This window comes from Megascapheus bottae, chromosome 2 (genome assembly GCF_031878675.1).
Source record: "Megascapheus bottae isolate mThoBot1 chromosome 2, mThoBot2.hap1, whole genome shotgun sequence".
Lineage (NCBI taxonomy): Eukaryota > Metazoa > Chordata > Mammalia > Rodentia > Geomyidae > Megascapheus > Megascapheus bottae.
This window is the reverse complement of record NC_143510.1, coordinates 2,544,647-2,833,004: the sequence shown is the minus strand read 5'-3', so window position 1 is coordinate 2,833,004 and position 288,358 is coordinate 2,544,647. Positions and strand designations below refer to the sequence as shown.

At 43.2% G+C, this 288,358-nt stretch overlaps 4 protein-coding genes and 5 pseudogenes across 12 annotated transcripts; 7 read left to right on the top strand and 2 right to left on the bottom strand.

Moving 5' to 3' along the window:
- The first annotated feature begins 9,526 nt into the window (after positions 1–9,526).
- Positions 9,527–10,500, top strand: LOC150066260 (breast cancer metastasis-suppressor 1-like protein pseudogene; annotated as a pseudogene).
- An 8,762-nt stretch (positions 10,501–19,262) lies between these two features.
- Positions 19,263–22,007, top strand: LOC150066259 (golgin subfamily A member 2 pseudogene; annotated as a pseudogene).
- A 43,005-nt stretch (positions 22,008–65,012) lies between these two features.
- LOC150066258 (THAP domain-containing protein 2 pseudogene) lies at positions 65,013–68,625 on the bottom strand (annotated as a pseudogene).
- Positions 68,626–83,217: 14,592 nt separating this feature from the next.
- Positions 83,218–84,184, top strand: LOC150066257 (breast cancer metastasis-suppressor 1-like protein pseudogene; annotated as a pseudogene).
- A 9,112-nt stretch (positions 84,185–93,296) lies between these two features.
- On the top strand, positions 93,297–96,078 carry LOC150066256 (golgin subfamily A member 2-like). Its single transcript, XM_090328995.1, is given in 1 exon segment — positions 93,297–96,078. A coding segment is annotated over 1 exon segment (2,730 nt). The 5' UTR covers positions 93,297–93,348.
- Positions 96,079–108,544: 12,466 nt separating this feature from the next.
- Positions 108,545–217,403, top strand: Pkp2 (plakophilin 2). 2 transcript variants are annotated; one of them, XM_090319627.1, is made up of 13 exons: positions 108,545–108,854; positions 177,662–177,774; positions 179,295–179,971; positions 186,719–186,854; positions 190,848–191,055; positions 198,235–198,412; positions 209,641–209,758; positions 211,752–211,916; positions 213,354–213,527; positions 214,891–215,044; positions 215,542–215,731; positions 216,893–216,980; positions 217,110–217,403. In XM_090319627.1, the coding sequence occupies exons 3-13, from the start codon at positions 179,301–179,303 to the stop codon at positions 217,176–217,178; spliced, it is 2,151 nt and encodes a 716-aa protein (XP_090175753.1). In that variant the 5' UTR covers positions 108,545–108,854; positions 177,662–177,774; positions 179,295–179,300; the 3' UTR covers positions 217,179–217,403. The 2 variants fall into 2 exon arrangements, with proteins under 2 accessions (XP_090175753.1, XP_090175747.1); XM_090319621.1 differs by lacking the exon at positions 108,545–108,854 and adding an exon at positions 162,243–162,506.
- Positions 140,790–143,567, top strand: LOC150066255 (golgin subfamily A member 2 pseudogene; annotated as a pseudogene).
- A 10,744-nt stretch (positions 217,404–228,147) lies between the features above and the next one.
- Yars2 (tyrosyl-tRNA synthetase 2) lies at positions 228,148–237,501 on the top strand. The gene is made up of 5 exons (XM_090319608.1): positions 228,148–228,896; positions 230,520–230,687; positions 233,655–233,810; positions 234,096–234,266; positions 237,337–237,501. Exons 1-5 carry the CDS (start codon positions 228,148–228,150, stop codon positions 237,494–237,496), a joined length of 1,404 nt encoding a protein of 467 aa, XP_090175734.1. The 3' UTR covers positions 237,497–237,501.
- A 3,681-nt stretch (positions 237,502–241,182) lies between these two features.
- Dnm1l (dynamin 1L) lies at positions 241,183–287,695 on the bottom strand. 8 transcript variants are annotated; one of them, XM_090319568.1, is made up of 21 exons: positions 287,449–287,694; positions 273,099–273,263; positions 270,488–270,527; positions 268,752–268,798; positions 268,033–268,104; positions 266,181–266,267; positions 263,243–263,405; positions 262,018–262,138; positions 259,350–259,481; positions 256,119–256,325; positions 253,587–253,707; positions 250,717–250,872; positions 250,512–250,601; positions 249,750–249,842; positions 246,418–246,474; positions 245,549–245,626; positions 245,207–245,239; positions 243,530–243,706; positions 243,226–243,335; positions 242,093–242,252; positions 241,183–241,461 (listed from the first exon to the last, which is right to left on the bottom strand). In XM_090319568.1, the coding sequence occupies exons 1-21, from the start codon at positions 287,548–287,550 to the stop codon at positions 241,405–241,407; spliced, it is 2,268 nt and encodes a 755-aa protein (XP_090175694.1). In that variant the 5' UTR covers positions 287,551–287,694; the 3' UTR covers positions 241,183–241,404. The 8 variants fall into 8 exon arrangements, with proteins under 8 accessions (XP_090175694.1, XP_090175703.1, XP_090175712.1 ...); XM_090319577.1 differs by lacking the exon at positions 245,207–245,239 and having other exon boundaries at positions 287,449–287,695; XM_090319586.1 differs by lacking the exon at positions 245,549–245,626.
- Between the last annotated feature and the right edge of the window lie 663 nt (positions 287,696–288,358).

Here is a 288,358-nt window from a genome sequence, read left to right as displayed (position 1 = left end):
TAGAAACACTGCCAGAACTTCTTATTTTAAAAGCTGGAATGATAGACAGTTAAATACTAGCATGTAGTAAACTCATATGCTGAATTGAAAGTTATTTGTGTAACCACTTAAACATAATTTTTAAAACTCGATTTAAAAATAAGCATGTAGGGGCCGGGAGCTTGGCCTAGTGGTTAAAGTGCTTGCATAGCATGCATGAACACCCGGGTTCGATTCCTCGGTACCACATACATAGAAAAAAGCCGGAAGTGGTACTGAGGCTCAAGTGGTAGAGCTCTAGCCTTGAGAAAGTCCAAGGACAGTGCTCAGGCCCTGTGCTCAAGCCCAGGACTGGCAAAAAAAAAAAAATAAGCATGTAGGCCTGATGCCCTGGCTCATGCCTAGAACTATTGGTACATAGGAGTCTGAGATCTGAGGATCATACAAGCTTTGGCAGGAAAGTACCCGGACTCTTAAATCCAAGTAACCAGCCAAGAGCCAGAAAGAGTGCTGTGGCTCAAGTGGTAAAGGGCTAGCCATGAGCAAAGAAGCTTAGGAAAAGCACCTTGGTATTGTGTTCAAGCCACAGGACTGGCATACGTATGCACACAGCAAGCAGGTAATAAAGTTTTCTAAATCACTGTCTATTCTCTACAAATCTATACTTAAAAATAGAATTTATTTTCGCTCCCATGATGTGTTTGTTGTAAAAAAAGATATATAACTACAAAAGACTCTGTTTTTACAAAGATTAATTGTGAATATTATAAAATCAAAACGAAATTTACATAGTCATTAAAGTGGCAATACTTTAGGTGCATTCTTATTTTTATCTTAACTGCCAACAAATTGAATGTTGTCGCAATTAATTCTCTGAGCTACTTCAAATATTCAATGACTTAACATTAAACAACCATATGTTCTAAAGTATATAAACATACACAAAAAGTATGTTTACCTATGAGTAACTAGAAACCATGGAATAGCAATATTTTATAGGATCAAAAGTAGACATATCTATTGTAAATATTTAAAATCGACTTGTAGCACACGATTCAGAAAGAACCTTTAGGGCCGGGAGTTTGGCCTAGTGGTTAAAGTGCTTGCCTAGCATGCATGAAGACCCGGGTTCGATTCCTCAGTACCACATACATAGAAAAAAGCCGGAAGTGGTGCTCAGGCTCAAGTGGTAGAGCTCTAGCCTTGAGAAAGTCCAAGGACAGTGCTCAGGCCCTGAGCTCAAGCCCAGGACTGGCAAAAAAAAAAGAACCTTTATATTTATTAAATTCCCTTTTACACAGATTCTGTATGCTGGGAAGTTTTCTAAGGTTCCTGCTTCTCTTTGCTTCTTGCACTGTTGCCTCATTTGAGCAACGCTGCTGTGATTCCCCTGGGGACATCCCCACTCCACTGCAGACAGTTACACATCTGCAGTGCTGCTGCTGTGACAGAGGTGTCTATGCCCCAGCTATTCAAGAGACAATGGAACTGTTAGACTAGCACCCTAACATCTCAAAAGTTTGGGAAGGTTCCCCTGTGTTTTCATGTTCAAGTTACACCTTGAGAAAGGCCCGTACAATGTTATTTAAGATGCTTAATGTTATTAAGACCTGTGTGTTTGTGTGTGTGTGTGTGTGTGTGTGTGTGTGTGTGTGTGTGTGTATGTGTATGTGTGTATGTGTGTGTGCTGGTTCTGGGGCTTGAGCTTAGCATCTGGGCACTTTCCTTAAACTTTATGTGAAGGCTAGCATTCTACCACTTGAGCCATATCTCCATGTCCAGCTTTGAGTGGTTTATGGGAGATAAAGGTTTCATGAACTTTGCTGGCTGGCTGGCTTTGAACCATGATCCTTCGAGCTCAGTCTACAGAGTAGCTAGGATTACAGGTGTGCTCCATGGATTTCCAGCAACATAATTGTGTGTGTGTGTGTGTGTATGTGTGTGTGTGTCTGTGTGTCTGTGTCTGTGTGTGTGTGTGTACATAACCAGTGGTGAGGAACAGGTATTGATCAATACAGTTTGGGGTGATAGTATTAAGTGAAAATGGTCAATAAAATTACAATGGTGGTACATGCACATGCTAGTGTTTGCAAGGTTGAGACACGAGGATCATCAACTTGAGATCAGCCTTGTGTATGTAGGGAATCCCTCACTTAGGAAACAAGTGACCCCCATCCACCTCACATACAGTCATTGCTACAAACACCAATTTTTTATCTCATTCCAAAAAAAAACTTCATCAGACCCAGGTTTCAGAGTTCCCTGGGAAATGGAAATTCCCCTGAAAAGTTGAAAGAGTAGAGGAAGGAAGAGTGCAGACAGCATGAAGAAGTCCTAGGTCTCCAGGACCTACATCCCCTCCTTCCTTAGCAAATGCCACCAACTTATGTTAGCATTGTTCTGTCTCCTCTCAAGTCCCCTGATTCTTCTCATGTCCTCTTTCTCTGTCCAGGATGTATGGGGAGGCCTAGTCATGAAGCAGACACTCCACAGTTGTTAGAGCCCTTGGCAGATCTAGATAGTGGTTCAGTTTTTGAATGGTCATCCTCCAGGCAACTTCCCTTTTAGGAACCAGGAGGAAGTGTTGGAAAGGCCGAGAGGCCATCATGCCACCTAGCATTTGGTAAGGAAAGCAGTCATCTTAGGTATATGTATGTGGCTCTTTGTCTCTTTCATCTGCTAATACCTCATTTCTTTACTCACTCATTCTGTCACTTATTTCACAAATGTATAATAAGTAAATAGTATTCATAAGAACACTGAGTTCCTTGTCCTCTATCCACTTAGGGTTAGGATCTATAAACCCAAAAAGACATTCCATTCAGAATTATTCTTCCTTCTTCCAGAACCTAACCCAAAAGAGTTGTCCTCTAAGGGATACTGATAAGATTTCATTTATATACTTGATTCTAGTATGTGCATGATTACTGTAACCATATGCCAAGCTTTCTCCTTAACACTTTATAAAAGTAACCTACTATGGGCTAAGCACTGCTGTTACCTACTAAATCTGTCTGCAGTGAGCTAAGTATTTCTAGTATCTCTGCACTGAAAATAGGAAAAGCCACAGCAGGCTAGCACCTTTGGCTCACACTTGAGTTCCTCACTACTCAGGAAGGTGAGATTTTGAGGATCATCCTTCAAAATCATAGTGTCTGAGAGACTTCACTTTCAGAATAACCAGCAAAAGATGAGCTGGAAGCATAGTTCAAAGTGGTAGAGCACCCACATGTGAAGCCCTGAGATTAAATTGAAGTATAACAGAAAAGAAAAGAGAAACCTAAGGTAGAGGGGTAAGGTACAGCACAGTTGAGAAGGCAGCATTCCTAGAAGCACTCCTCCTCCAGGGCCTGTTTTATAGTGAGTGTGCAAGCCTACATGTGAGGTATGGGGTAGAGGTGCTGCATTTCTTATGTGTTGTATTACTCACTGAGATTGCCTTTTCAATTTGGATTGACCATATTGTTCTTAGCATCAGGACTCAATTGTCATTAGGCTTATTCTGTTAGTACTGAATTTTATACATATCCATTATTGAAACAAAAATAAGTCTGGCAAAGTGGCTTTCCTCTACAATCCCAGCTACTCAGGAGGTAAGGTAGGGGATAAGGTGCAGCCTAGTTCTAGGCAAATGAGGAGAAGCTTACTCTGTAGAATACCCTTAGTACATGTACCCTAATGTTACTTGTGTTATTGTTCACAAAAACCAAGGCATGGAATGAGTGTAAGTGTCTGTTAATATATTTATATATATATATGGATTAAACTATATACACACACACACACACACAAATCCATATATATGGATATGTACAAGCTATGTATAACCACCAAAAATACACATGTACATTTATATTTGCTTTATGTCATATATAATGATACAAAACATATAACATGTATTATATTAATTACATATATGTATAATATCTATGCACACAAAGAAAGAAATATTTTTTATTGATAAATCCAGAGACATCTTACCATTGACAATAGTGTGGCTGAACCTGGAAGACTTTTTTTAAGTTTTTTTTCTTTTATTTTATCATATTTTATTGTTGGGATAATGTATAGAAGCATTATAGTTACATTTGTCAGGTAGGGGGAGGATTACTTCTCACACACACATTGATACCCCTTCCCCCTTCCTTCCTTCCACCCCTCCCAATCATCTTGTTTGCCCCTTCCCCTCCTTATTTCAAATAAACAAAATACATACACACACACACACACGCACACGCACACACACACACACACATATATAATATACCAGGTAATAAAGTCAGAAACAGTAACCACATGAGATTAACCAAAAGGAGAAAGAAAGATAAAAGAAATAACTTCACATAGTTTATTAAAGACAATACTCACAAAGATAAACCTCTTGTTTCTATATCCTAGAGGTCATTTCATTTAATGTCATCATGTGTGACCATATGTACATAGCTTTTGAGCTATTGTAATCGTCTGCTAAGAGAGTTCTAGATGTGTAATTATTACAAATGAGGGAAACCATGGAGCCTATGTTCCTTTGAGTCTGGCTTACTTCACTTAATATGTTTTTTTTTCAAGTCTTTCCATTTCTTTTTTTTTTTGATTTTTTTCTTTTTTATTGTAATTTGTAAAAGGGTTACATGATATTTGCCAGATAGAAGGTGCATTAATTCACATACATTGATACCCTTTCACATGTCTTGGTACCCGTTTCCCTCCCCCCCCACACCCCCCACCCGTCTTGGTTTTCCCCCCTTCCCTATCAAATTTCAAATATCCAAATACAAATAAATTCAATATATAAGATAACAAAGTGAGATAGTGTAACAATATGAGATAACCAAGGGATAGCAAAGGAGATGAGAGACAACATAGTACATTAAGGACAACAATCATTCATTATATGGCTTTTGTTTCACTATCCTGGAGGTCCTTTCAATTAGCTTCACATTATATGTCCTTATGTATCAAGATTTTGCTCTATTGCAAATCTCTGCTAGTAGAGCCCAAGGTTTCTACTGATTATGACGAATGAGGGAAACCATTGAGCCTAAGTTCCTTTGAGTCTGGCTTACTTCACTTAATATGATTTTTTCTAAATCTTTCCATTTCCTAACAAATGGGGCAATGTCATTCTTACTGACAGCAGCATAGAATTCCATTGTGTACAAATACCACAACTTGATGATCCACTCATCAACTGAGGGACATCTAGGTTGGTTCCATATCTTTGCTATGGTGAATAGTGCTGCAATGAACATTGTTGTGCTAGTGGGTTTAGTATGTCCTTGTTTCTGGATGGTTGGGTAAATGCCAAGTAGTGGAATTGCTGAGTCATAGGGGAATTCTATGTTTAGCCTTTTGAGGCACTGCCACACTGCTTTCCATAGTGGTTGAACGAGTTTGCACTCCCACCAACATTGTAATGTCATCATGTGTGACCATATGTACATAGCTTTTGAGCTATTGTAATCGTCTGCTAAGAGAGTTCTAGATGTGTAATTATTACAAATGAGGGAAACCATGGAGCCTATGTTCCTTTGAGTCTGGCTTACTTCACTTAATATGTTTTTTTTTCAAGTCTTTCCATTTCTTTACAAATGGGGCAATGCCATTCTTTCTGATGGCAGCATAGAATTCCATTGTGTATAAATACCACATCATCTTGATCCATTCATCTACTGAGGAGCATCTGGGTTGGTTCCATATCGTAGCTATGGTAAATAATGCTGTGATAAACATCGTTGTGCTAGTGGCTTTAGAATGCCCTTGTTTCTAGAAATTTGGATAAATTCCTAGTAGTGGGATTGCTGGGCGGTAGGGGAACTCTATGTTTAGTCTTTCTTTTTTTTTTTCAAATTCTTTTTTTTAATATTTTTTATTGTAATTAATAAAAGGGTTACATGATATTTGCCATATAGAAGGTACATTAATTCACATACATTGATACCCTTTCATATGTCTTGGTACTCTTTACCCACCCTCCCACCCCCACCCCCGTCTTGGTTTTCCCCCCTTCCCTATCAAATTTCAATTAACCAAATACAAATAAATTCAATATATCAGCTAACAAAGTGAGGTACTGTAACAATATGAGATACCCAAGGGACAGCAAAGGAGATGAGAGATAACATAGTACATTAAGGACAACAATTATTTGTTTTGCTCTATTGCAGATCTCTGCTAGTAGAGCCCAAGGTTTCTACTGATTATGACAAATGAGGGAAACCATTGAGCCTATCTTCCTTTGAGTCTGGCTTACTTCACTTAATATAATTTTTTCTAAGTCTTTCCATTTCCTAACAAATGGGTCGATGTTTTTTTTTCTGACAGCAGCATAGAATTCCATTGTGTACAAATACCACAACTTGTTGATCCACTCATCAACTGAGGGACATCTAGGTTGGTTCCATATCTTTGCTATGGTAAAACAATCTATTTTCTCAAAACAAATTGCAAGTTTAGAAAGAGATGAAGTAAACATACAAACAGTATCAGGACACAGAATAGTTGTTGGGCCTTAAAAAAGTAATAAGGGCCTAGAGTTTGGGCTAGAGATAGCGTGCTAACTTAGCGTACATGAAAACCCTGGTTGGACTCTTCCATACCACATACACAGAAAAGGCAGGAAATGATGCTCTGGCTCCAGTGGTAGAGTGCTAGTCTTGAGGAAAGGCCAAGGACACTGACCTGGCCCTGAATTCAAACCCAGGACTGGCAAGAAAACAGACCATAAAAAAATATATGAGGATATAATATAATCAGTAGTTTCCAAGAATTTTCTTAGACTTAATATTTTTGAGTGGAAAAAGACCATAAACACCCTATTCAAGTTTTAGTTCCATTTCTTGACGTAAAGGTCATATATATATATATATATATATATATATATATTCATGTATTGCTAGTCCGGGCAGTTTTGAGACTTGAACTCAAGGCCTGGGCACTATCTTTGAGTTCTTTTGCTCAAGGCTAGCGCTCTACCACTTGGACCACAGCACGACTTCCAGACATTTCTGAGTTATTGAAGATGAGAGTCTCATGGACTTTTCTTCTTGGGCTGACTTTCTGAACTGTGATCCTCACTTCTCTCAGTCTCCTGAGTAGCTAGGATTACAGGCATGAGCCACCAGCACCTGGCTAGGGATATATTATATGTAATCATTACCGAGATTTCAAGGAGAGATTAAATATCCATCCACGTTTCTTCATATTGAAGTCTGAATGCCTTTCTAAAACTTTGGTTGTAAAGGTGATATACAGATAGTTTATAGTTCACTCTGTTGAGAGCATAGCTAGTGTGCAGTAGTAAACAAGACGGGACAATTTACACAAAGAATCACCAAGACCATTGAGGCCTTAAGATATGGAAATGAGCCCCCCATATGTGATGGTTCAAAGTGGACACTTGTGGGCTGGGTTTTGCGAATGAACTAGGTACTTGGCAGGTCATGCCTAGAAGATGAACACAGAAAACAAAATAGAGCAACCTGAAACCCATTTGCTAGTCTTCTATACTAGGGAGGGTCACATACTACTCTCTGTCCAACAAAGCAAGCCATATGGATCCTGCTGAGTCGCCAAAAGCCATTACTCAGTCAACCAGACCCAGGGACTCACAGACCCATATGTGACTTGACCTCAGACCCAGGGACCTAACAAGTGACCAGTCTTGAGGCAGAGAGGTAGGATGAGTTGGAAGAGAATTGTATTAGGTGTGTAAGTGCTACATCTAATAGATGGTAATGGGATTGCACTGTTTGTGCAAATAAATAACTTTAGGCACCCCAATTACAATACTTGCTATGCTGAGTGAGTTAGGTGGGTAACGTCTGTCATCTAGTGGATGGTAATGAAATACCAGTGCTTGTGAAATTCAATATCTCAATTTTCCATGAGTATTGTGCTTGCTACAAGCCCCTCCCTTATTTTCGCCCAGATTTTTCCCTTCCTTCCCCCTTTCTCCCTCCAGTTGATTAGTTCATTTCCTGCATAGTGTCTAGTGAGCATTACTGCTGAGTTAGTTTACCCTTTTTTCCCATGATTTCTGTGTTGCTCCATCCTCTCCTCAAATCACATAAACTTACATCCAAGATAAAGGGTACCAGGTGTGCCCTAAGTTCATGTCTATAATCCTAGCTACTCTGGAGGCTAAAATATGAATATTCCAGTTCAAAATCAACCCAGGCATGAAAGTCCATGAAACTCTTATCCCCAAATAAACCAAAAAACCAGAAGTGGTGCTGTGGCTCAAGGGATAGAGTGATATCCTTTATGTGAAGAGCTCAGTGACAGCGTCCAGACCTAGAGTTCAAGCCCTACAACTGACAAAATAAATACATAAAAAAGATCAAGGGAACAGAAATAAAAAACTGTTGACAAATAGGGAAAAATAGGGTGGGGAAACCTGCTAACAGTACAATAAAATTTACAAAACACTTTCTTGTTTCATTTCTTGAAGTTCATATAGCTTTTGAACCCTTGTGATGAAATCTGAATAATTGAGTTACGTTTTTGTGGATCCAGCGGCCTGAAATCAGGGCCTGGCTGCTGACCCTGAACATTTCTGGTCAAGATTAACCCTCTGTCACTTTAACTACAGCTCCAGTTCTCTGTTTTGGTGGTTAATTGGAGATTGGGCCTCATAGAAATCCTGCTTCACCTGGCTTCCAAACAGGATCCTCAGATCTCAGCCTCCTGAGTAGTTGAAATGACAAGCATAAGTCACCAACTCCAGGTGTCACTTTCATTCTTAAGCAGAAGCCTAGTGTATTTTACATAGCGTGTTTGTACATCAGAGTGGCTTTAAATTGGATTCTCTTCCCTATAGATAAGGAACATCTATTCTTAGTTTTTTGACTTGAAGTCAATCATTTGAAAACCAGTACCTGATCCCGCGCACTCCAGTGAACCTGAATTGCTCCAAATCTTTAGATTTTTTTTAATATAAAATGCCTAAGGTTTTATTAGAAAAATGATTGTCATGCAAGAAAACATAAATCTCTCAGAGCCTGTAAGAGCTTTAGGACTTCCTGGGTACCTGTGCAGAACTTTAGGGAAAGAATTCTAGTAGTGTCATCCCACATAAGATTCATCCTCTGCAACTTGGGTTGAACTCTGCTGCATCCCACAAGACCTCCACATGATTTCTTCTCACACTCAGCACGTTCTTCAGCTGATTGTGTTCAAGGTGATGAAAACCTTCACAGAAACATTTCAGTCCCTTCATAGAGCCATGGGTGTGTGGAGGGGGCCACAGCCTAGAGTTCCAGGAGCAATCAGAGGTCAGAGGCAACAAGGGGCAGCAGGAGAAGGTCAGGACGTGTGGGTGGAATGGAGGACACAGGCAGGAGTAGCATGAGAGAAGTGTCCTCTGAAAACAGGCTGCCTTGGGGAGAGGAGGGAGTGTGTCAGGGCAGTGACACCCAATATTGTGGGCTACTCAGGATTAAGTAGTTGCTAGAAGATTGAGGAAGGACTTGAAAGGTGCTGGAAAAAGTAGACATTGTCTGAAACATGAAAACTTCTGTTGGTGTGATCAATGATATTGTGAGAAATGGCCATTCCTGGCAATGGGTAATACAACAAAATCTGTCATAGTGAAGGTGATAACTGGCCAACTGTGCTTGAAAACCATGAAGGCCAGAAGCCAACCAATCATTATCGCTTCCTCTTCCAAGAATGTTGGAGAGGAGCTTACAAACAGAAATGAAACTGCCAGAAGTGTGTGTGTGTGTATGTGTATGTGTATGTGTGTGTCTTGCTCTGTGGAAATCTGAAATATTGCCTGATAAGTTGGCTTCTATAGAAAGCCATGCGGTCTAAATGCTGTACAAGAAGTCAGAGCTGGAAAAGCACCAGAATATTTGGAACCAATGGCATCTTTACAAGAAAATATGCAAATTCATACAAAGGTAGCAGGAATCTACAGAGAGCTCTGCTTGGAATCTGTAAAGAACAAGTATGAATGTGAAATTCAAGCTTCTCGCCAGCATTGTGAGGGTGAAAAGCTTTTGCTGTATGATACAGTTCAAAGTGAGCTGGAGGAGAAAATGAGAAGGCTTGAGGATGACAGGCACAGCATTGACATCACCTCAGAGCTGTGGAATGATGAACCTCAGTCACGAAAAAAGAGGAAGGACCCCTGCAGTCCTGATAAGAAGAAGCCAGTTGTGGTTTCAGGTCCATATATACTTTACATGCTGCAAGGTCTTGATATTCTTGAAGACTGGACGACAATGAGAAAGGCAATGGCTACACTGGGTCCACATAGAGTGAAAACAGAATTGTCTGTGAAGGTGGAAAAGCATCTGCACAGTGCCAGGTCCAAAGAGGGGAGACTCTTATTATGACGGCGAGTGGTGTATATGTGCACAAACAATCTGCACTGATAAGAAAGATGAATGTCCTACAAATGCTGTAATTACAATTAACCATGATGAAGTTTGGTTTAAGAGGCCTGATGGAAGCAAATCTAAGCTTTATGTTTCACAGCTACAGAAAGGAAAATATTCAATTACGCATTCGTAATTGTGATTTAAGTGTTATCTAAATCTACCTTATTAGTGTTACCAAGTGTGATGTGCCATGGGTGTTAAAAATGTATTCAGTAACTTAATATTCTATCCAATTATTAGAGAATATGTAGTTCTAGGTAGTACTCTTAGGTAGACCTCATATTTACATAAGTAAAAACACAGGTATAAAAATTTAATCATGATTGTTACATATATTTGGCTTTTAAGTCCAGTGACCAAGAGGTATATATGTAGGCATTTCTTACTGATTTTTTTCTTTTTAAAGAAATTATATGAATTGTCTCATCTGTATGGAACCATGGGCCGGTTGATCTGTATTTTTTAAAAGCATTGCACATTTTTGTAAATAAGATAGATAAATGTTTCCCATATAAGGAAAAAGGAGCACTTTTGTAGAGTAGCTTTCCTTCTCCTCTTCCTTGATTCTATGGTGGTGTCCTGTTTTTACAAAGTATGCTTAGTGTTAATTAGTAAGGTATGTGTCAAATGTTACAATGTTTCTACCTGTATTCCTGCAACCCCTTAGAGGACAGGTGTTTATGCCTGCATTTATGATGCACTGTGTGTGTGGTGAACAGTGATGGCAGTATTGTGGTCTTGCTGGGCTTGTCTTAGCTTTTGAAACAGATATGTAGTAGTATTTTTCAGAGTTAAGCTAAGTCCTTATTCTAATTTTATTCCTAGGGCCAAAATAGCAGGAATGATTTCTCTGAATCTTTCCCAGAATAACACTTTTGTGTTTGGTGTTCTCATACTTTATGGCCATGTGGTGCAATTTAGACAGTGTTGGCCTTTCTCCCCTCAGTTCCATTCATGATGAACTCCCAAAGCCTAAGGAACAGTGCAAAGGATTGAAGCCCTTCATAGAGCAGGCTGTGTGCATGGTTAGGGTACAACCAAGTCAAGGATTGCTGGTGGTCTTGTGCACTTTAATCTGGTATAGTTAGACTTAAGGAAGAAGGAAGAAATGAACTTAGTAAAGCAGGCTGGCTGCATGATTCTGTTGTTTTTTCTTACTATTTTACCTCTGCAGACCATCCTGTGCAGATTACCACTTGACGGTTGCCAAATTTTCACATGCTGACTTCTGAAATTCACTATCAGCAGTTAGGCTACATTGCTGTGTTTCACATTAACCTTAGCAACTGTACATAATGTCACAATCCAATGGTATTTGACAGTATTTATATATACGTTTGAGAAGCATTTTTTAATGGGATTTGTATTTTTAAATTTAGTGTGTATTAAAAAGATGTGTTTGAGTGAAAAATTATTATATATACACATATATATATATACTATTATCTGTTATCGAAGCCAGGAGTTCAGCCTAGCATGCACAAAGACCTAGGTTCAATACCTAGGTACCACATAAATAGAAAAGGCTGGAAGTCCTCTTCTTTAATATAGTATTAAAATTCATATCCAGAAGGAAAGGAACGATCATAAAGAAGATCCAAATAGGGAAAGAGGAAGTGAAACTTTCCCTGTTTGCAGATGCCATGATTTTGTATTTCAAGAACCCTATAGACTCCACTCCCAAGTTGCTTGAGCTGAATCGAAAGTTTGGCAAAGTACCAGGGTATAAAATTGACCCTCAACGGGAGTTTGGCTAATGGTAGACTGCTTGCCTAGCATGCACCAAGACCCGGGTGTGATTCCTCGGTACCACATACATAGAAAAAAGCCAGAAGTGATGCTGTGGCTCTAGTGGCAGAGCTATAGCCTAGAGAAATCCAAGAATAGTACTCAGGCCTTGATTTCGAGACCCAGGACTGGCAAAAAATCAACTGATTCCATGTATGCCAACAACTAAAAGAGTGAAGCAGAAATCAGGAAGGCAATTTCTCTTGCAAGAACCTCAAAGAAAATAAAGTACTTAGGAATTAAGAAAGTATGGGACCTTTATGATGAGAACTTTAAAAATTGAAAAAGCAAATTAAAGCAGAACTGAGGAATTGGAGAAAAAAGAAGAAATTTGAGGAGTAAGTTTAATCTCAGTAGACACAAGTGAAAAAAGACTATACAATAAGTGTGAAAAAAAGTTAGTTGTACTTGTTAGATAATACCCAGAATTTATTTGTATTTGGATATTTGAAATTTGATAGGGAAGGGGGGAAAACCAAGACGGGTGGGGGGTTTGGGGGGGGAGGGAAATGGGTACCAAGACATGTAAAAGGGTATCAATGTATGTGAATTAATGCACCTTCTATCTGGCAAATATTATGTAACCCTTTTACTAATTACAATAAAAAAATTAAAATAAAAGACTATACTATAAGTGTGAAATAAAGTTAGTTGTACTTGTTAGATAATACCAAGACTTCGTCAGAAACCACACAAACATAACAGGTACAAAGAACAAAGGAAAGTTCATTGCCAGCCAAAGGACCCAGCAAGACCCCTTCTCACACACTCCTGAGAAGAAGCGCTATTGTCTGTGGTAACCTATATACGCTGTGGAGTTTAGGGGGCAGAGAGAAGGTGGAGATCCTGGAGTGGAAGTGAGGACTACGGGCTTCATCATTGGTGGACTAGGATTTAAGGCTGCTGTCCAAATGTTAGGTAAGGGGCTCAGCAGATGCTCAGACCTGAAGGTCACTGTAGGGGATCCTGTAGCCTTATATGGTTTATAGCCTCCCAGAGGAGTGTCATCCCAAAGTTTAGGGGTGTGAGCTAGCTATTTACTGCCATAATCACAGGGCATGGTGTTGCTTGTGCAGGGCACACTAAGCTTATAGGGGAAAAAGCAGGGAGAAGGGGCCTTGAGCTACCACTGATTATTTCCAGCTTTGACCAAATGGACCTGGGAAGGGTTATGCTAAGCTACAAGCTAAGCTGTGGGAGAGGAAGTCCCTGGGTCTACGCTATCAATATTTTTAAGATATTTGTTTTAGGAAAAATAAAGTAGGTTCAAAGAAATATATCTGTAAATGTGAAACTTTAACAATAAATTCATTGTAAAAAGTATCGAGGATGGCAGGAATGAAATTTTACCATTCACAGTTCGTGCTCTATACCACTTGAGTCACAGGGCCATTCACAGTTTTCTGGTGGTTAATCATTGATAGTGTTGTAAGGAAACTTAGTTGTGAGAAGCAGAGAAACAATCACTTCAAAGGCTAAATTATGAGCCTTTTTTTTTCAGCAGACCTAGGGCTTGAACTCAGGGCTGTACACTGTCCTTGGGCTTTCTCAAGGCTAAAGGCCATTTCCTTGAGCTAAAGCACCACTTCTAGCTTTTTCTATGTATGTGGTACCTAGGAGTGGAACCCGGGTCTTTGTGCATGGTAGGCAATCACTCTATCACTAGAGAGCCAGAGGACTACTATGTTTTTTTCATTGTATGTTTTTGGCTCCTTTATTTTATTTTATGTTATTTTATTTCTGGGTCTTCTATTCTGTTCCATTGGTTTTCAGCTCTATTTTTGAGCCAATACCCGGCTGTTTTTGTTATGATGGCTGCATAGTAGAACTTAATTTCTTTCTTTAGACCTCTACAGTTTCCACTGAGTAGATCCTATACATAATTAACAAGGTTAATTCCTAAATATTTTACTCTTTCTGAGAATATTGCTCATGGGCTCTTTTCTTGGCATCTTCCTGGTAGTATCCCTGATCTTATTGATTTGAGTCTCCTTTATTCATTAATCTTGCCAAGAGTCCTGCCATTTTTATTAAATATTTCAAAATTCCAGCTTTTAAAATTTTTTTGTATATAATCTTTTCTTTAATTTCTTGCTGGGCGTGGTGACTCATGTCTATAATCATTAGCTACTCAGGAGGCTGAGATCTGTGGATTGATGTTCAAAGCCAGCCCAGGTACTACAAACCTATGAGACTTTAATCTCCGATTAATCACCAGAAAACCATAAGTGGTGATGACACTCAGTGGTTAGGGTGGAAGCCTTGAGATGAAGATCTCAGGGATAACGCCCATGCCCACAGTTCTAATCCCATGACAGAAAAAAATAATTTTTTCTTGATTTCTGCCCTCATCTTTGTTATCGCTCTCCATCTAGTAGCTTTGATTTTAATTTTTTCTTGTTTTTCTAGCTGTTCTAATTGGATTATGAAATTATTTGCTTGGTCTGCTTCTGTTTTCCTTATATATGTCCTTACAACTATGAACTTTCTCCTCAGCACTGCTTTTACTATATCCCAGAGATTCAATTGGGATATATTTTCATTTTCATTGACGTGTAAGACTATTCTAATGCCTTTAATATGTTTTGTGACCCAGCTGTTATTTAGTAGTGTGTTGTTCAACCTCCATGTTTTGAGTAATTCCTGCAGTATGCTTTTTTGTTAAGAAATGTGGTTGATTCCACTATGATAGGATAGGATGCAAGGGATTATGTTAATCCTCTTGTATTTGCTTAGATTCTCTGTGTGAACTATATGATTTATTGTGGAGAATGACCCATGTGCTACTGAGAATAATGTACTGAGTTGTTATTGGGTGGAAGACTCTGCAGTATCTGTTAAGTCCATTTGGGTTATGGTGTCATTTAGTTCAGAGGCTTCTTTGCTCATCCTCTGTTTAGGTGACCTGTCCATTGGTGAAAGTGGTGTATTGAAGCTTACCATTACTATTGTGTTTGTGTCTGTCTTGTTCTGTAAGTCTGAGAGTGATTGTTTAATGTATTTAGGTCCTCCATTGTTTGCTGCTTATCACTTGATAACTGTGATTTCCTCTTCATGGATTGTTCCTTTTATTGTCATGTAATTACCTTTTTTGTCTTTTTCATTTTATCAGATTCCACTACACTCTGTCTACTCCTGCCTTTTTTTTTGCCTGTCCCTGGCTTGAGTTCAGAGTGTGAACACTGTCCTTGGATCTTCTCAAGGCTAGAGTTCTACCCCTTGAGCCAGAGCAGCACTTCTGGTTTCTATCTTTGACTGTGAGATGGATCCCTTGGAGCCAACAAATGGATGAAATGCTTTTTCTGATCCAATCTGCAGTTCTTTTTTCTTTTGATTGGAGAGGTGAGTCTGTTAATGTTTAGTTATAGAGAGCTGTGTAATGTTTCCTGCCATTTTCTTTCTTTCCTGTGTTTTGCTTCTTTCCTTTTCCTGTTCTTACTAAATTGATCTTGTAGTGACTTCATTCTGATGTGGTTCCCTGATTTTAATAATTTTCTTCAGATTGTATTTCTCTTTCCAGAATTTTTTTGTAGTTCTTGCTTAGTGCCCATGAATTTCTGTAATCTGTGTTGATCATGAAAGGTTTTAGTCTCACCAACAAATGTAAATGCTAGGTTTTGTGAGTAAATGAGTTTGGGTTGGCAGTTGTTCATCTTCAGAGTTTGAATGGTCCCTTTCTCGACTGTCTTCACATTGAGAGTTTGTATGTAAAGGTACCCAGTGATCCTGAATCTTTTTTTCATTTAATATAGCTCATTCTTTAATTTTGAAGCATTTAAAATCAGTTCCTTGCCTCTCTGGTCTAGTGATTTTACTATGATGTATCTAAAAGTGTTTCTTCTAGGATCCTGTGTACTAGGTTTTCTCTATGCTTCTGCTATGAGGGTGAGATTTTCTCTCTTAACACTGGGGAAGTTTTCTGTGATAATCTTTAATGAATGAATGTTACATCCCTCTATTGCGGTACTCCTCCCACACACTGATTCCAGTTATACGTGCATTTGATGTTGGCTTTTGGGTTTGGTTGCAGTCTTGACTGTCCATAGAGCTTGTAATCTTTCTTGGTGATCTACCTATTTAGGTTCAGGAAATGTAAGGACTGGGGCCCAAGCTCTGCCTATTGGTGTCCAACAGGTTGCAGCCTTTCCTTGACCTAGGCTTGTGCCTGCTGGGTGGCCTAACCCTATGCTAATGTGCTTTGTCACTTGACAGCTCCTGGTAGTGGGGGAGCTCTTCCAGCAGCTGGAGAAGGCACACTATTCCCAGCTCCAGTTAAGGGCCAGAAGCCTAGACAGCTTGAGTTTCCACTTGTGATGCACTTGATGGCATATCCCAGTGGGTAGAGGATACTCCTCCAGTTGCCAGAGCTTGTGTGTGATTCATGGCTTCACCTGGACCTGTGGGTCAGGCTGTTTGAATTCCCAACCACAGCCAGTTGGCTTGGGTGTTTCCAGTGTGTGGGGCATGCTCGATCGGCCTGGTTCCATGGAGACTGCTGGAGCTTGCTGGAGTTTCCTGGTATCAGTAGGACCAGTGGCCAAGGTGCTTAGAATTCCTACCATGAGCAAGTTGGCTTGGGAAGTGCCAGTGGGTGGTATGCTCCTCCACTGGGCTGCTGTGGTGCACTGGTGTTTTGCAGTTTCAGCAGGGTTGGTGGCCCAGGTGGTTTGAAATCCCACGTAGAGGAGAGCTGGTTTTGGAGGTGTCAGCAGGTGTGGCATGCTCCACTGGCTGCTGGGGCACACAGATCTTTGCAGGGTCAATCTCTGCAAGGGTGTGGCTTCTAGTCCTTGCTTTCCCTCTTGGTAGCCCATACTGTGGGGAATTGTGGGTCCTGTGGCCTTCCAGGCCAGCAGGTGTGGTGTGCGGTGTGAGGAAGCATTCTGTCTGCTTTGGCCTCCACAAATGTGCTGTTCCTTCTGGGGTGGGAGTGGGAAGGGCCCAGGTCAAGCTCTTTAGCTCACTGCCAGCTCTGTTTCCCATGGGTGTTGGGGAGGTTCTGCAGCCTGGTACTCACTGTTTCTGGGCCTGGTTAATGGCTGTCCAGTGATGCTGTGGCAGATTTCTGTACCTATGATCTGGAGATTCCTGATTGCCAGGCTGACGCCATACTGTGTTGTACTGATTGTGGACTGAGCAGTGTGGAAGTGGGAATTCTCCAGGTCTGGTTTCAGGGTTCCTATGATCCCTGTCTCTGTCTGTGCTGTCCAGGTCTGGCATGGTGAAAATTTCCTGTGTTTGGGTTCTGTGGTCCACTGATGTTTCCAAAGTCCAAGGTGACAGCAGGCTGCTTTCACAGCTTACCAGTGGTGACCCAGAGAGGGGGAGGGGGTATTTGCAATTCACTCTTTGGATGTGCAGATTCTGAGGGTTGTTTTTTTTTTCTCTTGTACTTCATTCCTTTGATTTTTTGCTTGCTAGGATTTTATTGTTGTCTATTTCTAAGGAGAACTGCATGTTGGAACCCCAAGTCTTTTTACTTGGAGAAAGCTAGGGAATTTCCCTACTTTTGCAGCATCATCTTGAATATGCAGCCTGATTTTGAAGACAACATTTTGCTTTTTCTTCTCCTGAAGCCTGAGTTCACATAGAAAACGTTTACACTCTAATGAAAATTTTTCTATATGCAAAAATTACAAGTACTTGCTCTGTGTCCCAAAATCTCAGAGTATCTTTCTAAAATGCATACCACTGTAAAATAGCATTGCAATCAAATTACTTCACAGATTAACATTTTTAGGTAACTTGTTCAATCGAATTACCTCTGACTGATGGAGAGATTTTTTTTTTTTATCGGGCATGGGACTTGAACTCTGGAACTGGGTGTTGTCCCTGAGCTTTTTAGATCAAGGTTACCACCCTACCCCATGAGTCATAGTACCACTTCTGGTTTTCTGGTCGTTAATTGAGGACAAGAGCCTCACGGACTTTAATGTCTGGGCTGGCTTTGAAGCGCAATCCTAAGATATTAGCCTCCTGTGTAGCTAGGATTGCAGATGTTGTGCCCAGATTTTGGGGTCCCTAAAGACCACCAAGGATCCGAATCTGATGTAAGAGCACGAGATTCTTTATTGCAAGCTCGAACGTGGACTCACAGCCAACACCGACACAGCAGGTCTGAGTTGAGAGAGTACCGACTTCCTGTTGTACAATGTTTTTATAGGGTTAGCTCAAAGGGTTGATGTATTATGAATTGATTGGCTAGTGTTAGAGGATACGTGTGCAGTTCATGCTTAGGGGATACATGCCAAGCTGCCGGGCAGCTGGAGGACAGCTGGTCAGGATATCTCAATGGTTATTTTATCCTAGGGCCTCAAATCACTGAGAATAGTCTGTAATTTATTACTTTCTTTGAAACTGCTACCTCTGCTGGTTTAGAGTTAGTTCAGAGTGACCTTCTGGCGGGGCCTGCTTAAAAATAACTTTTTACTGAAGTTCATCTTCAAAATTAATTTAGGCTTTCCAGTGTGAGCCACTGTGTCTGGCCTTGATGAAGAGATTTTTTAAGACATAGATATTTGGCAGTAAATTGTGAAATGCAAGAAGGTATGTACAGTGATGGACAGTTCTGTCTGCATTCTTTATTCTCCATTTGAATTCTGAGATCCCATCCCCTGAACTTTGGTCATGAGAATCTGCAGAACAAGATGGTCTAGGACAGAGGCCTGAAACTGACATCCCAGGATCCTAAGTGACTGGAACTATGTGATGGAGGTCATGGCCATTAACAGACCCCAGTAGAACTGTGCAGGCTACCAGGTAGAGGAGGTCCCTAACTGACCCCATGTGGGAGGGACTGCCTAGGAGAGGTTCAGATGCAACTGTCAGTGGGCCTTTAGCATTCTGCCTGCATCACAAAATTCTGGCCACACCTCCAATTTTTCATGTTGCTCTGACCAATGGGATACAAGAATTGAGGCCCCGCCCACATTCCATGCTGCCCAGTAACACCAGGATTCCCTCTATTAGCTCACACCACTACAGGAGTTGAGGGATGTAGAGGTGGTGAGTGGTGAGTGAGCGAATCGAGGTGACATTGCAGATACCGTTGGAGGTAGACAGAGTTACTGGTGATTGTGAGAAGTGAGTGGAGTTTAGAGCCTGGGAATGTGGCCGCCCCACCTTCACCGTCCCAGTGCTGGGATGTCTGAGCAGACGAGAAGAAAAAAGGTAGCTGCAGGAAGGAAAATACTGCAGGAATACCAGCAGAGAAATCATCCTGATAGACCTGCAGCATCCAAGAACAAGAAGAACACTAGACTGGGAGGTAAACCCAAGACAAACACCTCTGGGGACTGTCCTGTACTCAAGGGGGCAGCCCAAGACCACGCACACCTTGAGCCTCCCCCTCCAATGGGCACTGTCACATCTGCCAGTGGGAAGGGGGTCACAGGTCATAGTCACACCGAGGACCTGGAAAGGCAATGCCAGCACCTGGTGCTTGCCCTGGACTCCAGCACCACACACATCCAGCAGCTGTATAGAGACATCCAAAAACTGAACCAGGAGAAGGAAGACCTGCAAGATCAACAGAGCGGGGAGAACCAGAAGATGGCCTGTGTGCAGGAAGCCCTGAGAGCAGAGCTGGAGCAACAGAAGCTATGCATACAGATGCTGAGCTCAGAGAAATGGGATTTGCAATCTGCCCTGGCCCACATGCAGCAGGTGACCAGTGAAAGAGCACTGGCGCAGGAGAGTCTCACCAGCCGCCTGCAGGCTGCAGAGCAGCGTGTGGCAGAGCTAGAGATGACCTCGTCTGCAGACTGCACCAAGCAGATGGAGGCCGAGCAGAACAACATAGAGCTCCTGAAAGCCCTGAACCGTGTGAAGCTGCAGCTCCAGGGGAAGGCAAGGCTCTGTGAAGACCTGGAGGACGAGAACACAGTGCTACAGGAGAGGCTGGAAGAGCTCCTGACCGAGAAGGCCACCATGAAGATCCAAGTGCACGAGGGCCAGCAGGCACTAGAAGAGCGGGCAGCATTGGAAAGTCAACTCAACCACATGAGAGAGATGGTGAGAGCATTGCAGTTGGAGAGAGACACCTTTGCAAAGGACCTGAGGGTGGAGAGGTGCATGGGGCAGGAGAAGGTCCAGCAGCTGGCAGAACAGGTGAGCCAGCTGAGAGAGGAGAAGGAGCAGGGGCTGGGGCAGGTTGGGGAGCTGGAGAGCAGGCTGGTGGAGCTGAGAAAGCAGCTGTCAGAGCTGCAGCCCCCGCAGCCCCCCGCAGGCCCATGTGAGGCTGAGCAGCAGCTGCAAGCCCAGGCCCTGCAGTGGCAGCAGGAGCTCAAGACCGTGCAGGAGCAGCTTCACATGCAGGTGGAGGAGAACCAGAGCCTCAGTCTCCAGTACCTGGAGCAGCAGCAGCGGCTGTGGATCCTGGAGAAGAAGGCTGAGGAGTAGGATCAGCACGCTGAGGATCGGCGCAAGATCCTGGAGACGATGGAAAAGGAGCACGAGACCATGAGATGCACCCTGGTGCTCAACCCAGAGCTCAAGGAACAGCTGGGCCAGCTGCAGGATGCCTTGCAGAGGCTGAGCGCTGAGAAGGGGGAGCTGGCCAGCCTCCTGCAGTCAGAGCAGCAGGAGAAGACAACCCTGCAGGAGAAGCTGGCCAAGCTGGAGGAGAAGTTGAGAGAAGACCAAGAGATGGTTGGGTTGCAGAGCGAAGTGGCTGAGGAGCTGCAGGATCTGCGTGACAAGAACCTGGCCCAGATGCAGGAGCTCATAGCCACTCGGGAACAGCACAGGGCCTCCAGCCAGCAGCTGAGCTCCGAGAAGGAGGCCCTGCAGCAGCACCTGCTGAGGCAGACCCACCTGCTGGAGCAGCTGCAGCAGGAGCAGGTGCAGAGCAAGATGCTGGCCCAGATGGAGAGGGACAAGTTCCAGGACACTCTGCAGTGCCTGGAAGCCACCAGACATGAGAATGCGCAGCTGCGGGCCCAGCTGAGCTCCCTGGCTTTTCCCAGGGAAGGAGGAGGCCTGCGCAGAGAAGAAGACAAGGGTGAGGAGGCGACTGCCCCCGATGGGACTGTGCCCGAGGACGTGGACAACCCCCAAAGCATGTGTGATTTTTATGAGGAAGCACTGTCCATTGCAGAGTGCAAGAAGGCGAGGCTCTGCAGGCAGCTGCAGGAGCAGCAGGCCCGCTGTGGTTGCCTGAGTCAGCTGGCAGCCCAGTGGCAGAGAAATCTGGAGGGCCAGGCCCTCTTCCCCAAGCGCTGGATCCATGGCTTGTTTGGGAAGAGGAAGGAGGAAGCGCAGGCGCCCAAGAAGCTGAAGATCTGCTTCCACGAAGACCTGGCTGCCCAGGTGGATGGCCAGAGTGCAATGGATGACCTCCAGCGTTGCTGCAGCCAGCTGGCACAGCAAGTGAGCATCCTGGAAGAGACCATCGTTTCCTACAAAGAGCAGATGGGAGTCCTGGAGAAGCTGTGTCAGGAAAAAGATGAGTGTGTCAGCCAGCTGTCCCAGGAGAAGAGGAAGAAGAAGGAGGAGCTGCAGGAGCTGCTGCTGTGCCTTGCAGGGGAGGGCACAGAGTGCCAGGACAAGATGCTGGCAGCCTCCCAGGCCCCTGCTGCCCAGGCCCCCTCACACCTCTCGGGGCCCCTGAAGATGGAAGTCAGGAAGGTCCAGCAAGAGTTGGAAGTCTTGTGTCTTGAAGAAAACTTGGCACCTGTCCATGGAGAGGCTGGGGCCCCTGGGCCCCTGGAGAACCCCACTGCAGAGCCTCCTGTGCAGCTGCTGCCTGCTGTGCAAGCCCTCGGAGACCCCGCAGGCTTGGGCCAAGAGTTCTGCCTCCCTTTCTTCTACAAGGCTGAAGCAAAGGATGTGTTTGACATAATCACCATCTAGATACTGCAAAGATATATTGGGCATGAGAGTTTAATGGACTGGTCAGGAAAGGGGAGTTAACCACAGGTCAGATAGAGCAGAGGCTGCTGGGAGGTGTCCATAACAAGGCAGGTCTTAAGACTTTATGGGTTCCAGGGACCGGGCCCTAGTCAGGGTTATTATAAGAGGTGAATCCTTTACAAAGGAAGCTGGGAGCAATGACCTTGCTTCATATTAATATTGAATGACACTGATATTAATTAATAATTGGAATGGTTTATAATGTAGTAATATCTTGACTTCATACCATGATATTATCTATTTTTCAAAAAACCTATACATGACAGTATTATATACATGATTTTAATCATTTAATGTACTATGTTGGTACATTAACTGTATAGTTAGGCACATTTTCATAATGTACTAAGCTATAAGAGTAATGGAAATAGTCTTGTTTGAATATTATAATGCCATGAGGAAGATATTGAGATGACCAAATAGTAAAAACTTTACGAGCAAGAGAGAGAGAGAAAGAGAGAGAGAGAGAAAGAGAGAGACAAAGTTCTAAATGGTACATATTTAGAAAACTGACAAACTATGAGTTTAAAAATTATAGACGTGCTGTAATTAAAAACACTTTCCAAATTGTTTACAGAATTATAATCCTAAATGGAAAATATAGAATTTTAGAAGTCCTATAGAAGAATATCTCACATGTCAGTGTTTTTAGTAAACCATACAGCAATATGTTCTATATTATTTCTTGAATAAGTAACATTTTCTCTTGCTTTTGTTTTTAATTTTCTGAGTTCACTACATTTACAATTACACATTATACCAGCAACAATGTATTTTCTTGTTTGAATATTAAAATGCCACAATGGGTTTTTTGAGATGAGTAATTAGCAAAAACTATAGAAAAGAAGGAAAGGTTCTTAACATTGAGTATTTGTGAAAGATAAATACTATGAGTAGAAAATGAACTCTTGGGCTGGGAGTTTGGCCTAGTGGTTAAAGTGCTTGTCTAGCATGCATGAAGACCCGTGTTCGATTCCTTGGTACCACATACGTAGAAAAAAAAAAAAGCCAGAAGTGGTGCTGAGGCTCAAGTGGTAGAGCTCTAGCCTTGAGAAAGTCCAAGGACAGTGCTCAGGCCTTGAGCTCAAGCCCAGGACTGGCAAAAAAAAATGAACTCTTATCAAATGGACAAAAGAACTGTAATATGAAAAGAATATGGAATTATGAATTTTTTAAATATTACATATCTCAATATGTTTTAGTGAAACATATTGTAGTGATACTCTTTTTTTTTGCCAGTCCTGGGTTTGAGCTTGAGCTCAGAGATTGAGCACTGTCCTTGGACTTTCTCAAGGCTAGAAGCTTTATCATTGAGCCTCAGCACCTCTTCTGGCTATTTTTTTCTATGTATGTAGTACAAAGGAATCGAACCTGGGCCTTCATTCATGCTAGGCAAGCCCTCTGCCACTAGGCCAAACTCCCAGCCCTGTAATGATTATTTCTTGAATAAAATATCCACTCTAGTTTCTCCTCTTTTCATCTTCCTGATTTAAGGCACATAAAAATTGAAAGTTATTTCTGGAACCCCTTTTGTCACAGAGTCTGTTTTTGGGCAATTCTGCTCTTTCCTGTTTGCCTCCTGACTCCAGAAATTATGGAGATATATATTCATTAATAGGCTCCTGCAAGAGTTTGAATCAAGTTACACTTAACATCAGAATGAAACTGGTCAGGACTGTTTTTTCTAGCTCTTTGCAAGCTCTCAAGTACACAGTCACAGTAGCCTACTGAAGTTCAAATGGACCCCACACCGTCTTTTTTGGTTCAGTGGAGCCCTAAGAATTAAATGCTGAATTCCTATATTTTCCTGAGATGTGACTGAAACAAGAACTTTAGAAGGGTGCTATTCAGTCCTATTTGGGCAGGTACTGGAATCTTGACCTCCCTGGGCCTTTTTGCCTCCACTTTCAGCCTTTTGCTAGCTATTTGGAGACCAGTGTCTGTTGGATTGGTTCACCATGGCTGGTTTTGATCTGACACCCTCAGGTCTCAACTTGCTGAGTAGGCAGACTTACAAGTATGAGCTTCTGGCTCCTGACAGTGGAAACTGAATATTGTCAGAAGCAGCAGATGAAGCCAGGCACAAATAGACCTGAGACCCTTATCTCCAATTAACCTGTAGAATACAGGAAGTGGGGCTTGGTTCAAGGGTAGGACTGTAGCCTTGAGCTGAAGTGCTCAGGGACAGCACCCAGGCAGAGATGAAAGAGTGTGCAAAAGAGAAGATACATAATACACCATCTATGGTTACTTCACAATTTAAAATCATTTTAACCAAATGTCTTTTACTTTTAACCTTAGTAAATCAGGAGGCTAGAACCTGAAGATTGGGTTTCAAAGCAAGTATAGGCAGAAAAGTCCTTGGGATATATATCTCCAAATAACCACCAAAAATATTAAATAGAGCTGTAGCTCAAGTGGTAAAATGATAGGCTTGAGGTTAAAGGAAAAAAAAAACTCTAGAACATTGGCGAGGCCTGAGTTCAAGTTTTAATAAAGGCACAGTGCTCTATCCTTGAAAAAGTCCAAGGACTGTGCTTAGGCCCTGAGTTCAAGGTCGAGGACTGGCAAAATCAATAGTTCAGACATGCCCATACATTCAATGCGCGGCATGTTGGGACATTCCTGCCATTCTACCTTTGTGAGAAATGTAGCAATATGGCAGTCCTGGCCGCCGAGGCATAACTCAAGAAAGTAATTACAGAGAAAAGGGCTGGAGGTATGGTTCAAGACATAGGGTGCCTGCCTAGCAATTTGAAAGTCCTGAGTGAAACTCAAATACTGAAAAAGAAGAGAACAAAAAAGAAAAAGAAAATAAAGACAAACTATAAGCAATCCATAAAAACTACCTGTGGTTTCAAAGATGGAGCTTATTCAATTACATTTGAATATCATTTAGCTGGATATTTTTTAGAGACATAAATGATTATAGATCTTTGTGTAAAAAGAATTTGTTGGCATTTGATTGGTTTGGGGGACCTGGGACCTGGGCTCTGTGCCTTTTTCTGTACCTGAGCATCTTTTGCTCAAGGCTAGTTCTCTACCAGTTGAGCCACAGTGCTACTTCAGTTTTCAAGTGTTTAGGGGGAGATAAGAGTCTTACTTGAACTTTGAACTGTTCATCAGATGTCAGCCTCCTGAGTAGCTAGGATTACAGACATGAGCCACGATCCTGGTTTGGTTGACATATTTTTAAGCTCTTATTAAGAAGCATTTTTTTTTTGCCTGACCTGGGCTCTTGAGCTCAGGACCAGAGCACTGTCCTTGGATTTTCTCAAGGATAGAACTCTACCACTTGAGCCTCAGCACCACTTCCAGCTTTTTTCTAGGTCTATATATGGTACCAAGTAATCAAACTCAGTCTTCATGCATGCTAGGCAAGCACTCTATCACTAGGCCAAACTCCCAGCCCCAAGAAGAAACATTTTCTAACTACAGGCCAGAAATAATTTTATTTAATTCCCAAAAAATTTAATATCATATCTAGTAAGACAAAATCTAGTAATACAACATTTTATAAAATCTGGTAATACAGTACAAAAATGTGCTCTGAGTGCTCAAGAATTTCTTTACAGGAAACTTACTTCTTTACCAAAAAAAAAAAAAAAACCTCTGCATTTACAACAGTCAACTGAGAACATTTCAGTTTTATGGCATTTCTTTTTCAAGTTTATAAGAGGTTTCAAACTTACTGGAAGGTAATGATAGTAGCAAATAATCATACTGATGAGGATCAAATGGGCTGTGGTCAGTTTTTGTCCTAAGCAATATACGAATATGAAGCCACCAAGTTTATACAACAACACTTAGAAGCACACAAAGCAATTTGTTTTGCAGCTGAGACCATGGGGCCCAAGGCTATACAGGTAACTTCTGACTGGACTCTTCATCCATTCTTCATATCCACAGTGAGCAAAGTGAACGTAGCCTTCTAAGCCAGATACATTTTAGAAACATGGCATACTTTTTGCAGATCCCGTTCTTCCCTGGATGGCAGCAAATTTACAAAGAGGACAGAAGTAGCTGATTACTCTTTTTAGCTTCACTGTGATCCTTTTGTCCTTTGCAGTGCATTTGCGAGGACAATAGGCATACTTTCGGCACGGCATTGAACTATAAATTCAAATTAGAAATCTTAAATGTAATCCCTATAATGATCACAAATGTATCTATAGAATGAGTAGAAAAGGAAATGAGAAGGGAATTTGAATGTCCCGTGATTTAAAAAGTGAAACACAAAAGAAGATGGCAATGCAAGAAATGGGACAAAAAGATCAAAGAATTATCAAATCGTTACTAAAGTATGCGCTCTATGTATATATATCTATGTATATCAGTCTAAAATCAGAGATTTTAAGCCTTAGTCTCAAACTCTAGAGGTTTTACATTTCAGGTCCAGTCACTCACCCCTATATGTCAAATAAAGAAACATGGTAAGCTAGGTGCCAGTCCCTCATGCCTGTAATCCTAGCTACTCAAGAGGCTGAGATCTGAGGATCAGGGTTCAAAGCTAGGCCAGGCCTGAAAAGCCTGTGATACTGTTATCTCCAATTAACCACCAGAAAACTGGAAGTGGTGCTATGGCTCTAGTGGCAGAGTGCTAGCCTTGAGCTGAAGAGCTCCGTGACAAGAGCTAGGCCTAGAGTTCAAGTCCCAGGATGGAGAAATGAAAGAGAGAGAGAGAGAGACAGAGAGAGAGAGAGAGAGAGAGAGAGAGAGAGAGAGAGAGAGAGAGAGAGAGAGAGAGAGAGAGAGGTCAGACACTAGTGGTTCAAGCCAATAATCCTAACTACTCAGGAGGCTGAGCTTTGAATATCCAAATTCGAAGTCAGCCCAGGCAAGAAAGGCCATGAGACTTATTTCCAAATAAGCTACTCAGAAAAAGCTGGAATTTGCACTGGGATTCCAGTGTAGAGCACTAGTCTTGAGCAAAAGAAGCTCAGGAACATGACGAATGTAACTGTAACCACTCTATATATTATCCCAACAATAAAATACAATTAAAAAAAAGAAGCTCAGGAACAGTACCCAGGCCCTGAATTCATGCCCCAAGATGACAGTGAAAAAGAAGGAAGGAAGGAAGGAAGGAAGGAAGGAAGGAAGGAAGGAAGGAAGGAAGGAAGGAAGGAAGGAAGGAAGGAAAATGGTAAAAGACAGAGGAATATTCATTACCTGACACAAGGCATGCCATGGGAAGACAGCCCATCTTCAATCATCTTCAAGGTAGAAACATTTATCCTAAGTTCAGTAGGAAGAATTGGGAGCAGAAGTAGGAATGTATGTGTAGACACAATAGTTTCAGGCTTCAGGCATGTGGCAGGAAGTCAGGGGTGGCCAGGGCTGGCAGTAGAGATGGCCCAATGGCCATTGTCTCAGGATTGATCAAGGGCATAGAAAACTCACTGGTACCTGGCAGGTGGTCTGGCTCTTGTTCTTTCCTTCCTGGTTTCTAAGATGTTTAAGTGACTTTAGGAGAGAATGGCTCACAGAGAAAGGCCTACATATGGAATGGAGGAGTCCAGGATAGCCCACCTGCATTCTATTCTTAAGAAATTCAGGGGTCCAAGTGAAGAGTCAGTGTTTCTCAGCACCAGCATCTTCAAAGTATCTGTGACAATGCTCCTGTCTTCTTTTTGATAGGGATGAGTGGGGGTGGAGGGGGCCGTGAACCAAGGGAATCTTAAGATGGTTCATCATACCTGTGCTGAAAGCCTTTTGCTTTCCTATATGATACACTCTGCCAGACATCAGCGGCTCAGGCCTGCACTCCTAGCTACTCAAATGTTCAGAGCCAGAGACCCGAGTTCCTTGAATCAGGGTTGGGAATTGGTCACCTCTGCCTGAAGACTTGGGGGTGCAGTCATTTGGTTGGAGGACACTAGTTCTCTTATCTCAGCCTTTGAAGCTAGAATGAAGAGATCATTTGCAAAGCATACATCTTCACTTAAATTACTGAGCTGGAGACATCCTGTGTCTACACTACCTCTCTCCTTGCCTTTACTGTGCGCAAGCGCCTCTATAAATAAATGTATTGAACTACTGTGTGTGCTGTTCCAGTCTCCCAGACCTTGGCATACTGACAGCCTACCTGGTTCTAGTTTTCGTGTGTGTGTATGTGTGTGTGTGTGTGTGTGTGTGTGTGTTTTCCTTAGTCTCCTACTATCTTCCCTCACTGTAGCTACACTTAGCCTGGAACTGCACAATGGGATACTGGAGCCAAAAAAATGAGAACAGAGAGAGACAGAGGAGAGAGTAAAGCAAACAGGAATCAAGGGATCAAGGCTCAACAGTCCTTGGACCCGGAGCTCCCTAAGTAAGCCTGTTTATTTAGTTCAGTGCAGATACATGCCAAAAAAAAGGGTATCTATTTGTCTTGTGGTTACAACCATTAACATGAGACATAGTTTGTGTACATAATCATAATTGACTCTTATTGTAGGCAGCAGAGGGTGAACATTTATGTCACAGACATTCATCTTAGTTGCCATGTCTCAGGCTTCATAGGGCCCAAACCACTCTACCTCAAACATCATAGGGTCCAATTAGTAGTAACTTGCACATTTGTTTTGCCTTGACTATTTGACATCTAAGTTCCAGGCCTCCTGAGTACTGATGAGGCATCATTCCAACCTCTTAACCCTTTCCTGGTGTCAGAGCTCAGCTGAAGAGTTCCCTACCCCTCAGAAATAGCTTGATCTGGCTGATCCCTGGCACTCAAAGGCTGAGATCTGAGGATCATGGTTCAAAGCCAGTCCAGGCAGGAAAGTCTATGGGACTCTTGTCTCCAATGCCTTCTTAGGGGATCAAAGGGATCCTAAGACATGTCCTAACTCTTTTGCAGTTTTAGGTCAATCACACCTTGTGGGCTTGTCTTTCAGGGCCTGGATGTTTGAAGCCTTTAATGAAAGTCTGTAGCATGATGGATGGAGTGGTTGTTCTTGATTTCTCTTTCTGAGAGGACATCTTTTCACCTCTGAAAGGGCATTTTTCTGGTCTTAATACACTACACATCCTTGCCTGAATGATTCCATCCCTTCATGCAAGAATCTAGACCGCTATAGTACCCCTTCAGTGACAATTCTTTTTAATATTGCACATGTTAACCTGTCTCATCAAGCATACTTAGTGGTCTATTTTTCACAACATGCTGTAAATGAACTATTGTAGAGCTTGTTTTGCAGTTATATGTATTGCAATTACTTAATCCCCAAATAGCTAAAACTGCCAAAACCAAAAGACTCTAAATTCTCAGGTTCTCCTTTCATTTGTTTTTACAGCCTCTTTATGTGAACTGTGCAGATCAGAACCCATTTCTTCCCTTAGCTGAGTTCCATCATTATACATCTGCAGCTACAGGCTTCCATAATTTGAACATCTGTCCCCCACCAATCCAGCTTTCTTTGAAGTATCCACTTCATAAATTTATCTTAATTACCAATGCTATTCACTCCAGAAATAAGAACAATTCAGGAATAGCACCTGCAATTGCAATTGTCAGTCACTCCATTACTTCGTGAGTAGTAGTAATAGCCATGAGCCTGTAAACTTTTTAATCACACTGAACATGCAAAAAAAGCCAGTTATAGGTGCATGTAATCACACACTAGGAAAAATACATATATAACATAATATATGTATACATATATATACATATATATATATATAAATTTCCAGTCCCTTACTAGTTTTGGCTGCCTCTGTCACTGATGAGTTTATTATTTACAGTCTTCACTACTATCTCAATGTGAACTCCATGATGACAAAAATCATACAGAGCAGACATTATTCAAAAATTTAGAAAATCTACATATCATAGGGATTTTATGTAACATTCTCTGCATAAATTAAGATTCTCTAAATCTTTGTTAAAGATGTGGTCTGTCTGTGCACATTAATTTCCACAATACAGGGTTTTGTTTTGTTTTGTTTTCAAGATTTTTTTTTAGTTCCCAATTGAGAATCCACACCTCTCTTCTTCTGTGCATGCTGGAAAAAAAAAAAGATCTGAAAAAAAAGCTTTTGGACTATTCTTCAATGGTCTTCTCTCCAAATCAATATCTATTGTGTGTGTGTGTGTGTGTGTGTTTGTGTGTTTGTGTGTGTGTGAGTGTCAGTTGTGGGGCTTGAACTCTGGACCTGGGCACTGGCCCTCAGCTACTGAGTTACTGAGTAGGAAGAATTACAGGAATGAACCATGGATCTCAACAACCTAACGTGTGTGTGTGTGTGTGTGTGCGTGTGTGTGTGTGTGTTTGTGTAACCATTGTTGACCAACTGTATTGGTCAATACAGTTTTGAGGTAATAGTATTAAGTGAAAATGGTCAATAAAATTATAATGGTGGTACATACACTTCCTAGTGTTTGCAGGGTTGAGGCAGGAGGATCATCAACCTGAGACCAGCCTTTTCTACATAGGGAATCCCTCTTAGGAGACAAGTGACCCCCATCCCAGCCCCCACCACATATTGCAACAAACCCCAATTTTTCATCTCATTAGAAAAAAAAACTTCATTAGACCCATGTTTCAGAGTTTCCTGGGAAATGGAAATTCCCCTGAAAAGTGAAAGAGAAGAGGAAGGAAGAGTGCAGACAGCATGAAGTCGTCCTAGGTCTCCAGGACCTGCATCCCCTCCTCTCTTGGCAAATGCCATCAAGTCATGTTAGCATTGTTCTGTCTCCTCTCAAGTCTCCTGATTCTTCTCATGTCCTCTTTCTCTGTGCAGGTTGTGGGGAAAGCATAGGGTGAAGTAGAGACTCCATAGGTGTTAGAGCCCTTGGCAGATCTAGATAGTGGTTCTGTTTTTGAATGGCCATCTTCTACGAAACTTCCCCTTCTGGAACCAGGAGGAGGTATTGGAAAGGCCGAGAGGCCATTGTGCCACCTAGCATTTGGGAAGGAGAGCAGTTATCTTAGGTATATGTATGTGGCTCTTTCTCTCTTTCATCTACTACACCTCATTTATTTCCTCACTCATTCTGTCATTTATTCCACAAATGTATAATAAGTAAATAATACTCATAAGACACTGAGCTTTTTGTCCTCTATCCACTTAGGGTTAGGATATATAAAGCTGAAAAGACATTCCATTCAGAATTATTCTTCCTTCTTCCAGAACCTAACCCAAAACAGTTGTCTTCTAAGGGATACTGATAAGATTTCATTTATATTCACTTTATTCTAGTATGTGTAAGATTATTGTAACCATATGCCAAGGTTTTCCTTAACACTTTATAAAACTAACCTCTTATGAGCTAAGCTCTGCTGTTACCTACTAAATCTGGCTGCAGTGAGCTATGTACTTCTAGTATCTCTACACTGAAAATAGGAAAAGCCAAACCAGGGTAGCAGCTTTGGCTCACACTTGTGTTCCTCACTACTCAGGAGGCTCAGATTTTGAGGATCATCATTCAAAATCATGGTTTCTGAGAGATTTCACCTTCAGAATAACCAGCAAAAGATGAGCTGGAAGCATAGTTCAAAGTGGTAGAGCACCCACATGTGAGGCCCTGAGATTAAACTGAAGTATGACAGAAAAGAAAAGAGAAACCTAAGGTAGAGGGGTAAGGTACAGCACAGTTGAGAAGGCAGCATTCCTAGAAGCACTCCTCCTCCAGGGCCTGTTTTATACTGAGTGTGCAAGCCTACATGTGAGGTATGGGGTAGAGGTGCTGCATTTCTTATGTGTTGTATTACTCACTGAGATTGCCTTTTCAATTTGGATTGACCATATTGTTCTTACCATCAGGAGTCAGTTGTCATTAGGCTTATTCTGTTAGTACTGAATTTTATACATATCCATTAATAAAAGAAAAATACGATTGGTGAAGTGGCTTTCCTCTATAATCCTAGCTACTCAGGAGGTAAGGTAGGGGATAAGGTGCAGCCTAGTTCTAGGCAAATTCAGGAGACCCTTACTCTGTGGAATTCCTTTAGTACGTGTACCCTAATGTTACTTGTGTTATTGTTCACAATAACCAAGGCATGGAATGAGTGTATCTGTTTATATATTTATATGTATATATGGATTAAACTATAATATACACACAGACAAATCCATATATGTAGCTTGTATAACCACCAAAAATACACATGTACATTTATATTTCCTTTATATCATAGAAATGGTACAATACATAAAAATGTATTATGTTAGTTAAATATATGTATAATATGTATGCACACAAAGAAAGAAATATTTTTATTGATAAACCTAAAGACATCTTGCCATTAACAATACTGTGGCTGAACCTACAAGAGTATTTTTTAAACTTTTTTTCATATATTTTTATTGTAATTAATAGAAGGGTTGCATTATATTCACCAGATAGAAGGTGCATTACTTCACAAACATTGATACCCTTTCTCATGTTTAGGTCCCCATTTCCTTCCCCCCGCACAACCCCACTCCTTATCTTTTTTTTTCCCTTCCCTAACAAATTTCAAATAACAAAATGAGCATATATAAAATATATCAAATAGCAAGATAAAATACTATAACAGTATGAGATAACCAAGGGACAGCTAAAGAGATGAGAGATAACATAGTACATAAAGGACAACAATCACTCAGTACATGGCTTTTGTTTCTATATCCTGGAGGTCCTTTCATTTAGCGTCATCCTATATGGTCTTCTATGTCTTGGTTTTGCTCTACTATAAATCTCTGCTAGGAGAGCCCAAGGTTTCTACTGATTATGACAAATGAGGGAAACCATTGAGCCTACGTTCCTTTGAGTCTGGCTTACTTCACTTTTCCTAAGTCTTTCCATTTCCTTACAAATGGGGCGATGTCATTCTTTCTGACAGCAGCATTGTACTGTTCATTTGTATTATTTACCTAGAATTTAATATGAGGATCTTTCTTTAACAAGTTCTCTAGGTGCAGATTTGAATATTCACTTGTTGTCCATTCACATATTTGCTCATTTATTTCTAATTCAGGCACTGTGCTCATTCCTGAGGATGTGAAACAGGACAAGGCTATTACATTCCCTTTTGTGGAGATTATGTGCCATTTTCTCTCCCCCTTCTTGCCAATGGAGAGAATCAGCTGAGCAAATTTTGAGATTATTTCTGTTGATGTTGATGAGAATTTGTTAATTAGATATGAATGGAGGAACGTTTTTGAGTATGTGTGGATGAACTCAGGGTCTACGTACTGTCTCTGTTAATTTTTCTGCTCAAGTCTTGAGCTCTATCACCTAAGCCACAGATCCACTGCTGGATATTTGCTGATGATATTTGAATTTAAAAGTCTCATGGACTTTCGTTCCTCACCTGGCTTCAAACTGCGATCCTCAGATCTCAGTCAATTGAGGAGCTAGGATTCCAGGTATTAGTCATCCATGCCCAGTGCAGCAAGAACGTTGGCCAGTGTATGCAGTGCTGGGAGTTGACTTACAGCGAGGCCCTTGCATGTGCTGTGCTAGTTCCCTAACCACTGCATGCCATGGCCTGCCCAGGAGCAGTCTTAAAATTAAGGAAGAGCAAAACCTTTGTAGTCGCCTATTTTTTATGAGTTTCGACACAGAGCAAGCACAGAGAGGCAGCCCAGCCCACATGGACGTCTTCTGAAGTTCTGCTGCCTTTCTAGCTCTGGCATGGGGGCTTTCCTCTTGGACACAAAGACAAGTTGAACAATAGAGTATTTATTTTTCTTACTTTTCTGAATTCTTTTCTCTTTGTTGTACTCTACTGGAGTCTAAACTATAGGATTTGTGCTTTCTAGGCAAGCACTGTACTTGTTGAACCAGGTCTCCAGTCCTTTAGTTTATATTTTCTTTTTGAGGTAGTCTCACTAACTTTGCCTCAGCTGACGTCAAACCATTGTCGCCCTGTGTGAATTTCTGATATGGGCATGCATCGTCCTGCTAGGCTGTTGAATTACTGTCAGAAGGCACTCCCTCTATTGCGTCTGCATCTTTATATGTAAAACTTCTGTGCTGGAAAGGACAATATAAGAGAAGAGAAATGACTACACTTCCATGGCACTAAGCATGGTGTTTTAGCTTCTTCAATAGCTGACTTCTAGCATTTAAAAGGTTGAACTACCTCAGTTTTGTTATCTTTTGGGGAGTTTATGCACAAGCTGAGTCAGGAGAGTCAAGTAAGTGAAAATATTCCGATATGTGCAGAGTATCAGGAGAGATTGCTAACTGAGGTATGCAGGAGAGAGCTTGGAATGATGTGATGTTGGTCTGACTTGGCTTTAGAGAGGACAGGACTCGGTTCTCAGTGGAGCAGGGGAGACCAAAGGCAGCTTTTCCACAGACATGTTGTGCCCCACTATCCCTGCTCCTTCACTGCCATTGGCACCACTGACAAAACGTCTGCCTGATGTACCATTTATGTCAGAAATCGTGGAGATGATTACAGTTTAAAAGACAAAACATTGAGTTATTTTTTTCCTTAGCTGCATTTTAACATGGTTGGCACCTTCTCATAAGGAAAACAAGTTGTGTTTTTATTTAGTAATATTTGGCAAAACAATAATCATGCTGCTTCTGAGAAGTGATCCCCTCTTTCTTTTTTTCTTTCAGCTCTCCCTGGATTTTGATCTCTGGGCATTGCGCTGTTGCTGGGCTACTTTGCCCATGGCTGGCATTGTACATTTGAGTCAGCTTTTTTACTGATTATTTTGAGATAGAGGCTCTCAGACTTTTCTGCCTGGCCTGGTTTCAGGACAGGTCTCATCCACATGCAGAGCTAGAGTTATAGGTTTGAGTCAATAGGAACTGGTTCACTTTTTCACATTCAGCCTATACCCTGTCGTGGTGGTTTGTACTTTGTTTCAACTTTGTGTCTTTCCCATGGCTGAACTCTTACTGCTTTGTACTAGTCAGGACACTGCAGGGTGGGTCTATGACACAGGACAGAAGATCACACGGCACAAGTAAGGAGACTGATGATTTAGTGGCATCTCAGGCCATGTGGAGACCTGAACAATCTTCCTGCTCACTTAAAAGAGCCTGTGGCCAAAGGTGAGGCTAAAGTGAGTAGAACACTTGCTCACAAATGAGAATTCCTAAGTACAAACCAGGATATTACCCTCCAAAAAGTACTTTGAATTAAAACCTATGAGTTGTTCCTGCATTTTGATGAAGGTCTCTACATAGCAGGCTTTTCATGAGCAACACACACTATCTATTGACCTGAGTGTCTAGTCTCTATTTTATTCTGCCCTTAGTTTCTGGATGTTTGTTTAGAGTCCATGTGCTTAGTCCAGCTGTGGGAACATTTTATTTCTTACATTTTTAAGTTTTAATATTAATTTTATTGTGAAGGTGATGTACAGAGCGGTTACAATGACATAAGTCAAGTAATAAGGATATTTTCTTTAGAACAGTGTCACCCTTCCCTCATTCTCTTACAAACACTGGTAAGTGAGCAGGAGAATAGAGCTGTGTGAGGTGTATGAGGGTAATTCACCCCCCAGGAGTCCATGTACTTGTGCAAAGGTGTAGGGAGATATTGCATGTAATTATTACGAGAGTCATATAGAGAATGCATAGTCACCTATTTTTCTTCATATTAAAATCTGAATTTCTTTTTTTTTTGTTCATTGAGCTTTTTTTTGCCAGTTCTATGGCTTAACTCAGGTCGTGAGCATTGTCCTTGTGCTTTCTCAATGCTATTGCTGTATCGCCTGAGCCACAGCACCACTTCTGGCTTTTTCTATGAATGTGGTACCAGGGAATTGAACCCAGGGCTTCATGCTAGGCAAGTAATCTACCACTAGGCCATGCTCCTGGCCCTTCCCTTGGCTTTTTTTCCTCAAGGCTAGACCTTTATTATTTGAGCCACTGTTCCACTTTCTGCTTTTTGGTTTAGTTAATTGGAGATAAGAAGGCCCCAGAGGTTTCTGCTTTGGGATAGCTTTGAACCATGATTTCCTGCTCTCAGTTTCCTGGGTATCTAGGATTACAGGTAGGAGCCCCCATATCAGGCTCACTGGAGTTTATTTAATGATGGAGTCACCCTCTATCTTCCTGCCTTTACTTCCTTCCTACTTCAGCTGTGATTATAGAAATAAATCACCATATGGTATTTCAATCTGTGTATCATTTTATTATTATTATTTAATTTTATATTTCGTCCCTGTTCAGGTGCAGCTGGTATCTATTTGTGATTGGCTTTCCTGAAGACCTGAACCACAGTCTAATGACATGGACCAAGTGCTGCTGGAGGCTGAGGACTGCTGGAAGAATGGCACGAAGCAGGTAAGAACTTGCCCATGGAGGGTTCTAGTGGGCACCTGAGGATCCTTCACAAAGGTGACAGGTCAGGAGCCACAGCTTGGCACCTCAAAGGGAATTTCACACTCCCATAACTGGTACATGAATTGCGTGTGAGAGGCATCTTCACAGAGAGCATCTGAGGTGTCCTTGCTCTTCCATCGATGTTCCAGGATCCTATGTAGTCCCTGTCCATAAAGACAAGGCACAGGGGAGCTTTAACCTCCGTGAATGAAACTGAAATCTCATATTCTAAAACTAATTCCACAATGTAGGCTTTAAAAAATCTTGCTTGGATATTAGTTTTGAGTGTAAGTTTTGTGCTGAAAATGGCATGTGATTAGTTAACATAGATTAAATTAGCTGTTTGGATTACCATGAATACATTTTTAAAAATTCCTTCCTGCCATGTTACCGTTATTTTTAATTGTAATGTATAGAGAGGTTACAGTGATATTTGCCAGATAGTAGGTGCATTACTTCTCACACATTGGTACCCCCTCTCATGTTTTTGTCCCATTTCTCTCCCCTCAATCATCCCCTTCCAATCATCTTTTTTTCCCCCTTCCCTTTCCTCCTTCAAATAAACAAATGTGTATTCAAGATACATGGTAATAAAGTCAGATACTGTAACAATATGAGATTTACCAGAGGGCAGCAAAGGAGAAGAGAAATAATACCTCACACAATATAAAGCTCTTGTTTCCATATCTTAGAGATCCTTTCATTTAGCCTCATCCTATATGACCTTATGTATCTAGGTTTTGCGAGGTTATAATCCTCTGATAGGAGAGTCCAAGGTTTGCACTAATTATTACAAATGAGGGAAACCATTGTGCCTGTGTTCCTTTGGGTCTGACTTACTTCACTTCATATGATTTTTTTCCAAGTATTTCTATTTTCTTACAAAGAGGCGATGTCATTTTTTTTCTGATAGAAGCATAGAATTCCATTGTGTATTAGTACCACATCTTCTTGATCCAGTCAAATACTTACGGGCATCTGGGTTGGTTCCATATCTTGGCTATGGTAAGTAGTGCTGCAATGAACACCTTAGTGTTAGTGACTTTGGTATATCCTTGTTTCTGGATGATTGGGTAGATGCCAAGGAGTGGAATTGCTGGGTCATAGGGGAGCTCTATGTTTAGTCTTTTGAGGAACTGTCATACTGCTTTCCCTAGTGGTTGAGTGAGATTACACTCCCCCAACAGTGTAGTAGTGATTCCTCCTGGGCACATCCCCACCAACATCTGTTATTAGATTTCTTGATTATGGCCCTTTTAACTGGAGTGAGGTGGAATCTCAGAGTTGTTTTGCTTTGCATTTCTTTTATGGCCAGACATGTTGAGCATTTCTTCAGGTGTCTGTAGGCCATTGTTATTTTCTCTTCAGAGAAGTCTCTCTTTAAGTCATTGGCCCATCTTTTAATGGGATGGTTGTTTCCCTGAAGATTAGTTTTGGAGGGATTCAATTTTTTTAGCTGTAGATATATTTTAGATATGAGGCCTTTGTCTGTTGTATTATTAGTGAAGATCTTCTCGCAGTCTGTAGGCTTTCTATTTAACTTGCTAGCTATGTCCTCTGGCATACCGAAGCTCTGCAGTTTTATGCGGACCCATTTCTGGGTCTTTATTAAGAACTTTTTGACCTGTGCCAAGGAGTCTTGTGTATCTTCTATTCCTTCTTGTAAAAATTTCAGAGTATGGGCTTTTATCTCAAGGTCTTTGATCCATTTGGAATTAATCCCGGTGCAGGGTGACATAGAAGGATTCAACTTTAGTTTTCTCAGGTGCTTAATCAGTGGTGATGACTACTTGTTGAAGAGTCTGTCTTTCTTCCATTCTATTTTTTGGCTCCCTTATCAAAGATTAGGTTAAATAATGGTAAGTTTTCGAACATAATCACAGGAACAGGAACAACCATTCCAGAAATTTTACCTGTGTTTAACCGTGGAGATAATGGAATAGAGATGTTCTCTGTTAGTACTGCTTGTTTAATATGGAGGTAACACTCACTCCCACCTTCAGATCTGCCTTCACTTTTTGTAGATCTGAAGTTTGCACCACCATGTGCACACTTACATATTTACATATGTATGGCTTAAAGTTTATAAACATAGGGATGTTATAAAAATTATGAGTTCAATATTGAATAAATTCATTCTGAATCATGCATAGTAAAAGGAGAAAGATGAAATACATTCAAGACAAAGTCATGCCTCATAGATAAAACAGGAACACCAGGAATAGAGGCAGCACAGAGCTGCTTCTCATGTTGTGGGCAAGGTGGTCACTGAACAATCAGAGTGTGGGGGGTGTTGGAAGGTCTGCTCACGTGGACTATTTAGTGAAAGGCAGTCTTGGAGGTAGCTGTTCCCTCAGAGAACCCTGATTTTAAGATCAACTAACTCTGCTGAATGAATTCAACCTCATTTCCTGGAGAAAATACTCCCAGGAGGAGAAATGACTCTGTGTTGGGAAGGAATTTGAATTTTTTTCATATGGTATTATACAGCACGAGTAAATATGAATGTCTTGGATCTGCTTTTCATCTGAGGTTCACTAGCTGGGAAAGTTTTCTAGGAAACTTAGGAAGCCTTAGAAAGTTTGCCTAATGACACAAAAAATGTGGGTCTTCTCATAGAATTTAGGAATAGTGGTGCTCAAATCCAGCTGCACAGGAATTGAGTGTGGGTTAGCAATCTTGGTGAGCTTGTGCAGTTTCTTTCTGTATTATAATTCTCTTATCTCCCTTTCCTCATACAACTTGAAGGCTGAAATATAGTAAGACGTGAAGAAAACTCACATTTCAGCTTTAGGTTCACCATTACTCTCAATAATTTGCTGGCTTTGCTTTGTGGATAAAAATCTATTTAAGCAACTCTTGAGAAGTTCAGTTAGGAGAGAAAGTTATCAGAGTTTTTCTACTTAAAGTATGTTTGGGAACCTTTCACTATTCTTCAAAACCAGCACCAAGGATCACTCTGAGTTCACTTAGAAAACCCCTAGTTTATTGCAGCTGTTTTTTCCTCACCAGAGGAGACCCTTCCCTCCCTGTGGTCCTTCATGGAAGTCGCCCTGCCAGTGTGTGGCCCCATGCTGGAGAAAGAGAAATGGGGAAAGACTATGTCTCTTTCGTCAGTGTTCACTAATTGTTTTTATCTTTGCCACAAATAACCAGTCCAGGAAAAAAAAGTATTCAACTGGCCAGGTGACGGTGGTTCACTGTAATCATAACTACTCAGGAGGCTAAGATCTGAGAATCATGGTTCAAAGCCATCCCAGGCAGGAAAGGCCATGAAATTCTTTTCTCTAATTAAGCACCAGAAAACTGGAAGTGGCCCTGTGGCTCAAGTGGTAGAGCACTAGTCTTGAGCTGACCACACCCAGTGTTAAAACCCTACAACAACAAGAAAAAAAAAATCAACGGTATTGGGAAGTTGTCATACAAAGGGCCCTTGGCTGAGAATTTAGAATGATGATATTCTACATTATTTATTTCAGTCTGGGTGAAACCAGGAAATGGTTTGTTTTTCAGGTTTCTTATTTGTGAAATAGCTTCAGTTATAGTTTGGGTAGAGTGTTGTGAGAGTGAGATGTTATGAATTTACATATCTGGAACAGCACTTAGCACACAGAAATTAGTAGTAGTAGTTCATCATGTGAAGCAGTGAGCAAGTTCTAGTCGCCTACCATGTCCTAGACTGCAGGATGCCACAGGCTCTGTTTGGCAGATTTCTAATATCTATCCTGGCAAAGTACCACTTAGGAAAAGTGTCATGGGGGTGCAATTTGTGCTAGTCACTTTTTCAGTATGAGACAAAGACCAAAAGGAGGGAAAATGAGTTTTGAGGTAAAAAAAGGAAGGGAGAGTTAATTTTGGCTGCAGGTTTCAGAAATTTCAGTCCATGGCTATGTAACTCCATATCTTCCAGAATTCTAGTGAGGCAAAGGACTCTGTTGGAAGGCACAGCTACTGGCACTGCCCAGTGCATTGTGGCTGAGAAAGGGGTTAAGGTAGTTGTTGAAATAAGAGGTAGCGGTAGGGATCAGAGAGAGAAAAGAGAAGAGGAGAGAGAAAAGGAGAGAGAGGAAGGGAGATTGGAGGAAGATACCCTCTTGAAAACATGCCTCAGTGACCTATTTCTCCATCTAGGTTCATTTATCTGTCATCTTGTCAAGGATTAATCAGCTAGTGATGCACAATTTAATAGCACCAACTGCTGAATGGCTAACATTCAGTGATAGTTTCATTATAAACATAAAATAACTTGACATCACTTTTCAAAACAATGTAAAATTTGATTTTGCGGCAAACAGGAATACTACTCATGGAGTGAGAAGTTTATAAATATGAAGACTGCAGCTAGAGCTGCAGTAGAGCTGAATGCAGGGATTTTAGAACACATATCTCTCTGGTCCATTGTTTGATGTTTGTCGACTCTTAGTTGTGATCATTGAAAAAAGTGTTAGGCTAAACATATTCACATTTTTAAAGTGCTGTGATGATTTAAAATTTTTAATACTTTTTTGCTCAATAATTTTTTAGCACATTTCACATTGTAGACAAGATGAATTGCAAATGCTTTAAGGAAACGTTTTCTTACTGGCAGTGATTGATAGCTAATGGAAAATTTATCACAGATTGGGAAAGTCTTCATGACTCGCCTGAAGAGATGTGGTGCTGAAGTATTTCTAATGGATTTTATCAGCATGCTTTCATATTTCCAAAGATACAGGTTGCATTTGAAATCAAAAGGCTTTTTCTTTTTCCCACTTTCAAATCATATGACTTGGCATAACTCATTGCACCTAAGAGTCATTTACCAAAGCCTTTTAAGAGATAATAATCAACTCACACTTCTCATTGATAACAGTTATGGGACTCTAAAATGGTGCTTTTTAATTGTAAAGTGAAATGTAGTTGTATTTTTGTCTTCCTTAGCTTGCAAATATATAAAGTGCTAATTAGTTATAATTTTTCTGTGATTATGATTAATTTGTTATACTTTAAAAACCCCGTCCTTGTAATCTCAGCTACTCAGGAGGCAGAAATTGGGATGATTGAGTGTTAAAACCAATTTAGGCAATGAGGTAACAAGTTTCAATCTCAAGAGAAAGCTGAGTAAGACAGAATTGGTTTATAATCTGAAATATTTGGAAGGTATAGGTAGTCCAAAACATGAGTAGCTGCCTGAAAAATAACTACATTTAAATAGATGATTAAATCTAAAATAAATAAAAATGAAACACGGAAATTTAAAAAATGTACCTGCCTATCAACTTTCAACCTTGAATTCAAATTTCAGCACTACTAAAAATAAAACAAGTAAATAAAATTTATCTTTGGTAACATTTTTTCTTATATGCTGACATTACTTCAGATTGTCAAATGCTGGTCTTCTGAAGGATGGGGAAATAAGTGCAGTTGTCACATTCCAGTCCAACAAGTGTGGTTGAGTCCTAGAAATCCAGTTCCAGCACATGGTGAATGGTATAAGTACCCATGAGTAAAATGAATCTGGACCAGTGTCACTCCTTCCTTTGTTTTCCTTAATTCCCCACCTCATTCATACCCTCACGTTATATAGTTCAGTTTTTACATAATGTACATTGAATGTAATGACTGCTTTAGTCACCTTTTCTTCCTCTCTATGTGTCCCCTCACTTTTCTCTCCCTCCAAACATGTTTCTGTTTCCTCATGTTTGTTTTGTGTTCAGAATACTTTTATACTGTACTCGTAAGTAAAGAAAATTTAGTCCATTTGTTGTGTATTTGCATAAAATCCTGTATATGTTACCATACATATTTCTACTTTAGATCTAGATTACACATATGAGAGAAAACACATTGTTCCTCCCTGAGTCTGACTTACATCACTTACTAGAATATTTTCAAGACCTGTCTATTTCCTTACAAGTGACATATTCTAAATCCCCAGTGCCACAGCATGGGGAAGTGGATGTGCTGTGACATGACTGGACTGTAAAGGCTCTGCCTTCACCAACTCCCCATGCAACCAGCACTGGACTGGGTAAATCAGCCCTTTCTTGTCCTTGTGCTTTCGTCTTCCTCTCTGGTTCTGACCCTCCCTTCTTCGAAGGGATGAAGCAGCAGGAAGAACTCACAACAGTGGTTCCTCAGCGTCAGGATTCTCAGCCTCAAGAGCCACAGGATGTAGATGTGTCCCATGTGTGGTGTGAGCAACTTCAAGTGTACTAAGATGCTTGATAAAAACAGTAATGTGAATAATCTATGAAGCCTGACCTTTAGTGATGGTGGTTCAGATATACCACATGTATTTATGCAAATTTAGAATGACAACTATATGTATGAATATATCCCTGGGTTAAATTCCTGAGATAGAAATGAAAGTTTAAAGTTCTCTCTGAGCAGAAGATAATGCTTTCAGGCCCTGAGAACAAGTCCCTAGTTCAAACTCTAGTACTGCAAAAAAAGAAACACAACAAAAAACATGCAAGCAAAGCACAATAAGCAAACCCTTCCACCTAGGTATATACCAAAAAATCCTAGCCAAATGTGATGCAGAAATAGAAGGATGATGGTTTAATGCCAGCCTGAACAAAGAATTCACAGCACACAGCTAACTGAATAACCTGAGCAGAGAGAGCAAGGAGTGTCACACAATGAGAGAACACCTCCCTGGCCAGAATGAAGCCCAGAGTGGAAACCCCAGTACCATCAAGACAAAATGTGGTCTTCCTTAGACATTGTCCTTGGATAGGTGGGTAGGTGTCACAGATAGATCTCTGCATAGGACAGAAGATATGGGGAGGCAGCTTCAAGTCTGCTGACATCTGAATTGTGACGAAGAACTGAATATCAAGATGAACCTTACATAGTAGGACTAAAGGCATGTGGAAAGACAGGAAGATGGTAATGGAACAACCATCAGCAACCCAGAGCTAACTTCAGAGGGCCAGGTCCAGGAAGGATGGAGCTGCCCTTGTGGTTGTCTTGGCAAGCTTACATTGACTTTAGCAAGTGTTTCTCCCTCTGACCACTAAGGTGAAGAAAGAGTTCTAAGGTAAAAGGGTAAAACATGGGGAAAGCAGTCAGGTGCAGTGGGTCACGCCTGTAATCCTAGCTATTCAGGAGGCTGAGATCTGAGGATCAAGGTTCAATGCCAGCCCAGGCGAAAAAGAACTGAGACTCTTTTCTGCAATTAACCTCTAGAGAAAGGGAAGTAGGGCTTGACTCAAGGGTAGGCTGTAGCTTTGAGCTGAAGACCTCAAGGACAGTGACCAGGCTAAGTTGAAGTCCCATGACCCCCACGCAAAATGTGGAGAACACAGCCACAGGTCTACAACATAATGGTGTTTCCTCCCCTAATTCCCTGCTTTCTCACTCTGCTTCATATCAATCCTGTGAAAATTGTTTTTTTGAAAAGCTTCTGCATTATTCAGGTGGCTTTCCTGTTGACAGTTACATATCAGATGCATACATCCTTTTCTTGAGCACTCTAAGCTTCCCTACTAGAAGCTCTTTGAATCTGAGTTACATACTCTTAATTAAGCCACTTGGTTTTAAGGTTGTTAACCTAAGATTGGCCATTGGGAGCAGAGGGACCTGAATTCAGCCAATGGGAGCAGATGGGTGAGACTTTCTGATTTAGGGATGAAAAGGGAGCAGCCTGCCTGCTCTTTGCTTGTTTGACAGATCTTTAATAGCACACCCATCTGCAGAAGTAAGCTTTGCCTTAATGAGTTTCTTTGGACTAGATGTCTTTATTTCTATGCAGTACTGCATCATGCCAAGCTACTCCTGACAACACTCAAAGTCTACATCATCTTACAATGTCCTAGATGCCCAATCAACTTAGAAAATGCCAAAGGGAGTTTTGCAAAGGACTTCAAGACTCAACACTGTTTCACATGTGCATGCATGTACTCAAGATACAGCCATGAGCCACAAGAGCGATTAGTCTTTTTCCTAGCATGCACAAGCCCTGAGTTCATACAGAGAAAAAAGTCAGAAGTAGTGTAATGGCACACATGGTACAGTGGAAACCTTGAGAAAGTGTGAAGATAATGCCCAGGCCCATACTTCAAACCCCAAGACAGGCAAAAACATAAGTTTACAGCAAAGAGACACCAATAGCTGTAAATAATACAACACCCAATCATTTGCTTATTTCCTCACACAATCATTTGACATTCTACTTTCTCTATTTTCTCCCACTTTATCTTGATATCTTACAGATATTCTGTATTGACATTTTTTACTTCATTTTGTACATATACTTCAATGCTGGAGACACAAACTGAAGCTGGGTGCCAGTTGCTTAAAACTGTAATCCTGGCCGATCAAGAGGCTGAGATATGAGATACCATACCTCAGACAAACTGGGCATCCAAGTTCAACATACTTCTATGCAACTGACCATGAAAAAGCTGGAAGTGGACCTGTGGCTCAGGTGGCAGAGTGCCATTCTCCAGCAAAGGACCTATGTATCAGCTTGAGGTTCTTAGTTCAAGACCAAGTACCACCACAAACACCTGCAGGCACAAGATTTGAAAGTCTTCCTCTGAATCAACCAAGGCATTGGCACCAACTTAAGCTTACCTTGTAGGAGTGTGAAAAAGGGTCTGCTCTCCTAATGGGTGGCCTTGGTGAAGAACAGTTATACAGCACTCTGAGGTCCTGTGCTTTCAGCTGCAGAGCTTGGATCATTGCACTGAGTGGCTGCCAAAGAGAGAAACAGAGACCTGAGGGACAGACTGGCTAATAAAGCCTCAGACAGGTAATGAGTCTCACATTTTTGCTATGCATACAGTAGCAGGGGTTGAACCCCATTCTTCCTCCGATATCCTCATACAGCATTCCTGGCCCTGACAATGCAATCCCCTCTAGTCCAGCTCTCCTATTCATAGGCCAGTGCCCATTGCCTGTGGAGCTGGCCTCCCTCAAAGCTCTGTCAGTTCTGTCAGCTCCTAGAGCGTCTGCCAGGATGCTTGCTCACACCTGGTACTCTACATCTTGAACCTTTCTTTCAGTCTTACTTTTTGCAAGTTTATTAGAAAAAGAATCTTGTAGGCTTTTCTCAGGTGGGTTCTTTTTCTGCCAATCCTAGGCTTCAACTCAGTGCTTGAGCACTGTCCTTGGGCTTTCTCAAGCTAGATTTCTGCCACTTGAGCCACAGCACCTCTTTTGGCTTTTTTCCCTGTATGTGGTATTGAGGAATAGTAACCAGGTCTTTGTACATGCTAGGCAATCACTATACCACTAGGCCAAACTCGTGGGCCGCTCAGGTAGTTTTGAGCCATTATTCTCCAGAGTTGCTAGGTTTAGAGGACTGAGCCACAGACACCCCAAGGTTATATGGTTGTCAAAGAAGAGAAACATCCTCCCAGTGGTAACCTGGATCTGCCTTCCTGAATTGAAACATGGACTCCACATAACATCAGCCAGAAGATAAAGTCCAGAACATTGGCCTTTCAGGAATCCGAGCAAAAAAAGACCATGAAACAGGAAATCTTGAGACAGGGAGAAGGCAAGCCCACGTGATGTCAAGCAGGCAAGCAATCGAGTGGTGGCTGTGCCAAGCTCGATGAGACTCAACATGTCACTCTGTGAGGTCACCCTCCTCAGTCTTGGGAGTCAAGCTCACTTCTCCCTCCTCAGGCACAGCTCAGTCTTCTCTCTGTAGTGTAGTTCCTGCTTGCTGTGGACTGCAGACAGAGGCCCTGGGGTCCAGACTCCTGGCACTACGTCCTGGCCAAGTCACCTCTGTTCTGGTGTTTCTGTCTGATCCATGCCCACCAGGCCTGATTCTGCAAAGCCTTAGGGTATCATCTGCTAGTGTGTCCATGTCCACCTCTGGCTCCTTAGAGACTGCCAGGAGGATGACCTGCACATGCTCAGAGCACATACTAGCGTTTCTGTACTGCGCATGCTCATGACATACAGTTCAGCACTGACCTTTGCACATTTAGTGATTTCCACCTAACATGAAGTACCTTCTTCTGCACATATCCTGCCTTCAACCTACCTCGTGTCTCCACCTGACCTGGGCAATGAGACACCTATACAGTGTCCTTGCTCTTTCAGATGATCATGGAGTTTTAACACAATGGATAACAGTAAGCTGGGCTGGCCAATCATGGCCACAGAAGTCGATTTTCAAAATTTTTTAACTGAGTCTTTCTTTTATTGAGCCTGGGGAATCATCCTTATGATTTACCAAACCTGTCACTAATATAAAATACAAAGAACTCAAGTTTATATAGGAAAAAAGTTGAATTTTTGGAACATTATTGATGATTTTTTTCTTTCTGTTCCTGTTGCTTAGCATCAGCCGTTCTCTCCTTCCTGCCTTTCCCTCCCTCCTCTCCCTGGTCCTGAGTTGCTCAGTCCACCTGCCACTTATTCTGTGCCCTCCTCCATCTTCCTACAGATGTGAACTTGTTTGTGCCATGTATCAGGTCGTGAATACAGAGCCCTCCACAAACCATGGCACAAGTTAAGAAGAGGCCCTCTGTACCTTGGGGTTACCTTCACTCTGTATATTACTTTATGTACATATGAAGGGATTCTTGGGGATTACAATCTGGTTCCTTTCTCCCAAGACTGTCCTCATGTGGTCACACTGCTCTTCCACTTGAGCCACAGCACCACTTCCATTTTTTTCTGTATATGTCCTATCAAGGAATCAAACCCAGAGCTTCCTGCATGCTAGGCAAGCACTCTGCCACTAGGCTATACTCCAGCCCTGGATTATGTTTTCTGAGCCAATTTGTGGTTCTTTTTCTTTTGACTGGAGAATTGAGTCTATTGATGTTTAGGGTTATTATAGAGAGCTAAGTTGTATTTCCTAGCATTGTAGTTTTTACAACAGTAAAACCCAAAGCCTTTGTTTTCCTACTTCTTGCTACATTTATCTTCTACTAAGTTTGGTCTGATGTGGTTCCCTTGATTATTTTGTTCAGATTTTATTCCTCCTTTTAGTATTTTTAGTACTGCTGTTTTCCTTTTAATGTCTTCTTTCGTGTTTGTTTGTCTTGAAAGGTTTTAGTTTGGCCATTGATGCCTAGAGCAGTTTGGGTCAGCAGTTGTGATCTTCAGAGCTTGGATCCTACCTTTCCAGGCTCGCTTCACATTGAGGATTTGTGTGGAGAGGGCTGCAGTGATTCTGATTTTTCCTCCATTTTTAATATAGCTCCTTCTTTGATTTTGCTGTGTTTAAAATCAGCCCCATGCTACGTTTGTCTAATATTTTTTACTATGTGTCTGGAAGTGTTTCTTCTGGGATCATGTCTACCAGGTGCTCTACATGCTTCTGTTATGTGGGTGAGATTTTCTCTCTTGAGTTTGGGGAAGTTTTCTTTGATAGTTATTGAATCATTGTTGCATTCCTCTGTTGGGCACTCCTCTCCCTCATCAATTCCAGTTGTATGTAGATTTGCTTTCCTTGGTTTGTCTGCCATTGAACTTCCCTTTGGTAAATTCTGATTGTGTGTGTGTGTGTGTGTGTGTGTGTGTGTGTGTGTGTATGATTCCATTTCTATGACTTTCTGCTCCAGCTCCACTGTTTTATCCTCTACTCCAGAAATTCTATTTTTCATCTCACTTATTCTGTTTCCTATAGCTTCTATTGTGGTTTGCATTGTGGAAATTGAGCCATTTATGATTCCTATATCAGTTTTGGAAGCATTAATTTTTTAATCTTCCTGGCGGGCTATCCCGCCCTGCAGGGATGGGGCTGCAGGGCACAGGTTGTGAGCAGAATAGGCTGGTGGTGGGGACTTTCAAGTTTGGAGTCCACCTATTCTCGCCTGTGCTCTCTGTCTGGGATCCGGTGATTTTGGAGTTTCCTGCTTTGGCTTCTGTTCTCTCCTAGTGTTCTATCATCCTGGGGGGGTAGGGGAGGCGTCTTTACAAATCTCTGCCTTTGTGGCAATTCTGATGTTTTGTTTTGTTTTGGCTGTTCTTGTTGGTTTGTAATTTTTTTCAGCCCTGGTACTTGAACTCTGGTCCTGGGTGCAGCAGCCCTTAGCTCTTCAGCTCAAAGCAATTGCCCTACCCTTGAGCCACAGCCTCACTTCCAGTTTTCTGGAGGTTAATTGGAGATAAGAGTCTCAGGTCCTTTTGTGCCCGGCCTGGCTTTGAATTTGGATCCTCAAATCTCAGCCTCCTGAGTAGCTAAGATTGTAGGTGTGAGCTAACACTCCCCAATGTCATGGTTTTTCCAATTATTTCCTTTTTGTTTTTTGCTTTTTTAATGGTCCCAGGGCTTGAAATCGGGCCTGGGCACTCAACTTTACCTTTCTCAAGGCTAGCACTCTACCACTTGAGCCACAGAACCTCTTACAGCTTTTTTTGTGTATGTGGTTTCAGGTAATTGTATGTTCATTGCTGTCAGTATCTTGGGGGAACTATTTGTTGGGACCCCAAGGCTCTGAGATCTAGGCATTGCAGTTCAAAGGCAGCTCGGCACAAATGTCCGTGAGATTCTTATCTCCAATTAACCACAAGAAAATGGCAAGTGCTGCTGTGGCTCAAAGTAGTATAGTGCTACCTTGAGCTGAAGAGCTCAGGGCCAGTGCCCAAACCCGGAATTCAACCCCCATGACCAACCTAAAAAAAAAAAGTAAGCCAGCTGGGAAGAGTGACTCATGCCTGTAATCATAGCTATTCCGATGGCTGAAATTGAGGATCAAGGTTCAAAGGTAATCTGGGCCCTAAAATGTCCGTGAGATTCTTATCTCCAATTACGCACCAGAAAAGCAGAAGTGGTGCTGTGGCTCAAGATGTAGCAGGATAGCCTTGAGCTGAAGAGCTCAGGGATAGCACCCAGGCCCACAACAGACCCCCCACAAAAAAAATCAGAAAATGAAAAAGCCACTCATGGATGACCTCGGTAAGCTGGATGCCAAAGGACAGGAACCCCACAAGGGAAACAAGTCCCAAGATATTCCAGAACTCTGTGGTCTATCTGCTCTGACACAGCTTGTGGATGCCAGACACACCATCCAAGTCCCTCAGGAGACCCCAGAATAGGCTTCTTGTTCTTTTGTTTTGATTTTGGCCAGTCCTGTTGCTGGCTCTCAGGCCAGGGCAAGTCCCTGGGCTTCTTTTGCTCAAGGTTAGTATTCTTACCACTAGAGGCACAGTGCCACTTCTGGACTTTTCTGATCATATGGTACTGAGGAATTGAATCCAGGGCATGCTAGCTAAGCACTTTAACACTAAGACGCACTTCCAGCACCAGAATAAGTTTTGTCTCTGCTTTCTGTTTTTCTGTCATTTTGTATTTACTAGGGATCTATTCAGTTGGAACAGTTGGGAAAGGAGAACTAATATGTTCAAGAAACCCCAATCAGGGCTCAGTGATTAGTGAGGACAGGATTTTTAGGGTACGAAAGAGGTCTGGTGTTTACCAGATCTCCAAGCAGGATTTTTTTGTGTGTGTTTTTGTTTGTTTGGTCTGTTTTAGCAACATGGAACCTTGTTTTCTGTGTCTGTGTCTGGTGAAAATCAGAGTTCTAGAAATAGGCTAAATCCACAAGTCGTAGGCTGTGGCCCCTTCCTGTGGCAAAACACTTGGAGATGGGGCCACCACTTCCTTGGTTGGGACATTTAAACCATCTTGGCAGTATAAAAATTGTAAGGAGCTCCTGGATAACATTGGTAATAGACAGTTTACCATCTGGGCTAAGAGATGGCTTCCCTTGTCACTCAAAGGTGTTCAAAGGTCAATTGGTATGTTCATGACCTTGCCACTAAGCAAAAAATTGGGCTGGGCATGGGAAGGTGATCTGTTACGTGGTTGACAAATTTTGTCCTAAATGTTGGCTATCCATAAGAGTAATATTGGCAAATGTATCTCTTGCCTCTAAAATTCCAGAAACTGTGTGGTTGATACTCATTTTTGCACACTTGAATATCCTTGTGCACAAGTATGTATGTGTATGAATAAGCATGTTCAGATAAATATTTAATGGTATTTTAATGCATAAAGCAATTTGCATTGTAATCAAGAGCTGGGTATACTCACAAGGGGCAACCAGGAATACATTGGGAGACTTCATGGAAATTGTCACAGCCTGCCGCACTGATGCGTCACTTTGGAGGCAGAGTGCAAATGATCACAGTCTTAAATAGCTGTAAGCAGAGATTTATTTCTCTCTCCTTTCTTCTTTCTCTCTGCTTCTCTTCTCTGTCCTTCTCTCTCTCTCTTCCCCCCCACCCCTGGAAATCCTCCACCATTTATTTCATACAGCAGCCAGTCACAATAATGGTCATCTGTGCATGCAGTAAGCATACATGGAAAAATCAAGCAGTCATGCTCTATCCATGAGCACAGAAGAAACAAATCAACCAATGCAAAGAAACTTCCTGGTCAGCAAGTACTGACTCATTGGTGAGCTGCCAGGTGCCATCTTATAATCTTAGTTCCTCAGGAAGCTGAAAACAATGTCTCCAAAATCTCCCCCTTTTTTATTTTAGAAAAGAAAAGAAAGAAAGTGAAAGAAAAAGGCCTAGGATATGTGGGGCTACCATCAGATGGATTGTGCTTGTCTTAGGTGTCTCCAAGCTTGTTACTCTTCTTGCCTGTCATGGGATCACCAAGTACTCTTTACTTGACTCCTGTATTAGGTTGATAGGCTAACAGCTGGGACTTACCCGTCTCTGACTGCCAGTCATCCATTTAAGCAAGCCAGACCTGAGGGGAGGCACCTGTTTCCATTGCAGCAAACACCTGTCATATTAGCATTCGCTGTCTGCGTTGACTTTTTATTATTTTACCCAAGCAATATAAAATATTACAATTATAACACATAAAAACAAACCCAAGCCTATCTAATCCTGCCCACCTTTGACCAAATCTCAAAACAGTGTCAAATAAAGCAAAGCATTCGCTGTAGGAATTGCAGTGGCAAGGGCAATACTCGCAACAGTAACAGCAGCCACAGATGTGGCAACGGCCACTGCTGTGGCCAAAGTCTCTTATACTTCTTTTACTGATAAGTGTGAAAGCCTTTTCCTCTGCCTATACAGGCACTGGTACTGAGGGACTCTGACTACAACAGACAGAAAAAATAGGGAAGCATTTCAACATTAACTAAGAGAACAACATTCATGAGAACTTGAAAGACTAACATTATTATTAGAACAATTAAAGACTAAAAACAAAAATGGGGAAATAAGGTCCATGCAAGTGTATTGCTCACAAAGCAACTATCATTCGTTCATTTGTTCAGAAGTGTGAAAAATACATTCTCCCTGCCACATCTGTCCAGAGGCTGCATGTACAGAGGAAGAAAGCACTTTCTCTCAAAGATAGGGCAGATAAAGAAGCATTAAAGTGAAATAACATTAAAATGCATTCTATGACAAAGTGCCTTGAGACAATATGTTCATGGAGAATGGTGGATTAAAATTGAGAAGAATGGAATCTTGGAAATACAAGTTCTTATACTGACGAATATCCCAGCAACACCAGTTTTGCAGGTAGCATGTTAATAATAGGATGTTGAATTCCTTATAAGCAATTGAAGTGGAATCAGCAGTCAGAAAATATTACTTTGCTGACTCTCACAGGTCAGTAAGGTAAGTATAAACATCCACAAGAGTCCTGTGTTCCTCAGGCCTTTGCTGCTTTGTATGTTCCCTGCTTATTTTTATTTTTTTATTTTTGTGTGGGTCGCTCACAGAGCTTGAACTCAGCCTGGGTGTGTCCCTGACCTATACAACTCAAGGCCACTGCCCTACCATGGGGCCTAGGCATTGTCCCTGAGCTCTTCAGCTCAAGGCTACCACTCTACCTCTTGAGCCAAGCCCCGCTTCCTGTTTTCTAGAGGTTATTTGGAGATAAGAGTCTCAGGTCCTTTTGTGCCCAGGCTGGCTTTGAACCTTGATCCTCAGATCTCAGCCTCCTGAATAGCTAGGATTCCAGGCATGAAACACCATGCCCGGCTTTGTTCCTTGATTATTAACTCACATCTACAAAAACCGTGTGCCGAGGTGATGAAAACAAGGCTTTACTAATAGGGTATTGATGTTTGAAAATTGTTATTCTCACAATGAAAATGTTATAGCTTGACATAGAAGAAATCATTCAAAATATCTCACCTAAAATTTAGAAGAAAAACAACAAGTTGTGCTGGCAGAACTGGTTAAGCACCTGCAGAAAACTAAAGCTGGATCCTTCTTTGTCACCTTGCACTAGAATTAACTCCAAATGAATCAAAGACCTGGAGGTAAAAGCTGACACACTGAAAACTTTACACGAAGGAATAGGAGATACACTAGGCCTCCTTGGCAGAGGTCGAAACTTTCTTAATAAGGACCAAGAATCACAACAAATCAGAGAAAGGCTGGATAAGTGGGACTGCATTAAACTGCAGAGCTTTTGTATGGCAAAGGACATAGCTAGTAAACTAATCAGGAAGCCTACAGAGTGGGAGAAGATCTTCACCAACCAAACAACGGACAAAGGCCTCATATCTAAAATATATCAACAACTCAAAAAATTGAATCACTCCAAAACTAACCTCCAAAGTAGCAACCATCCCATTAAAAAATGGGCCAAAGACTTAAAGAGAGTCTTCTCTGAAGAAGAAACAAAAATGGCCTATAGACACATGAAGAAATGCTCAACATCTCTGGTCATAAAAGAAATGCAAATCAAAACAACTCTAAGATTCCACCTCACTCCAGTTAGAATAGCCAGGATCAGGAAAACGAATGACAACAGATGCTGGAGGGGATGTGGCCAGGAGGGATCACTACTACACTGTTGGTGGGAGTGCAAACTCGTTAAACCACTATGAAAAGCAGTGTGGCAGTGCCTCAAAAGGCTAAACATAGAACTTCCCTATGACCCAGCAATTCCACTACTTGGCCTTTACCCAACCATCCAGAAACAAGGACATACTAAACCCACTAGCACAACAATGTTCATTGCAGCACAATTCACCATAGCAAAGATATGGAACCAACCTAGATGTCCCTCAGTTGATGAGTGGATCAACAAGTTGTGGTATTTGTACACAATGGAATTCTATGCTGCTGTCAGAAAGAATGACATCGCCCCATTTGTTAGGAAATGGAAAGACTTAGAAAAAATCATATTAAGTGAAGTAAGCCAGACTCAAAGGAACTTAGGCTCAATGGTTTCCCTCATTCGTCATAATCAGTAGAAACCTTGGGCTCTACTACCAGAGATTTGCAATAGAGCAAAATCTTGATACATAAGGCCATATAATGTGAAGCTAATTGAAAGGACCTCCAGGATATTGAAACAAAAGCCATATAATGAATGATTGTTGTCCTTAATGTACTATGTTGTCTCTCATCTCCTTTGCTGTCCCTTGGTTATCTCATATTGGTATAGTATCTCACTTTGTTATCTGATACATTGAATTTATTTGTATTTGGATATTTGAAATTTGATAGGGAAGGGGGGAAAACCAAGACGGGTGGGGGGGGTGTGTGGGGGAAATGGGTATCAAGACATGTGAAAGGGTATCAATGTATGTGAATTAATGCACCTTCTATCTGGCAAATATCATGTAACCCTTTTACTAATTACCTGATTTTGATCCTCAAACACTGGAAAACCCCACCCATCTCTCATTTCTAACACTTCTACTCTTTTAGCTAACTTGTGGATAGATCCGGTGAGGCTGGCTGTTGGCTCTCCCCCATTGAGGTGCAGCCAGCTGAACTATGGGTGTTGGCTTCCTATCTTGCAATTCCTCACCAAGCACAGGCCTTCTAAATCACTACCACTTAGTTCTTCCTCCTCCTGCTCGCTCGATTCTCTCTCATATATTTCTCCAAGCGTCTCTGTGCTTTTTTCCATCTGTTCTTTAACTATTTGTTTATAGGAAAGCAAGCACTCTCGTGTAAGTTTCCACATAGGAAATGTTCCTCGTGGGAGGTCTCCCTGTTTTAATGCTTTTTCCAAATCTAATTTATGTAAATCCCATTGTGGTAAATTAAGAAGCCCTTCATTTAAAAAACAGGGACTTTCTTTCACTATCTTATCCACATAAGCCTCAACCACGGCTTCTTTTACTGCAGTACCATTAGCTTTAAGTAAATCTTTTACTCTAACCATCCGGTTCTTGGAAGCTTCTGAACCCATTATTCCCTTGCCCTTACTGCTCTGGTCAGAGACTTCTGCGAGGTTCCTCAGTACTTACCCACCATGCCGAAGTGAAATGAAAAAACGTTCCCTGTATGGGTCACCACTTGTCACTACCTGCCACAACAACGCGTCATTTCAGAGGTGAACTGGGAATGATCAGAGACTCAAACAGCTGCAAGCAGAGGTTTATTTCTCTCATTCTTCTTTCTCTCTGCTTCTCTTCTCTGTCTTTCTCTCTCTCTCTTCCCCCCTCCACCAGAACTCCTCCACCACTTATGTCATACAGCAGCCAATCCAATCACAGTAAAGGTCATCTGTACACACAGCAAGCATACATGGACGAATCTAGCAGTCACAATCTATCCACGATCATGGAAGAAACAAATCAACCAATGCAAAGAAAGATCCTGGCAGCAGGTACTGACTCATTGGCTAGCTGCCAGGTGCCATCTTATAATCTTACTTCCTCAAGAGGCTGAAAGCAATGTCTCCAACAGTTGCTGGCAGCTCAGCAGAAAGTGTGCAATTTGTCTGGGAGATGTTGCTTCCAACTTGGAGATTCCCAGCCATCTACTTTGTCATGCTGACCACCCCCACCATGGTGAAAGTCAATGGAACCCCTGACTGACTCCATCACATGCAGCTGGTCCTGATGGAAGACTGCTTTGGATCTACTAGAACTTAGATTTTTGGTGTGTGACATTCTTTCTGTGCCTCCCAGATCTGTAAACTTTTTCCAGCTGGACCTGGAAAAGCATGTTCAAAGTCTCTTGACTGTATGTGTATCAGTCATATGAAACTAGCTTTAACTGCTGGAGAATTCTTAAATTACAGGTGGGAAAAGCCAAAGCAAAAATTAAAGGGGAGTTCTGGACAGCCTTGGGATAAACCTGTTGTTTTATAGGACAGACTCCTCTGTAAATTTTGGTGAAAATAACTTGGTCAGGCTCTTGATACTAAGGGCCCAGTGAAGCTCTCTCACTAGGTAATCAGTGATTTGATTTCATGTACATAATACCAGTGGGGAATGAATTAGGGTACTTGAGCTAAGAAATGCCATCTTGCCATCTTAATAAACGTTAAGACAAGATGGGACTTTCTGAGAGTTTTAGAAGGAATAGAAGACATTCTTTGGTTGCAGAAATGTCATGATTTTAGGCTGTAGAAAACCTGTTCCCTGTAGATAATTGCAATTCTGATTATTTCCCTAGAGTCTACTCTGCCTGTTCATCATGCTTTTATTAGAAATAAATAGCCACCTCTACATTGCTGTGTTTTATGTATAATACTTCTTTGAAGGCTGTTAAGGCTTGCTTCCACCTCATGTATGTGATTTTTGTTTTGAAAAACTTGGTTCAAGCTCTGCTTGTGGCTGCTGGTCTTTGAGGCATAAGTCCACCATGCAGTCGCTGGTTTTCTAAGAATGACACCCAATTTGATCTCTCTGTTTTCCTGCATATCATAAGCAGCAGCTGCTTCAAGTCACTGGGCATCCTTCTTTCCTTCTTTCTTTCTCCCCTTTTGCTTCTTTTTCTTGTTTGTCCTGAGGTACAGTGCACTGTTCATTAACTTTTTCTCTCATGGCTAGTGCTGTACCAATTGAGTCACGGGTCCCCTAATGGACTTTTTGGTACATAATTGGAGACATGAATGTCACTCTCCTGCATGGGCTAGCTTCAACTCAAAATCTTCAGATCTCAGTCTTCTGAGAAGCTAGAGTTGCAGGGGTGACCTACCCACACCCAGGAACCAAGTGACCAATTTCTTTAGCAAGAAATAATGAAAGTACTTTCTTGGGTCATGATATGGAAAGGATTGTGTGGGGAAAGGAACAGTTTTAAGAAGGTTTCCTATCCTCAATGTTATTTGTCCCCAAGGAAGTAAAATTGGAGAAACGTTCTTACATATGCTTGCATGTTCATACTTACACACACACACACAAACGCATACATACACACACATATACACACTCACACATACATACATACAAACATACATACATACATACATACACGCACAAATCCGCATTAATACTGGAGAATAGAGATGGTAAATACTTAGCTATGCATGTATGTATGAAAATAGAGCTATGAAATGGAGCTATGTCTTGAATAGTAGAATGTTAGCCTCAAGCAAAATAACTCAGTGGCATTGCCCAGATCACAAGTTAAAGGCCCAGTACTAGCATAAAAAAAATCTGTTATAGGGCCGGGAGTTTGGCCTAGTGGTAGAGTGCTTGCCTACCATGCACAAAGACCCGGGTTCGATTCCTCGGTACCATATACATAGCAAAAAGCCAGAAGTGGTGCTGAGGCTCAAGTGGTAGAGCTCTAGCCTTGAGAAAGTCCAAGGACAGTGCTCAGGCCCTGAGCCCAAGCCCATGACTGGCAAAGAAAAAGCCTGTTATACATGTACACACATACATATATGGTATATGTATAACTATATTTAAATATATATTTAAATTTTCATTTATATGAGTGATATATATTGATGTCTCTCTATATCTATCTATATATATCTGTATATGTGGGTGTACATTGGCAGCAGAGAAATTTGATGTAAAGTCCTGACAGTTTCTACATATACTCTGTATTGCTGAGTCATCTGCCCTTTTTGCAATGATTATATTTGAGATAGGGTCTTCTTTCTGATAATGACTGCACATAGACTTAGGTTCTCCTAGTTCAGATTTCCTCCTTTGATTATGGGTGGCTTCAACTGGACTGGGCCAAATCTTTTTTTTTCTTTGTACCCATCACGGGGCAAGAACTCAAGGCCTGGGCAATGCACAGGAGCTATTTTGTTCCAGGTTAGTGCTCTACCACGCCTACTTCCAGCTTCTGGTGACTAATTGTGAATACCAGTCACAAAGCCGATCTTGCTCAGGCAGATTTTGAATAGCCATCATCGGATCTCTGCCTCCTGAGTAGCTCAGATTACAGGATGGCCTATCAACACCAAGTGCAGCTCCAATATTTGTGAGATTATAGTGGGGGATATAACACCTTCTTTCAGTTCACTGCACGCAGTTACACAAGTCTGAGTGAAAAGTGGACCAGAAATGGTTATATTATACAAGCTGAGAAATTTTTCAAATAGTGACATAGGATAGAAGGACAATTCTACTCATTGCAAGTTAATCCTCTCATTGAGCTGCTTCCCCACTCCTACCCCAAGATGCACCGCAGAGAGAGGATGGTGGTGTTAGCATGGCCATATAATGGTGTTTTTAAAACCAAACCAGGCCCAAACCCCAGGAATTCCTAGGTAGTTCTAGCCCCTTCTTATGACAAATACAGAGACATAGTGAAGGGTAGAGTAAGTAAATTGATTACATGGCAGACATCTCCAGAGTAGGATGAACTACTGGCCACATCCTTCAACCATGTCCTTAGGCCTAGGGTGTGTCTAGGGATGTGAGAATGCTCTACATAGAAACATCTAGGGCGGCCTGAGACAGGCATGTTCCTTGAGCCAGGAGCTACTCAGTAGGTGATGGAGGCACTGAGTGGTGTCCTGTGCATCTGTACATGTCCTTCCTGAGATTTGATTGTGCTGTGGCCTCTAAATCAGCCAAGGTTGGGTCAGGTGAGGCCAGAGCCCCTGGCATGTGACTCCATTGTGATGTCAACCATCCCTCTTGGCTCAGGCTGGGAGACTTCAGGCTGACCACGCCCCTTCATTTGCATATGACCAATGGCCTGGGGCATCCAGGCCACGCCCACAAACAAGTCTGGTTGCCTAGTGTTCTTTGGATTCCATTCTTTGGGCTCTCAGTTGGTCAGCAGTTGATCAAGTGGACACAGCTCCGGCGCTTGTGGGAGGAACAATCACTGAGTCTTGGGTCGAGTCCCCGAGGGCGGCCCCACACCTTCTCCTTCCCAGCCCTTGCTGTCTAAACACCAATCCCTGACCAGTGTCCAGAGCCCAGACAGCTGCAGGAATCCTGAGAGGCGCTGCCCGGTGTGCCTGCCCCAGCAGTGACCCCATGAAGACCTCCCGAACCTGCGGGAGCCCCAAGACCACCCTGGAGCAGTGCAAGGCCCCGGAGGAGCCTCCCAAAGGCCGCCAAGACCCTGAGCAGACTGTGCCAGGGCCCCCTGAGCAGGACAAGATGGGTACCGCCCTAGCACGCGTGCTGCAGGCCGGCGCCTCCGTCCACGCACAGCTGCAGGATCTCTCCAGCCAGGTGGGCAGGGCGAGGATCCGAGCCGGTCAGCTGGGGGACGCCCTGCGCCATCTCCACAGAGGGAGCGAGGCCTTGCAGATGAGAGTCCAAAAGATGCAGGAGAGTCTGTCTGGTCAGGGCCAGAGCAAAGAGGAGGAGGAGGAGGAGGAGGAGAAGGTCAAAAAGCAGGAACAGGAGGAGGAGAAGGGGAAGGAAGAGGAGAAGGAAAAGAAGGAGGAAGAGAAAGAAGAGAAGGAGGAGGAGAAGGAAGATCAGAAGGAGAATGATGATCAGGAGGATCAGGAGGAGGAGAAGCTGCAGGCATCTCAGGCATCCATGGGTCCCCAGCGCCCACAGTGCCAGGCCAAGGAGCTGGCAGCTACCCAGACCACTGTTGCCCCGCCTAGCCCCGATGGCGCATGCCCAGTGATCATCCCCATCCCGGAGCAGCACCGCAGTAAGCAGTGGGAGCCTCGCCTCGCTGGCCGCCCACAGCCCCTTCCTGGGCCTCGCTGGGCCTGGAGCCTCGGGAGCCTCACTGGCCACATCCTGCAGCTGCCCCAGCTCCTGAAGGCCGTGGCCCACACAGTCATGGATGACATGTTTGCCCTCCCCAGCCTGGCCAACGATGAGCTGGTGGAGGTCATGGTGCTTCCCTGAGGTCTGAGGGCCACCAGGAGAGGGGCAGGGCGCGTCCCCATACCACCACTGTCACCCCAATTCATGACTCCCCAAATACCTGTCGCCCCGGTCCAACAAGGCCAGACAGCGTGGCACAAGCAGTGCCTTGGGGTTCTGCCTGGCACAGGCACATGGGCGAGTCCACTACACCCAGCCTTCTCAGGTCTCTTCACGGAAGAGCGAACTGCAGTTCACAATGCCCAGACCCTGGGCAACTGGACCAACTCTAGTGCCATCAGCAGAGCCTAGGGCCCGAGGGAAGAATCACATCCAGGGTGGACTCCTCAAAAACAACCTCCCTCAGAGGCCAACTGGGGACAATGGAATACCTTTACATTACTCTCTCATCATGTGTGGTTACTTTATATTTTCCTAACAGTTTTGTGCTTTCTAAATTATTCACGGACTTTATACCTTGGTATTGACATTATCTCCAAAACATAATATATCATTGTATTTGTGATACTGGTTGTGTAAGGTGAGTGACAGTGTATTCACAGTCCACCTTTGTCAGAGGACACTGAACTATGCCCCAGCCTTCGTGGGACTGACTCAATGTTATGTTCAGAACTCACAGAGGGAGACTGATATGAGCAGTGTAATCAAACCTGAACCAAGAATGAAGATTCCAGTGAAGTGCCGAGGGGAAGGACTGGTGGTGGAAAGGTCTGTGACAAAAGATGTTTCTTCACCATGCAACTTGGGCAGTGTGCAAGACTTTGGTATTCCTTAAATTACTATATTAGATGATCCCTGTAATACTATAAGTTTTTACTATTGTATTGTATATAACCATTATTTTATTATATATTTATATATTGAGAAGTCTGCATTCCTCACAAGGCAGTGCACTGTATATGGTAGTACTGAATGCTAACATTTTTATATTATAAATGGTGTAACAGGTAAATTCCCATTAGAGACCAGAATACAAGTATAATAAAAATGAAATTGTCATGTATGATGAACATTTTGAAAAAAAGCAGGTATGAAGATTTGCAGTCATTGAAAACTGTACATCCAAAATTAGTTAATGTAATAGGAGAATGAAAATGCCTTATACAGATATAGGTAGAATAAAACCCATGTATAATTTTATATCAAAACATGTAGAAGTGGTATGTGTTGCATTTTTTGTAGAATAAAATATAATAAATACAATATAATATATATTATATTTATAATATATAATAAAATATAATATTCCAATTCCTTTTTCTAATTACAAAATCTGAAATTCTATAACCTGTGGTGGTGACGTGCACTGTGTGTGTGTCCAGGACCGGTCCATCCTGCCAGCTCAGGACACAATGCTGACAGGAAAGGAAGGAGAGGGCCAGCCTCCCCCACGAGGTCATTCTCACCACCAGGCCTCACTCTGCAGCCTCTTCCTGTGGAACCATGGCTGGAGCGGCCTCTCAGAGCCTTGAGGCTGCAGATGGGAAAGGAATCTCAGGACCCCAGTCCCTTGGCTCCCTGGGTGAGCAGAGCAGCAGGGCTCTCAACCCAAAGCACTCTCTGCATCATCTCTGCAGAGGTGTGCTGCTTCTTGCTGACTCCTTCGTGGCCTTCACCACTCTGTTCCTCCTCCAGGCCATAGGACTTGCTTGCTTATTTATATATTTATTTATTTATTTATTTATTGTTACAGTTGCTGGGGCTTGACCTCACACTGTCTTTGGGATTTTGCATCCAAGGTCAGTGTTGCATCTCCATTCCCTTTTCGCTGGTTACTTAAAGTTCTTGAGAATTTGTTTACCTAGGCTGGCTTCAAATCACATTGCTCAGCCTACTGTGCATCTAAGATAAAAGCAGGAGCCTCTGGTGTTCACTTACCCCATGTTCGTAAAAATGACAATAATCAGGGCTACTAATGTGGCTTAGTGGTGGACTGCTTGGGTAGCATGAAACCATGGCTTCAATTCCTCTGTACCAAATAAATACAATTTCTTGAAAAGTCTTCAATTTAAAGCCCATTGCACAAGCACAAGGATAATGAAAATCTCATCATAAGAATGATAATAATGATTCAGCAATTGTATCTCCAGGGGCAACAACCCCCTTATCAGTCCTTTCCTGCAAAATTTCCAAGTATTTCTTCCTCTGATCTCTAAGGTGAAGAAAGAACTCTAAGGTAAAGGGATAAAATGTTGAGAACACAGATGGGTGTGGTGGCTCATACTTGCAATCCTAGCTACTCAGGAGGCTGAGATCTGAGGATCAAGGTTCAATGCTAGCCCAGGCAAAAAAGGACCTGAGACTTTTATCTCCAATTAACCTCTAGAGAAAGGGAAGTAGGGCTTGACTCAAGTGTAGGCTGTAACCTTGAGCTGAAGAGCTCAGGGACAGTGCCTAGGCCAAATTCAATCCCCATGACCCCCACCCAAAAAGTGGGGAACACATGCACAGGCCCACAACATCATGGTGCTTCCTCCCCTAATTCCCTGCTTTCTCATTCTGCTTCATATTAATCTTGTGAAAATCGTTTTTCTGAAAAGCTTCTGCTTTAATCAGGTGGCTTTCCTGTTGACAGTTACATAGGATGCATACATCCTTTTCTTGAGCACTTTAAGGCTCCCTATTAGAAACTCTTTGAATCTGAGTTACACACTGTTAATTAAGCCACATGGGTTTGCAGGTCATGAACCTAAGATCAGCCACTGGGAGCAGAGGGACCTGAATTCAGCCAATGGGAGAGGATTGCTGGGACTTGTTGAGTTACGGATGAAAAGGGAGCAGCCTGCCTGCTCTTTGCTTCTTTAACAGATCTTTCACTAAGGGCACAGCCTTCTGCAGAAGTAAGCTTTGCTTTAATGAGTTCCTTTCAAGTTGATATCTTAATTCCTATGCAACACTGCAACACTGCAACACTGCAACACTGCATGATGCTGAGCTAATCCTGACAACATTCAAAGTCTGCATCATATAATGTCCTACATTCCCTTTCAACCTAGAAAATGCCAAAAGGAGATCTGCACAGGACATCAAGACTCAACACTGGTTCACATATGCATGCATATACACAAGATAACATCCATGCGCCACGAGTGTGATTAGTGTTAGAGTTTTTCCTAGCATGCACAAAGCCCTGGTTTCCATTACTCGGTACCACATACAGAGAAAAAAAGCCAGAAGTAGTGCAAGGGCACACATGGTACAGTGCAAGCCTTGAGAAAGCTCAAGGATAATGCCCAGGCCCAGGCTTCAAGCCCCAAGATAGACAAAAGCCAAAAAAGGTTACAGCCATGAGACACCAATATCTGTAAATAATTAATACAATATCCAATCATTTGCTTATTTCCTCACACAATCATTTGACATTTTTCTTTATTTTCTCCCATTTTAGCTTTTTCTAAAAATTTATGTAAAACATTTCTTGTGGAAGTGTTAAACTGTTATCATTACCCCTTGGCACCACAAGATGTCGCTGTCTATCAAGTTCTGGCTAAGGAAGAGCCAATGACGTTTCCAAAGCAGTATAAATCTCTTAAATGCATAGCAGCGTCCTATGCAGCAGAATAGAATTAAAAGATTCCAGACAAAACAATAGCTCATCTTCATATCGAGACAAGATTTGCTAGGAAGAGCAAAAGAAAACTGGGCAGTGACGACCAGAGCAGGGGCTGGAATTTGGTGGACAATAATCTACTGCATAATGGTGAAGTCAATGGCAGTTTTCCACAGTGTAATAATGCACCAAAATACCAGATAGGAGAAAGAATTCGAGTCATCTTGGACATGGAAGATAAGACTTTAGCATTTGAACGTGGATCTGAGTTCCTGGGGGTGGCCTTCAGAGGACTTCCAAAGGCCTACTTATATCCAGCCGTTTCTGCTGTATACGGCAACACAGAAGTGACTTTGGTTTACCTTGGAAAAGCTTTGGATGGATGACAGTGGCTTTTTCGGGTTGACAGAGTAGAGGAGACCTACTTGTGGAAAGTAGAACCATGAAGTGACAGTAATGTGTGCATGTCCAAGAAACATCCTGAAAACACATGAAGTTGTAAACTGGAGAAGCAACTCTACATCAGAGATGATCTTAGTGTTTCCTCTTTCCACTGGGCCAGAATAATCCTCAAGGTTGCGTTGGTTGAGTGCGCAATTCACTTATGAATGTTATACTTATTTTTCTAAGGTTAATATTTCCAATCATATATTTAGTGTTTTCATATTTATAGAAATTGATCATGTAACAACTAACAATGTTTCCATTAGCTTTAGATCTGAATTATGTGTTTTGTCTTTCCTTTTGTAGATATGATAAATTGTTTATGAAGGCACATCCATTGTGAGTTTATGTAACTTTAATTAGGCCATTCGTTGAGTGACATTGGATTGTAGGGTTGATCTGCTATAACACTTGAAGGTTAGTGGGGTTGTGAAAATAATGTAAATAATTCTGAAATCATCACTCTACCATTTATTTGGTAATTGTATTGTGTTTTTATGTTGGGCTTGGGGATTGAACTCAGGCCAAAAGCAGCGTCCTTTTGTACAAAAAGATCCTTATTGTACACTTGGTGATATAAGGCAGATCCTTTAGTTGTTCAAGTGGCCACCGTAAGAATAGCCTGATACCTCTAGTCTGTAAACTAATTAGCATTTTGCATAGGCTGGCCACAGATACACATGTATCTACATATATACATGTAGATACATGTTAACATGCATTTTTAAACAACTACATTTTATTTCCCTTTTGAATAATGGTTACTCTGTCTGACCTAGAAAAAGAAAGATAAAACGTAAACTCATTTGTAAAATAAATTAAATTGTAACATGGATAAGTGATTTTCTGTGATTAATTTTTACTGTGGGTTTATGAAAAGGGAATTAGAGGTCTACTATGCTGATTCACTACTTTTGAGGTGCTAATAACATGTAGTTAGAAGAAGAGCCCATGTTGCACAGTATATCTAATACGTTATAGCTAATGTTTGCTCATTAATGCACCATCTTTAAAGTTGGATATTTTTATTATGAGAAAAAGAATAATACATACTTACTTTTATTAAGATAAAAACTAGATCCCAAACTCTGCAGTTTCACAACATGTTTCTTAGAAGGTAATTATGATGTTTTTGCTATTTTGAGGTACTTGAGGACTTATTTACTTTGGATAACTTAAAAGTCTTCACATTCAAAAATATTATTTTCAAAACAAGGCTATGGTAAGTTTACTTTTACTCATTTAAAAATGCAGACATTTTAAAGTAAAAAAAGGTGTCTTATACCTCATCTTGTTTTGTTCCATAAATTTTCAAGCCAGAGTCAATTATGACTTAATTAACTCCAAGTCCAGCAGTTTTAAGGTCACAATTAGTATGATTAAAAACTAAGTAGCATCTTAATTTGATGTAATATCCAACTTTTATATAGGAATTTTTTCTAATTTAAACACAATACAGGTCATAGGCTGTTTCATTTAAACCCCAAAACAAGCACCTGGCCAACATAATTTCCTAGCAAAATTTCTAGTCATTTTTTCATGTAAGGCACTTCCATTTATTTTCAAATAAAAGTTTCATTAAAAGTTTCTTTCTTTGTTTTTGTAATCAGGTCTTCTTAAGTGATACAGAACTTCCTAAGTATTCAGTTTGGTGTAACTGCCATAAATGTTAACCCCTGAAAAGAATGCTGGATTGGTATTAAGTTCTGTGCCAGACACTTAAATGCAGGTATTCTGGTTTGTTTCAGATGTAGAGAAGTGCTAGAGTTTGGTGTGGTTAATCTTGTTTAAAGAATCTTGAAATCCTCCAAGGGAATACTGCTTGAGGCAGTCGGTAACCGGGTTCCAATGTGCCCTTAGGTCACAGGTTATTTGCTTCTAAATTCTTCACAAAACACGTGGCTTTGACCCATCTTTGAGCTGCTCTGCGTTCTTTTTGGAGGCCAGGTTTCATTTTCCTTCTTAAACTTGCTATTTCCTTTTCCAGCTTAATTGTCCTCTTTTTTGCCTCCCTAGGGTTCCTAAAGGCATAACTGTGTTCGAGTTGTACTTGTTGACTAATATTTGACTTGAAATTAGCTGGTCCGGCTGTGGTACACCTGTCGTTTTTCCTCAAAAGATTCCTTGACTTGAGTTTCACACACTCTATGTGAGTTAAAAGAAATCAAAAACGTTTGGCACAGCTCCATTTTAAGTCGTCGAGTTTGTCCTGTTAGGTCAAAACGTGAGGCTTCACAATGTTCTGAACAAAGAAAAGTGCGCTTTCCTGGCACACAAGGTTTTCGCTGACTCAGCCGAACCCATTCCTTTCTTCTTTTGGGACCCAAGGGAAACCTGTGGAAGCTGACGCTGAGGTGCTTGCTGTAGGCGGTGGCGAGCCTGCCGGGGCGCAACGGGTCAGCCTTTCCCTCTTGCCCTCATTCAATCCCGAGAGGCTGGACGACCCCGGGTGGCATTTGCAGGCCCCACCGAGGGTGGCAGAGACAACAGAGCGGAAAGGAGTGTGTTTGGGGAGGGGGGCGGAAGGGAGGGTGGTCCCCCCTCCCCCTGCCGTTTTCCCCACTGCTCTTTATTAATATGGCAGCCTGAGGCCAGCAGAGCCGATGGGCCCGGAGCTACAGACGCCTGGGTGTGCCTTCACCAACATGGCGCACACAACCCCACAAGGTGGATTCCTTTATATCTTCTAATTTACTGCCAATAGAGGGCGACCTGAGAGGCAGCGCTGTCCACCTGGTCACACTGGAAACTGAAAGGTGGACCACAGGAACTGGGTGAAATCAGTCATCCAAAACTGGAGACCTTAGAAGCACCGCTAGACCGTCTTGTTTTAAAAGCAGGAAAGATAGTTAAATACAAGCATGTGGTAAACTCATATGTTGAACTGAAACTTATTTGTATAACTAATTTTTAAAGCTCTCATGCCTAGAACCCTTGGTACTTGGGAGTCTGAGATCTGAGGATCACACTAGCTTTGGCAGGAAAGTCCTCAAGACCCATACCTCCAAGTTGATGTTGATGAGAACTTGTTAATTAGATATGAATGGAGTATGTGTGGATGAACTCAGGGCCTATGTATTGTCTCTGTTAATTTTTCTGCTCAAGTCTAGAGCTCTATCACCAGAGCCATACATCCACTGCTGCATATTAGGTGGTGATATTTGAATTTAAGAGTCTCATGAACTTTCTTTCCTCACCTCATCTTTATATTTACAATTTCTCTGCTAGAAAGGAAAATATAAGGGAAGACAAATGACTACACTTCCATGGCGCTAAAATAGCTGACTTCTAACATATTTGAAAAGTTGAACTACCTCAGTTCTGTTATCTTTTGGGGAGTTTATGCAGAAGCTGAGTCAGGCACAGTCAAGTAAGTGAAAATAATCAGATATGTGCAGAGTATCAGGAGAGATTGCTAACTGAGGCATCATGCAGGAGAGAGCTTGGAATGATGCGATGTTGGTCTGACTTGGCTTTAGAGAAGACAGGACTCGGTTCTCAGTGGAGCAGGGGAGACCAAAGGCAGCTTTTCCATAGACATGCTGTGCCCCACCATCAGTGCCCCTTCACTGACACCCAAACCACTGACAAAACATCTGTCTTATGTGCCATTTATGTCAGAAATTTCAAAGATGTTTACAGTTTAAAAGACAGAACATTGAGTTATTTGTTTCCTTAGTGGCATTTTCATATGGTTGATACCTTCTCATAAGGAAAACAAACCGTTTTTATTTAGTAACATTTGGCAAAACAATAAGCATGCTACTACTGAGAAGGGACGCCCTCTTTGCATTTTTGTTATTTTTTTGCTGCTGTTCCTGGAGTCTGACCTCTGGGCACTGCACTGCTTCTGGGCTACTTTGCCAATGGCTCGCACCCTACACTTGAGTCAGCTTTTTTGCTGATTATTTTGAGATAGAATCTCTCAGACTTTTCTACCTAGCCTGGTTTCAGGACCTCTATCATCTAGGTCTCCTCTGCATGCAGAGCTAGAATTATAGGTTTCAGTTGGCAGGAACTGGTTTACAGAGTGCCAGAACAAGACTCTGGCAGCCTCCCAGGCCCCTGCTGCCCAGGCCCCCTCACACTTCTCCGGTCTGCTGAAGATGGAAGTCAGGGAGGTCCAGCAAGTGTTGGAAAGCATGTGTCTTGATAAAAACTTGGAGCCTGCCCCGGGGAGGTTGTACATGCCTCACTGAAGGCTATTCGAATGCACTGTTAGGATTCTGATTCAATCATATTGCTATATCATATAGCCAGGAGCCTATGCATGTTTATGGTGGAGACTCAATATATGCACCTTTAATAGCTCTGCTGAGGGCTTTGATAGTCCCTGAAATAAGGCAAAAAGAAACTGTTGGAAGTTGTTACATCTGGCAGTCCACTGTATATATATCTTTTAAGTGATGCTGCAGGTAATCTATCTGGTTCCCATGGGTTATATTCAATCAGTTCTCACTCTAGCAATTACTTTGGTCATGAGAAGAGTACAACTGGCATCTCTCTTGCAAGTCAAGTTCATTGTGAATGTGATAGATACTGACAACAGCAGCCCAGACGAAGGCTGTTGCACTCTAACAGGAGAAGAGTTGTGTGTCTGCAGAGATTGTTGACAAGGTCTCCTTTGCTCTTTGAATGTTCCTTCCAAGGAGTCTTATTTGGATTTTGGAAAATGCTAAACCTTTTAGACCTTCTGTAGGTCAGACTTCACATGAAGTAGTGTTTTCTTGTTTTGTTGTGTTTTTTGGATGGATTCCATGACATTTTTAATTAAAACTGGGTTTTTATGTCCCATTTCACATGTCATGTATTCAACAAAAATCACATACATATGTATATACCACATACATAGAAAAAGGCAGAAGTGGTGCTGAGGCTCAAGTGGTAGAGCACTAGCCTTGAAGAAAGCCCAAAGTCAGTGCTCAGGCCCTGAGTTCAGGCTTCAGGACTAGAGAAGAAAAAAAATTCATTTGATCACTTCGGCAGCACATTTACGAGAAATTAAGTCAATTTGCCTTGTGAAATAAGTTGTCAGGATATATGCAGGTGGCAATATACCCAAATACATTGTTAAATATATTCCTTGTACCTAAATCACAGTCAATACTGAAGATAAAATTAGATAATATTTTTATTTCAAAATGCAAAAGCTCTTGCCCTTTGGAAATTACATTCTGTAATTGGAGAGTTTACTCTGTTTGATTCTCTATGCTCAATATAGTGGTCAAGTCTGTTTTAGATGTGCATTTATTTCTTTCTACTGTGGTTTGAACCTTTGTGTCCCTCCAAAGTGCACAGTGTGTATAAGTGACTTGTTAATGTCATCTACCTGATGTAGGTGCCAGTGCTGAATGAGGTTCCTGTTCTGCTGGAGGGCTCTGCCACACTGTTTGTCCCCATGTGCCGCTGCCCAGTGTGAGTCGCTTGTGGAGTTAGTCTGGGAGCTTCACTTGAAGGCCTCTCCACAGCCCACACTGTCACAGGGCTTCTCCCAGGGTGGGAGGTACTATGGGTTGGCCTGTGTTGTACTGCCTAAGGCTTTCTCAAGTTCTTTACATAAAAGGGTTTTACCGCAGTGCAAGTCCTACCATGAGGAAGAAAAGCCAAGCAGTAGGTAAAGGCCTTCAGCACTGAGCACACTCATGGCTTCTAGAGGTGTGCACGGATGGCCTTGTATTTGAAAGGCTTTCCTCTATTCAGTGCATGGGTATGGCTGAGGACTGAGCTCTGATTCAAGCTTTGCCACACCTCCAGCTTTAGACTCATGAGAACCTGCTCATGTCCAACAAGATACTTTGTGTTCAAACCTTTTTGCACACAATGGAAGTGTCTTTTACTGGATGCCGAATTTCTGCTCAGAAAGCATCCTGGAAAGATGAGATTGGAGTCACTAGTTGACTCTGGAATAGATGATGGAGTAGAAGAAGAACATAGAAAACCAAAATTTTTCCCATTCCTGCTGCTTGACAGGACACTTTGACTTCGTTTTTGCTTATGGCTACCACTATACCCCTTGAGCCAGAGAACCACCTCTTTTCGTGGTACTAAGGAATCAACCCAGGGTTTCTTGCATGCCTAGGCCAGCGCTCTTCCACTAGGCCTCATTCCTGGCCTGGAATTTTAAGGTATGCTGGGGACAGTATCAGAGAAACAGAGGAGAAGGGTGAGAGAGTTGTAGGGTTCTGAGAAGGGGATGGGAGCTCTTGGAAAAGCTTGATTAGAAAGTGATGGTAGTAAGAGGACTTTTCCAGGTTTGCAGCAGTGTGGTTGGTGATGGTGACCATGGAGGGACCCTCCTGTTTTGATTGTACATTCTTGGGAGAGAAGGTTTAAAGGAGGACACCTTCACCTGGATGCACCTTAAAGTCACTTGGAGTGGTAAGTAGAAGAGTTATGTAAAGGGTAGAGAGATGAGTGTATGAGGTTAGAGGTGAGGAGTCCAATGGCTGGGCAGAGATAGGGAGTAATCCCAGGTAGCCATATGTTAGCTCAAGAGGACCCCACTAAGTTATCCATTTTTAATGGAACCCTCTTAGGTGGACAGAAATCCTTGTTCCTGCCAGGGGACTAACGAAGTGTGGTTAATGTGGAAGGCATGTTTTCTATTAGCATAGATATTAACCTTTTTCCCTTGTGCCAGTGTGAGTTCCTGGGTAAGAGTAGTAAATTCTGCCTATTGAGTTGTGGTGTGAGGTGGAAGAGGTTTAGCCTCAATTGTTGTTGTGTCATCTACAATATGTACCCTGATTGGAAGACACCCTTAGAGGGAGCTTCCTTCCCTGAAGTGGTGTACCTTGCAGATAGGTTGGGAATGGTGGTGAGGGAAGGTAGAAGGAGATTGATGGCCTCCAAGCAGTTGTGAGTAGGGGAAGGTAGTGGACCTGTAGTAGGGAGTTAGGATTTAGGGGGAGTAAGCTGAAATAAAGTATTGGAAATGTCTCTGTAAAGACGAGATGGAATGACTATAGTGTGGAGGGTGAGAAGGGTAGAATTGGCTCTGTGTGACAGGTTGTCCTGGAGGCTGTGGAGAGTGAATGTAGATCTGCTGGCCAAAAGTCTGTTTGGAGCTGTCAGTGTCCTAAAAGCAGGCTTGCAGTACCTGAGAGCATGATTGCAATGATTACACTGATAATTCACCCTAGGTCAGAAATGAGGTCTGCACCGATGGATTTTGGGGGGGGGGGGTTGTTCTTCAGTCCCTCTCTGCTGTGTCCCCATCCTCAGGGGGAACAATGGTGTGAAGATCTTAAAGAGGTCTTCCCAGGTGTGGTCATAGACTGAGTATTTAGTCTCTTAAATCAGGCAAAGTTTGGAAAGACACAAGACAGTCAGATAGGACAAAATGAATGTGGACAGAAACCATGTCTTCAGCACCAGACACTAACCAAAGGGAAGGAGGTGAGGCAGTGCCACCACAGATGAGTGAAAGTCAGTGAAGAAAAGGGTGTAAGGTCAGAGAGGTGGGGAAGGGAATGAGAGAGAGTAAAAGAAGCAGCTGGGGGTTGACAGAAAAGTAGAGGAAGAGAAGACTGGAGGAGGAGGAAAGTGGTCTGTACAGTGGAACAGCAGGTCATTTTGGGTAATTATTAGAGATAATAGTTTTAGAAGCTTTCCTCCCTGGCCTTGATCGGGACTGTGGTCTTCAAATCTCAGCCTCCAGAGTAGCTAAGAATACAAGCTTGAGCCAGTGTGAGGGCTAGAAGGAGTTTTTGATACTGGGCTCTATGGATGGGCTTCAGGACTCACCAGTAGCCTTAAGTAACACAAGGGATTTGTTATGTGTTTGCATTTCTTGCTGAAGTAGATGGTTAAAGAGCTTCAGTGTTTGTCATCTGGGCCATTATTGACATGAGGGAGGCTATACTACTATGTGAGCATCTGTCCAGGTTTTAAAGGACATGTGGTATCTTCAGAAACCTGCACATTAAAACCAGTGTGGGGCCAGGAGTTTCACCTAGTGGTAGAGCACTTGCCTAGCATGCACAAAGACTTGGGTTCAATTCCTTGGTACCACATATATAGAAAAAACCCATAAGTGATGCTGAGGCTCAAGTGGTAGAGCCCTAGCCTTGAGACAGTCCAAGGGTGGTGCTCAGGCCCTGAGTTCAAGTCCAGGACTGGCAGAAGAGAAAAACAAAAAAACAAAACAGTGTACCTTCTTAGTCCTTTAACCCTCAACATAAGTTCCATAATTTAGATGATGGCTAGAGTCCTTTGATTGAAAATCTCTGGGCATTACATAAGAATCTTTCCTTCCTAAAGCTTTGGTTGCTTCATTTCGGGAAGTATCTTTTATTATTATTGGATGATCTAATTACAGAGAGGGCTGGAAGTATCAATTAGATAGATTAACACGCCCTGCGGGAACATCTGGGAAACAGATGCAAATACTAGAAGTGTGATATCTGCATGACATGTATGAATGAGTTCAGGAATTCAAGCCATTTCTAGAGGATCATCAATTTCACTGTGGCTATAGTAATATATGGCTTGGTATGGAAAGAGGAATATTTTGAGAACTATTTTTGGTCATATGTCTCACACTATTAATCCTAGATACTCATGAAGCCAAAAGCTAAGGATCACAATTCAAAGCCAGTCTGGGCAGAAAAGTCTGTGAGACTCTTATCTCCAATTCACCATCAGAAAACCAGGAGTGGCTCTGTGGCTCAAGTGGTAGAGGCCTCGCCTTGTGCTGAATTGCTTAGGCCCAGAGTTAAGACTCACAATTGAACAAACAGAAAAAAAAAGATAAAGCTATCCTGATAAGAAAACAATCTATTTTCTCAAAACAAATTGCAAGTTTAGAAAGAGATGAAGTAAACATACAAACACTATCAAGAGACAGGATAGTTGTTGGGCCTTAAAAAAGATGATAAGGGCCGAGAGTTTGGACTAATGATACAGTGCTGACTTAGCGTGCATGAAGACCCTGGTTGGATCCTCCATACCACATACACAGAAAAGGCAGGAAATGATGCTCTGGCTCCAGTGGTAGAGTGCTAGTCTTGAGGAAAGGCCAAGGACACTGATCTGGCCCTGAATTCAAACCCAGGACTAGCAAGAAAACAGACCATAAAAAATATATGAGGATATAATATAATCAGTAGTTTCCAAGAATTTTCTTAGACTTAATAATATTTTTGAGTGGAAAAAGACCATAAACACCCTGTTCAAGTTTTAGTTCCATTTCTTGATGTAAAGGTTTTACACATATTTATTTATGTATTTATTTATCCATGTACTGCTAGTCCTGGCTTGGACTCAGAGCCTAGGTGCTGTTGTTGGATTTCCCACTTGACCCACAACACCACTTCTGGCATTTTCTATGTATGTGCTACTGAGAAATCAAACCTGGCTCTTGAAGCATGCTAATCAAGCACTCTTCCACTAGGTCAAACTGCTGGCCCCTTATAAAGGTGTGTTTCTTGCCAGTCCTGACTTGAACTCAAGCCTGAACTGTCCTTTGGCTTTCTCAAAACTAGAGCTCTACCACTTGAACTTCTTCTGGCTTTTTCTATATATTTGGTAACCAATGAATTGAACCCTGCCAGGTCTTCCTGCATGCTAGGCAAGCACTTTACCAGTAGACCAAACTCCCAGCCCCAGTAAAGGTTTTATTATAGTAAGAGCACAGATAAATTTCTTTCTTAAGAATATGAAGTTTTCTTTTATGCATTTCTGTTTGTTCTTTGTGCTGGCCTTATGGCATGAACTTGAACCCAGAGAATGGGCTCACTCCCTGAGCTTCTTTGCTCCAGTCCAGCACTCCACCACCTGAGCCACAATTCCACTCCTGGGTTTTGGTGGTTAATTGGTGATAGGAGTTCCTCACACTATTCTTCAACAATTGGCTTTAAATTGTGATCCTCAGATCTCACACTCCCGAGTATCTAGAATCACACCTGTTAGCCACAGATGCCCAGCCATTCATACATTTCTTAAGTATTACTTGTAAGAGTCTAGGACGTACCTAAAAAATAGAGTACTTACTGCCACAGTGCAAGTTCTTGAATTGATCTCCAGTGCATGAAAATATGCATATGATATTAGAAGAACAGTTTTGAAGAGAAATTGACATTTCCAACTTAACAGGCATTCCCTGTCACATTTCTTCTTTGATTGTGTGAGGAGTACTCCCTGCCAAATTATCTATGTATTACCTAAAACCAGAGTAATACTTTATCAGACACAGCCCATCCACAGCCTTTAGCTCTAGGTACTCTTTTATAGGCCCTGAGATAAAGAAAAACAAGAGTGTTAGGAAAATGTGAAGAAATAAGATGACTATCTTTTTGTACTCAAGGTGTAAAAGAATGGAGATAGATGGTACGTATTACAGAACTCAGGAAACAGAAATCACTTTTTTAGGAAAAAGCAGTACCAGTATTTCCATGCTTTCCCCCTCCACACATGTGAGCTACAAACCTGGGAGAAATCAGCAAACCCCACCCCTCACTTCCAGCCTCACAAGAATCCTAAGTAGATGGACAGGTGGGCAAAGGGCGGGAACCTCATCACATTGTCATGCCCTACTACTCCAGGGGTTGATCCAGCTGGAGGTCGTAACCCAGTAAGGATAACTTCATAATAAATACTTTTAATTATAATATTTGCACACATTATTTTGTACTTTATCCTTAATTATTGTATTCACATAGGGATGATAGTAGCTTTATGGAGTTTTGTTGTTCTTTTGGTTTTGGTTTTGGTTTTGCCAGTCTTGGGGCTTGAACTCAGGGTCTGGGCACTGTACTTGGATATTTGGTCAGGGATAGTGCTCTGCCACATGAGCCACCGCTCCACTTGCAGCTTTTTGTGCATATGTGGTGCTGAAGAATGGAACCCAGGGCTCCGTGCATTCTAGGGGAGCACTCTACCACTAGGCTACGCTCCTGGCCCCTTTATGAAGTTTTTATGGAGATTAAATTGGCAAATATATGAAAGCTCATTGTACACAACCCTCTCAGGACCTGCCTTCTGTGGGTTGTTCTGGTTCTTGGCTGGTCCTAGGGGTTGAACTCAGCCTGGGTTGGCCACTGTCCCTGAACTTTTCTTGCTTGAGACTAGTGCAGTCCAACTCCACTGCCAGCTTTTGTCAATTTACTGGAGAGACTTGTGGATATTCCTGCCTCGGCTGCTCTCAAACTAGAAACCTTAGTTCCAAAACTCTTGAGTAGCCACTAATGTACATGAGCCACTAATCTATGTATTTCCTTCATTCTGCCCCTGAGGAATTTAGTTTGCCTCTCACTGTCTTGCTCATTTACGGTCTTTCACCTCTGGCCCTTTTGCTTCTCTAAATGACATTTGCTTTCAGAGTTCAGGTTTCCTTGCGTTCTTTTTAATGTGTAGCCTGTAGAGAGTGACATGGGAAGATGTCACTTTATCACACCTGGAATGGGAGGAGGGAACCCAGGTTCCTCTGTAAAGTCAGTCATTCAAAGTGGAAAAGGCTTTAGGCCCCTCCCCCACAGCACTTATCAGAAAGGGTAGAAGGGCAGACATACAAGCAGGTAGGAAACTGGCATGCTCAACCGAAAACTTTTTTTTTCACATTTTTTTCTTGTAATTAGTAAAAGGGTTACATGATATTTGCCAGATAGAAGTTGCATTAATTCACATACATTGATACCGTTTCACATGACTTGGTACCCATTACCCTCCCCCCCACACCCCCCCACCTGTCTTGGTTTTCCCCCCTTCCCTATCAAATTTCAAATAACCAAATACAAATAAATTCAATATATCAGATAACAAAGTGAGATACTATAACAATATGAGATAACCAAGGGACGGCAAAGGAGATGAGAGACAACATAGTACATTAAGGACAACAATCATTCGTTATCAACTGAAAACTTTTTGTGCCACTACTTAACAATAAAATATATTTTTAAACAAATAATATTTTCCAAATCACTAGCTCCTTACTACATACTTATGCTTAAATAAAGATTTTCAACCTCTCATTACCTATTTCTTTGAAAAGAGTATGTGAGAGCAAATGAGTCTCTTAAATTTCTGTTACATAATATAAAATCAAGATTAAATCCACCTAATCATTAAAATGCATATGCTCTTTGAAATATCTCATGTACATCCTAATTTTTGCTTTATCATGCAACAGTTTAAAATGGTCAATGCTTGGATATCTGACCTGTTTGAAACATTCTAACAATGTCTTAACTTTAAACAACTATGCATTCTAAAGCAAATACAAGTTATGCAAATAAGGGCTCCTGCTGGGGCCAGAAGCAAAGTCTAGTGGGAGAGAGTTCACCCAGCATGCACAAAACCCTGGGTTCCATTCCTGGATTCCACATACTCAGAAAGAGCCAGAAGTGGTGCTGTGGCTCAAGTGGTAGAGCACTAGCCTTGAGAAAGCTAGACAGCAGTTCCCAAGCCCTCAGTTCAAGCCCAAGGACTGGCAAAAAAAAATCCTGCTTGCCTATGAATGAGTAGAAACTATAAATGGTGACTATTAACTTGACAAATGTAAACAAATAAATGAAAACTTGCATTAAAACACCCAATTGAAAAGGAACTCCTGTTTACACCTAGAGAGAGTCCTTATGCCAGGGAAGTGTCCTATTTCTCTTTGCTGCTTGCACTGTTGCGTCATTGGAGCAGCGCTGTAGTGACATCCCCACTCCACTGCAGTCACACCTCTGCAGTGCTGCTGGAGGTAACAGAGCTGTCTCTGCCTCACCTGCCCTAAAAACAAGCACACTTCCTGGGCAAAGCCCTAGGCTCAAGTCTGCTCTTCTGCTCAATTTGCACCTGGAGAAAAGACATATAAAATATTATATAAAATTCATAGAGATCACTTTTGTTTCTGGTCATGGGTTTTGAACTCAGTGCCTTCCCAACCACTTCATCCATATTTCCCAGTCTGCTGTTTTGCTGTTTAATTCGAGATAGTCTCTCAGACTTTGCTGCCTGGTCTGGTTTTGAAGCTTGATCTTCTCTGTCTCAGCTCCATGGATAGCTAGAATCCCAAGTTGGAGTCTCCAGTAACTCGTTTAGTTTTTAATAGTCGGCATGTATGCTGTCACTGGTGTTTCATATTTGTTTTATCTGCATGTCTGTTTTACAGCTGAACTCCTGCTGTTGCTTGGTAGTAAGGAAAGTGCAAGGTAGTGGGCCTACAAGGAAGTGGAACAGCTCATGTGGAGACGGATGATTTGGTGGCAACTCAGCCAAATAGAGACCTGAACAATCTTCCTTTGCTAGCTCCTGCTCACTTGAAACTACCTGTGGCTCAAAGTAGGGGTGAAGTGGCCATAGAGCACCTGCTCACAAGCAACAGTTCCTAAGTCCACACATGATTTTACCCCCCAAATGACCTCTGAACTGAAATTTATCCATTGTTCCTGCTGTTTTGTGATCATTGCCACTGCCAGGTAGCAGACTTTTCATAACTAGGAACCACCAGGTTGTTGGCAAAGCCACTCAGTATCCATCCACCTGAGAATACTGGTCTCTATTCTGTTCTTCCTTTAGTTCCTGAATGCAGTTGTGGAATTTATATGCTTAGGCAAACTGTGGAACATTTATATCATATCTTTTTTTGGTGGGGTGGTGGCCTGTTGTGAGATTTGAACTCAAGGCCTGGGCACTGTCTCTTAGTTCTTTTTCTCAAGGCTAGCGCTCTACGGCTTGGAACTCAGCACCACTTCCAGACATTTCTAAGTAGTTTATTGAAGATAAGAGTCTCATGGACTTTTCTTCTTGGACTGACTTTCTGAACTGTGATCCTCACTTCTCTCAGACTCCTGAGTTGCTAGGATTACAGGCATGAGCCACCAGCACCTAGCTAGGGATATATTACATGTAATCATTACCAAGATTTCAAGGAGAGATTAAATATCTATCCATCCACGTTGCTTCATATTGAAGTCCGAATGTATTTTTTAAATTTTTGCTGTAAATATGATATACAGAGAGTTTACAGTTCACTCTGTTGAGACCATAGCTAGCATGCAGTAGTAAAAAAGCCGGGACTATTTACACGAAGAGTCACCAAGACCACTGAGGCCTTAAGATATGGAAAGAGAGTCTTCTCTGAAGAAACAAAAATAGCCTATCTACACATGAAGAAATGCTCAACATCTCTGGTCATAAAAGAAATGCAAATCAAAGCAACTCTAAGATTCCACCTCACTCCAGTTAGAATGGCCAGGATCAAGAAAACTAATAACAACAGATGCTGGAGGGGATGTGGCCAGGAGGGATCACTACTACACTGTTGGTGGCAGAGCAAACTCGTTCAACCACTATGGAAAGCAGTATGGCAGTTCCTCAAAAGATTAAACATAGAGCTCCCCTAAAACCCAGCAATTCCACTACTTGGCATTTACCCAATCGTGCAGAAACAAGGGCATACTAAACCCGCTAGCACCATGATGTGCATTGCAGCACTATTTACCATAGCAAAGATATGGAACCAACCTAGATGTCCCTCAGTTGATGAGTGGATCGACAAGATGTGGTATTTATACACAATGCAATTTTATGCTGCCATCAGAAAGAACGACATCGCCCAATTTGTTAGGAAATGGAAAAACTTAGAAAAAAATCACATTAAGTGCAGTAAGTCAGTCTCAAAGGAATGTAAGCCCAATAATCTCCCTCATTTGTCATAATCAGTAGAATCCTCAGGCTCTCCTAGCAGAGATTTACAAAAGAAAAAAATCTAGAGACATTAGGCCCAATAGTACAACCCTAAATGTAAGGAACTCCAGGGTAAGGAAACAAAAGCCATATAATGAGTGACTGTTGTCCTTAATGTACTATGTTATCTCTCATCTCTTTTGCCATCCCTTGGTTATCTCATCTTGTTACAATTTTCCACCTTATTATCTGATATATATGTTTAATTAGTTATTTGAAATAGGGTAGGGAAGGTGGGAAATCGGGTGGGAGGGAAATAGGGACCATGACATGAGAAACGGTATCAATTTTTGTGAAGTTATGCACCTTCTATCTGGTGAATATAATGTAACCCTTCTATTAATCATAATAAAAAAAGAAAAAAAAAGGAATATGCAGAAATTTGTAGGAATTCGTTCTTCGCAGGTAAAGTCTTCTGGTTGTTACCTGTTATTTCTTCTTATGTTATCTTTTTCTTTTACCAAAATATCATAGTTATGTGTCATCTATTATAAAACAGGGCATACATTAAATATATTATATAAACTATATATATGAAAAAAAGATACAGAAATGAGCTCCCCATATGTGACGCGTCAAGGTGGACACTTGTGGGCTGGGTTCTGCGAATGAACAAAGGACTTGGCAGGGCATGCCTAGAAGATGAACACAGAAAAAGTAGAGCAAACTGAAACCATTTACCATTCTTGTGTGGCAGGCAGGGTCACATACTACTCTCTGTCCAACAAAGCAAGCTACCATGAATCCTGCTGAGCCGCCCCAGGCCATTCCTCAGTCTACCAGACCCAGGGACTCACAGACCCATGTGTGACTTGACCTCAGACCCAGGGACCTAACAAGTGACCTGTCTTGAGGCAGAGAGATAGGATGAGTTGAAAGAGAATTGTATAGGTGTGTAAGTGCTACATCTAATAGATGGTACTGGGATTGCAGTGTTTGTGCAAATAAATACCTTTAGGCACCCCAATTATAATACTTGCTATGGTGAGTAAGTTAGGTGAGTAACGTCGGACACTACCAGTGCTTGTGAAATTAAATATCTCAACAATCCATGATTAATGTGCTTGTTACAAACCCCTCCTTATTTTCACCCAGATTTTATCCCTTCCTTCCCCCTTTCTCCCCCCAGTTGATTAGTTCATTTCCAGCATAGTGTCTAGTGAGCATTACTGCTGAATTAGTTTACCCTTTTCCTCATGGTTTCTGTGTTGCTCCTTCCTCTCCTCAAATCACATAAACTTACATCCAAGATAAAGGGCACAAGGTGGGCCCTATACTTCAAGTCTATAATCCTAGCTACTCAGGAGGCTAAAATATGAATGTTCCGGTTCAAAATCAACCCAGGCATGAAAGTCCGTGAAACTCTTATCCCCAAATAACCAACAAAAAACTAGAAGTGGTGCTGTGGCTCAAGGGATAGAGCGATATCCTTGATGAGAAGAGCTCAGTGACAGCATCCAGACCTAGAGTTCAATACCTACAATTGACAAAATAAATACATGAAAAAGATCAAGGGTACAGAAATCAAAAACTGTGACAAATAGGGAAAAATAGGGGGAAAAACCTGCTAACAGTACAATAAAATTTACAAAACACTCTCCTGTTTCATTTCTTGAAGTTCATATAGGGTTTTCAACACTTGTGATGAAATCTGAATAATTTAGTTACATTTTTGTGGATCCTGCAGCGTGAAATCGGCCTGGAGGCTGTCCCTGAATATTTCTAGTCAAGATTAACACTCTGTCACTTGAACCACAGCTCCAGTTCCCTCTTTTGGTGGTTAATTGGAGATTGAGCCTCATAGAAATCCTGCCTCACCTGGCTTCCAAACAGGATCCTCAGATCTCAGCCTCCTGAGTAGTTAAAATGACATTCATAAGTCACCAATTCCAGCTGTCAGATTCATTCTTAAGCAGAAGCATAGTGTATTTTACATAGCATGTTTGTACATCAGAGTGTCTTTAAATTGGATTCTCTTCTCTATAGATAAGGAACATCTATTCTTAGTTTTTTTACTTGAAGTCAATCATTTGAAAACCATTTCCTGATCCCGCTCACTCCAGTGAGCCTGAATTGCTCCAAATCCTTAGATTTTTTAATATAAAATACCCAAGATTTTATTAGAAACATAATTTTCATGCAAGAAAACATAAATCTCTCAGAGCCTGTAAGAAATTTAGGACCTGGGTACCTGTGCAGAGCTTTAGGGAAAGAATTCTAGTAGTGTCATCCCACATAAGATTCAACCTCTGCAACTTGGGTTGAACTCTGCTGCATCCCACAAGAGCTCCACATGAGTTCTCACACTCAGCTCGTTCTTCAGCTGATTGTGTTCAAGGTGATGAAAACATTCACAGAAACATTTCATTCCCTTCGTAGAGCCATGGGTGTGTGGAGGGGGCCACGGCCTGGAGTTCCAGGAGCAATCAGAGGTTAGGGGCAGCAGGAGAAGGGCAGGACATGTGGGTGGAATGGAGGACACACGCAGGAGTAGCATGAGAGAAGTGTCCTCTGAAAACAGGCTACCTTGGGGAAGGGAGGGAGTGTGTCAGGGCAGCTACACCCAATATTCTGGGCTACTCAGGATTAAGTAGCTGCTAGAAGATTGAGGAAGGACTTGAAAGGTGATGGAAAAAGTGGACAGATTGTCTGAAACATTCAAACTTTTCTGTCGGTGTGATCAATGATATTGTGAGAAATGGTCATTCCTGGCAAGGGGTAGTAGAACAAAATCTGTCATAGTGAAGGTGATAACTTGCCAACTGTGCTTGAAAACCATGAAGGCCAGAAGCCAACCAATCATTATGGTTTCCTCTTCCAAGAATGTTGGAGAGAAGCTTACAAACAGAAATGAAATTGCCAGAAGTGTGTGTGCGTGTATGTGTATGTGTGTGTGTGTGTGTGTGTGTGTGTCTGTCTGTCTGTCTGTCTTTCTGTCTGTCTGTCTGTCTGTCTTCCTCTGTGGAAATCTGCAATATTGCCTTATAAGTTGGCTTCTATAGAAAGCCATGTGGTCTAAATGCTGTATCATCCCCAAACAATGCAGAAATGAGCACCAATTGATGGATTTAGGAGGTGGGAGTTTGGTGAGGTGATCAGGTAATGAAACCTCAATAATGGGATTTGCACCCTGGTAGAAGAGCTCCAGGGAGCTGCCTCCCCCCTCCCCCATGGAGAGCACACTGAGGACATGCCATCTGAGAGACAGGGCTTTGTGCATGCTAGCCAATAGTCTACCTCTAGGCCACACTACTGGCCCATGAGCTGCCCATTTTCCTATTATCCTGCCATGAGTCCAGAGGATTGGACCAGGCCATGCTAATAGTAGTCATTCTTGAATTTTTTTTCCTAGACAGGTAGGGAGGACCCTGAACACTAAGATACTATTCCAACTGCCTCTGCATTCAAGGTGCATTCATGAGTAAACCATACAGACATAATGATAATTAGAAGAATTAAAATATCTAACACATCTGTTAGTGTATGTTCACTGATTTGAAATAGTTCAGATAAAAGTTGTGGGGTGTTTTTTTAATAAACGATGACAAACCAGGAATGTGAATTTGGCTTAGTGGTAGAGTGCTTGCCGAGCTTGCAGGAAGCCCTGAGTTTGATTCCTCAATACTACATAAACAGAAAAAGCCAGAGGTGGTACAGTGGATCAAGTGGTAGTTGGGCTAGTGGTAGAGCTCCAGCCTTGAGCACACAGAGGCTCAGGAACAGAGCCCAGCCCCAGTTCAGGCCCCACACATGGAAAAAAAACAAGGGGGTGAGGAACTTATGATTAGGTCACACTAGTGTTACATCAGGGAAAGGAAAGAGGTGCATTCTCAAAGTATGAGGTGTTCCTTTGCTTCCAGTACTTGCTTTCCTTAACCTGTGTGGCAGAAAGTGGCATGAGTGTTTATGCTGTTTCTCTTCATTTTATACTGCATTGTGCTTTGTATGTTAGCGTATAAAAAACATAGGCTACCATCACTGTCATAATTAACTGCATCGGTCTACTTCTTTCTGTTCATCATGGGCTATTTGTTGTGTGATTCTAACTGGTGTTGATATGTATGTTGCTATGAACAAAGCTCCTAGATTTATTCTGCTGTGGAAAAAGTACCTGGATACATTGCAATAGATTGTTTACAATCTCAGATTCTGGATGAAAGGAGACCTTCCAACTTTCTTCCTGGTGTCATTTGGAAATATACCAAAAGTCCTGATGATTCAAAATGTTCTTCCCATGGCTTGTTAAGATCAAGGCCATTTTTGTGATGGTGCACAACTCTGATCCTAGCCATGTGGGAGGCTGTAGGAGGACAGGAGGAGAGAGGAGGCTAGACCAAGGGGAGAAAATGATAGCCCCAACCCTACAAATAGCAAGCTAATGAGGACTGAGAGTGTGACCTAAGAAGTAGAATGTCTGTCTAGCAAGTGGTGAAGCCCAGAATTCAAATCCCAGGACTGCAATACACACACACACACACACACACACACACACACACACACACAAACATACATGTGATTAATGCCACCTTCACATCACAAGAGATCGTAAGTTCCTTCTTTAGGTACAAATAGACAAGAATCCCAAGTAACTAATAAAGCCAAGTATAACCACAGAACAAAATACACCTTTAATGGTTCATCTCTTTCCACCTTGAAACCTCAGGGATTTGTATGCACATGCAGCACCCAGGGTCCTTTCACATGTCTCCACCCCAATCATAATTATAGTTGAGGGAGGAGCTGATCAATGCTTTATACAGCTGTGTTCACTTTCATACTCTGGACAGATTCTTCTCATAGGGAGCTCACTTTGAGCAGTGGATAAAGCTCAGTACTAGATGATTTGTGAGGCACGTGTTCTGTCCCCAGAAACATAATTTTTGCTTTTACGTTTGGCTGTTTGCATTTTTTAAATTTTTATTGTAAAGGTGTTGTACAGAGGAGTTACAGCTACATAGATCAGGGAATGAATATATTTCTTTCTTAAACAGTGTCACTGCTTCTTGGTTTTCTCCCAGTATTTTCCCTCATGATCCCCATCTTCAACCAGTTGTTCATTTTCAACAAAGCTTGCTTTGTGCTAGATTTGAACAGAAAAAGGTTCAAGGACAGCACCCAGGCCCTAAGTCAAGCCCAAGGATGGAAAAAAAATTATTACATACAGGCCTGGGCCGGGGCTGGGGCCGGGGAGGAGTTCGAGGGGTTCCATGCTAGCATGGCCACTTCGGGTGAGTTGAGGCTTTTGGCGTGCCCTTCATTAAAGCAGCAGGGGCCAGGCTGGGCTCTGGAAGTGGGAAACAGTTGCCCGGCTGGAAAATGCCGGTCCATTCCCGAGGGGATGAGAAGGAGCCGAATCATCATGATGAGATGGAGGTGGACAATGTCGAGAATGAGGGGAGCAGTTGGGAAGATGAGGACACAGAGAGCTCGCCAGTCTCTGAGGATGGAGACAGCTCAGAAATGCACGGTGACGACTGTGAAAGAAGAATGGAATGCTTAGATAAAATATCCAATCTTGAAAAGCAGTTTACCGATCTGAAAGATCAACTTTATAAAGAATGATTAAGTCAAGTGGATGCAAAACTACAAGAAGTCGTAGCTGGAAAAGCACCAGAATATTTGGAAACAATGGCAACTTTACAAGAAAATATGCAAATTCATACAAAGGTAGCAGGAATCTACAGAGAGCTCTGCTTGGAATCTGTAAAGAACAAGTATGAATGTGAAATTCAAGCTTCTCGCCAGCATTGTGAGGGTGAAAAGCTTTTGCTGTATGATACAGTTCAAAGTGAGCTGGAGGAGAAAATCAGAAGGCTTGAGGAGGACAGGCACAGCATTGACATCATCTCAGAGCTGTGGAATGATGAACCTCAGTCACGAAAAAAGAGGAAGGACCCCTGCAGTCCTGATAAGAAGAAGCCTGTTGTTGTTTCAGGTCCATATATACTTTACATGCTGCAAGGTCTTGATATTGGTGAAGACCGGACGACAATGAGAAAGGCAATAGCTACACTGGGTCCACATAGAGTGAAAACAGAATTGCCTGTGAAGCTGGAAAAACATCTGCCCAGTGCCAGGTCCAAAGAGGGGAGACTCTTATTATGACGGCAAGTGGTATATACGTGGACAAACAATCTGCATTGATAAGAAAGATGAATGTCCTACAAATGCTGTAATTACACTGAACCATGATGAAGTTTGGTTTAAGAGGCCTGATGGAAGCAAATCTAAGCTTTACATTTCACAGTTACAGAAAGGAAAATATTCAATTAAACATTCATAATTGTGATTTAAGTGTTATCTAAATATACCTTATTAGTGTTACCAAGTGTGATGTGCCTTGGGAGTTAAAAATGTATTCAGTAACTTAATATTCTATCCAATTATAAGAGAATATGTAGTTCTAGGTAGTACTCTTAGGTAGACCTCATATTTATGTAAGTTTAGGAAACTGATAACAACTTAATCATGATTGTTACATTTATTTGGCTTTTAAGTCCAGTGACCAGGAGGTATATATGTAGGCATTTCTTACTGATTTTTTTCTTTTTAAAGAAATTATATGAATTGTCTCATCTGTATGGAACCATGACTAGGTTGATCTGCATTTTTAAAAAGCATTGCATATCTTTGTAAATAAGATGGATAAATGTTTCCTATACATGATTTGTACTAGTACATTGGTTTTAATCAGAATGAAATTTAAGGATATGTATGTGAAGTTGTATAGATGTCATCAGCTTATTTAAAACTGATGGCCTGAACCTTAAAATCTTGTTTGACTCAAATGAAACGAGTAGGTTGGAAAGGTAAAAGGAGCACTTCTGTAGAGTAGCTTTCCTTCTCCTCTTCCTTGATTCTATGGTGGTGTCCTGTTTTTATAAAGTATGCTTAGTGTTAATTAGTAAGGTATGTGTCAAATGTTACAATGTTTCTATCTGTATTCCTGCAACCCCTTAGAGGGCAGGTGTTTGTGCCTGTATTTATGATGCACTGTGTGTGTGGTGAACAGTGATGGCAGTATTGTGGTCTTGCTGGGGTTGTCTCAGCTTTTGGAACAGATGTGTAGTATTTTTCAGAGTCAAGCTAAGTCCTTATTCTAATTGTATTCCTAGGGCCAAAATAGCAGGAATGATTTCTCTGAATCTTTCCCAGAATAACACTTTTGTCTTTGGTGTTTTCATACATTATGTCCATGTGGTGCAATTTAGACAGTGTTGGCCTTTCTCCCCTTAGCTCCATTCATGATGAAGTCCCAAAGCCTAAGGAACAGTGCAAAGGATTGAAGCCCTTCATACAGCAGGCTGTGTGCATGTTTAGGGTACAACCAAATCAAGGATTCCTAGTGATCTTGTGCACTTTTATCTGGTATAGTTAGACTTAAGTAACAAGGAAGAAATGAACTTACTAAAGCAGGCTGGCTGCATGATTCCATTGTTTTTTCTTACTATTTTACCTCTGCAGACCATCCTGTGCAGATTACCACATGACAGTTGCCAAATTTTCACTTGCTGACTTCTGAAATTCACTATGAGCGGTTAGACTCCATTTTTCTGTTTCCCATTAACCTTAGCAACTGCACATAATGTCATAATCCAATGGTATTTGACAGTATTTATATATACGTTTGAGAAGCATTTTTAATGGGATTTGTATTTTTAAATTTAGTATGAAATAAAAAGATGTGTTTAAGTGAAAAATTATATATATATATATATATACTGTTATCTGTTATAGAAGCCAGGTGAAAAATTATTATATATACATATATATATACTGTTATCTGTTATAGAAGCCAGGAGTTCAGTCTAGCATGCACAAAGACCTAGGTTCAATACCTAGGTACCGCATAAATAGAAAAGACTGGAAGTCCTCCTGTTTAATATAGTATTAAAATTCGTATCCAGAGCAATAAGGAAAGGAACGATCATAAAGAGGACCCAAATAGGGAAAGAGGAAGTTAAACTTTCCCTGTTTGCAGATGACATGATTTTGTATTTCAAAAACCCTATAGACTCCACTCCCAAGTTGCTTGAGCTGAATGAAAAGTTTGGCAAAATAGCAGGGTATAAAATTAACCCTCAACAGGAGTTTGCCTAGTGGTAGACTGCTTGCCTAGCATGCACAAAGACCCGGGTGTGATTCCTCGGTACAACATACGTAGAAAAAAGCCAGAAGTGATGCTGTGGCTCTAGTGGTAGAGCTATAGCCTGCAGAAATCCAAGAATAGTGCTTAGGCCCTGAGTTCGAGACTCAGGAGGGCAAAAAAATCAACTGCTTTCATGTATGCCAACAACTAGAAGAGTGAAGCAGAAATCAAGAAGGCAATTTCTCTTGCAAGAACCTCAAAGAAAATAAAGTACTTAGGAATTAATTAAGAAAGTATTGGACCTTTATGATAAGAACTTTAAAAATTGAAAAAGGAAATTAAAGCAGAACTGAGGAATTGGAGAAAAAAGAGGAAATTGAGGGGTAAGTTTAATCTCAGTAGACACAAGTGAAAAAAAGACTATACTATAAGTGTGAAATAAAGTTAGTTGTACTTGTTAGATAATACCCAGACTTTGTCAGAAACCACACAGACATAACAGGTACAAAAAACAAAGGAAAGTTCATTGCCAGCCAAAGGACCCAGCAAGACCCCTTCTCACACACTCCTGAGAAGAAGCACTATTGTCTGTGGTAACCTATATACCCTGTGGGGTTTGGGGGCAGAGAGAAGGTGGAGATCCTGGAGTGGAAGTGAGGACTAGGGGCTTCATCATTGGTGGACTAGGATTTAAGGCTGCTGTCCAAATGTTAGGTAAGGGGCTCAGCAGATGCTCAGACCTGAAGGTCACTGTAGGGGATCCTGTAGCCTTACATGGTTTACACCCTCCCAGAGGAGTGTCATCCCAAAGTTTAGGAGTGTGAGCTAGCTATTTACTGCCATAATCACAGGGCATGGTGTTGCTTGTGCAGGGCACACTAAGCTTATAGGGGAAAAAGCAGGGAGAAGAGGTCTTGAGCCACCACTGATTATTTCCAGCTTTGACCAAATGGACCTGGGAAGGGTTATGCTAAGCTACAAGCTAAGCTGTGGGAGAGGAGGTCCCTGGGTCTACACTATCAATATTTTTAAGACATTTGTTTTAGGGGAAAAAAAGTAGGTGCAAAGAAATATATCTGTAAATGTGAAATTTAACAATAAATTCATTGTACAATCGAGGGTGGTAGGAAAGAAATTTTACCATTCACAGCTCTTGCTCTATTCCACTTGAGTCACGGGGCCATTCACAGTTTTCTGGTGGTTAATCATTGATAGTGTTGTAAGGAAACTTAGTTCTGAGAAGCAGAGAAACCATCACTTCAAAGGCCAAATTATGAGTCTTTTTTTTTTCAGCAGTCCCAGGGCTTAAACTCAGGGCCTGAACACTGTCCTTGGGCTTCCTCAAGGCTAAAGGCCTTTTGCTTGAGCTAAAGCACCACTTCTAGCTTTTTCTATGTATGTGGTACCTAGGAGTGGAACCCGGGTCTTTGTGCATGGTAGGCAATCATTCTATCACTAGAGAGCCAGAGGACTACTATGTTTTTTTCATTGTATGTTTTTGGCTCCTTTATTTTATTTTATTTTATTTCTGGGTCCTCTATTCTGTTCCATTGGTCTTCAGCTCTATTTTTGAGCCAATACCCGGCTGTTTTTGTTATGATGGCTGCATAGTAGAACTTAATTTCTTTCTTTAGACCTCTACAGTTTTCACTGAGTAGATCCTATACATAATTAACGAGGTTAATTCCTAGATATTTTACTCTTTCTGAGAATATTGTTCATGGGATTCTTTTCTTGGCATCTTCCTGGTAGTATCCCTGATCTTATTGATTTGAGTCTCCTTTATTCATTAAGCTTGCAAGAGTCCTGCCTCTTTTATTAATTATTTCAAAATACCAGCTTTTAAAATTGTTTTTGTATATAATCTTTTCTTTAATTTCTTGCTGGGCATGGTGACTCACGTCTGTAATCATTAGCTACTCAGGAGGCTGAGATCTGTGGATTGAGGTTCAAAGCCAGCCCAGCTACTACAAACCTATGAGACTTTGATCTTCAATTAATCACCAGAAAACCAGAAGTAGTGATGTGGCTCAATGGTTAGGGTGGAAGCCTTGAGCTGACGATCTCAGGGATAACGCCCAGGCCCACAGTTTTAATCCCACGACAGAAAAAAATAATTTTTCCTTGATTTCTGCCCTCATCTTTGTTATCGCTCTCCATCTAGTAGCTTTGATTTTAATTTTTTCTTGTTTTTCTAGCTGTTCTAATTGGATTATGAAATTATTTGCTTGGTCTACTTCTGTTTTCCTTATATGTGTCCTTACAACTATGAACTTTCCCCTCAGCACTGCTTTTACTATATCCCAGAGATTCAATTGGGATATATTTTCATTTTCATTGACGTGTAAGAATGTTCTAAGGCCTTTAATATGTTTTGTGATCCAGCTGTTATTTAGCAGTGTGCTGTTCAAACTCCATGTATTTTGAGTAATTCCTGCAGTATGCTTTTTTGTTAAGAACTGTGGTTGATTCCACTATGATATGATAGGATGCAAGGGATTATGTCAATTCTCTTGTATTTGCTTAGATTCTCTGTGTGAACTATATGATTTATTTTGGAGAATGACCCATGTGCTACTGAGAATAATGTACTGAGTTGTTATTGGGTGGAAGACTCTGCAGTATCTGTTAAGTCCATTTGGGTTATGGTGTCATTTAGTTCAGAGGCTTCTTTGCTTATCCTCTGTTTAGGTGACCTGTCCATTGGTGAAAGTGGGGTATTGAAGCTTACCATTACTATTGTGTTTGTGTCTGTCTTGTTCTGTAAGTCTGAGAGTGATTGTTTAATGTAGTTAGGTCCTCCATTGTTTGCTGCTTATTACTTGATGACTGTGATTTCCTCTTCATGTTTCCTTATTGTTCCTTTTATTGTCATGTAATTACCTTTTTCGTCTTTTTCATTTTAGTGAGTTCATTTTATCAGATTCCACTACACTATGTCTACTGCTGCCTTTTTTTTTTTTGCCTGTCGCTGACTTGAGTTCAGAGTGTGAACACTGTCCTTGGATCTTCTCAAGGCTAGAGTTCTACCCCTTGAGCCAGAGCAGCACTTCTGGCTTCTATCTTTGACTGTGAGATGGATCTCTTACAGCCAACAAATGGATGAAATGCTTTTTCTGATGCAATCTGCAGTTCTTTTTTCTTTTGATTGGAGAGGTGAGTCTGTTAATGTTTAGTTATAGAGAGCTGTGTAATGTTTCCTACCATTTTCTTTCTTTCCTGTGTTTTGCTTCTTTCCTTTTCCTGTTCTTACTAAATTGATCTTCTATTGACTTCTATCTGATGTGGTTCCCTGATTTTAATTATTTTCTTCAGATTGTATTTCTCTTTCCAGTATTTTTTTTGTAGTTCTGGCTTAGTGCCCATGAATTTCTGTAATCTGTGTTGATCATGAAAGGTTTTAGTCTCACCATCAAATGTAAATGCTAGGTTTTGTGAGTAAATGAGTTTGGGTTGGCAGTTGTTCATCTTCTTAGCTTGAATGGTTCCTTTCTCGACTCTCCTCACATTGAGAGTTTGTATGGAAAGGTACCCAGTGATTCTGAATCTTTTTTTCATTTAATATAGCTCCTTCTTTAATTTTGAAGCATTTAAAATCAGTTCTTTGCTACTCTGGTCTAATGATTTTATTATGATGTATCTAAAAGTGTTTCTTCTAGGATCCTGTGTACTAGGTTTTCTCTATGCTTCTGCTATGAGGGTGAGATTTTTTCTCTTAACACTGGGGAAGTTTTCTGTAATAATCTTTAATGAATGAATGTTGCATCCCTCTATTATGGTACTCCTCCCACTCACTGATTCCTGTCATACGTGCATTTGATTCTAGGCTTTGTCTGCCAATTCTTGGACCTCCCTTTGGTAATTTCTGTGTGGTGTTTTTTTTTTTTTTTTTACTATATGACTTTCTACTCCACCTTCTCTGATTTATCTTTTACTCCTGATATTCTGTTTTCCATCTCACTTATTCTGTTTCTTATTCTTTCAATTGTGGCTTGCACTGAGGAAATTGACCTGTTTACGGTTCTTATATGGTCCTCAGAGTGTTACTTTGATCTTTTAACAATGCATCTACTGTGTATTTTTCTCTACATCTTTTTAAGTCTTGGATTTCCGTTGTAATCTTTTTTTGTGCTCTTTCCTTTTATTTCTTTGGTCATTCCTGTTCTCATATCTCTAATGGTTCTTTTGTCTTCCATTTCCTCTTCACTCCCACTGGACTTCTCTTTTGAATTGATGTTGGCTTTTGGGTTTGGTTGCAGTCTTGACTGTCCATAGATCTTGTAATCTTTCCTGGTGATCTACCTATTTAGGTTCAGAAAATGTGAGGACTGGGGCCCAAGCTCTGCCTATTGGTGTCCAACAGGTTGCAGCCTTTCCTTGACCTAGGCTTGTGCCTGCTGGGTGGCCTAACCCCATGGCTAATGTGCTTTCTCACTTGGCAGCTCCTGGTAGTGGGGGAGCTCTTCCAGCCGCTGGAGAAGGCACACTATTCCCAGCTCCAGTTAAGGCCCAGAAGCCTAGGCAGCTTGAGTTCCCACTTGTGATGCACTTGATGGCATATCCCAGTGAGTAGAGGATACTCCTCCAGTTGCCAGAGCTTGTGTGTGATTCATGGCTTCACCTGGACCTGTGGATCAGGCTGTTTGAATTCCCAACCACAGCCAGTTGGCTTGGGAGTTTCCAGTGTGTGGGGCATGCTCCATCGGCCTGGTTCCATGGAGACTGCTGGAGCTTGCTGGAGTTTCCTGGTATCAGTAGGACTAGTGGCCAAGGTGCTTAGAATTCCCACCATGAGCAAGTTGGCTTGGGAAGTGCCAGCAGGTGGTATGCTCCTCCACTGGGCTGCTGTGGTGCACTGGTGTTTCACAGTTTCAGTAGGGTTGGTGGCCCAGGTGGTTTGAAATCCCATGTAGAGGAGAGCTGGTTTTGGAGGTGTCAGCAGGTGTGGCATACTCCACTGGCTGCTGGGGCACACAGACCTTTATGGGGTGGAACTCTGCAAGGGCATGGGTTCTAGTCCATGCTTTCTCTCCTGGTAGCCCATACTGTGGGGAATTCTGGGTCCTGTGGCCTTCCAGGCCAGCAGGTCAGGTATGGGGTGTGAGGTAGCATTCTGTCTGCTTTGGCCTCCACAAATGTGCTGTTCCTTCTGGGGTGGGAGTGGGAAGGGCCCAGGTCAAGCTCTTTACCTCACTGCCAGCTCTTTTTCCTGTGGGTGTTGGGGGAGGTTCTGCAGCCTGGTACTCACTGTTTCTGGGCCTGGTTAATGGCTGTCCAGTGATTCTGTGGAAGATTTTTGTACCTATGTTCTGGAGTTTCCTGATTGCCAGGCTGACGCCATACTGTGTTGTGCTGATTGTGGACTGAGCAGTGTGGAAGTGGGAATTCTCCAGGTCTGGTTTCAGGGTTCCTATGGTCCCTGTCTCTGTCTGTGCTGTCCAGGTCTGGCATGGTGAGAATTTCCTCTGTTTGGGTTCTGTGGTCCACTGATGTTTCCAAAGTCCAAGGTGACATCAGGCTGCTTTCACAGCTTAGCAGTGGTGACCCAGGGCAGGTGGAGGGGTTATTTGCAATTCACTCTTTGGATGTGCAGATTCTGAGGGTTGGTTCTTTTTTTTCTCTTGTACTTCATTCCTTTGATTTTTTGCTTGCTAGGATTTTATTGTTGTCTATTTCTTAGGAGAACTGCATGTTGGAACCCCAACTCTTTTTGCTTGGAGAACGCAGGGGATTTCCCTACTTTTCCAGCACCATCTTGAATATGCCGCCTGATTTTGAAGACAACATTTTGTTTTTTCTTCTCCTGAAGACTGAGTTCACATAGAATACGTTTACACCCTAATGAAAATTTTTCTACATGCAAAAATTACAAGCACTTGCTCTGTGTCCCAATCCAAACTTTACATACAAGGAATCTCAAAGAATCTTTCTAAAATGCATACAAGTGTAAAATAGCATTGCAATCAAATTACTTCACAGATTAACATTTTTAGGTAACTTGTTCAATCGAATTACCTCTGACTGATGGAGAGATTTTTTTTTTTATCGGGCATGGGACTTGAACTCTGGAACTGGGTGTTGTCCCTGAGCTTTTTAGATCAAGGTTACCACCCTACCCCTTGAGTCATACTACCACTTCTGCTTTTCTGGTCATTAATTGGGGACAAGAGCCTCACGGATTTTAATGTCTGCCCTGGCTTTGAACCGCAATACTCAGATATTAGCCTCCTGAATAGCTAGGATTACAGGTGATGTGCTCAGATTTTGGGGTCCCTAAAGACCACCAAGGATCTGAATCCGATGTAAGAGCACGAGATTCTTTATTGCAAGCTCGAACGTGGACTCACAGCCAACACCGACACAGCAGGTCTGAGTTTAGAGAGTACCGACTTCCTGTTGTACAATGTTTTTATAGGGTTAGCTCAAAGGGTTGATGTATTATGAATTGATTGGCTAGTGTTAGAGGATACGTGTGCAGATCATGATTAGGGGATACATGGCAAGCTCTCAGGCAGCTGGAGGACAGCTGGCAGGATATCTCAATGGTTATTTTATCCTAGGGCCTCAAATCACTGAGAGTAGTCTGTAATTTATTACTTTCTTTGAAACTGCTACCTCTGCTGGTTTAGAATCAGTTCACAGTGACCTTGTGGCGGGGCCTGCTTAATAATAACTTTTTACTGAATTTCATCTTCAAAATTAATTTAGGCTTTCCAGTGTGAGCCACTATGACTGGCCTTGATGAAGAGATTTTTTAAGACATAGATATTTGGCAGTAAATTGTGAAATGCAAGAAGGTATGTACAGTGATGGACAGTTATGTCTGCATTCTTTATTCTCCATTTGAATTCCGAGATCCCATCCCCTGAACTTTGGTCATGAAAATCTGCAGAACAAGATGGTCTAGGACAGAGGCCTGAAACTGACATCCCAGGATCCTAAGTGACTGGAACTATGTGATGGAGGTCATGGCCATTAACAGACCCCAGTAGAGCTGTGCAGGCTGCCAGGTAGGAGTGGTCCCTAACTGACCCCATGTGGGAGGGACTGCCTAGGAGAGGTTCAGATGCAACTGTCAGTGGGCCTTTAGCATTCTGCCTGCATCACAAAATTCTGGCCACACCTCCAATTTTTCATGTTGCTCTGACCAATGGGATACAAGAATTGAGGTCCCACCCACATTCCATGCTGCCCAGTAACAGCAGGATTCCCTCTATTAGCTCACACCACTACAGGAGTTGAGGGATGTAGAGGTGGTGAGTGGTGAGTGAGCAAATCGAGGTGACATTGCAGATATCGTTGGAGGTAGACAGAGTTATTGGTGATTGTGAGAAGTGAGTGGAGTTTAGAGCCTGGGAATGTGGCCGCCCCACCTTCGCCGTCCCAGTGCTGGGATGTCTGAGCAGACGAGAAGAAAAAAGGTAGCTGCAGGAAGGAAAATACTGCAGGAATACCAGCAGAGAAATCATCCTGATAGACCTGCAGCATCCAAGAACAAGAAGAACACTAGAGAGGGAGGTAAACCCAAGACAAATACCTCTGGGTGTCCTGTACTCAAGGGGGCAGCCCAAGACCACACATGCCCTGAGCCTCCCCCTCCAATGAGCACTGTCACAGCTGCCAGAGGGAAAGGGGTCACAGGTCATAGTCACACCGAGGACCTGAAAAGGCAATGCCAGCACCTGGTGCTTGCCCTGGACTCCAGCACCACACACATCCAGCAGCTGTATAGAGACATCCAACAACTGAACCAAGAGAAGGAAGACCTGCAAGATCAACAGAGGGAGGAGAACCAGAAGATGGCCTGTGTGCAGGAAGCCCTGAGAGCAGAGCTGGAGCAGCACAAGCTGTGCATACACATGCTGAGCTCAGAGAAATGGGATTTGCAGTCTGCCCTGGCCCACATGCAGCAGGTGACCAGTGAAAGAGCACTGGTGCAGGAGAGGCTCACCAGCCGCCTGCAGGCTGCAGAGCAGCGCGTGGCAGAGCTAGAGATGACCTCGTCTGCAGACTGCACCAAGCAGATGGAGGCCGAGCAGAACAACATAGAGCTCCTGAAAGCCCTGAACCGTGTGAAGCTGCAGCTCCAGGCGAAGGCAAGACTCTGTGAAGACCTGGAGGACGAGAACACAGTGCTACAGGAGAGGCTGGAAGAACTCCTGACGGAGAAGGCCGCCATGAAGATCCAAGTGCACGAGGGCCAGCAGGCACTAGAGGAGCAGGCAGCATTGGAAAGTCAACTCAACCACATGAGAGAGATGGTGAGAGCATTGCAGTTGGAGAGAGACACCTTTGCAGAGGACCTGAGGGTAGAGAGGTGCACGGGGCAAGAGAAGGTCCAGCAGCTGGCAGAACAGGTGAGCCAGCTGAGAGAGGAGAAGGAGCAGGGGCTGGGGCAGGTTGGGGAGCTGGAGAGCAGGCTGGTGGAGCTGAGAAAGCAGCTGTCAGAGCTGCAGCCCCCGCCGCCCCCCGCAGGCCCAAGTGAGGCTGAGCAGCAGCTGCAAGCCCAGGCCCTGCAGTGGCAGCAGGAGCTCAAGACCGTGCAGGAGCAGCTTCACATGCAGGTGGAGGAGAACCAGAGCCTCAGTCTCCAGTACCTAGAGCAGCAGCAGCGGCTGTGGATCCTGGAGAAGAAAGCTGAGGAGTAGGATCAGCACGCTGAGGATCGGCGCAAGATCCTGGAGACGATGGAAAAGGAGCACGAGACCATGAGATGCACCCTGGTGCTCAACCGAGAGCTCAAGGAACAGCTGGGCCAGCTGCAGGATGCCTTGCAGAGGCTGAGCGCTGAGAAGGGGGAGCTGGCCAGCCTCCTGCACTCAGAGCAGCAGGAGAAGACAACCCTGCAGGAGAAGCTGGCCAAGCTGGAGGAGAAATTGGGAGAAGACAAACAGATGGTTGGGTTGCAGAGCCAAGTGGCTGAGGAGCTGCAGGATCTGCGTGACAAGAACCTGGCCCAGATGCAGGAGCTCATAGCCACGAGGGAACAGCACAGAGCCTCCAGCCAGCAGCTGAGCTCCGAGAAGGAGGCCCTGCAGCAGCACCTGCGGAGGCAGACCCACCTGCTGGAGCAGCTGCAGCAGGAGCAGGTGCAGAGCAAGATGCTGGCCCAGATGGAGAGGGACAAGTTCCAGGACACTCTGCAGTGCCTGGAAGCCACCAGACATGAGAATGCACAGCTTCGGGCCCAGCTGAGCTCCCTGGCTTTTCCCAGGGAAGGAGGAGGCCTGCGCAGAGAAGAAGACGAGGGTGAGGAGGCGACTGCCCCCGATGGGACTGTCCCCGAGGACGTGGACAACCCCCAAAGCATGTGTGATTTTTACGAGGAAGCACTGTCCATTGCAGAGTGCAAGAAGGCGAGGCTCAGCCGGCAGCTCCAGGAGCAGCAGGCCCGCTGTGGTTGCCTGAGTCAGCTGGCAGCACAGTGGCAGAGAAATCTGGAGGGCCAGGCCCTCTTCCCCAAGCGCTGGATCCATGGCTTGTTTGGGAAGAGGAAGGAGGAAGCGCAGGCACCCAAGAAGCTGAAGATCTGCTTCCACGAAGACCTGGCTGCCCAGGTGGATGGCCAGTGTGCAATGGATGACCTCCAGCGTCGCTGCAGCCAGCTGGCACAGCACGTGAGCGCCCTGGAAGAGACCATCGTTTCCTACAAAGAGCAGATGGGAGTCCTGGAGAAGCTGTGTCAGGAAAAAGACAAGTGTGTCAGCCAGCTGTCCCAGGAGAAGAGGAAGAAGAAGAAGGAGCTGCAGGAGCTGCTGCTGTGCCTTGCAGGGGAGGGCACAGAGTGCCAGGACAAGATGCTGGCAGCCTCCCCGGCCCCTGCTGCCCAGGCCCCCTCACACCTCTCGGGGCCCCTGAAGATGAAAGTCAGGAAGGTCCAGCAAGAGTTGGAAGGCCTGTGTCTTGAAGAAAACTTGGCACCTGTCCGTGAAGAGGCTGGGGCCCCTGGGCCCCTGGAGAATCCCACTGCAGAGCCTCTGTGCAGCTGCTGCCTGCTGTGCAAGCCCACGGAGACCCCGAAGGCTTGGGCCAAGAGTCCTGCCTCCCTTTCTTCTACAAGGCTGAAGCAAATGATGTGTTTGACATAATCACCATCTAGATACTGCAAAGATACAATGGGCATGAGAGTTTAATTTAATGGACTGGTCAGGAAAGGGGGGTTAACCACAGGTCAGATAGAACAGAGGCTGCTGGGAGGTGTCCATATCAAGGCAGGTCTTAAGACTTTATGGGTTCCAGGGAACAGGCCCAGGTCAGGGTTATTATAAGAGGTGAATCCTTTACAAAGGAAGCTGGGAGCAATGACCTTGTTTCATATTAATATTGGATGACACTGATATTAATTAATTATTGGAATGGTTTATAATGTAGTAATATCTTGACTTCATACCCTGATATTATCTATTTTTCAAAAAACCTATACATGACAGTATTATATACATGATTTTAATCATTTAATGTAATAAGTTGGTACACTTATTGTATAGTTAGGCACATTTTCATAATGTACTAAGCTATAAGAGCAATGGAAATAGTCTTGTTTGAATATTATAATGCCATGAGGAATATATTGAGATGACCAAATAGTAAAAACTGTACGAGAGAGAGAGAGAGAGAGAGAGAGAGAGAGAGAGAGAGACAGAGACAGAGACAGAGAGACAGAGAGACAGAGACAGAGAGAGAGACAGAGACACAATGTTCTTAATGGTACATATTTAGAAAACTGACAAACTGTGAGTTTAAAAATTGTAGATGTGCTATCATTGAAAACACTTTCCAAATTGTTTACAGAATTGTAATCCTAAATGAAAAACATAGAATTTTAGAAGTGCTATAGAAGAATATCTCACATGTCAGTGTTTTTAGTAAACCATACAGCAATATGTTCTATATTATTTCTTGAATAAATAACATTTTCTCTTGCTTTTCTTTTTAATTTTCTGAGTTCACTACATTTACAATTACACATTATACCAGCAAGAATGTATTTTCTTGTTTGAATATTAAAATGCCACAATGGGTTTTTTGAGATGAGTAGCAAAAATTTTAGAAAAGGAAAAACGGTTCTTAACATTGAATATTTGTGAAAGATAAATACTATGAGTAGAAAATGAACTCTTATCAAATGGAGTAAAGAACTGTAATATGAAAAGAATATGGAATTATAAATGTTTAAAATGTTACATATCAACCTTTTTCAGTGAAACATACTGTAGTGATTCTCTTTTTTTTTTTGCCAGTCCTGTGCTTGAGCTTGAGCTCAGAGCTTGAGCACTGTCCTTGGACTTTCTCAAGGCTAGAAGCTTTACCATTGAGCCTCAGCACCACTTCTGGTTTTTTTTTTCTATGTATGTGGTACTGAGGAATTGAACTTGGGCCTTTGTGCATGCTAGGCAAGCCCTCTGCCACTAGGCCAAACTCCCAGCCCTGTAATGATTATTTATTGAATAAAATATCTTCTCTAGTTTCTCCTGTTTTCATCTTCCTGATTTAAGGCACATAAAAATTGAAAGTTATTTCTGGAACCCCTTTGTCACTTACAGAGTCTGTTTTTGGACAATTCTCCTCTTTCCTGTGGCCTCTGACTCCAGAAATTATGTATGTATGTGTATATATATTCATTAACAGGCTCCTGAAAGTGTTTGAATCAAGTTACACTTAACATCAGAATGAAACTGATCAGGACTGTTTTTTCTAGCTCTTTGCAAGCTCTCAAATACAGTCAAAGTAGCCTGCTGAAGTTAAAATGGCCCCTCTCACCCTCTTTTTTGGTTCAGTGGAGCCCTAAGAATTAATTGCTGAATTCCTGTATTTTCCTGAGATGTGACTGAGACAAGAACTTTAGAAGAGCGCTGTTCAGTCCTATTTGAGCAGGTACTGGAATCTTGACCTCCCTGGGCCTTTTTGCCTCCAGTTTGAGCTTTTTGCTATTTATTTGGAGAGAAGTGTCTGTTGGATTCGTTCACCATGGTTGATTTTGATCTGACACCCTCAGGTCTCAAATTGCTGAGTAGGCAGACTTACAAGTATGAGCTTCTGGCTCCTGACAGTGGAAACTAAATATTGTTAGAAGCAGCAGATGATGCCGGACTCAACTTGTAGGACAAGGTTCAAAGCCAGCCTGGGCACAAAAGGACCTGAGGCCCCTATCTCCAATTAACCTCTAGAAAATGGGAAGTGGGGCTTGGTTCAAGGGTATGACTCTAGCCTTGAGCTGAAGTGCTCAGGGACATCACCCAGGCGGAGATGCAAGAGGGAGCAAAAGAGAAGATACATAATACATCATCTATGGTTACTTCACAATTTAAAATCATTTTAACCAAATGTCTTTTACTGTTAACCTTAGTAAATCAGGAGGCTAGAACCTGAAGATTGGGTGTCAAAGCAAGCATAGGCAGAAAAGCCCTCGGGCTATATATCTCCAACTAGCCACCAAAAAATATTAACTAGAGCTGTAGCTCAAGTGGTAAAATGATAGGCTTGAGTTTAAAGGGAAAAAAAAACTAGAACATTGGCGAGGCCTGAGTTCAAGTCCCATGAGAAGCACACATCCATAAAAAAATCATTTAAAAATATTTTCACATGGGCAGGGAGTATAACCTAGTGTTAGCGTGCTTGCCTAGCATGCATGAAGCGCTGGCTTTGATTCCTCAGTACCACATACACAAAAAAAGCTGGAAGTCACACTGTGACTCAAGTGACATACACTAGCCTTGAGCAAAACTTGTCCAAAGACTGTGCACAGGCCCGGAATTCAAGACCCAGAACTGGCAAAATAAGTAAAGATATAAAGATAGATAGATAGATAGATAGATATTGTTTACATATATGCAATACATATATGCCACTAAAGCTGGGCCACGGTGGCTCATACCTGAAATCCTAGCTACTCAGGAGGCTGAAGTCTGAGGATTTCTGTTCAAAGTCAGCCCAGGCAGGAAAGTCTATGAGACTCTTATTTCCAATTAACTACCAGAAAAACAGAAGAGTTGCTATAGCTCAAATTGGTAGAGTACTGGCCTTGAGCTGAAGAGCTCAGGGTCAGTGTCCTGGCCCAGAGGTAAGGCCCTACAACTGATCAAAAAAAAATGTTTCTACTGAGCGAATAAAATGCAGAAGCTCAACTAACTCAAGCATTGTTCAGGTGGTTTTAGGATTTTCAGCACAGATGGAGTTTGTCTAGTGTTGCATTCTTTTTTGGTGGTTCTTTCAGTATGATTTGAACATTTCATCTTAAGTGGCTAAAGAAAGAGCTTAGGTCTAAATAAGACTGCCACCAGTAGAAAGTTTTAAGACCCAAGTTAGTGTAAGCACCAGCTTGGAATACCACAGGGACACACAGTCACATCGAAGGAAGAAAAGATTGTCAGCCACAGCTAACAGGATAGCTTTCTTGAGATAGAGACTAGCAACACTCTCTCTGGCATGGAGGACAGTTATATATACCATGGAGACTGAAGGCAAGAGAAGGGGACTGGAGCAGGAAATCTTTCTAGTCGCAGCTGGACACTGAAGGAGCAGAGAGCCAGGGCAGGACATTCTATTGTCGAAGTGTAGCCAGGAAAAACATTCTATATCTTGAACGTAGCTGGGACAATACATATTTCGCACCTAGACATTAGACAGTGTGTGACCAGGATGGGCACCCAAATTAAGGCAGCAACATGTTGCTGATGCAGTTGGGGCTGGGGGTACATGCAGTTTAGGTGGGAATGGGCAACTGGGGCTGGTAGTGGCTGGTGGATGATCCAAGATGAAGGCTGTCAACACAGAATGGGGGTGAATATGCCAAGAGTTTGGAAAGAATATTCTCTCAGAAAACTTGATAACACTTGTGTCCATGCAGAAATAGCCATTCCTTTCAATAGTCCTTTCAGTAAGTAGAAAAACAAAGTGCCATGTTTAATATAGCATTCGAATGCAACATTTCTTTCATGAGATGTAAGAGAAGTAAAAAGCTTTAGATCAACTGTACACCAAAAGGGTAAAAGTACAATGCCCTTCAGCTGCTACAGGATGAGATGCAGATCGAATCATTATTTTCCACGGTGGGGTTCTGACAATGCACTGTGATCATGATTAGAGAGGAGAGTGTCTTCCCTGTGAGGAGGTGGTGAAATTGACCTTCCTTGTTTTGCCTTTGAGGAAATAAAACCTCAGGGATTCCCTGTAAACCAGGATCTTACCATGGAGTCTTGGCAAAGTGAGCTAAGAACCCACAACTGTAATTCTGTTGTTTCTATATTTTGCTGCTTTTCTAGAAATTACTAACAGGTTTTTCTAAAAATGCATTTTTGGGGGTTCTGGGGATAGAACTTGGGACCTGGGCGCTGTATTCAAGCTCCTTTGCTTAAGGCTAGTGCTCTACCGGTTGGAGCCCCAGGGCCACTTCCAATTTTTGAGTGGTTGGTTGAAGATAAGAGTCTCCTGGGGATCTTTGAACCTCGATCTCAGCCTCTTGAGCAGCTAAAATTACAGGTATCTGCCACCTCACCCTTTTTAAGACAGCATTTTAATGCCCTGAGTATTTCCATCCTTCTTACATGGCTTTCATTTGGCCGTCCCGGGGTTTAAACCTCAGCACCTGGAACTCACTTGACAGCTCAGCTGGCACACCAAGGAGGAAGAGGAGAGAATAGGGCTGGGCAGGCTGGCAGGTGAGTAGACTGAACTTGTAGAATGATGATGTGTATTTTAAGAACACTGGTTTTAGTCACCAAAACCTTAGGAAAACCCTTAAACCACCCATTTTCTTTACAGATGAAATAAAGCAGGGTGGAGAAAGGAACTGGTAAGTCCAGCTAGATCCACTCATGGAAAGTTTTTACTTTTTTTTTTGTTGGGTCAATCCTAGGGCTTTCATTCAGGGCCTGAGCACTGTCCCTTAAATGACACCATAGCCCAGCTGAGCTTAACAGATAGAAACAGAGTTTTCCACCCAACACCAAAACCTTATGCATTTTTCTCAGCAGCACATGGAACACACTCAAAACTAGTTCATATGATAATTCATAGAGAAAACTTAAGCAGATACAAGAGGACTGATATAATTCCAGGCACTCAATCTGATCACAGTGGAATCAGATCAATTCTGAACAACATAGTAAAAGGTGTAAAACATTCAAACATTTGGAAGCTGAACAACACACTTCTCAATAACTCCTGGGTTACAGAACAAATCAAAGACGATATTCAAAACTTTCTTGAATGTATTGACAAGATACCTCACAAAGGAACTTATGGGACACGGCAAAGGCAGTTCTTAAGGGGCCAATTTATTGCACTAGGAACCCATATTAAAAAGAAGGGCATGTAAATAACCTAAAGAAGAAATTGAAGCACCTAGAGGACTAAGAAAAAGTTAATTCTCAAACAACTAAAAGGACAAAAATAACAAAAAAATCAGAAATATCAGAGAATGAAATAAGATCTACTACATAAAAATGAATAAATCAAAAAGTTGGTTCTTTCAAAGAGTCAACAAAATTAACAGACCCCTGACAATATTAATCAACAAAAAGGAGAAAGGAAACTCAAACAACATTACAGACCCTACAGGAACAATCATGACAGAGATCCAAGAAATTCAGTCCATAAGTAATACCAGGGCGTATATTCAAAGAATCAGGAAATCTAGCAGAAATGGATGGTTTCTTAAATAAATATAAGCTAGACACATTGAACCAGGAATAGGTAAGCAAATTGAGCACACCAATTTCATACAATGACATACCAGAAGCAATCAGGGAAATGCTAACCAAAAAGAGTCCAGGTCAAGATGGTTTCACTGCGGAATTCTACAAGATGTTTAAAGATGAAGTAATACCTCTACTCCTGAAAATCTGAGAAATAGAAGCAGAAGGAGCAACACCCAACTCATTTTATGAAGCTAATATTGCACTCATCCCCAAACCAGGGACAGACCCAACAAAAAAAAGAACTACAGACCTATCTCTCTAATGAACACAGACCCAAAACTCCTCAATAAAATACTAGTCAACAGAATCCAGAAACAAATTTTAAAAATTATACACTACGATCAAGTAGGCTTCATCCTACGGATGCAAGGCTGGTTTAACATTCACAAATCAATTAATGTAATATCATATCAATAGAGCTAAGGATAAGAATCATATGATAATTTCACTGGATGCAGAGAAGGCATTTGACAAAATACCACATTCATTCATGTTGAAAGCACTAGAAAAAATAGGAATGAGAGGTACATTTTTAAAAACAACTAAAGCCATATATGAAAAACCTACAACCAGTTTATACTAAATGAAGAAAGACTGGAACAATTTACCTTAAAATCAGGAACTAGACAGGGATGCCCACTCTCTCCACTTCTCTTCAGTATAATGCTGGAACCCTTATCCAGAGCAACAAGGCAAGAGAAGGACATCAAAGGGATCCACTTAGGGAAAGAAGAAATTAAACTTTCCCTATTCACAGATGACATGATCCTCTACTGAGTGACCCAATAAGCTCCACTCCCAAACTCTTAGAATTAATAAACCACTTTAGCAAAGTGGCAGAACACAAAATAAACCTTCAAAAGTCAGTAGCCTTCTTGTACGGCAACAATACACAAACAGAAGAAGAACTCAAGTAAATGATCCCATTTGTAATAGCCCCCAAAAGAATAAGATACTTAGGAATTAACCAAAGATGTAAAGAAATTATTTAATGAAAACTATAAAAGCCTAACGAAAGAAATTAAAGAGGACACTAGGAAATGGAAAGATATCCCATGCTCATGGATAGAGAGAACCAATATACTGAAAATCGTCATACTACCAAAATTGATATACAAATTCAATGCAATCCCCATCAAAATCCCAAAGACATTCTTTATGGAAATAGAAGATACAATCCAAAGGTTCCTATGGAACAAGAAAAGACCTAAAATAGCCAAAACAATTCTAGGCAAAAAGAGCAATGCAGGTAGTATTACAATACCAGACTTCAAACTCTACTATAGAGCCATAATAACAAAAACAGCATGGTATTGGCACAAAAATAGACCAGAAGATCAATGGAACAGAATAGAAGATCCAGAAATAGAACCCCATCCCTACAGTCAACTTGTATTTGACAAAGAAGCTAAAGATATACAGTGAAACAAACACACCCTATTCAATTATTGGTGCTGGCAAAACTGGGCAGCCACATGCAGAAAACTAAAAATTGACCCTAGCCTTTCATCATTCATGAGCATTAACTCAAAATAGATCAAACATCTCAGTCTCAGACTAGAAACTTCAAAACTGCTACATGATACAATTGGAGAGACACTGGAACTCAGGCACAGGCAAATCCCAGGGTCACAACAGATTAGAGAGAGACTTGGTAAATGGGATGACCTAACAATAAATGTTTCTGCATAGATAAAAGCATACCTACTAAAGTAGAAAGACAGCCAATCAACTGAGAAAAGAAATTTACCAATAATACATCAAACAAATGCTTAATATCCAGTATCTATAGGGAACTCAAAAAACTAATCCCCCCCAAACCCATCAAACCAATCACTAAATAGCCAAAGGAACTAAAGAGAGACTTATCAAAAGAAGTGGTTAAAATGGCAGAAAAGCATATAGAAAATGCTCATCATTCATGGTCATAAAGTAAATGCAAATAAAAACAACCCTAAGATACCACCTTACCCCAACAAGAATGGCCAAGATTTTGAACTCAATGAAAGATGTTGGCAGGATTGTGGAGAAAAAGGAACCCTACTGCATTGCTGGTGGGTCTGTAAGCAAGTTCAACCACTCTAGAAAACAGTGTGGAGGTTTCTTAAAGAGCAGAAAATAAACCTTTGCTACTATCCCGCCATACCACATCTTGGGCATCTATCCTGAACATCATAATCCAGGATATGATAAGGACACCTGCTCGGCTATGTTCATCTATGCAGTATTCACAATAGCCAGGCAATGGAAACATTCCAAATGGCCTACTGCAGATGAATATATACAAAGAAATGTGGTATATATATATATATATATATATATATATATATATATATATATATATGTGTGTGTGTGTGTGTGTGTGTGTGTGTGTGTATGTATGTATATATATATATATATATATATATATACACATGCACACACACACACACAATGTAATTCTACATAGCCCACAGGCAAGATAAAATAATGGCATTCGCAGGGAAGTGGATGAATCTAGATCGAATCATGTTGAGTGAGACAAGTCAAGGCCAAAGGAACAAAAGGCGCATGGTATCCTTAATATGTGGCTATTAGATCCAAATAATACAAGAGCAAGGACTCACTATTTGCATACTCAACGCTATGGACATTGTATTGGAAATATAAACACAACTACATAGAAAAAATTTATGACTCTATAGATATAATGTTTGCTTACATAGATTAATATGTATCTATGACATACAAACTCTCAGCCTAATTTCAATTATATTCTAAAATCTAAGTGTCAGTGATTGTATACAGGGATTCCCTTATTTAATACTTGTTTGTTAAATATGTCATTTGAAATATGATGTAAAATCATTGTTAATAAATTCTTTAATAATAAAAAAAGCTCAGAGAAAAAAATAAAACAACAACAATAACAAAACCAAAAAGCTCAGGGACAGCATCCAGGCCCTAAGTTCAAGACCAAACATCTACACACAGACACACAGAGACACAGACACAGACACACACACAGACACAGACAGACAGACAGACACACACACACACACACACACACACACACACTAAACCTGGAGCCTCACAACTATTCCACAAATCCTCCACCACTAATTCTCCAACATCCCACACACAGAAAATCTTTACTAATCTAGTAGTCTGTGTTTGGTTGTACACAGGAGGAATGTTAGAACTAGTTACTGTGATCAATGTGAAATAAAACAAAGTTAAAACTGAGAGATATATAAAATCATGCCTATTGGTAGTGTGGGCCCAGTGGCCCTTCCATCTTAGCTTAGGACTGCTCTCTCCCTAGACATCACCACCAACCCTCCCTCACCTGAGACAGTGCGTTCATATTGAGCTACGACCATAGAAGTCATCCTCATGGGTCATACAATTCACCTGGGATGGCATTCCTTGGGTCAGCTGTCACCCTATCAAAATCTACCAAAATCTCCTAAACCCCACAGGTTATGAAAGGTCACCCAACAAATCAGCTTGCACCTTCTTCTCTCTTGAGGAGGGGTATTGTCTGGCCTCTTTGCTGGCAACAGACCGTTTCTTGTTCTTTCACCTGGATGTCCACATGGTTTATCTGGCAAAGTTCTCATATTTATAACACCTGCCACATCCTGATAATAATTAGAATGTACAGCCCAGTGGCATGTCTTCCATTCTAGCAGTTTAAGAGACACAGATCAGAAGTATTGAGTTTCAAAGATAACTGGGACAAAATTAGTTCACAGGCTGGGTGCTGGTGGCTCATGCCTGTAATCCTAGCTACTCAGGAGGCTGAGGTCTGAGGATCCTAATTCAAAGCCAGCCCGGGAACAAAAGTCCGTGAGAATCTTATCTCCAATTACCCACCAGAAAAGCAGAAGTGGTGCTGTGGTAGAGTGCTGGCCTTGAGCTGAAGAACTCAGGGACAGTACCCAGGCCCACGGTTTAAGCCCCACAACTGACAAAATAATAATAATAATAATTCACAAAAGCCCATAAAATCTAGTAAAACAGTACAAAAATAGGCTCTGAATGCTCCAGAATTTCTTTACAGAAATTTTAATTCTTTACAGAACACTCTTCATTTACAGCTGAAACAGTTCACCTTCTCTGCCATTTACTTTTCAAGTTACAAGTGTTTTCAGACTTACTTGAACACAATGATAGTAGCAAATACTCCTACAGGGGGATAGTTTTGTCCTATACATGTACTAAGCCACTAACTTTGCACATCAACCCTTTGGAGCACATATAGCAATTCTCCTTTTGCTGGTGAGGCCATGTGACCCAAGGCTGCAAGGTGACCAATGGCTGGTTGAAATCAGGCTGGGTTCTTCACCCACTCCTCACACCAATACCGAGCAAAGTGAACATAGCCTTCTAACCAATAACCCAGATACATGTTAGTATGTGGCATGATTTTTTTTTTGCCAGTCCTGGGGCTTGAACTCAGGGCCTGAGCACTGCTGGCTTTCTCAAGGCTGGAGGTCTACCACTTGAACCACTTGAGCCACAGGGCCACTTTCAGCTTTTTCTAGGTATGTGGTACTGAGGAATCCAACTCAGGTCTTTGTGCATGCTAGGCAAGCACTCTACCACTAGGCCAAACTCTGGTTCCCGGCATGCTTTTTCCACATCCCTTATACAGTTTACATTTTGAAAATGCCATAACAAATCACATGAAATGATTAATATGTATACAAAAAGGCAATGCAAAAAAGTTTTCCATAAAAAGACAATATGGTAATGAAATCGGGATAATACCATATTATGAATCATTCCATCAAATAATTACTATCCGTGCTATCAAACAGTGATATGAAGCAAGGGCATTGCTCTCACCATTCTTTGTCAAGGATTGACTCCTTGGAAATGAGCAGGCACAGCCTACAAAACAGCCCTGAGTGCAACTTCTGCCAATCCTTGGCATGAGACTGCCTGCAACACAACAATTAAAATCACCAAAAAACAAACAAACAAGACAACCACAAATGCTGGGAAGGATGAGATTGTGTCTACAGTTAACAAATGATTAAATTCAGAGGTTCAGTATTTTGTTGTTGTTGTTGCTTGTTTGTTTTATATGGGTCCTGAGGTTCCAATTCAGGCCTGAGAATTGTCCTGAAATTTTTGTACAAGAGTACTGCTCTATCACTTGAACCACAATCTCAGCCTCCTGAGTAGCTGGGATTAAGACATAAGGCCCTAGTGAATATCTCAATTCATATTTACACACACACACACACACACACACACACACACACACACGCTGTATGAAGATATAGGTTGAGCCAGTTTAGTGATATGTTACAGCTACTCAGGAATCTGAAGCAGGAGGCACCTGAATTTGAAGTCAGACTGGGAAGACTTTGTCTTAAAAACTACAACAATAATAAGATGCAGTATCAAATGAGGTGTGAGGCAAACTACAAAGGAGCATACAGTTGGCATGGTTTTGAGGTAGAAATTCAATTTAGAATATGAAATGCAATCCCTAGAGTGACTAACAAATGAACTATCTATAGAATGTGTATTAAAGAAAATGAGAAGGCAAGGAAGGTGAAAGGAGGGCACAGAATCAGCAGAAAGTGGGTGAAAAAGTAAAGCAACAAGGCTCATCTGTTGCACTTGACATTAATGAAGGTGAGCTAAGCAACTCAAGGGCAGTGGGAGAAAGGAGGAAATGCAGAAAAAGAGGGAACCAGTAATACAGGAAATAAGTGTACATATCTCCACATCATTAATGTTTGAAGTATTTAACTTTTTTCCTATGAGGAAAAAAGGAAATGAGAAGGGAATTTGAATATTTTATGATTTTAACATATTAAACACAAAAGAAGATAGTAATTCAAGAAATAAGGAGGTGGGCAAAAAGATCAAAGACATCAAAAAGTTAGCAAATATAAGTAATTAAGTGATATTGAAGTATGCTCTGTAATCAATTGGCAAAGACTGGTAATGGTTCCTTATGACTTTAGAACCATAAACACAAACATTAACAGTGGAAGAATGGAGGAGGGATTCCATGCTAACAGCAACCAAAAGAAAGCTGTTTCAATACCAGTTTATAGAGCACATTTCCACATGTATGTCATGTGTGTGTCACAGCCTGGGCTCTGTCCCTGAGCGTTTGTGCTCAAGGCTAACGCTCTACCACTTGAGCCCCAACTCCACTTTGGCTTCTTGGTGTGTAATTGCAGATAAAGTGCCATGGAATCTCCTGCCTCTGTTGCTATTAAACCACAATCCTCCCATCTCGGCCCCCTGGTAGCTAGGATTTGAGGCGTGAGCCACTGTGCACTGCTCAGGCTTATATTTTCTAATGTGACCCGTGAATTCATATCATCCATATAGGGTGTGAGACTTCCGGGCCCTGATGCTCTGGAAACGCGTGCAGGAGTTTGGACCCCTCGGCCACCGTAGCCCTGGTTACCTCAGCGCCTGCCGGCCTTGTCGCCATAGTGGACTCCGACGCCTCTGGAGATGGAGCTGCCGCCATGGTCACAGTCACCGCCAACCGGCGACTCTGCTCTCACTAGTGAGGACACAGACAGGGAGAGCCATGGGTGGGAACCTGAGCAGAAATGATGGAGGCCATCATTTCCCACCCAGGAAGCCTTGGGCTGAGGCCCTGCTAGTCCACCAAGCTGGTGGGGGTGGGGAGGGAGTGAGAGAGGAGAGACAGGTGCAGCACTTCCGGTCCTGCGCAGTGGCACCAGTCCCGCCCTGTGGAGCCAGATAGAAGTAGAGGAGCGGTGGTTTCTGTTTAGTGTGGAAGCTTCATAGGTGACCGTGAAGCGTTGACCTGACAGGACGAGACTGCTTGTGTCTGCTGAGCAGCCTGCTGGCACGTCATTTTCCCGGGCTGCTCATCTGAGAGCAGAGCGGAGTCCATTCCTCAGGTGGCGCAGGTGCCGGGGAGAGGCCTCTCTCCCCTGTCCACAGCTCCCGTCCAGGCCCCAGTCCGGGAACAACATGGCCTCAGGAACCTGAAACCCTAATGAGTCCAGAGACCTGCACGACCCAGCCTGGCCTCCTCACACCGGGCCCCTGGTCCAGTCTGGTGCTCTCCATCCTCCCAGTTCCAAGTCACAGCCACATTTCAGAAGGTCACCAGTCTGCCATGGCCAGATATGGTAGAGACAGACGCTGAAAGGACCTACAGAGATCTGGAGGTGAGTGATCCCCGCCTCAGTGGCCATCCCTGTCACATATCCAGTGGGCAAAGCATCATGCTACAAACTTGTATGTACTTTAATTTATCAAGACAGTAGGAAAAAAGATGCAAATGAACTGAGTTGGGCAGTAATTCTAACTAGTCATGGAGTTGGTCATCTAAAGGCTGGCTTTGTGCAATGACAATCAGTTATTAATGCATTTTTTCACTGTACATACAATGATAAAAGGAAAGATTTGTTTTTATCCCTCGGAAATTATATTTTGATGAAGGATTCAAATGATATCTATATAGATAAGCAAATCATTATAGGTTGCAATAATTGCAAAAAGGGAGAAGAAATAGTGTACTCTAAAAGAAGGAACAAATGTCTTAAAAGTAGTGTAGACAATTCAGTCTTATGAGGTGTAGAACTTAAGAAGAGAAGAACTCCAGGGATGTGTTTCCTCATAAAAGGAATGAGACAAATTTGTCAAGATTTCATAGGGCTGAATGAAGTAAGAAATACAAAAGAGATTATATGTTGTGAGTCCTGGGTCCTGAACTCAGGGCTTGGCTTTTCTGTTCAAGACTAGTGGTCTACCAGCTCTACCACTTGAGCTACAGCTCCTCTGGTTGATTGAAGATGGGACTCTGATGGACTTTCCTGCTAGGCCTGGCTTTGAACCTTGATTCCAGAGCTCAGCCTCCTGAGTAGCTAGGATTACAGGCAGGAGCCACAGATTGCCATCAAGTCATGTAATTTGAAAGTAAATGGTCACAAAATAATTCTGGTTAGAGTTCCTTAGTACACATTTGTGGACAAATAATGTGTGTGGTGGGGTTTGAAAGGTGACTATTCCTTTGCTAGCTAATAGAATGCTGCGTAAGAGTGAAGTTAAATTTCAGGTCCACACAATGATGGGTCATTACTATGCAGAAGCAAGGGGAGTTAGGAAATGTAGAGAGACAAAATAGATACAAAATGGCAGATGAGCTCTATTTCTAATAGAACAGGAAGGCTTCTATTTCTTTCATTGAGGAAGGGGGAGAAATCATTCCACCCAGTTTTGACAAGAAATACATAACTGCTTCTTTTAATATATGAGGGACAGAAATATATTTCTCACAGCCCAAGGCACCATCATATGTCATCTGATGTCAGTCTTCTTGCTGTATCCTCAAGTGTCAGAAGGCAGAAAGGGCATCCAAACTTTGGATTTATTTGTCTATGTTGTTGTAGTTTTGGTGACTATTGACTATTTTTTAAAATTTTTCCCAGACCATCCACAAAATCATAGATCAGGTTAGACTTCAATTCTATCCATTTCTTCATTGAAGGAATAGAAACAATTTTCCCTAATAATTGTTTAGGCAGAGTAGGAAATGGGAGAGAGTATTTGGGATGAATAGTGATTTTTTAACAACAAATGTGCACTTTGCTGTGTACTGGTGTCTCAGGCCTGTAATCCTAGCTACTCAGGAGGCTGAGCTCTGAGGATCACAGTTCCAAGCCCCCCACCCCCCTCCCAGGCACTAAAGTCTGTGAGACTCTTTATCTCCAATTAGCCACCAGAAAACCAGAAGTGGTGCTGTGGCTCAAGTAGTAGAGTGCTAGCCTTTAGCTGAAGAACTCAGTGACAGTGGCCAGGACCAGAGTTCAAGCCTGACTCCAAACAGAAAAAACAAAAAAAGTAAACTTTATGATGTCTTAAAATTGTTACATGTTTAATGATGTTCCTTGTAAAAAAAATGTAATTTACCAGTGGTTCTATGGAAAATGAAAATTATAGCTGTTTGTGTCTATGCTTAAGTGGATTTTGTAAAAATAAATTAATACTGAAAGTAAAGGAAGTTTCTTCTGCACCTGTAAGGATGGCAGGAAGATGAACATGAAGCTGCTTTCAAACAGTTGAGTGTCACTAACCTTGTTTTTAAATATTCTCTAGATAGCAGTTTGTGTGTGAGTGTGAGGGTGTGTGTGTATGTGCACAAATGCATATGTATGTATGCCCACCTGCTCCACTGGGGCTCCAATACAGGGGCTAACGTAGTAATTTTACTTCTTTTTTCACTCAAGGCTGCCACTCTGCCATTTGAACCACATATCTACTTCCATAGACTGGAGTTTAAATGGATGGGATTCAGAGCTCATTAGAATGCCTTTAGTAACCAACGGGATTTTGTTTACATTTTTTGATATTTTTTATTTTAATTAATAAAAGGGTTACATGATATTTGGCAGATAGGAGGTGCATTAATTCACATACATTGATACCTTTTCATATGTCTTTGTCCCCATTTCTCACCCCTCCTCCCCCTATCTTCTTTATTTACATTTGTACCCCTTGTTTCATCAGATTATTAAAGGCCTCCTCCGTTGCTTCTTGAATTTGTAGTTATGGGTTTATTAAGATAGTTGGCTCATGGGATTCCCTCATTCTCTCTTTTTCTGGGAAAGAGCTAGGCTGGGTCCCTATGGTCTTGGCGCCATCTTCCAACCTAGGTGAATAGTTTGTTGAGGGGAAAGCAGGCAAACAGAAAAAATAGCACAAGGAAGATACCAGCATAACATATATGAATCTGAGGTTCAGAAGTTCAAGCAGTTCTAGAAGATTAGAGATTTAACTGGGATTGTGGAAGTACATGGTTGTGTGGATAAAGATGGCTATTGTTAGAAATTGAGAGTTGTTAGCCCAGTGGCTCACACGTGTAAATCCTACCTACCCAGGAAGCTGAAAACAAGAAGACCATTTTTCAAGGCCAGCCTAGGAAGAAAAAAACAAAGAGAATGTTATCTCAGAATTAACCATAAACCAGTTGGAGGCATGATTGCAGTAAAATAGCACCACTCTAGCAAGGGGGAGGCCTTGGTTCAAACCCTAATACAGGGGAAATGGAGGATGAGAGTGCTAGGTAATAGAATTTGAAAACCTAAATCTGGGACATAGAGATGGCAGCTCAGTTGGAAGTGCCCAATGTGTAGTTCTGAACAATGAAACTAAAGAGTAATGAAGCTGGCATCTGTAGTACTCAAGAAAACATTAAATAAAACCAGTTGAAGAACAGACATGGTGGCATGTCTCTCTAGTTCTATGTACTGGAGAAGGAGGAGCATCCATTCAGCACAGGAGCTTCAGGCCAGCCTGAGAAACATAGCAAGCTGTGGATGGGGGGATTGGAGAGAAAAACTGGGAAAGAGTAAGAGAAGGGGTGATATTGTCCACAAAGAAGCATACTCTTACAGTTAAGAGTATGAAACTGTAAAACCTTTGTACATAACCTTTATAGTAACAATTAAAACTTAAATTAGAAAAGGAAATATAACAAGCCCCATTTACAAAACAGCAACAACAACACCTGAATGCGCGAGGGAAGAAACAGGCACAGCTATCCAGCATGCCTATGAGGAATACCACTGTCTGTTAGGAGAAAGACCTGGGTAATAATCATGGATTATTATTCAATAGAAAGTTACCATTATTAGTCAACAACCTATTTCCTCAAAATAAGTTACAACTTTTGTGAAAAGATGAGAGAAATATACCAACAAGCAGAAAAGACAGCATAGTTGTTGGCCCTTGAAAGAGTTCTTACATGAGCAAATAATATATTGAGCACATAAAGTAAACAAAGAACTTCAACAGTATTTTTGTTCTTAATAATAGTTTTCAAAAAATGCCCTATACAGTTTTAATTGAAATATTCATGTAGAAGTTTTTATAGTGAGAAATACGTTTTTCATGTGCGTAGCCTTTAATATGCTGTGTGTGTGTGTGTGTGTGTGTGTGTGTGTGTGTGTGGTTGTGATTGTGACTGTGTCTGTGTCTGTGTCTGTGACTTCCTGAAGCTTGAACTCAGAGCCTGGACACTGTCTTTGTCCTTCTCTCCTCAAAGCTAGTGCTCTACCACTTGAGCCAGAGGTCCACTTTCGACTTTTTGGTGGGTAGTGAGTGATTAGAGTTTCAAGCACCTTCCTGTCCCAGCTGGCCTTAAAAGCTGACCCTCAATTCCCAGCCTCCTAGGTAGCCAGGTTTATATGAGTCAGCTACCAATGCCCAGTCTCTTTTGCACTTTTAAGTACTACTTTAAAATGCTGGGGATGAAACAGTAGGAGAGAGTGTGCTTTCCATGTGCCAGGTCTTCAGTTTGCTCCGCAATACTAGAAAAAGTGCATAACACATTAGAAGTTTTCAAAAAGAAATTAAGGAAATTTAGAACTTAACAGGAATTCTCTGTCATATTTTGTTCCTTGCCTAAGAACTTTCCTTAAAGTCATTCACAGTGTTTCTCTATATTGTCTGGAATCAGAGTAATCTTTTACCAAACATAGCCTATCACTAATGTTTAGTTAAAGATAGACTATTACATGCCAAGGAAAAGATTAAGAGGAATAAATGTAGTAGGAAATATAAACAAGGCTATCAACTCAAAGGGATAGACAGTTGTTACAGGTGAATGATGTACAGAACCTGGGATATAGAAATCAATTTTTTTTCACCATTCTTGGTGCTTGAACTCAGGGCTTGGCAGTATCCTTGGGCTTTCTCAAGGCTAGGACTCTACCACTTGAGTCACAGTACCACTTCTGGCTTTTTCTGTATATGTGATACTGAGGAATCGATCCCAGGGTTTCCTGAATGCTAGGCAAGCACTTTACCACCAAGCCACACCCCCAGCCTAGAAATCACTTAGGAAAAATAGTAATAGTATTTTTGGATGACCCCAGCCCCAACCCATTTGATTTAATGAATTATAGAATGAGCTACAAACCTGGGAGGCCTCAGTAAAGTCCACCCCTCATTCCAGCTTCCACAAGGAGCATAATAGGTGGCTAGATGTGCAATTGAATGGTGACACTGTCACACTCATCATGCTTGATCCCGAGGGGTGGACTGACACTTAATGAAGAACAAAGGACAACATCATTCCAACATCTCTTCAAAGTTCCCAACTTTATTTATAAGCTGAGATTCAAAGGGCATTGACTTTGGAATTAACCCCTTCATGTATAGTTTCTGATTACATTATTATTTGGCACATTATTTTGTCCTTTCATTTTTAATTTCTCTATAATAATAGAGGTTATGCTGTCTTGATGGAGTTCTAATGAAGATAAAGTTAGCAAATGCATGAAAAGCTTCAAATATTGACCCTGGGACTTCTCTGTGTTTCCTGTAGTTTGCCCTTTCCTTCTGTTTTACTTTTCCTCTCATTGTCTAGATCATTTGCTGTCAATTCCTCCTGGCTCCTTTGTTTGTTTCAATGACTCTTCTGGGTAACAATTAGGATTCTTTTATTCCTTCTAATTTACTGCCACTAGAGGGCGACGTAAGCCGCAGCGTTACTCCCCTGATCACACTGGAAAGTGGAAGATGGGACAATATTCCCTAGGTCAATGAGTTACTCAAAACTGAAGAGACTTTAGAAACACTGCCAGAACTTCTTATTTTAAAAGCTGGAATGATAGACAGTTAAATACTAGCATGTAGTAAACTCATATGCTGAATTGAAAGTTATTTGTGTAACCACTTAAACATAATTTTTAAAAGTCTATTTAAAAATAAATCATGTAGGCCTGGCACCCTGGCTCATGCCTAGAACCATTGGTACATAGGAGTCTGAGATCTGAGGATCATACTAGCTTTGGCAGGAAAGTCCCCGGGCTCTTAAGTCCAAGTAACCAGGCAAGAGCCAGAAAGAGTGCTGTGGCTCAAGTGGTAAAGGGCTAGCCATGAGCAAAGAAGCTTAGGAATAGCACCTTGGTATTGTGTGCAAGCCGCAGGACTGGCATACGTATGCACACAGCAAGCAGGTAATAATGTTTTCTAAATCACTGTCTATTCTCTACAAATCTATACTTAAAAATAGATTTTATTTTCCCTCCCATGATGTGTTTGTTTTGAAAAAAAAGATATATAACTACAAAAGGCTCTGTTTTTACAAAGATTAATTGTGAATATTATAAAATCAAAACGAAATTTACATAGTCATTGAAGTGGCAATACTTTAGGTGCATTCTTATTTTTACGTTAACTGCCAACAAATTGAATGTTGTTGCACTTAGTTCTCTGAGCTACTTTAAACATTCAATGACTTAACATTAAACAATCATATGTTCTAAAGTATATAAACATACACAAAAAGTATGTTTACCTATGAATAACTAGAAACCATGGAATAGCAATATTTTGTAGGATCAAAAGTAGACATATCTATTGTAAACATTTCATATAGACTTGTAGCACGCGATTCAGAAAGAACCTTTATATTTATTAAATTCCCTTTTACACAGATTCTGTATGCTGGGGAAGTTTCTAAGGTTCCTGCTTCTCTTTGCTTCTTGCACTGTTGCCTCATTTGAGCAACGCTGCTGTGATTTCCCTGGGGACATCCCCACTCCACTGCAGACAGTTACACCTCTGCAGTGCTGCTGCTGTGACAGAGCTGTCTGTGCCCCAGCTACCCAAGAGACAACGGAAGTGGTAGACCAGCACCCTAACATCTCACCAGCTTGGGAAGGTTCCCCTGTGTTCTCATGTTCAAGTTACACCTTGAGAAAGGCCCATACAATGTTATTTAAGATGCTTAATGTTATTAAGACCTGTGTGTGTGTGTGTGTGTGTGTGTGTGTGTGTGTGTGTGTGTGTGTATGTGTATTCTGGTCTTGGGGCTTGAGCTTAGCATCTGGGCACTTTCCCTAACATTCTACCACTTTAGCCACATCTCCATGGGGGCTTGGCCTAGTGTCAGAGTGTTTGCCTAGTATGCATGAAGACCCAGGTTTGAATCCTCATACCCCATGCATACAAAAAGTTGGAAATGGGGCTGTGGTTCAGTGGTAAGAGCTCTATCCTTGAGAAAGCCCAAGGACAGGGCTCAGGCCCTGAGCTCAAGCCCAGGACTGGGGAAAAAAAAAAAAGCTGGTGGTCAATTCTGTTTTAGATGTGCGTTTATTTCTTTCTGTAGGGGCCAGTGCTGAATGAGGTTCCTGTTCTGCTGGAGGGCTCTGCCACACTGTTTGTCCCCATGTGCCACTCCCCAGCGTGAGTCACTTGTGGGGTGAGTCTGGGAGCTTCACTTGAAGGCCTCTCCACACTCCACACTGTCACAGGGCTTCTCCCGGGGTGGGAGGTACTATGGGTTGGCCTGTGTTGTACTGCCTAAGGCTTTCTCAAGTTCTTTACATAAAAGGGTTTTACCGCAGTGCAAGTCCTACCACGAGGAAGAAAAGCCAAGCAGTAGGTAAAGGCCTTCAGCACTGAGCACACTCATGGCTTCTAGAGGTGTGCACGGATGGCCTTGTGTTTGAAAGGTTTTCCTCTATTCAGTGCATGGGTATGGCTGAGGACTGAGCTCTGATTCAAGCTTTGCCACACCTCCAGCTTTAGACCATGAGAACCTGCTCATGTCCAACAAAATACTTTGTGTTTAAACCTTTCTCACATGCATGGCAGTGTCTTTCTCTGGATGCCGACCATGGTGCACAGAAAACACCCTGGAAGGCGTGTTTCTGTAACACCCAAGCACATTCCATCCTGTCTCCACATCGCCATCTTCCCCTGGGTTTCCAAACCAGTCTCCTTGGAGAGCCTCTGCAGGGCTCCCCTCAAGTGTCTGCAATTCCAAGAGCCTTTCTTCATTGCCACACTGCAGGCTTGAGTTTCTCTAGAGCGCACAGTGAGGCTTTCCTCAGCATGGTTCCAGGCAGGCCTGTCAGAGGCAGTTTGTTTCCTGTTGTGGAGCTGTGTTGTGCTATGGTTGGAACTCTATGAGACTTCTGAGCCCTGATGCTTCCGGAAACGCGTGCAGGACTTTGGAGCCCTGAACCTCCATAGCCCGATTACCTGAGTTACCTCAGGAAGTGCTGGCTTCAGCCACCATTTGGACTCTGGCATCTCTTGAGATCAGGCTGCCACCACAGCTCTCAGTGGTGAGGGGAGAACACAGATGAGGAGAGCCCGTGGGCCGTAGCATGAGCAGCAGGGAAGAGGACCATCATGTCACATGCAGGACTGCTGAAAATCTACTCCGCAGCTGACCAGATGGGTTCCGTTGATTCCCCGGCAAGTCAACCCCGCTGGGTATGGGTCAGCATTTCCAGACCTGCCCAGTGGCAGAGTCCCTGCCCATGGATCCAGACCAAAACAGGCAAGTCGTCATTTATGTCTAGATTGAATGACTTCTTGTAAGAAATGAGAGGTGACCACCTTTAAGAGCTCAAGGCTTTACTGGGCACTAGAGTTGCTGGCTATTTCCAGGAGGAATGGAGACAGTAGCCGTCTACGTATTGACCTCGGAGGGAGAAAACCATGGAAACAAGGTCAAAGGTGACAGTGGAGTTCTATGAGGGGAGATATTGGGTGCCCTTCCCCCCCCCAGTGGTCGGGTGGCAGTGTAGTCTTGTCGGGGTGGGGCTACAGGCCCTGCTGAACTTCCCACAGCTCTAGTTGCCACATCCACAAGTGTGGGTGAAAGTTAAACAAAATTCAGCAGGTTACATGGGCTGTGGGCATTGGGGGAAGAGCCCCGTTCAGAGAAATGGTGTAGGAGGACTGATGCAACTTTCACGGGGATTCATGTGTCTACCAGGGAATTGGTACTGCATCTGGGAAAAAGAAACTTAACAGGGGATGCTGGCGAGGGACTTGCCAGGGTTGGCCAGCTGGCTGGAAGATCTTAGAGTCTTTTCTTTTTAATGTACAGGCTTAAAAGAGGAAGAGGATAGGAGAGACAATTTCTAGGTGCTCACATCTGATCATAGTGTCAGATCTAAATGTCCCAGGACATGCAGGTGTCCTGAGGTCTGCCCTTTTTCAGCATCTGGTAGCCTGTCATGTAGAGAACTTTGACCCTTTGGTTGGTCAAACTTCCATATGTTCGTGTAAGAAATTGCAGGAACACTTGAACAGATCAAATCGAAAAAGAAGAGGCAAGAGGAGAAGAAAGAGAAACCCATGCATGGTGGGGTCCATGGGAGAGGAGATTCCCCCATGGAGCTAGACAGGTACTGTGATTGTCATTGATCACATTTGGGGGCCAGTCTAGTAGTGTGTTGGCCTGCTCCCTCACCAGGCCAAACTTGCTATGATAAATGTAGCATTGTTCCTCTAGGGTCAGGCCTCAAGGCACACAGTGTGAACTACTCAGATAGTTTGGTGATCAAAGGATTGATGGATTGAAATGGTTCAGTTATAGGGGTGTGGCAGCAAAATTCTTACAAGAATAGAGAAAGGGATAGGAGGTGAGGATAAGCAGAGGTCTGCTGGGATAAATAAAGGAGTAGTACTGGTAGTGAGTCCAAGGTGGTAGTAGATTAAGTTGGAAATGACCTTGTGAATCAAAACAGGTGGAATAGAGTGAGGGAGCCTACACTTCATTGGAAAGGGGACAATACTGGAGATATATGTTAGATTGGACAACAAAAGGGAACCTTTAACCTCAGAATAGGCTAGGTGAATGTGCTGGTAAGAAAGGTGTTGAGGGGAATAGGGAGAGAAGAGTAAGCAAAGAGTGGGACAAACAAATCCAGCATCCAACTGCATATTAGGAATTTTGTGATTTTTAAGAGACTGTGAGGTTGCAGGATTTTTCTAGGACTATAGAATAGAGGGGTTATTTCTCGCTGCTCTCTTGAGAGTGAGGTAAAAAAGGAAGAGGAGAGAACAAGACCAAATTAGAGGGTGGCAATTTTCACGGCTGGTTGGCTATTGTGAATCCACGGTGGTTGCTGGCATAGGCCTGTGGAAGAACAGGGGATGAGATTGGAGTCACTAGGTGACTCTGGAATAAATGGTAGAGTAAAAGAGGAACATGGGGAAAAAATGTTCCTTGTCTTGGTACTTGACAGAGCACTGTCCTTTACTTCATTTTCGCTCATGGCTAGTGCTCTACCATTTGAGCCACAACACCTCTTTTTGTGTATATATGGTACTGAGGAATCAAACCTAGGGCTTTGTACATGCTAGGCCACCACTCTACCTCTAGGCCACACTCCTGGCCCTGGGTGTGAAATTTTAAGCTGTTGGGGACTATCAGAAAAACAGAGAAGGGGGAGAGAGTTGCAGGGTTCTGAGAAGGGGGTGGGAGCTCATGGAAAAGCTTGATTAGAAAGCGATGGTACCAGGAGAATTTTTCCAGGTTTACAACAGTGGGGTTGCTGATGGTGACCATGGAGGGACCTTCCTGTTTTGGTTGTAGGTTCTTGGGAGAGTGGGGTTGTTTTTTTATTAAAGAATTTATTAACATTGATTTTTACATAATATTTCAAATGACGTGTTTAACAAACAAGTATTCAAGAAGGGAATCTCTGTATACAATCACTGGCACTTAGATTTTAGGACATAATCAAAATTAGGCTGACAGTTTGTATGTCATAGATACATATTAATCTATGTAATAAAACATTATGTCTATAGAGTCATAAATTTTATGTGTATGTAGTTGTGTTTAAATTTCCAGTACCATGTCCATAGCACTGAACATAGCAAATATTGAGTCCTCGCTCTTGTACTGTTTAGATCTAATAGCCACATATTAAGGATTCCATGCACCTTTTGTTCCTTTGGTCTTGACTTGTCTCACTCAAAATGATTCACTCTAGATTCATCCACTTCCCCACAAATGCCATTATTTTATCTTGTCTATTGCCTATGTAGAATTCCAGTGTGTGTGTGTGTGTGTGTGTGTGTGTGTGTGTGTGTGTGTCACATATTCTGTATCCATTCATCTGCAGAAGGGCATCTGGGTTCTTCCCATTGCTTGGCTATTGTGAATAGTGCAGAGATGAACATAGCTGAGCAGGTGTCCTTATCATATCCTGAGTTAAGATGTTCGGGATAGATGTCCAGGAGGGGTATGGCGGGATCATAGGGAAGGTCTATTTTCAGTTCTTTAAGAAACCTCCAAACTGCTTTCCAGAGTGGCTGAACTTGTTTATATTCCCTGAATCTGACTGAACCAAAACTGAGTGGGGCACCCTCCTGCTGGGAGCCTCTGGCAAGCCAGCACCTGGGCGGTTCCCCCCACTGAGCCACAGAAAGACTCACAGCCAAAAGCAGCCCAGGACTTCCCTGAAAAACAGCAGGGAACCAAAGGGCAGACCAGCAGGGCTCTGAGAGCCAGAAAGGCATGGGCTGTAAGCCCATGTCCTCTGCTAGGCCCCGACACTGGGAACAGGGCAACAAACTAACTGCTGGACTAACTGAGACCTAAGTGCATAGCTCCACCCTACTGCAGAAGCTCCCAAACCACAGGCCCACAGCTAGGCCCCAGCCCTGGGAACAGGACCAGCAAATCAGCAGTTGGACTAGCTGAGACCTAGCTGTGCAGCTGCACACAGCCTTTGGGAAAGGGCTGGCACACCTGTAAAAGCTGGGAGCTCAGACCCAGTCAGCAATGGAACTAATTTGACTGAGAACCACATGTATACACAAGATTCCCAGAACCACCAGTCCCAAACCAAGTAAAGACCTTTGCCTATTGACCACAGAGTGAACCTACAACAGTCTCAATTCCAATGAGGTGGAAATCACAGCAACAAATCACAAAATATATAAATAATCCAAGTCCCACACAAATCCCAAAAGGAAATAAGAGTGAAGGGATGAGAGGGATGCCACCATCCAAAGAAATGATACATGAAGAGACTCAAAACATGACTCTGTTCAAGGTGATGATTGCGGACATAACTGAAGAGATTAAAGCAGAACTCCAAAAACAATTCCAGGAACATAAGCAGGAAGTCACCAAGGAGCTCCTCGATTTCAAAAGAGAAATGGAGACAAAAATAGACAAAACTAATACTTCCCTAGATGAAAAGATGAATAACCTCAGAGCAGACATGATCAGCTCAAGTCCACAATGCAAACTAAAATGGAAGCATTAAGCGTCAGATTGACTGAGATGGAGGATAGGACATTAGGAACGGAAGATAAAACAAGAGCTGGAACAGAGTTATCAGTCTGGAGAAATCAGTCAGAATTCACCAAAGAGAATTCCAAGAACTAGCAGACACATCCAAGAAATCTAGTCTTCCTATAATAGGAATCAAAGAAGGGGAGGAGTTTCTAAGTAAGGGAATGCAACACTTATTCAACAAGATTATAGCAGAGAACTTCCCCAATCTCAACAGGGAAAGTCTCACTCACATTACTGAAGCCTTCAGGAACCCCAGAAAGGCTGGCCCCAGAAGGAACTCCTCCAGACACATCATAGTAAAAACCATTAGACCTGAATACTAGGCAGAGCAAGCTTTAAGGAGGACACCTTTACCTGGATGCACCCTAAAGTCAGTTGAAGTGGTAGTAGAGGTTGGGGTAAAAAAGAGTTTGCTTGTCCCTGGAGGAGTTGTGTACAGTAGAGAGATGGGTGTATGAGGTTAGAGGTGAGAAGTCCAATGGCTGAGCAGAGGTAGGGAGTAAACTGAGGTAGCCATTCCTTAGCTCTAAGTGGCTAAGACCAGAAAGTTGATGGGTTCTGTCCTAATGTGAGCAAGTGCAAGAGGGAAGAGTTAAGTCCAGGATAGATGGAAGTCAGAGGAGAGCTTAGTGAGATGAGTTTTAATGACGTGGTTGTGCTTTTGAACCTTGCTGCAAGACTGGGGGCAGCAGGGGATGGGAAAGTTCCACTCAATGTGGACAGCCTCAGCTGGGAGTGGGTAACCCTAGACACAAAGCCAGGTCCTTTATCACAGTGGACAGAAGTGGTAACAGGGAATCGGAGAATGATTTCTGAGGATGAAATAGAGGCAACAGGGGAAGCCCCTGCTGTCACGGCGGGAAAGGGCTCCACCCATCCTAGAAGGTATCTGCCATTATGAGGAGGCACTTGGTCCTTGTTTGTGGAGGAGTATATGTGAAGTCAATTTTCCAGTCGTGTCCTGGCACATGGCCTCAGGCTTAACGGGTAGGGGAGGCAAGACCTGGACCCACACCTTGACTGGAGCATTTTGACAAAGGGAACAGGCATGGACAATGGATTGTAGTAGCTGACACAAGTGGGGATGAGTGCAAAGTGTGTGAGGTAAGTTAAGGAGGGGTGGAAAGGCCATGTGGGAAGAGCTATCAATGTCAGTAAGAAATGTTAGAGCCAGGGAATCAGGCTGGATGTATACCCCATTAAAAATGAGCCAGCACCCTGACATAGCTGCTCCCTGGGCAGTGAGATCATGCTATTTCTGAAGGGAGTGTGTAGAAAGAAGAGGTGGAAAAGCAAAGAAGCTGGGGGGCTGGAAGTGAGGTGAATATGGGCATGGATTCAGCTGCCACTTTGGCCATCTGAGCTGCAACATTATTCTTCTTAATGCGATCTGTGGAGGCCTGGTGTCCTTTACCAAGGAGGACTGCAACCTGAAAGGGTCATTGAGCTGCCTGCAGGAGCAATTTAATGAGGTATCCATTTATTTTTGCCAGTTCTGGGGCTTGAACTCAGGTCCTGAGCACTACTCTTGGGCTTTCCTCAAGGCTAGCACTCTACCAGTTTAGCTACAACATCACTCCTGGCTTCTTCTGTGTATGTGGGACTGAGGAATCAAACTCAGGCCTTCATGCTAGGCAAACACTGTAGCACTATGGCCTCAGGGTATTCATATTTTTTGTTAGTCCTGGGGCTTGAACTCAGGATTTATCAGTGTCCTTGGGCTGTCCCAAGGCTAGAGCTTTACCACTTGAGCCTCAGCACCACTTCTGGCTTTTTGTTCCTTATGTGTGTGCTACCGAGGAATCGATCAGACTCTTCATACATGCTAGGTAAGCACTCTACCACTAGGCCAAACTCCTGGCCCCCCCAAGGTGTCCATTGTTAATGGCACCCTCTTAGGTGGTCATTAATCCTTGTTCCTGCCACCTGACTGCACAATCATGGAGAATGTGGAAGGCATGCTTTGTATCAGTGTAGATGTTAACGTTTTTCTCCTGTGTGAATGCTTGGTAAGAGCAATATGTCCTGCCTGTTGAGTCATGGTACAAGAAGGCAGAGATTTTTGCCTCAATTGTTGTTGTGACATCTACAATAGCATAACCTGATTGGAAGACACCCTTAGAGCAGGCTCCCATCCCCAGAAGTGGGATGAGAAAGAGATCCACAGCCTCCAAGCAATTGTGAGTAGGGGAAGGTCACTGACCTGTAGTATAGAGTTAGGATTTAAGGGGAGTAAGTGGAGAAAGAGTATTGGGAATTTTCATTAAAGATGAGATCAAATGGCTGTAGTGTAGGATGAGAGGGGTAGAATCAACTCTACGTGACAGAATATTCTGGAGGCTGTGAGGAGTGAATGTCGGTCTGCTGGCCAAAAGTGAGTTTGGAGCTGTCAATGACTTGAAAGGATGCTTGCAGTACCCCAGAACGTGACTGCAGTGATTTCACTGATAATTGACCCTTGGTCAGAGTGGGGCTCTGCACCAATGGATTTTGTTGTTGTTTGGGGCTTATACTTCATCACCTCTCTGCTGTGCCCCCATCCTCAGAGGTAAGAGTTGGATGAAGACCTTAAAGCTATTTAATCTCCTTAAATCCTGCTCAGTTTGTAAAGACCCAAGACAGTTTCTACCTAGGACAGATCAGAGAGGACAAAAGGAATGTAAACAGGAACCATACCTTCAGCGCTGACCAGCAACAACAGGGAAGGAGGTGAGCCAGTGCCAGCACAGAGGAATGATAAGCACTGAGAGGTGAGGTGGAAAGAGATGGGGAAGGGGCTGAGAGAGAGTAGAAGAAGAAGAAGGTAGGGGTTGGTAGGGTGATAGAGAATGAGGAGACGTAGAGGAAGAGGAAAGTGGTCGGTGAGGTGGAACAGCATGTCATTTTTGGCGGTTATTAGTGATTAAATAGTTTTAGAAACTTTCCTGCCTGGCTGGATTGGAACTGTGGTCTTCAAATCTCAGGCCCCTGAGTACCTAGGATTATAGGCATCATTCATTAGCAGCAGCAGCAAGAGCAGCAGCACTTTTTTATGCAGGTTCTATGGATGGGCTTCAGGGCTTATCAGGTGCTTAAGTAATACACAGGAGTTGTTATATGATTGCATTTCTGCTTTGATTAGATGGTTAAAGAGCTTGAGTGTTGGTCGTCTGGGGCATTATTGACACGAGGGAGGCTATACTACTATGTGAGCATCTGTCCAGGTTTTAAAGGACATGTGGTATCTTCATAAACCTGTACATGAAAAACCAGTGTACCTTCTTAGTTTTTTAACCCTCAACAAAAATTCCATAATCCAGATGCTGGCTAGCGTTGTTTTTTAAAAAAAATCTCTGGGCATTACATAATCCTGAAGATTAAGAATCTTTGCTTCCTAAAGCTTTGGTTGCTTCATTTCAGGAAGTATCTTTTATTACCATGGGATGATCAACTTACAGAGACTGGACAGAGAGGGCTGGTAGTATCAGTTAGATAGATTCCCATGTCTTGTGGGAACACCTGGGGAAGAGAAGCAAATACTACAAGTGTGATATCTGAGTGACATGTATGAATGAGTTCAGAAGTTCAAGCCAGTTCTACAGGACAATCAATTTCACTGTGGCTATAGATAAGTATGGCTTGATATGGGAAGATGAATATTTTGAGAACTATTCCTGGCCCAGTGTCTCACACCAGTAATCCTAGGTACTCATGAAGCCAAGATCTGAGGACCACAATTCAAAGCCAGCCTGGGCAGAAAAGCCTCTGACACTGTTATCTCCAATTAACCATCAGAAAACCAGAATTGACACTGTGGCTCAAGTGGTAGAGGGCTAGCCTTGAGCTGCATTGCTCAGGGACAGCGCCCAGGCCCAGAGTTATGTCCCACAATCGACCAAAAATATATATCTATGTATATATATATATATACATATCTATAACTATTATCATGAGTAAAACAATCTATTTTCTCAAAGCAAATTACAAGTTTAGAAAGAGATGAAGTAAAAATACAAACAGTACCAAGGGACAGGATGGTTGTTAGGCCTTAAAAGAGATTATAAGAGCAGGGAGTTTGGGCTAGCGGTGGAGTGCTGACCTAGCATGCATGAAGCCCTGGGTTCAATTTCCCAAAACCACATACACAGTAACAGCTGGAAGTAGTGATGTGGCTCAAGTGGGAGAGTAAAATATTCAAAGACAGTGCTTAGGCCCTGAGTTCCAGCCCCAACACTGGCAAAAAGAAAAAAACATTATATGTTATATTTATATGTTATGCATGATATTAAGCATATTTATATATTATATACAATATGTACAATTTTCTCATGTTCCAGTTCATACCTCTTTGATTAAAATAATTGTATTATGAAATTTGGATTTAAATAATACTCTTACAGACAGAAAAAACTTAGACATTTTCTTTTCTCTCTATTCCATTTCATTGGTTTTATATTTAAGCTAAGACTTGATAAACCGATTCCACAAAGCAGAACCCTAAAATATATATTGGCCTCCGCAGGAGCCAAGGGCTCACATTGAAGAATCCTAGCTGCCCTGGAGGCTGAGATTCAGAGGATTGTAATCAAAACCAATACAGGAAGTAAAGCCTGTGAGACAGTCTCCAAAATAAGCATCAAAAACCAACTGGAAGTGTGGCTCCAATGGTAGAGCACTAGAAGAATGAGCAAACTTGAAGAGTAAGTTTAATCTCACTAGAAGCAAGTGAAAAAAAGACCTGCTATATTATAAGTGTTTAATAAAGTTAATTATACTTGTTAGATAATATGCAGAGTTTTCCAGGAACCACACAGACACATAGGTACAGAGAACAAAAGAAAGTTAATTGCCACTAAAGGGTCCCAGCAAGACCCCTATGTCTAGGGTAACCTATATACCCTGTGGAGTTTAGGGGGCAGAGAGAAGGTGGAGATCCTGGAGTGGAAGTGAGGACTAGGGGCTTCATCATTGGTGGACTAGGATTTAAGGCTGCTGTCCAAATGTTAGGTAAGGGGCTCAGCAGATGCTCAACCTGAAGGTCACTGTAGGGGATCCTGTAGCCTTATATGGTTTATAGCCTCCCAGAGGAGTGTCAGCCCAAAGTCTAGGGGTGTGAGCTAGCTATTTACTGCCATAATCACAGAGCATGGTGTTGCTTGTGCAGGGCACACTAACCTTATAGGGAAAAAAGCAGGGAGAAGGGGCCTTGAGCCACCACTGATTATTTCCAGCTTTGACCAAATGGACCTGGGAAGGGTTATGCTAAGCTACAAGCTAAGCTGTGGGAGAGGCGGTCCCTGGGTCTACACTATCAATACTTAAGGAATTTCTTTGTTTTAGGAAAAATAAAGTAGGTACAAGGAAATATATCTGTAAATGTGAAACTTTAACAATAAATTCATTGTAAAAAGTATCGAGGATGGCAGGAAAGAAATTTTACCATTCACAGTTTGTGCTCTATACCACTTGAGTCACAGGGCCATTCACAGTTTTCTGGTGGTTAATCATTGATAGTGTTGTAAGGAAACTCAGTTGTGAGAAGCAGAGAAACCATCACTTCAAAGGCCAAACTATGAGTCTTTCTTCAGCAGTCCTAGGGCTTGAACTCAGGGCCTGAGCACTGTCCTTAGGCTTTCTCAAGGCTAAAGGCCTTTTACTTGAGCCAAAGCACCACTTCTAGCTTTTTCTATGTATGTGGAATGTAGGAGTGGAACCCGGGTCTTTGTGCATGGTAGGCAATCACTCTATCACTAGAAAGCCGGAGGACTACTATGTTTTTTTTTCATTGTATGTTTTTGGCTCCTTTATTTTATTTCATTTTATTTTATTTTATTTCTGGGTCCTCTATTGTTGGGGGCTGAGTAACGCCGTGTCTAATAACTTTCTGCTGAGGCTTGAAGTAGGGATAAAACACGTGGACCTCTTTGTCCTGTGCATCTTGTATACTGATAGGCTCCCTCACCCAATAGAAGGAGGAGGGATTTAGGGAAGAAAGAGAGAGGGAGATCTTCCTGCCTTGATGAAGCTGCATGGCGTCTCTGTTTGTGCTCTGGGGTAAAAAGGCTGGGTGTGGGAGGACAGTGGGCCCCTTCCTCTCGCGGCTTGGCCTGGTTGGGGTGTGTTTTTCCCCATCCCCCTACTAGTAGAGAGGGACTGGGGACGAAGGACCCCGACATACTGGCGCCCAACAAGGGGCACGAAAGGGATACAAAAGAGGCATGAAAGGGCATGAGAGTGCTTAAAAAGAAAAATCAAAAACTTTTCCCAAACCTAAGGAAAAGACTGAAAAACCAGAGAAACCTGAAAAAACCCATAAAAAGGCAACCCAAAAAGAAGCTACAGCTAAAAATAAATAAATAAATAAATAAATAATTTTAACAGATTATTCCCAGATCACCTCCGAATCGCGGGTCACTTCGGGCATGGTAGGGAGTAACCTCGCGGGAGTCTCTGGCCAGAGCAGTGTAAGGGCGAGGATATTTTAGAATAGAACCGAGATGGGTTCAGACTGGAATGACCGCAAATGTGTGTATGAAAGGTAACCGTGAATGTGTGTATGAAAGGGAACGAATGTGTGTAAAGAGGTTTTAGAATAGAACCGAATGGGTTCAGACTGGAACGACCGCGAATGTGTGTGTGAAAGGAGTTTTGATAAAAAATAAAATAAAAACAAAAGCTGGAATAATGGGTTCAGATGTTTCTAAGAACTGAATGGTTAGAGTTATAAAAGATATACTTAAAGCTAATGGTACCGCAGTAAAAGAAACCACGGTTGAGACTTATGTGGATATGATAGCAAAAGTCCTTGGTTTTTAAAGGAAGGACTTCTTAATGTGCCGCAATGGGATTTACATAAATTAGATTTGGAGAAAGCACTGAAACAGGGAGACCTCCCCCGAGGAACATTTCCTATGTGGCAACTTATTCGGGAATGCTTACTTTCGTCCAAAGAACCAGTTAAAAAACAGGTGAAAAGAAGTGCAGAGATGCTTGAAGGAATATTCGAGAGAGAATCGAGTAAGCAGGAGGAGGAAGAATTAAGTGGTAGTGATTTAGAAAGCCTGTGCTCAGGTGCGTAATTACAAAATAAGGAGCCGCTGCCCATAGTTCAGCCATCTGCGCCTCCGTGGGAGGAGCCAACAGCCAGCCTCACCCAATCCATCTCCTTAGAAACGGCACGTAGAAATGCTGCGGCCGGTTTCCCACAAAGAAATATTGAGATGCTTACAGGTGAGGGTCAGTATGCCGCGTTAGAGGCCCAGCTTCAGTATGAACAAGGAACACATGCACAGATTGCTACTGCAGCTATAGAGCATGGAAGACCTTACAAGGTTCTGGTGATTTACAAGGTAATATCTCAAAGGTTCTTCAGGGACCTAACGAGCCGTATGCAGATTTCGTAGATAGACTCATTCAAACAGCCACTCGTGTCTTTGGCGATGCTGACACTGTGATGCCATTAATACTTCAGCTGGCATTTGAAAATGCAAACAATGGTGTCTAGCTGCCATGAGACCATGGAAAGGGAAAAAGGATTTATCCATTTACATAAAAGTCTGCAGAGACATTAATGATGCAGTGGTTACAGGAGAAGGGGTAAACATTGGGCAAATAAGTGTAGACCTGTCACTGATATTGATGAGAACCTGGTAAATAGGCCCCAGTCAAAAAACTGAAGGCGGGGCCCTTTGCCTCGGGGCCCGCAAATGTACAGGGCTATGGAGATGCCAGTGCGCCATACTCCGGGTATAATCCAGACCATTCCTCGTCACAATCCTTTCTTTCCATTGACTCCCTCTTCCGAGGAACCTCAGGCAGTGCAGTATTGGACCTCTGCTCCACCTCCCGACTCGTATTAACACCTGAGATGGGAGTTCAATTAATTCCTTCAGGGGTGTCAGGACCTCTCCCTCCAGATTCAGTAGGCTTACTTCTTAGATGTGGTTCACCTATTCTTTCTGGCCTTCATATCTTTCCAGGGGTTATAGATCGTGATTATACAGGTGAAATTAAAATTATGGTGAGTTCTCCCTGTGGTATCTCGGTCATCAGTCCAGGAGATAGAATAGCACAATTAATCTTATTTCCAGGTATGCATATGCCTCAAAACAGAGAATCCAAGGGATTTGGGTCAACTGGGAAAGAACAAATGGTTTGTTCGGCGCAGGATTGTTCAAAAAGGCCTCTGCTCAAATTACTTGTGCAAGGAATGACCATTGAGGGTCTCCTTGATACTGGGGCAGACATATCCATTATCAGTGCTCAACATTGGCCTAAGCAATGGCCTCTTCAGAAGGCTGATTGCACATTGAGAGGGTTAGGATTTTCACAAAGTCCTGATCGGAGTGCTCAAGTTTTATACTGGCAGGATGAGGAGGGACATAAAGGCACTTTCCAGCCTTATGTGTTGGCATCATTGCCTATCACGTTATGGGGCAGAGATATATTACAGCAAATGGGAGTACATGTGACCACAGAACCTGTCAAGGAAGACAAAGAATCCTGGATGGTAAAACCTGAATCAGGATATTACCCAGGTAAGAGGGCTTGGAAAATGATGCATAAAAAGGGTTACCTGGAAGGGAAAGGTCTAGGAAAACATCTTCAAGGAAATCCTCAGCCTTTGTTTATAACCCCCAAAAAAGACCGCTGTGGAGTTGGTTATCCTTTTTATTAAGGGCCACTGTGAAATCACCGTTATCTGACAATCCTATTTGGGTCCCTCAGTGGCCCTTGTCAAAGAAAAAACTCCAAGCGGCCCAAAAGTTAGTACAAGAACAATTGCAAGCTGGCCACATTGAGCCCTCTACTTCTCCTTGGAATTCCCCTATTTTTAATATATTTTTATTGTAATTAATAAAAGGGTTACATGATATTTGCCAGATAGAAGGTGCATTAATTCACATACATTGATACCCTTTCACATGTCTTGGTACCCTTTACCCTCCCCCCCAAACCACCCCCCGTCTTGGTTTTCCCCCCTTCCCTATCAAATTTCAAATAACCAAATACAAATGAATTCAATATATCAGATAACAAAGTGAGGTACTGTAACAATATGAGATACCCAAGGGACAGCAAAGGAGATGAGAGATAACATAGTATATTAAGGACAACAATCATTCGTTATATGGCTTTTGTTTCAGTATCCTGGAGGTCCTTTCAATTAGCTTCATATTATATGGCCTTATGTATCAAGGTTTTGCTCTATTGCAGATCTCTGCTAGTAGAGCCCAAGGTTTCTACTGATTATGACAAATGAGGGAAACTGTTGAGCCTAAGTTCCTTTGAGTCTGGCTTATTTCACTTAATATGATTTTTTCTAAGTCTTTCCATTTCCTAACAAATGGTTCAATGTTGTTTTTTCTGACAGCAGCATAGAATTCCATTGTGTACAAATACCACAACTTGTTGATCCACTCATCAACTGAGGGACATCTGGGTTGGTTCCATATCTTTGCTATGGTGAATAATGCTGCAATGAACATTGTTGTGCTAGTGGATTTAGTATGCCCTTGTTTCTGGATGGTTGGGTAAATGCCAATTGGTGGAATTGTTGGGTTATAGGGGAGTTCTATGTTTAGCCTTTTGAGGCACTGCCATACTGCTTTCCATAGTGGTTGAATGAGTTTGCACTCCCACCAACAGTGTAGTAGTGATCCCTCCTGGCCACATCCCCTCCAGCATCTGTTATTATTCGTTTACCTGATCCTGGCCATTCTAACTGGAGTTTTCAGTGTGTCAGCTTTTGCCTCCAGGTCTTTGATCCATTTGGAGTTAATTCTAGTGCATGGTGACAAAGAAGGATCCAACTTTACTTGTCTGCAGGTGCTTAACCAGTTCTGCCAGCAAAACTTGTTGAAGAGGCTGTCTTTCTTCCATTCTATTTTTTTGGCTCCCTTGTCAAAGATTAGGTGGCATAGGTCTGTGGTGTAATATCTGGGTCCTCAGTTCTATTCCATTGGTCTTCAGGCCTGTTCTTGTGCCAGTACCAAGCTGTTTTGATAATTATAGCCCTGTAGTAGAGTCTAAAGTTTGGAATTGAAATTCCTCCAGCACTGTTCTTTCTGCTAAGAAGTGTTTTTGCTATATGGGGTCTTTTATTATTCCATATGAAATTTTGAATTGCCTCTTCTATTTCTTTAAAGAATGCCATTGGGATATTGATGGGTATTGCGTTGAATTTGTAGATAGCCCTTGGCAAGATTGTCATTTTCACAATGTTGATTCTTCCAATCCAGGAGCATGGGAGGTTTTTTCCATTTCCTTAGTTCTGCTTTAATTTCCTTTTTTAGGGTTTTAAAGTTTTCATCAAAAGGTCCTTTACATTCTTAGTTAAGCTAATTCCTAGGTACTTTATTTTCTTTGAGGCTATTGTGAAAGGAGTTGCTTTCCTGGTTATTGTTTCGTTCCTCTCACTGTTGGCGTAAAGGAAGGCAGTTGATTTTTGAGGGTTAATTTTATAGCCTGCTACCCTCCCAAAATTTTGAATCAGCTCAAGGAGCTTGGGAGTAGAGTCTATAGGATTCTTTAAATGCAGAATCATGTCATCTGCAAAGAGGGATAGTTTTATTTCCTCTTTCCCTACTTGGATCCCCTTTATGCTTGCTTCTTGCCTTATTGTACTGGCTAGGAATTCTAATACTATGTTAAAGAGGAGTAAATTCCCCTATTTTCGTAATAGAAAAGAAATCTGGAAAATGGAGACTTCTTCATGATTTGAGGGTTATTAATAATTCTATGCAACTTATGGGTTCCACGCAACCTGGCCTCCCTAATCCTGTAGCTATTCCAAAGGGATATCAAATTATTACTATTGATATTAAGGATTGCTTTTTTCTATTCCATTACATCCTAAGGATGTTCCAAGGTTTGCTTTTTCAGTACCCACTATAAATAATGAAAGTCCTTGTCAAAGATTTCAATGGAAAGTCCTCCCTCAGGGTATGGCTAACAGCCCTACAATCTGCCAGGTGTATATGGATGCAGCTATTAAGCCCCTTAGAGAAAGTTATCCTGATGTAATACTAATACATTATATGGATATTTTATTAGCATATCCTAATTTAAATTTACTTTTACAACTTTTTGGCTTAATGTCATATGTTAAAGAGTCATGGACTCCATATAGCTGAGGAAAAGGTACAATCAGGTTCTTCCATTTTGTATTTGGGATATCAAATTATGGATACATGTATTAAGCCGCAGAAAATTCAGATTGCTAAAGATAAATTGATTACCTTAAATGATTTTCAACATCTCTTAAGGGATATTAGCTTTGGTACTCTACAGTATGTGCATGTGTCCATTGATACCTATTCTGGATTCATATTTGCTTCCTCTCATACTGGAGAAAAGGTTAAGGATGTCATATCTCACATGCTGCATGCATGTGCACCCATGGGGATGCCTAAAAGTATAAAAACAGATAATGGTCCAGCATATACATCTGCTTCCTTTGCTCGGTTTTGTACAACTTTAAATATTGTTCATAAAACAGCTATTCCTTATAATCCTCAAGGACAAGGGATAGTAGAGCGTGCACATCAGACATTAAAATTATTACTTTTAAAACAGAAAGGGGGAGATTGAAAGACTCCTAAGGATAGACTTGCTACAGCTCTTTTTACTTTAAACTTTCTAACTCGATGCTGAAGGACGTTCTGCAGGAGATAGACATTTTAATCCTTCTAGAAGTCATAAACCTTTAGTATTGTGGAAAGATATTCTCTCTGGAAACTGGAAAGGACCAGACCCTGTTCCCATGTGGGGTTGAGGAAGTGTTTGTGTTTTCCCACAGGATGCTGACAGTCCCATTTGGGTGTCGGAGAGACTGATACATCAGACAGTGGCGACTGCTCGGAAGCATGTCGGTCAAGATGAAGACTTTTTTTTATTGTAATTAATAAAAGAGTTACATGATATTTGCCAGATAGAAGGTGCATTAATTCACATACAGTGGTACCCTTTCACATGTCTTGGTACCCATTACCCTCCCCCCCACCCCCCCACTCCCCGTCTTGGTTTTCCCCCCTTCCCTATCAAATTTCAAATAATCAAATACAAATGAATTCAATATATCAGATTACAAAGTGAGATACTGTAACAATATGAGATACCCAAGGGACAGCAAAAGAGATGAGAGGTAACATAGTACATCAAGGACAACAATCATTCGTTATATGGCTTTTGTTAAGATGAAGACTCTTCTATGAGTGCGGTTCCCCAAGTGAATCCGCGCGGCAATGATGATCCTATCATTGTCGCTGAGGATCACGCTAGTGGGACCTGAAGAGTCTTGGCCACTTCCTCTAACCAATACTTCAGTATTTCTAATTCTTCTATTGCTTTGCTATGATAGAATTTGCTTGTGTGATAGTCTTTGTTTTTCTATTGGTTTCAGTCTCTATTAATAATGTTCTAGTTAATGTTGGAATGCTTCCCTGTTTTCTCTGGCTATTGTAGTCAGAGCCCCTCAGTATATACCAGTGCCTGTACAGGCGGAGGAGAATGCTTTCCCACTCATCAGTAAAAAAGACTTTGGTATTTTCCTGACCGTGGTGGTGGCCATTGCCACATCTGCAGATGCCGTTACTGCTGCGAGGATTGCCCTTGCCACTGCAGTTTCTACAGAGAATGATTTGAATACTGCGTTGTAGATCTCAGAAACCATTGATTAGCATGTGAAAATTGGAATTGTTATGCTTGATCAATGAATTATTTATTGTAAGAACACTTGAATATTCTAGAGCAGATGATAAGCACCTTTTGTATAGCTGCTTGTTCCAGATTTTGCTTGATGGAACTGCCATATAACATTTTCAGTTGATGATACATAAGGCCATATAGTATGAAGCTAATTGAAAGGACCTCCAGGATATTGAAACAAAAGCCATATAATGAATGATTGTTGTCCTTAATGTAGTATGTTGTCTCTCATCTCCTTTGCTGTCCCTTGGGTATCTCATATTGTTACAGTATCTCACTTTGTTATCTGATATATTGAATTTATTTGTATTTGGTTATTTGAAATTTGATAGGGAAGGGGGGAAAACCAAGATGGGGGGAGGGTGGTGGCGGGGAGGGTAATGGGTACCAAGACATGTGAAAGGGTATCACTGTATGTGAATTAATGCACCTTCTATCTGGCAAATATCATGTAACCCTTTTATTAATTACAATAAAAAATATAATAAAAAACATTTTCAGTTGAGCAATTAATCTGTCTAATGTTTAGTTTGACAACTTGATAATTTCTCTATGTACACAAGTAATTGTTGCTAATCAGATATATGCTGAACTTTAAATGATTGCTTATCTTTACTAGAGACTGTTTTAGGACTTGATCAAAGATGGGCAGGATTGATTAGTTTGGATTTGTTTTTATGCGCTATAATTGTAATATGTCTAATATTGCTTGCCTAAAATAATACAAAGTCAACGCAGAAAGTGAATGCTAATGTGACAGGCGTTTGCTCCCATGGAAATAGGTGCATCCCCTCAAGTCTGGTTCGCTTAAATAGATGGCTGGTAGTCAAAGACAGGAAAGTCCCAGCTATTAGCCTATCGACCTAAGACAGGAGCCAAGTAAAAAGGACTTGGTGATCCCATGAGGGGTAAGAAGACTAATGATCTTGGAGACACCTAAGGCAGGCACAGCCGATCTAATATGGTGGTAGCCCCACATATCCTAAGTTTTGTCTTTTTTAAGATAAAAACGGGGGAGATGTTGGGGGCCGAGTAACGTCGTGTCTAATAATTTTCTGCTGAGGCTTGTAGGGATAAAACACGTGGACCTCTTTGTCCTGTCCATCTTGTATACTGATAGGCTTCCTCACCCAATATAAGGAGGAAGGATTTAGGGAATAAAGAAAGAGAAAGATCTTCCTGCCTTGATGAAGCTGCGTGGCTTCTCTGTTCCTGCTCTGGGGTAAGAAGGCTGGGTGCGGGAGGAGAGTGGGCCCCTTCCTCTCGCGGCTTGGCTTGGTTGGGGTGTGTTTTTCCCCATCCCCCTACTAGTAGAGGGGGACAGAGGACGAAGGACCCCGACACTCTATTCTGTTCCATTGGTCTTTAGCTCTATTTTTGAGCCAATACCCGGCTGTTTTTGTTATGTTGGCTGCATAGTAGAACTTAATTTCTTTCTTTAGACCTCTACAGTTTTCACTGAGTAGATCCTATACATAATTGACAAGGTTAATTCCTAGATATTTTACTCTCTCTGAGACTATTGCAAATGGGCTACTTTTCTTGACTTCCCTTTGGCATCTTCCTGGTAGTATCTCTGATCTTATTGATTTGAGTCTCCTTTTTTCATTAATCTTGCAAGAGTTCTGCCACGTTTATTATTTCAAAATACCAGCTTTTAAAATTTTTTTGTATATAATCTTTTCTTTAATTTCTTGCTGGGCATGGTGACTCACGTCTGTAATCATTAGCTACTCAGGAGGCTGAGATCTGTGGATTGAGGTTCAAAGCCAGCCCAGGTACTACAAATCTATGAGACTTTGATCTCCAATTAATCACCAGAAAACCGGAAGTGGTGATGAGGCTCAATGGTTAGGGTGGAAGCCTTGAGCTGAAGATCTCAGGGATAACGCCCAGGCCCACAGTTTTAATCCCATGACAGAAAAAAATAATTTTTTCTTAATTTCTGCCCTAACCTTTTTTTATCGCTCTCCATCTAGTAGCTTTGATTTTAATTTTTTCTTGTTTTTCTAGCTGTTCTAATTGGATTATGAAATTATTTGCTTGGTCTGCTTCTGTTTTCCTTATATGTGTCCTTACAACTATGAACTTTCCCCTCAGCACTGCTTTTACTATATCCCAGAGATTCAATTAGGATATATTTTCATTGACATGTAAGAATGTTCTAATACCTTCTTTAATTTGTTTTGTGACCCAGCCGTTATTTAGCAGTGTGTTGTTCAACCTCCATGTATTTTGAGTAATTCCTGCAGTATGCTTTTTTGTTAAGAACTGTGGTTGATTCCACTATGATAGGATAGGATGCAAGGGATTATGTCAATCCTCTTGTATTTGCTTAGATTCTCTGTGTGAACTATATGATTTATTTTGGAGAATGACCCATGTGCTACTGAGAATAATGTACTGAGTTGTTTGTTATTGGGTGGAAGACTCTGCAGTATCTGTTAAGTCCATTTGGGTTATGGTGTCATTTAGTTCAGAGGCTTCTTTGCTTATCCTCTGTTTAGGTGACCTGTCCATTGGTGAAAGTGGGGTATTGAAGCTTACCATTACTATTGTGTTTGTGTCTGTCTTGTTCTGTAAGTCTGAGAGTGTTTGGTTAATGTATTTAGGTCCTCCATTGTTTGCTGCATATTACTTGATGACTGTGATTTCCTCTTCATGGATTGTTCCTTTTATTGTCATGTAATTACATTTTTCGCCTTTTTCATTTTAGTGAGTTTATTTTATCAGATTCCACTACACTGTCTACTCCTGCCTTTTTTTTTGCCTGTCCCTAGCTTGAGTTCAGAGTGTGAACACTGTGCTTGGATCTTCTCAAGGCTAGAGTTCTACCCCTTGAGCCAGAGCACCAGTTCTGGCTTCTATCTTTGTGGGATGGATCTCTTGGAGACAACAAATAGATGAAATGCTTTTTCTGATCCAATCTGCCGTTCTTTTTCTTTTGATTGGAGAGGGGAGTCTGTTAATGTTTAGAGTTGTAGAGAACTGTGTAATGTTTCTTTCTTTCCTGTGTTTTGCTTCTTTCCTTTTCCTGTTCTTACTAAATTGATCTTCTAGTGACTTCTATCTGATGTGGTTCCATCTGATGTGGTTCCCTGATTTTAATAATTTTCTTCAGATTGTATTTCTCTTTCCAGTACTTTTTTGTAGTTCTGGCTTAGTGCCCATGTATTTCTTTAATCTTTGTTGATCATGAAAGATTTAGTCTCACCATCAAATTGGGTTGGCAGTTGTTCATCTTCAGAGCTGGGATGGTACCTTTCTCAACTCTCCTCGCAGTAAGAGTTTGTATGGAAAAGTACCCAGTGATTCTGAATCTTTTTTTCATTTAATATAGCTCCTTCTTTAATTCTGAAGCATTTAAAATCAGTTCCTTGCTACTCTGGTCTAATGATTTTACTATGATGTATCTAAAAGTGTTTCTTCTAGGATCCTGTGTACTAGGTTTTCTATATGCTTCTGCTATGAGGGTGAGATTTTCTCTCTTAACACTGGGGAAATTTTCTGTAATAATCTTTATTGAATGAATGTTGCATCCCTCTATTATGGTACTTCTCCACTCAATGATTCCAGTTATACGTGCATTTGATTCTAGGCTTTGCCTGCCAATTCTTGGACCTCCCTTTGATCATTTCTGAGTGGTGTTTTTTGTTTTGTTTTGTTTTGTTATTTTTACTATCTCTATGACTTTCTGCTCCACCTCCTCTGATTTATCTTTTACTCCTGATATTCTCTTTCCCATCTCACTTATTCTGTTTCATATTATTTCCATTGTGACTTGCACTGAGGAAATTGACATGTTTATGGTTCTTATATGGTCCGCAGTGTGTTAATTTCATCTTTTAACAATGCATCTACTGTGTATTTTTCTCTACACCTCTTTAAGTCTTGGATTTCCATTGTAATCTTTTTTTGTGCTCTTGAAATTGCTTTTGTATCTCTCCTTTTATTTCTTTGGTCAATGCTGTCCTCATATCTCTAATGGCTCTTTTATTTTCTTTCTTTCTTTCTTTTTTTGTTTTTTGCGAGTCCTGTAGCTTGATCTCAGGGCCTGAGTGTTGTCCTTGGGCTTTCTCAAAGCTAGCACTCTACCACTTCAGCCACAACACCACTTCTGGCTTTTTCTATGTATTTGGAGTGCTGAGGAATCGAACCCTAGTCTTCGTGCATGCTAGGCAAGCACTCTTACCACTAGGCCAAACTCCTAGCCCCTCTAATGGTTCTTTTGTCTTCCATTTCCTCTTCACTCCCGCTGGACTTCTCTTCCTGATTGATGTTGGCTTTTGGGTTTGCTTGCTATCTTGACTGCCCATGGATCTTGTAATCTCTCTTGGTGATCTACCTATTTAGGTTCAAGAAATATAAGGACTGGGGCCCAAGCTCTGCCTATTGGTATCCAACAGGTTGCAGCCTTTGCTTGACCTAGGCTTGTGCCTGCTGGGTGGCCTAACCCTATGGCTAATGTGCTTTGTCCCTTGGCAGCTCCTGGTAGTGGGGGAGCTCTTCCAGCAGCTGGAGAAAGCACACTATTCCCAGCTCCAGTTAAGGGCCAGAAGCCTAGGCAGCTTGAGTTCCCACTTGTGATGCACTTGATGGCATATCCCAGTGGGTAGAGGATACTCCTCCAGTTGCCAGAGCTTCTGTGTGATTCATGGCTTCACCTGGACCTGTGGGTCAGGCTGTTTGAATTCCCAACCACAGCCAGTTGGCTTGGGTGTTTCCAGTGTGTGGGGCATGCTCCATCGGCCTGGTTCCATGGAGACTGCTGGAGCTTGCTGGAGTTTCCTGGTATCAGTAGGACCAGTGGCCAAGGTGCTTAGAATTCCCACCATGAGCAAGTTGGCTTGGGAAGTGCCAGTGGGTGGTATGCTCCTCTACCGGGCTGCTGTGGTGCACTGGTGTTTTTCAGTTTCAGTAGGGTTGGTGGCCCAGGTGGTTTGAAATCCCATGTAGAGGAGAGCTGGTTTTGGAGGTGTCAGCAGGTATGGCACACTCCACTGGCTGCTGGGGCACACAGAGCTTTGCAGGGTGGATCTTTGCAAGGGCATGGGTTCTAGTCCTTGCTTTCCCTCCTGGTAGTCCATACTGTGGGGAATTCTGGGTCCTGTGGCCTTCCAGGCCACCAGGTGTTGTGTGGGGTGTGAGGAAGCATTCTGTCTGCTTTGGCCTCCACAAATGTGCTGTTCCTTCTGGGGTGGGAGTGGGAAGGGCCCAGGTCAAGCTCTTTAGCTCACTGCCAGCTCTGTTTCCCGTGGGCGTTGGGGGAGGTTCTGCAGACTGGTACTCACTGATTCTGGGCCTGGTTAATGGCTTCCAGTGATGCTGTGGCAGATTTCTGTACCTATGATCTGGAGATTCCTGATTGCCAGACTGGTGCCATACTGTGTTGTGCTGATTGTGGACTGAGCAGTGTGGAAGTGGGAATTCTCCAGGTCTGGTTTCAGGGTTACTTTGGTCCCTGTCTCTGTCTGTGCTGTCCAGGTCTGGCATGGTGAGAATTTCCTCTGTTTGGGTTCTGTGTTCCACTGATGTTTCTAAAGTCCAAGGTGACAGCAGGCTGCTTTCATAGCTTAGCAATGGTGAGCTAGGGCAGAGGGAAGGGGTATTTGCAATTCACTCTTTGGATGTGCAGATTCTGAGGGTTGTTTTTTTTTTTCTCTTGTACTTCATTCCTTTGATTTTTGTGCTTGATAGAATTTTACTGTCTGTTTCTTAGAAGAACTGCATGTTGGAACCCCAACTCTTTTTGCTTGGAGAAAGTTAGGGAATTTCCCTCCTTTTCCAGCACCATCTTGAATATGCACCTGATTTTGAAGACAACATTTTGCTTTTTCTTCTCCTGAAGTCTGAGTTCACATAGAAAACGTTTACACTGTAATGAACATTTTTCTATATGCAAAAATTACAAGCACTTGCTGTGTGTCCCAAAATCCAAACTTTACATATAAGGAATCTGAGTATCTTTCTAAAATTGCAATCAAGTTACTTCACAGACTAACATTTTTAGGAAACTTGTTCAATCGAATTACCTCTGACTGATGGAGAGATTTTTTTTTTAAATCGGGCAAGGGACTTGAACTCTGGAACTGGGTGTTGTCCCTGAGCTTTTCAGATCAAGGTTACCACCCTACCCCTTGAGTCATAGCACCACTTCCAGTTTTCTGGTCATTAACTGGGGACAGGAGTCTCACGGACTTTAATGTCTGGGTTGGTTTTGAACCGCAGTCCTCAGATATCAACCTCCTCAGTAGCTAGGATTACAGGTGTTGTGCCCAGATTTTGGGGTCCCTAAAGACCACCAAGGAGCCAAATCCGATGTAAGAGCATGAGAATCTTTATTGCAAGCTCGAGCCTAAACTCACAGCCAACACCGACACAGCAGGTCTGAGTTGAGAGAGTACCGACCTCCTGTTGTACAATGTTTTTATAGGGTTAGCTCAAAGGGTTGATGTATTATGAATTGATTGGCTAGTGTTAGAGAATACGTGTGCAGTTCACGCTTAGGGGATACATGCCAACCTGCAGGGCAGCTGGAGGACAGCTGGTCAGGATATCTCAATGGTTATTTTATCCTAGGGCCTCAAATCACTGAGAGTAGTCTGTAATTTATTACTTTCTTTGAAACTACTATCTCTGCTGGTTCAGAGTCAGTTCAGAGTGACCTTCTGGTGGGGCCTGCTTAAAAATAACTTTTTACTGAAGTTCATCGAACTTCAAAATTAATTTAGGCTTTCCAGTGTGAGCCACTGTGTCTGGCCTTGATGAAGAGATTTTTTAAGACATAGATATTTGACACTAAATTGTGAAACGCAAGAAGGTATGTACAGTGATGGACAGTTCTGTCTGCATTCTTTATTCTCCATTTGAATTCTGAGATCCCATCCCCTGAGCTTTGGTCATGAGAATCTGCAAAACAAGATGGTCTAGGGCAGAGACCTGAGACTGACATCCCAGGATTGTAAGTGACTGGAACTATGTGATGGAGGTCATGGCCATTAACAGACCCCAGTAGAGCTGTGCAGGCTGCCAGGTAGAGGTGGTCCCTAACTGACCCCATGTGGGAGGGACTGCCTAGGAGAGGTTCAGATGCAACTGTCAGTGGGCCTTTAGCATTCTGCCTGCATCACAAAATTCTGGCCACACCTCCAATTTTTCATGTTGCTCTGACCAATGGGATACAAGAATTGAGGTCCCACCCACATTCCATGCTGCCCAGTAACAGCAGGATTCCCTCTATTAGCTCACACCACTACAGGAGTTGAGGGATGTAGAGGTGGTGAGTGGTGAGTGAGCGAATCGAGGTGACATTGCAGATAGCATTGGAGGTAGATAGAGTTACTGGTGATTGTGAGAAGTGAGTGGAGTTTAGAGCCTGGGAATGTGGCCGCCCCACCTTCGCCGTCCCAGTGCTGGGATGTCTGAGCAGACGAGAAGAAAAAAGGTAGCTGCAGGAAGGAAAATACTGCAGGAATACCAGCAGAGAAATCATCCTGATAGACCTGCAGCATCCAAGAACAAGAAGAACACTAGAGAGGGAGGTAAACCCAAGACAAACACCTCTGGAGACTGTCCTGTACTCAAGGGGGCAGCCCAAGACCACGCACACCTTGAGCCTCCCCCTCCAATGGGCACTGTCACATCTGCCAGCGGGAAGGGGGTCACAGGTCATAGTCACACCGAGGACCTGGAAAGGCAATGCCAGCACCTGGTGCTTGCCCTGGACTCCAGCACCACACACATCCAGCAGCTGTATAGAGACATCCAACAACTGAACCAGGAGAAGGAATCCCTGCAAGATCAACAGAGGGAGGAGAACCAGAAGATGGCCTGTGTGCAGGAAGCCCTGAGAGCAGAGCTGGAGCAGCACAAGCTGTGCATACACATGCTGAGCTCAGAGAAATGGGATTTGCAGTCTGCCCTGGCCCACATGCAGCAGGTGACCAGTGAAAGAGCATTGGCGCAGGAGAGTCTCACCAGCCGCCTGCAGGCTGCAGAGCAGCGCGTGGCAGAGCTAGAGATGACCTCGTCTGCAGACTGCACCAAGCAGATGGAGGCCGAGCAGAACAACATAGAACTCCTGAAAGCCCTGAACCATGTGAAGCTGCAGCTCCAGGCAAAGGCCAGATTCTGTGAAGACCTGGAGGACGAGAACACAGTGCTGCAGGAGAGGCTGGAAGAGCTCCTGACCGAGAAGGCCGCCATGAAGATCCAAGTGCACGAGGGCCAGCAGGCACTAGAGGAGCGGGCAGCATTGGAAAGTCAACTCAACCACATGAGAGACATGGTGAGAGCATTGCAGCTGGAGAGAGACACCTTTGCAGAGGACCTGAGGGTGGAGAGGTGCACGGGGCAGGAGAAGGTCCAGCAGCTGGCAGAACAGGTGAGCCAGCTGAGAGAGGAGAAGGAGCAGGGGCTGGGGCAGGTTGGGGAGCTGGAGAGCAGGCTGGTGGAGCTGAGAAAGCAGCTGTCAGAGCTGCAGCCCCCGCCGTCCCCCGCAGGCCCATGTGAGGCTGAGCAGCAACTGCAGGCCCAGGCCCTGCAGTGGCAGCAGGAGCTCAAGAACGTGGAGGAGCAGCTTCACATGCAGGTGGAGGAGAACCAGAGCCTCAGTCTCCAGTACCTGGAGCAGCAGCAGCGGCTGTGGATCCTGGAGAAGAAGGCTGAGGAGTGGGATCAGCACGCTGAGGATCGGCGCAAGATCCTGGAGACGATGGAAAAGGAGCACGAGACCATGAGATGCACCCTGGTGCTCAACCGAGAGCTCAAGGAACAGCTGGGCCAGCTGCAGGATGCCTTGCAGAGGCTGAGCGCTGAGAAGGGGGAGCTGGCCAGCCTCCTGCACTCAGAGCAGCAGGAGAAGACAACCCTGCAGGAGAAGCTGGCCAAGCTGGAGGAGAAGTTGAGGGAAGACAGAGAGATGGTTGCGTTGCAGAGCCAAGTGGCTGAGGAGCTGCAGCATCTGCGTGACAAGAACCTGGCCCAGATGCAGGAGGTCATAGCCACTCGGGAACAGCACAGGGCCTCCAGCCAGCAGCTGAGCTCTGAGAAGGAGGCCCTGCAGCAGCACCTGCTGAGGCAGACCCACCTGCTGGAGCAGCTGCAGCAGGAGCAGGTGCAGAGCAAGATGCTGGCCCAGATGGAGAGGGACAAGTTCCAGGACACTCTGCAGTGCCTGGAAGCCACCAGACATGAGAATGCGCATCTTCGGGCCCAGCTGAGCTCCCTGGCTTTTCCCAGGGAAGGAGGAGGCCTGCGCAGAGAAGAAGACAAGGGTGAGGAGGCGACTGCCCCCGATGGGACTGTGCCCGAGCACGTGGACAACCCCCAAAGCATGTGTGATTTTTACGAGGAAGCACTGTCCATTGCAGAGTGCAAGAAGGCGAGGCTCTGCAGGCAGCTGCAGAAGCAGCAGGCCCGCTGTGGTTGCCTGAGTCAGCTGGCAGCCCAGTGGCAGAGAAACCTGGAGGGCCAGGCCCTCTTCCCCAAGCGCTGGATCCATGGCTTGTTTGGGAAGAGGAAGGAGGAAGCGCAGGCGCCCAAGAAGCTGAAGATCTGCTTCCACGAAGACCTGGCTGCCCAGGTGGATGGCCAGAGTGCAATGGATGACCTCCAGTGTTGCTGCAGCCAGCTGGCACAGCAGGTGAGCGCCCTGGAAGAGACCATCGTTTCCTACAAAGAGCAGATGGGAGTCCTGGAGAAGCTGAGTCAGGAGAAAGATGAGTGTGTGAGCCAGCTGTCCCAGGAGAAGAGGAAGAAGAGGAAGGAGCTGCAGGAGCTGCTGCTGTGCCTTGCAGGGGAGGGCACAGAGTGCCAGGACAAGATGCTGGCAGCCTCCCAGGCCCCTGATGCCCAGACCCCCTCACAGCCCTTGGGGTCCCTGAGGATGGAAGTCAGGGAGGTGCAGCAAGAGTTAGAAGGCGTGTGTTTTGAAGAAAACTTGGAGCCTGTCCCTGAAGAGGCTGGGGTGCCTGGACCCCGGGAAAACCCCACTACAGAGCCTCCTGTGCAGCTGCTGCCTGCTGTGCAAGCCCATGGAGACCCCGCAGGCTTGAGCCAAGAGTCCTGCCTCCCTTTCTTCTATAAGGCTGAAGCAAAGGATGTGTTTGACATAATCACCATCTAAAGACTGGAGTACTAGAAAAGATATTTTGGGCTTGAGATTTTAATTATAATGGAGTGGTGGGAAAAGGCATGGTAACTGCAGGTCAAACAGAGCAGAGGCTGGTGGGAGTTGTCCATATCAAGGCAGGTCTTAAAATTTGATGGGTTACAGGGAAGGGGTCTAGGTCAGGATTATTACAAGGGTTCAATCCTTTACAAAGATAGCTGGGAGCAATGACCTCACTTTATATCAATATTGGATAGCACTGATAGTAATTATTTAATGGAATAGTTTATAATATGGTAATATTGATTTCACACCATGATATTATCTTTTTTACTTAAAACTTTTACATTGCAGTATTGTATACATGATATTAATCATTTCATGTTATGTGTTGTCACACCCATTGCATAGTCAACCACATTTTCAAAATATACTATGCTGTCTTCCACAATAAGAAATTTTCTTGTTTGAAAAATAAAATCCCACAATGTGGATATTGAGATGAGAAAATAGTAAAAACTGTAGAAAATAAGAAAAGGTTTGTAATGCTAATTATTTGAAAAAAACAAAGAAAAATTGTGAATTTAACAACGAGATATGCTGGAATTGTAAAATCCCGAATTGCAAAGTACCAAATTGTAATCCTAAAGGAATACAGAATTATAGACGATCCATAGAATATCACATATCTCAATTCTTTCAGCAAAACATACTGTAATATGTTCATTATTATTTCTTGAATAAATACTAACACTTATTTCTCTTGTTGTTTTAAAATTTTCTGATTTAAGGTAGAAGAAAATTGAATGTTAAAGTATAGAATCTCTTATGGGTTGCAAAGTTTGTTTTTGGATCATGTAGTCGTGTTTCCTGCTTCATTACACTAAAAGTTATCTGAATAAATAAGTTCCTGTAAGAGTTTTATTCAAATTACACTTACAATGGAATAAAACTTATCAGAATTATTTGTTGTAGTTCTTTGCAAGTTTCCAGTTAGTCACAACATTCTGCTGAAGCTGTTTTAAAACCACCCCATCCTGCTTTTTTTGGTTTGTATTTGTAGGGAAACCTTGCTGAATTTTGTCTGGTTGAGATAAAACTTAGGAAAACTAAACATTTTTTATTTTTGTCAGTGGTGGGGCTTGAACTCTGGGCTTTGGTGCTGTCCTTGTGCTCTTCAGCTCAACATAAGCCACAGTGCCACTTTTGGTTTTCTGGAGATAAGAGTCTCATGGACTTCCGTGCCCAGGCTGGCTTTGATCCAAGATCCTCAGATCTCAGCCTCCTGAGTAGCTAGGATTACAGGTATGAGCCACTGGCACCTGGCTTAATCGATTTTTTTCTTCTTTTTTTCCATTCCTTGGCTTGAGCTCAGGGCCTGAGCACTGTCTGTGGGCTTTCTCAAGGCTGGAGCTCTACCACTTAAGCCACAGCCCCACTTTTGCCTTTTTCTATGTATGTAGTACCAAGGAATCAAACACGGGTATTTGTGCATGCTAGGCAAGCAGTGTACCACTAGGCCAAACTCTCAGCCCCAATCATTTAATTTTTGTGTGGAAATACTTGAGCCTTGACCTCCTTAGGCTTTTTCGGTAAGGACTGGTACTCTGCCACTTGATCCTTGCCTCTACTTCCAACTTTTTGCTGGTTTATTGGAGGTAAGAGTCTCTTGAAGATGCCATGCCATGTGTCTCCATGTTTGTGTCCTGTGTCCTGTCTCCTGGCTACTCTCTAGTCACCATAGTGTCCCAATTCAGCTCTCCATCGAAGCTGAACTGGCTTTTTGGTATTATGTTTGTTGTTTCTGTCATCTCTGGGCTGTTTCCTAAGTATACTGAGTGTGTTTTCTGGTTTTCTGGCTGCTCGCTTTTGAGACACAAGTCTGCTATGTAGTCTCTGGCCTTTTAATAAAGACTCCAACCACAAAGACTCAAACCTGGAGAAAAAAAATAAAAAGAGGAGAAGCAATAGGGACCCAGACTAGCTCTCTCCCACACACAAAAAAAAAGGCTCTTGAATTTTCTACCAGGGCTGAGTTTGAACTGAGATCCTGAAATTTCAACCTCCTGAATTTTCAGGGTTATTAGCATGAGTCACTGGCTCCTGGCAATGGAAAACCAGTATTCTTATAAGTAGCACACAAAAGAATGAAGAAATACTTCTAAGTTAAAAATAATTTTAGCAAGATGCCTTTGTCTCACATCTGTAACTCTAGCTTCTCAGGAGGCTGAAATCTGAGGGCTAGGGTAGAAAATCAGCCAATTCTGGAAAGTCAGTGAGACTTTATTTGCAGTCAGTCACCAAAAAGCCAGAAGTAGAGCTGTGGCTCAAGTGGTAGAAGCTAGGCTTCAGAAAAAAAGTTCTGGGACATTACCCAGTCCATGAGTTCAAGCCCCATGAGATGTGTACGCGCGCGCGCGCACACACACACACACACACACCCATATACTCTAAAACAATCTTTTAAAAGATATTCATGTGTATATATACAACAGATATATATTTTTTAAGTCTTCACTTTTAGGTGACCCTAAGCTAAGAAAATGCAAAATATCAATCCTAGTGGTCAGACCTACACTGATCAATTGTTTTCAGGAATTTCACGAGCAAACTGAGCTTTGCCCAAAGCTGTAGTTTTGTTATGTATATGAGGTGAGTGGAGCCAATCCATTTTTCCTATCCAGGCAGGATCAGCTAGCTGGGCATGGCTGTCACCTGAAGGGAAAAAATCCCTCCTGCACAGATCATCTTGGTTGATTCTAGCTGCTTACATTCCAGATCCTGAGTCTAGGAATTCCCTGTTAGATCCATCCACAGGTTCCTATATGGCAAAGAATGAGACATGGTGAAAGATAAGAAAGATGATGCATTTCATGACTTTTCCTGGACCCCAAGGTGATGGTAAAGTGACTGAAGCAGGGAAGGCTCAGATCCAAAATCACACATACAAAGGCATGGCACTGGTGGTCTGCTTTGACTTTACTCACTGCCCAGCAGAAGCATCTAGGAGCTTGCACTTACATATGCTTTCCACACCTTGTCAGATTCACCCCCTGCCTCAGGCCGGCCAGGTTCTTCCTCTCACATGGGTGAGGGAGGGATTTCCTCAGCTCACCAGTTTCCACCTAAATCACAGGTCTCTGAGGTCCTGTCATGAGAAATATTTCAGGTGTGTCACAGCAGAGTATCACCAAGCCAGAGTTGTATCAGGGATTTCTTTTAGTAAAGCAGGGTTGACATAGTGAGAAAAAAAGCATTTCCTACTCCCACTGCAGGAAATGAGAGATAAGCAGTCATTAATGCAGCTATTTTCTGTTCTTTCTGAGGGGATGGGAAGCACACATTGTCAGGTCCTCTACAAACGCTAACCAGTAGACAGCAGTGCTGGGTGGCCTGGGTGGCTGCTGCCCCTTCTTCTGTACTAGAGAGCCTGGGCCTGCCTGATCCACAGGGCCAGCAGGTGAGCTTTAGGGCTCCTTCTACCAGGTGTGCTCCCCACCTGTCAGTATGGAGGAGTGGCAGGGTTTTCCATGCCAAAGGAGAGAGCATCTGAAAGGAGCCAAGGTAGTAGGGAAGCTAGACTGATTTTCAGTTCTTTCTTCTTTCCAACTTTGGATATTTTTAGGATCATATTTTTTCATCCCCTCCTCTATCTACATTGGTTATTTAATGACCATCTAAATGGAAAACATCTTCTATACATTTATGACTTTTTAGTTACCTTATGTGGGACTAAAGCAAGTTTTTGTAATTGAAGAAGGGAGAAATCACTACCCAATTCTGAGAAGAAAAAGAAAAAGCTTCACACAACTTTTTTTTTGGGGGGGGGGGTGGGAGCCTGAGCACTGTCCCTGAGCTCTTCAGCTCAAGGCTAGCACTCTACCACTTTGAGCCACAGTGCCACTTTTATTTGTGATAGAGTCTCACAAACTTTCATGCCCAGGCTGGCTTTGAACTGTGATCTTCAGATCTCAGCCTCCTGAGTGGGTGTGTGTGGTGGCATGAGCCACCAGCTCTCAGCTTCTTTTTGTCTTCATGTAATCATTTATCTGACATCTGTTTTCTTACTGCATTCTCAACTAGCAGATAGGCAGAATACATTAATTAATTATTTTGTGGAACAGTCCTGGAAACTGAACCTAAGCCTTGTGCGGTGTCCTTGAGCTTTTGTTGCGCACAAGGCAAGAATTTCAACATTTGAGCCACAGCTCTACTTAGGGTCTTTCTGTACTTTATTGGAGGTAAGTTTCACAGTTTCCTGCCCAGGCTGGATTTGAAGTAATTTCCTTCCATCAGCCGCCTGAGCAGCTAGGATTTCAGGCATGGGCCCCAGGCACTCAGATGACACAATTTTGATGTATTTTCTAGGTTGGTGTATTCTGGCGAAGATTAAGAACCTCCTTAAAACCCTACCAAGTAACCTTGAACTGAAGAGCTCAGGGACAGTGCCCAGGGCGAGTTCAAGCCCCATCACACACACACACACACACACACACACACACACACACAAACCTGCCAAGACCATCCACAGAATCATAGGTTAACTTCAGCTCTGTCTGATGTTTTTTTAAGGAATAGAAAGAAAAGTTTTCCTTAATAATAAATTCTTTAAGCAGAATATGAACTACAAGAGGATAATTATGATTACTAGTGATTTTGTTACATAAAAATCTGCATTTTATGTCATTTAAAAATTATTCTAGACTTCATAATATTCCTTGTAAAACATATCTGCTCAGTGGTTGTTTCAAAATCAAAACATTGCGTATATGCTTAACTAGACTTTGTAAAAAAAAAACACTGAACGTAAGGGAAGCTTCTTTAATAGCTTCAAGTGTGGCATGAACAATAATGTGAAGCTGTTTTGAAACAACTGAGTTCTGCTAAATGTAGTTTTAAAGACTATGTTTATGCAAAGGGTGTGTGTGTGTGTGTGTGTGTGTATGCATGTCTGTGCATGTGTTTATGAGCGTATTTTTGTGTGCTGGTACTGGTGTTTGATATCAAAGCTTTGTGGACCTCCTTGGCTATTTTGTTCAATGCTGACACTCTACCACTTCAGTCACATTTCTACTTGCATAGGCAATAGGGTTGTATTGCTTAGCTTTTGTTTGGTGCCAGTCCTGGGATCAAATTTGGCATGGGTGGTGTCACCAGTCTATATGGGGCACTGAGAGCTGAGGAACAATGATTGTGATGCACAGACTATAACTATAGAGAAACTTGCTATGTCCATACATATATATTGGTAGTCCTGAAGTTTTAACTCATACCTCTTGTTTGATAGGCAGGTGTACTACCAGGGATACCTGTGGCCCTTGTTGCTCTAGTTATTTTTCAGACGGGGTCTCATGCTTTTGCACAGGTTGGCCTGGACCATAAGCCTTCTACCTATCTCACAAGTGCATGCCACCACATTCACCTGTTTTCTTCTTATATAGTTATTGTTTATTGCTCAAAAGCTGAAGGAAAGCACTCATTAATCCCACTCCACCATTCACATGGCATGGGATATGCAGAGGCATTCTAGATTGATGCCTTATCCCTGAGTCATTCGAAAATGTTAGGAACATTCAGCTCAAAAATAGATGACAGCTCACCAAAATTCTCTCCTGTCTATTATTTCTGATCATCACATTGTCTACAGCAGCAAATCCATAACACGCCAGATAGCTGCCTGCGGTGTTTAGTTCACATGCATTTTTCTCCTGACAGTTTTCTAAATGTATCTACCCACTTCTTGACTTAAAATTAGTAGTCATCAAGATCTAAACTGAGGGGCCCTTCTTTAGCCTACTTGGAGGACGAAAAAGGCCACAGTTTGAAAATAACATGTATTTCCTTTCCTTTCTGATTTTATGTGTGTGTGCTGGCCCTGGGGTGGGGGCTCTACCTCTTGAATCATATCTCCACTACTTCTCGGCTTTTTGCTGAGTAATTGTAAATAAGACTTTCTCAGGTTTGTCTACTTAGGTTGGCTTTGAACCTAGGATTGAACCTGAGTAGGCAGGATTAAAGGCCTGAGTCACCAGTATCCAGTCTTCTTTTCAGATTTTAGAAGCACTGAACACATGAGTAAAGATAAATAAAATGACACTGGAGAAACTCAAGGAGGAAAAACAAAGAGCCCTTCCAGAGCAGAGTTGAGCCTGCTCTCCTGCTAGCACTGGTGGCTTGTGACGGGTGGCCAGTGTCCATACTGCACACAGACTGGCTTTAACCAACTCTGTTGTCCTCATCTTCCAAACAGGATAGAGAGAAAGCTCCTTACATGTTCCTTCTCCTGTATTTTTCAGTGTTCCCCAAGGCACATGTTTCAAAATGCTACCTATAGTGCAATGAAATAACTTGTCTACATGCCAATGAATTACTCAACTTCCTTTCCTTTCATTTACTTAGGTGTGTCTTAGCAGTGCATTTCTTGAAGCCATATATATGAGGGTGTGTACTTACTCATAGTATAAGTGCAAGGTCACCTTCATAGAAATCTTTGATGATGAATTATAAGGTAAAATCCCGAGATCCACCTTTTAATTTCCCACTTAATAGAATTTACACTTATTGAGTTACATTAGGATTCATTTAGCCAGGCACTGGTGGCTCATGCCTATCATTCTAGCTACTCCTGAGGCTGAGTTCTGAGGATCATGGTTCAAGCCCAGCCAAGGCAGAAAAATCTGTAGCACTTTTATCTCCAATTAACCAGCTAAAAGCAGGAAGTGGAACTGTGACTCAAGTGGTAGAGGTAGCAGCCTTGAGCAAAAAAACTAAGGCCCTGAATTCAAGCCCCAGTATTGACAGAAAAAAAGTAAGATGTATATATAATTATTTCCATATCTAGAATAAACAAATGACAATGGACTGAAATTTAGGTTCCCCCAAATTCACATACTGCAATTCTAAGCCCTAAGTACATGGTGTTCGGCAGTGGGGTCTTTGGGTGATCGCTTCTTAAGGGAAGTGGACAGGACTCATCTACTGATCAGGAGCCCAGAGAGTGGCTTCCCTGTCTTCCCTGTCAGGTCCAACAAAATGGAAGCTAGGAGACAGCACATTCTCACTGGGCGCTGCAGACTGGCACGTGACACCAGACCTGCCTATTCTCAGCCTGAAGGACCCTGGTGGTGGTGGTGGTGGTATGTGTGTGTGTGTGTGCGGTGTATGTGTGTGGCATGGGTGCCACACACCAATGCTAGGGCTTGATGCAAGGACCTGGGCTCTCTCCTTTGGCTTTTTCTCTTCAAAGCTGGTGCTTTACCTCTTGAGCCACTCCTCTACAAAAGCTTTTTGCTGGTTAATAATAAAAGTTTCCTGGACTTTCCTGTCAGGCTGGCTTTGAAGTGTGATTCTTAGATCTCAGTCTCCTGAACAGCTAAGATTACTTGAGTGAGTCACTAGTACCCAGCTTAAATGTCTGTATTTATAAACTTGCCAATCAATAGTAATTGGGGCTGGGTGCTGATGGCTCATGCCTATAATCCTAGCTACTCAGGAAGCTGAGGTCTGAGGATCACAATTTGAAGCCAGCCTGGGCAGGAAAGTCTGTGAGACTCTTCATTTAACAACCAGAAAACCAGGGCTAAAGCTGTGGCTCAAAGTGGTAGAGCACTAGCCTTGACCAAAAAAGGACAGGGACGGCACCCAGAACCTAGCTACATAGGAGGTTAAGATCTTTGAAATGAGCAAAACTCCAGAAGTGTAAGTGTTGCTCACGTGGTAGAGCACCAGCCTGGTGAGAAAATTCTAAGCAAAAGCAAAGGCTCTGAGTTTAAGCCTCAGTATCCCCACAGAAGGGAAAGAAAATTATTCCCATCTGGGAGCTAATGCCCTAGAATAGCCACATGGTGTCACTGTAGCTCAATGTGAGCTTTGAAGAAGAGAAGAGGTGATGCTCGCCTAGCAGATCACCAGAAAAGAAAAATGAGACAAAGAAACTTATAATGTACCTGAACATTTTTAAGATGACAGTATTTCTGGGTATTTTCTATTTTTCCTTTTTTTCTTTTCTTTTTTTTAGTACTAGTACAGGGGCTTGAACTCATGACCTCATACTTTTGCTCTAGGCCTTGTTGCTCTAGGCTGGCAAGACACCACTTGCGATTCACATCTATTTCTGACTCTTTGCTAGTTAATTAGAGAGAAGAATATCACTAGGATGCTGGGTGTGGTGGCCCACGCCTATAATCCTAGCTACTCAGGAGGTTGAGATCTGAGGATCACGGTTCAAAGCCAGCCTGGGCACTAAAGCTTGTGAGACTCTTATCTCCAGTTAACCACCAGAAAATGGGAAGTGGGGCTTGGCTGAAGGGGTAGGGTGGTAGCCTTGAGTTGAAGAGCTCAGGGACAGCACTCAAGCCTAGTTCAAGCCCCACGACCCCCCCAAAAAAGAAATATCACCTTACTAGCCAGGTGTGGTGGCTGTTACTTGTACTCCTAACTACTCAGGGAAAAATAGATCAGTAAAATGTCAGTTCAAGGCCATCTAGGCAAAAAGTTCACAAAATTCTATCTCAACCAGTAAAAATCTCATATAAGCCAGGTGCTGTGATCCTAGCTACTCAGGAAGCTGAGATCTGAGAATCACAGTTCAAAGCCAGCCCAGGAACCAAAGTCCATGAGAAAATCAGAAGTGGTGCTTTGGCTCAAGGGATAGAGTGCTAGCCTTGAGCTAAAGAGCTCAAGCACAACGCCCAGGCCCAGAATTCAAGCACCACAACTGACAAAACAAAAAGCAACAAAAAAAAATCTGATAAAAGCCAAGCACTTGTGGCTCATGCATAGCTGTAATCCTACCTGCTGAGATCTGAGGGTCACAGTTCAAAGCCACCGTGGCAGAAAACTCTCAACTTTAGTTAACCACCTCAAAACCAGAAGTATAGCTGTGGCTCAAAGTGGTAGAGCAATAGCCTTGAGTAGAAAAGCTCAGGAACAATGCCCAGACCCTGAGTTCAAGCCTCACAACCAACAAATAAGTCAATTTGGATGTAGTGGCCTTGCCTGTCATTTCCAGCTGCAATAGAAGGCATAAATTAAAGATGGTGGCACAACTTAGCTGGATTATAAATGAAAGACCCTACTTGAAAGTAACTAAAGGAAAGAAGACTCGGGGTGTGGACCAAATGGACTTGCTTTGAAATCTCAAAGCTCTATGTACAAAAGCCAGAAAGAAAGAGGAAAGAGAGGCAGAGGCAGAAAAGAGAATGTGAGGGCCAGGTACAGATGTCTCAGGCCTATAATCCTAGTAACTCAGGAGATAGATCAGAGGATCTCAGTTCAAAGTCATCCTGGGCAGGAAATACCATGAGATTCTTGCCTACAATTAACCACTAAAAATCTGGAAGTGGAGGTGTAGCTAACCTTGAGCAGAAAAGCTCAGAGAAAGGGCCCAGGCCCTGAGTTGAAGCTCCAGATCTAGCGTGTATACACACACACACACATACACACACACACACACACACACACACACACACACACGTACACATGCACACACAATGCAAAGCAATTTCTCATGGCAAACATGAAACCTTCTTGGCCAGCCATTCTTGGCTCACACCTGTCATCTTAGCTATTTAAGAGGCTGAGATCTGAGGATCTTGTTGCAAAGTCAGCTTGGGAAGAAAAGTCTGTGAGACTCTTACTCCAATTAACCAGCCAAAAGCTGGAAGTGGAACTGTGGCTCAAGTGGTAAAGCTCCAGCACTGAGGAGAAAAAGTTAAGTAAAAGTACAGGGCCCTGATTTCAAACTCCAGTACCACGTGAGCATGTGCCCGAGCACGTGCACGCACAGACACAGACACAGACAGCAAACTTCTTGCTGCATCTTCCTTCTTGTAGACACAGGAATGAGAGGGCAAACTCCAGAACTGTGAGCTAACTCACGTTCTTCCATATATTCGTGAATTTAGGACATTTCTCCCAAGTTTTCTGGGCAGAACAATCTCATAGAAACAACCCACTTGCTGGCTTTCACCTTTGGAAGGTGCTGACACATTTCTAGCTGAGAAATCTTGGGTTCTTTCAACAACACAGTACATTTTAGCTCTTCTGCTGGCAGTATTCACAATATCAAAGAAATATGTAACTGCAAATAGACTCACTCAACTGATTGTTGATGAAAGAAATGATTGATTTGAGCATACTGCCTAATTCTGCCTTATTCCTGACACAATATCTGGGCAGAAAAATCAAAGTAAAAACGTGCATTGCTATGTCTGATAATAGCCAAAATAATGATTATACTAGCATCTGATACTCAAAACACTGCCAACTGAAAGAAGATAGACACTATTCATTTTGTTTACATAAGGAAAAAAACAAAAATTCTGAATCCCTGCCTACTACTGGGGCTTGCATCTGGTGAGCATTCAGCTATGATGTTTGATATGAAATTCACGTAATATCAACCATGCGGGGGGGGGGGACAGGTACTGGGGCTTGAACTCTGGGCCTCATGCTCTTGCTTAGCTTTACTGAAGCAACACCTCTACTTCCAACTTTCTGGTGGTTAACTGGAGATAAGAGTCTCAGAAATGTTTCTGCCCAGGACTGGCTTTGAACAATAATCTTCAGAGCTGAGCCTCTTGAGTCATTCAGACCACAGGCTTGTGCCATCACCACTCCTCTAGATTTGCGATTTCAAGTTTCATTCATACTGTAGTGAATCCTGTTTTCAAAGTTTATTCATGCCCTAGTTCTGTGGCTGCTAAACATTTTAATGTATACAATACACTTTGTGTGCCCATTTATTGGTTGATTCACATTTGAGTGATTGTGAATAGTGTTAGGATGAACAAATGTATTCATGTATTTGTTTTAGTATCAGTTTCCAGTTCCTTTTGGCATATACCTGCTCTGGTCAGAATGTTTTGGCCCCTCCCCCCAAATTCCATATGTGGTAGCCGACTCCCCAGGGCACAAGTCTAAGAAGTGGTTGGTTTAAGGAGGAGTGCTTTTCAGATAATTACTGAAATTTGTAGGCATTTCTCTTGGCTAGTTCATGAAAACTCAACAGGTGACAGAATCTAAGTCAGTGCTAGTGCTGGGGACATGGCTTAAGTGATAGAACTCCTGCCTAGCCTAGAAAACATGAGACCTTGAGTTTAAACCCCAGTTCTACCTGGGTGCCCGTAGCTCACACATGTATTTCTAGTTACTCAGGAGACTGAAATCTAAGATTCCCAATTTAAAGTGTCCATGACATTCTCTGATCCAATTAGCTAGCAGAACGCTCACATGGAATTGTGTGGCTCAAGGAGAAGAGCACCAGCCTTGAGCGAAAAAATCAAGGAAGAGCATGAAACCAAGTTCAAATCCCATTATAGGCACACAAACACACGCACACACGTGTGCGCACACACACACACACACACTACTCGCAATTTAGTCAAAACATCTATGAGGGGCTGGGAGTGTGGCTTAGCATGCATGAAGCCCTGGGTTCGATTCCTCAGTACCACAGCAACAGAAAAAGCCCAAAGTGGCTCTGTGGCTCAAGTGTTAGAACACTAGCCTTGAGCACAGAGACACTCAGGAACCAAGCCCTGAATTCAGGCCCCAGGACTGACAAAACAAAACAGAAACTCGGAGGTCAATAAAACATCTTCATAGAAGTTGTTGCCACAGTCACAAGTTGCAAAGACCTTCATCCTTGGCATATACCAGCAACCCCTAGGGTTTCTATTGAACTTCTGTTCTGTGGCGAATACTTCTTCAAAAACAAAACTTCCTGTGATCTGAGATAGAACACTTGGAGCTTCAAAAGAGCAGAATGTTCAAATGGATTCTAAATATGAACGTTAACCAGCAGTGATGTTAAAGAAGCCTGGGCTATCCGGATGCGCAAGTGAGCTCAGAGATGCAGAAACCTGTCCTGGTAACCATGGAGACCCTATGGCCTCTTTGCAAGGGGAACTGACCACTAACAAAGAAGCCCTGACTGAAATAGTGGTGATTATATGAGATTTGCCTGAACCTGGGTTTCAGGTTCCAGGACCAAAAGAAAACAAACTCTCCTGCACTTAACACATCATTACAACATTATCTAAAAAATAATGTTACCAAACAAGTATCTCAGATCTTACCTTCCAATAAAAACTATCTTTAAAAAATGTAAAAGGGACCAGGTGTGGTGGCTCTCGCCTGTAATCCTGGCTGCTCAGGAGGCTGAGCTCTGAGGATCATGGTTCAAAGCCAGCCTAGGCAGAAAAATCTTATCTCCAGTTAACCACCAAAAGTGGGAAGTGAAGCTCTGGGCACTAAAGTCTGTGAGACTCGTATCTCCAATTAACCACCAGAAAACCAGAAGTGGCACTGTGGTTCAAGTGGTAGAGTGCTAGCCTTGAGCTGAAGGGGAAAAAAAAAAGTAAAGGGGCCATGTAATGGTGGCTCATGGCTCCCACCTGTAATCCTAGCTACCGAGTACTGAGGAGGCTAAGACCAACCTGTCCGGAAAAGTCTAGGAAACTCAGTTAACCAACAAAAAGCAGGAAGCTGAGATGAGGCTCAGGTGGTAGAGTGTCAGCCCTGAGTGGAAAAAGCCAAGCCAGAAAAGAGACCGGAAGTTTAAGCAAGCAGTACTGGCACATGCACGTGTATGCACAGGCACGCACACGCGCGCACACACACACAAATGATAATTTTTCCAATTTCTGAGAAAGATGCTAATCTAAATAATAATAATAATAAGCTCATTTATTGGGCACAAATGGTGTTAAATGCAGCCAAGGTGGCACCTGCTCAGCGATCACCTCTTTCCCTTTTTCATGAGGGAGGCAGAGGTAATCAGTGATGGCTCATTATCATGAGCCATGAAAGAAAAAAATAGAAGGGATGGAGAGATGGGGCTGCTAAAATCCAGCCCTCTGTTTTAACTTTATTTTTCCTATATAAAATATAAACTAAGTCAAGCACTGATGGCTCACGCCTATAATCCTAGCCACTCACGAGGCTGAGATCTGAGGATCACGGTTAAAAGCCAGCCTGGGCAGGAAAGTCCATGAGACTCATCTCCAATTCACCACCAGAAAACCAAATGCAGCGCTGTGGCTCAAGTGGTAGAGCAGTAGCCTTTTCAAAAGAGCTCAGGAGGGTTGGGAGTTTGGCCTAGTGGAAGATTGCTTGCCTAGTATGCACAAAGACTGGGATTTGATTCCTTGGTACCACATACATAGAAAAAAGCCAGAAGTGGTGCTGTGGCTCAAATGATAGAGTTCTAGCCTTGAGAAAACCCAAGGACAGTGCTCAGGCCCTGAGCCCAAGCCCAGGACTGGCAACAACAACAACAAAAAGAGCTCAGCAATAGTTCTCAGGCCCCGAGCTCAAGCCTCATAACCAACAATAAACAATTATATACATATATATGTATATATAAACTGTTTTGTACAATAAGTAATGCTTTTTGAAATTAAAGTATTAATGCGTGTAGAATAAAAGCAACTAAAATGCAAATAGGTTATGAATTAATGTATACTTATATAAAACAATGTCTATCAACTCCCAAATATATCAAATATTTGAAGTGCAATATATATCATACTTATGTATATATATATCTTGTTATAATTACTTATTATATTTTATGTTTAGGAATATTTTGCATATGCGAATGTAACTATTACATATTTAATTTTTTTGTCCATCATGGGGCTTGAACTCTGGGTCTGGATGCTGTCCCTGAGCTCTTCAGCTTAAGGCTAGTACTCTACTACTTAAGACCTAGTGCTAGTTCCGGTTTTCTGGTGGTTAATTGGCAGTAAGAGTCTCATGGACTTTAGTGCCTGGGTTGGCTTTGAACCATGATCCTCAGATCTCAGCCTCCTGTGTAGCTAGAATTACAGGCATGAGCCACCACACTCAACTTTTTCTTTTTAAATTATGGGATTTGAAGTCTGGGCCTAGTAGTCTCACTTAGCTTTTTTTTCTCTCTCTCTAAGTTGGCACTCTACCACTTGAGCCACACCTTAACTTCCAGCTTTTTGCTAGTTAGTTGGTGATAAGACTCTTGGATTTGTCTTTGAGGACTGACCGCAAACCCAGATCTTGATCCTAGCCTACGGTAGCTAGGATTATAGGTATGAGCTAAGAGTGAGGATTATAGGAAATATTCAAAGCCTACCTGTCTGTGAACCAATTGCTCACCATTGCCAAGTGCTCACCTGATTTCCACCTCCTACACCAAATCTGAGGTCCTCTAAAAAAGAACAGGGTGCAGACTTACACACTAACAATACACTCCAAATTGTACACAAGATAAACATGTGAATTAAACACTCATAGCCCTCGGTGTGGTTTAAAGTACACACAGAGTGTGGTTTTCAGCACCTGCATGTTCACGGTCTCCTTTTGGAGACTTGATTGAGCTTCAATTTACAGAGCTGATGATAAAACTGCTACTGATTGCCTTGGCAACATATCCATTTGCTAAAAGTGGAAATAAACTCTGAGGGTTATTTTAGATTTTCTCTCTGCCAGGCCCCTTAGTCTGATTTAGAAAATATTTGGAAACCGATTGATATTAATTCTCTAGAAGTAGTAGGAAACAGCTAATACATGTTGCCATGTTTTTAATAAGAATCCAAGGCTAGGATTTTGCTTTTAATACAAATCAAAGATTTGTATGTTCATTAATATTTTCCACTGAAGTATTATTTGAACCTTAAGGCTAAAGCTATATTTACTCTTCTTGTAACTTTCTCATTGGTTGCGTACTGGTATTACTCTTCTTGTAACTTTCTCATTGCTTGCATACTGGTATTCCCTATAAAGGAATAAAGATCACTGTAAGGAAAGTCTAACTGTAGATTTACAAACAATAAAGCTTAGTGTTTCAAGGCAACAGATCAAAACTCAAAATCAGATCAAAACTCAATCCTGTCTAACTCACACTTGTAATCATAGCTACTCAGGAAGCTGAGATTTAAGTTTCAAGATTCAAAGCCAGCCTGGAAAGTCAAATTCAAGAGACTCTCATCTCCATTAACCATCAAAAAGCTGGATGTGGAGGTATTGTTCAAATGGTACAGCACCAGCTCTGAGCAAAAAAAAGCTAAGCAAGGGGCCGGGAGTTTGGCCTAGTGGTTGAGTGCTTACCTAGCATGCACGAAGACCCGGGTTCGATTCCTTGGCCCCACATATATAAAAAATAATAATAATAAAAAAAAAGCCAGAAGTGGTGCTGAGGCTGGAGTGGTAGAGCTCTAGCCTTGTGAAAGTCCAAGGACAGTGCTCAGGCCCTGAGCTCAAGCCCTGGACTGGCACAAAAACTAACTAACTAACTAAATAAATAAAAATAAAAGTTATCTTAGGCCAGGCATCGGTGGGGTCATGCCTGTAACTCCTAGCTACTCAGGAGGCTGAGATCTGCAAATGTTGTTTCAAAGCCAGCCCATCCATGAGACTCTTATTGCCAATTAGCCACCAGAAAACCAGAAGTGGCTCAAGTGGTAGAATACCAGCCTTGAGCTGAAGAGCTAAGGGACAGTGCCCAGGCCCAGGCCTAGAATTCAAGTCCCATGACCAACCCCCCTCCCCCCCAAAAAAAAAGTTATCTTAGAGCAAGGCTACGGTATCTCATGTCTATAATCCTACTTAGAAGACTGAAATTTGAGGGCCACAGTTTGAAGTCAGCCCAGGCAGGGAACTCAATGAAATGCTTAGCTCTAGTTAAATGCCAAAAAGCTGGAAATGGACCTGTGGATCAACTTGTGATTACCATCCTTAGTACAAAAGCCAACCTAAAGCACAAAGTCTTTAGTACAAGCCCCAGTCCAGGCACACTTACAAAAAGCTTAAATGTTATCTTGGTTAGTTGTTTTTGTTTTTGTGGTTTTTTTCCCTTAAGAGACTATAACTGATCCTATCTGATATATGTTATATGACTTGTTAGGGTAACAGTTATGAAATAAGAATGTGACGTAGATAGCATAAAGATCAGCACATAGAGAAAAGTGAAGCAGAGAAGGAGGTAGTCGATCATCTGAGGGTTGGTCATCTCTATGTTCAGAGAGATGTGTCACTGCTTATCAATGTGACAGGCTGACATGGGACCAGAGACCTGAAGGCACTGAGTGCAGAGGAAATGTAGGAATGTTGAACATTTCCATGGGTTACTCATCAATGAACCTATAAACATTTTCCCCACAGAACTTGTGTGTGTGTGCATGCGCACATGTGTGCACACACATGGTACTGGGACTTGAACTCAGGGTATGAATGCTGACCATGAACTGTTTGCTCAAGGCTAGCACTCTATCACTTGAGCCATAGCTCCACATCTGGCCTTTTTTCTGGTTAATTGGAGATAAGAGTCTCACAGACTTTTCTGCCTGGGCTGGCTTCAAACTGAGATCCGTCGATCTTTTTCCTAAGTGGCCAGCTAGGTGCATCCCAGAGCTTTTATCCATAGATGATAATTATTCCTCCTTCCCCTCCCCCTCCCCCTTCTTCCCGCTTTCCTTTTCCTCTTCCTCTTCCTCCTCTTCCTCTTCCTCCTCTTCCTCTTCTCTTCCTCTTCTTCTTCCCAATCCTGGAGCTTTAACTCAGGGCCCGAGTCCTGTCTTTAGACTTTCTCAAGGTTAGATTAGAGCTCTGCTACTTGAGCCACAGCACCATTTCTAGCTTTTTCTATGTATATGGTACTGAGGAATTGAATCCGAGTCTTCGTGGATGCTAGGCAAGCACTCCACGGCTAGACCAAACTCCCAGCCTAGATATTTCTTTTGCACCCATTTAACAGGAAAAATATCTAAGTGCAAAAGCAGAGATTTCTTGAAAGCATGCTGTTTGCAAAAGGCAAGCTCACATAAAGCTTTCTTTACTCACAAGCTATGTTCTGAGTCCCTTTCCTTCCTCCCATACAGTCATCCAAGTGCATGTTAACAAGATTTCCCTGTGCTTAGTGTCAAGAGCCTACCTAATAGATTACATGTCATACTATGCAACATCACACTTTAGAAAAGCAAATGAGACCAAAAAAAGCAAAGTTAGGCTCATTAAAATAATCCAGGCAATGGATGTTCAAGTTTGTAATCCTAGCTACTCAGGAGACTGAGACCTGAGAATCGTAGTTCAAAGCCAGCCTAGGCAGGAAAATCTTATCTCCAGTTAACCACCAAAAGTGGGAAGTGAATTTCTGGCCCAGGTGGTAGAGCATTAATTAGACTTGAGCAAAAAAAAAATGATCAGAGATAGTGCCTGGGCCCTCATTCTAAACCCCAAGACCAGTAACAAAGAAAGTTTCCTTTCCATTCCCAGTGCAGGGTGGAGATGGAGGCAGAGCTGACCTTTTAAATCACTTCACCAGGCACAGAAAAACAGGGTGATGACTTAGACGTCCCCAGCCCCAGGGACAGGAACTGAAATCATCTTTCAAACCTGCAGACCTGGGGCTGCCAGAAGAGACCTTGTGGAAAGAAGGGACTGGGAACAGAGTTCGTTGTTCGGAGTCTATCATCACGTGACCCCCAGGTTCATCGTTCTGTTTTCGATTAAGTCTCAGCATCGCTGTCGGATGTTCACACCCGGCTGCATAATTGGGCTCTGCGCAAGGTATACTTTCCGTAAAGACGGGTACTGGGGTGAGAGAGATTGCTTTCAAGACCGGTTTTCCACACAACCTTTGGCCACGAGGCTTGTTGAGAAACGGCGGTGAAATGATCATTTCTCGCTCGCCCGGACTTTTTGGACCCGGTTTGCTCTGTCCTCCCTCACTGTGTACTCACCAGCCTACTGCACGGAAGGTGCAGCCTCCGCGGCTGATTTTTATTGTTGATGGGGGCCCTGGGGCTTGAACTCGGGATCGAGGTGCTGGCTGGGCCCGAGCTTTTCCGCTCAAGGCTGGTGCTGTACCACTTTGAGCCCCAGGACCACCTCTGGTTTTCTGGTGGTGAAGTGCAGACAAGAGGCTCACAAACCTTCCTGGCCAGGCCGGCTTTACCGTGACCCTCCGATCTCAGCCCCCTGCCAGCCACCAGCTCCCAGCACAATGTAATTATGTTACGGGAGGGGAGCCCTTAGACCAAGCAGTCCATGGAAGACGATCCTGATGTGATGGTCACGGACCCCTGCTGACCTGCGCGTGTAATGAAGGGGGACGGAAGGCCGGGGCGCCGGCCCTCGCGCGGCGGCAGGGCTGCTCGGGAGTCTGGCCGTGCCAGCCGCCCCGCCGGTTTCCCTGCGTGGGTGGTGTTCCCACGAGGGAGCCGAGCCAGCGCGCCGGGCACAGCCTGTGTCTCCGCGAGCGGGGACTCGCGCTTCTGGGACGGCATCTGTGCGGGGAGCGCGCCGTCCCGAAGCTGCACCGGGGCGGCCGACTAGCCGCCAAGTCCCGCTTCCCCGCACGTCCCGCCGGGCTCTCCTAGCCGGCCGGCCGGTCCGCGGCGGGGTCCCCTACGAGCCCGCCCGCGGTCACAGGCGCTCCTCCCGGTGCACCTGTGCGCCAGGCCGCCGGGAGCCCCGTCCTTCCCGGGGCCGAGGCTCAGGAGGGGCCTGAGGACCCCGAGAGCGCGCCCGCGCGCCTTGGGCCGGAGCCGCGCCCCGCCCCCGGGGCAGGCCGGGCGCAGAGCCCCGAGGCCTAGCTCCGCCCCCGCGGAGGGGGCGTGGTCCGGGCTGCCTGGGGGCGGGGCGGGGCGTGTCCGGGCGGGGCTCGCTCGGGGGCCCCCAGCTCCCCGGCGGCTCTGCTGGTCGGTTCCCGGACTAGGCTCCTCGCTCCGTCGTTCGCCGTCGCTGCCAACGCCATGGCGGCCCCCGGCTCCCTGGCCGAATGCGGCTACATCCGGACCGTCCTGGGCCAGCAGATCCTGGGCCAGCTGGACAGCTCCAGCCTAGCGCTGCCCTCCGACGCCAAACTGAAGCTGGTGGGCAGCAGCGGCCGCAGCGGACAGGCGGCCCGGAGCCTGCGGATCCAGGAGCAGGTGCAGCAGACCCTGGCGCGGAAGGGCCGCGGCTCCGTGGTCAGAGGTGAGTGGAGCCCACCCCCTCCGGACCCCCGCGTCGCCGGCTCCCTCCCTGCCCCCTGGTGCCCCGGGCCGCCGCTCTCCGGGGCGCAGAACCCCAGGGTTCTGCCCACCTGTTGCGGGGCGCCACCTCTAGATTGGGGCCCCGCACCCTCGGGGAAACGGCGCTTCCCGTGATACCTGCTTGCGGAGTCTCCCGGTCCATCGTACTGGTGCATACTAAGTGTGCCTTATCCATGTTAGAGTTCGGTGGAGGTTGTTTTTTCACCTTGGTTGGCTGATCGCCCCTCTTTCTCCCTCCCCTCGCCTCAGCCCCACCGTGGGCAAAGGAGTTCCTCTGGAGACCCAGACTCTGCCCACACACCCTCTGAAATGCTAAGCAGAATGTTGTGCAGGGGGGAAAGCGCCCTTAGCTTTAACTACGTTTTTCTTTTCTTTTTAAGAATCCATGACCTCCATGAATATTTTTTATTAAAAAAAAAAACAAACAAAAAACAACCTCCCTTTCCTACCATCGTAAATTAGGACAGCACTGCTCCTCCCAGGTAGTCCGGGGCGCTTCACTCGGGTCCTAGAGCAGTCTGATCGAGGAAGTGACCCCATTGGTCAGAAGGCTCCGGCCCTGGCCGCTGCCCCACCCCGGGGAGGAGGAGGGAAGGGACTTTGGCCTGGCTGGCAGAGCCCCGTGCTTTAGTGCAGCCTGCTTGTCCCCACCCACCCACTGCCACCCATGTACCTCTGGGTGCAGAGATTATATCCAAAATATTAAACCCACAGTCTTATCTGCAGGTAGGTGGAGTGTGGAGGGGAGGATGGCAAAGCAGTTGTGAAAATTAGAGAATGTCATGTAGCCTTTTTTCCTTTGCCCAAGTGATCAGAAAGACATCATGACTTGGTTTTCCTTTAGTGACATTTTTGTGTCGATGTGTGCCAGTACTTGGTCTTGAAGTTGGACCCTGAGCACTGTCCTTTTAGCTCTTTTGCTAAAAGCTGACAGCACTTTGAGCCACAGGTCCATTTCCAGCGTTTAGCTGGTTAATTGGACATAAGAGTTTCATGGACTTCCCTGTACAGGCTGTCTTCAAATTGCAATCTTCAGATCCTAGTTTCTACAGTAGCTAAGATTGCAGGTGTGAGCCACCAGCACTTGTGGAGTGGGTTTTATTTTAAATCGGTAAAGTACTGTAGGTTTCTTACAGAAAAAAAAGGAAGATTAAGAAATTGAAAAGTTTAAATTGGGGTATCAGTTGGTTTCCACAATATGAACTGTGGACATAGCTTGACCAGTGACCAACTATAGTTGTTTTGCTTGTGTGTGTGTGTGTGTGTGTGTGTGTGTGTGTGTGTGTGTGTGTGTGTGTTTTAAAGCAAACAAGCAGCCAGGCGCTGTGGCTCGGGCCTATAATCCTAGCTAGTCAGGAGGCTGAGATCTGAGGACCAAGCACAAAAGGACTCTTAACTCCAATTAACCTCTAGAAAATGGGAAGTGGGGCTTGACTGAAGGATAGGGTGGTAGCCTTCTGTTGAAGAGCTCAGGGACAGTGGCCAGGCCAAGTTCAAGCCCCATGACACACACACACACACACACACACACACACACACACACACACACGCACCAAAAAAACCCAGGCCAGACCATAGATGTAAACTTAAGCCATAGAACCTGGTGGACAGCAGGAGAGACAGCACTTTCAATCTCTATAAAAGAAATCCTAAAAGATCAGGCCAGTGTTAATACTTGCATGCTTGAAAAGTTAAAAAAAAAAATGCCTGAGGATTGTAAGCCAATGTTAGCTGAGTGAGGACAGTGTGCCCAGAATCATGCTGTGTAGTTTGCATTCTCAAAAAGATAATTGTGAGCTAGGTATTTTAATTCCTATTTCACTGTAAGCAGCTAAGTAACCCTCACATTTCCACCTAGAGTAAGTAAATGGCAGAGCTGATTGTTTAAATTCCCAAATCTGTATTTTAAAAACAGGTAAGTAGTTTACAAAGGTGTTTCAGTTCAACATATTAGTTTTGGGGTACTATGCATTTGACCCGTGTCACCCCTTTCATCATTTTCCCTCAGCTCCTCCAACCCACCCTCCTCTCAAGTCACCTGGTTCCATTTTCTCACACCTGTGTTGAATCTTACCACTTATTCACCCATCCATCCTCTCTCCAGTTGTCTTCCCCCTCCACTTGACCATCCCTGTAACAAAACATATTTCATTTTTCTGCTAGTCATTTTGTTAAACTTTTAGTTGTTCGGAGGAATCCTCCATTGAGTGTACCATCCTTTAGTCAATTCTCTGTGTGTGTGTTGTGTGCCTAACTTGACTTTTTAAACTGCTTATGAGTTATATCATTAACTTTTGATTATTAATATGAAGTCGTATTTATTAGATGTGAAGCCTGTTTTTGGTTTCCCAGTTTTCTTTAAGTACAATTTGAAAGGATGAGGAGTTATAGAACAAAAAACAACAGCCTGGTACTGGCTTCACACCAGCACTCCTAGCTACTCAGAAGGATCTGAGTATCACGGTTCAAAGCCAGTCCAGGCAGGAAAGTCAAGGAGACTCGTATGTCCAGTAAACCACTAGAAATCCAGCTGTGGCTCAAAGTGGTAGAGCAATAGCCTCGAGTGAAAAAGATGAGGAACAGCGCCCAGGCTAAGTCACCAGGACTGAGGCCCACCTGTCAGCAGCAGAGCCTTCCACCCGGAAGCCTGGAGACCCACATGTCCAGGGTAAACCTACAACTAACCTGGGGCACAACAGATGAAAATAATTATTCAAATTAAATAATGCTGCTTCTCCTGACCCAGGAAGAGCAGGCTGCTAAGCAGAAAAGAGAGTAGGGAGAAAAGTGAATGGAAGGAAAGGAACCTGTGAGCCTCTGCTATGTCACTGGAATGTCCTGTGTTTGCATTTCTGTATATTCTTTTAGATGGTTAAATGAGATAGGTAAGTGAAGGATGAGTCTGCCAATGTTTTCAGGCTGTCCCAGCTGGTGGTCCATCCTCTCTTCTGCCTAGTGCACAAGCTGAATTTAACAGCTGCTTTGTGCAGCTGCATAATCAAGTGCTGAGGACAGCTAGACCGCTGGGTACTGATGGCTCCCACCTGTTACCCCAGCTACTCAGAAGGCTGAGAGCTGATGATCACAGTTTGAAGTCAACCCAACTACCCAAGTCCAAGAGACGCTTACCTCCAATTAGCCAGCGAAAGACAGAAGTAGAAGTTGGGTCAAGTGGTAGAGTGCCAACCTGAGTGAAAAAGCTAAGAGACAGAACCAAGGTTCTAGTCCCAGTCCCAGCCCCCCCCCCAACACAAAGGACAGACTGCTTGCCTTATAGGAAGAAGTGTGAAGCCTCCCTAAAGATAAACATGTAAATAATCCTAAACAAGCCAAAGAACAGCTAAGACATGGAATCTAAAATGTACATTTTTTGCAGCTGAAAGGAATATGGACAACTTTGGGGAGTGATTGTGTATGTGCGCATGTGTGTGTGTGTGTGCCAGTCCTGGAGCTTGAACTCATGTCTTGGGTACTGTCTCTGAGCTTTTTTGCTCAAGACTAGAACTCTACTACTTGAACCACAGCCCCACTTTCAGCTTTCTGGTGTTAGATTGACGATCACAGTCTCCCAGACTTTCATACCTAAGCTGGCTTCGAACTGCAATTCTCAGATTTCAGCATCTGAAATAACTAAGGTTACAGGCATGAGCTACTTGCAACCAAGTAATTGATATTTCTAATTCTCAAAAACTTAATAGGATTGATCTTATGTTGGTGAGCAGAGGCAGAATCTTCATGAAAGATCCCCCAAATAATCCATAGTTCAGAGAGTTGATGGGGCATCATCTTAGGACTTCTACTGAAATGCTTGGCAATTCTTCCAACTAAGGAATAAAGCCTCTGAAATACTTTGATTTCAATAACAGCTTCTCTGTAAGCTGCAATTCCCTCTGCAGCCTACACAGAAATAAAAATCAAGCATAAGGCATAAGACATCAAGAGCACATGCTTTTGAAAGCTGGGCTTCTGAGACTCCAGAATGTAACATTTCACATGCCATGCAGCGATTATCAGGGTTACTCATATGTGTCTTTTAAGTGCTTTGAAAGGGTCTGGAGTTTCATAATGATTGTGAGGACCTTTTGTTTTGTTTTTTTTGGTTTGTTTTTATTGCCAATGCATATTATTTCTCCTGTCTCTGAAGTTGAAAGAGACAAAGCAATTGTTGAAAGTCAGAGGATCTGGAAAGATTATGGTATCAACAGAAGACCTTCTGAGAAGGAATGACCCAGTGTTTAACTGCTGTTAGCTACAGAGCCCTAGAGAATCTCCAGTTGCTGACATAACAGAAAGGGTGAATTAACGGTGGCTAATTTAAAAAAAAATAGAAGTGAAATGAATGTGGCTGAGGTATAGATTAAAAGCTTGCAAGAGTCTTTAACCTTCTTTCAGTTGCCTTCATAAATATGTGGGTCGTTTTATAAATCATCTAATGACTTGACACTAATTTAAATTATACTGAGCATTTTAAGATTGGCTGTCACTTTGGTCATGGAAGGTTTGGAGTTGTGCTAGGTATCTGTGGTTCACACCTATCATCCTAGCTATTCAAAAAGCTAAGATCTAGAGGATGCCGATTCAAAGCCAGCTAGCGCAGGAAAATCCATGAGACTTTATCTCCAACCAACAGAACTATTGCTCAAGTGGTGGCAAAAAAGCTAAATGACAATGCTAAGTGCTCAGTTCAATTCCCTATACTGGAACAAAGAAAGAGAAAGAACCAGGCGTGGTGGCTCACACCTGTAATCCTAACTACTCAGGAGGCTGAGATTTGAGGATCACAGTTCAAAGCCACCCTGGGCACTAAAGAACATGAGACTCTTTAATCACTAGAAAACAGAAAGCGGGGCTGTGGCTAAAGGGACAGAGTGGTAGCCTTGAGCTGAAGAGCTCAGGGACAACGCCCAGGTCCAGAGTTCAAGTCCCACGACCCACAAAGAGACAGGGGTGGGGGGGGCAGGGAAGGAAGGATTGGTTGAAAATCATAGCAAAGAGAGAAATAAAAATTTCCCATATCTTACATATTACACGTTAAAAGTATCACGTTACTTCTTGCAGAGTCCTCCCCAAAGTGCCTAAATGGGAAGCAAGTTTGTTTGTTTTAAAATTAGGGTATATAATGCTTAGAACACAATGAACTCCCCTAATGCAATTTAAAACTAGTCTGGAAATCCACTATTAAAAAAGAGTGAAGGCATATTTTGCCCTTATCCTTATCCTATTCATGATGAATCTTCTTTGAATGTTTGTAATCAGACAATTCCAAAACTCTGAATTCTGTTACAAAAAAAAAATTCATTCAGCTTACAAAAAAAAAGGTAGTTTTAAGGTGCTCTGAGAAAACAAGAAGTTATACATTGTTCAAATTCTGGATAAATTCCCTACCAAAAAAGGAATTCCAGGAATTTACAAAGTAGGAGGGATTGGGAAAGGGAAAGAAAAGTTCAGTTCGAAGGTGGGTGGCCTGGCCCTGGAGCTGTTTGGAATGTGAGGATCAGTGGTGCCTGAATTTAATGGAATTCTTTTTTTCATGCTGTTTGGTGCTGGGGCTTGAACTCAAGAGTGTAGGTGCTGCCCCTGAGCTTTTGTGTGCAAGTCTAGTGCTCTGCCAGGAGAGGCACAGCCCTGCTTCCACCTTTTTGGTGGAATTGGCATTGTGGTGGAGTGCTAGCCTAGAGTGGAAAAAGTTCAAGGACAGCACCCTGAATTCAAGCCCCACAACCACCACCAACAAATTTTCTTCCCAGGCTGGCTTTGAACTATGATCCTCAGATCTCAAACTTCCTATGTAGCTGGAATTACATGCACAAGCCTCTGGTTTGTAGCTTTGTTTTCTTAGTTTTTAGAAATTCTTCTGTTTATATTTAGTTAAATGAAACTAAGAAATCATGAAGACCTATGGTAACAGAATGTGATTATACAACTATGTCGTTTTGTGCGCCGTGATTAAGATGTGGGAAATCACTGTAAAGAGAAGAGCTTTGGCTTAGGCTGTTTAAGAGGCTGTGGTGTCCCAGTCCTCTGGGTGAGAGGCTCTGCAGTGGGGGACAGGGCTATTTAGTGAATGAGATATTCTAGGTATTTGTGTAGTTAGCTCAAAGTAAAATTGCACAATTTTTTAAATCAGGTATTAAAATGAGGCTATATATAGTTGTGTAAAATTTATTTTGGGACAGTTTGATTTTATACTGAAATTGAATTTCTGGTCTGATTGATGAAAAATTGTTTTGACAATATTACTCACCAGAAACCGGAAAACATTCAGTCTACTAAAGTGAACTTCCTGCTTTTTCCTGACTTAAGACATAAAGAATAATAAACAGACTAGAAGAGCCTCTTATGATAGAAATATATTTTTTAATTGATTACCCAGCCGGGCACAGTGGCTCACGCCTGTAATCCTAGCTGTTCAGGAGGCTGAGATGTTCAAAACCAGCCCAGGCACAAAAGGACCTGAGACTCTTATCTCCAGTTAATCTCCAGAAAATGGGAAGTGGGGCTTGGCTCAAGGGTAGGGTAGTAGCCTTGAGCTGAAGAACTCAGGGACAGCACCCAGGCTGAGTTAAACCCTGTGACCCACAAAAAAAAAGTTGATAACCCATCTATTACATAGTACCATCTTACATAATGGATATTGGACACACTTTGCTGTGTGTGTGTGTGGAACTTGAACTCAAGGCCTTGTACTCTACTTCGATTTTCTGCCTCTCAAGCATTGTACCACTTGAATGACATCTCCCGTCATATAGAAAAAGAATGGCTCCAAAGCTGGTGATTCACACCTAGGATCCTAGCTCTTCTGGAGACTGAGATCTGACACATTTCCATCCCATCCTAGGCAAAAAGTTGTTGGCACTCATCTCTGGTTAAGCAGCTTGAAGCTAGAAGTGGAGCTGTGACTCTAATGGGGGAGCAGAAAAAGCTATATGAGGCAGGGACCGTGGCCTACTGGTAGAGTGCTTGCCTAGCATGCAGGAAGCCCTGAGTTCGATTCCTCAGTACCAAATACAGGGAAAAAGCTGTGAGTGGTGCTGTGGCTCAAGTGGTAGAGTGCTAGCCTTGAAAAAGCCCACAGACAGTGCGCAAGCCCTGAGGTCAAGTCCCAGGGCTGGCAAAAAACAAAGCTAAGTGAAACAGAAGACCCTGAGTTCAGGCCTTAATACCTCCCTTATTAAAATAAGTAAATATATAAGATGTTTAAACATAAAATCAACCTTTCCAAAATGGACATGGGTAGTGTGGGTAATTAACTCAAGGAAACAACTGTCCATGTGCCCCCCCCGCGCCCCCCCTCCCTCATTCACACATTCACGTGTGCCTCCCATTGGCTCCACTGTGCTGATCTTTGGAAACCCCTGTCAGCTTGGAGGGTGACATGAAATCCTAATTTGTGTAACTAGGGTATTCTGAATGTCCAGACAATATGACTAACTCACTTGTCAAGGGCTCTACAGGACTCAGCTAGAAGTGCTCCTGTAAGAGGTGAAAATCAACTTAGGAGATAAGATAACCTCTTCCTACTGGAATCTCCCCGCCCCCTGCCCCCCACCATCCACATATAGCTACTAGAATGGACATTGCAGAACCTCACTGCATCCTTCCCCAGTTGACATTCCTCAGGGTTCTTACTGTTATCTATAGGAGGCAAATCCCTGTTCCCCATGGCAAGGCACTAGGCCTGCAACTCTTCAGACTTCACCTCCACCACCCCAGCCTCCCTCCTCACCACACACACACACACACACACACACACACACACACACACACACACACACGAGTTTATCCTTCTCTTTGTCTGGTTAACTCTTACATGTCCTGCAAAACTCAGCCCAGTTGTGGGGTCCTGGTAAGAGGCCTTCCTCATCCTCTTTCCTCTTATATTGTAAGGAAAGGGGTGTGTAGCAGTGCAGCAGTGTGCAGGCTTGAACTCAACTTGGATGCTGTCCCTGTACCTTTTTGCTCAAGGCCAGCATTTTGCCACTTGAACCACGCCTTTATGCCCAGCTTTTTGCTGTGTGTGTGCTTAATTGGAGATAAGAGTTTCCTGGACTTTTCTGCGTGGGCTGACTTTGAACCATGATCCTCAAATCTCAGCCCCCTGAGCAGGTAGGATTGCAGATATGACTGGTATTTGAATTTGGGGCATCTCAGTGTCACTTAGCTTTTTCTGCTCAAGTCTGGAGCCTTAACACTTGAGCCAGACCTATACTTTTGGCTTTTTGCTGGTTAATTGGAGATAAGAGTCTCTTACATTTGTTTAGAATCCTCAGATCTCAGTCAGTGTCTTGAGTAGCTAGAATAGCAAGCATAAGCCACCTTGTTCACAAGGTGTTTGAGCCTGGCTGAATCAGGAAAATTGCAAAGGTTGTGAAAATACATTTGGCAGGTTATGTGGAGTGAATGAAGGAACTGCAATTAGATCATTAAGGAAAGTTAGCCCACTTCACCATTGCTAACTAATCTCTTAACTACACACACACACACACACACACACACACACACACACATACACACAGCACGTACGCACGCACGCACGCCAGTCCAGCAGTGGTTGTTCATGCCTGTAATCCCCGAGACTCTTATCTTCTATAGACTCACAGAAATGCCAGATGTGTTGCTGTGGCTCAAGTGGTATAGCACTCACTGTGAACAAAAGTAGGGACAGTGCCCAGGCCCTGAGTTCAAGCCCCAGGATTGGCACCAAAACCAAAAGCAAGACAAACAAAAAACCTCAAACAAACAAAATGCCCTATTGGGTTATTTAGGCCAGAACTGGGGCTTGAACTCAGGTTGTTAAACCTCCCTTAGATTTTTTTTTGATCCGGGGTGATGATCTACCCTTTTAGCTCCATCTCCACTTCCAGCTTATTTGTACAGGAGTATTCAGACCAGGAAAGGCAGAAGGTTGTTCTTCCCTGTGAACGCCATACCTCTGCAACCTTCTGAGTCGTTAGTAATAATCTGACCATCTAAACCAATGCCCTATCATACTCCTCACCCCTCACAGCCTCCCCTCTTCCATCATCCTCCCCACCCCTACAGTCCTCCCCTCAGCCATTATCCTCCCTACTCCTCACAGTCCTCCCCCTCTCTCCCCATTATCCTCCCCACTGCTGCCCCATCATCCTCAAAACCCTCACAGTCCTCCCCCTCCCTCATCATCATCCCCACCCTTCCCTGTCCTCCCCTCCCCCATCATCCCTCTCAACCCCGACTTCCCTCCCACCTCTCCCCACACACTTCCTCATTTCTTCTCATCCACATCCCCACAATTGCTGGTCATGGAGAAGAAAGTGGCCCTTCCAGTGGACTTCCTCAAAGGTCTGTGGTATCATTACATGAGAAGGTTTAGGTGTTTCCTGAGTCATTATTAATTAAAATAGTCCCTAAGTTGGGTGTGGTGGCTCACACCTGTAATCGTAGCTACTCAGGAGGCTAAGATCTGAAGATCTCAGTTCAAAACCAGTGACTCCATGAGACACTTTATCTCTACTTAACCACTAGAAAACTGGAAGTGGTGCTGTGGTTCAAGAGGTAGGGCAGCAGCCTTGAGCTGAAGAGCTCAGGGACTGCTCCCAGGCCCAGAGTTCAAGCCCCACAACTGAACAAAACACACACACACAGCACACACACACACACACACACACACACAGCACACTTTAAACGGACATGGAAGTTTCTCTTTTTAGAAGAGAAAATATGGAAATTTTTTTGTGTGTGTGTCAAATTCTATCCCCAAACTATCTCATTTCCAAGTGCTAGAATTATAGGTATTCTCTGCCATGCCCAGCTCCATACTGCTTTTGTAGGGGAGAAAAGATTGCTTTCCATATTCAGCTAGCAGAACACTTATTCTGCTAACAGAACACAAATTTATCGAGGAAAAAGGGTACAACATTAATATAAATGTTAGGTGACATGGGAGCCTTCAGAAATGAAGGCCATAAGAAACAGAACAATGCCTGTTTATATGGAATCCTGCATAAATACAGTTGGACATAGTAGGCATGATCTAATGCTGGTAGACTAGGGGAAACTGAGGAGGGTCTGGTTGTTCAGATTCTTTCCTGTAAATATTCTATTCTTCTAGTCTAGGGGAGAGTTTCTCAGATCCTTCTGGAATAATTTTATCAGGAGCTTAGCTTGGTTTGTGTGTGTCTGTATACCTGTCTGTTGGTACTGGAACTTGAACTCAGAACTTCCACTTTTCTTGCTCAACTTTTTCTCTCTAGGCTGGTGTTCTCCCACTTGGCTTTTTGTTAGTTGAGGATAAGAGTCTGTCAGATTTGTCTGCCCAGGTTGGCTTTGAACCTCAGTCCTCAGCTCTCACCTCCTGAGTAGGAAAACAGAATGAGCAATCAGCACCCGACCAGATCATTCTTTTAGGATTGGCTGGTTTCACCATTCATCCATCTCTACTACACCCGCTTAAATGTGTGCTTTTAGTGAAAGACATGGCTGAGTTGTATGTTCAGCAGTCATTAAATATTTTATATTCTGGTTGAATGGAAAATGAGTTGCTTTAGAGATTAGTTTCTACCTTTAAAGATACTTAGTTGCCTTTAAAACAAAATTAAACCAAGTTTAAGATCGCTTTAAATCTTAGAACATAGTTGTGATTCTAGCGTACTGATCCCAGACACATACCTGCTTAAGCTATTAACCTGAATTATTAAACTTTTTTTTGGCCAGTCCTGGGCTAGAGCTCTACCGCTTGAGCCTCAGCACCACTTCTGGCTTTTTTTCTATGTATGTGGTACTGAGGAATTGAACCTGGGTCTGCGTGCATGCTAGGCAAGCACTCTACCACTAGGCCAAACTCCCGGCCCCCTGAATTATTTTTTGTTTGAGATTTATCCTTTAACAAAGAAAACTGTGGGTCAGCAAGCTGCAGAGTATCAAAAATAGCATCTTTTCTTTTTTTCTGTATTCTGCAGGAAAGCCCCAGTTTAAAAAATCCAATCATGAAGCCAGGTCCTGGTGTCTTATGCCTGTAATCCTTGCTGCTCAGGGTGAGAGCTGAGGATCCTGGTTCAAAGCCAGCCCTGGCAAGTTATAGTGACTCTTATTTCTAACCAGCAAAAAGACAAAAGTGGGGGAAGGGAGGAGAAAGCAGAAAACAAAAGAAAAGGTGATATATTAAAAAGAAATATACTCATTCCCTGACTTATGTTACTGTAACCCCTCTCTCTGTATTTACTTTTTCAACAACAATAAAACATATATATGTAAAATAAAAAATAAGAGACAGAAGTGACAGCTGTGACTCAAGTAGTAGAGCACCAGTAGAAAAGCCAAAAAAAGGGCAACGTCCTGAGTCTAAGTTTCAGTAGCTGTGTGTGCATTCATGTGCACACACACACACACAAATCTGTTCATGGGCATTGGTATATAGTTGAATTATAGCACTTGCTAAAGGCACTTAATCCTCAACTCTGAAAAAAATTAAAAATGGTATTTTTTTCTCTGATGCCAACAATATTGTGGTTCTTTTAGAAACCATTAAACTTGTCTCAGTTCATTCATCTGAAAACAGAACTTAGCTTCCTTTTAAGCTTCCTTCTGATAACAGTAAAGAACGTTTTCAGAGTGTGTTGAATGGCTCAGGTGAGGCACAAAGGAAAGACAGAATTACTGGTTTGCATTCTGGTATGAAAATGATGATAATAACAACACAGGGCTTTAGTAAATGACAGCTTGGGAGCAGCAGAGAGGATCCAGACTTCAACCCTTTGCAGTTAGAGGCAAGGACAAGAAAATTTGGTTTTAGATATATCAGGAATTAATCACTTTTACCTGTCCCCATAACAGCCTCTGAGTTTGAGCTTCTCTCTCTTTTGGAGTTGGGCTGAGTTGAAGCTGTGTTCCTCATCCCTTCTCTGGACCTTAGAGATTGGAGCCTTCCACTCCCACCATTGGTGTGGTAACCTCTTCCCTGGCCAACAGTAGCCTGGGGGGTCCTGCCTCCCTGGAAGCCTGTGGTGTGGACTTGGGGATGGAGAAGGGAAAACTGGGTGCAGAGTTGAGGACAGGGGGATTTAGTCAGTCCAGTGGGAGCTCTAGCCTTTGAGAACTGCACCCTTAAAACTCCTGGTTTGCAGATTCTTTTCTGTCCCTGAGGTCCAGATGAAAGGCTTCCAAGTCAGAGGTTAAAAGTTATGGGGCTGCCTGACCTTTCCCTGTCTTGTCTTGCTTCCCGGGTTATGGTGTGATGGTGAGTGGCTGTCAGCTGCCTCCCCTAGGATCCCTGGAGGCCTGAGAGCTGTTTATCAGCCCTGTGTGCCCCTAGGAAACAGAGGACACAGGGCCAGACCTAATTAGGTAATTAGGGGTAGAGGTGGATGTCTTAGCTCTCTGGCAACCAGAAACTGCATTCCTCTCCTTCTCCAAATAACTTGAGAAAGTCTGTCTAGTCTCTTTGGTGCTTACAACAGATTAAAAGTCTAGTGGACTTTTCTGACTAGGCTGGATTTGAACCACAATCCTCAAATATCAGCCCAGCCTGCATTTTTTTTTTAAAGAATTGTTGGAAAAGTATGCTGGTATATGCTTCCTGTGTGGTTTTAGTCTTAGGGTTGGTTTTTTTGTTGTTGTTGTTTGTTTTGTTTTTTGGTACTGGAGTTTGAAGTAAGGGGCTGGATGCTGCGCTGTTCCTGAGGCTTTCTTGCTCAAGGCTTGCAGTCTACCACTTACGCCTCAGCTCCATTTTTGGCTTTTTGATGACAAGGAGAGACTTTCCTGCGGAGGATGGCTGTGAACCAGGATTCTCAGATCTCAGCATCCTGAGTAGCTAGGATGACAGGCGCGAGCCACAGAGGCCCAGCTTTCAGATTTATTTTTTTTGCCAGACATATATAATATATAAATAAACCTATATTATATATATGTACTATGTAGCTAAGCTTACAGGGATAAGCCTCCAGCATTGTTGCTTCTTTTCACTGACCTCATTGTTTACCCTGGCTATCTTATCCAGTAGTGTTGAGTCACCATTACATTCATTGCTTACACCTACTTATTTCGAAAAGTTCATGAATTCCTGAGAACAGAATGTTTTTTTGCTAGTCCCAGGGTTTGAACTCAGGGCCTGAGCACTGTTCTTGATCTTCCTCAAGGCTAGAGCTCTATCACTTGAACCACAGCACCATTTCTGGCTTTTTCTATGTATATTGTTCAGAGGAATCAAACCTAGGGTTTGTGCATGCTAAGCAAGCATTCTACCACTAGGCCACACTCCTGGACAAGAATAGAATTCTTTTTGGTTTTCTTTTTGCCAGTTCGGGGGCTTGAACTCAGGGCCTGAGCGCTGTCCTTGGGCTTTCTTAAGGTTAGAGCTCTACCACTTGAGTCACAGCACCACTTCCAGCTTTTTCTTTTTTGCCAGTTCCAGGACTTGAACATAGGGCCTGGCACTGTCCTTGGACACTTTTTGCTCAAAGCTAGTGCTCTGCCATTTGAGCCACAGCACCACTTCCAGATTTTTCTGTGTATGTGGTACTGAGGAATTGAACCCAGGGCTTCGTGCATGCTAAGCAAGCATTCTACCACCAGGCCAAACTCCCAGCCCAACTTAATGCTTTCTGTATGTGTGTGTTACTGAGGAATCGAACCTGGGTCCTTGTGCATGCTAGGCAAGAAGCACTCTACCAATAGACTAACCTCCCAGGCCCTAAGAACAGAACTCTTTTTTCTTAATGAAAGAAAAGTGAGCTGGGCACTGGCGGCTCAAGTCTGTAATCCTAGCTACTCAGGAGGCTGAGATCTGAGGATCGAAGTTTGAATCCAGCCCAGGCAGAAAAGTCCCTGAGAGACTCTTATCTCCAATTGATCACTTAAAAACCAGAAGTGGCACCATGGCTCAAATGGTAGAGCATTTTCCTTGAGCACAGAGAGGCTCGGGGACAGCACCTGAGTTCAAGCCCCACAACTGACAAAAAGAAAAAGGAAAGTGTAGAATAAGCCAGACACCGGTGGCTTGTGTCTATAATCCTACAGCTACTCTGGAGGCTGAGGTCTGAGGATTGTGATTTGAAGCCAGCCATAGCAGAAAAGACTGTGAGACTCTCATCTCCAATTAACTCCCAGAAAACTGGAATTAGCACTGTGGCTCAAAGTGGTAGAGCACTAGCCTTGAGCAATAAAGCTCAGGGATGGCGCCCAGACTCTGAACAAGCCCCACAACCAACACCAACACCAAAAAGTGTAGAACAGACAGGCCATCTAACCAGTGAGCAAGTCTCAGACTTCTGTATTGTTCATGGTTAGTTTGGGGTTTCTAGAAATCTCTCTCTTTTTTTTTTCCACCAGGGTCTCAATATGTAGCCTAGGCTAGTCTAGAACAATAGACACCCCTCCTCAGACTCCCAAGTCTTGACTTTTTCCTCCTCCTCCTCCTCCTCCTCCTCCTCCTCCTCCTCCTCCTCCTTCTCCTCTTTCGTCAGGCTTGAACTCTGGGCTTGTGGGCTGTTCCTGAGCTCTTCGGCTCAAAGCTACCGCCCTGTCCTTTGAGCCACAGCACCACTTCTGGTTTTCCAGTGGTTAATTGAAGATAAGAGTCTCACAGTCTGTAGTACCCAGGCTGGATTTGAACTGCAATCCTTAGATCTCAGCCTCCTGAGTAGCTAGGATTACAGGTGTGAGCCACTGGGCTCAGCTCCCTTCTTATTTTTTAATTCAGTGTTTACTTTGAAATACTGACTGATAATTTTTGGTTTGTTTATGCCTGTCCTGCAATTTGAACTCAGGACCTAGTACTCACTGTCCCTTAGGTTTTTCCTTCAGTGCTGGTGCTCTACCATTTGAGCCACCTCTCCACTTTCTAATTTTTGCTGTTTAATTGGAGATAAGCGTTTCTCTAGTTTGTCTACCCTGGGCTGAAATTGAACTGCAGTTGAGATCTCAGCCTTCTAAGTAGCTAGGAGTACAGATTAGCACACAACCAAATGTTTTTGATGATTCTTGGTCATCGGAACTAGTTATTATCAACAATATGTATTTGCATTCGTCATTGCTTACATTTAAGAGCTTCACATGGAGTCTGTAACCTTGGTTGGTTCATTCATATTCTAAATGATTTTAATGTTTGCTTAACTTCAGGCAATCTCCACCGAACCAGCAGTGTTCCAGAATATGTCTACAACTTGCACTTGGTGGAAAATGATTTTGCTGGAGGGCGTACCCCTGTACCTAAAAGTAATGACGTGCTGAAGGTGAGGTACCAGACAACAAGCCCTGCACCTCAGACAGCCAGGAAAACATTTTAGACTTCCTTTGATTGATTGTTTTCTTTTTTAATGATTGGTTTTGTGGGGACACTGTAGAAAACTGGGAGCCAGGCACTGGCAATTCATACCTACAAGCCTAGCAACTCTGGAGGTTGAGACCTGAGGATTGAGGTTCAAAAGCTATCCAAGTAACCAGCAAGAGTCAAAAGTAGAGGCATGGCTTCAGAGGTAAAGCAGGAAGTCAAGTGAGAGCATAAGGCCCTGAAGTTTAAACCCCAGTGCTGACAAAAAGGAAAATGGGAGACTTTAAACAGTATGAAATCCTAGAGTATAAATAAACAGGACTGAAGCCAACTGAAACTTGTTTTAAACAAGAGACTAGCTAAGTGAGGTGGTTCACGCCTTTAATTCCAACAGGAGGCAAGGAACAGGAAAATTTTATTTCTACACCAGGAATGCAGGGAATTTGAGAGACACCGTCACAACCAAAGTAAACCTGGACATGGTATCATGCCTGTCAGTAGTAACTATAAAGGCGCAAAACAGGAGGGTCCCAGGCCAGGCCAGCCTGGGCATACATGAGGAGACACAACTGGAAAAGTGAGGAAAGCATCTGAGTGCCAATGGCTTACACCTATAATCCTAGCTTACATAGAGGGCTGAGATCTGAGGATCTCAGGTTCAAAGCCAGCCCAGGCAGACGAATCCAGCGCATCTTATCTCCAGCTAACTAGCAAAAAGCCAGAAGTGGAGATATGGCTGGAGTAGTAGAACTTGAGTAAAAAAGCCAAACAAGAGTGTGAGGCTTTACATTGAAGTCCCAGGATAGCAATAACAATTACAACCATCACAAAAGCAGCGGGGCCCAGTGTCCCACACCCATTAACCACCTACTCAGAGAAATCTGAGTACTGAGATTCAAAGCTACCTGGGAAGAAAAGTCCATGAGACTCTTATTTCCAATTAAGAATCAAAAAAGCCCAGCTGGGTGTGGTGACTCATGCCTGTAATCCTAGCTATTCAGGAGGCTGACATCTGAGGATTGTGGTTCAAAGCCAGCCTGGGCACTAAAGTCTGGGCTCTTATCTCCAATTAACCACAAGGAAGTGGTGCTGAGGCTTAAAGGGGTAGGGTAGTAGCCTTGAGCTGAAGAGCTCAGGGACAGCACCCAGGCCTAGAGTCCAAGCCCCACAACTGACAAAAAAGAATCAAGCCAAAGCAGAGTTGTGATTTTAGTGGTAGAAAGCTAGCCTTGAATAGAAAAGCTCAGAGACAACACTCAGGCCTAAGTTTAAACAACCCAGCACACAAATACATGCACATGTGCGTGCACACACAATAATATAGTAATGATAGCGAAAATCATTAGGGTTATTGCTTAGGTGGTAGTACTCCTTATTGGCAAGTGCAAAAGGCCCCGAGTTCAAACCCATGAGGTTGACAAATGACCTTTACACAGACAGAACCAGACTGTGCATCATGTACATTATCTTCCTGTCTTTCAGGCTGGAATGATGGCCACTTATGGAGGTGGTGGCTGGGGGCGAGGCACAGCCCAGTACAGCTCGCAGAGGTCAGTGGAGGATAGGTCCCTGAGGCAGCCCCTGCGGAGGCTGGAGGTGTCCCCCGACAGCAGCCCCGAGCGCCAGCCTTACGCACACAGTGAGTTCCAGTTCAGCCGAGGCCGGGCACCAGTGCTTCGTCACCAGGACAGCAGGCGTTCTACACTGCTGACGCCCCGCTATGCACGCTCGGATATCGTGGGGTTCGGCCAATCAGGGAGCACCAACCGACAGCGCCACTACCACTATGAAACATATCACAGGCAGCCCTACTACGGCTCAGTCAGCGATACTGTCTTCGATGGCGTTCCTGTACACAGGCCTGGCACCAGCCACAGCATGGGCAACCTCTTGGAGAAGGAAAACTACCTGAGCACAGTGCCCATGACTGGGCAGGTCAGGCCACTGGGGTCCCTGCAGCCTGGCACGCAAGCCAGGGCCACCAGGTCTTCCTGGCATCAGAGCTCCTTCCATAGCAGCCGCACGCTGAGGGAAGCTGGGCCCAGTATGGCTGGGGACCCGGGGGCCAGGCGGGTGCCCTTGACCGTGGGCCAGGTGGCGGCCGCGGGCAGTGGGAGCATGCATGTGGAGAGGAGCACTTTCACTGACTCCCAGCTTGGGTGAGTGTGCCCCCGCCCCGCCCTGCCCCTCACTCTCCACCCTGAATCTGCCACTCCCCTGGTTTGGTGAATGCCAGCACATTCTGTCCTTGCAGTAGTGACAGCCAAGCTGGCACCACTGGGACTTCAAGGGACAGTGCTTCCAAGATAAGAGGTTAACAAAAGTGACCGGGGGCAGCTGCTTCACTGACAGATCAGTCCGTTTACCTCAGAGACTAGAGCCAGGCTACCTGCACACATGGCAGCCTGGTGGGAAGCTGTGACATTTAGCCATCTGTTGTGGATTAGATGTGAGCCTGAGGGATCTCTCCCTCCCATTCAGGAAAGCTCAGTACACTGAGAAATAGACAAGGCAGATGCATATGTTTTTGTGTATGTGCCAGTCTTGAGACTGAACTCAGGGCCTGGGCACTCCCTATGAGCTTCTTTAGAACAAGCTCTACTCTTTGAACCACAGCTCTACTACTGGCTTGCTTCTTTCTTTCTTTCTTTCTTTCTTTCTTTCTTTCTTTCTTTCTTTCTCTCTCTCTCTCTCTCTCTCTCTCTCTCTCTCTCTCTCTCTCTCTCTCTCTCTCTTTCTTTGTTTTTTCTTCCCTCCTTCTTCCTCTTTTTTTGGGGGGGGAGGGGTCATGGGGCTTGAATTCAGCCTGGGTGCTGTCCCTGAGTTCTTCAGTTCAAGGCTACCACTCTACCCTTGACCCAAGCCCCACTTCCCATTTTTTTAGTGGTTATATTGGAGATAAGAGTCTCAGGATCTTTTGAGCCCAGGCTGGCTTTGAACCTTGATCCTCAGATCTCAGCCTCCTGAGTAGCTAGGATTACAGGTGTGAGCCACTGCACCCGGCCTTGCTTTTATTTTTTTAGTCTCATAGAATTTTACATGGGCTTGGCTGGGAAAGTTGGCTTAGTGGTAGAGTGCTTGCCTAGCATGTATGAAGCCCTTGGTTTGATTCCTCAGTATCACATACACAGTAAAAGTTGGAAGTGGTGCTGTGGCTCAAGTGATGAGTGCTAGCCTTGAGCAAAAGAAGTTCAAGGACAGTGCCCAAAGTCCCAGAACTAGCCAAAAAAAAAAAACAGAAAAGAAAAAGAAAAAAGAATTTTGCTTGGTCTGGCTTTGAATGGGACTTTCAGATCTTAGCCTCTTGAGTAGCCAGAATTATAGGCCTGAGCCATTATGAGCCATTATAGCATATACATTGTTTAAGTTACTTCTAGAAATAAGTCAAAATGCTTACTTATGGTTCTCATGATGCTTGTACTCAGGGCCTGGGTACTGTCTCTGAGTCTTTTCACTCTACTTTGAGACACAGCTCCACTTCTGGCTTGAGATAAGAGTTTCATGGACTGACTTCAAATCTCAGTCATTTCAGCCTTTTGAGTAGCTAGGATTATAGGCATGAGCTACTGGTGTCGGGAAAGGTAAATTTTATTATAATGCTTTATCATATTTGAAAGAATAGAAGGAATGCCTGATATCAAGAAAATGAAAAGGTAAGGGTATGAAAGCCTGGCTCAGCAAAAGAGCACCTGATTCACAAACATCATGCCCTCATCTCAAAACCAGTACAACAAAATAAAACTGTAAGGAATCTCATCTGGCAATTCCTCAAATTCTGGAGCCTAGAAACTACTGATATGAACTCCTCTCCAATTTCTTAGAGGGAAAATCTTTCTCCCTAAACAAAAAAAGAGAAAAGATGTGGGACAGGAAGGCTGTGACAGAGGAGAAAAAGAAACAGCTCCAGGGGCCAGAAGCATGGCCTAGTGGTAGAGTGCTTGCTTAGCATGCACGAAGCCCCGGTACCACATACACAGAAAAAGCCAGAAGTGGTTCTATGGCTCAAGTGGTAGAGCACTATAGCATTGAGAAAGCTCAAGGATAGTGCTCAGGCCCTGAGTTCAAGTCCCAGGACTGGCAAAAAAAAAAAAAAAAAGGAAGGCGAAACAGCTCCAGCTGGGGGCAGAAGCCCAGAAAAGATCTTCTACAGGTGAGTGAGGGCATCCAAAAGAGCCGTGAAGGATGGATGGAGATAAACTGGGTAGAATTCAAGCTCGCTTGAAAAATAAAGATGATGGCAGTTTTTACAGAAAGATTAGAAGTCTAGTGTGGCTGTTCTCCCTGTCATCCTAGCTACTCAAGAAGCTAAGATCTGAGGTTTGAAGCCACTCCAGGGAGAAAAGTCAGAGAGAATCTTATCTCCAGATGACCAGCACAAAGTTGGAAGTGGTGGTATGTCTTAAGCCTTGAGTGAAAAAGCTAAGAAAGAGTGTGAAACCCTGTGAAACCCTGAGTTCAAGCTCCAGTACTGGCCCAAGGATATTCTGGATATTCTGAGATTGTGAATGATGTTTCATTAGAATATCCAGAGTGCTGTCTGGAAAAGACTTCATGTTGCTATTGAGGTTGGGACTTTTCAGTTCTGATTTTGCTGAAAACTCATCCAAATACATGTATATAAATTATTTTCTCCTTCCCTCCCCCCAACTAGTCCTGGGGCTTGAATTCAGGCTCTAGGCACTGTCCCTGCGATTACTGTGCTCCAGGATAGCCCTCTACCACTTGAGACACAGCACCAATTCTGGCTTTTTCTGTTTATATGACATGGAGGAATCGAACCCAGGGTGCTTCATGCATGGTAGGCAAGCATTCCACCACTAAGCCACATTCCCAGCCATATTTTCATCTCTTTTAAAAAGTATATGAGCTTGGCACCTATAGTTCACACCTGTAAATTACTGGATACTCAAGAGGCTTGAGAGCTCATGATCACAGTTTGAAGCCAGCCCCAACAGGAAAATCCATGGGATTCTTTATCTCCAGAAAACCAGAAATGGTGCTGTGGCTCAAAGTGATAGAGTGCTAGCCTTGAGCAAAAAAAACTCAGGGACAGAGCCCAAGCCCTGAGTTCAAGCCCCACAACTGGCTAAAAAAAGAAATTTTATATATATATATATATATATATATATATTCAATTTATATAGTAGTGCCAATGCCTCACACCTCTGATCCTAACTACTCTGGAGCCTGAGATCTGGAGGATCACAGGTCAAAGCCACCCTGGCCAAAAAACTCTTGAGACTTCCACCTATAATTTACCAGTAAAAAAGTAGGAGTTGTAAGAGGCCTGGAGTTTGGCCTACTGGTAGAGTGCTTACCTAGCATGCAAGAAGACCAGGGTTCTAGCCTCAATACAACATACATAGAAAAAGCTAGAAGTAGTGCTGTGGCTTACATGGTAGAGTTTTAGCCTTGAGGAAAACCCAAGAACTGTGCCTAGGCCCTGAGCTCAAGCCCAGGACTGGCAAAAATAAAAAAGCAGGAGTTGTAGCTCAAATGGTAGAATCAGGAAAGCAAGTAGGAGGCTCTGAGTTCAACCCTCAATACCAGAAAAAAAAAGACTCACATTCTAGTTTTAGTATGATAGCCTCCTTTGTTTTCAAGCAAGGACTTACTTCAGTGTAATAGGGTTAGAGAGAAATAGAAAAAGAGAAAGGTTTTCTGTCCCCATGCATGAAATGGATGTTAAATGACTTACAATGGTAGTTCTTACCTATAGCTATTACCCTTTTGAGCTAGAGAAATAAACTTACCAGTCTGATAACTTCTAATCCTTTGACAATGGTTTGGAATGGGTAAGATGGTGAAACCTACCCAAAACAAATAATATTTAGGACTTTTGCCAGATATACCTCTCTCTCTCTCTCTCTCCCTCTCCCTCTCCCTCTCCCCCCCCCCTCTCTCTCTCTCTCTCTCTCTCAGTGTGTGTGTGTGTGTGTGTGTGTGTGTGTGCGCGCGTGTGTGTGTTCATTGCTCAAAGTTAGTGCTCTACCACTTGAGCCCACTTCTGGTTTTTTTGTTTTGTTTCTGTCAGTCACTGGGCTTGAAATCGGGGCCTGAGTGCTGTCTCTGTGCGCAAGGCTAGTATTCTACCACTTGGAGCCACTGTGCCACTTTCAGTTTTCTGATGGTAATTTGGAGATAAGAATCTCACAGACTTTTCAGCTGGGGTTGGCTTTGAACCAAGATCTTCAGACCTCAGCCTCCTGAATAGCTAGGAAGAAGGTAGCCCAGGCAGAAAATCCTGAGACTCTTATCTCTACTAAACTACCAAGAGAGCTAGAAGTGGAGCTGTAACTCACGTGGTAGAGTGCAAGCCTTCAACACAATGAAGCTCAGAGACAGAACCCTGACTTCAAGTCCCAGCACCCGCAAAGGAAGGAGGAAAGAAAGGAAGGGAGGGAGGGAGAGAGAGAGGAAGGAAAGGAAGGAAAGAGGAAAAGAGAAAGGTAAAAGAGGGGAGCTTACCTGCTTCTTCAGTTTTCTTCCTGGATTTTACTTCTGAATCTGCCACATTTTGGCAAGTGCAATGGCTCACACTTGTACTCCAAGTTCAAAACCAACCCAGTCAGGAAAGTCCATGAGACTCTGATCTCCAATTAGCCACTAAAAAGGCAGAAGTAAAGCTGTGACTCAAGTGGTAGAGTGCTATCCTTGAGCAAAGTAGTTTAGGGACAGTGTCTAGATCCTGAATTTAAGCCTCAGGAACAACACACACACCCAGGAGTCTTCCTCTTTTGATATTTTGTAAAAATAATAATTCAACTTCCCCATTTCTTCTCTCTGTTCTGCCTCCTTTCTTTGCCAAATGATTTTGGTCCCTTTTAATCTTAAAGGGGTAATGGTGTATCTTCTGTAGCTGCTTCATGGGAACCTATTATTGACCCTACTTGGCAAAAGGAACCAAATAAGTCTTCTCCATATCTGAGTTAGAAGGTGACATAGGAAATTAGTTTGCAGGATATTTGGTTAGCAGGCTGTGCCATGATAGTCTTTTCATCTTTTTTTTTTTTTTTTGCCAGTCCTGGGCTTGGGCTCAGGGCTTGAGCACTGTCCTTGGGTTTTTCCTCAAGGCTAGAGCTCTATCACTTGAGCCTCAGCACCACTTCTGGCTTTTTGCTATGTATGTGGGGTACCGAGGAATTGAACCCGGGTCTTCACGCATGCTAGGCAAGTACTCTACCACTAGGCCAAACTCCCGGCCCCCGTTCTTTGTGGTTTTATTTACCCTGCTTACCCTGCTTTGTAAGATTCAAATCCTGGCTCAGGTTCTCCAGTGTCTGCCACCAATTACTAAATAAGGGCTTTCCTTGAGAGCCACTCATGAAAAGCATTTCAGGTTATCGAACAGAAAAGAAGGTCTTACAAGGTAAACATTTTAACAAAGATTTTTTTTTTAGTATAACAAGATTAAAATAGAAAAAATACTGAAATATTTCCTGTTTTATATGAAAGAAATGGAAAGTTAAAGATTCTTAGCTTACTGGTGTGTGTGTGTGTGTGTGTGTGTGTGTGTGTGTGTGTGTGTGTGTGTGTGTGTGTGTGTGTGTGCGTGTTCTGGGTTCTGTCCCTTAGTTTTTTTGTTTAAGGCTAATACTCTCATTTGAGCCACAGCTTTTTGGTAATTAATCAGAGAGAGAAAGAGAGAGAGAGAGAGAGAGAGAGAGAGAGAGAGAGAGAGAGAGAGAGAGAGGAAGAGAGAGAGAGAGAGAGAACAAACTAAGAGACCTACACCTGCACTTAATTTTAATATCTTTCCAAATATGTCTGTCACACAATAAAATAAGTCTTTATTATGGTTTTTACTATTTATGTACATGTATTTTGTTTTATTTTTATTAATATATATTTAGTCAGTTCTTGGGCTTGAACTCTGGACCTGGGTGCTGTTTCTCAGCTCTTCAGTTCAAGACTAGCACTCTACCACTTGAGCTACAGTGCCACTTGGTTTTCTGGTAGTTAATTGGAGATAAGAATCTCACTAACTTTTGTGCCCCAGCTGGCTTTGAACTGCAATCCTCATATCTAACCCTCCTGAGTAGCTAGGATTACAGGTGTAAGCTACTGGTCCGTGCCCAGCTCTATACACGTATTTTAAACTGTATATTTCAAACTTGCTTTCAGGAGATGTAACAGATTCCAAATGAGAAAAATCTCAACTCTTTCAAAGATTTTTAAAAGGATGTTATTTTTTATTCTTGACTCTTTCGGTTCCAGTCCTGGGGCTTGAACTCAGAGCCCCAGCACTGTTCCTGAGCTGTTTGGGTCAAGTGTATCCTCTGTCATCTGAGCCACAACTTCACTTCTGGCATTTTTTTTTCTCTTTTGTTGTTAATAAGAACAACACAGATTTTCTTGTCCAAACTGGCTTCAAACCATGATCCTTAGATCTGAACCTCTTTGAGTAAGTAGAATTACAAATGTGAGCTATCAGTGCTAGTTAAAAGATTTTTAAATTTGTGTTTATTAGTTGTATAAAAGGGGGAATCATGTGTGTGTGTATCATCAGCTCAATCTGATGGTATATTTATACATTTTTATTGGCACTTGAACTCATCTTTGTGTTCTTGCTTGGGTTTTTTGCTCAAGGCTGGCCCTCTCTCACTTGAGCCATACTTCCACATTTGGCTTTTTGCTGGTTAATTAAAGTCTTCTGGACTTTCAGGCCTGACTTGGAAACATGATCCTCAGATCTCAGCCTCCTGAGTAGCGAGGATTATAGACCTGAGCCACCGATGCCCCACTAAGTCCTCATAACTTCTGATCGTTGTTTTCTTTGGCTCTTGAAAACCCAAGGTGCAGATGTTCTAGATGCTTCTCAGAATAGCTGAGTCACTTCTGTAGGATCAGGTGGGCAGGCCAGAGGGCCAAATTTGGAAGCCGCTGATGCTTGACTACTTGTGTAGGAATGCAGACATGGAGCTGACGCTGGAGCGAGCAGTGAGCATGCTCGATGCCGACCACACGCCCCTGGCCAGGATTTCTGCAGCAGCGACCTTCATACAGCATGAATGCTTTCAGAAATCGGAAGCTCGGAAGAGGGTACGTATCTCCCTTCCTCATCCACCCCACCCCATGCTGTCTGTCCCTCAGCTATGGGGAAATAGCTTCCCCCAACCAGCCATATACTTACACCTTCATTGCAATAGGTTTCACTTGAAAGTAACTAGACTGGGCACTGAATGACTTATCCCTGTCACCCCAGCTGCATGGGGTGCTAAGACCCCAGAGGATCACAATTCCATGCCAGCCTGGGCAGAAAAATCCATGAGACTCTTATCTCCAAAATAACTAGCAAAAAGCAGAGCTAGAGGCATGGGTCAGGTGGTGTAAGTGGAGCAAAAAGCCCTAAGTTCAAATCCCAAAACTAAAGAAGAATAATATAGCCCAGTGTGGTGGCCATTCGTATAATCCTAGCTACTCAGGAGGCTGAGATTTGAGGATCATGGTTCAAATCCAGACCAGGCACTGAAGAACCTGAGACTCTTAACTCCAATTAATCTCTAGAAATGGGAAGTGGGGCTGTGGCTCAATGGATAGGGTGGTAGCCTTGAGCTAAAGAGCTCAGGGACAGTGCCCAGGCCCAGAGTTGAAACCCCATGACTGCCACACATATATATGTATATAATATGTATAAAATAAACTTCAAAGTAAGCAAAAGGAAGTAAAGACATGACACAAAGTATTTCCTGCAGTTCAGAAACTTAGAAAATAAGTCACCACACAAGCCTGGGCCTGTCCTCTCCTCCCTGAAAGTCTGTGTGCTTCCCAATTTTTCCTGAGCTACCCATTAATTTCCTCTATTTTAGAGGCATGGGGTGCTATAATGGGGCTGAACTGAGCTTTTGGGTGCTGTGCCTGAGCTTTTTTTTTTTTTTTCTAAGGCTAGCACACTACCATTTGAGCCACAGCTCCACTTCTGGCATTTTGGTGGTTAATTGAAGAAAAGAGTCTCGTGGACTTTCCAGCTCAGGCTGGCTTTGAACACAGATCTTAGCCTCCTTAATGGTCAGGATTACCGACCTGAGCCACTGATGCTTGGCTTCTGTTTTAAATTTTTCATTTAAATATAAACAATATTCTGTAATTTCTTGTATTAAACTATTTCATTACTATGCTGCAGTCATTGCTTGATGACTAGCTTTGTGCATTTTTTTTTGGCAGTCCTGGGGCTGAACTCAGGGCCTAAGCACTGTCCTTGGGATTTCCTCAAGGCTAGAGCTCTACTATTTGAGCTACAGTACCACTTTCGGCTTTTCTATGTATGTGGTACTGAGGAATCGAACCCGAGTCTTCATACATGCTAGAAAGCACTCTTAACCACTAGGTCAAACTTCCAGCTCCTAGCTTTGTACATCTTTAGTGCTGCTACAGTGTTCTTATAAGACAGAACCCTGGAAATAGCATCCATAAATCATTGTATGTTTGTATATTTATTTGAAAAGTGATGTATTTTGGGCAAGGAAGAAATCACAGCTCAAAAAGGTATTCAAACCAGGGGACACCGGCTCTCTCATAATATGAGCTACTCATATCTGAAAATCATGGTTCAGAGGTAGGCCAAACAGACAAAGTTGAAACTCTTACCTTCATTTTAACCAGCAAAAAGCCGGAAGTGGAGCTGAGGCTTCAGCTGGTAGAGCTCCAGCCTTGAGCAAATAAAGCCAAGCAAATATGAGAGGTTCTGAGTTCAAACCCCATTACAAGCCCAGAAAAGAAATATGACTTAATAATTAAAATTGTATTCACACAAGAAATAGATTTGCTTCACTTAAAAAAATATATAGCCAGGCATTGATGGCTCACACCTGTATTTGTAGCTACTCAGGTGGAACTGAAGGCTGTGGTCAAAGCCAGCCTAGGCAGGAAAGTCAGTGAGATTCTTATCTCCATTTAGCCACCAGAAAAACAGAAGCTTTGTTGTAGCTCAAAGAGGTAGAACACAGATCTTGAGTGAAAAAAGCTCAGGGACAACACACAGGCCCTGAGTTCAAGCCCTAGGACCAAATAAATAAATAAATAAATAAATAAATAATCAAATCTAAGAATTATGTAATTATAGGAAGTGGCACTGTGGCTCAAGGAGTAGGGCGGTAGCCTTGAGCTGAAGAGCTCAGGGACAATACCCAGGTCCAGAGTTCAAACCCATGACTGACAAAAAAAAAAGTCATTATAGTCTATGAATCTATGAACACTAATGAAATCTGGCAAGTACTAGCAGGATACTACTTTTTAAAATTTATGAGTGAAAGACAATTATAATTTGGACATAAATCAAAATTTAGGTCATCATACTTTTAAAACCAACAGTAGCTTGTCAGTCATTCTTTTATTTGCTCTTAGGACTCAAAGACCGTCCATCCCTGTATCATTTTTAAAATTCTATCTTTATTGGTCCTGCAATCACATAGTCCTTTGTTTAATGTGGGGGGACATGGGGGCGGGGAGAGTGAGCATGTACCACTCCTGAGGCTTGAACTCAGGGCCTGGCAGCTGTTTCTGAAATATTTTGCTCAAGTTAGTGCTGAATCACTTTAACCACTTCTGGCTTTTTTTGGTGGTTAATCGAAAATAAGAATCTCAAGGACTTTCCTGCCTGGACTGGCTTTGAGCTTCAGTTCTCAGATCTCAGCCTTCTGAGTAGCTAGGATTACATGCATGAGCCACCAGTGCCCAGCTAATGGTAACACTAGGATGTGCCATGTGACTAGTCCCATGTGACTGCTAAACTCACACAATCCCCATGAATTGTGTGACTAAGAAAATGTCTAGCTAAGCACCAGTGTCTAGCTATGCCCCAGGACTGGAACACACACACACACACACACTCTGTCTTAACATGTGGGGCTTCAGCAGTTATCAGCTTTCCTCTCCTTTGTGTGGTTCCTCATTTTTTGATTATGATAATTAATGTAGTGATTATTTGTGTATCTGAACCTGTCTCCACTTCAAATTAGTTCCTGAAGAAAATTAAGACAGTGCTTTTCAAAGTATTGGCACTTAGCTTCCTGAAAGGTTGGAACAATGTACAGGAGTGATTCATTCTCAGGAGAAAACGAGGGGACAGGGTTGACATCTCATGAAGAAGGTAACATTTGTGCAGGGTAAGGAGAGCTTTGCCCAAAGAGAGAATAAGGAAACAAGCAGACCAGGACGGCTGTGACCTCAAGGCTCCTATGCCACACAGCCTGTGCTCTTGTTTACCACCTGCAGTCTCCATCGCCCACTTTTTTTTTTTTTTTTTTGGCCAGTCCTGGAGCTTGAACTCAGGGCCTGGTCACTGTCCTTAGTCCCTTTTTGCTCAAGGCTAGCACTCTGCCACTTGAGCCATAGTGCCACTTCTGGCTTTTTCTGTATATGTGGCACCGAGGAATCGAACCCATGGCTTCTTTCATGGTAGGTAAGCACTCTACCACTAGGCTATGCTCCTGGCCCCTCTCCATTGCTCACTTATCAAAGAGTTAGCAGAGGAAAGTGTCACCAAAAGTGAAAGTTATAAACCAGGTGCCTGGGGCTCATGCCAGTAATCCTAGCCACTCCAGAAGCTGGCGTCTCAGGCTGGATCATGGTTGGAAGCTTTCCCAGGCTAGAAAAATCCTTGGGACTCTTTTTTTCTAATTCATCACCAAAAAAGCTGGAGATGGAACAGTTGTTCAAATGAGCACCAGCCTTGAGTAAAAAGGCTAAGGGGCATCTCCCATTCCCTTCCCTGCACAGGCAGTACAAAAATACATAAATAAATAATAAAATGCAAATTGGCAGGGGAAAGTATCAACCTAAAGAGAAAGTTAAAGCCAGATGCCTGTAGCTCACACCTGTAATCCCAGCTACTCAGGAAGCTGAGATCTGAGTACCTCAATTCAAAGCCAGCCTGGTCAGGAAAATCCACGAGACTAATCTCCAACTGACCACTCAAACAGCCAAAAGTGGAGCTCAGGTGGTAGTGTGAAAAGCCCAAGCAAGGGTTCAAGACTCAGTACTAGTATACACACACACTAGCAAGTAAGTCTTGGAAATGTGCGTGCATTTGTACAGGTCTACCAGCTCCGTGGCATACCCAAGCTGCTGCAGCTGCTCAAGGGTCAGAATGAGGATGTTCAGCGAGCTGTGTGTGGGGCCTTGAGGAACCTGGTGTTTGAAGACAATGACAACAAGGTGGAGGTGGCTGAACTCAACGGAGTTCCCCGGCTGCTGCAGGTGCTGAAGCAAACCGGGGACTTGGAGACCAAGAAGCAAATAACAGGTAGCACGCTCTGCACACACAAGCCCAGCCCGTGGGTGAGGTCATGTGTTTTCCTTGGGTTTCCTGGAACAGATGATTGATAGGCTCTTTGTTGTCCAAGAGATAACTTCAAGGAACGTTTCTGTCGGTGATCTTGCAGGCCAGAATCCACCATGTCTGAACTCTTTTTTTTTTTTTTTTTTTCCTGAAGAGAAAAATATTCTGAAGTTTTTGTTTAATGTGGTGGTGGGTTTTGTGTGTGTGTGTGTGTGTGTGTGTGTGTGTGTGTGTGTGTGTGTGTGTGTGTGTGTGTGTGGTCTGGGGACTTCAACTCAGGGCCTGATTGCTGTCCTTGAATTTTTTTGAACCTTTTGAGTTCCACACCTCTACTTCTATCTAGTGTTTTGGTGGTTAATTAGAGATAGCATTTTCTCCTGCTCAAGCTGACTTTGAATGATGATTCTCAGATCTCAGCCTCCCAAATAGCTTGGATTAAAGGTGTGGGCCACTAGTGCTCAGCTTCTTGCTTACTGTCTTTGTTTTCCTTTATTCATTTTTGCTCAGTCCTGGGGCTTGAACTTAGCACCTGAGCACTGCCCTTGGGCTTTCTCAAGGCTAGAGCTCTAGCACTTGAGCTACAGCACCACTTCTGGCTTTTTCTATGTATGTGGTACCTAGGAATCAAGCCTGGGTCTTTGTGCATGCTAGGCAAGCACTCCACCACTAGCCCACACTCCCTTCCCCTGCATACTATTTTTTAATAAGAATTGTTATGTATCTTTAACTCAATGTCTTTAAGACAACATCTCAACAAGGTTTTTCACCTGAAAATTCTATGAGATTCACTTAAGAGCCAGCTTTGTAGCTCAAGAATGAGCAGGGGTCAGTGGCTCCGTGGATAAGACATTCCAGTGCAAAACAACATGCACCGAACCCAGCGGGGCGATGGCAGCAGTGTCTGTAACCTTAGCAGTGCCTGAAGGATCATGATTCAGAGCCAGCCCATGCAGAAATGTCCAGGAGACTTTTATCTCCAGTTAACCAGCACAGGGTTGGAAATGGAGATGTGTCTTAGGGGGTGGAACACCAGCTTTTGGCAGACAAAAGGGTAAGTAAGAGAACACAAAAAATGAACCCATTTGTTTGTATGTATGAGTAAATTTCACATGGATTGTACCCACAGGGAAAGAATGTAAACTCTGATCAGTGCCATCTCAAGGAGAAAACTTCCTTTCCTGATGAAAACTTAGAAGATCAAAAACACCCTTCCACCCCACACTCCCCAGATCGTTTTCCCTATCAAGGGAGTGTGGTTGGTTCTGTTATTTTAATTGACATGAGATCAGTGCATCTTCAACTTATTAAATAGTGAGCATGTGCTGGCATGCTCGGGGCATGCCTTGGGGTACAACAGACACATCAGGGTAAGAACAGAGCAGGGGAAGGGACACTGAGTACTCACACCTGTAATCCTAGTTACTCAGGAAGCTGAGATCCAAGGATCAAAGTTCAAAGCCATACTGGGCAGGAAAGTCTGTGAGACTCTTGGCTCTCATTAACCACCAAAAAAGCCAGACAGGGCGCTATGGCTCAAGTGGTAGAATGCCAGCCTTGATCAGAAAAACCTCAGGGCATCACTTAGGCTCTGAGTTCAAGCCCCAGGACTGGCACACATACACACAGACACACACACAACATTCTTGTGAGCAGAGCTTTATGCATAAAGCACAAGGGGTAATTCAGGGGTGGTAGTCTATGTGTGAATTTTGAGAAAATACATATTAACCTCCATCTGTTTTGGGGAACCGTCTGGTTGGACTGTTACTTTAATAAAATACCAAACATACTTTTCCATAAAATATTTATTGTGCACTTTTTTTTTTGCCAGTCCTGGGGCTTGAACTCAGCCTGAGCACTATCCTTGGACTTTCTTAAGGCTAGAGCTCTACCACTTGAGCCACAACACCATTTCCAGCTTTTTCTATATGTATGGTATTCCAAGATAACTTGGAATAGATGATCTTTGCAATAATCTGATATCCTAAAATTTGTGGCAAGGAGTTTATACATTCTAAAGCGATCAAAGAACAAGTTCCACTGAGACTAGTTTAAAAAAAAAAAAGACTAAAAAGATCCAACTCCCTCTCTCTTTTTATTTTTCTTTTTTCTATTTATTTTTCTTTCTTCCTTTTGGGTCCTGGGTCTTAAACTCCATGCCTGGGCAGCTGTTTTGCTCAAAGTTAGTCTGTCAGCTGTTTTGCTCAAGGTTAATGCTCTGCCATTTTTTTTTTTTTTTTTGGCCAGTCCTGGGCTTGAGCTCAGAGCCTGAGCACTGTTCTTGGGTTTTTCTCAAGGCTAGCACTCTGCCACTTGAGCCACAGCACCACTTTCCAGCCTTTTTCTATGTATGTGGTACTGAGGAATCCAACTTGGGTCTTCGTGCATTCTGGGCAGGCACTCTACTACTTGGCCAAGCTCCCAGCCCCAATGCTCTGCCATTTAAGCTATGTCTCCACTGTGGCTTTTCTGATGATTAATTGGAGATAAGCATCTCAGGAACTTATCTGCCCATCCTGGTTTTGAACTACAATCCTCAGATCTCAGCCTCCTGAGTAGTTAGGATTACAGGCGTGAGGCACTTCACCCAGCTTTGTCATGTTTTTAAATGCCACTGCTATGACGTGGCCGTCGCCTTGCTCTCTCCTTTAGCTCAAGGGAATGCTCTACATCTTTAGCCACACCTTCACACCACCAGCTGTTTGCTGATTGATTAGGGGGAAAAATATCTCAAAAACCTGTCTTTCAAGTCTGCTTATAACCTTTATCTTCAGATTTTAGCCTTACGAGGAGGTAGCCTAAGATTACAGGAGTGGGCCATAGAGCTGAATGAAAATTTATGTCCCTCACTCCAATCCAGTTGCTTTTCCCTCGGCTGGAATGAAAGCCTGGGAGCAGAGAAAGCACAGGCTGCTGTAATATTACGAGTATAATAACTGAAACTGAAGTACCGTAAATAAATGGACCAGAAATGAAAAGTGAGACAAATGAAAACCTAAACCTTAACTATAATATGAACAAATCTAGAATGGGATCCAGAATGAAACTTCTCTATTTAGAGGTTTCTTGGTGCTAAAAATTAAGGCAGGGAAGATGTGTTTAATCTTTGGGGGCAGGGACACATGGTGTACCAGAAGCTGGAGTTGAATTTGCAGCCTTTCTACATCAACCTCCAGTGCAGCCACATTTCCCTACCCACTTTACGCCCTGGGCTCAGGAGAGCTAGAGACATGCTCCTCCACTTAACCAAGACCCTGACGCTAGTAGCTGGTACAGGCACACATCACCATGTCTGACTAGAATATTATCAGTATACCTCTGACCGTCTAAAATAGTGTTTATTGAAATGAACTTCAGGAAATGGGATTTTTTGTCATTGTCATTTTCTTTGTGCCTTATTTGTTTATCTGTCTTTTGTGGGGGACACGGAAATGGAGGGACCAAGAGTGATCAAATGCAGCCATGGGACTCACTAGACATGTTGAAGATGAACTATTCAACTTGAGGGTGGAACAGGAGAGAAAAACTGGGAGAGTGAGGGAAGGGTGACATTGTCCAAAAAGAAATGTACTCTTTACCTGACTTATGTAACTGTAACCTTTTTGGACATAATTTTTATGATGAACTTTTTTTTTCCAGTCCTGGGCATGAGCTCAGGGCCTGAGCACTGTCCCTGGATTTTCACAAGGTTAGAGCTCTACTGCTTGAGCAACAGCACCACTTCTGGCTTTTGTCTATGTATGTAGTACCAAGGAATCGAACCCGGGTCTTCATGCATGCTAGGCAAGCACTCTGCCACTAGGCCAAACTCCTGGCCCCCTGATGAACATTTAAAAAATAAAAACATTCAGTATATACTGTTTGGAAAATAAGCCATGTAACTTATGGGCAGAGACAAGATGGAGAATCAGTGCAGAGAACAAAGTAAGAAGTGAGATTGTCCAAAAAAGAAATGTAGTCATTATTTGACTTATGAAATGGTAACCTCTTAATAATAATGAAATTATGTTTTTAAAATAATTTTAAAAATTAAAATATTCCTTGTGGGCAGGAACAGGAGGAAGAAACTGGGAGACAGTGAAGGAATGGGAAACATTGTCCAAAAAGGAAATGTACTCATCTGACTTATGAAACGGTCACCGCTCTGTATAACTCCTTAATAATAACAATAAAATTATATTAAAAACGTTTTCAAAGATGGGCACTGGTGGCTTACACTTGTAATCCTAGCTATTCAGCAGGCTGAAATCTGAGGATCTAAGCTAGCCCGGGCAGGAAAGTCTGTGAGTCTCTTATCTCTAATAAACTACTACTAAAAAAAAGGAAAAAAGCTGAAATGCAGCAGCTGCGGCTAAAGTGGTAGAGTTCTAGCACTAAGCAAAAGAAGCTTCGGGGCAGTGCCCAGGCCCTGAGTTCAAGTGCCAAGACCAACACCAAAATAATAATAATATAATAATAATTAGCTAGGTGGATCACACCTGTATCCTAGCTACTCAGGAGGCTGAGATCTGAAGATCGCAGTTCAAAGCCAGGCCAGGCACAGAAGTCTTAGCTCCAATGAACCACTGGAAAATCAGCTGTGGCGCTGTGGCTCAAGTGGTAGAGCACTAGCCTTGAACTGGAGAGCTCAGGAACAGAGCCCCAGCCCAAAGTTCAAACCCACAACTGACCAAAAATAAATAAACACATAATTTCTACCAGGGGCTGGGAGTTTGCCCTGATGGTAGAATGCTTGCCTAGCATGCATGAAGACTCAGGTTCAACTCAGTACCACAAACATAGAAAAAAGCCAGAAGTGGTGCTGTGGCTCAAGTGGTAGAGCTCTAGCCTTGAGAAAGGCCAAGCCAGTCCTCAGGCCCTGAGTTCAGTCCCCAGTACTAGAAAAAAAAAAAAAATTCCACCAGGCACCAATGTCTGAAGCCTATAATCCTGAGTATTATAGTAGCTACTGTGTTAGCTAGAATTATTTTAGCTACTCAGGAGGCTACGATCTGAGGATCAAGGTAGACCCAAATCCAAAAGACTCTGATCTCCAGTTAACCAACAAAAATCTGGAAGTGAAGGTGTGTCTCAGGTGACATAGTTCCAGTCTTAAGCAATAATGCCCATGAGAATGCAAGGCCCTGAGCTCAAGCATACACACAAAAGAAAATGTACAGATTCCTGTAACACATTGTAAGGTGGATTTGGGATGCAGCCAAAGACTGTAATTCTGATTTGTTACTGTTTCATTTGAAAAATTATAGTCTAGCTATAATTTCAGGATAGATGCATGCTGGTTGACATTTTGGTAAGGGGATGAACTGATTTTTGCCCCATCCTCCTCTTCATCTATCTCCTCTCATCCCACCCTAGGCATAAAGCCGGATCTAGAGCACTGTAGGTCTTGCTGTTTTGTATGTGGGGGGGAGGTGGAGGGTGGTCATGGGGCTTGAACTCTGGGCCTGGGTGCTGTCCCTGAGCTCTTACTGTAGGTCTTGCTGTTTCGTTGTGGGGGGGGGGGAGTGAGGGGGCTTGAACTGTGGGCCTGGGCGCTGTCCCTGAGCTCTTCAGCTCAAGGGTACCACCCTACCCCCTGAGCCACAGCCCCACTTCCCATTTTTTTAGAGGTTAATTGGAGGTAAGAGTCTTGCGTTTTTTTAGTACCCAGGCTGGCTTTGAACCAAATCCTCAGATCTCAGCCTCCTGAGTAGCTAGGATTACAGGCATGAGACACTAGGCCTGCTGGTTTGGTTTGGTTTGGTTTTGTTTTGTTCAAAGTTAACCAAAGTTTTCTTTCTTAGAGAAATCCATTTGTTGATTTTGGCTTGCCTTCCATCTTTACAGAAAATGTAACTAATTTGTTGTCTAAATTTACCTTTCGTGCCTGGTGGCTCACACCTGTAATCTGAGCTATCCCAGAGGCTGAGATTGTAGTTTGATACCAGCAGAAGCAGAAGTTTGTGAGGCTGTGATCTCCACTAACCAGGAAAAAGCTGGAAGTGAAGGTATGGTTCAAGTGGTAGGGCACCTGCTCCCTTAAAACTAAGGGAGTGTGAGACTCTGAGTTCAAGTTCCAGAACTGGCACCAAAACAAAAAGTGCTATTAAAGGAAATTTCTACTCCTTCAGTTTAAATTAATCCTGGCTGGTTTCTATTGTAAAGTGCACTTTTCCTTTGAATGCCTATTTGGCCCTTTTTATAAAAGAGGAAATATCCTGTCTTCATGTTTCACATTTTTAAGCTTTGGCAGGCACAGACTATTAATTTGTTTACTTATTTAGGAACTTGGGAAGCTTTCTCTCCCAGCCCCCTCTCTTTTCTTTGCCTTTCTTTTGTAGCTTAGTAACACAAACTCAACTTCAGACCTGCCTCTGATTACATTCAACTGCCTCTGAGGTTTACTGCTGTCTCTCTTCCAAGCCCTCTGAAGATGAAGCAGGAAGAATGAAATCATTGCATTGCAAAACCTGTGGCTCAGGGACCCTGCTCAGGACTAAACCTAGACACAAGTTTGATCAGGAAAGGGCTTTTACAAGCCAGAACTCCACTCCTAGCCAGAGAGCTGGCCCAGTGTTCCTATGTTAATGGAACTATATGTGGGCTCAGTGAAAATTTGGTCAATGTTTCCAAGGTGGGCATTGGTTGCTCATTCATGGATCGGAAGATTGTGGTACATAGAGAGCTTGGGAAGGAAAGTCTGTGGGACTCAAATGTCCAATGAACTGGCAAAAAAAAAAAAGCCAAAAGTAGAGCTGTGCAGCCTTGCAAAAAAAGAAAGAAAAGAAAAGAAAGCAAGCAAGCAAGCGAGCAAGCAAGCTCAAGCCAAGTGCGGTGGCTTACTCCTGTAATCCTAGCTACTGGGGAGGCTGAGATCTGAGGATCATGGTTCAAAGCCAGCCTGGGCACTAAAAAGTCCAAGAGATTTTATTTATTCATTTGTTTATCTGTGGGGCTTGGACTCTGGGCCTGTGCATTCTCCCTGAGCTCTTCAGCTCAAGGCAATCCACCTATATTCAGCAAGCAACATATTCTTTCTCCTCAGCCCTGCCCCCACCCACTTTGGGCTCCAGCATCCGCCCTGGAGCAAATGGCTTTCAGTGGACTTCAAAACTCCTTGGGGCCCCACTCTGCTCTGTTCTCATGCTAGCTCCACTTTTCTAGGTTTGCTGTGGAATCTGTCCTCAAATGACAAACTCAAGAATCTCATGATCACAGAAGCCTTGATCACTCTGACAGAGACTATCATCATCCCCTTCTCGGGGTGGCCGGAAGGAGATTACCCCAAATCAAATGGCCTGCTGGATTTTGATATATTCTACAATGTCACCGGATGCCTCAGGTAAAGCCCACCCATCTCCACGTCCCTAGGCAGGTCATGAGGCCTTTCAGTCATGCCTCTATTGACATGTTCATCACAAGATGCCTTTTAACTCCAGTGAATTTCCTAGTACAAGTACAGTACACATCAATTATTAGTCTGTATAAATCATTCTGCATGTGTGTGTATGCGTGTGCATGCATGTGCACACATGCAGACATATGCGCTAGAACTAGAGCTTGAAGTAAAGGCACTCTGTTTTTCTATTCAAGCCTGATACTCTACTGCTGGTGTCATACCTTCACTTCTAGCTTTTTGCTGGGTAATTGAACTTAAGATTTTTACAAACTTGGGGTGGGAGTGTGGCCTAGTGGTAGAGTGCTTGCCTAGCTTGCACAAAGCCCTGGGTTCGATTCCTTAGTACCACATACACAGAAAAAGCCAGAAGTGGTGCTGTGGTTCAAGTGGTAGAGCTCTAGCCTTGAGAAAGCTCAAGGACAGTGCCCAGGCCCTGAGTTCAAGCCACAGGACTGGCAAAAAAAAATGAAGATTTTCATGGACTTATCTACCCAGGATCCTTAGATCTCAGTCTCCTGAGTAGTTAGGATTACAGGTGTGAGCCACTGGAACCCTGCTAACAATGCTTCCTTTTTATAAAATCTTGGGTTTTATTTTCTTTTTGTCAAATTAGCTAGAAGTTATCCATTTTATTTATTTATTTTTAAAGAACCAGACTTTTGTTTCATGGATTCTTTGTATTTTTTCATCTGTATTATTAATATTGTCCAAATCTTTATTTCTGTCTGCTAATTCTGGGTTGGACTTGTTCTTATTTTTCTAGAAGTTTGAGATGTATAATTAGGTTGTTGGTTTTTGGAAAACTGTTTTAGTGTTTTGGTTTTGGTTTTTTTGGTTGGTCTTGGGGCTTGAACTGAGGGCCTGGGCACTGTCCCTGAACTGCTTCTGCATAAGGCTAGCACTCTACCGCATGAACCACTGTCCTTGGGTTTTCTCAAGGCTAGCGCTCTACCACTTGAGCCATAGCACCACTTGTAGCTGTTTCTGTCTATGTGGTACCAAGAAATCTAATCCAGGGCTTCATGCATGCTAGGCAAGCACTCTACCACTGGGCCACACTCTTGGCTCCTCCAGGAACTTGTGTGTGTGTGTGTGTGTGTGTGTGTGTGTGTGTGTGTGTGTGTGTGTGTGTGTGTGTGCGAGGGGTGGGAGTGGGGGTGGGGGTAGGGGTGGTCATGAGGTTGAACTTGGCGCTATCCCTGAACTCTTCAGCTCAAGGCTACCACTCTACCCTTGAGGCAAACCCCACTTCTCATTTTTTAGAGGTTAACTGGAGGTAAGAGTCTCAGGTAAGAAAGGGTATCAATGCTTGTGAAGTAATGCACCTTCTATCTGGTGAATATAATGTAACCCTTCTATTAATTACAATTAAAATATATGGAAAAAAACAACTAAAAAAAAAAGAGTCTCAGGTCCTTTTGTGCCTGAGTTGGCTTTGAACCTTGATCCTCAGATCTTAGCCTCCTGAACAGCTAGGATTACAGGCGTGAGTCACCACACCTAGCTCTCCCTCCAGGAACTTTTTTATTTCTCCTTATGTTTTCAATAATGGCTGCTTAAAGTAAGATGTCTGAAGTGTGGCAACCCCTTCCTGCTTTGGGGAACCACTTGCTTGGGGTATTGTTTTCTGTCTTTTTACCCAAAGCCTATATTTGACTTTGTCAGTAAGATTCGTTTCCTGTAGGCAACAAATGATTTTGCTTTTCAATCAAATTTACAACTATATGTTTTGATTCTGTTTTTGTTTTTTTGCCAGTCCTGGGGGCTTGAACTCAGGGTCTGAGCACGATGCTTGGACTTTCTCAAGGCTAGAGCTCTACCACTTAAGTCATAACACCATTTCCTGCTTTTTCTATGTATATGGTTCCAAGGAATCGAACTCTGGTCTTCATGCTAGGCAAGCACTCTTACCACTAGGCCAAACTCCAGGCCCATTCTATGTGTTTTGATTGGAAGGTTGAGACTACTCAGTATTACTATTAAAAGGTATCTCTTATTACCTGTCTTTTGTTATTTGTATTATGCTTGTTTCTTTTCTATTTTTTTTGTTAATCTGCTCATCCAATACTATGAATTTCTGATCTCCTTCTCCTCCTCCTCCCCCCTTCCCTCTTCTCCTCCTCCTCCTCTTCATCTTCCTCTTCCTCCTCTTCCTCCTCCTTCTTCTCCTCCTCCTTCTTCTTCTTTTTTGTTGTTGTTTGTTGTTGGTGGTCATGGGGCTTGAACTCTCACTGTCCCTGAGCTCTTCAGCTCAAAGCTTCCACTCTATCTCTTGAGCCACAGCACCACTTCTATTTTTGATTTTCTTCCTTTAAGTGTCTTATAACATAGCCATAAATTTCTTCAGCATTTGTTTATCATGGAAGGTTTTTTTTTCTCACTCAGTTGTGAAGTATAGGTTCATTGGGTACACTAATCTAAATTGACAATTCCTATTTTCAGAGATTAGATTATGTCTTTCCATGCCTTCCTGGAATATAGAATTTGTGTTGAGAAATGTGAAACTACGTAGAAATGAAGGTGTGTTTCAAATGGTAGAGTGCTAACCTTGAGTAGACAAGGCTAAGCAAGAATATGAGGCCTTAAATTTAAGTGCCAGTACTTGAATACACACACAGACACACACAGACACACACACACACACACACACACACACACACACACACGCGCGCATGCGCGCGCTTCTGTTATACTAATGAGCTTACCATTGTATGTCTTTTCTTGTGTCTTCTCCTTTGCAGCTTTCAATATTCTTTCTTTCTTCTGTATATTTTGTGCTTTAACTATAACATATCTAAAGGTAAGTATTTCTCCTCTGACCTTGCCTATATTCTATACACCTCTTCTGCATGGAGTCTCAGGTCTTTTTGTGCCTGGGCTGGCTTTGAAACTTGATCCTCAGATCTCAGCCTTCTGAGTAGCTAGGATTACAGGATGAGCCTCTAAGGCTTATTCTTAGCCTTTTCAAACTCAGCTTTGTACACTTGATTATGGCCAGCATTCTACCAATTGAGCTATATCTTCACTTCTAGTTTTTTGCTAGATGATTAGAATAAGAATCTCTTGGAGTTTGGGAAATGAGACCTGGCTTTGTGCCACCATCCTTACCTCTCAGCCTCCCGAGCAGGATTATAAATGTGAACCATCAGCCCCCAGCTCATATGAACTTTAGGATTTTTTTTTCCTATAAAGAATGCTATTTGGATTTTCATAGAGAGTGCCTTCAATTTGCCTTTGTTAACAAGCTCATGTAGGCAATGTTAATTCCACCTATCCATGAATGTGGGAAGTCTTGTCATCACTGTCATCATCTTGTGTCTTTAATTTCTTTTTTCCACGTTTTATAGATTTATAGAAGACTTTAGAATCTTTGATTACAAAAAATGTCTAAATTTGTTTTTCCTTGAGGCTGTTATGAGTGCAATTCTTTTCCTGGTTTCTTTCTCAGCCTGTTTGCTGTTAAGTCTGAAATTTCTGCCAAAGATGTATTACTTCTTCTCTAGTCTATATCACTCTGTCATCCTCTTTATTGTCTTCTGCCCTGATCTTTTTCTTCTCCTAAAGGACAGAAGTTGGAAGAAACTCAAAGGTAAGGAATTAACATTCCCTCAGGCAGGTACTTCAGTGGGCAAGTCAGCTCCATCTGACTCTATTTGGACTCCATCTGGGGAAAAAAAAAAACGAAAACAAAAACAAAAGATGGCCCCAAGAACAGAAAGATTCAGAGTTTTGGAAAGCACTTCAGGCCAAACACAAATGTGTCTAGGCAACCTGTATTAACAGCCTCACTCTTTAGTCGAAGAAATTAAGTCTCAGAGACTGTACTACCATTAAAGAACAGTTATCACAAAGTTGAGATTGGGAGAGAGGCCAGTGGGTTTGTATCACAGTTAAGCCTTTATTCTTGCTTTTATCCAACCCTTCCTTATCCATTGTATGCTTACTAAATGCCTACTATAGGCAAAGTGCTGCTTAGATTTCTGCAGTTTCAAAAGCAGTTGAGGTCTACCTCTCCTTGGAGGGATTCCGGGTTCATAGAAGAGACCTTACCTTGGAGAGGCAATGACTGTGCATGTGACGAGACATGGAAGAAACTGGAACAGATTATGTGGAAGCTGGGGGGCTGGCTTGAGGAACCAGAAGACTGTAGAAAGTCACCTGGAAGGAGCTTAAATTGAAAGTGGAATTTTATCAACTGGGTTTTATGACACCAAAAGTCTTTTTCCAAAATTTCAAGATGATCATCATAGGTTAAAAAAAAAAAAAGATAAAAAAGCTGGGCAGTGGTGCCTGTAATCCAAGCTACTCAGGAGGCTGAGCTCTGAGGATCATGGTTCAAAGCCAGCCTAGGCTCAAAAAGTCCATCAGACTCTTATCTCCAATTAATCACCAAAAAAACAGAAGTGATGCTGTGGCTCAAGAGGCAGAGTGCTAGCCTTGAGCTAAAGAACTCATGGACAGCTCCCAGGCCCAGAGTTCAAGTTCCACGACTAACCAAAGGAAAAAACAAAACCAAACCAATGGGATTGTATTCTGGGTGCTGAAGATCAAGCCCAGGGCCTCGTGTACTTAATATGTAAAAAATTGATTATTAAGAAGTGAATTCAGTTCATATAAGACTGCTGAGATCCATCCCTGGCCTGCACTGGCCAATCTGTACCCAGGATGTCTGGGATCCTAACAACTCAGAAGGCTGTGGACTGAGACTCACAGTCACAGTTTGAAGTCAGTCTGAACAGACAAATCCAAGAAAATCTTACACCCATCGAAGCATCAAAGAGCCAGAGTGGGAAGTGGCACTGTGACTCCAGGAGCAGGGTGGTAGCCTTCAGCTGAAGAGCTCAGGTACAGCACCCAGACTGAGTTCAAGCCCCACGACCCACCAAAAGCAACAACAACAGCGATAACAACAAGAAACCCTTTAGCCCTTGAGTTCAAGCCCCTAATACTGGCAGAAAACAAAACAAAACAACAAAAAAAATTTAAGAGTAGCAACTGTTAATACTATTGCGCTGGGAGTTTGGCCTAGTGCTAAAGTGCTTGCCTAGCATGCACGAAGACCCAGGTTCGATTCCTCGGTACCACATACATAGAAATATAAAAAAGCTGGAAGTGGTGCTGTGGCTCAAGTGGTAGAGCACTAGCCTTGAGGAAAGCCCAAAGCCAGTGCTCAGGCCCTGAGTTCAAGCCCTAGGACTGACCAAAAAAAAGCCAGAAGTGGAGGTATGGCTCAAGTGGTAGAATGCCAGCCTTGAGTGAAAAAGTTGAAGAACAAGAGGCCCTGGGTCTAAGCCCCAGTACCACACCTCTGGCACTGTGTACTCTGTTTTTTTTGTTTTTTGATTTGAGGTTGGGTCTTGCTTTTCCTTGATCAGCATGGACTACAGTTTTCACTACTGCCCACTGTAGCTTAGATGACAGACCTGCACCACCATGCTCAGCTTTTTCTGTGGAGATCATGTCTTACATATTTATTTTCTTCCTCCAAGCTGGCCTAGAACCTCAGTCCTTCTGTTCTCAATCCCTCACATTAGCTTGAGTAACAGGCGTGCTCCACCATGTCAGGTATTGCCTGAGAATTGAGTCTTAATTGAGTCTTGCAAACTTTTTCCCCGGGTTGACTTCAAACCAAAATCCTTCCTGTCTTGGCCTCCCCAACTCCACCTACTGAATAGCTAGGATTACAGCCAGATTGTATATTTTGTTCTACCTCCCAATATTGTTTCAGTTTGCAGACTGAATCCTTGACTTGGCTGATGTTTGTTGATATTGATTGCAGAATAACAGACTAGCCCTTCTTTCAGACTAGAGATTTTATTCCTCTGTTAATTCAAGTGAGGCTCCCTACCTCTGTTGCAGACAACCCAAACTACCGGTACTGCTCTCTCTGGGTTAGTCACAAACAAGGCCAGACTGTTTGATATGTATCAGTTAAGAATTGAGCTAGAAAGCCTTGGCCTAAATCTCCAACTGACCGAGGAAGGAGGAAGCTTCCTTATTTACCATTGTCTTATGTGGTAGCTCCTCTGGTCTCCAGGGAATCCATCACTTCCTCCCAAGCACTGAATGCACGGGTATGACTTGGTGCCTTCCTTACAACATGTGGTTTTAGGAAGCTGCTAATGGTTGGAGAACACCAGGTTTGCAGCCATGACTTTCTAAACCCATTATTAAGGCTGAGAATGTGGCTTAATGATAGAATGCTTGCCTAGCATACACAAAACCCTGGGTTTGATTCCTTAGTACCACATAAACAGAAAAAGCCAGGAGTGGTACTGTGCCACAAATGGCAAAAGAGCTCAGAGAGAGTGCCAGGCCTTGAGTTCAAGCCCCAGAACTGGCAGGGGGAAAAAGCATTAAAAAATTAAGTCATTATTGAGTATACTAGACCTTAAGACTGATCTTATAGCCACCAGGTTCTGATGTATATGATATATGAGAAACTACACCATTAACAGGTTATGATAGCTCTGTTTTAAAAATAAATTCTCCTTCTTCAAATTCCTTCTTTGTTTGGTAAAAACATCTCAAAGGGATACATTCCAAGACCCAGGAGTGTGACCTAGTGGTAGAGTGCTTGCCTAGCATGCACAAAGCCCTGGGTTCGATTCCTCTGTACCATATACACAGAAAAGGCTGGAAGTAGTGCTGTGGCTCAAGTGGTATAGAGCACTAGCTTTGAGCAAAAGTGCTCAAGGACATTGTCCTGAGTTCACGCCCCAGGACTTACAGAAAACAAAACAAAACAAAAAGGATACGCTCCAAGCTGGGTGCCAGTTGTTCATACCTGTAATCCTAGCTACTGAGCAGACTGAGGATCCCAGTTCAAAACTAGCCAGGCAGATGCTTATCTCCAATTACCAGCAAAAAGCCTGATGTTCTTAAGGAAGAACACAAGGCCCTGAGTTCAACCCCAGTCTGGCCTAAGATTAATTATCAATAATCAGTTGGTTAAATTATTATGTAATTTTATCAGAATTCTTAACTGTATACATAGTTACTGTAATTACTTAATTATAAATTATACAGGTGTATTGTGGTATGCATTGTTTCTCCAGGCCATTTAACCACACATTGGCCTCTGAGTTGTAAGGACCTTGGTATGCAGGCAGGAAAACCAGGTGAGAAGATACCTTCACACCCACAGTGCCCACACACACCTGTGCATGGAGAGGCCAGTGAAAAGCCTCTTAGAAACAGCAAATTCTAATTTTCAGTATGAGGCTATCATAATGATAATTGTGAACAAAATTCCACAGTACCTTAGCTTCAGATTTTTTTTTTTGCAGACTACAGATAATGAACTTGGAAATTGCCCAATGTATCTAGTCAGCATCAAATCATAGATATTTTTATCCAGTGACATTTCCCAGTTTTGAGTTTGGTATGTGAGGATAAGCTTTTGTTACAGTGTCATTCATTTTAACAGAGGCTTAGCCTTCTTCCTGAGTTCTAGAAAGGCCTGAGGTCTTCTCTTCTCCCCATGCCCACCTTCCTTTTTCCCTTTTTCCCTGTAACACTTAGGAATGTGTAAGAATATGTCACAGATTTGCTCCCAAATATGGAAATCTTGTGACGTCAGGATGCCATCCCCATCCCTACTACCTGCATGATGCCAGCTAGCAAACACTACAGTGAGCCTGCTAACAAATCCTTCTTTCTTCTATTCTTCCTTCCTTCCTCCCTACCTTTTGTTGTTGTTGTTGGTGGTGGTGGTGGTGGTGGTGGTAGTGGGGGGAGGGGGATTGAACTCAGGGCCTGGGCGCTGTCCCTGCACTCTTTTGTTCAACTCTAGGGCTCTACCACTGAGCCATAGCACCATTTCCAGTTTTCTGGTGGTTAATTAGAGATAAAAAAATCTCATGGACTTTCTTACCAGGGCAAGCTGAACCCTGACTATCAGATCTCAGCCTCCTGAGCCACTGGTGCCTGGCTAGGATAGCAGACTTTCCATGCTATGACACACTGGATGTCAATTGAGTCAGACTTGCCATTTGGACCCAGTGGAGGTGGAGAATGCCAGAGTTCTTGCCTTTGAGAAAAAGTTCATCTCCTTCTTCCTTTCTTCCTGTCCAAATGCCCTAGTCTTGAACCTACAACCCCAGAACGAAGACCTGGGGTTTTTTTGTTGGGGATTTTTGTTGTTGTTTGGTTGTTTGGTTGGCTTTTGAATTTTGGTTGTTTGCTTTTCTGTTTGTTTGCTTACTTTAACTGGTCCTGGGACTTGAACTCAGGCCTGGAGATAAGTGTCTCAAACTTCCTGCCTGGGCCGCTTTCAAACTGTGATCCTCAGATCTTAGTCTTCTGAGTTGCTAGGATTATAGGTGTGAGCCACCAGCACCTGGCTAAGATGATTCTTCTGTTATGCTTTCATTTATAGTTTAAAGATCGTTTCAATGCAAACTTCTATTGAGTTATCTACAGGAAATAATTAGAAATGGGTATGGCTCAGTTTTCAGGATCAGTTCTGACGGTGTGACCATGTTAAATTCTCAAAAAACTTTTTAAAAAAAGACAGCTATACTACTTTATACAAGTTGCTGGTTCTCTTTAGTGGTATAAATAAGATATTCCCTTCTCTCTAGTGGCTTCCATTCATGGATGAAGCACTATAAAATCAACAGTCCTTATCAGTGATATTTCTGGGTAGCTGAGTAAGGTGGGAAGTATGTTTGGTATGCAGGGGTAAGTGCTGGGGCAGTGGGATTTCACACACTTTCTGTCAGCAAAGGCATCAGCTACCAGGAACCCTGATAAATCTGATTGCTAGCACATAGGGTCTGGATAATAGCAAAGTACAGGACATCAGTTAGTATGCATGAGCCAGCAGGACTGCCAAGCTGAACAACCATTCTGACCCCACATAAGCACCTTGCAGTAAACCAGCTCACTTAGTCATTAGCAGGTCTGAAGTGAGCTTAGCAGGCAGTGAAAGAATCCTTTTGCTTTGTGAAAGCAGTTTAAGTTGGGTGCTAGTGGCTCACGCTGTAATCCTAGCTACGCAGGAGGCTGAGATCTGAGGATCTCAGTTCAAAAACCAGGCCAGGCAGGAAAGTCTATGAGACTCATCTCCAGTAGACTGCTCAGAAAAAGCCAGAAGTGGCTCTGTGGTTCAAATGATGAAGCCCTAGCCTTGAGCACAAAGTGACTCAGGAACAGTGCCCAGGCCCTGAGTTTAAGCCCTAAGACTGGCAAAAAAGAAAAAAGAAAAAAAAGAATTTTCATTGTATCCATTCAATAACCATTTAACTATATATACATATTTTTAATCTTTTTGTTTCTTAGTTTGGTACTTGGGATACAAATGAGGAAATTATACTTACTAGGCGAGCATTTGCCACTGAACTCCTAGCCCTCAAAACTATTTAATTGTCAGTATATTTTTAGTGTTCAGTGTGTTAGTCCTCTTGTACTCAGGCGAATCATAGACCTGCCATGTCTGTGGGTGAGCAGTCAGCTTGTGCTGGCTCAGAGCTCCACCTGCTCGTGGGATGGGTAAGAAAAGCAGCTCCATCCCCCATGCTCTTTTTTCTTGGTAGAAAACACCATTTCTTTCTTTTTTTTAATGGAAAAAATGTATTTTATTTTATTTTTTCTGTTTGAAATCTAGAAGCAATAAGCTTTTCCATCTAGACTACAATTTCTTTCTTTGAAAACACAATTTGGGGCAGAAGTAATTTTTGAAATTGCTTAATGTAATTATAGTATTTTTAAAACACACGCACACACACCTCACTCTGGCATCAATGTCTTGTGCCTGTAATTCTAGCTACTCAGGAGGCTGAGATCTGAAAAATCATTATTTGAAGCCAGTCAGGCAGGAAAGTCCATGACACTCTTATTACTAATTAACTACCAAGAAGCTGGAAGTGGAGTGGTGACTTACATGGTAGGGCATGAGCCTCTAGCATAAAAGCTAAGGGAAGCATGAGACCCTGAGTTCAAGCCTCAGTACTGATGAAAGGGATGGGTGAGGGAAGGAAGGAAGAGTTTGAGGAAGGGAGGGAGGGTGGGAAGGGTAAAGGGAAATGGAAAGGGAGGCAGGAAACGCTTAAAAGCAGCCAGCCTAATACATTTTCTTTTCCTTTTGGTTTCATTTGGGGCTTAAACACAGGGCCTAGGCACTGTCCCTGAGCTCTTTGCTCAAGGCTAGTGCTCTACCACATGGACCCACAATACCACTTCCAGTTTTCTGGTAGTTAATTGGAGATAAGAGTTTGGTGGACTTTTCCTGCTGAGGCTGGCTCTGAACAGTGATCCTCAGATCTCAGCCTCCTGAGTAGCTAGGATTACAGGCATGTGCCACCAGCACCTGGCTGCTACTCTTTAAATATGTAGTGTCCATACTAGAACTAGAATTCAGAGCCCTGTGGTTTTGTTTAGTTGTTTTTGTTTTTTTTTTTAACTTTTAAGTTCTCTACACTTGAGCCACACATCCACTTCTGGCTTTTTTTTTTTTTTCCGGTTAATTGGAAGTAAGTCTCCAGATTAGGCTGCCCTCACTGGATTCCAATTGCCACCCTCAGATCTCAGCCTCCTGAGTAGCCAGGTTTACATGCATGCTCTACCCATGGTTAGAGCATCTGGTTTGATATTTATCACTAACAGTTTGTACAGAAACCTTCAAGATCTCAAAATAATATCCTTATCTTTACAATTGAAAAAACTGTTACCATAGCAAATTAAAAATCTTGAGAATAAGACACAGAGCAAACTAGAATTCTGATATATGGTATATTGCCATGTCTTAGTTGTCATTGATAACTTAACTACAAAACATCCGCCTTGTGCCTAGGACCATAGCCTAGTGGTAGAGTGCCCAAGCCCTGAGTTCAGGCCCAAGGACTGGCAAAAGAAAGAAATTATATATATATATATATATATATATATATATATATATATATGCATGCATGTTGCGTGGCCAAGAATTTGGCCAAATGGTAGAATGTTTGCCTAGCATGCATGAAGAACCTGGATTTGATTCCTCAGTACCACATATATAGAAAAAAAGCCAGAAGTGGTGCTGTGGCTCAAGTGGTAGAGTGTTGGCCTTGAGGAAAGCCTAAGGACAGTGCTCAGGCCCTGAGTTCAAGCCCCAAGACTGGCAGAGGGGGGGGCATGCTGGTCACACCACTAAGACATGGTTTTTGTGTGTTCATTTTTCTTGATAGAAACATGAGCTCAGCGGGGGCTGACGGGAGGAAGGTGATGAGGAGATGCGATGGGCTCATTGACTCCCTGGTGCACTACATTCGAGGGACCATCGCTGATTACCAGCCAGATGACAAGGTGACCGAAGCTCTCCACCTCAGCCACTGAGTTGCTCTTGTGACTTCTACTATGTTGAGTATTCTCTCTTCTGTGCTGTCCTGGGGCCTGATCTCAGGGCCCGGGCACTGGCCCTGAGCTTTTGTGCTCTCGGTTAGCACTTCACCACTTGAACCACTGCTCTACTTCCTGCTTTTTGGTGGTTAATTAGACATAAGAGTCCCTTGGACTTTCTTGCCTAGGATAGTATGGTCCTCACATCTCAGCCTTCTGAGTAACTGGGATTACAGACGTGAGCCACCAGTGCCCAGCTCATAATTCTAGAGTTTATTAATATACATAATTATTGCCTAGAAGAAGGTAGAAATCTAAATGATCTTTGCTGCCTGCTGTCCCTCATGTCCCATGGTCTCTGGATAGCAAGCCTTGTGCACTCTACCTCTGAGAAGCCATTTGGTCCGTCCCCTCTTCCTCAGCTCTAGTGTGGTTGCTTCTGTTAGGGCATCTTTCTCAGAGGTTATTACAGCAGCCCCTGCTCAGTCCCTAGAAGTCATGTCACCTTGTGTACTCCAGTGTAGTATGGTTGCTACATTAAGTGGCTGCAATTTGGACTCAGGTTTGGAGTCATAGCTCCAGTGGTAGAGTACCAGCCAGTGAGCAAAAGAATCAGATACCACGTTTGAGGCCTAGCTTGGAAAATAAAATAGCAAGGCACCAGCTATTAGAGGATCATGGTTCAAAGACAGCCCTGAGGGAAAGCCTGTAAAAGTCTTACTTCCAATAAACCACAAAAATCCAAAAATGGAGCTGTGCCTCAAGTGGTAGAACAGTGCTAGTTAAGAGCACAAAAGCTCAGGGATAGCACTCAGGCACAGAGTTAAAGCCCCAGGACCAGCAAATAAATAAATTAATAAATTTTTAATGTAAAAATAAAATGTGGCCTGGCACCAGTGGCTCACACCTGTAATCCTAGCTACTCAGGAGGCTGAGGTCTGAAAGCCAACAGGGCACAGAAGTCCGAGACTCTTATCTCAGTGAACCACCAGAAAACCAAAAGTGGCACTGTGGCTCAAGGTGTCAGAGCTTTAGCTTTGAGCTGAAGAGCTCAGGGACAACACCCAGGCCAGGAGTTCAAGTTCCATGACTGAAAAAAAAAAGGAAGAAAGAAAGAGGGTGGGAGGATACTCAGCTACTGCAGAAACAGCTACTGCAGAAACAGGTTGAGGGGAGATGAAGGACAATGGTGGTGAGGGCATGCATGAAAGGAGGGAGAAGGGGAGAACAAGTGCAGTCGTTATATTCAGTGTACATTATATAAAAATTGAACTTCAGTACTTGAGGGTAGGGATGGGAGCTGATGGTGGAAGGGGTTGATCAAGATTCATAACACAGCCGGGCATGGTGGTTATCTACAATTAACCACGAAAAAAGCCAGAAATGGAGCTGTGGCTCAAGTGGTAGAGTGGCAACCTTCAGCGAAACAAACTCAGGGCAACACCCAGACTCTAGCTGCTGATGGAAAGAAAGGAAGAAAGAAAGGGGAGGAGGGGAGGGGGAGAGAATGGGGGAAGTAGGAGGAGGGAGGAAAGAAGGAAGAAAAGAGGAGTGGAGGAGAGGGAAATTCAGCTTCTAGCCAGGTGCTGGTGACTCATGCTCATGATCCCCAAGCTACTCAGGAGGCTGAGATCTGAGGGTGACGGGACGTCTCGAAGCCCAGCAGCCTGGGCAGAAAAGTCCATGTGACTCTCATCTCCAGTTAACCCACAAAAGGCAGACGTGGAGGTGTAGCCAAGTGAGAGTAAGAGGTAGTAAATTTAAGCCCTAATTCTGGCATAAACATAAAAACACATCAAAAGAAATTTAGCCTCTAGTGGTTAACATTAATGCCTACGACCACTCATGATCCAACGTCACTCCCAGGTTCTGTTTGCCCTGGGCATCTTCTAGGCCAGGCTCATCCAGTTGGAAGAGGTGCCTGTTTGTGTGTGCTTAGTGTCCCGTCCTGTCTTCTCAGGCCACGGAGAACTGCGTGTGCATTCTTCACAACCTCTCCTACCAGCTGGAGGCAGAGCTCCCGGAGAGATATTCCCACAGTAACTACATTCAAAACCGGAACGTCCAGACTGACAACAACAAAAGTATTGGGTGTTTTGGCAATCGAAGCAGGAAGGTGAAAGAGGTATATTAGAAAGTCCTTTGTGAGGAATTGGAGAGAGAATGCACGTCTGTGTGCCTCGAATACTTAGTGTTCATCAGATGCTATTTTCAATTCCTGGTGCCCTTTCATCAACCCTGTGAGATGATGTTTGGTTTACTGTGAGGAAATATACAGAAAGTGGCTCACACCTGTAATTCTAGCTACTCAGGAGGCTAAGATCTGAAGGATCATAGTTCAAATCCAGCCTGGACAGAAAAAAAAAGTCTATGAGAGGTTTATATTATCTCCTAAAGGCCTTATGTCTAGTTGACCTGCAAAAAGCAAGTCATGGCGGGTGGCCCAGTTGGTAGAGCACCAGACTAATGGGAAAAAGCCAAGTGAGAGCACAAGGCCCTGAGTTCAAGCCCCAGTACCAAGATACAAAAGGAAGAAAGGAAAGGAGGGGAGAGAAAAGCAATGGGGTAGGGGAAAATATGTTCCCAGATTAGTGCAGGAGGAATTGGGCCTCAGTCCCAGGCAGGGTGGCTCCAGGTCTGCTGCCCAGTCCTCTGTGGGTTAGGAAGTGGGCTTGCTCTGCACAATGCAGTGTCGGCAACCACCCTTACCACATTTGACAATGCAAGGCAGCCACAAGGCGTGGCTTTGGGCCTTCTAAAAAGCAACTGCAGACACTGGGAGCAAACGGCACAGGAAAGAATATGCATTTCTGCCCATAGAACATAAGAACTGAAAGAATGTGAATGCCCATTTTTCTTAGTAGCATGGTATCTGTGAACTTGGAGGACAGTGGATCCCTTTAGGGTCGGTGCTGTCCAGGGCACCTCCCAGGCATTTGAGGGAGAGGCCTGCACTTCCTGTCTTTAGAGCAGAGGTGACTCATCTCACTTGCACCTTAAAAACAGCCTGAAAGCCATGACAGAAAGGCCTGCTGATGCTCAGTTCTCTGCATTTCTTCCTCAGTATGAGATGTAACTTGTGTGAAGAGCCTGGAAGGTGTGGAGGGGGGGGGAGAGGGAGTCGGCTTAGGCAGAAAGAATTAATGTGGGCTAAAAGTTTAGGAATTGGAAACTTACCTTTTTTTTTATTACCTTTATTTGGAAACTTATCTTTTTATTTATTATTTTTTGCCAGTCCTGGGCTTAGGCTCAGGGCATGAGCACTGTCCTTGGGTTTTTTTCCTCAAGGCTAGAGCTCTACTTCTGGCTTTTTCCTTTGTATGTGGTACCGAGGAATCGAACCCAGGTCTTTGTGCATGCTAGGCAAGCACTCTACCACTAGGCCACACTCCCAGTTCATCCTTTTTTATTTTTATTACCTTTTTATTTACAAATCTTTAAACCCTCGATTTCATGGACTTCTGACTATATAAACGAACGTTTCTAGACTATAGTTGATGTGGATGCAGGGTTGTAGCTACCACTGGAGTTCATTAATTCTGAAGTTGCCGTGTGTGATTAGCAATCCCAGGACTTGCCAATGCCTGAGGAGAAGAGCAACCCAAAGGGAGTGGAGTGGCTGTGGCACTCGATCGTCATTCGGATGTATCTGTCCCTCATCGCCAAGAGTGTCCGAAACTACACGCAGGAAGCATCGCTAGGAGCGCTCCAGAACCTCACCGCGGGGAGTGGCCCCGTGAGTATCAGGAACCTTCTGCTTGTTAGAATAACGTCATTGTAGCAGACACTCATAGTGCACACCTGTGATCCTAGCTAGCTACTCAGGAGGATGGGAGCTGAGGGGAGCAGTTCAAATCCAGCCCCGGAAAGAAAGCTGTGAGATTCTCATCCTCAATCAGCAAAAAGCCAGAAGTAGAGGTTTGGCTCAAGGGGTAGACTACTGCCCCGAGTGAAAAAACTAAAAGACAGTGCCAAGAACTTGAGTTCAAGCCCCACACACAATTCAACACAACACAAAAGCCAAGGGAATGGGTTTGAATGGATAACAGCTGGATTTCATGGATTCAGATGGTGAAGGAGAAATTTACTAATGAGAACTGAGAATGTTCTTAGTGAAAAAAGTAAGACTCGATGGTGGGTAGGCAGGGACAACAGATGGCTATAAAGCTGGAACGGAGTTCTGTGCTTCCTCCCCTGAGCCCCCAAACTCAGCCAGAGCATGGAGAGCTGAGTCTGTCATGTGATACGCTCAGGAATTCTGTAGTTATTTGAACTGATGTTAAAACTCTTTGCAGTGATCCTGATCAGAAAAAACTGCAAAGTTCACCGTCATGAGCCAGTGTCTCGCAACTGTAACTCTAATGAATTAGAAGCCTGTTTTGAGGGTCACAGTTCAGTCAGTCCTGATAAGAAAACCCATGAGATTAGCCCTTAAAAGGCCAGAAGTAGACTGGTGGGGTATAAAAAGTGTAATCTTCAACTAGCCCTACAGAGAAAAGAACTCTCACAGAAAACAAGTAGTGTTCACATTTTGGGTGTCGGGGGGGGGGTGGGGAGGGTCATGGGGCTTGAACTCGGCCTGTATGCTGTCCCTGTGCTCTTCAGCTCAAGGCTACCACCCTACCCTTGAGCCAAGCCCCACTTCCCATTTTCTAGAGGTTAATTGGAGATAAGAGTCTCAGGTCCTTTTGTGCCCAGGCTGGCTTTGAAACTTGATCCTCAGATCTCAGCCTCCTGAGTAGCTAGGATTACAGGCATGAGCCACCGTGCCTAGCTACTTTTTTTTTTTTTTGCCAGTCCTGGGCTTGAACCCAGGGCCTGAGCACTGTCGTTGGGCTTTCTCAAGTCTAGTGCTCTACCACTTGAGCCACAGCTTTCTTTCTGGTTCTATGATAGTTAGTTGGATATAGGAATCTCACAGATTTTTCCTGCCCAGGCTGTTTTCAAACCTTTATCCCCAGATCTGTCTCCTGACTAGTTAGGATTACATAAGCTGTTGGTAGATTTTCAAGCATCTTCCTGAACCTCTGGTAACCTGCAGGAAACTTAGCATCCTGCAGCGATCAGAGGGACTCACACTTACACGGTGTCTCATGTAGATGCCAATCTCGGTAGCTCAGACAGTTGTCCAGAAGGAAAACGGCCTTCAGCACACCAGAAAGATGCTGCACACTGGGGATCCCAGTGTGAAGAAGACTGCAGTGTCACTGCTGAGGAATCTATCTCGGAATCTTTCTCTGCAGAATGACATTGGTAAGTCACTAAAAGTGTCCGCATGTTGTAGCACACGTCTGTAATCTGAGGTACTTTGGAGGCTGAGATCTGAGGATCCTGGTTGCCTTGGAACCAGCCTTGGAAGGAAAGTCAATGAGCTCTTATCTCCAGTTAACCAACAAAAAGTGGAAATACACTCATACACACACAACTTTATATTTTTCCTTGTGTTTATTAAACAACTGTGTATCGTGTGTGTGTGTGTATGTGTGTGTGTGTGTGTGTGTGTGTGTGTGTTGGGCTGGAACTCAGGGCCTGGGCGCTGTCCCTGAGTGTTATTCACTAAAGGCTGGTGCTCTACCACTTGGAGCCACACAGCTCAGTTTATTTCTGGTAGTAAATTGGAGCTAAGAGTCTCACAGACATTTGTGCTTCGAACCACGTCCTCTAATCTCAGCCTCTGTGTATCTTTTATGAAGTCCTTTTTATCCATTATATAATGGGATCTAATGGAGAAATTTTCCTTTATTTTATAGCCAAAGAAACCCTTCCTGACCTGGTTTCCATCATTCCTGACACAGTTCCGAGTACTGACCTTCTCATAGAAATGACAGCCTCTGCTTGTTACACACTGAACAATATAGTCCAAAACAGTTACCAGAATGCTCGGGACCTCCTGAACACTGGGGGTCTGCAGAAAATTATGGCCATTAGCTCAGGCGATGTGTAAGTTCTTTAATATTTTCCTATCCCTATCTCCTATTTTCTTCACCACTCCTGTGTGGATCCAACAACTGTTGAGTGTCCCTTCATTTAGTATCACAGCAATATGCACACAGGTTTGGTCCCATCCGTCAAGGGAAGGAGCTGTATCAGCCAAGCCATATTGTTAACCATACTGTATGCGCATGTACATGTGCATGTGTGTGTATGTGTGTCTGTGTATCCATGTGTTTATGTATGTGTGTGCATGTCCTCAAGGCCTCGATCCTTGCCTGGCTTTGTTCACTCACGGCTGATGCTTTACAGAGCCCCAGCTCCACTTCCAACTTTCTGGTGATCGAATAGAAATAAGAATCTCCTGGACTTTCCTGCCTGGACTGGCTTCAAACAAGGATCCTTAGCCCTCAGCCTCCTGAGTAGCCTTTGTTCTCAGGCTCTTGCTCTTCTAAATGGCCAAGTAATGCCTATAATACGTTTCCTGAGCTGTGGACAGGGAAGTTCATTCACAGCAGTATAATCTTGTGCCCCACCCTCTGGCCTACGGGATCAGGTTCTGTAGGGAACTGTGAGTGACACCCTAATGTATCGCTCTCAATTCCTCTCTCACTTCCTCCTCTCATTCCCTGCGTGGTGAGAGTAGGAGAGTCCAGTGTGAGTCAGCCCTCATTCCTGTTTTCCATTTATGGCCAATCCTTACAACTAGATAATTTAGTATTGTCTTTTTTCTACAACTCCGATTGTTCTGACATGTCACCAGTTCCTTTGGTAAATAACCAGCAACTCATTCAATTGAGTTTCAAAGCTGGACAAATGTGTGCCTGACTGTGCAGTGTGGGGGGCCTGTGGTGAATGGGGTGGACTCATCTCTGCCACCCTCTCCTCAGAAGGCCTCAGGGCTATGCAAGCCCCCTCGGGGATCAGACCCACACCCTCAATCCAGGCTGAGACCCAGAGGATTGCGGTTCAAAGTCAACTGGAGCAGAAAAGTCCACTAGACTCCACACTCCAAAATTAGTGGAAAAAAAAAAACAAAAACCAGACTGGAGGTGTGGCTGAGCACATTAGCTGAACAAGCACCAGGCCCATACCAACCAAAAAACAGATTGATAGAAAGTGGCGCCCCCTTCCCCCGCCACTGATCCTGGGGTGTCCCTTTCCTTTCAGCCATGCCCCCAACAAGGCCACCAAAGCTGCTTCTGTGCTGCTGTATGGCTTATGGGCACACACAGACCTCCATAACGCCTACAAGAAGGTAAGCATGGGTGCCAGAAGGCCATGAAGGGCCCTGCCCTGTCACCCTGGGCTCACATATGGAGCTACCGACCCTGCCCTCCTCCACCAGGTGTTCTCACCTTTCACCTGTCTGTTTGCTTTTTCCAAGGCTCAGTTTAAGAAGACAGACTTTGTCAACAGCCGAACTGCCAAAGCCTACCACTCCCTTAAAGACTGAGGAAAACGGAAACACTTAGGAATGTTCTCTCACTGTGCTCAACTATGAAGAAAGCCCCAAAGGATAACACCTATTTTTCTACTGCCCAGCCTGAAGAAACCTCAAAAACAAAAACCATGTCTTTGTTTCTATCCTTTTCTATTGCCATGGCTTCCAGAATCCAGAAAACAGAATAACAACCTAGCAACAGGATTTTTTTTTTGTCAGTCGTGGGGCTTGAGCTGTAGGCCTATGCACTGTCCTTAAGCTCTTCAGCTCAGGGCTAGTGCTCTACCACTTGAGCCACAGCGCCACTTCCTGTTTTCTGGTGGTTAATTGGAGATAAGAGTCTCACAAACTTTTCATGTTTGGGTTGGCTTTGAACTTCAATCCTCAGATCTCAGCCTCTTGAATAGCTAGTATTTCAGGCTGAGTCACCAGCATCCAGCTAAGTTTGTCTTTTGATGGCAATCTCTCTGCACACTCCCTCACCTTTGAGCCAGGAATGTATTGTCCTGTGTTATCAAAACAACAGGAATATTTGCATAATTGTTCAGAAGAAAGTAACATTTTCTAAGCCTGTTTTTAATCTCTAGGGTAGGTGTCCCCCCTCCTATTCTGATTTTGAGCTGAAGAAATTTAGATCAAAGAACACGCATGATGATAAGATTGGATTTCTTTCTTTTTCTGTGTGTGTGTGTGTGTGTGTGTGTGCATGCACATGCATATACCAATACTGCGCTTGAACTCAGGTCCTGGGTGCTGTCCCTTAGCTTTTTGCTCAGGGCTGGTGCTTTACCACTTCCAGCTTTTGGTGGTTAATTGGAAATAACGTGAGCTACTCTCATTAGCTCAAAGTCATTGATCTAAGTTTAGGAAACTTAAGGGAAGGAAGTCACATTGTGGAAGAGTGTCAGACATCTGGCCCCATAAAAGTAAGTGCGAGGTACATTGCCATCATCAAGAGAAGCAAGCATGCTTTAAATGCTATTCAAGCTGGGCTAGGATTAAAACCTTACAACCAGCACTCCCAGCTCGGATTCTGTTGTATTTTGCTTCTTTAAAGTTTCTTAGTGTTGGACATAGCAATTGGTGGAACACCAGCCTTGAGTGAGAAAGCCAAGGGAGAGTGCACGACCCTGAGTTCAAAGCTCAGCACTGACCCTCCAAAGAGAGTTTTACATTTTGTCATGAGAAGGAAAAAAAACCTCCTCTTGGCAGTTAAAAAAAAAAGAAGAAATAGAAAATAAATTCCTATTTCTAGTTAAGTACATGTGTAATTAAGTCTTTATTATATTTGAAACTTAAAAAATGTTTTCTACTTTAAAAAAATCTCAGTATTGGGATGGGAGCATGGCTTAGTGGTAGGCGACTTGCCTAGCATGCATGAAGCCCATTCCTCAGTGCTGCATAAATAAAAAAAAAAAAACCTGAAGTGGTGCTATGGCCCAAGTAGTAGAGAAGTAGCCCTGAGCAAAAAAAGTTCTGGGACAGTGCTCAAGCCCTGAGACATTAGCAAAAAAAAAAAAAAATATCTCAGTCCAGACAACTTAGGTTACTAATAATCCAGGTCAAAATGAAAGTAGTCAGATGACAGTTTTGTTTTTGCTAGTCCTAGGGCTTGAACTCAAGGCCTGGGCACAGTCCTTGGGCTTTCTCAAGGCTAGCACTCTACCACTTGAGCCACAACACTGCTTCTGGCCTTTTCTGTTTATGTGGCACTGAAGAATCAAAATCTACCACTAGGCTACACTCCCAGCCCTTGTTTTTTTTGTTTTGTTTTGTTTTGAACACAGGAGAATTTCTCCCTTAACCATGTAGAATCTGTTCCTCCAGATAGTGGTTTATTTCTAGTATTTCTGTGGTTTTGTTTCTTTGTTCTTAATGCCGGAGTTTTTGTTGTTTTGTTTGATTTTTTTTTTTTTTTGGTGCCAATCCTAGGGCTTGAACTCAGGGTCTAGGCACTGTGCCTGAGCTATTTTGTACAAGGGTAGTGCTCTACCACTTGAGTCACAGCTCAATCCACTTCCAGCTTTTTGCTGGTTAATTGGACAAAGAAAAGAATCTCGTGGATTTTCCTGCTCAGGCTGGCTTCAACCCACAATCCTGAGATCTTAGCCTCCTGAATAGCCAGGTCTCCTGGCTACCCTTCTCATTTATCTGTGTTAAGAACTCCAAAAGGTGGCTCCACACACAAATTCTAGATTGCAAATTCCTGTAATAACTACGCAGGAGGCTGAGAGCTGAAGAGTCTAGTTTGAAGCCAGCCAAAGGAAGACAAATTCAAGAGACTCTTATCTCCAATTTGTCCAGCAAAAAGTCAGAAATGAAGCTGTTTTCTCAAAGTGCTAGCCTTGAACAACAATCTGAGCAAGAGCATGAGGCCTTGACTTCCTGGCCCACTAGAGGCAGGCACACACACACACACACACACACACACACACACACACACACACACACATCAAAGTGGTGTCTGGAATGTGGGAAGATGCTGCCTTGGGTCTCTGTTCCTGGAAGCATTTGTTTACACCTGGTAGAAATGAAGACCAGGTTGGGTTATCTGATCCAAGGAAGAAGGGCTTAACTTGTCAAGTGAGAGAGTAAGCAGGAGTGAACAAATCACTTCAAAACCTATTGAGCCAACTTTTAAAAAGCAGTTCCTTAAAAGAATGGGGTATGTTTATAATTATATATAAATAAATAATGAGTTTTCCCTTAAACATATACATGCCTAGGAATGCAGGAGGTTTTTTTTTTTGCTTGTCTAGGGGCTTGAACTCAGGTCCTGGGCACTGTCCTTGGACACTTTTGCTCAAGGCTAGTGCTCTGCTACTTAAGCCACAGTGCCAGAATGCCACTCCTGGTTTTGAGTATGTGGTACAGAGGAATCAAACCCAGGGCTTCATGCATGCTAGGTGAGTACTCTACCATTAGGCTATGCTCCCAGCCCATGCAGAGGATTTTGGAATGAAGCAGCCCCAGATTACAGAAGTGCAGGGTCATGGAGCTGGGAAGGCACCTGGTCAAGCCATCTTGCAGTATATTCTTGTGTCAAAAAAGCTTGAGTTCATATTAATGTGATGACAGAGCCATACAAGTCCTTTGTTCAGATGATACCAGCCTGATGGAGAATAGGTCTGTAGTGAGAAACGGTAACTGTTGCCTTTCAAGTATTTGTTGTGGGAGAAACAAAACAGAAATTTTCCATTTTCAGTTTTTTAAAACTCACACTGTCAGTTATGAAATTGCAAGACTTTGAAGTTCGGAGTTAAGGCCTTTAAGAAAACCTGTCTCTTTTTATACCATGTAGAGAAGAGAGATCAAAATGGTATTCAGGGCCGGGAGTTTGGCCTAGTGGTTAAAGTGCTTGCCTAGCATGCGCGAAGACCCGGGTTCGATTCCTTGGTACCACATACATATAAAAACGCTGGAAGTGGTGCATTGGCATGACAGCTGTTTAAACCATGAGCAGAAGGGAAGAGCACTCTGAAGCCCAAACTCTAGGAAACTGTTAAACAAAGCACTGGGCACCAGTGGGTCATGTCTGTAATCGTAACTGAGATCTGAGCTAGGAGTGAGGCCTACTAGTAGAGTACTTGACTAGCACGCATGAAGCCTTAGGTTTAATTCCTCAGGACCACATAAACAGAAAAGGCCAGAGGTGGCGCTGTGGCCTAAGTGGTACAGTGTTAGTCTTAAGCAAAAAAACCTCAGGGACAATGCCCAGGCCCTGAGTTCAAGCCCCGGGACTGGCACAAACACACACACACACACACACACACACACACACAATTATGAGCCCTAGTCTCCCTGATCATCCATTCTTATACACACATAAACACATCACACACACCCATCCTTCACAGAGCCAGGTAGAGGTAAGAAAGAAAATAAATTCTAGACAAGATATTCTGAATGTCTGTTTAGCAGCATCCCCTTGTAAATATCTGTAATGATGTTAGATTTAGATTTTTTTCTTTCATGTGAGAACTGGTCCAGAGATTTTTTTTCCACAAGGCTGGTGTTCTACCATTTGAGCCACACCTCCATGTTCTGCTTTTAGTGGTTAATTGGCTCAGGACTTTCTTCCCTGGGTTGGCTTTGAACCAGGATCCTCAGATCTCAGCCTCCTGAGTAGTTAGGATCACAGGCAAGAGAACCACAGAGATGAAAAATTAATAGACATGTCTTCTGCACGCCGGGAGTGAGGTGCTCAAGGTGAATCTGCCTCCACAAGCAGTCATGAACCCACAGAAGCAGGTTGGGGGCCCGTAAATCTCACATCCACGAGCAGTTCAATCTCTCAGAAGCCAGACATTACCTACAAGCTGTTAATACTACCTTTGGCAAACAAGAGAAGTCTAGACTCTGCTTTTTTGCTAAAACTATACAAGGATTTTTTTTTCTATGACTAATCCTTTGGGTGGTTTTACTTCTTGGACTATGTAGATAAAAGCTGAGGTTTGCCCTTTTTGTGTATGCACTGGGACTAGAACTCAGGATCTCCTGCTCTTGCTTGGCTTTTTCCACTCCAGGTTACCATCTTGAGCCACTCCACTCCAAGTTACCATCTTGAGCCACAGCTCCACTTTCAGATTTTTGCTAGTTAATTGGAGATCAGAGTCTCATGGACTATCCTACCCCAGCTGGCTTTGAACTGCACTTCTCAGATCTCAGCGTGAGCCACTGGCACCCAGCTGAGTTTCTTTTTTCTTTTGCTTTTTTTTATCAGCCATGGGGCTTGAACTTAAGAGTTTGGGCGTTGTCTCTGCTCTTTTGCTGAAGGCTAGTGCTCTACCACTTTTAATCACAGCACCATTTTCGGTTTTCTGGTGCTTCATTGGAAATAAGAGTCTCTTGTTCTTTCCTTTAAATTGTGATCCTCAGATCTCAGCCTCTTGAATAGCTAGGATTACTGGTGTGAGCTGCCAGCACCCGGCTGGATTTCTGTTTTTAATTACACCTTTCAACATAAATACATTGCAGTGAATTTTTGGTCCTGGAGCTGAGGCCAGTGAAAAGCGACTATGAGAAAGTTGTCAGCAATGTCCGAGTCATGTCACTATGGTGGACCATGTCCTTTACATTACCTGAGCACGGTCAGTTCATGCGTGTCATTCCAGCTACTCAGGAGGCCGAGCTCTGAGGATCACAGTTTGAAGCTACCCAGGCAGGAAATTCCCTGAGACTCATCATCTCCAGTTAACCACCAAAGAGCTGGATGTAGAGCTGTGGGCTCCAGCCTTGAACAAAAAATCTCAGAGACAGAGCCCCAGCTCTCAGTTTAAGCCTCAGTTACTACACAAACACACACACAATCACTAGGATGAGAAGCAAGGGCTTTTTAAGACGTCTTCATTGTTAGCAACAGTCAAGCCAGAATTAAGGATGTATAAAAACCCCATCCTCAGGGGACCTTATAAAGCTGGGAAAATTCCAATATTTAGAAAATGGACAAAATATTTTTCTTAGCAACCTTTATTCTTTTTGCTCTTTGATCTAATTGGGGATTTCTGTAGCCTTAATTTAAGAAGTAAAAATGATCTATTTTAGTGGTATTGCTTTAACAGCTCTATATAAGAATTAAGTGTAATTATGGAAAGTAGCAAGTCCCCATTTTTTTGGTGACTCAGTACCTAAAGTGACCTACTTCCTCATTTCATTTAATGTCCCCTTTATCATTTATGATAGTTCAGTTGCATTTTAGTAAGAAAATTGAGCATTGCATGGTGGCTTATGCCTGGAATATGAACTACTCAGGAGGCTGAGATCTGAGAATTGTGGTTCAAAGGCAGCCCAGGCAGAGAAATCCAGGAGACTCTTAGGTCCATTTAACCAGCAAAAACCTGGAAATAGAGCTGTGGCTTAAAGGGTAGAACATCAGCCTTCAAAACTAAGCCAGAGCCCCAAGTTCAAGCCACAGTAGTGGCAAAGAAGAAAAAAAAGTAAAAATTCACTCGTGCATCCAGTAGATGTGTTCAAGAAACACATAAACCGACCAATGATTTTGTGTGTGTATGTGGGGGGGGGGGAGAGGAGAGAGGAGAGGAGAGGAGAGATGTGAGTGCTGGGGCTTGAAAACGGCGGGGTACTATCCTTGATCTTAATTTTTGCTCAAGGCTTGGGCTCTGCCACTGCAACCACAGTTCCACTTCCAGCTGCTTCCATTGTCCCCTCCTCTTGCTCCTTCCCCTTTCCTCCTCCTCCCCCTCCTCCTCCTCACTTACCACTAGGCCAAACTCTTGGCCCAGTTTTGTTTAATTTTAACACAAGACACTTTTTGTCATTATTTCCGTGATAACTTGTTTTTAGTCTTTAAAGGCCTATAAGGTTGGTAAACTAAAGAAAGCAGATTCTTAATCCCAGGGTAATTGAAACAAGTGAAATCAAGGATCTAAGAGTTATCTATGATTTGATTATATTGCAGGGTCCAGCCAGGGTGCGAGTTTCAACCTTACCCAAGTCTAAGGTGACCTCTGCCTTTCCCACACATTATCTTTCTACAAGTAATAGAGTTTGTGAAATACATGCTTTTTATTGTTGCCTAGTCTCCTAACCCAATCTCTTGCAACATTTTATTATCTTACTTAGATGGTATATTTATACCTTACTCAGACTACACATCCTCATGCCTGCCAAAATGACTTAATTCTTCTCTTTCTGCCTCATTACAGTTAATTGGATTCTATAAACACACATGCATTTTAAATTAATATTTTTTGTATGTACTGGTACTGGGACTTGAACTCATGGCTTCCTGCTCCTACTTGGTTTATTCTACTCAAGGCTGATGCTCTACCACTTGAGCCACACCTCCCCTTCTGGCTTTTTTCTGGTTAATTGGAGATAGGTGTCTCCCGAATTTGTCTGTCCAGTCTTGCTTTGAATCTTGATCAATCCTCACATTTCAGCCTCGTGTATCAGTAGGATTACAGGCATGAACACCCATGCCCCACTGAATTGGCTAATTTCTGAAGAGAATTCAAAAAATGAAATCCAACAGTTAATTCAGGAACATTGAAAAAAAATGTAGAGAAGCCGGGTCTGGTGGCTCACGCCTGTAATCCTAGCTACTCAGGAGGCTGGATCTGAGGCTCTCAGTTAAAAGCCAGCCCAAGCACTAAACCGTGAGACTCATCTCCAAATAACCACTAGAAAACAGGAAGTGGCACTGTGGCTCAAGGGGTAGGGCAGTAGCCTTGAGCTGAAGAGACGGGCCCAGACTTCAAGACCCACGACTGACCAAAAAAAAAAAAGAAAAAGAAAGAAAATAGAATCATTTGCTTTAGTCGGATGCAGCAGAAGGGAAGTACTCAGAACTGTACCACTAATGAAAGGCTTAAAAAAATGTGTTTAATTAAAACAAAAAGCAGCCAGAAGGCAATCGTCATCATGGCAGTCAGATGGGACTGTGTCCCAGAAGAACAGTAACAAATAGTTTTGAATCTTTCAGGCACATGGCAAGAAAATTCCTCTCATTGAATACTCAATGTGAACAAATAAGTATACCTCTTTTCCTTTGGCCTTTTGCACACCAAGTCTGATTTCCTTGTGTCAGGTCTCTGGGTCTGTGCATTAACATTTACTTGTCCCCTAAATGTAAGACTCATCTGAATGAGCTGTTTCTAATCTGCCTCCTCTTAGGCTGATAAGTAATTACTGTGGATGTGGGTGTGTGAGCTATAAGCTGAGCTCTCTACTGAAAGCCTGCATCTCAGCCAGCAGGACCTTTGTTCAAAGCCATTTTTGACAGGAGGATGGAACTGCCCTGCGCTGGCCCCAGTGCCTGGCCTCCAGTGTGTGTGGGGGAGATTGACTAAGCCCGCCCCAACTGGGGGCTGAAGAATACTTCTGTCTACCCTGACTGTTCCCTTGGTCTCTTTCAGCGGCACAGCAGGCTCAGCTCATGTAGATAGAGCTCCTCAAAGGCGATTGCAGGTTGGAGCCATAGTGAGTGTACATACTTGGTCAGTCTTTAGACATTCACGTCAAATCAGTCCTGCCAATAGCCTCGAGAAGGAGGCACGACTGGCTGCATGTTTTTAGATGAAATAAAAGCTGGGAACTCAAAAATGTCTTAAAACCATTTTCTCACAGTCAGCCAGAAAGAAATGGACCTGAGCCCAGTGTGGTGGCACAGGCCTGTCATCCCAGCACTCAGGAATCAGAGAGAGGCAGGAGGATCATGTTTACAAGGCTACCTAGTGAGACCACTGAAGAAAGAAGAGGAAAAGGAAGAAGGGAAGGAGGAATGAAGGAAAGAAGGGAGAGAGCAGGAGGGAGAGAGCTGAGATGTTGCCTTGTGTCTTAAAGTGCCGTCATGATCTCGTTTCTCAAGCTTACATTAGTCTCTAATCTGAACCCTAGTAAGTCCAATAATGCAGCTAGTACAGGATAAAGGTCACGGGGCTCAGAAGGGCTCAGCTTGCACAGAAAGGAGGCACAGGGTCCCCAGGACACACGAGGCAAATTCAAATATCTAGTCATTTCCAGGAAACCCGGCAAGACCTGAGGCAGCAGATCCAAAGACCAAGCATCTAGACCAAGTTCATGGAGAGGAAGTCAGCAGCCATGGGGAAAGATGTAGAACTGAAGTTAGAGTTGTTTGAATTGGGATCAGCACCACAGATTGCTTTACAAGTAGAGGGTGGACCTAGGGTGTGGTTCAAGTGGTAGAGTGCCTGGTCTAGCAAGCAGAAGGCCCTCTGGACTGCTAAAAAGAGGACATATTGGGCTGGGAAGGTAGGTGAGAGGGAGACCTCTTGCCTAGCATGTGTGAGGCCCTGAGCACTGCTAAAAATAAATGGTACCTTTGACTCACACCTATAATCCTAGTTACTCAGAAGACTGAACATGAGGATTGAGCTTCAAAGCCAGGTTGGGCAAGATGTCTACAACACTCATCTCCAATTAAACACCAATAAAATCTTGGAAGAGAGCTGTGGATCTTGTGGTAAAGCATTGGCCTTGAGCTAAAAAGCTCATGGAGCACACCCAGGCCGAGTTCAGGTCCCAGAACTGGCACATCCAGATACACAAAAGTACTGCTAAATGAATAAGCAAACAAGCACACTTCTGAAGTGTGTGTGTGTGTGTGTGTGTGTGTGTGTGTGTGTGTGTGTGTATGAGAGAGAGAGAGGGGAGGGGGAGGGAGGAAGGGAGAGAGTGTGTGTGCGCGCTAGGGCTTGAATTCAGGGGCTCATACTCTGGCCCAACTTTTTTGCTAACAGCTGGCACGCTACCAACTGAACCATACCTCCAGTCTGCCATTTTGTTGGTTAATTGGAGGCGAAGTCACTAGGACTTTACTGGCCATGATGGCTTCAGCCTGAGCAGGTGGGATTACAGGCGTGAGCCACAGGCACTTGGTGGTACATACTTTTGTAAGAAGTAGGATTTCCTGCAGTAACTGAGTAATTAAACCACAGTATGAAGTCATAGTTCCTGGTAGAAAGTTGCTAAGATACCTTTAAAAACACAGGTATGTGTCACATTGACGCAAAGCCGTGAATGAAATGTTCCCCTGTGAAAACATTCAGATCCTGAGTTTTTAAGTCGTGTGAAAAATCAAACCACTGATCTACTTCTGGCTTTGTTAATTGGCGATGAGTATCACATACTTTCCTGCCCAGACTGGCTTTGAACCCCAATCCTAATATAGCCTCCTAAATGTCTAGGATTATAGGTGTGACCCTCCACATCTGGCTAGTTTTGTTTTTTAATGACTTAAGAAATGAAAGCTACTGGGCGGGGAATGTGGCTCAGTGGGTAGAGTGCTTGTCTAGCATGCATGAAGCTCTGGGTTCAATTCCTCAGGACCACATAAATGGAAAAAGCTAAAAGTGGTGCTGTGGCTCAAGTGGTAGAGTGCTAGCCCTGAGCAAAAAAAAATTCAGGGACAGTGCCCAGACCCTAAGGTCACACCTCAGGACTGGAAAGAAAAATAAATGAAAGGTCCTATATGAGGCATGGTCTCAGGCTTGTGCCAGGACCGCCTAGTTGCTGGAGTGTTTTCACTGTTTTGTTTTTGTTTTGGTGGGTCGTGGGCTTGAACTCTGGGCCTGGGCGCTGTCCCTGAGCTCTTCAGCTCAAGGCCACTGCCCTACCTTTGAGCCAGAGCGCCACTTCCGGTTTTCTAATGGTTAACTGGAATTGAGTCTCAGGGACTTGAGTGTCCGGGCTGGCTTTGAACCTCGAGGTTAGGATGACAGGCGTGAGCCACCGCGCCCGGCTGGATGCGCCCTTTTCTGTGGTTGGCCCTCCTCCAGCGCCTGCCCCATTACTTCAGGCCTCAGGTGTTCCTGAAAGGAAATCCCAACTCTGCAGAGATCAACCACGGGAGGGGCCCCGTCTGTCTCCGCCCCACCCGGCTTCCCTAACACAACAGCTCAGGAGCAGCACAGGCCAATAATCCTGCACCAAAATCTCCAGGACGGGGTTCGGGAATCAGACACGAGGGTCTTGGATACTGAAAATGGCCGCAGCAACCAGCCGGGCTCCAAGAGAATTCTGCGGTGAAGAGCAGCCAACGGGAGCCCCGTCCCGCTCACCTGGGAGCCGTGTCCCAGGTGCAGTCCACCCCCCACACACAGGTCAACGGGGAGCTCAGGGGTTCCATTCACGGTGGTCTACTAAAGCTGGGACGAGGCTGCCACCTCCTGGAGCAAAATAAGAGGTCGAGGGCCGCGGGCCCCGCATCGCCACGCCCGCTCCCGGCGTCCCACGACGTTCGCGCACAAGCACGCACAGGGAAAACGGTGGTTTGCAGAGGGAGTCCATCTTTCCGTGCTGCACCCGGGAAGGTAGAAACCTCGACGGGGCTCGCGCCGGAAGTGACGTCAAGGGCCCAGGGGAACTTCGGAACCGGGGAGGCGGGGCCACCCCTGAGCGGTCAACTGCTGCCGACTGCGCAAGCGCCGGCTGACGCGGGGCGCGGAGGGGCGGGGCCGGGCCTCCGACCGCCCAGCATTCCCGTCGTACTACTGCCAAGATGGCGGCGCCCGTGTGGCGGCGCTTCTGCCGGCGCCGGTGGCCCGCCGTCCCGGGCCGGCGTGAGGCGCACTCTGGCGCCCAGGGCTTGCTGGCGGCGCTCCACAGCCGCGGTCTCTTCCAGGAGTTCTTCCCCGAGCGGGGCACGCGAGTGGAGCTCACCGAGCTCTTCCCAGTGGGCGGCCCTCGGCAGACTGTGTACTGCGGCTTCGACCCCACAGCGGACTCTCTGCACGCGGGGCACCTGCTGCCGCTGCTGGGCCTCTTCCACTTCCAGCGCGCGGGCCACGACGCCATCGCCCTGGTGGGCGGCGCCACGGCGCGCCTCGGGGACCCGAGCGGCCGCCGGCACGAGCGCGAGGCCCTGGCCGCCGAGCGCGTGCGCGCCAATGCGCAGGCGCTGAGCCAAGGCCTGCGAGCCCTGGCCGAGCGCCACGAGCGGCTCTTCGCCGACGGCCGCGCCTGGGGCCGCTTCACAGTGCTGGACAACGCGTCCTGGCACGAGCCGCGGCGCCTGGTAGACTTCCTGGCCGCGGAGGGCGGCCACTTCCGCATGGGCACGCTACTGAGCCGGCAGAGCGTGCAGAGCCGCCTCCGCAGCCCCGAGGGCATGAGCCTGGCCGAGTTCTGCTACCAGGTGCTGCAGGCCTACGACTTCTACCACCTGTTCCGCAGCCACGGCTGCCGCGTGCAGCTGGGCGGGGCCGACCAGCTGGGCAACCTGGTGTCGGGGTACGAGTTCGTCCGCAGGTGAGCGCCGCGGGGCCGGACGCCGCCCGCGCGCGTAGCCTGCGCAGCGCGCACGCGATGGCACCGGGGCCTTGCCCGTTGGGTTGGCTTTGCGGCCCCAGGCTGGCGCTCTGCCACCTCAACCACAGCTCCACTTGGAGGACTGTTTGCAGGTGGTGGTGAAGAGGCTCAGAGGTTTGTTTGGCCGGGCAGTTGTCGAAGCTCTGTCCTCACCCTTCCCTCTGAGCTTCGTTGGTAGACAGGATGACAGGTGTGGGCCACCAGCACGCGGCTTGTCTACTTCTATGTTTAAAAAGTTATTTTTGTGTCAGAGCCTGGGTGCTCTCCATGAGCTCTTTCTTTGCCCAAGGCTAGCCCTCTGCCACATCTCCAGGGTTTTTTGGTGGCTGATTGGAGATAAGAATCTCATGCACTTTCTTGCCCAGACTGGCTTTGAACTGCCGTCTTCAGATTTCAGTCTCCAAAGTTGCTGGGACTACAGGCCTGAGCCACCGGTGACCGATTTGTGGTTTATTATGGTGCCTTCCCTAAAAGCCCAGAGTGGTTTTAGCCTCGCTCAGGGGCTGTAGAGTTGATGACATCAGGAAAGGACACTGGTCGCTGAGACTTAAGGGGCGCATTGTAGGACTTTGCGGGAAATAGGTAGGCCATTGACCATTGGTCAGGGTTTGGAGTGTATATTCTTTTCCTAAATCTCCTGTTTTTAAGTTGAGAGTTTGCTTTTGTTGCTTATATCTGAAGGTGACTGGGCTTAAATAGCCTGTTTTAGGTCTTCATGTTCCATGAGGGTAGCTTTAGTTCTCAATTGGCATCTCATTTTTTTTTTTGGAAACTGTAGATGTTTGATTAGTAATGTAGATTTTAAATAACATTTTCTCTGCCATGAAGCAAATTTTATTTATTTTTTTGGCCAGTATTGAAACTTGGACTCAGGTGGCTGATCTTTGCTCTGTTTGCCGTTGAGTTATGCCTCCAGTTCTGTCATTTTGCTGGTTAGTTGGAGATGGAGTCCAGGGTCTCTCCTTCCCTGACTGGTTTCAAACTGGGATCTTACATGTCTCAGCCTAGGATTACAGGTATGAACCACAGTGCCCAGACTCTTCAGTGTTTGTTTCTGTTGTTTCCACTCCCAGTTTTCTCTCTTCTTCCCACCTGGATATTAGAAATCACTTTCCCTTTGCCTAGAACTACTTGTGTAATTAAAGTTAAGGATGACAAAATGGAAGCAGAATGTGGATATGTAACATTTATAAGGGGTACAGAAAGCATTGAGGAGGTCACATGACACTTTTTTTCTTCCTGCCGGTTTTTAGGCTTGAATTCAGGGCCTAGGGTGTTGTCCCTAAGCTTCTTTCACTCGAGGCTAGCATTCTACCACTCTAGTCACAGCTGTTTCTGGCTGTTTTGGTAATGTATTTGAGATAAGACTTTTCTGCCTGGGGTGGCTTTGAACTGCATTCCTCGGATGTAGCTTCCTGAGCATCTAGGCTGACAGGTGTGAGCCACCATCACCAAGCTGCAAGGCCCTTTGTTGCAGGAGGTAATGGAGTGAATTGTGCAGGTAGATGGTGGAACCGGTCAGTACTCGTGCTTGAAGTGTATTGTGACGTTCTCTCTGCCCAGGGTGACTGGAGAAGATGTGTTCGGAATCACAGTTCCTCTGATTACCAGTACATCGGGTGCGAAGCTGGGAAAGTCGGCTGGCAACGCTGTGTGGCTGAACAGAGACAGAACCTCTCCTTTTGAGTTGTATCAGTTCTTTGTCAGGCAGCATGATGATTGTGTAGAAAGGTGAGTTTTTAACTGTTGGCTGTGAAAAAGTAATACGTGCTTGTTAATTGTTTTTGTTAGTGCAGTACAGGGGCTTGAACTCAGGGCTTTGTACTCACTCCATCGGTGCTCTATCATGTGTCATGCCACCCCACCTCATACTGTTTAGCAAGTGAATCACTGTACCCTTTCTAATTTTTTTTTTTGTTTTTGGCCAGTCCTGGGCCTTGAACTCAGGGCCTGAGCACTGTCCTTGGGCTTTCTCAAGGCTAGAGCTCTACCACTTGAGCCACAGCACCACTTCCGGCTTTTCTGTGTATGTGATATCTAGGAGTCGAACTCAGGGCTTTGTGCATCCTAGGCAAGCACTCTACCACTAGGCTATGCTCCTGCCCCCCCCCTTCCTTTTTTTTTTTTGTTTTTTTTGTTTGTTTGTTTTGCTTGGCTTTTCCACTCAAGACTGAAACTTATCACTTAAGCCATACCTCCACTTCTGGCTTTCTACTGGTTAAAGACAGGAATCTCAAGGATTTTTCTCCCTAGGTTGGCCTTGAATCTACATCTTTAGATGTCAGCCTTCTGAGTAGGTAGGATTGTGGATACTAATGAATTTCTTAATCATGGAGAGAGTTACATAGGTGCTTACTTTATAGTGATAATGTTAATATGTATACTTGTTTCTTTTTCTTGTGGGCTGGGGCACTGTCCCTGAGCTCTTCAGTTCAAGGTTAGTGTTCTACCACTTAAGTCACAGGACCACTTCTGGTTTTTGGTGGTTAACTGGAGGTAAGAGTTTCACAGACTTTCATGCCCAGGCTGTCTTGTTTTTGTGTGTTTGGTTTTTTTTTTTTTTGGCGGGGGGTGAGGGAGTGTCGTTTGCGCCAGTCCTGGGCTTGAGCTCAGGGCCTGAGCACTGCCCTTGGACTTTCTCAAGGCTAGAGCTCTACCACTTGAGCCTCACCACCACTTCCGGCTTTTTTCTATGTATGTGGTACCGACAAATTGAACCCAGGTCAAACTCCCAGCCCTTTTTTTTTTTTTTTCCTCAAGCTGTCTTTAAACCGCGATCCTCAGTTCTCAGCCTCCTGAGTAGCTAGGATTACTGGCCTTCAGCCACCAGCAGCCATCCTACTTGTTTCTTTTTTCAGGGAGATTTCATTGTGACACTTCCACACATGTATGCAATGTATTCCAATCATTCCAGCCACCTCCATACTCTTTCTTACCTCCTTTAATGTACTTGTTCCTACCTATTAGATTTTACCAGAGAAATTGAAGAAAAGGTATGGAATACTGTTTCTGTTTTTAAATGATGCTTTTTATTTATAAATACATCCCAAACTATGCAATCATTCTTGAGAAGGATAGAACAAATTTAGATTCGTGGTTATCTGTAGGGGCCAGGAAGGGAATGGCGTAGGACCAGGTCTTCATGTGTGTTTATACTATTTCTTGGCTTTTAGAAAGAAAAGCTCAAAGTCAAACAAACAAACAAAAAAATAGCCATACTTACTGGTGGCTCAGTACCTTGTGGTCTTAGCTACCCAGGACTCTTGAGCTGGATCTTAGAGGATCAAGGCTCAAAGTCACGGGAGGGAAGTCTGAGACTCTTAGCTCCATTAAACGAGCAAAAATCCAGAGGTACAGGTGTGGCTCAAGAGCCAGAGCACTTGCCATGAGTGGAAAAGCTAAGGTAGAATGTGAGGTCCTGAGTTCAAGCCCCAGAACTGACAGTAAAAGAAAAAGGAATATCTTCAACCTGAATGCATATTATACTTACTGGCAGTACATTATGCATGTTTATTTTTCAGATTTAAAAATAGATTTTAGGGGCTGGGAGTTTGGCCTAGTGGTAGAGTGCTTGCCTAGCATGCACGAAAACCTGGGTTTAGCTCTAGCCTTGAGAAAGCCTAAGGACAGTGCCCAGGCCCTGAGTTCAAGCCCCAGGACTGGCACAAGGAAAAAAAAAAAAAGCCAGAAGTGGTGCTGTGTCTCAAATGGTAGAGCTCTAGCCTTGAGAAAGCCTTAAGGGCAGTATCCAGGCCCTGAGTTCAAGCCCCAGGACTGACAAAAGAAAAAAAAAAGCCAGAAGTGGTGTTGTGACTCAAGTGGTGAAGCACTAGCCTTGAGGAAAGCCCAAGGAGAATACTCAGGCATAAAATTCAATCCCATGACTGGCTGGGGGGCGGGGGGCATGAATTTTAGTGAGGCACCAGTGTCTTGTGCCTGAAATCCTATTTACTTGGGAAGCTGAGATCTGAGAATTATGGTTTGAAGCCAGCCTAGGCAGGAAAATCCATGAAACTCTTTACTAATTTTTTTTGCCCATATTGGGGCTTACACTCAGGGCCTGAGCACTGTCTTTGGGCTTTCTCAAGGCTAGAGCTCTATCACTTGAGCCATAGCACCCTTTTTTTTTTCTATCTATATGTGGTGCCGAGGAATCGAACCTGGGTCTTCATGCATGCTAGGCAAGTGCTCTACCACTAGGCCAAACTCCCTGCCCCAAACTTTTATTTTTTTTAATTTTATTTATTTATTTGTTGGTCATGTGGCTTGAACTTTAGGCCTGTGCGCTGTCCCTGAGCTCTTTAGCTCAAGGCTACTGCCCTACCCGTGGAGCCACAGCCCCACTTCCCATTTTCTAGTGGTTAATTGGAGATAAGAGTGTCATGCTTGGGTTGGCTTTGAACTGTGATCTTCAGATCTCAACCTCCTGAGTAGCTAGGATTATAGGCGTGAGCCACCATGAAACTATTTCCAGTTCAACCACCAAAAAGCCAGAAATAGAGCTGTGGATCAAATGGTAGGGCAGTAGCCTCAAGCTTTGAGCGGAAAAGCCAAGCAAGAGAGCCAAGACCTAAGTTCAAGCCCCAGGATCTGCACAAAAAAGAAAGCGGGGGGGCGGGGGGAGGGAATTAAGGATGCTGGAGATAAGCATATGTGATAACTGTAACACAACTGTGTAACACTTTTCTTCTCCTGAAGGTACCTGAAGCTCTTCACTTTTCTACCCCTTCCAGAGATCCATCACATTATGCAGCTGCACGCCACAGAACCAGAAAAGCGAGGTGCCCAGAAACGACTTGCTGCAGAAGTGACAAAGCTGGTTCATGGACAGGAAGGGCTGAATTCTGCCAAGAGGTGACCTTCAGAGTCGTATAATGCTCACAGACTTGAGAATATTGGGAGCTGTGCTGTTTTATGGTTATCTTGCCATTAATCATTGACCAAGATTCCCAGCATTCCAACTTTAGTGCTTTATGCGTTTATGGGGGAGGTAGGAAGACGGTCTTATAATTACATGAGCTGGGTCTGGCTCTTTGAGAACCTTTCTGTATGGAACATAGTCGTATTTCTACAATTGGTCAGTGGCTAGGAGCATATGCCATTACACTTACCTGCTGTGGCCTTTGACATGTTTTCCAGGTGCACACATGCCCTTTATCACAGCAGCATCGATGCACTGGAGGTCATGTCGGATGAAGAGTTAAAGGAGTTGTTTAAGGAAGCTTCCTTTTCTGAGTTAGTTCTTGACCCTGGAACAAGTGTCCTGGACACGTGTCGCAAGGCAAATGCTATTCCAGATGGTCCCCGGGGGTAAGATGATTTAACTCCTTGGTTTACACTGGGTGTTAAAATTAGTACCCATGCTCCCAGAAAGAGTGTGCTTTCTGAAGAAGGCTTTAGTGGCATCTCATTACTTGTAGAAGTTAAGTTAGTCAGTGAGCAAAATGGAAACTGAGTACTTATTGTTGAAAAATCCCTTAAATGTTCTACAATACTGAGGCTTGAACTCAGGGCCTGGTGCTTTTGTCCCTTAGCCTTTTCATTCAAGGCTGGTGCTCTACCATTGGAGCCACTGCTCCACTCGTAGGATTTTCATGGTTAATTGGAGGCAAGAGTCTTTGCACATGTTTCCTCAAATCTCAGCCACCTAAGTAGCTATGATTATAGGTGTGAGCCAGTAGGACCCTCGTTCAGTACTTTATAGTGTATCTTTTTGTTTTGGTGCTAGTCCTGCAACTTGAACTCAAGGCCTGGGTGCTGTTCCTGAGCTTTTTGCTCATAACTAATGCTATACCATTTGAACCACACCACCACGTTCAGCTTCTCGATTGTTTGTTGGAGATAAGAGTCTCCTGGACTTTCTTGCCCTATATGGCTTTGAACCATAATCCTCAGAGCTCAGCTTCCTGAGTAGCTAAGGTTATAGACATGAGCCGCACCTGGTTCCCAGTATATTATATTTTATTAACATTGATTTTTTTTACATCATATTTCGAATACCACCTAATATATTTTAAAATGTGATTTAATGCTGGGCCTGGTGACTCATGCCTATAATCTAGCTACTCAGGAGGCTGAGACCTGAGGATCTTGGTTCAAAGGCAGCCTGGGCACTAAAATGTCCGTGAGGCTCTTATCTCCAATTAGTTACCAGAAAATCCAAAGTGGTGCTGTGGCTCAAGAGGTAGGGTAGTAGCCTTGAGTTGAAGAGCCCAGGGACAGTGCCCAGGCCCAGAGTTCAAGCCCCACAACTGACAAAAAAAAGTGATTTGAATTTCTGAAAATGAGATGAGTCTGATGTAACTTCATAAAGCTTATAAAATATGCAGTATTTCTCTAGAGAACTACATCTTTTTCAAGAAATAGACTGAATTGCTCAGTTATGCTTTAGTATTAGTTCATATGCTTTATATGGGAATGTGGGGGTGCATTGGTCTTGAGCTTGAACTGTCCCTGAGCTGCTCAAGGGTAGTGCTTTACCACTTAAGGCACAGCGCCACTTCTAGCTTTTTGAAGACTCTTACGGACTTTCCTACCTGGATCAGTTTCAGAAAAAAAATTCCTCAGATCTCAGCCTCCTGACCAGCTAGGATTATAGGCATCAGTCATTGGTGCCTGGCAAATAATTGTTTATCCATTGATAGCCAAATAGTGAGAGCGTGAGACAAATTGAAGACTTTGGCTGCCTCATTTGTAGCAGTTTGAACACACTACCATTCTTTGCCATTATTCCTCTGGTGAATGACATTTGCTGTAATTTGTTCTCTTCCAGTTAGTTAGGGTTGTTAACCTCTATCCTAAAGAGCCTTCAAAGGCACATGAGTAAGGAAAGCCCATTGTCTCCCTGATAGGCTGATATGTTCAATAGTCACTGTTTTTGAGGCTGCTGTCTTATATATTCAACAATGTCATTAACTTTAAGGATTTTCTTCATAGCCTGGTGCTGGTGGCTCACGCCTGTAATCCTTAACTACTTAGGAATCTTGAGATCTGAGGATTGTGGTTCAAAGCCAGACCAGGCAGGAAAGCCTGTGAGACTGTTCTCTCCAATAACCACCAGAAAATTGGGATTGGAGCTGTGACTCAAAGTGGTAGAGCGTTAGCCTTGAGCAAAAAAAAAAAAAAAAAAAAAGCTCCTGAACAGTGCCAGCGTCCAGGACCTGAATTCAAGCCCCAAAGAATTTTTTTTGGGGGGGAGGGTGTGCCAGTCCTGGGACTTGAACTCAGGGCCTGGGCAGTGACCCTGAGCTTCTTTTGTTCAAGGCTAGCACTCTACCACTTGAACTAGAGCACCACTTCTGCCTTTTCTATTTATGTGGTACTGAGGAATGGAAACGAGGGCTTCATGCATGCCAGGCAAGCACTCTTACCTAAGCCTCACTCCCAGTATTTGCTGATACCAAATTAATTGTCCCAGATTTAGCCAGAATTCTTAAGTAATGCTCATCATTTTCTTATATTGGGTCAATTAAATAGGGTTGGTCTGTATATGTTAACAACCTGGAAATGAATAGCCTACAGTACTTCTTGTCCATCAATACAAAATCTTTGTATTGATGGGGTTTTGGGGTTTTGGTTGTGTGTGTGTCTTGTTTCTTTTTGTTTTATTCTGGTCCTAGGGCTTGAATTCAGGGCCTGATCTGAGCTCCCTGAGCTTTTGTACTCAAGGCTACCAGTCTTAACACTTGTGCCACAGCTCTACTTCTGGCTTTTTGATGTTTGATTGGAGGTAAGTCTCACAAACTTCCTTGCCTTGGCTGGCTTCGAACCCCAGTCCTCAGATCTCAGCCTTCTGAGTAACCAGGATTACAGGTGTGAACCACTAGCATCCGATACCTCTTTGATTTTCAGGAGTTTCTTTTCTGTTATTTTTCTCCAGAAAGCAAAACTTCTGTTCCTATTTACCTTTCATTTTGAAAGCCACTAGCAACTGAATAGATCCCTTAAGGGTTGTGAGATAGCCCAGTTCTAACCCACCCAGTAGAAGAGTCACTATGATGCCTTGCATTTGTTCCCTTGGAAGATCATTAAAGGCAAATGTGTAATCATAAACATGAAGGCAAGAAGCTGCCAAGCAGCATGGTTCACACCTATAATCTTAAATTAGTGTGCTAATATCTCAGGGTCTCATTGTAAAGCCAGTCTAGGCAAGAAAGTCGGTGAGACATGTCCAGATAGCCAGCAAAAAGCAAAGAGTGGAGATGTGGCTAGAAGACTAGCCTTGTACGAAAATGCTGAGTTCAAGCTTAATACCATTGTATGTGAACTCACATGATAACTGGTTTCCATTGGAGAGCTTTTGAAGTTGTGAAATGCGTATATTTTGGGAGAGGGGGAAAGTGTTTATATCTCTCTAGTAACTAAGTGTTTCTGCTTTTAGGTATCGGATGATAACGGAAGGCGGAGTCAGTATCAATCACAGACCAGTAACTAATCCTGAATGTGTTTTAGTTGTTGGACAACATATTCTCAAGAATGGACTATCTTTACTTAAAATAGGGAAAAGAAATTTCTACATTATAAAGTGGCTTCAGTTATGAAATTATTTTTTGGTTGTTTAGACATATCATTCTTTTTCTAGTGTACCTATCCTGGGGCTTGAACTCAGGGCCTGGGATTTGTCCCTAAGCATTTTTTGTTCAAGTCTCATGCCTTACCACTTGGGCCACAGATCTACTTCCCACTTTTTGATGATTAATTGGACATAAGAGTTTCATGGACATTCCTGCCTGGGTTGGCTTAAAATCATGATCCTCAGATCTCAACCTCTGGAGTAGTATCTGATTTTATTTTTTGTTGTTGTTGTTGTTGCTGGTCGTGAATTCTGGGCCTTAGCACTGTCCCCAAGCTTTTGTACTTCAGGCTATCACTCATTCACTTGCCATGGCTCCACTTCTGAAGTTTTGGAAGTTCATCTGTGTAAAAGTCTCATGGCTTTGAACCATAGTCCTCCGATCTCATCCTCCTCAGTAATTAGGATTACAGGTATGAGCCACCAGCACCCAGCGTGGCTTCATTCTTAAAATACATGGACGGTTTGATTCAGTACAAAATAGAATGAAGAATACACTAGGACTGAGAATATGACTAAACTATTTTTTATGGACTTGATAATAAGGTTTTTTTTTAATTTAATGGTTTATTTCCTGGAATACAAACATTGAACAGTTTAGAGCATCATGATTTCTAGGATTAAACTTGTGAAAATTCTCCTGTAATGTCTTTTCTATCCTGTCCTTCTTGTGGGGATGATGAGCACAAGGCAGTTACAGAGTGCACTCGTCTTGCTGTGTCCTGTGGTTCTTCTATGACGAATAAGCCATGTTGTGCTGGAGCTTTGGCTAAATGATACAGCATCTTGCTAGGTTTAAGCTGAAATCTAGCTGTGTTTCTATATTAGAAGTGGCAAATCTATTCTTGGGAACACAAATGTCTTTAACTTTTTAAACAAGAAAATAGAGTTCTTAAAAAGTTAGATGGGCTGTGAGTTTGTCCCAGAGGTAGAGTGCTTGCCTAGCATGTGTGAAGATCTGGGTTCAATTCCTCAGTACCATATACACAGAAAAAGGCAGAAGTGGTGCTATAGCTCAAGTGATAGAGCTCTAGCCTTGAGAAAACTCAAAGATAGTGCTCAGGCCCTGAGTTCAAACCCTGGGATTGGCAAAAAAAAAGTTAGATGAGGTCACAGTTGTTATTAGATATTACATGAGTTTCTTGGATTCCTACAGTGGAAATATTTATCAGTTCAGAAACATATCCTTTTTCTTTTTTTGGTTGGTTGTGGCGCTTGAACTCTCAGCCTGGGTGCTGTCCCTGATCTCTTCAAGCTCAAGGCTACCGCCCTATCCCTTAAACCATAGTGCCACTTTTGGTTTTCTGGTGGTTAACTGGAGATAAGAGCCTCACGGACTTTAGTGCCCAGGCTGACTTTGAACCACGATCCTCAGATCTCAGCCTCTTGAGTAACTAGGATTACAATCGAGAGCCACCACGTCTGGCAGAAACATACCTTTTTATCCCCAAGCAGATTGTAACTAGAGGTGAACTGTAAAGGAATCAGAGCAGTAAAGGTAAATATTTCACCACCTATGTAATTATGATACAGCAAAAGATACCCAGACAAGTCTTCAGGTAAACCTAAAAGAATCATATTGGTTCTTTTTTTTGTGGGTCAGAGGTCTTAAACTTGGCCTAGGCACTGTCCCTGAGCTCTTCAGCTCAAGGTTACCACCTTACCCTTCAGCTACAACGCCACTTCCCATTTTCTAGAGCTGAAGTTCCTTAGCCAATGACTTAGCTACAGAAGAACCTGAGACTTACCTCTAATTAACCTCTAAAAAATGGGAAGTGGGGCTCAGCTCAAGTGTAGGATGATAGCCTTGAGCTGAAGAGCTCAGGGACAGTTCCCAGGCTGAGTTCAAGCCCCATGACCCACCAAAAACTAGTCTCGGGTCCTTTTGTGCCTGGGCTGGCTTGGAACCTTGATCCTCAGATCTCAGCCTCCTGAATAGCTAGGATTACAGACGTGAGCCACTGTACCCAGCTGTTCAGCTCTTTACATAGTACACAGGTTAACTTTCCAGAACTGATTCCACATCTGAAAATTAACAGCACTAGCACTCGTTTCCGGGGGATCAAGTGAACTGCAGAAAATGACCAGTTCTACAAGGCTTCTGTCTAGTATATAGTACATCATATCCAGAAATGGATATATGTAATGATACCTCAATAAGCTGTAAGGTTACTAGAAAAGGCAGCTATAAAAATTTTTGGTACGGGATAGGCTAAACTAGTGGCTGTAAGTTAGGCTGGGTGCCGGTGGCTCATGCCTGTAATCCTACTCAGTAGGCTGAGATCTGAGGATCACAGTTCAAAGCCAGTCCAGCCTGGCAATAAAGTCCTTGTGAGTCTCCTATCTCCAATTAACCACCAGAAAACCAGAAGTGCTGTGGTTCAAAGTGGTGGAGTGCTAGTTAGCCTTGAGCTGAAGAGCTCAGGGACACAGTGATGAAGTACACAGTTACAAGCTCATTTAAACTTTGCTGAGATACATTAAGAGGAATTCGTTTATTGACAAACTTGACTGACATTTTATACCAGCAGTTTTATTTACACAGCAAGAACATACAGTATCTATTATAAATAGGCTAGAGATTTCCACATTGCAGAACCTCACTTTTCAGAGCCAACAAGGCAAGCTTTCTTGAAATTTCTTGCTTCTGGTTTATGCAGTGTAGTGCCAGCAGGTGCCCAGCATGTTTTCAACTTGAAATGTGATAGGCAGAAAGAGGTGCATTGTAAATGTTTTTCCTTGCAAACTCAAAAGACTTGATGGTAGTCACCTGGTCTGAAAAGTCACGGTGGCTCCGGTTTCACAACTGGTTTTAGGTTTTTTGTATGGTAACATTTAGGCAGTATACATTCAATGAATGGATTCAAAGATGTCCTGTCAGACTCATTTGGGCTTTCTGTGTTTGAGATCACTTGCAGCCAGTTATTTCTCGGTAAATGGGGACCATAAGCTAATGTTTGTGTTTTCCCTGCCAAAAATCCTTCATAAAAACCTGGCTATAACCTGGCAAGCTGTATCTGTGATACATAATTTTCTTAATGTGTATGGAGTGTTGCTAACATCTCCATCTTCTGAATGCTATGTGGTCAGTGGGTGTGTATGTGCCTGGAGGTTTTTCTCTGAAGAGCCGAGCTTGGCCGGTCAGTATTTCCCAGTCACTCTGCTAACAGCTTATACAGTGAGTACACTGGATTTGATACCCACATGAAGGCAGTCTCAGAATATGAGAAAGTGCCCACACAATGGGCACATCTGATGTACTGTTACTGCATTTGCAAAGAGTAAAACTCAGAAGAACTGGCTGTCATTTCCAAGCCCTATCAATCAAACAGGACAAACTGTTTTAATGCAGGCAGTCTTAATGCTTGCTTTCAGGTTGAAGTGTGAGTGAGTGAATTTGAGTCTTCAGGGCTCCAGATCCGCATGTGCCTTCACAGCTGAGACTGCAGAGATTTAACCTACACTGAAGGACACTGACTATGTGAGAGCGCCAAGCCCCACCTTTCAGAGCCAGGTCAGTTGTATGGTGCGTGCATTGTCTTCCTGAAGGACTGGAGTAGCTGTGAGATGAGCACGCTTACACAGGTCTTCCCCACAGGCACACAATAGTTCTTTTAAGTTCAGATGAAACTCTCAGAAGACAGACTTCATATATACATTCTCTCTATGTATACAGGGAAACTTTAGAAACAGCCATTTATTACTGGATTAAGTGAGTGATTTGTTCTGTAATGCAGAGTACACTTTTCGTGCATAGCCAGTGTTCACAGGAGCAGGTTCATACCGTGGCGAACACAGGTCATCAATACAACTCTACTCAAGTAGGCAGCAACTAGCACATTTTGAGCCAACAGTCTCAGTGTTACATAGTTTTCTTCACCAGAGGTGAGTCTCTCGGATTTCAGCAATAATTTGACTGGCTCCTTGTAATGCCTGCATGGAAGAAAATGAAAGATTACAATAAATTTGAAATATATAGAGAAGTTTCTCTTTTTATGTTGACTTTTAACCTAATTTTTTGCTGGTCCTAGCCTCTGCACCATAGCTTTTTGCACCGGGCTAGCACTCTTACCATTGGAGCTACACAGCTCTACTTCCAACTTTTTGCTGATTACTTGGAGATAAATTTCAAGAAGATTCCTGCCAGGAAATCCTCAGATCTCAACTGTCTGAGTAGTCCGAGTAGCTAGGAATATAAGCATGAGCCCCCAGTGCCCAGCTTAACAAACATCTTTATCGCTAGCTTTTTCTTTCTGTTAGTACTTGACTAAAGACTAGATCAAACCAGCAATCCAGATTCATCTGCAGCTTTTAAATAGATACCCCATAAAAACTGGGAAGTTCGGGGCCGGGAGTATGGCCTAGTGGTTAAAGTGCTTGCCTAGCATGCACAAAGACCCGGGTTCGATTCCTCGGTACCACATACATAGAAAAAAGCCGGAAGTGGTGCTGAGGCTCAAGTGGTAGAGCTCTAGCCTTGAGAAAGTCCAAAGGACAGTGCTCAGGCCCTGAGCTCAAGCCCAGGACTCGCCAAAAAAAAAAACTGGGAAGTTAATAGTAATACCTTTAGCATATCAGCTGCTTCTTTCCTCCGCTGTGCCATGTCCTCGGATTCAGTCAGAAGGTCGTCCAGTAATGAGGACTTGTACAGTTGTCCGACCAGCTCACTTTGGAGAGTGTCTTTCACATGATTAACCAGGAAGTGCATCACTGCCTTTGGCACACTGCAAGACAAAGCAGAGCTATTAAGCTTTGGGGCTTAAATTTTGGCTCCACAAAATAATAAAGTTAAATAATTGGAATTACTTTGGGATTTTCCTTAATGGCATTATCACAAACATTTAGGAAAACAACATTTGGGGGGAGCGAAGGTGCCAATCCTGGGACTTAAACTCTGGGCCCTGCCTAATTCTGGTATTTTATTTTACCTTCATCTCATTGATCGGTATCCCGTGTATTTACTGAATCTCAAAGTAATTAACTTTATAACTCCAAAGTGCAAGAAAGTTCAAACATCCATAATCTGGTGAATGGCCATACAAAATATAGCATGTTCATATTTATGTAGCGTTTGTCTTCTATAAGACAGTGGGGTACTGATTCAGGGAGGTGGGGTGTGTGCGTACACACATGCAGTCAACAAAAAATTGGAAAGTGGAGCTGTCGAGCAAGAGCATTGAGTAAAAAAGTTAGAGGACAATGCCCAGGTCATGAGTTCAAGCCCCAGGCCTTATGAATTCCTCAACTATTAAAGAACTTTTTTCTAGGGGACTGAACTCTGGGCTTGCCACTTGAGCTGCCTCTCAGCAGTCTTTTGGCTCTCCTTTAGACACAGGTCTCTCACTAACTGCCTGCTCTGACCTGAATCCTCCGCCCTCCTAGCAGCTGGAATTAGAGACAGAACAAAGGGGAGCCAGGTATAGTGATTAACTCTAAAGACTGGCAGCATGTCTCTTATACCACACTCCCCCACATTTATTTTCTGAATCTGGGGCTTGAACTCAGGACTGGGCACTGACTGAGCTTTCTCAAGGTTAGCATTCCACCACTTGAGTCACAGTGCCACTTTTGTCTTTTTCTGAGTATGTGATACCAAGGAATTGAACATACAAGGCAAGCACTCTACCACTAACCCAAACTCCTGCCCCCCTTACACAACTTTTAATACAAGTGTTGTCTGTCTTGTATAACACTAACCTGTCTTGAATATTCTTTCTGACAATAAGAAAATAGGATTTGATGAGTCGTTCAATAACTTCACAGTCTCGCTGCTCGCGGGCAGACAGCTTTCGTGCAACAGGAACTGGCTAAATGAGATGAGGGAGAAGTGTTACTTCCATGCCATTCTAAAACAGCCACATTTAACACTGACAAGTTGACACTGAACAGTAGTGAAAGAAAAATGACTGGCACAGCGGGGTGGAGGAAGGGAAGCTTCCTCAAAATGGACTCCTTCTAGTCTCATCATTTGCCAGATGTCACCCCAACCCTCATGGCTTACCACATCCAGCAGGTTGACAGCGTGGCCCTTTTGGGGACTAGCTGGCATAACTGGAATTGGCTTGGATTTTTCTTCAGCCAATAGTTCTTCAGCTTTTGACGTTTTCAGCATTCCCCTCCAGTTGCCTGTTGTTGGTTCTTGACCACTGTCTCCAATTCCACCACCGCCGGAGGCAACCTGGAAACACATGTTCCCGATACCTGTACCAGCCATACGTACAAGGTGGCATTACCCAAGAGCCCCTGTGCCCGTTGGAGCTTGCTGAGACAGACAGCTCTCTCCCAGAGACTGGGGGTGGCGCTGTGTGCCCAGGAGCCTGAGCTACAGACACGGGAGGGTGCAGAGGGCCCACCCCTCAACCAACTACAGGGCTGGGCAGAGCTATAGCCACCCACGAGGAAACCCACAGCTCCCTCTCAAGTTCACCTCATCTCACGTTCCATAAATGCATGTTTCTACACTTAATTAAAACAAGGCTAGCGCTACTTAGTACTATCTGGGATACTGATTAATCTTCCCTTCTCAAAAAAAGATGACTGCTTACAACAATGGAGGAAACAATCCATCAGTACTGAAGAATACTGAAGACATGTTTTAGGGCCACTTTCAAAAGTCTATTACTAACAGTAGTTGTAAGAAAATGGCAATCTTGCATATCATATTAAACCACTAGCCCAAATCTGCCTCTAATATGTTGAAAGTGAGCTATATATCTGTGTATAGGTGTAAATTAAGTATATAGCAACTTCAAGATGTAATGATATTTTCAAATGTGTGTTACAAAGAAATGAGTGATGAGTGAAACCTTAGGAAGTGAGCGCGCACATTCGGAGGGGTGCTTATGAGTGTCTTCAGTGGTTGTTAGTACATGAGTGGAAGGGAACATTCTTCAGGCTGTGAGATTTAGTACCATACTTCTGCCTCCTAAGTAGGGAAAGGAGGTAAGTGCTGAACAAACTTAAAATTTCTGCTGACATAGTCATTAGGAATTGACAGCCCATTCAAACTCTCACAGTCCCCTTTTGTTTTGATTGGCTCAAGCAAGCATTTGAAGCAGGTATGAGGGAATGTATATTTAGAGTGACACACACACACACACACACACACACAAATGAAAAGCATGATAAAGAAGTATTAAAGGGTTATCCACCAGTCCTGGACAGATCTCAGAAATGCTCAGAAGTACCATTTCCATCTGTGGATTCCTACCAAAATTCAAGACTCATAAAGTTCTTTTTATACTGGTAGTAGAGCATGTTCTCAGGGTCAAGGCGCTGTCCCTTAGCTGTTTCACTCAAGGCTAGCACTCTACCCCTGAGCTACAATCCCACTGCCAGCATTTCAGTCCTTCCTTAACTGGAGATAAATGAGTTTCCTGCCCATTCTGGCTCTGAGCCGTGATCTTCAGATCTCTGCCTCCTGACTAGCCAGGATTAGAGGCATGCGCCATCAGCACCTGGCCAGTTTTCATCTCTGAAACTGTAGTTCTTGATCTTCAAGAACAGTTTTTAAAAAAAGAATAGTTTTTCATTTTGGTAATACAGTACGAAAGCCTAGTGCCAACTTACATGTGTTAGATAAAAGGAACATTAAGACCACAACAGACAGGAACTAGTGATGCCACTATACAAACAAATTCTAGGTATTAGCACTTCCATTCTGAAGCAAAAGACTCACATTTTTAGTTTCTCTTCTGCTCTCCTGAATTAACTGTTAAAAGATATGTTAAAACATGCAATTTAACAAGCAAATTTTAAATACCAATGGCTTGAAAATAAAAAAAATGCAGGATAATCTCTTTAAATTACTTCTTTTGTGTGTGTATCATCTACATTGCAAGCAAAAGCATGCTAACATTTGTAAAGAATGCAGTTATGTAACTTCAAAGCTTCAATTAGACAAGTGGTTTAACCTTAGCACGATACCCCATAGTAATGTCCTCCTACTCAGTGTACTGTCTGCAGATTACGTTGCAGCGAACAAGCAGGCATGCGGGCTTAGATTAAAATCAGAACAGACCTTGCCATCAGCCTCGGCAGAAGCAGCAGGGGCGGGCTCCTGGGAGGCAGGCGCCAGAGCACTTGGAACCTTAGAAGACTACGGCAAAAAGTGCACTCAAACATTTGATCAATGTGACCTGCTTTCTCTGAAACAATACTAAAATACATGAGAACCAAAAATCATGGGCGAGGTCAACTGGTCTGGTAGGCCTCACGACCTCTGTGAAAAGCTTTCTTCAGATGAGTACCTAAGAAAAATCCAAAAGCTTCATTTTGTTTTGGGAACTGAATGTGATCTTTTCTGACAAAGAATTCAGAGCCACAGATAGTCATACAACACTTTTTAATACACCAACTACTACACTTACGCTAATTAAAACCTGTTCAATTGTCTTCCTTCAAAACAAAAAACGTTGGATGATTGTTTTATTTTTTTTTGGTCAGTCTGGGACTTGAACTCTGGGCCTGGGCGCTGTCCCTGAGCTCTTCAGCTCAAGACTTCCACCCTGCCCCTTGAGCTACAGCACCACTTCCTGTTTTTCTAGTGGTTATTTGGAGATAAGTCTCTCGGTCTTCAGTGCCTGGTATGGCTTTGAACCTTGATCCTCAGATCTCAGCCTCCTGAGTAGCTAGGATTACAAGTGTGAGCCACCATACCTGGCTTTGAGTTTTTTGTTTTGTTTTTTTTAAGGAAGCCCTGACATTTAAAAAGCTAACCTAATTTAATTGAAGTGTATTCTAATACAATTATCTTTAAATTATTCACAGTTCATTTTAAACTTGCATACTTTTCTTCAACTATACAACTAAAGTTGATTCTGCAACTGTGTAACATTCTGAAGTTTTACTACCAATCTAGTATTGGGAATTAGGCATAGTTTTTTTTACCTTGTCTCGAGATACTGCTGAAGGAAGTTCTCTTGCTAACCTGTTTCTCCTTTGTTCCTATAAAAATGCAAACAAACAGACACGATTATCAGAATCTTGAAAGATGCCAATGGAAGAATGCCATCTTGGGCTGGGAGTTTGGCCTAGAGGAAGAGTGCTTACTAGCATGCACGAAGCCCTGGGTTCAATTCCTCAGTACCACAGAAAAAAGCAGTGGTGCTGTGGCTCAAGTGGTAGAGCTCTAGTCTTGAGAATGCCCAAGCACAGTGCTCAAGCCCTAGGACTGGAGAAGAAAAAGAGAATGATCATGTTGTTTGGGAAGGATGGCATGCCTTGTAGCCTCTCACTGTTGAGACACATGGCACAATTCTACTTTAAAGAGGACAGTCATTTAGCTCAGTGCTTCTCTATCTTGCTTGCAGCCCGGCACCCCGGGTGTGATGCGTCAGTATGAGGTGGGCTGTTTCATGGTGTGAATGGCCCCCTACGTCAGGAATTCTCCAGTGAGGAAACAGACGGACGCCTTCCTCTTCCTCACTAAGGTACGGAGGACTGAGTTCGACGGTCCTCTCGTAAGGGAGCAACATCAGCCTTCAGGACCATGTGAGGATCTGAAGTGCAAGCCTCAAGCTCGCTGGTCTGCACACCTGTCTAAATGCAGAGCAACTCCTTAAAGAAGTAGCTGACGTTGAGGTTGCCATTTTTAAATGTTTGGTTTTTTTTTGGGGGGGGGGGTGGGAGGGTGGTCATGGGGCTTGAACTTTGGGCCTGGGCCTTGTCCCTGAGCATTTCAGTTCAAGGCTACCACTCTACCCCTTGAGCCACAGCAGTACTTCAAGTTTTCTAGTAAATTTAAGATGAAGACTTTTCTGCCCAGGCTAACTTAGAACCACAATCCTCAGATCTCAGTCTCCTGAGTAGCTAGGTGTGTACCACTGGCGCCTGGCTTTTTGAAATGTTTTTGAGCCCAAAAAACCTAGAATCCTAGCTGCATAACTAACATTGAAGAGGACAATGGTTCAAGGCCCAACCAGACAGAAAAGTCCAAGAGACTCAAAAGGAGAGCTAGACCCAGTGACACTCATTCACTATACAGCCCAGGTAAGAAACCTAATAGAGGCAGCCCCAGTATTTGGCAGGAATGGCTATTCTGTCCAAAATAATCACAAAACAAAACCAGGTCTAATGGTATGGCTTAACAGTCGAGTGAGTGCCTACCTGGAAAGCTCAGGCCCTGAGATCAAACCTAAGCATTGCCCCAAAAGAAACCACTTCATACAATTAGTATACACTAATAAAAGGTTTTTTTTTGTTTGTTTTTTTTGGTGGGTCATGGGGCTGGAACTTGGCCTGGGTAATGTCCCTAAGCTCTGCCCTACCCTTGGGCCTGGGTGTTGTCCCTGAGCTCTTCAGCTCAAGGATACTGCCCTACCCTTGAGCCACGCCCCACTTCGAGCTTTCTAGAGGTTAACTGAGTCTCAGATCCTTTTGTGCCCGGGCTGGCTTTGAACCTTGATCCTCAGATCTCAGCCTCTTAAGTAGCTAGGGTTACAGGTGGGAGCCACCACGCCTAGCAAAAAGGAATTATTTTTTTGCATTTTTTTTTTTTGCCAGTTGTGGGGCTTGAACTCAGGGCCTGAGCTCTATCCTTGGACTTTTCTTAAGGCTAGAGCTCTACCCTTGAGCCACAGCACCACTTCCAGCTTTTTCTATGTATGTGGTGGTGCTGAGGAATTAAACCTGGGTCTTCATACATGCGAGGCAAGCACTCTACCACTAGGCCAAACTCTCAGCCCAAAAAGTAATTTTTAAAATAACCAAAAGGATTTTTGGGGTTTTTTGTTGTTGTTTGTTTTTTAAGTGGATCATATTGTTTATTTTGTCAGGTCTTCAGTGCATGCTAGACAAGCACTCTACTACTAGGCTATACTCCTGAGCCAACCCACTTTGTTTTCTAGAGGTTAACTGGAGACAAGAATCTCTGGTCCTTTTGTGTCCAGGGCTGGCTTTGAACTTTGATCCTCAGATCTCAGCCTCGTGAGTAGCTAGGATTACAGGTGTGAGCCACCACACCCAGCAACATTTTTTTTCAATCAGCTATTTTAATTGTTTTCCTTTTCCATAGGTGGTTAGCTAGTAGGGAAAAACACATAGATTTGTAACAATCTTTAGAAAACAACCAGTTCAACTTTACTGGCCCTGGACTCCAGCAGATGTTAACTCTTACTCAGCCTTCAGCTTCTAATGCAATCACCCTCAAAGGGCAATTGTGCGGATTAAATAAATCTTCACAGTCATTAAAACTAAAAACATATTCATTTGTGAAAAATGTGCTCTAAGCTGGGTGTGGTGGCTCCCACCTGTAATCCTGGCTACTCAGGAGGCTGAGGATCTGAGGATCATGGTTCAAAGCCAGCTGGGGCACAAAAGTCAGTGAGATTCTCATCTCCAACCAACCACGAACAAAGCTGCAAGTCGTGTTGTGGCTCGAGTGGCAGAATGCTGTTCTTGAGCAACGAAAGCTCAGGGACAGCATTCAGGCCCCCAGTTCAACACCTGGGACTGGCACTACAGAAAGCAAACAACAAAACACAGTACCTTCTGTTTAACAGGTACTTGGAACTAGAATTTTCCTTATGCTCCCCAAATTCCAAGATATATACAGTAAAGCTCTAGAAAACACTCAGAAAAAAAAGTAGCTCCTATAACACTTCCTTAGCTTAAGAATTTACTGCTTGCTTGTAACACTGAAACCAGCTTCTACAGATTTGTAACGTGAAATGTTTTAGAGTGTATTTTCTTTTCTTTTTGGTGCATCAGTCGTGGGGTTTGAACTCATGATTTGGGTGCTGTCCCTGAATGCTTGTGCCCAAGACTAGTGCTCCACCACTACATCAACAGAAAGGAAAAAGGTCCCGGAGACCCACACATCCCAGAAGAGTGAGTGAAAGGAGTCCTTTGGTGTTTCCAGTTCGTCAGGCCATTCTGAGAGTGCTGCCTTCACAGCAAACAGAGCCAAGCGAAAACAATCTCAAATACTCGCTTGGTTCTGGATTCTCTAACATGAATCCATGCACCAGTTACTGAACGAAGGCCCAGATTTGCTATCTCTGTGTCGTAAGTTGAAACTAATACTGTATCTGATGATTATAAAGGAATTAAATTTGAAAAAAAAAAAATGAGATCAGCATGCTTCCTGGCATATGGCAACCCCTAATATGGCACATGTGTTTTATAGTTAATAAGTTTTAATGCTAGGTAAGTTTTGCTGTAAATTTAATTATAACCGATTTCCTATCTCTGCACAAGGACCTCTTTATTATTGTTATTACCTCTATATTATTGTTCATTAGCCCGCAAGCATCAGCGAAGTCTGGGTGTTTTGTGTTGATGTAAGCCAGTTCAATGGCCACTAAGTTATGGACCTAAAAAAAAGAATAAAATTAGCTTAACAGACAACTTTTTTTTTTGCCTGACCTTGGACTTGAACTCAGGGCTTGGCCATTATCCTTGGACAATTTTTTTTTTTGTCAGTTTTGGGACTTGAAATCGGGACCTGGGCATTGTCCCTGAGCTCTTCAGCTCAAAGCTACTGCCCTACTCCTGGAGCCACAGCCCCACTCCCTGTTTTCTGGTGGTTAGAGATAAGAGTCTCACAGTCTTTAGTGCCCAGGCTGGCTTTGAACCTTGACCCTCAGATCTCAGCTCCTGAGTAGCTAGGATTACAGGCGTGATCCACCGCACCCAGCAAGAAATGTAATTTCATCATAGTTAAAGAAAGCTTGCAATAGAGGCTCAGTTCACAAAGGCTGAAGGCAGAAGTGATTCTCCATTAGTCAGCAGCACTGCGTTAAGAGAGCAGTGCTAATCACATTCTTACAACCCTATGACCACAGGTTAATGATTATGAAACCATCAAGGAAGAAAAAGCACTTTATACACTAGAATTATTGCAAGCTCTCCTTTAGAGTAAGACACATTTTCCTGGCAAGATGTGTCTAAACCCAGATGAACCATCGTGCTATAGAACAAAGCAGCAGAAGGCAGGGTTAGCCAGTCCTGGGTGAGTCAAGTGACCCATCACGGCCACTCACCATCTCATTGGTGACAGGCAGTCGCTTGCGCAGAAGACATGTCACGACCTCCACAATGGCATCGTGGAGCTTAGGGAACCGCAGCAGTTCCTGTGTGTGACAGACAACAAGGTCACAGTCTGCTTTGCTTAGGGCGAATGAAACCACCTGTGGGGCACGGCTTCCTAGTCCAGCAGGGGGGGCAGTGTGGCCAGTGGCCTGGCACCTGCGTGCTATAGTTGCTGCAGTGCTGGATGATCCTCTGCATCTCCTCGTGAACCAGCTCCACGCAGCGCAGGCTCGGCTCCTCAAGGCGCTTGATCTGACGCTTCACCAGCAGCTCAAAGGAAACCTCAGGCACAAACAAAGCAGGACGAGGACCCTGAAACAATAAACCTCCAGCTGGTCACTGATAGTGACATTCCACAGAAGTTACAAAGCAAAATCACATTTTTGGTATTTTTCCTGGAAAAGGGCTGCTTCAGTGGCCAGGAGTTTGGCCTGGTGGTATAGTGCTTATCTAGCATGCACAAAAACCCAGAAGTGGTGCTGTGGTTCAAATGATAGAGCACCAGCCATGAGAAAGCTTAAGGACAGTGTTTAGGCCCTGATTTGAAACCCTAGGACCGGCAAAAAAAAAAAAAAAAAAAAAAAGTGCTGCTTCATGGAGAGCAAAATAAAGACAAACTATACAACCAATTAAAAAAAGACAGGCCAGGCAGGGCATGGTGGCTTCTGCCTGTAACTCTAGTGCTAGGGAGTGGGGTAGGGGGAGGAGGCAGACTGGGAGCATTGAAGTTCAAAGCCAGGCTGGCCAGGAAGTTCATGACTATCTCAATCAATAAAAAGCTGGTGTGATATCTATGCTTGCTATCTAAGCTACATGAGAAACAAACAGGATTGCTGGCTTCTTTTTAAAATTTCTTGCAATCTATTGACATCATTCTTGGGTGTCTATGCAGAATTTCAAGGCAGGATTCGCTAGAGAGGCTGCACATCCATGTTCATTACTGCACTACTAACCATAGCCAGGAGCCCAGATGGGCAGACGGATGAAGAAAATGCGAGAATCTCCATACAAGAGAATGTCTACGCGCGTGCGTAGGCATGGACACCAACAGAATCCTACTCACCCATCTGCAGGGGGATGGATGGACCTGAAAATTTTCTGCAAGCTAGGTGAGGCTACTCAGGTTCAGAAAGACAAACTGCATGTTTCTCCCTATGTGGAACTTAGATCCAAATTATAAACATACACGAGCATGTTCAGGGCCATGTGCTTACAACGCTTATAAACACACACACACGAATGGATGGAGGGTAATGGGGAGGGCTATAATCGAGTAATGGCTAGTGAGAAACCGTTATACCATAATTTAACAAAATGACCAGGAATCTGAAACAGGTTTTGCTGGGTAGCAGGGGAGACAAATTGGGGGTGGGGGGTAAGTATAGTCCTCACCTGTGAAAATGGATGCAGGTAAGTGGAGGAAATGGGCGGGTTGAGAGACAGGGGAGAACCACAAAAGGAGGGACACTGAACTCACAATTTGGCCTGTTGAATTGAAATCCTTTTGTACAACTACTTAAATATAATAAAATTTGTTTGTTTGTTTGTTTTTGCCAGTCCTGGGCTTGAGCTCAGGGCCTGAGCACTGTCCTTGGACTCTCTCAAGGCTAGAGCTCTACCACTTGAGCCTCAGCACCATTTTCAGCCTTTTTCTATGTATGTGGTACCGAGGAATCAAACCCTGGTCTTCATGCATGCTAGGCAAGCACTCTACCACTAGGCCAAACTCCCGGCCCCTAAAATTTGTTTTAAAAACAAAATGCAAAGCCGAAATGGTGGCTCATGCCTGTAATCAGGAGGCTGAGATCTGAGGATCAAGGTTCAAAGCCAGCCCTGGCACAAAAGGACCTAAGACTCTTATCTGCATTTAACCCCTAGAAAATGGGGGATGGGGTAGGGTGGGGAGGGGGTGGGGGGTTCTTTGGCTCAAGGGATAGGGCTATAGCCTTGAGCTGAAGAGCTCAGGGAAGCGCCCAGGCCCAGAATTCAAGCCCCATGACCCACTTAAAAAAATTTGGCCTAGTGGTAGAGTGCTTGCCTACCATGCACGAATACCCAGGGTCGATTCCTCGGTACCACATACATAGAAAAAAGCTGGAAGTGGTACTGAGGCTCAAGTGGTAGAGCTCTAGCCTTGAGAAAGTCCAAGGACAGTGCTCAAAAAAAAAAAATGCAGACAGGTATTGGTGGCTCTCGTCTGTAATCCTAGCTACTCAGGACCTGGCTGAGATCTGAGGATCGCAGTTCAAAGCCAGCCTGAGCAGTAAAAAGGATCGTGAGACTTGTACCTCCAATTAACCACTAGAAAACTTGGAAGTGGTTGCTGTGGCTCAAGGGGTAGTGCGGTAGCCTTGAGCTGAAGAGCTCAGGGACAGTGCCCAGGCTGAATTCAAGCCCCACTACCAACCCAAACAAACAAACAAACAAACAAACAACAGGGCCAGGAGCATGGCCTAGTGGTAGTGCTTTGCTTAGCATGCACAAAAGCCCCGGGTTCCATTCCTTGGTACCATACACACAGAAAAGGCCAGGGAGTGGTTCAAGTTGTACAGCTCTAGCCTTGACAAAACAGCGATGCCCAGGCCCTGAGTTCAAGCCCCAGGACTGGCAAAAGGAAAAAGAAATTGCGATAGTGGCTTGGTTCAAGTGCCTACCTACTTAAGCATGTACATGTGGGCCCCAAGTTAAAACCCCACTATTATTTAAAAAAAAAAAAAAAAAAAGCATATAGGTTCTTTGTGTGTGTGTGTGTGTGTGTGTGTGTGTGTGTGTGTGTGTGTGTGTTCCCCAGTCCTGGGCCCGAGCACTGTCTTTGGGCTTTCTTAAGGCTAGAGCTCTACCACTTGAGCCACAGCACCACTTCCAGCTTTTTTCTATGTATGTGGTACATACATAGAATTAAACCCGGGTCTTCATGCATGCATGCTAGGCAAGTACTCTACCCTAAGCCACACTCCCGGCCAGCCTATAGTATTTTAAAAAGGGCTTTAACCTCATATTCAAAGTCTGAAAGCTGGCATACTCACGGTAGCATTTCTAATAGCAGTCAAAATGTCAATAGTGTTAAGGCCACCCAGGGGGTCAACAGATTCTAAGGTTCGCCCAAAAGTCTCATGGAAAATATAACAAATTCTAGCACCACCGCATCTGAAAGACAATGAATTGTAAGGTTATTTGTATTACTAGGTAGCAAAGAAGCTACAAATTAGAACTCTAAATTTATCTCATAAATAATTCTACTTGCCGGATTACACCTGTAATCCTAGCTACTCAGAAGACTGAGATCTCGGATCTGAGGATCAGGGCAGAAAAGTCTGTGAGACTCTTATCTTCTACTAACCACAAGAAAGCCTGAAGTGACGCTGGCTCAAAGTGATAGAGTGCTAGCCTTGAGATGAAGAGTTCAGGGACAGCGCTGAGGCCCAGAGTTCAAGTCCCATGACCAGTCAAAAAAAATTCTATTAATATATTGCCATGTCCTTATGTTTGCAACATAAAACATCAGGCACTGCTGAACAGCTTTTCTCTGCCTCACTGCTCTTCCACTAGCTTATGAGCTAAAGATAGCAAATGATACCATAATTGTTTCTCAAGAATCACAAAATTGGGACTGGGAGCATGGCCTAATGATAAGAGTGCTTGCTTAGCATTCCCAAAGCCCTGGGTTTGATTCCTCGGTACCACATACACAGAAAAAGCTGGATAGATGATTGTATCAACAAATGCATTTATACACAATGGATTCTATGCTGCCATCAGAAAGAATGACATCGCCCCATTTGTAAGGAAATAGAAAGAATTAGTACAAACCTTGGACTCTTCTGGCAGAGGATTACAATAGCTAAAAACCTAGATACATAAGGCCAAATAGGCTGAAGCTAAATGAAAGGACCTCCAGAATATGGAAACAAAAGCTATTATATAATGTGTGGTTGTTGTTCTTAATGTACTGTTATTTCTCATCTCTTTTGTTGTCCCTTGGTTATCTCATATTGTTCTAGTATCTTACCTTGTTATCTGGTATATTATATATATGTTTGTTTATTTGAAATGGAAAAGGGAAGGGGGAGAAACAAGATGAGGAGAAGGGGTGAGGGGAGGGAAATGGGGACAAAAACATGAGAAGGGGTATCAATGTATGTGAAGTAATGCACTTTCTATCTGGTGAATATAACTGTAACCCCTTTATTAATTACAATAAAAAATGAGAAAAAAGAAAAAGAAAAATGGTGCTGTGGCTCAAGTGGTAGAGCCCCTAGCCTTGAGAAAACCCAAAGGACAGTGCCCAGGATCCAGGACTGCCCCCCCAATTTTTTTTATCACAAAATTGAGGGTAAAGCTCAGCAAACTTTTACTATGGGGCGAGCCCACACTAAAATCTAAATTTTATGTAATTTTCAAATATCATGAAATAATATTCTTAGATATTTTCTCACATTTAATTTTTGAATAAAAATAATTTTAAATGAGGCATAGTTATACAGTCACATAATTATCATTTTTATTATATAATACACTTATTATTTCCAATGTAATTTACAAAATTATTAACTGATGACTTGTTGACTGCCTATGTCTGTTTTGACAAAATCAGTCTCTTGACCAATACTTGTCTAGGACAGTGACAACATTAGCAAGAATAATCTCTACTTGGTAAAACTAAGGGTTTTGTTTTATTTATTAATTTATTTTTTGTGCTGGTTGTGGAACTTGAACTCAGATTTTCTCTCAAATTTGTCTGCTTGGGCAAACAGGGAACTCTGATCTTTGGATCTGAGCTTCCTGAGTAGCCAGCATTACAGGTACAAACCCTAGCACCTGACAGAATATTTTAAAAGTTAAATTAAGAGGGCCAGGAGTTTGGCTTACTGGTAGAGTGCTTGCCTAGCATGCATGAAGACCCGGGTTCGATTCCTTAGTACCACATAAATAGGGGAAAAAAAGCCAGAAGTGGTGTGAAGCTCAGGTGGTAGAGCTCTAGCCTTGAGAAAGTCCAAGGATAGTGCTCAGGCCCTGAGCTCAAGCCCAGGACTGCCCCCCCCCCAAAAAAAAAGTCAAATTAAGAAAGAGTTAGTCTTAGGAGACTAAGAACTGAGAATCTCTGTTTAAAGCCATCTCAGGCAGTAAAGTCCTAGAGACTCTTATCCCTAATCCCCAAAAAGCAGGAAATAGTGTGTGGCTCAAGTGAGAACACTAATCTGCAGCAAAAAAGCTAAGGAACAGTATCCAAGTCCCGAGTTCAACCCCATTATTGGCACTGGAGAGAAAAAACTCACAAACAACAAAAAAACCCCACTAATTTAGACTGGTATAGTCTTATATGGTACAGTGCTTACTTACTAACCCAAACTCCAGTACTCCCCGCCAAAAATCACAGTAGTTTAAGTGCATAGTTTACAAAGCATTTTACACATGTACCAGTTACCCCACCATTTCTATAAAATTATGCTTTTGCTTTATGGACAAGAAGTCATAATCAGATCATTTCAGTCACTTTAACAAAAGACAGTGACCTTAAAATCTAGGTTACAAAGTCTTTACAAAAGCATTTAACTTACAGCTCTGAAGTTTCAATATATTTTGCAGTTCCTTCAATTGTGTTACAATATTCTGTGGCAAACTTGGTGATGAGCTGGAGTAAAGTGGCGCTTTTATCATCCACAGGCTCACCGTAACTGTTCAAAAGAGACTGATACTGAGCAGCTAGAACGTTTATTCTTGTTTTCAGCTCTGGTAAGCAATCTCGGATGTGATGCATAAGTAACCTGCAAAAAGGTAAGAAACACAGTCCTGGATATTCTGATGCTCCAAACACACCATGTTTTTTTTAAAAAAAAGTACAAATAAATGTACTACGACAGTGTGATATTGGGAACTCTAGATGTGATCTTTTGCTGGAGTGCAGTTCCTAAAAGCTCTGGCACCTCCAGAGGTAAGACACTTGGTTCTCTGTGAAAGAGGTTGGCAGTCAAGTTGATCACCAAGGGCCGATGAAGTCTATGCAACCAGGCTGCCATGAACACTCAGGACAATGACTATGCAGCTGACCACTGACAAGCTCCAGGACTCCGACAGCAAAGCTTCTCATGTACCTGCCTTCTCCCAACCAATTCATCTTCATCCTTGTAATAACTGGGTCCATATAAGTTAATGCTTCCTGAGTCCTGGCCCCCACTTTAGGAAAGCAGTTGAATCCAAAGGATTGTGAGAAGCTGAACTTAAAGCCAGTCAGAAGCAAAGGTTATAACCCTGTACTGGTTACTGACACCCAACATGGAAGGGCAGTCTTGTGGAACAAGCCCTCCATCTGGGCTCTGATGCCATTTCTAGGCAAATGGTGTTACAACTGAACTGAGTTAAAGGACACGGGGAGAATTCACAGAGGAACTACCTGACTGGAGAAGTGGGAAAACCCAGCCCGGTGCCAGTGGCTCACACCTATAACCCCCAGCTACGTTGGAAGCTAAGATCTGAGGATCATGGTTCAAAGCCAGCCCAGGGAAAAAAGACTCTTCCCCACCCCCTTGCTCCCAAAGTCCTGGGGCTTTAAGTCAGGGCCTGAGCCAAGTTGTCCTTGGGCTTTCTCAAGGTTAGGGCTTTACTACTTGAGCCACAGCACCACTACTAGCTTTTTTTCTATGTATGTGGTACCAAGGAATCAAACCTGGGTCTTCATGTATGCTAGGCAAGTACTCTACCACTAGGCCAAACTCCCGCCCACACCCCCACCCCAGTGAGACTCTTACTTCCAATTAACCACTCAAAAAACCGGAAGTGAAACTGTGGGTCAAAGTGGTAGAGTGCTAGCCTGGAGCAAAAGAGCTCAGGACACTACCTAGGCCCAGAGTTCAAGCCCTATGAAGGGGGGGAGGAAGGTGGGCAAACTCCCAAACAGACAATGAAGCATCTCTGCTCAGGTGAGTGACTAGAATAATAAACAAAAAAAAAATAGCCCATGTCAGTTGATTTTCCTATATCACAGTAATACCTATAATCTAAGCGTTCTTAGATTATAGGTAAACACCTATTTCAAAAATGACATAAATGAAGATGTTTTGGTCAACTTATTTTTTGCCAGACTTGGGGCTTGAACTCAGGGCCTGAGCACTGTCTTTGGGCTTTTTCCTCATGGCTACGGCTCTGCCATAGCACCACTTCCAGCTTTTTTATGTATGTAGTATTGAGGAACTGAACCCGGGACTTCATGCATGCTAGCTAAGCACTCTACCACTAGCTTAAACTCCTGGACTCTTGGTCAATATTTTTGACATCTGCTTTTAACACATCAAATTGTGGGGACTGTTATGGAAAACCAAATATAATGCTGTAATTTTTTCATGACAGTTCTAGAATTTTGACCTCGGGGTCTGAGCTTTTTGCTCAAGGACAGCATTCTACCACTGAGCCACAGCTCCAACTTTCAGCCTTTTGGGGGTGCTTAATTGGAGATAAAAAAGTTCACGGGCTTTCCTGCTTGTTGTGTCTATGAATCTTGATCCTCAGATCTCAGCCCTCTGAGTAGCCAGGATTATAGCACCAGCGCCTAGCCAAATATAAAATTTTAAACTGCAAATTATTTTTCCTATTATTACCATTTTACTACAAGAAAAGTAAGCCTGTCAAGTGCAATTCCACCCATATAATCTGGTTTTATTATTTATTTATTTTTCCAGTCCTGGGCTTGAGCTCAGAGCCTGAGCACTGTCCTTGGGTTTTCTCAAGGCTAGAGCTCTACCACTTGAGCCTCAGCACCACTTCTAGCATTTTTCTAGGAATCAAACCTGGGTCTTTGTGCATACTAAACTCTACCAATAGGTCAAACTCCTGGCCCCTATATAATCTGGCTTTATGAACTCATCTTTTATAGGAAGTCCCAGAACAGTGTAAACCCATGTACAAGCTGCCTTTTACTCAGAGGTTAGAGAAAATGGCTTTCATTTATCTAGTCAATTATAAATCATCTAGAAACTTCCCATAACACCATCAACAAGGAACAAAGAATCCAATATACATTACTTCAATAACTAATCAAAATAAAATTAGTTCTAAATTAAAATCATTCGTAAATTATAAATTTTACTTCAGCTTTTGAATTAAAGTCACTAATAACTAGTTATAACATCAAAACTAGAATAACCGTCAAAAACTGTCATTGCTGGGTGCTGGTGGCTCACACCTGTAATGAGAACTTCTCAGGAGGTAGAGATCTGAGGACTGCAGTGCTAAGCCAGCTGGGGCAGGCAAGTCTGTGGGATTCTTCTCCAGCTAAATATCAATAAGCTGGAAATGGAACTGTGGCTTAAGTAATAGAGCACTACTAGCTTTAATGGAAAATGCTCAGGGATGGCACCTAGGCCCTGAGTTCACGTCCCAAGACTAGCACCAAAGGAAAAAACAAACAAACCACTACATATTTCAATATTTTAAATTAATTCCATTATTTAGTACTATCCACCCCCCCAAAAAAAAGACACCTACTTTACAAGAACCACAAACAGTCTCAGCTGCTAGCAGAACAAGCCCTTCCTTTTCAAAAGGCCAAAATGTGGATGAACGGGTCAGGTAGGTGATTCTGTATCCTATTGAGAAGGCGGAGACCTGAAGATCATGGTTTGGAGCCAGCCCAGGTAGGTAAATCTGCATGTCTTACCTCCAAATAACAATTTTAGCAAAAACTGGAACTGGTGGCCTGGCTCAAGTGGTAGAGTGTCAGTCCTGAGTGGGGAACACCACGCAAGGGCAGGCAGGACATCCCGATTTCAAACCAGGGGGAAAGGTGAAAATGTTACCTGTTTAGAGTCCGAGCAAGATACTTTGTTCCATTTCTGTTGGCTAGAGATGGGTATTTCTTTTGAAGAAAAGCATATTCATCGCGGATTGAATCAGTAACACTCTTCTTATTGTTGATATCCAGCTGGCTCCTATGGTTGAAAAATGGTAAAGCTATTTAAAGTCAGTTGTCATCCTCTCTCTCCTACTCTCCTAGATAAGGTTGGGGTTCACAGCAGCACACCAGCCATTGTTCCTTTCTTTGGGGGGAGGGGGGAGGCTGAGTTCAGGATTCACATTTGCTAGGTAGTCAGTGCCATTCCATCCATTCCATTTGTGCCACATTTCCAGCCTTTTTTTTTTTTTGGTCTATCATGGGACTTGAATTCTGGGCCTAGACACTGTCCCTGAGCTCTTCAGCAAGTCTACTAACAGTGTCACTTTCGGCTTCTAGTGGTTAACTGGAGATAGGAGTCTCACGGACTTTAGTGCAGGCTGATCTCAGCCTCTTGAGTAGCTAGGAACACAGGCGTGAGCCACCGCACCTGGCTCCAGCCTTTTTTGCTTTAAGTTATTTTCAGACAGGATCTTGCTTTTGGCCAAGATCACCCTTGGACCCTTCCACATGTAGTGGTACACAACACCAAGCCCCAATGGTTTTGTTGAGATAGGGGGTGGGAGCCTCAGTAACTAGTTGCCTAGACCCACAACTATCGGATCTCTACTTCCCAAATAAATGGGGTTACAGGCTTGTTCCGCTGCACTGGGCCAGGTATTATTTCCTTCATTCCTGACATGCACTATTTTGATTCTCACAATTAATTCTATAACAGGTACTACTCTTCCATTTTATGTCAAGGAACCAAGGTTCTAGGAGATTCTTAAAGGCCACACATTAAGTAGCACAGTGGAGATGAACTATATGACACAAGAGTAAAGCTGTAGAGTATAGCACATTATCATAATCAAAAGCAGTTTTGTTATTATATATTAATGATACAAAGGGTTTCATTTGGTTATTTCTATACATTCATATGATATACTTTGATCAGATTTACTAAGTTGCTCTCTTATCTCTCATCCCCTGAAAGCAATATTCCTTTTTCTTTTCTTGACAGTCCTGGGGCTTGAACTCAGGGCCTGGGCATTGTTCCTGAACTTCTTTTTTTTTTTTTTTTTTTGCCAGTCCTGGGCTTAAGCTCAGGGCCTGAGCACTGTCCTTGGATTTTTCTCAAGGCTAGAGCTCTACCACTTGACCCTCAGCACCACTTCCAGCTTTTTCTAAGTATGTGGTACCCAGGAATCAAACCCTGGTCTTCATGCATGCTAGACAAGCACTCTACCACTAGGCCAAACTCCCGGCTCCTCCTGAACTTCTTTTGCTCGAGGCTAGTGTACTACCACTTGAGCCACAGCACCATTCTGGCTTTTTCTGTGTTTGGGGTACTGAGGAATCGAACCCAGTACTTCGTGAATACTAAGCAAGCATCTATCACTAAGTCACACTCCTGGCCCTAAATGAAGCATTCTTTAGTAACAGTTACTTAGTCCCAGAGTTCAAGCACCAGAACTGGCATGCACATACATACATTCACGCACAATACCCCTACTTCCCCAAAACCAGTTACCAGTTGTGGGGCTGGGAGTTTGGCCTAGTGGTAGAGTGCTTGCCTAGCATGCATGAAGACCCAGGTTTGATTCCTCCGTACTAGAAACATAGAAAAAAGCCAGAAGTGGTGCTGAAGCTCAAATGGTAGAGCTCTAGCCTTGAGAGAGCCCAAGGACAATGTGCAGGCCCTGAGCTCAAGCCTAGGATGGCAAAAAAAAAAAAAAACAAAAACCAGTTGTGATTTAAACCTATATTGTAGGAAATGGCACTGTGGCTCAAATGGTAGAACACTAGCTTTGAGTAAAAGCAGCTCAGGGATAGCACCCAGGCCCTAAATTGAAGCCTTAAGACCAGGAAAAACAACAACAACAACAAACAATTCCATTGTAGGTAGTCTGTGAGGGACTATATGTAAAACTTTTATCTAATCATCTGATAGCTTCAGTGTTTCCTACCACATAAAATCTTTGGACTGACATTAATACCTGAATCTAGCTTTCCTAAATATATAACCTGAATTTTCAAATTACAAAACCTACAATAACCTAGCTACTCTGGAGGCTGAGATCTGAGGACTGCGGTTCAAAGCCAGCCCAGGCACTAAAGTCTGTGAGACTCCTATCTCCAATTAACCACCAGAAAGCCAGAAGTGGCACTGTGGCTCAGGGGGTAGGGTGGTAGACTTGAGCTGAAGAGCTCAGGGACAGCACCAGGCCCACACCCCAGGACTGGGCAAGAGGGGTGGAATTCTGAGTAAAAACTAGATAATACTCTCTTCCAGTGCACTTCTCACACAGAGCTTACATGATAGGCAGGAATTCTTAAAGACTAATTAAATTAGTGATTAAATAGTGTCCTTTTGTGGCACCATTTTAGAAACAGTTTCTGTTAGCAGTGTTACATGAAGCTTTAGTGAATTTCTTTTCGGTCTTTAGGGGAATTTTTTTTCGGTCTTTAGAGTAATGCGTTCCTCGGCAGTACTGACATTGCAGAAGAGGAGGAAAGGGAAGGTGGTGCTTTCAGACCGGCTGTTGTGAAAGGACACTGTAATCCCCGCCCCCTGGCTGAGAGCCACTGACCTGTTGACCACGCCGATGATGCCCAGCTTGACTGGAATGACTCTCCCCATCAGCACGTCCATGGCGTCCGTGCCCGCATCCATCAGGTCAAGCTTCGTGATCACAGCCAGGGTTCTGCGACCTGGCCACAGCAAGAAAACGGCCATCAAATAAACCTGTTAGCTCAGCACTCAATAGTTTCCTTTGAAATTCTCTGAAGCAGGAAAAGGAAAATAGGACACAGCCTTCAGACTCTCCAAATACGCCTTAAAAAAGGAAAATACCAGGTCTGGAACATGGCCCAATAGTAGAGTGCTTGCCTAGCATGCATGAAGCCTTGGTTCCATTCCTTGGTACCACACACACAGAAAAAACTGGAAGTGGTGCTGTGGCTCAAGTGGTAGAGCGTTAGTTAGCCTTGAGCAAAAAGTGCTCAAGGACAGTGCCTGGGCCCTGAGTTCAAGCTCCCCAAAATAATGATAATGATAATAATAATAAATACTGAAAGCAACAATAATCACTCATTCACAGGCCCATTCCATAGATTATGAATCTTTAGTCGAATATCACTGAGTTGCAGTGAACAGTGAACTAAATCTTTGAGTTAAATGCTTCCTGAAAAGATTTTACCTTTATTTTTGAGATTCCCCATGTCTTTTGCATGTCTGAATATCTTCTATCTCTGCAGAATGTAAAAACCATAATTTTTTCCTAGACCAGAATGATCTACAATGATTACCAACTGTGAATGATTTCTTCTTACAAGATTGCCATTCATATATCTCAGTCATTTTATTTACACAACACAGTTTTATTACGTTAGCATCCTTAGGTAGCAATTGCAAATACAAACATCTAAAGTATTTTTGCCCAATTTTGCCATCGAATTTCTACTTGAAATTATATGCAAAATGGAAAAATATTAAACTAAAATTTGTATTAACTAAAAGCTATTCCTTTTATAAAAATAAGTTTGCTTCTTGTTAATGCCAGTACTGGAGCTTGAACAAAGGGCCTAGGCACTGACCCTCGGCTTTTCTTCTCATTGTGAGTGCTCTACCATTTGTGTCACACCTCCTTTCAGCTTTTGGGTGTTGACTTTCTGCCTCAGCTTGCTTCTAACCTTGAGCCTCAGATCTCAGGATTATAAGTATGAGGCACCAGTGCTCAGACAAAGCTTCTTGAGATATAGTATATTTTCCACTCTGCTTCAAGCATCTCATTACATATCGACATGTATCCTTACCATCCGGATCTACCTCTCTTGAAATTTTCAGCGCCTCTGACGTTGCCATGTCTGTGTTAGCAGCAGTGACAGCAAGGATAATGGAATTGGGATTGCTGATGAATCGAAGAATAAGCTCCCTGATCTGAAGCTCAATATCCTTAGGTTGATCACCTACAGGCACCTAAACCAAAGAGATTGGCAAGGAACTAATGATGAATAACAACTCAGAATTGTTCTCCAGCTACTCCAAAGAAAATAGGAATTTCATCTCTTTTTTTTTTTCTTTCCTGCCAGTCCTGGAGCTTGGACTCCTGATTTGCTCAAAACTAGAGCTCTACCACTTGAGTCACAGTGCCACTTCTGACTTTTTTTTCTTTTCAGTAGTTTATTGGAGATGAGTCTCATAGACTTTCCTGCCCAGGCCGCCTTAGAATCGCAATCCTCAGATTGCTGCCTCCTGAGGGGCTAGGGTTACAGGCATAAGCCATCAGTGCCCAGAATTTTAAAACAATTAAAATAAATTCATGGGGCCAGGAGCATGGCTTAGTGGTAGAGTGCTTCCCTAGCATGCATGAAATCCTGGATTGGATTCCTCCAAACCACATACATGGAAAAGCCAGAAGTGGCAGAGCCCCTAGCCTTGAGAAAGCCCAAGGACAGTGCTCAGGCCCTGAGTTTAAGCCCCAGGACTGGCAAATAAATAAATAAGCAAATTCACAATACAGGAGGGGTATATTTATATATTTGATAATATAGGAAGTCTCAAAAGTGATTCCTGCAAATGTTAAAAGTTTACTTCTGCATAAATATTTACTGAGTACAATCCTCTGCTGACTCGGCAGCACTAACTAGCTCACTCTTCTTCACTCACTCACTCACTCATACATTCACTCACTCACTCACTCATTCATTCATTCATTCATTCAGCGATTGTTAACTGGCAGCCTACTATATTTCAGGCACTCTTTCATATATGCTAAATTATGCTACAATAGGAAATTCAGACAATATCAAAGGTTTTGACTTTTTAGAGATTATGTTTTAGTGATAAAGAGATAGATAATACAGGGACCAGGAGTTTGGCCTAGTGGTAGAGTGCTTGCCTCGCGTGCATGAAGACCTGGGTTCGATTCCTCGGTACCACATACATAGAAAAAAGCCAGAATAAGGGTCAGGAGTTTGGCCTCGTGGTAGAGTGCTTGCCTAGCATGCACGAAGACCTGGGTTCGATTCCTCGATATCATATACATAGAAAAAGCTAGAAGTGGTGCTGTGGCTCAAGTGGTAGAGCTCTGGCCTTGAGAAAGCTCAAGGACAGTGCTCAGGCCCTGAGTTCAAGGCCCAGAACTGGCAAAAAAAGAAAGAAAGAAAGAAAAAAAAAAAGCCAGAAGTGGTGCTGTGGCTCAAGTGGTAGAGTTCTAACCTTGAAAAAAAAAAAAAGATAATACACAAAAAATCACATATACTATCCAGCTGATGAAAGAGTTATGACAGAAGAGGAAGTTAGGCAGTGATTTTAGAGGATTCTGCTTTTGAGATACTATTTCTTAATTACACTATATTTTTAAATAACAACAACGACCTTGAAAAACAGAAATGAAAGGCAATAGGTATTTGGGGAAGGAGCATTCCAGACTTGGATAAGCAGCAAGCAGGAAAACACAAACACATACCAAGTAGATACTTTGTGTCTTTATAAGAACTCAGGCTTGTGATCAGGGAGAGTGGAATGCCATTAGACTTCCAGCCAAGAAATGATGCAACCTCATTTTTACTTTAATAGAATCACAATCACTTGTGATTACTTAAAAAAGGCTGAAAGAATATATTTTTAAACTACATTATTATTATTGCTCAAATCCAGGTGAGATGACAGTGGCTAGTTCAGCTATGGATGTATAAGAGGGGCTGAGTTTGGACTGTTGTTTCTTCCTGAGGATCCACTGTAAGTGAAAGAAGAGCTAAGATGATGGGCTCCTTAAGGGGAACAAGGATAAGCCACAGGTGACTAGAAACGTTTGGCTAAGCCAAGAGAATGAAGCTACTATTTATTAGTCGACAAAAAACTACAGAAGGATCAAATGTAGTTAAAGGGCAGGTTGGGAATCTGATATTTAACACACCAAGTCAGAAATACGTAGTGGACAGATGTTCGTGTGCATGTCAAGTGGGTATCTGGATGGACACACAGGGCTGGAGGGACCGGAATGGACTCAACACACAGAAACCTGTATGGAAAACTGCTAAGGTTTCACAAACTCATCACAGTGTAAATGCATGAGAAGAGGAGGAGAGGCCAAAATCTGAGCTAGGGAGCACTGGTGCTTTTGACCTGGGGGAGATGAGCCTGCAAATGAGTGCTCAGTGACATTAGAGATATATGTGTAGAAACTAGGACTGGGAGTGTGGCCTAGTGATAGAATGCTCACCTGGCATGCATGAAGCCCTGGGTTCGATTCCCCAGTATCACATATACAGAAAAAGCTGGAAGTAGCACCGTGGCTGAAGTGGTAAAATGCTAACCTTGAGCAAACAGTGGCTAAGGGACAATGCCCAGGCTCCGAGTTCAAGCCCCAGGACTGGTAATTTAAAAAAACAAAAAAACACAAAAAAAGGGTAGAAACAAGTAGGACAAGTGTTCCAGAAGAAAGGTGGTTGCTCCTATCAAAGTTCACTCTCGCTGTACTCCTAGCTACTCAGGAGGCTGAGATCTGAGGATCGAGGCATCAAAGAACATGAGACTCTTATCTCCAATCACTAGAAAATTGGAATTGGGGCTGTGGCTCAAGGGGTAGGGTGGTACCCTTGAGCTGAAGAGTTCAGGGACAGTGACCAGGCCAAAGTCCAAGCCCCATGACCACCACCCCCAAATGCCACTGCAGACCACATGACAGCGCATTGTTCCCACAGGAGGTTCCACGTTAGTTCAATAGAAAACATGAACATGAGTCCTTACCTTGGTCATTCCTGGCAAATCCACCAGTGTCAAATTGACAACATTGGGTGAGAAAATCTTAAGATGAATTGGTTCAGGGCTTACTCCCTAAATGTAAGTTTGAAAACATATTAAAAATCACATTAAAAGTTCAACAAAAGGATATAATTGTATTTGGTTATCTGAAATTGGATAGGGAACGGGATAAAACAAGAAGAGGGGTGAGGGAGGGGGGAAGGGAAATGGGGACCATGGCATGTGAAAGGGTATCAATGTGTGGGAATTAAGGCACCATTTATCTGGCAAATATCATGTAACCCTTCTATTAATTACAATAAAAATATATTAAAAAAAAGCTCAACAAAACGTAAGATTTGAAGTACACAGACAAGATGATTTTCAACCACGATTTCTACAACTTTTCAATAATTATAGTTCAATGACACATATGAAAAGATAGCTTGCCATGTAATAAATTATAATCCTGTTCCACCTCAGACTATAGAAATAGAAACCACTATACTACGTACAATTAGAAGCAAAACAATTCATTTCTCCTGCATTTTGCTTTCATTTCTCCTAAGAACATGCCATTTCTGGGCTGGGAGTACAGCCTTAGTGGCAGAGTGCTTGCTTAGCATGCATGAAGCCCTTGGGTTTGATTCTTCAGCACCATATATACAGAAAAAGCCAGAAAGTGGTGCTGTGGCTTACGTGTTAGCCTTGAGAAAGCCCAAGGACAATGCCTAGGTCCTGAATTCAAGCCCCAGGACTGGGGGAAAAAAAAAAAAAGGATTTGAAGCCCGTAACACCACAAATGAAAAAGTAATCAGTTGGTAACATACTGCCTTCATCAACCCCCCATTCTAATGTTCCTCTTTATATAAGAAAAATAGCTTCACAAAAGACATGAATCTTAAAAATCACAAAATGTTTCCTGAATTAAGAGTGAAATCAATCAACCAAAAACAAAAACAAGGGGCTGGGAGTTTAACCTAGTGGTTAAAGTGCCTGCCTAGCATGCACGAGGACCCAGGTTTGATTCCTCAGTACCACATACGTAGAAAAAAGCTGGAAGTGGTGCTGAGGCTCAAATGGTAGATCTCTAGCCTTGAAAAAGTTCAAGGACGGTGCTCAGGCTCTGAGCTCAAGCCCAGGACTGTCCAAAAAAAAAGCAAAAACAAAAAAGGTAACGCATGCCAGGCCACCGGTGGCTCACACCTGTAATCCTGGCTACTCTGGATCTGGAAGCTGAGATCTGAGCATCACAGTTCAAAGCCAGTCTGGGCAGAATAGTCCATGAGACTCTTACCTCCAATAAACTACTCAGGAAGGTAGAGTGATAGTCTTGAGCACAAAGAGGCCAAGGGACAGTACCCAGGCCCTGAGCTCAAGACCAGTACCAGCCCCCCCCCCCCCCAAAAAAAGAGTAACTCACTATAGCAGTTTTAAGCAGCACAATTATATAGTAAAGTACTATGTATATGATAGGGTTAAGAAAAACATCTGAGAAACAAAGTGTTTTTTTTGTTGTTGTTGTTTTCTTCATGTTGCTTGGGACCAAATTCAGGGACTCGTACATACTAAGCACTTTCTCTCCAGGAAGTGCTCCAGCCCTTGTTTTTTTTTTCAGATAGGGTATTACGATATATACCAGGCTGGCTACAAACTTGATTTCCTATCTCCGTCTCCCATGTGCTGAGATTACAAGTGAACGGCAAAATATCTAAAGCTAACAGATCTTAAACAGAGTTTTTATGTTTGTGAAAAAATTGTCATTTACTTCAAAGATCAAGATTATTAATTATATTATGTACAGAAAACCCTCAGTAACATAGATGTTTATGCCTCCCAGGTCTAAAGAGATGCTTACCTTATTATTTCCTGAAATTCGTTCTGTTTCATTTTCAATTTCTTGTCGAATTTCATCAAAATCTGTATAAAGCTAAATATACAAAAGAAATAAACAAAGCCTAAAATATTCAAAGTGAGATCAAAAGTTCTTAATTGGTGGTTCAAAGTTCCATAAATGTCACCGATATCTATGCATTTGCTGCAGGAAATTAGCAGATACATTCTGATTCATAGTTCCTTTTTTGAGCCCTTGTATGGTCCTACAATACTTAAGACTCTCCAAGTTAGACAGAAACAGACTCTACCTGAAGATTATTAACCCAATAAACTATATGGTTAGAAATGTTACTAAGAGGCCAGGTGCGGTGGCTCACGTCTGTAATCCTAGCTCTTCAGGAGGCTGAGATCTGAGGATCTCGGTTCAAAAGCAGCTTGGGCATAAAAGACCATGAGACTCTTTTCTCTAATTAATTACTAGAAAATGGGAAGTGGAGCTGTGGCTCCAAGGCTAGGGCAGTAGCTTTGAGCTGAAGAGCTCAGGGACAGTGACCAGGCCCAGAGTTCAAGCCCCATGACTCACAAAAAAAAAGAAAAGAAAATATTACCGAGAAATAATTATTTCTCAAGGGAACAGCTGCTTCAAAGTAACATAACACATTGCCAATGACTAGAAACTAAATTATCTGCTTTTTCACAAAGTATTATTTTCAACATGCTATTTCATTATATCCTAGTTACCTTATTTTTGGTGTGAAGAAATTTACCCCATTCTTCGACTTCTACACCTAAAAAAAAAGGAAAAAAAATCATTTACTGAAAACTACAGAAAGTATTTTTTGTGGTTAGGAATTCAAAAAGGCTGTACAATAAGTTGCCATTGGTTCCTATTTTGCCACTAACTATATTTGCTATTTTTTAAAAAATCAGTGTCCTCTATTTCAGAAACATGAGAAACTAGATTTTATAGATAAAATTTTGTTTACTTACTATTTTGCTTATACTTACACTTTTTACTTCTTTTGATGTATGTTTAAAGAACTTTTTTTTTGGCCAGTTCTGGGGCTTGAACTCAGGGCCTGAGATCTGTCCTTGAGCTTTCTCAAGGCTAGGGCTCTACCACTTGAGCCATAGCACCACTTCCATCTTTTTCTATGTATTTGGTAACAAGGGATCGAACCTGAATCTTCATGCATGCTAGGCAAGTACACTACCATTAGTCCAAACTCCCAGCCCCAAGAACTTATCTTTAAATATACATCAAGGAAGTTTAAGCCAGGTGCAGTGGCTCATGCCTGTAATCCTAGCTACTCAGAAGGCTAAGATCTGAGGATCAAGGTTCAAAGCCAGCCCAGGCACAAAAGGACCTGAGAATCTTTATTTCCAATTAACCCCTAGAAAACAGGAAGTGGGGCTTGGCTCAAGAGTAGGGCAGTAGCCTTGAGCTGAAGACAGTTCAGAGACAGCGCCCAGGCCAAGTTCAAGCCCCATGACCCCCCCCCCCACTCCCCCTCCACACAAAAGTTTATCTGAGGAAAATATTTATATTTGCAATATGTGAATGAAGCTGCCAAGTTTTCAGTTTTGTTGTGGTTTTAGACGTGGTTTCCTGGTGACCAGCCGTCAAGTCACAATCTGCTGCTGCTTTAAAAGGTCTCTCGTGGTACGGAACCAGCACTTCTGTCATGTTCCTGTCATGTTTTGTCATGGAACTGAGGTAGGAAGAAATGAAATGGAGGAAAGAAAAACCCCTGGTGACCCCAGTATGGAGTTGGTACTCTCCACTGAGTTTCTCCTGCCCTTCCTACTTTAAAAAAAAAAATCTTCACTGTACTGTGTTAAATGGTCTAAAACTTTTCATTTCTCCTCAAGAAACCAGAAATACTTGTTTTTAGAAAAGGTGATCTAGCTTTACCTCTCCCAAGCACAGAGATTTTTTCCTGGCAAACTCAAAGAAGTTTTTTTGTTTGTGTTTTAAAGATCTTAATGCCTCAAGAGTACTGAATAATGCACACCGGTACCTGAAATCCAAATCAAAACTACCACATGGTATTTACATAAATGTCTCTATCAAGGAAAAGGTGGCTTGATTCTTTTGCAGAATAAAGGTAAATAAAATTGGATTCTCTTTGCAAGTAAAATGCTCACCGACTTGAAGCCTAGAACTTTCTTCAGTCTCACTGTAGGGTGGGAATAATCTAGACAGATATAGAACTCATAGAAGCAGGACTACATTCATCTTACATAGAGAAGGCCCAGCTTCACAAGCATGTTTTAGAAAATAAAAATGAAATAAAATACATTCACCACTAAAAAAGCTTGCATTCTGATGACGAAAACCACTAAAACCTATAGGTGATGTGGGTAGGCAAATAAAAATGGAAGAAAAAAAATGCAAACAGCCTGTAAGAGTACATAAGCACGCATGCAGGCAAGGTAAGAGAAAGGAGAGCCAGAAGCAAATGGAGAAAGGGAACCTTTAGAAAGGTGTCTTGAGTTTTTCCAAGTGGCAGGGTCTGTAGTTAAAGAGAAACAGCACAGAATGGTAAGTTTATCCCTAAAATCGTTAACTTGTTAAAAGAAACAAATGTCTAGAAACATGATCACATTTCCAATGCACATAGCATTAAATTACTCAACACTTAAACCTAGAATTAGAGGAAACCGTATTTTTAAGTAATTTCCCTACATATTGATACCTCAGTTACCCCGAAGAGATGTGTATATTAAAATACTAAAATATTTCATGTAGTTTTGATAGGCCTGTATTTAAAATTGATTATACTCTTCTAGATGATCTTAAAATGTTCTGCTCTTAAGAGATTATTGGTAATACAGGTCTTTACTATATCACAAGGCAAAGCCCGCATGGGCTTAATTTACAATCCGTAGGCAAAAAAGGTTTTTTCTGTTCTTGTTTTTGGGACGTTTTCTTTTTTTCTTTCTTTTTTTTTTTTATTTTTTGCCAGTCCTGGAGACTCAAGGCCTAGGCACTGTCCCTGCACTTCTTTTGCTCAAGGCTAGCGCTCTACCACAGCACCACTTCTGTGTATGTGGTACTGAGGAATGGAAGCCAGGGCTTCATGCGTGCTAGACAAGCACTCTACTACCGAGCCCCACTCCATCCCCTGTGGGACGTTTTCCATCTGCTTAGTTTTCCTCCTGTCCTCTCACTGTCGGGCTATTAAAATAGCTCATACTGTAGACTGTATATTAATATGCTTCTTGGTTTCTAATTTCCTCTAGGTTAGAATGACTGATAATAAGCTAGAATGACTTTTTCAAAGAAGAAAATGTCTTTGGTTGAGAAGCTTCAGAATTATCCTAAAATAGAGTATAAAATTTAGTATTCAAATTTATGAAACATATTCTGTGTTTTAGCAAACTGAGTTTTTTGTTTGTTTTTGTTTTTTGTTTTTTTTTCTGGGCACTGTCCTTTCTCAAAGCTAGCACTCTACCTCTTGAGCTACTGCACCACTTCCAGCTTTTCCTGTGTATATGGTACTAAGGAATCAAACTCAGGGCTTCGTGCATGCAAGGCAAATACTCTACCACTAAGTCATGCTCCTGGCCCTGAGTTGTTATTTAAGTGGAAGAAACTATGCCTCTCACTCTTTCACACAGACACACACACACACATTTCCCCTAAGCTTATTGCTGTTTGTGTGTGTGTGTGTATATGTGTGTAAATAAAGATATGCAAATTTACTGACCCACCACCAAGAAGAGACATCAACAAAATACACTGGACACTCAAGCAGAGATACCAGGGAGCTAATTCATGTACAGCTAAAATGTGCCTCCTTTACTAACAAGCAAAGTTTTATCTTAAGGAAACACTGCCTGCCTCTGCCAAGAGCTTGAGACAAAATAAGTAAAAGAATGCCATATAGTTCTCATTGCCTGAATTTAAAATATTCAGGCTAGGCACCAAGGGCTCACACCTGTAATCCTAGCTACTCAAGAGGCTGAGATCTGAGGATACAGGTTCAAAGCCAGCCTGGGCACCAAAGAATGTGAGATTCTTATCTCCAATTAACCATTAGAGAACGGGAAATGGGGCTGTGACTCAAGGGCTAGGATGGTAGCCTTGAGCTGAAGAGCTCAGGGACAGTGTCCAGGCCCAAAGTTCAAGCCCCACGACAGACAAAAAAAGAAAGAAACATACACAGTATTCTGCTACAAAAGCCACTAATAATTAAGGCGATTTTATAAGACAATATGCAAGCCAGACACTGAACTAAATTAGAATATTAGATGCAGTACTCTTGTACATTTCAAACTCGTGTATGACTTATAGTATACACATTTTATAAGCAATTTAAAATGTGCTAAATAGACATTTCTTAAAAAATTTTTAATTCTTAAAATTGTGCTATATATAAAAATGTATGGTTTCTCTTCATATAACCCATTTAAGACATAGCCTAATTCAGTTTAGCTGTAATCTAAACCTGAACAGAGCAGAGATCTTCTAAATGAAGGTGTTGTATACATTCAAAATAAAAACTACTAATAATTTTAAATTGAAAGTTTAAATAATAACCCATTCCAATGAAGGGGAATGAAAATTAGCAGGTGTGGTGAAATATGGAAAGGGAAAGTGAGTTAACAATGCTAAGCCAACAGTCGATTCTATTTAAGACGAAAAATTCAACTACAATGCATATGACTTAAATTGCAAACAAAGTAGAAGCCAGAAGCATCAGTAGTTCGAGGAACAAGGGCTGGGGGCAAACACCTAGAATCCCAAACTAAGGATGCTGCCTAGACTACAGAGTAAGAAATTGCCTTAAAAACAAAAACAAAACCCCTTTTCTTCAAAATAATGGATTACTACTCACTTTGTCACTGGGTCCTTTATGAAATATCACCAACAAGTTCATAAAGCTGAAATTCTCAAAAGGGACTATTTCCATCAAGTTCATTCATAAAAACAACAAAAAAATTACTTCCTTATATTCAGAAACTGGTGTCAAATTCTCTTCACAAGATTTGGGATTTTGCTATAGCCATTCATAATTTCCAAATGACTAAACAAATCATCTTAAAAACAGACCAAAAATGAGTTTCTAGATCATTCTTATCCCATTGGCGATATTTACCATTTTCTTCTCCTGATGTTTTTCGTTTATCCTCTGGCGCAACGTGGACCAGCTGCAGAATGAGAGGCCTCCGGGTGACAATGCCAGTGCCTCTGGGAAGCAGGTCCCGCCCCACGAGGCTCTCTAGCACGGAGCTCTTTCCACTGCTCTGAAAACACAACATACAATCAAATGAATAACACATTTCTCTGTTAATAAACTATACTAACAAGCAAATAAGGTTTTCTAAAGGAAAAATTAGAACAGACTTGTAAAATCAAACTGAGTTATACTTTGTGTTTGGCTATCATTATTCCCTTTTAAGAAATAAAAAAAAAATAGAATCAGGACACTATACGCTCACATCTATAACCTAGCTATTCACGAGGCTGAGATCTGAGAATTGTTCAAAGCCAACCGAGGCAGAAAAGACTGTGAAGTCTCTCCTCACAGACTTTTCTAAAATGAAACTATTCTGAAAGTTGTTAGAGAAATATAGTCAATTAACTGTTGTACACACTGTATGTGGTTTTGGTTTTCCTTCTTGTTTGTTCTGTTTCCATGGGAAGAACATGTATTTAGGAAACTCTTCTAACACTATAACATCTTCCTAAAACCCTAATATGGACCTTTAACTCATGAGAGATATTTAAACTGTTTAGTCTTCTGTAACTTATTTTATGCTATGTAGTTATAAAAAAAATAAGGAATTAATACATGCTATAATAGTCATGAACTTAAAAACATTACGCTAACCAGGCACTGGTGGCTCACACCTGTAATTCTGGCTATTCAGAAAGCTGAGATTCGGAGGATCACAGCTGGAAGCCAACCCAGGCTGGAAAGTCCATGAGACTCTTATCTCCAACTAACCACCAGAAAACAGGAAGTGGTGCCATGGACAAAAGTGGTAGAGTACTCAGGGACAGTGTCCAGGCCCAGAGTTCAAGCCCTACAGCCAAAAGGGAAGGAAGGGAGGGAGGGAGCGAACAAGCAAAGCAAAGCAAAGCAAAGCAAGCAAGCAAACTTGGAGTCCCAAAAGGCCACATCTGTTTGATGGTAAAACAGAAAGCAGACGAAGTATCTGCCAACAGCTAGGCATGAAGAGAGTTGACAGGGACTGCTAATGGATACAATGTTGGTTTGGAGGATTAGATTCAAAATTTCATTTACGGTGATGGTCATACAACTCCATAAAGACGATGGAAACTACTGAAGTACACATTTCAAATGTGTAAATTTCAGGGTACAAAGTTATATCTCAATAAAGCTATTCAGGGACAAAGTTGGGCCAGAGACAGTGGTTCCTATCTATAATTCCAGCTACTCAAGAAATGCGCAATTAGGAGGATTAGTTCAAGACCAGTCTGCGCAAAAAGTTACCAAGAAACACCATGTCAATAAATAACCAGGTGCAGTGGCTCACGCCTGTAATCCTAGCTACTCAAGAGGCTTAGCTCTGAGGATCCAGGTTCAAAGCCAGCCCAGGCACAAAAGACCATGAGACTTTTATCCCTAATTAACCACTAGAAAACGGGAAGTGGTGTTGTGGCTCAAGGAGTAGGGCAGTAGTCTTGAGCTGAAGAGCTCAGAGACAGCACCCAGGTCCAGAGTTCAAAGCCCCATGACCAACAAAATAAACTAAACCAAGGGTAGTGAGTCATACCCGTGGTTTCAGCTAAGTAACAGGCCCAGGAAGAAGTCCCAGGCTGACCTAGACAGATGTGAGGTTTTATCTAAAAGAATAACCTGCCAGGCACTGGGGGCTCATGCCTACAATCCTAGCAACTCAAGATGCTAAGTCCTGAAAAATGGAGGTTCAAAAGCCAATCTGGGCAGCAAAGTTTTGCAAGACTCCATCTCCAATTACCTAGCAAGACAAAACAAAGAAGCTAGAGTAGAGGCATGGTTCAAAGGGTAGAACACCAGCCATGAGCAAAAACCCTGAGTGAGAGTTTAAGACCCTGAGTTCAAGCCCCAGTATTGGCACAACAAATAAGTAAAGTAAAAATCTATCCTCCAAAAAGGACTAGAAGTGTGGCTCTGGTAACACAGCACTTACCTACCAAGAGCAAGGCCCTGAGTTCAAACCCTAGTCACAAAAAAGTGTGAAGAAAGCACAATATATGCATGCACAGAAAAGCCACTATCATAATGAAAGCCACTCATTTGTACGGTGTATATTACTTATCATTTTTAATGTGGCAATAGTGAGTACAGATCCAAATCACCTTCATTGTGCTGGAGGGAATGTAAATAGCTACCTCAACCCAGAGAAACAATAAAGAATAAAGACAGTAAGCACCAGTGGCTCACACTTGTAATCGTAGCTACTCAGGAGCCTAAGATCTGAGGATCATGGTTCAAAGCCATCCCAGGCAGGAAAGTCCATGAGCCTCTTACTGTCAGTTAAGCACTAAAAAAAGCTAGAAATAGAGCTGTGGCTCAAGTGATAGTCAGCTGGCCGTGAGCAAAAGAAAGCTCAGAGACCGCGCCCAGGCAGACACATGAGGTAGCAATAGAGCCTGAATACAGGATACAGACAACTCCTGAACAATCTATAGCCAGGGACTGTGGCTCACGCCTGTAATCCTAGCTACTCAGGAGGCTGAGATCTGAGGACTGAGGTTCAAAGCCAACCTGGGCACTAAAGTCCTAGAGACTCTTATCTCCAATTAATCATTAGAAAACCAGAAGTGGCACTTGAGCTGAAGAGCTCAGGGACACACCCAGGCCCAGAGTTTAAGCCCCATGACCAACAATAACAACAAACAATCTATATACTCTCCTGTGCCTAGTTATAGTAGAAGAAAGCTAAAGTATTTTTTTAAGCCAGAAACAAATGAATGTAAACAACTCAGGAAATACCTCAATTTTAAATTTCAATTTGATTTCACTTTAGCTTTGGTAGGAAATTAAGAACAATAAAAAGCTTCTGTTCTGAGCCGGAATTATAACCTAGTGATAGTGTTTGCCTAGCATGCACAAAAGCCCTGGGTTCGATTTCTCAGCACCACATACTCAGAAAAAGCTGGATGTGGCACTGTGTCTTGAATGGCAGAGTTCTAGCCTAGGGCAAAACTGTCCAAGGACAGTGCCCAGGCCCTGAATTCAAGCCCCAGGACTGGCAGAAAGAAAGAAAGAAAGAAAGAAAGAAAGAAAGAAAGAAAGAAAGAAAGAAAGAAAGAAAGAAAGAAAGAAAGAAAGAAAGAAAGAAAGAGACAGACAGAGACGAGACAGAGAGACAGGGAGAGAGAGACAGAGGGAGGGAAGGGAAGAAGGGAAGGGAAGGAGAAGAAGAAGGGAGAGGGACAGGGAAGGAAAGGAAGAAAGGAGGGAAGGGAAGGAAGAAAAGGAAAGAAAGAGAGAAAGAGAGAAAGAGAGAGAGGGGGGAGAGAGAGAAAGAGAAAGAAAGAGAAGGAAGAAAAGGAAAGAAAGAGAGAAAGAGAGAGAGGGGGGGAGAGAGAAAGAGAAAGAAAGAAAGAAAGAAAAAAAGAAAGAAAGAAAGAAAGAAAGAAAGAAAGAAAGAAAGAAAGAAAGAAAGGAAAGAAAAAAGAATGCCAGGTACTGGTGGCTCATGCCTGTAATCCTAGCTACTCAGGAAGCTGAGATCTGAGGACTATGGTACAAAGCCAACCCGGCAGAAAAATCTGAGAGATTCTTCCAATTAACCACCAAAAAGCTGTACTATGGCTCTAATGGTACAGTACTACCCAGATCAAAAAAGCTAAGGGATGGGCCAGAAGTTTGGTTTAGTGGTAGAGGGCTTGCCTAGCTTGCATGAAGACCCAGGTTCAATTCCTTGGTACCACATACATAAAAAAAAAAAAAAAAAAAAAAAGGCAGCGGTGATGCTGTGGCTCAAGTGGTAGAGCACTAGCCTTCAAAAAGCCCAAGGACTGGGCCAGGAGTTTAGCCTAGTGGTAGAGTGCTTGCCTAGCAAGCATAAAGACCGGGGTTCGATTCCTCCATACCACATACATAGAAAAAAGCTGGAAATGGTACTGAGGCTCAAGTGGTAGAGCTCTAGCCTTGAGGAAGACCAAGGACAGTGCTCAGGCTCTGAGCTCAAGCCCAGGACTGGCAAAAATAAATAAAGAAAGAAAGAAAGAAAGAAAGAAAGAAAGAAAGAAAGAAAGAAAGAAAGAAAGAAAGAGAGAGAGAGAGTGAGTGAGTTCAAGTATAGGCAAAAAAGAAAAAGTGAAAAAAAGTGTCAGAAATGGTGCCTGGGTCCTGAGTTCAAGCTCCAGCACCAATATGCACGTGCACACACAAACACGTGCTACAAGAGCTGTGTGGCACAAGCTTGGACATGACTCTGAACCCCACCCCCAGGAGGCCTGAACCAGAGGCCTTGGCTGGAGATGAAGCTAGAAGGAGCAGTCAATAATAAGATGCACCTGGATCCCGACACTGCTGCTCATATCTGCCTCAAGTTCAACACGAATGGACTAATTTCACTCGCAGAGTTCCTTCAGAAATGAAATACACAAATCACTTGTGTATTTGAATGGGACTTTCAGGCAGTGTTCACATGCCAGAACCTACCACCTTAGAAAAATGTCAAGTGAGATGTTACTAATGGTAAGATGCCCGGGTAAAGCCCTATGAGGACTCTGGCAGCACAGTGGTTCATTCGATACTTCTAGAAAGCAGAGAAACCTGGTCAAGTGCCTTCACTCAAGACGTTAACTGAAGACTGCAGGCTGGAACTAGAAGATATCACTTCATCTCTGACTCCAACAGAGCTCAAATGGGAATGGAATTACATGAATTGCTTTAGTCACTTCAGAAGTGGACTCAATCACTTCTTGGACATTTCAGCTCCTAAAACTCACCTAACTGGTCATCCTGTTCTTAAAGTAAGTCTGACACTCAACTCACTCTGACACTCCGGGACTGTTTTCCAGAGCTAGTGACACCCACACTGAGAACCAAGAGTTTAGGGCCCAGAGATCGGTGCATGCTGACCAGCTGTTAGGCCCTGGGTTCAAAGCTTTATTTCATCTCCGTACCAAAAATTTAAAAATAAAGAAATCTGAAAACAACACAACAACAAAACAGTACGCTGGGTGCCAGTGGCTTATGTGCATAATCTAGTTATTCAGGATGCTAAGGTCTGAGGATTGCAGTTCAAAGCCAGCCTAGTCAGGGAAGTATATGAGACTTATCTCCAACTAACCACCAGAAACCTGGAAGCAGCACTGTGGTTCATAGTGGTAGAGCACTAGCCTTGAGCTGAAGAGCTCAGGGTCAGTGTCCAGCCCTGAGTTCAAGTCCCACAACCAGTAACAACAAAACTTCAACATGCTGCCTTTTTCAGATCAGAGTGACATCTCCTGAAGTGAGCACTGGCCCCTGTGCTTCACTTGATCTCTCTACTCAGATTTTAATCAATTCTGCTTTTTAACAGTATGTTAATACATGCAGACAAAAAAAAACATGTTTACAAGCTGCTAGCTTAAAAAAAAAACTTCTTATGAACTCAGCATTATAAATAGAATTGCCTTCTTCAACAATTGGTTAGGTAAGTGTTCTCCACTGGTGACTTTAAACATCCAGTATTCACACCGACTTTCCAACTCTACAGATATCCCAGATTTCCAAAGTAGCCGTCACAGCTGGCTTGCTCTGAAAACAGGACTTAGGCCCATTCCAAGGCCTTCAGCTTTGTCATCTTCACATCCTCCCAAAATGGCCTGCATAGTCTGAAGATGTTAAGGAGCAACAGATGTGTGTGCCAGACTGTACATGGTGTAACTGGATTCACAGCACTCTGAACTGTCCCCACGTGTGCCCTTCTACTGACAAGGTTCTGTTACGTTTTTGGCTTGTTTCCCCCGATAATCAGCATCACACAAAGGTGAAGAATTACAAACAGTCACCCATGCCACACTAACCAACGAGGATCCCTTTTTTAGCTTTTAAGTTACTTTTCAGATGTTTCTTTTTTTTTTTAATATTTTTATTTATTTATTTATTTATTTTTGCCAGTCCTGGGCTTGAGCTCAGGGCCTGAGCACTGTCCTTGGACTTTCTCAAGGCTAGCGCTCTACCACTTGAGCCTCAGCACCACTTCCGGCTTTTTTCTATATGTGGTACTGAGGATTCGAACCCGGGTCTTCATGCATGCTAGGCAAGCACTTTAATCACAAGGCCAAACTCCCGGCCTCACATGCTTCTTAAATTATGTTATTTGAAGAGTCCTAGCATTTACTCAGGGCCTTCTTTGCTTGGCTGGCACTCTACCACTTGAGCCAAGTCTCCAGACTGCTTTTTGCAGGTTATTCTGGAGAAAGAGACTAAGAGACCTTTCTGCCTAGGCTAGCCTCAAACTGCCGTCCTATAGATCTTCGCCTTCTGAGGAGGTAGGATCCACAAGTAGTCAGCTAAATTCCTCAATTTTGATATAACTGATAAGGATGTACCTCTTGATTTTTTTCAATTTATTTTGAATAATTATGGCCTTACACGGTTCCTTTAATATTTGTTTTGCTGCGCTACTTCTAAAATATTTTCAAAAATATTAATCTTACATTACATAGTTAAGCCAAAATCATTTCACCTTACAGTTCAAATGTTCTTCCTTAGAACAGATTTGACAGTTTATGGTTTTTAAAGTGTAGTTCTTACTGAATAATACAAATATAACAAAAAATTAATATCAAACACCTAGAATCCAAACATTCTAAAATGCTGCAGACCCAACAGTACTTAGGGAAGAATTTTTCTTGGTTGTGAGACAAGCTATGGTCTTTAAATTATGAAAGAGAATAGAGATTCAGCTATCCAATAAGGTTTTGAATTTGATTTTTTTTTTTTAATCAGTCCTGGGCTTGAGCTCAGGGCCTGAGCACTGTCCTTGGGCTTTTTCTCAAGGCTAAAACCCTACCACTTGAACCACAGCACCACTTCTAGCTTTTTTCTATATATGGGGTACTGAGGAATTGAACCCAGGTCTTCATGAATTCTAGGCAAGCACTTTACTACTAGGCCAAACTTCCAGCCTGAATTTGAATTTGAATAAGGCTTTGATATCCATTAAAAAAAAAAATCCCTGCTTTGGCCAGGCATTGATGACTCATACCTGTAATCCTAGCTATTCAGGAGGCTGAGCTCTAAGGGCTGAGGTGCAAAGCCAGCCATGGCAGGAAAGTCTGTGGAACTCATCTCCATCCAACCACTTGAGCTGCAGCTCAAGTGTAACAGTGCTAGCCTTGAACATAAAAGTTCAGGTACACTGTAATCCTAGCTACACAGGAAGCGGAGATCTGAGGATTTTAGTTCAAAACCATCCTAAAGTCCATGAGACCTTTATCTCCAATTAACCACCAGAAAACCAAAAGTGGCTCTGTGACTCAAGAGACAGGGCAGTAGCCTTGAGCTGAAGAGCTCAGGGACAGTGCCCAGTCCCAGAGTTCAAGCCCCATGACCAACTTTAAAAAAAAATTGACTATTAAGCTACAGTAACCAAAATAATAAGGATAAAAATATGGGAAAGAACTCAAGAATCCATAAATAAATCCATACATCTATGGTCAACTAATTTTCTTTTCTTTTCTTTTTTGCTAGTCCTGGGGCTTAAATCCAGGCAGGGCCTGAGCACTGTCCTTGGGCTTTTTCAAGCTTTTTCAAAGCTAGAGTCCTACCACTTGAGCCACAGCACCACTTGTGGCTTTTTTTCTATGTGAGTGGTACAAGGAATCGAACCTAAGTCCTTGTGCATGCTAGGCAAGCACTGTACCACTAGGCCAAACTCCTGGCCCCAGATAACTGATTTTATTTTCAACAATGATACCAACATACTATTCACCAGAGAAAAAATGGTCTCTTCAACAAATGGTGCTGGTTTAACTAGATGAGCATATGTCAAAGATGAAAATGGAACACTACTGCAAAGAAAATACATTTTTTTCTTGGGGGGAGGGACCCTAAATGTATAAACCCAAATTTGGCAATACCTGTGCAGTGTCCACCATACCCCTAGCTACTCTGAAGGCTGAGATTTGAGAACTGAGGTTTGAAGCTAGCCTGAGCAAACGAATCTGAAGAAATACTTATTTCCTATTAATCAGCAAAAAGTTCAAAGTAAATTGTACACCAGTGGCTCATGCCTGTAACCCTAGCAACTCAGGAGGCTGAGATATGAAGATTGTGGTTCCAAGCCAGCCAGGAAAGTCCAAAAAGGCAGAAGCAAAGCTATGGCTCAATTGGTAGAGCACCAACCTTGAGGGAAAAAGCTAAGCCAGAGCATGTGGCCCTGACTCAAAGCCCCAGTGGACTGATAAAGGAGGAGGAGAGGAAGACATAAATAGGACTTGTCAAAATTAAAACTTTTGTGTATAAAAGAATCTTATCAAGAAAGTGAGAAAACAATTTATAAGGTGGGGTATTTGCAAACCATATATCAAAGCATTAATATCTAGAACTTAGGAAAACATTACAGCTTAGACTATAGTTCAAGTGATAGAATATCTGCTTTGCAAGGTCCTACATTCAAATCCAGTGCCACCAAAGAAAAAAAAAAGGGAGAAAGAATTCTTACAACTCAACACAGTGGCTCATGCCTGTAATCCTAGCTACTCAGGAGGCTGAGATCTGAGGATCAAGGGTCAAAGCCCAGCCTGGGCACAAAATGACCAGAGACTCTTATCTCCAATTAATCTCTAGAAAACGGGAAATGGGGCTTGGCTCAAGAGTAAGGCGGTAGCCTTGAGCCAAAGAGCTCAGGGACAATGCCCAGGCCAAGGGGTAGGAGCAGCCTTGAGTTGAAGAGCTTAGGGACCGGGCTCAGCCAGAGTCAAGCCCCATGATCTTCCCCCACCCCCCAAAAAAACAATTAAAGGACAATTCCAACAAGCACATGAAACTGTGTCTAGCAACATTAGTCACTAAGGAAAAATAAGCAAAACCACAAGGAGATAATACTTCATGTTCACAATTAAAATAGTTATAACCCAATCAGATAACAAATGTCAACAAGGACACAGAAAAACTGAAATAGGTCAAGTTGTAAAGTGATACAGGTCTTATAGAAAAGTTTCATGGTTCCTCAAAAAGCTAAACTTAGGCTGGGAGAGTGGCCTAGCTGTAGAATGCTTGCCTAACATGCATGAAGCCCTGGGTTTGATTCCTTGGTACCATAAACACAGAAAAAGCTGGAAGTGGTGCTGTGACTTAAGTGGTAGAGCTTTAGCCTTGAGAAAATTCAAAGACAGTGTCCAAGCCCTGAGTTCAAGCCCCAGAACTAAGCCCCCCTCCCCCCCAAAAAAGCTAAACTTAGTTGTTGTTTGACCCAGCAATCTTAATTCTATGCCAAAGGGACAATGGTAATGAACAAATATTTGAACACATAACAAATATTTGAACACTCATTGTGGTTAATGATACAAAGTGCCTAACTGCCCATCAGGAGATGAGTAATGAATAAAATGTGCTTTATACATACAATGGATAGCCATAGTAAGGAACTGACATATGCTACAACATAATAATAAAAGTTACACGAAGTGAAATGAAGACAGACATAAATCATCACATATTATGTAATTCCCTTTCTGTGCAGTATCTAGAATAAGTCAGTCCACCAAGAAAGCAGACTGGTGCTTGTGAGAGGCTGGGATAAGAAGAAACAAGAAGGGAATGTTTCATGGGTACAGAGTTATTCTTCTGTTGTCAAACATTTTGGACATAAACAGAGGTGGTAGTTTCACATTATGAACATATGAAGCCACTGAACTATCACTATCTCCATGAATATTTCCTCTTCTTTTCAATATTAAATTTCATAAAAGTTGGTTCATTTTGGCTACTAAAACTCAATTCTCTTCTCCATTTCTGTGCTGAAATCTATAAAATAAGGAGGCAAACAAAAGTACACTACTTCCATGAGGCCAGGCCACAGTCTCAAGATGGTGTCATCTGCATTGTACTGCATGTCGTTTGAGTTACCTCTCCCTCCCAAGTCTAAACAGGAATTAAATTTCTCTGGTTTAGTCACAAAAGTTAAAAAAGTCTTATCTCTTTCATCACCTGCCACATATACCAGGGTCTTGAAGTATCAACCTTCTGTTTTTTCTACAGAGGGAAAGAGGAAGGCTATTTGTTCAGCTAAATAACAAATTTATGTATAATTGAGGTCTATAAACATGCTCAAAACAGGCCTTCAAGTATTATTTGGGTCATTTAAGAAGTGAAGATTCAGGACACTGAAGAGCTGGCAAAGGCTGTCTGATAACTGATGTTCTGGGGCAAGAATACCACCAAAATCAACTCTTTAACTCAACTTCCATGAATCATTCCTACTTTTCCCAAAAGAGTTCAGTTCTGGTGATCTGCATCAGAGTCACCTATGGTAATTCAGCAAGGCACCGGTAATGCTAATAATTCAGGAAGCTGAGAGCTAAAGATCATGGTTCAAAGCCAGTCCAGGCAGGAAGGTCTCTTGGATTCTTTATCTCCAATTAATCACAAAAAGAAAAAAAAAAAAAAAAAGCTAAGCGTACAAAGCTCAGGGACAGCACCCACATCCTGAGTTCCAGCCCCAGGACTGACACAAAAAATGTTAATGGAGATAGGATTCAGGAAATTTATTTTCAAACTGATTCCTGTGTGTGTGTATGTGTATTGATACTGGGGCTTAAACCCAGGATCTCATGTTCTCACTTGGCTTTTTTGCTCAAAGCTAACACATCTCAAATTAATCAGGAAAAAAAAAATGCCAAATTTTTTCTCAACAAGATGGGACTGCAATCATTGAATGCACAGGACACATTCAGGTTTTTTGTTTTTCCAGTCCAGGGGCTTGAACTCAGGGCCTGGGCACTGTCCCTGAACTTCTTTTGCTCAAGGCTAGCACTCTACCACTTGAGCCACAACATCACTTCTTGCTTTTTCTGCGTATGTGGTACTAAGGAATGGAACCCAGAGCTTCATGCATGTTAGGCAAGCACTCTACCACTAAGCCAGATTCCCACTCTATATATTGTTTTTACAAGGACATGATCATAAGTACTAGGAAGTTTACTAGTCAGAACTAAGTATCAACACCCACTTATATGTATTCCTCTGTCTAGACTCTCATTGGATATCACTGCATTTATAAGAATGTAAAATGTGGCTGTGTATTACACAATAACAGACAGTAAAACTAGCACAGACGGCAACACTGTGTTATACTAAATACAAGGAAAAAAAGGAAAGTGTTGCCATTCTTTCTTTTTTCTGCACTTGAATAATTTGACAAAGAGCTAAATTTCATCCAGTAAGGAGTTGGATAAAAATAAATGGTAAGTAAAAAAAACTGATCTCTTGAAATTTCCAATACTGACATCAAGAAGTAACTTGCTACTATACTAGGCACTATGTTGTATCTTAATGGTTTCCACATGGGGGGAGACTTTTCTCTTTTGGCCACTTTGCCAATTAACAGGTTTACTGCCTGAAATAAACTATCTCAGGTAAGAAAAGGCCTTCTTGATTTGAAACTATTTATGCTGCTACACTTAGTGATAGCTGATTCTTTTTTTTTTTTTGGTCAGTCATGGGGCTTGAACTCTGGGCCTGGGTGTTGTCTCTGAGCTCTTCAGCCCAAGGCTACCATCCTACCCCGTGAGCCACAGCCCCATTTCCCTTTTTCTAGTGGTTAATTGAAGATGAGTCTCATGGATTTTAGTGTCCAGGCTGGCTTTGAACCATGATCCTCAGATCTCAGCCCCCTGAGTAGCTAGGATTACAGGTGTGTGCTATCGCACACAGCATTAGCCAATTCTTTCACTGCTATGTACCTAAAATGCATTGCAGAGTCCCTCTTCAGTGTGTGGAAAATGTATGATATCCAGCTAGACACTTACAAATGACTACCAAAAATAATTTAATTTACATCAGCTCTTCTAATTGTGTTTACAAAAACAGACCAACTTTGAGGTTAGAAGTCTAGTGATTTAAAATATTACCTGCTTACAGAAAGCAAATCCTTTATTCAAAATATGTAGAAAGCAGCTATTACACATCCTGGACTGAATATTTCAGTAAATATTTTATATGCCAGATATTTTGATATGCACTCAATAGCAATACTGCTTATGATTTATTGTTTGGAGGTGGAAAGCAAGAATCATTACAGTCCTCACATGTAATAAACACTTAGAGGCCAGGCACTGATGGCTCCCATTATAAATCCTAGCTACTCAGGAGACTGAGATCTGAGGATGGAGGTATGAAACCAGCCCAGGGAAACAAACTGGAAACACTTACCTCTAGGTAACAAAAGGTCAGAAGATGGGGTGTAGCAGCTCAAGTGACTGAGTGCTAACTTTGAGCAAAAAAGCCAAGCAAGCTGCAGTACTGGCACAAAGAAACACACACACACACACACACACACACACACACACACAGAGGCAGGGTTGAGCAGAAAGCATACTCTTTCTTTTCTATTTTTTTTTTTGCGTCGTTCGTCGACCAGGACTTGAACTCTTTATCTGACACTTTCACTCATTGGCTGGTGCTTTACCACCTGAGCCATGCCTCCAACCCCTTACAGAAGATATATATTCTGCAACAGAGCAAGAAAAACTGCTTCAAAATTAGTTTTTATTTCTCCAACTATTTAAAAGCAATAAATATATACACACATAAGGTAAGGAAACAGGTAGTCTCTGAGTTTGCAGTATGTGGATAAACTAATACTCTGAACATTAAATCCTTCCATACAGTTTCATTTTATAACAAGAAGCAATGATGTGCTTTGTGGGGAAAAAAATGGACACATCTTCCACCTTCTCAACAGAAAAGCCACCATGAAGAAATCAAAGTGCTTAAATCTATATACTTAAATACTCTGGAAGCCCCATTTCTCTGAGCGTCAGTTAAAAAGTACTAATGTTCCTCTACAATAAAGAAAAAAACAAAACCGAGCTGGAAAGGTAGCTTAGTGACAGCGTGCTTGCCTAGCATGCATGCAGCCCTGGGTTCCATTTCTCAATACCTCAGATTCCTCAGAAAAGGCCGGAAGTGGTCCTGTGACTCAAGTGGTAAAGTGCTATCCTTGAGCAAAAGAAGCTCCAGACCCTGACTTCAAGGCCCAGGACTGGTCAAAAGCAAAGCAAAACAAAAACAACCTTTTGTCATTCTAGATACATTTCCTCAACATCTTTAGCAGATACTACACTCCGCAATTGTGTGTACAAAGCATCAGTTTTGAGGATGGAAGCGTGTGTGTGTGTGTGTGTGTGTGTGTGTGTGTGTGTGTACACATGTGCGCGAGCATGTGAGCCAACATGAAAAGGCCAAAGAACATGATGCCAAGAATTGTACACGTGTGTGTGTGTGTGTGTGTGTGTGAGAGAGAGAGAGAGAGAGAGAGAGAGAGAGAGAGAGAGAGAGAGAGAGAGAGAGAGAGAGAGAGAGAGAGAGAGAGAGAGAGAGAGAGAGAGAGAGAGAGAGAGAGAGAGAGAGAGAGAGAGAGAGGGAGACAGACACGCGCAATACGAAAAGGCCAGGAAACCAGATGAGGGGGAGAGGAGGGAACGAGAGGAGAAAGGGTTAGAGACGGAGACAGAGGTGAGGTGGGGGGGGGGAAGGGGAGGGGGACAAGGGGAGGAGAAGGAGGGGATCGGGAAGGAGGGATGGGGAGAGGGACGTGAGAAAGGAGGGGGAGGGGAGGGCGATGGGGAAAGAGAGGGGGTGAAGGGGGAGAGGGAGGGAGAGCGTGTGTGACCTCACGCGGAAAAGCCAGAGAACCAGCTGCCAAATTCAGGTCACAACCCCACAAACCGAGAGAGACCAAAGAACAGAGCGCGTAGAAAAGCCCGCGGTGTCCTCAGGCCCCGGGTGCAGTGGGGTGCGGGACATTTTCCTTTTTTGCCAGCCCAGCTCGGCGTCTCTTTGGGGTGTGAGCCCTGGAGGGTCCCGGTGAGGGGTGGGAGACAGCGGGGCCTCACAGCTTCGCACTCCCCAGGCCAGGAGACCGGGCAGACGGGGCGCCTCGGCCCCCACCGGCCCAGCCTGGCCCAGACCCACGGACCCGGCGCGTCCCCCAGGTGCCCTTGGAAGCGGTGGCCGCAGACCCAGCCGCACTCGGGCCCCGCGGCCTCCAGTTCCGCCCCGCCCGCCCTGCCCGCCCCGCCCGCGGCCCGGGCCTCCGCGCCGGCTCCGCCCCTCGCCGCCCCGCGGGCCTCGGGTCTCCGCCCGCTGCCCCCCACCCCGCGGGCGAGCCGGCGCGGCGCAGGCCCCGCGGCCCGGGACCCCCGGCACGGCCCGCTCCCCCTCACACCGCCAGGGCGGGCCCTGCAGCGGGCGCGGCCGCCACCCCAGCCCCGGGCTCCGGCCTGGCGAACGCGGCCCTCAACTCTCACCTGCGTCCCCACCACGACGATCTGCGGCAGCTGGATGATGTCGGCACCCACCGTGTTGAAGACGTCCTGCAGCTTGTTGATGACAGGAATGAGGGCCTCCATGGCTCCCGAAACCCGGGACCCTCGCCCGGCTGGCTGCGGCAATGAATGGGGGACCCAGCCCAGAAGCTGCCTCGTCCTCCGCTCCTCCGCCCTCTCCTCGGGAGCCCGCACCCATTGGGCCCGGCCGCCGACTCTCGGCCCCCTCCCGGCAGGCCACGCGCCTCGGAGGGCGTGGGGAGAAGCAATGCCTACTGGGAGTTGTAGTTTGGGAGCGAAGGAAGGGCGGTGCCTACGACTCCCAGAAGGCTGTGCGGCATGGGCTGGGCCCCGAGCCCCGAGGGCGGGGTGGAGGTGGGGCTTAGGGGCCGCACCTCCTGTCAGAAGCTGGGGTTGGAGATGGAGGAAGAAACACCTTGCACACCAGTCCGAGAGGCATGAAGGACGTGAGTGCACTGGGTATGAGTATGTGTTAAGAATACAAAGTAAGTCATCTCACTAATAGGAGTGTTACCAAGAAAAATCGCAAATGTTGGGGCCAGGAGTTTGGCCTAATTTGACTCAAGTGGTAGAGCACCAGCCTTGATGGAAAAGCCCAAGGGCAGTGCTCAGGACCTGAGTTCAAGCTCCAGGACTGGCAAAAAAAAAAAAGATAAAACAAGATTCCACCTCACTCCAGTTAGAATGGCCAGGATCAGGAAAACGAATGACAACAGATGCTGGAGGGGATGTGGCCAGGAGGGATCACTACTACACTGTTGGTGGGAGTGCAAACTCGTTCAACCACTATGGAAAGCAGTGTGGCAATGCCTCAAAAGGCTAAACATAGAACTCCCCTATGACCCAGCAATTCCACTACTTGGCATTTACC

Bases quoted from the DNA above. Each gene is read 5' to 3' on its own strand.
- Pkp2 (XM_090319621.1), top strand. From the start codon at position 162,284: ATGGCGGCCCCCGGCTCCCTGGCCGAATGCGGCTACATCCGGACCGTC. The intron at 211,917-213,353 runs GTATATTAGAAA...GTGTGTGATTAG, and splicing joins GAAGCAGGAAGGTGAAAGAG to CAATCCCAGGACTTGCCAAT. The intron at 215,045-215,541 runs GTAAGTCACTAA...TTTATTTTATAG, and splicing joins TTCTCTGCAGAATGACATTG to CCAAAGAAACCCTTCCTGAC.
- Yars2 (XM_090319608.1), top strand. From the start codon at position 228,148: ATGGCGGCGCCCGTGTGGCGGCGCTTCTGCCGGCGCCGGTGGCCCGCC. The intron at 228,897-230,519 runs GTGAGCGCCGCG...CTCTCTGCCCAG, and splicing joins GGGTACGAGTTCGTCCGCAG to GGTGACTGGAGAAGATGTGT. The intron at 234,267-237,336 runs GTAAGATGATTT...TTCTGCTTTTAG, and splicing joins ATTCCAGATGGTCCCCGGGG to GTATCGGATGATAACGGAAG.
- Dnm1l (XM_090319568.1), bottom strand. From the start codon at position 287,550: ATGGAGGCCCTCATTCCTGTCATCAACAAGCTGCAGGACGTCTTCAAC. The intron at 268,799-270,487 runs GTTCCCTTTCTC...CTTTTTTTTTAG, and splicing joins CTCAAGACACCTTTCTAAAG to GTGTAGAAGTCGAAGAATGG. The intron at 243,336-243,529 runs GTAAGCCATGAG...CATCTCATTTAG, and splicing joins CTGTCAACCTGCTGGATGTG to CCAGTTCCTGTTGCACGAAA.